The sequence below is a fragment of the Ceratotherium simum genome, chromosome 33, assembly GCF_057802395.1.
Source record: "Ceratotherium simum simum isolate JZ-2026a chromosome 33, ASM5780239v1, whole genome shotgun sequence".
Lineage (NCBI taxonomy): Eukaryota > Metazoa > Chordata > Mammalia > Perissodactyla > Rhinocerotidae > Ceratotherium > Ceratotherium simum.
The window spans coordinates 26,958,411-27,238,243 of record NC_141932.1 but is presented as its reverse complement, the minus strand read 5'-3'; the positions used below and the strand labels follow the sequence as shown (position 1 = coordinate 27,238,243).

Below are 279,833 nucleotides of genomic sequence, written 5' to 3'. Positions count from 1 at the left end.
GAACTAGTTTCCTTACAAAGAGGGAAGTTTGGAAACACAGACACAGAGGAGACAAGGGGAAGAGGGCCATGTGAAGAGATTACAACTACAAGCCAAGGAATGCCTGGGGCCACAAAAATTGCAAGAGGCAAGGAAGGATTCTTCCCCAGAGCTTTCAGAAGGAGCATGGCCTTGATACCTACGGCTTTTGGACTTCTAGCCTCCAGAACTGTGAGAGAACAGCAAAATACTACAAAGTTGGTGGCTTGTTAAAATACTTGGTGGCTTATTTTAAGTGTTGTGGTATTTTGCTATGGCAGCCCTGGGAAACAAACATTCATTGAAAACTTCAACACCAGTTTTTGAATTTTCCCTCTCTCTAGTTCCTTTATCATTATCTGCATGGAAAACTTACCCGATTGGCTGGTCCTCCTCTTCTCACATATACGTTCACAATGTAGAGAATAGCAATGAATGAGAACATACCACGTGTATTATAAACTTAAGTTAAAAAGGGAAAGTATGTATCAGTTTCATTTCCACAATCAGATTTGAAAGCTTAACCACTACCTAATTTATCCCAGTAGGACCCAAGTTGGCCAAGTAGGAATTCTACAAGGAATGCAACAAATGGACTTTTTTTTTTGCTAAGGAAGATTTGCCCTGAGCTAACTTCTGTGCCAATCTTCCTCTATTTTTTTGTATGTGAGACACCGCCACAGCATAGCCGGTGAGTAGAGTAGGTCCATGCCCAGGATCTGAACCTGTGACCCCAGGCTTCCGAAGCAGAGCACATGGAACTTTAACCACTCAGCCACGGGGCTGGGCCCTGTTGTTCACTTTTATTACATAACACAAGTAAATTTTTAAAAAGATAGAAAAAATAAAGAAATGAAAAAACCAAAATCATCCATAATCCCAGCTATTCAGGATTATCACTCTAACATTTGCTAACCATCCTTCCTGTTTTTTTCTGAATGTGTACAGAAAGGGTATCTTGTATAGAAATGCTGACTTACGCTGCTTCTTGTTTTGTTAGCTTCCCTAACATACTCTAGGAAATTACATATTTTTATTGCACTTTAAAAACAAGTACGGGCAGTGGAAAGTGACCTGAGGGTAATAAGAAGTATGTGCCATGTGGCTTTCCCACCCCACTCTATTTGTACTTCTTGGCACTCCTCAGAGTTAGGGGAGAGAAAGAGAGATTCGATTCCTGCTTGAAGATATTTTTAGGTGAAAGGGTTCTCAAGAAGGGTATGAGTCTTCCAGTTACACAGAGCCCCACGAGAAGGCCAGACCTGAATGTTTATCCATAATTGACGGGTGAGGAAATAGAGCCTTGAGTAGAAAGAGCCAGGTCAAGGCCACGACACAATCTGGGGCCCAGCTCCCATCTCTTCTAAAGAACTCTATCTTCCTTCTTTTTAGGCATTTAAGAATAGGGATTAAAAAATGATAGAAATGATCATGAGTTTATCCTGAATTGGCTTGCTCCAGATAGCTTTAAAATATCTATGAATTTGTCAATTTCTCTCTGTGGTTCTTTTAATTTTTGCTTTATGAATATTCTCAGGCTATATTATTTAGAAACATACAAGATTAGAATCATTCATTCACCCGGTGAATTGAAATTTTTACCATTCTCCAGTGACTTTATCTCTAGCACTCTATTTGCTTTAAAAGGCTATTTTGTCTGGTATTAAATACAACAGCTTTCTCTCGGATATGATTTGCCTGGTATATCTTTTTCTATATTTCTCACCTTTCTGTGTCCTTATCCTTTTAGACATGTCCATTGTAAATAGCCAACAGCTGCTTTAAAAAAAAATCCCATTTCACAATCTTTGATTTTAACTGAAAAGTTGAGCCTATTTACATTTATTGAGATGAGTGATGTACTTAGATCTATTTCTAAAATAAATTCATCATGTGGTTTCTACTTATATCACTTTTTCTGTTTTTTGTTTTCATTTCCTCCTCACTCTCCTGTCCTTCTTTGGGTTGGTTTTCTTCCTCACTCCATTATTTTCTTCTGGCTCGGAAGTTCTCTCTTTTCCTGCCCCCTCCCCCTTCTTAGAGGCTATCCTGGTTATTTTAACACGTACACTTAAGTCAGTATGTCTGCCATCCTCCTGAAGTAAAAGACTTTTAGAATGCTTTAACCCAATAACTTACTCACAAAAGTTTGCTTCTCAAAACTTTAGTTATTGTGTTAACTCCGCAAAGTAGACATTATCATTGTTTTATAGTCACCATTCCTTAACCAAAATATATTAAAAATTCTTTTGCATTAATATTTAACCCTTGGTATACTTTAGTCTGGTCTCCAGTATTTTCTCATTTTACATATCAATCTATGTTCTACCAGATTCCTGATGTAGCATTGCCAGGCATTCCCTGGTTCCATATACTAATTAGTTCTACCCAGCTGGTGCAGACTTGTCCTCAAGTTCACTGCTCCAACCATCTACATTTTATCTTCAGTTCTGTAGGATGATAATCTCATTATATAGAACTTTCACTCAATAACATACTCTCAAAACTCCCTTTTATGTGGCAGGATATCTGAATAAAAAGCTATTAAGTCTCATCTTAGGGTAGAAAATAATTAGCGAAAAGCCAGCATTTGTATGTTCTAGCTCAACTCCACAAAAGCCACAGGGCATGCAGTTCAAATTGGACATATCTTAGGGATGTCTGAAGTAAGGGTTGCCTGATGAGGAAAAAGGAATTTTTACTGGAAAAAAACAAAACTTTTATCACCTCAAATCTTGCACATTCCCTCCTCTACTTTCATTCTAACCAAACTTCATCTGATGTTTTAGTGAGAAAATACAATTAACCAGATAGGAACTTTTATTCCTCTCACCACCAAATTCTAGGATCTGCTTTCATTGATACCTATATTCTCTCTTCCCTCCTGCTCACAGAGGAAGTAACCCAGTTCCTATCAACCACTAACTGGGTCATCTATGCAAACAGCTCATCTTCTCTTGGCCTCTCAAATACTTTTGTCCTGAAGTTATCTTATTGGGTCATTACCATCAGTTTACAAATATACCCTATATATTCCATCTTTAATAATAAACCAAAGAACCAAAAATTCCTTCCTTAATCTCACATCTGCCTCCAGCTGACTCACCTCTGGGCTTCCAGCAAAACATTTCAAGAGTAGTCTACACTTGCTGTCGCCTCTTCCTATCTTTATGTTCACTCTTTAACTCAGTCTAATAATGATAAACATTTGCTGAGCATTCAGTAGGTGCTAAGATTGTTTTAATGTGAATTATCATTTAATTCTCACAACTCTATGAGAAGATGATGCACTGGGTAAGGCAACTAAGGCACAAATGTTACAAAACTTGCGGAAAGCCTCAAAAATAGTGGCAGGACCATATTTAAAAACCAGGCAGGCTGACAGCAGAGACATGCTCTTATCAATTTACCCTATGCTGCTCCAGTCTGGTTTACGACCCCAGCAGAGCACTAAAAAGGCTTTTGAAAAGACCTGCAATGGCATTCATACTGTCAAATTGAAGGGATACTGTACTCATCTTATTCAATTTTGTAGTAGCAATCACCAGAATGACCGTCTCTGTCTTCATCCACTGTGCTCTCTTGGCTTCTAAGACAGCACACTCTAGATATCCTCCTGCCTCATTAGCATAGGAGATTGGCTGCTTTTCCTTCCTCTACGTGACTTCTAAACGTTGGGGACTGCCAAGGCTCAAAGTAAAGCTTTCTTGTTTTCTCTGAATATACTTTCCCTCAGTGATCTCATCCTATCACCCATCTTTAATACTGTCTAAATGCTTATGATTCCAAAGTTACTGAGTTGTCCCCTCTGGTTTCCACTTAGTGTCAAACAAGCTTTTCAAATGTAATGTACGCAAAACCAAGACTTGATTTTATTCCCTCCCAAACTGCTTCTCCACAGCCCCTAACATCTTAATTAGCCAGTTGTAGAAGTTTGAAAAGATGGCATTATACTTGATGTCTTCCTTTCTGTTATCATGCACCTCAGTAAGTCCCATCAGCCCACCTCCAAATAAATCTCGGAACTATCCATTTCCACCCAACCCCAAGGCAACACCTCTGTCCTAACCTCTAACACCTTGCTTCAGTAATTATTCAGCCTCTAAAATGGTCACCCTGCCTCTACTCTTGCTCCCATTTCAATCCACACTTCACAAAGCATGAAACGACCTTGTCAAAATGTCAATCATTTCACCACCATACTCAAGTCTCCTTTGGCAGATTCTCACTGCATGTTAAAAATAAAACCCAAGCCTTGGACCCTTACATCATATGTTCCATGCTGGTAACTTCAACACCACATCCCACAACATTTTTCCTTTTCCTATTATTTTTTTCATCACATTTATCACAAAACGGAAAATTTAACTCTTCCCCCCACCAAACAATAGCAGTAGTAAGATCTCAAGAGGCCAGTAGCATGGTGTTTTGATGTTCATTATATATATAATGCCTGGCATGTAACAGGCAAATGTTGGTCAAAAAAAAGTTTGCAAGAGGCTTCTCTCCCATCTATTACACTAAAATATCGTAAGAAGCCATAACTTGCTTTACAGTCCTAGCTCCACAGCTGAGTAGATATAAACCAGAGCTTGTCGCTTACCTCTCATGTTTTCTAAATGTAAAATGGAGAAATACTATGTATACCGTCTTCTACAAAGAGAGCTGTTCTGAAGATAAAATGGTTTAGATCATCAGTTCTCCAAGTGTGGTCCCTGGCACAGCAGCATAAGCATCAGCATCACCTGGGAACTTGTTAGATATACAATTTCTCAACCCCCACCCCACATTTACTGTATCAGGACCTCTGGAGGTGGGGCTCAGTAACAATCCCTCTAGGTGACTCTACATACACTGAAGTTTAAGAACCAGTGATTTAGACGAAAACACTCTGAAAAATAAAAGAGCTAAATAAATGCTAGGTTATGTTATTGCCTTGTATGACAAAGCCACCTTTGTTATTCATCGGTAAATAGTAAAATTACAAAACCAGGTTTTTCGTAAAATAGATTATGTTGGTTCCTAGTATCTTAAACACAGAACACCTTAAACGTGAAATACATGTGCAAGGAAAGCAAAGATAGTACTGTTTACATATCAAACACAACTAACAAATACCTGAACAGTAGATGCAAAGTTATGACTGAAGATTAGGACATTTTAGAGATTTTCTTAGGGTTGGTATAAGAATAAAGGATGTTTTGTGGTCCCTGACATGGTTTGGGTATTATAGAAGGTAGCAGTTAATATGTACACAGGCAATGTGGGATTAACCAAGATTTATCCTACAAATCTTGACTAATGACAATTCAGGTGTCCAGCAGTCAAGTCACTTATATCTACACTCTATCAATTAGAATGGAGTAAGATAGATGTACTAAGTTCAGATCATCTGCCTCCCGACATGATGAGCAAAACGACTGCATTTCAGATTCAACTTTCTTCTAATGGGCCAACACAACCAGTCTTGCTGGGTAGGGGAGGGCGTCCTAGGCCATGGCCAACAGACACATTAAGGTATTCCCCTGGTTTTGTCTTAGGGACAGCATTGATTTACTCTGTTGACTCCAAAGCTGCACAAACACAGGAGCAGAGTTAGGAGAAGAGCTACATTAAGCATGAGAGATTAAGGAGAAAAAAGTAGTTTAGGAAAACATGTCTTATGACTAAGATCTTTATATAGAATGTTTTTCCTATTATGGGCAACAAATAGAGGCAATTTTAAAATGGTGTACAAAAACCTGGTGCAATTCCTTAGTAGATTTAGTATATAATATCCTTTTAAAAAGAGGGTGGAGACTTCATATTAAAAAGGACTAAGATTCATGTAGATATTTAAGTATATAAGTCATGGTTATTCCTCTAAAAAGGCTAACATAAAGATACACAGTGATGTAGCCTTTAACTAATGAGTTTAAGAGCTTTTTTAAAAGCAGGTTTTGAAATCAATCTCAAATGCTGTACTGCTGAGGTTCACCATTATTCAATATAACCTTTAATAACATTACTTATATCAAGTTAACATTATGATGAGGGATGAAATAAAAAAACATCTTCAGGAAGGACTGGTTTACACAATAGAATTCTGTCCAGGATCTGAACCACTTTTCTCATACCCATCCCCCATCCTTTCCACCTCTACAAGAAACAAAACTGTAACTCGATGAGGACAATCCCTTCACAATGTATACGTACATCAAATCATCACACTGTACACTTTAAATATCATAGAATTTTGTCAATTATATCTCAATAAAGTTGGGGAAGAAGAAACAAACAGGTGTGTTTGTCAAAGCAATGGAAGGCACGAAACAGTCTGCAGGTTAAAAACTAAGATCCAGGTGTTGGCATTTAACTCGAATTGTGGAAGTTCTGGGAAGCTGAACGGTTTTCTTTTTTTAAAAATGAAACAAGCGGGGCTAGCCCGGTGGCACAAGCGGTTAAGTGCCCGTGCTCCGCTGTGGCGGCCTGGGGTTTGCCGGTTCGGATCCCGGGTGCGCAACCACACACTGCTTGGCAAGCCATGCTGTGGCGGTGTCCCATATAAAGTGGAGGAAGACAGGCACAAATGTTAGCCCGGGGCCAGTCTTCCTCAGCAAAAAAAGAGGAGGATTGGCAGATGTTAGCACAGGGCTGATCTCCTCACAAAAAAAAAAAAAATCAAACAAGAGGCCGGCCCAGTGGTGCAGTGGATAAGTTCGCAGGCCCTGCTTCAGCGGCCCAGGGTTCGCGGGTTCAGATCCTGGGCACAGACCTACGCACGGCTATCAAGCCATGCTGTGGCAGGCGTTCCACATATAAAAGAGAGGAAGATGGGCACGGATGTTAGCCCAGAGCCAATCTTCCTCAGCAAAAAGAGTAAGATTGGCAATGGATGTTAGCTCAAGGCTAATCTTCCTCACCGAAAGAAAGAAACAAACAATCAAAAACAATGTTTAATGCATATACTGTTCCCATGGAAATTTACATGACAAGAAAACTGACATTTCAAAATCAGTTTATATTAAGTCTATGCATGTATCCTTATTTAACTAAAAGCTCTTAAAAATTTCTAAGCTCAAAAAATGTTGCAAAATAATGTTAGAAATATGGAGACGGCCGGCCCTGTGGCTTGGTGGTTAAGTGCGCGCGCTGCGATGCTGGTGGCCCGGGTTCGGATCCCGGGTGCGCATCGAGGCACCACTTCTCCGTTCATCCTGAGGCCGAGTCCCACATACAGCAACTGGAAGGACGTGCAGCTACGACAGACAACTATCCACTGGGGCTTTGGGGGGAAAAATAAAATAAATAAAATCTTTAAAAAAAAAAAAAGAAATATGGAGACAGACCAGATAAGTCTACACCATAACATGTAAAAATAAAAGACGTGGATTATGCTGTCATTTTTAATTTTAATAAAATAGATAATTTCATATTACATAGAGAGCAAGTCCATTCACTCATCATTGATAAAATTTTAGAAATATTTTCTATAAAAAGTTTAGTATTTGATTGGGCATGAATCCATTAGAACATGATTTCTACAGGTACAGTGTCCCCATCCTCACCCCCATTCTTATTAATTTTGAGAAAATTTAAAAATACAGAAAAGTACAAAAAATAAGACAAGATATCCATATACTATAATCCAGAATTCTCCAACATTTTGATATATTTACTTGCAGTCTTTTGTTTTTAAGAGAAATGAATGTTTATATATAAAATTGAAGTCCCCTTTAACCAATCCCTACCCCATCCCTCCCACACTCATCCCCTTCCCTTCTCCACTCTTCACAGGCAACCACTATCAAGAGTTGGGTCTGTATCCTTCCAATCCATTTCAAAAACATTTAAAAAACATACATACATATTATGCATCCATTACCAATATATAGTACTGAATTTTGTGAAGAAGTTTTAATTCAAATTTACAAAAATGTCATCGTATTAGGTGTCATTCTGCAACATTTTTCCTCCTGAACTAGATTTTTGAGATCTTTCTCTGCAATACATGTAGATCTCTTGTTACATTTTACAGATATACAGTATTCCATCATAAGTATTTTCCATTTTGTTCCTGATGGGCATTTAAGTTGTTTCCAATTTATGGCTACTACAAATCATGCCACAGTATATACAGCCTGGTACATATTTCCTGAGCATACAAACTCAGAGTAGAACTGCTAGGTATTTTTGAATTTGTTATAAGGAATGTTTCCCTACTCCCAAGGTCATAACAATTTTAGTAAACATAGCTTTTTCACACTCCTGCTTTTAATCCCCTTAGATCTTACCTTTGTGTATAGTTCATGGTCTATTTCTTTTTCCTTGGAGAACAAATTACCTCCAAATCATTTTTTAAATAGTCCCCTTATCTTCTCACCTCCTGATGCCATTTCTATCATATTCTAAATTTTAATAAATGCATAGGTGTTTCCAGAATTTCTTCTATCCTGCTAAATCAATATTATAAAAGTCTCTTCCTTTCTAATACTTACAACTTATTTTTCTTATTACATTGGTGAAGATCTCCAGATCTATGCAGATAGCAACGATAACAAGCATATTTTTCATTCCCAATTTTAGTGGAAATGCGTCTAAAGTTTCAGCATTACCATTGCTATAAGTTTTTTGTTGTTGGGCACAGAATTTTTATCATACAAATGTCCTTCTCTTCAGCATGGTGTCCCGTTAAGTTTTTAGCTTTTTAGCTTTCGTTTCCCTCACTGTGATGTGTTCCTTCACAATGATTATCTCTGATGTGCTATGAGGTGTAAATTCCTGATGAATGCTTTCCAATTTTCAAGGTATTCACAGGGTTTTTAATGAGTATGAATTTTCTGATGTCTAATGTGGTGTGACTTCTGGCTGAAAGCCTTCCCACATTCACTACATTGATAAGGCTTCTTACCTGTGTGTATTCTCAAATGCAGAGCAAGGGTTGAGAACTGAGAGAAAGCTTTCCCACATTCATTACAACCATAGGGCTTCTCCCCTGTATGGCTTCTCACATGCACAGTAAGAGAGGAACTTTGAGAGAAGGCTTTTCCACATACATTGCATTCATAAGGTTTATCACCTGAATGAATTCTCACATGTACAATAAGTGATGTTCGTTGAGAGAAGGCTTTTCCACATTCATTACATTCATAGGGTTTCTCTCCAGTGTGAATGTTTTGATGTTTTATGAGGTACTTCTTCTGGCCAAAAGCTGTTCCACATTCACTACATTTAAATGGTTTCTCTCCAATATGAATTTTCTCATGCTCAGTAAGATTTGATTTGCCACTGAAGGTTTTCCCACACTCCTTACATACAAAGGGCTTCTCTCCTGTGTGGGTTCTCTGGTGTCTGATGAGGTTTGACTTCTGAATGAAAGCTTTCCCACAATCCTTACACTCAAAAGGTTTCTCTCCAGTGTGAATTTTCTGATGGGTGAGGAGGTTTTCCTTCTGGCTGAAGGATTTTCCACATTCATTACATTCAAAGAGCTTCTCTCCAGTATGAGTGTTCTGATGTTTAATGACATACTGCTTTTGGCTGAAGGCTTTTCCACATTCATTACATTCAAATGGTTTCTCTCTATTATGAAAATGCTCATGCTCTGTGAGATTTGATTTGTGGCTGAAGACCTTCCCACATACCTTACAGGCAAAGGGGTTTTCCCCACTGCAAATTCTCTGCTGACTGAGGTGTGACATCTGAATGGAAGCTTTCCCACATTCACAAGGTTTCTCTCCAGTATGAATTTTTTGATGAACGAGGATTTATTTTAGCCTGAAGGTGTTTCCACATTTCTTACATTTGTAGGACTTCTCTGTGTAGGATGTTTTCAAATGTAGAGTAAGAAATAAGGTTTGAGAGAAAACTTTATCATACACAGTACATTCCAAACTTTCTCTCCAAGTATAAATTTTCTAATACTCAATGCAGTTTTGTTACTTTCACTGGTTTCTCTCCCGTATGAATTTTCTTCTGCTCAATGAGATTTGTCATCTAGCTAAAGGCTTTTCAATAGTCCTCAGAAGCACAGGGTTTCTTTCCAGCCAGACTTCCACATTTAATGAAGCATGACATGTGAGTAAAAGTTTTCCCACATTCAGTATATTCATAGGGTTTCTCTCCCGTATGAATGCTCTGGTAGCAGAGAGGGTTCAAATTTTTTTAACTGAAGGCATTTCCACACTGCTTTACACTTAAAGGGGGTTATTACCATAAGGAGTAAGCTGTGGCAGGATTTCCAAACTAATTAAGTTGATGATTCTTTCCTACACAACTTTCCTCGTGATTAAATCTAAATTGTGTTTCAAACTCTTTCTAGGTAAGTTGAAAAAGGTGTTGCCTTAAAAGATATAAGGTCTGAGATCAGAGGAAGTATCTTTCCAATTTCTTATATTCACTGCTTTTTTCCTCAGTCTGTACTTTACTGGAGATGGATTCAACTTGCCTCCCAAGTCTTCTTGCCTCTCTTATCTGCTCATCATCTTCTCAGGCTTCTTCTAAAATGGAGTACAAAGAATCATCATTTAAAGGAGTTAATGTATGAAGTGCTTAGAAGTGTGCTGGCACATGGTAAGCATTCAATAAATGTTAGCTTTATGTTATCACCATTATTTATGAATTTTCCCATTACTAGTAATAAAATTTCAGATTGTGCTTTTAGGGATTAACTCTGGTAGCACATCTCACAGTATGAAAGAATCCTCATGACCAACATCTCCAACTAAATTTTGAGAAGGAAACCCTTGTGGAAGATATCCAGATAGAAAATTAACATTCATGGGTACACAAAGCTTAGATTACTCTCCAAAAATTACCTTTCCCATTTCATAATTCAGCAAATTAAATGTAACAAACAATGAAGAATTAACAAACAGGATAAAAAGATGACTACATAAAATTGAGAAAGTCTATCTGGGATACCTAAGAAAAAGAAAGGAATAACCAACAACTGCTTCCTCCCAAAATCCCATTAAAATGACAAGAAAAGAGAAAATAGGGGATTGGCCCCATGGTGTAGGGGTTAAGTGTGCGCACTCTGCTGCTGGCGGCCCAGGTTTGGATCCCGGGCGCGCACCAACGCACCACTCATCAGGCCATGCTGTGGCAGCGTCCCACAAAAACTGGAGGAAGATCGGCACGAATGTTAGCTCAGGGCCAGTCTTCGTCAGCAAAAAAAAAAAAAAAAAAGAGGATTGGCATGGATGTTAGCTCAGGGCCGATCTTCCTCAAAAAAAAAACAATTAAAATAAATAAATAAATAAAAAGAATAAAAGAGAAAATAGTACAAACACAAGAAAAAAGGATATGATAGGAAACATCAATACACACAAGATGTTAATAAATTTTTTGATAACATAAAGCACATGGAGGATTCTCAACACACAGCAGAGCTGAGGAAGTTCAAATAACATAAAAGTACTGCAGAAGAGGAGGCCAATGCCCAGCAAGCCGATTTACGCCATGAAATATCAGAAAGATTCAGGAAATGGAGGGAATCAAGTACCTCAAAAGAAGGAATAAAGGATGGTGGCTAAAACAAAGATCCTGTAAGGTGCAGTTGGACTTCTACCCTCCCAGTCAGGAGGACAAAAGACTACTCCTTTGTATGAAATAGAAATTATTCTTTGCAGACATTTAATCAGAGATGCTCCAGACTCAAGGACACCCAACATATGAGGTAACAGGGAGAAGTGCTATTCTGAAATGAATGGGATTAAAACTATACATAATATGGTGAGACCTCCAGCACCATTCTGCAGCAGAGGCTAAAAAATGTCAGAAACCAGGTATATACAGCTGTAAGCAGGATATGAAAGGATCCTTCTCTGGAGAAACTGAAAGGCCCATGAAAAATCTTGGCAGGATGCCCCTCCAAGAATGATACTTGTCACTTGTACCCATTTTGTTTTGCCAAAACAAAGGACCTGGCCCCACCTGAGTTTGTGAGAGTAAGGCAGTATAATCCTTCTGTAGGGAGACCTTGGGTCCATGAGGCATTATACTTTTGCTCCATTAAAGCCTACTAGATGACTAGAAGTACCCAGGCACAAAAGAGCTTGCAATCACCCTTTAGTGAATCATTCTTTTTTTTTTTTTTTTTTTTTGCTGGGGAAGCTTCACCCTGAGCTAACGTCTGTGCCCATCTTCCTCTATTTTGGATGTGGGTCACCGCCACAGCATGGCCGCCAATGAGTGGTGTAGGTGTGCACCTGGGAACCAAAACTGGGCCACCAAAGTGGAGTGCGCCAAACTTAACCACTAGGCCACGGGGCCAGCTCCTTGTGAATCATTCTTAAATATGACTGTGCAGCCAATATTCCATACACATTTGAGGAACCCCACTAACATGAAAGACAGAGCAACATCAAGAGAAAAAAGTCTGAGGAAATAAAGGTAAGGCACAGCAAACAACAACAAAACCCTAAAACCAATCATAGGCAGTTATGAGAAGATATTTTATCAGTGAAACAATGACAGGATTTTGTAAGTAAGAAACACAAAGAAAAACCTCCCTTAGAAATGAGAACTGAGGGAGGGAGAGGGAAGGGGAGGTAGACTATATTATCATTCACCAATAAGAGGGTCACCTTACTGCAGAAGGATTATATTACTCAACCCAAGCAAACTCAGGCATGGCCAAATACCTTGTTTGGCCAATGAAATATGAGCACAAGTGGCAAGTATCATTTCCTGATAGAAGCTTTAAGAAGACAAATTTAGAGGATATACAAAGTAATAGTAATAGCTGAGTAAAAGAAGAGAAAAGGAAAGGAGAAAACTGATTAGAGGAAATATTCAAAGAACAACAAAAACAACTTCCTGTCCTCTAAAGTCACAAATCTCTAGACTTAAAGGGCCCACTTAGTGCCCTTCACAATGAATAATACAAGATGCATAACTAGACACATCACTGTGACACTTCAAAAGAAAAAATAAAGAGGCCATAAATGTTTTCAGAAAAAAAAGAACATATACCATTCAAAGGAACAGGAATCAGAATGGAATCAAATTTCTCAACAGAAACATGGGAAGCTAGAAGACAAAATTCTGAGGGAACAATTCTAAGCTTAGCCCATCAATCTAATGGGACAAAGGCATTTTCCAGATACACAAATGCTCAAAAATTTTACCTCAAATGCACCCTTCCTCTCAGGATGCTACCTGCTACTAGAAGATGTGCTCCACCAAAATTAGAAGACAGAAGGCAACAGATACAGGATCAAAAAAAGAGGGATGTGACATAGGGAAAATAAAGAAAATTTCTTTGATAACAGTGATGAAAAACTACAAGATAAGAGATGACTATTAAGTCAGAGTACAGCCAGTAGAGACTGGAGCAGGAGGACAAAAATTCTAGGAGTAATATCCCCATGGAGAAAAACGGGAAGAGATTTCCCAATGCATTTGACCATGTGGAAACTAGTATTGAGGGCTTTTAACTATTCTGAGGGTAGTCCAAGGGAGTCTGTGCTAAATACAGAAAACCAAGCAAACAAACAACAAAAAGTGTGGCAAATATCAACTCCATGAAAAGCAAAAAAAAAAGGAAAAAGAAAAAAAAAATTTATACAAATACACATATACTTCTGTTGTACACCAAAGGATGATAGCTGTCTCAAGGAAAAGCACTTGGGCAAATCATTTAAGTTATGAGCTAAACCAGCTACTTTTTTCATGGAGCACCATTAATTTACTTTAAATAAATTTAATAAATGATTGCCTTACAAACTACGGTTATTTAGACGGGTATTATTTGGCAGATACTGTGACAGAACGAAGTGAGAAAATTATTTTAAGGAAAACAACGGATAGCACGTGTCGCCAATGATAAAATTTGAGTTTTCAAACAAAAATTAGAATTTTGGAAAACCTGTATCCTCCCTCCACCATGAGATTGATAGCTTCACAATACTTAAAAGACTTTTCTAGGGGCCAGCCCGGTGGCACAGTGGTTAAGTTCACGCACTCTGCCTTTGGTGGCGTGGGGTTCACGGGTTCAGATCCCAGCTGCAGACCTACATGCAGCTCATGAAGCCATGCTATGGTGGCACCCCATATACAAAATAGAGGAAGACAGGCACAGATGTTAGCTCAGGGCCAATCTTCCTCACCACAAAACAAAACAAAACAAAGACTTTCTAATGAGATTGGTTAATAAATATGATGTTTTGATATTGTATACTGACATGTGTCAACATTTGAAAGATCTGCATAACTCAATTGACCAATGCATGATGTTACAAAATCAAGCATGGGTAAAGTGATCCATTTAAAGTTTAAGACAGACCACTGGATTTTATGTAAGAGAACCAAAAAATGTATTGATATAGCTTCAAATTCCACATTGCAGCTAATCTTGAAAAATTACCATTTGTCAGGTGGTGGCGTAGCACTAAAGAAGAATATCCACAATTATCTGAAAAGGCTGTTGAAATACTTCTCCCTTTTCTAATGACATCTGCGTGAAGCCATAATTTTTTCATATACTTCAACCAAAACATGTCACAACAGCAGAAATGAGAATCCAGCTGTCTTCTATTAAGCCAGACAGTATTTACAAATATGCAAACAATGTCACTCTTCTTCTCATTAAACTTTTTTATTTTGGAAAACTGTTATTTTTATTAAGAAATGGAATTTAAGTTTACATGTAATGGGACTGTGTTACTTTTAAATAAATAAATGTTTTTAAAAGTTTCTCAATTTTACTTTTAAATAAGATAAATATCACTAAAGTCTCCATAAACCAAAGCTCTTTGGGGGTCCTCAAGTTTTAAGAATGTAAAGGTGACTGCTAATGGGTACCGGGTTTCCTTTTGTGGTGAAGAAGATGTTCAGGAATTAGATAGTGGTGATGGTTGCACAATTTGTGAAAATACTAAAATCCACTGAATTGTACACCCTAAAAGAGTACATTTTATGTTATGTGAATTATATCTCAATAAAGCTGTTACCAAAAAAAAAAAAAAAAAAGAAACAGAAAAGTTCCTGAGACCCAAAAGTTTGAGAACTGCTATTCAAAACAAATCAAAACAAATTCACAGGCCCGGAGGAAAAGCCTGCCAAGCGTGTTCAAATATGCAACCAACTGGTCACAACTATGCACATTATGTTCTTCCTGTCCTTCTCGGGCTGAGCCTGATCCCTCCTGTTTTCAACCTTTTTAGAATCTACAGAACCTCCTAGAAACAGCTCCAGTAACACACTTCTATAAAGACTTCTCCAATCCTGTCTCTTATTTATAAACACCTTTCTCTAGACTTCTAATCATAATCAAATTCACTTTTCCTAAAACAAAAGTGTTTCATATGAAATATTTTGAAACCCAAATTCGTATGTAGCTAAGTCTGAACATCCTAACTATAACCTGACATGCTGGATTTCATCAAATGGCTCCACTCTTTTCTTTGAATGGCTAACAGCAGATATTCTTAAAACACTGGGGGCAATATCAAGGGGGAAAAAATGGAGGGAAGACAGTTTAGATTTTAAAGACTAAGCAGAGAGCAACCAAATCCAAAGTTTAAACCTTGACTGGATTCTCACATTTAAAAAAAGCTATAAAAGGTATTTTCGAGATAACTGGGGAAATCTGAATATGGACTGAATGTTACACAATATTAGGGCATTATGGCTAGTCGTCTAAGGTATGGTAATGGTATTTTGGTTATACAGGGTAATGCCACTATTTTTAGAAAATGCTCACTTAATTTTTCAGGAGAGAAGTCTCATGATGTTTTAGCACACACAATACACATGCACAGGGATATAGACACAGATAAAACAAACGAGGCAAAATATTCATGACGGAATCTACGTGGTGGGTATATAGGAGATCACTGTTCTCTTCTTTCAATGTTTTTTTTTTGTTTGAAATGTTCATAAGATAAAAAATTGAGAAAGAAGAATTGATAAATAACAATCCTTCCACAACAGTAATTCATAGATACTTAACAAGTGTCTCATATATAATCAAAACTGCAGATAGAATAAAACATGAGCCTTCCTTTCAACAAGTTTATAATACAGATTTCAGAAATCAAAATATAAAAACACATAGTATTTACCGAGAACTTCTGAATTTCTGTGGAAAATGTGAAGTATGATGCACAATCAGAAGGAAGATCAATAAAAGAGGAAGTAACAGGTTTAAATGATAAGTAGGACCTGAATACCAAGAGCATTTCATAATCAAAAGCCAAGATTCAAATTCAAAGACTTTTATAGAAAGAAGGAAATATGTTCACATTTATATTCATATGGTTACTATGTCCTCTCTTGATCAGATTGAAGAATATCTTTTTAAATGCTTGCCTGACCATATCACAAGGACCATGAGAAAAGAAATAATCCCGACATAATATGAAACTGGTTTGAAGTGATCTCTGAACCTGAAAATAATGAGCTGAAATCTCTAATTTGGGTAGCATATTAATGATTTCATTGACACAATGAGAATGAAATCAGACAGCTGTTTATTCTGTAAACACATAAAATTACAGCAGGCAAGACAGAAAGGCTGGAGGTGCCAAAATAAAAATTGCTTTTAGGGCCGGCCCCGTGGCTTAGCAGTTCAGTGTGCACACTCCGCTACCGGCGGCCTGGGTTCGGATCCCGGGCGCGCACTGACACACCGCTTGTCCGGCCATGCTGAGGCCGCGTCCCACATACAGCAACTAGAAGGATGTGCAGCTATGACATACAACTATCTACTGGGGCTTTGGGGGAGAAATAAATAAATAAAATTATAAAAAAAAAAAATTGATTTTATAGAAAGAATTACTTCTAACTTCAGAATGGATGAGTCCTTTCCAGGAATTAATTTATAAAGGGAAGGAGGAAAGGCAGAATGCAGTGTTCTAGGAGCCACCTCCATAAGAGGATAGAGAGAAGAGGAAAAAAAAAAAAAAGCAGAAGTTGAGGAAACACTATGAAAGACAAAGCAACATCTCAGGTCATCAAAGTACCAATCAAGCAGGCGTGGGAGAGAATTCCTCAAGGGGTGACTCAAACATAACATACACAGATCCTTTCTTCTAAAATGGTAAAGAAGGGGGCTGGCCCGGTGGCGTAGCGGTTAAGTGCGCACGCTCTGCTGCAGCGGCCCGGGGTTCACAGGTTCAGATCCCGGGCGCGCACCGATGCACCGCCTGTCAGGCCATGCTGTGGCGGCGTCCCATATAAAGTAGAGGAAGATGGGCACAGATGTTAGCCCAGGGCCAGTCTTCCTCAGCAAAAAAGAGGAGGATTGGCATTGGATGTTAGCTCAGGGCTGATTTTCCTCCCCAAAATAAAATATAATAAAATGGTAAAATAAAGACGTCTCTGCCCACTTGTCATGTCTGTGAAGGAGAGAGTTAACAAAAAAAAAGGAAAACTTCACTGTTGATAAGAGGAAGTAGCGATAACTGTAATGTCTTATGAGAAAGCATGTGAGAGGGCAGCTGCCACTGCTCTTTCAGGAAGAGCTCTCACGCACAATGCTCTCCAAAAACATAAGGCACAGCCTCAAGGGTCAAATTACCACCTCTTTGTTTATAACAGAATCCGGTAATGAGGGCTGGAAGTAGGTGACTTGATGGACTCACTGACATCCCTGAATAGCAGGAAAAGTAGGACTGAACAGAGAAATGCAGAGACACCATCACTGAATCAAGCAGCTTGTTAGTACAGCAGAACAGAAGAGGTCATATCTGTCTCCCTAAATTCCTTACTTGTATATCCAACTGCCTACCTGAATATGCACTTAGATGATCAGCAGACATCTCACAGTTAACAAGTTCAAAAGAAAACTCTTGATTTAACTCCCAAAATTCCTGAAGTCTTCCTATCTCAGTAAATGCTAACTCATTCTCTTCTAGTTAAAAGCTTGGAGTCATCAATGACTCCTTTTTTCTCTCATAACCAACACACAATCTATCAGCCAATCCGGTCAGCTATTCAAGTATCTTAAAAATCTGACTTCTTGCCACTAGCTTATCTACTACCCTTTTCTTACCTAGATATTGTAATAGCTTCTGAGTAATCTTTGAGCCTTGGCCCCCTATCCCTTATTTTCTATATATCAGCCAAAATGTAATTCCGATCTCATCACTCCTCGGCTCAAAATCCTTTGATGGTCTCCCAAATCACTCAGAATAAAGACCAAAGTCTGTGATTTGGCCTGTTAGCTAACCAAACCAATTCTTATTCCTTTCCGCTCACTCTCCCCCACCCCACTGCCCTGATCACTATTCCCTGAACAGTAAGTTCCTGCCTCAAGGCTTTTAACACTTTCATTCCTTCTGGCTAAATGCTCTTCCACCAGACACTGCACGCCCCACTCTCAGTCTTTAGATCTTCTTCAAATGTCATCCTCTTGGGGAGACCCCACCCTGACCAACTTATTTAAAATTATAACTCCCAACCGGCCCTCTCTATGCCCGTTTTCTTTATTTTTCTCCATAGCACTCACTATCATCTGAGAGAATATACCTTTTTACTTATTTACCCATAGTCTGTCTTCCCCAATTAGAATATGGGCCCCAGCAGGGGAATTTTTGACTGCTTTAATCACTGACATTTCCCTAGTAACTGAAATGGTGCCTAATACATATCATTCAAGAAATACTGGTTGAATATATGAATATAGCATGTTGGTAGAAATGTAAATTGGTTTACTTCTTTTGAGAACAGTGTGCCTATTTCTACCAAATCTATAAACAAACATAACTTTTACCCAACATTTCCACTTAAATTATTATGTAGTTGCAGCTGCATAGCTCTACAAAGCAATCTAAACAGGTATATGCACCTGCGTCTTTGATAGCATAAGCCTGTAAACAACCTAAATAGCCACTAATAAGAGACAGGTTAAATAAATTACGCGTTTGTAGAGAACCTCCCTGAGAAGAAAAAACTATGTACAAAATAGAATACATACCACCATTAATATGAAAATGAAAACTGAGGGCTTAAATATATTCTTATTTGCAGCACCGATACATAATATATGCTGGTGTATTCATAGAGTACCTCAAGAAGGATACCTGAAACTCTTAAAAGTAACTGGATCTTTGAAAAAGAACTATAGGACTGAGGGTCACAGGTAAGAGGAGACTTTTTCACTGTATAATTTGATGTTCAAAAATTTTTACAAGTCCATGTATTATATTGAAAAACAAATACAGACTCATACATTCACACACACACACACAAACAGCAGAAAGGCAACTGATTTCTAAGGCAACAACTTCTGAAAGAGGTATATGAGGGCAGAAGTGAGGGAGGCAGGAGTCTGTTGATGTATAACGGAGGAGATGGTAAGAAGACAACACATGGAAGGAAATATGATTACAGATTTAAAATATAATTCTGAGGCATTTAACCACTAGAAGAACAAGAGAAACCAGTAAGTAAGAGAAAAGAAGCTAAACGTCAGACAATATGTAAAGACTTAAGACCTATAAAAGACAATGCATGAGGAAAAGAATCTATATACATGGGGGAATATGAGACCAAGGGTACCACCAATGTGAAAAAGAGATCACACACAGGCAGTACAAATGAAGTATGAAGTGTTGACATCCAGCATAGAGATAAGAGGGGCACGTGGCCCTCTGAACAGACTAAAGAAGCAGAGTAATGAAACAGAGAAAGTGATGATTGGAAATCATTCAAGTATCTAAAGAATTCATACCAAGTGATATTCCAAAACTAGGGCCTATAAGAAAACATCCTTAAAAGAATTTCAGAGGTGTCAATGCTGACTAAACAACTGTGACCTGCCTGGCTGTCATTCACTCACCTGGACAAATTTCCTTTCCACTTCTTTCTCCACCATCCAGAGTTCGTCTTCTTGCTCCAAAAGAGGATCACATACAGCTTGTTCAGTTTATAACCTGCTATCGGGGAAATGACACGGCTCTAAAATACTAATGCTGGAGCCAAAGTACCATCCTGGAACTCAGGCTGAGCCCTGGGGCCTTCTGAAGAAGGAGGAAGGTGCAGTTTCCAGAGATGCACAAGGAAGCGGCCCTGTGAAAAGAACAAAGTAATGACCTTCTGCCTTCGACATTAAAGCACACACAATTATATTAGCAAAGCGACTAAGCTTATTTGAGTCCTGAATTTCAAAGCCATACCTACTAAATCATTTAAGTCTCCACACAGGAAATTTACTTTCAGAATTTTACTTACATAAGAAAGTTGTCCATACCATACATGACTGGTTGCTATTGTTCTCTAGCAATAAGTTCCTGCATACTCTCCTGCATAAGTTCCTAAGTAGATTTTAAGTGGATTTTATATATTGTCTGACATTTTATTCCTGGATGAATTCAATACTCATATCTAATACTACAGCAACATATGCCTATCAGAACAAAGCCACAAGGACACAATGTGCAGGAAGCTGTTCTGACAGTATTCAGGAATGAAAACTCAAAAAGTTTTCCTGGAGTCCAAATATTTACTTTGTATTATACTCTGAGTGAAACTATCTATTAGAAATGTCCTGTAAATATATGGTCATCCATTCATTCAAAAACTATTTTTAAGGACATTATTAGGACAACTGACAAAATCTGAATATGGACTTTGGATTACATAATAGTAATGTACTGATGTTAAATTTTCTGATTTTGATTACCGTATTGTGGTAATGTCCTAAGAACAAGAACAATGTCCTTGTTCTCAGAAACTTCATGCTAAACTATTATAGATAAAGGGAGCATGTGTGCAACTTAGTCTCAAATAGGTCAGAAAAAAATTACACACATATTTAGAGAAAGAGAGAAGGAAAGATAAAGCAAAAAAACAAAATGTAAATGGTGAATTTGGATAAGGGTGTGTGAGACCTCTCTGTACTATTCCAACTTTTCTATAAAATTTCAATCATATAAAAAAAAGTAAAATCCAAAAAAACTTAAGTTACTACTTACACACACACACACTACCTGCTACGGGTGTTGAAAAAGGTTGGTCACCAATTTGTACCGGGGTGTGGCAGAGATGGAAGGCTTAGAGCCTGATTTAAACAGTAATGTACACAGAGAGAAACATGAAAGAGTGACTTGGGTAGAGACAATCTGCAGGAAGAAGGAGACCAAGTTTGATATTCTGGACATTCAGAGTGTCAGGTTTCTGAGGAACATGGAGGCAGATACATCCATTAGGCAATTGCACATATAGATAAGGAGCTCCGAATAGGCCTGGAATGGAAATGGGAATTTGTCAGTTGTCAGACTATCACTGCTCCTCAAGACACAGGTGGACTGTTACTGTGACTGCTTACAGAGAATACAGACAGTATGGAAGAAGATGGTCGAGGACAGAAGCCTAGAAACACCAACAGCCAAGGAGGCAAGGAAAGGTTTCACAGGAGCACGATGGCTGCTTAGTTTTGAATCTTTCAAGTACTTCTCCTGAAAACAGTACAAAACATCAAGAACAATGGGGGCAAGGGGAGGGGAGATAAGCAGCCAATTCATTCACTATATTTTTAGTGAAACTAGTAGAGAGAATATATGTTAACTCCAAATTATATGTACGTACAGCCCAAAATAGCAGAAGTGGTATAGAAACCACAATAGTGTGGTAGGTGTAGCAAGAAAGACTAGATAATGGTGAGAAGTACTTGAGGTAACAGATCTCAGAAATAACTAGCAAACATTCATTCTCAGAATGGGGGATTCACCCTGAGTGAAAACTGTTGTAACTGAGTCTAATAATGAACAACAAAACTAGGGACAGAGAAACTCCCAAACTCCTGTACCACAGACCCAAACAGGAGGCCTAAACAGGAAGTTGCAAAGAAGCGTAGGAAGAACTGAGAATGCTCAGGGGGATTCTAAGGACTTACAAGAGTTCAGAAACCTGCAGCTACTATTTCCTTACAGAATGAGTAGGCCTCACCCTAAGAGGGAACTGATGAGAAAGCAAGAACTGGATTAAAGAGAAAAGGACTATAGGGGGAAGCAGAAAGAGTAGACTTAAAAAGTACTCGCGAGCGCGGTGTCCCCAGATTTAGCAACTTCTAAAAGTGAATGCATCATCCTGGAAGGCAAGTACTGTGAAGAATCATGGGAAACAGAAAGACAGAGATAGGGCCGGGCCCGTGGCTTAGCCGTTAAGTGCTCGCGCTCCACTACTGGTGGCCCGGGTTCGGATCCCGGGTGCGCACCGACGCACCACTTCTCTGGCCATGCTGAGGCCATGTCCCACATACAGCAACTAGAAGGACGTGCAACTATGACATACAACTATCCACCGGGGCTTTGGGGGGTGGGGGGAAGGAGGAGGATTGGCAATAGATGTTAGCTCAGAGCCGACCTTCCCCAGCAAAAAAAGAGGAGGATTAGCGTGGATGTTAGCTCAGGGCTGATCTTCCTCACAAAAAAAAAAAAAAAGAAAGAAACAAATGATGCTACTTGACATTAAATAAAAAGGACAATGGATTGGAACTAAAATGCTCTGATTACAAAAAAAAAGAAAGACAGAGATAGAAGTCCACCTCAACCAGGTTCGAGTCATCAAACCAGAAAAGGTGCAGAAGTGCTCTGCTTTAAACACTAGAAAAGGAGGTATGTGAGCTCTGAAGCATAGAATGCTAATATGCCTCCTTTTTCCTGATACTTGTCTAGGAAAATCTCTCTCATACAAACATGAGTAATACAACATCATTTGTCTGTGTCCATACAAGGATGCTATAAGAAAAACAGTGAAAATGAACAGCATAATTTTCCAACAGTTAAACAAACTCATCTGAAAAATACTGCCACATAGCAGATAAAAAATGAAATACAACATAAAACTAATTTTTATAAGATACAAAAACTTTAAGAAGCAAGCAAAGCTATAAAAAGAAAGCACAAGATAAAACAGAGTAAAAAGATAAAACTGACCAAAGAAATGGTCACCCAAAACAAAGGAATGGAAAGAAAACAGAATAAGAATGGACATCTCACTAAGCATCTTATTTTTGTTCTGTGTGATTTTTTTTTTAAGACTGCAGCATCCGAGTTTAGAGGGATTTTTGTTTCCTTGATTAATGTGATCTTTCCTGGCTGTTACATCTGGCCTCAGCCTTAAGAACTTTTTGTTTCTACTCACATCCCCAGAGACCCGGGCAGCATGGATAATCTATATATATAGATGTAATCCTAATCTATATCTGACCACAAAAGCCAGCATCTTATCTAATGCAAAAACAATGGCGGCATTTCTATTAAATTCTAAATAAAGATAAGAATGCCCACTGTCTCAATTACTATTTAATATAATTATAAACAATAATTCAGTAAGTTAAGCAGGGAATAGAAATCAGCAAGCTTCACATATACCGCAACGACTCCGTTCATAAAAGCAATAGAAAAGATAAAGCAACTAGAAATAAACTTAGAAAGAAGTGTCTAAAACCTATATGAAGAAAACTTTAAAACACTCCAGAGGACCCAAAATGAAAACGGAACATATCATGTACATGGATAGGTGTATTTAACATCATAAAAATCTAGTGTGTCTTTCCCCTAAGTTATTTTATAAATTTAATGCAATACCAATAAAAATAAGGTTTTTTTCCTAGACTAGACAAGCTGAGTCTAAAGTTTACACAGAAAAATAAACAAGCAAGAATAGCTAGGAAACTCTGAAAAGGCAAGCAATAAGAGGAGACTAGCTATACGAGATATTAAAACAAAATTACAAGGCCTCAAAATATTGGTAAATGAATACAGACTGGAAGATGGATGAGACTATAAAGTCCAGAAATACACCAATTACATATGAGAATTTAGCATATGATAAAAATGGAATTTTAAAACAGTAAAGCTAAGACCTTTTAATAAATAGTGTCAGAAGAACCGGGCAGCCAACTGGAAAAAGATAAACCTGGATGAAAACCTAATATCATATACGAAGATAAATTCCAAATGCATTAAAAATATAAACAAGAAAATGAAACCCTATAAAAATTATAACCTTGTAAGGATTTGAAAGTATAGGTGAAACTTCAAGTGGGAAAGGCTTTCCGACTACCACCATAAATGAGAAGACTGATAAATCTAACTACACAAAAATAAAAACCTCCTGATGCTGCAGTTTAAAAAAAGAAACGACCACTGTGGACGATGTCAAAACACAAATTTAAAACTCGAAAAAAACCTGCAACTGATTTCACAGAAGGCTAGCCTTTCTAATGTAATATAACACCTCCTAGAAGAAAAAGGCACCCCACAGAAAAATGAGGAAAAGGATATAAACAGACAATTCCCAGATAAATACACGCGGCCCTTACACGAATGGAAGACACTCAACCTCACTCATAATAACGGATGTAAATTAAACCTACATTGAGATGCCAATTTTCACTTATGCCTTTGGCAAAAAATCAAATATTCAACACTATGCTCTAATGGTAAGGTTCTAGCAGTCAAAATAGGATAGGAGTCAGCTTGAAGGAGCATCCACTAGCTAAAACTGTGATAATAAGCGTATCTGAAGAAAACTAGGTGCAGTTATTAGAACACAACTTTAAAATGATGCTTAAAGAAGAAAAAGCCAAGAAAAATTTGACACAATTTGAGGTAGCCATCAAATAAATGTAAAAGGAATGAAAAAACTAGAAAATCATCACTTTGCAACCCCTGAAGAAATTACTGATTCAGCCAAGGATTGGTGTTTAAAACCATCCATTAAATGATTGATGGGGAATGGACATTTGTATGGTACTAAAGTACAACCATTCAGATTACACTTTGGTCATAAAAGGAAAAATACCCTCACTAATGGTGGACCAGTCACATAGTATGTCTCTCCTAATGTTATGCAATTTCAAGATCACCTCTGATGTATTCGCGCCAAGTCACAACGGGGATTTTTTAAAAAACATCATCAGAGATTCTGAATTAGAGCCATGAGAAAGTAACCATACAAACCAAAGAACAAATCTCATGAAGGAGGTGGTGATGATTTCTAAAGATGTAACTTGACACTAAGACATCTAACCTCTTCACCCCAGCTATAAAAAGAAATGTCCAAAAAAAAAAGTTTAAACATGGAAATAAGAAAAGAGCATCTACATATCTGAATCTTTCAGAAATTTCTACCAGAAACAGTATGAATGACTGTATTATTTCCTAGGACGTATTATTCTGCAGATAGTAATAACAGCACTATTTAACATTTACCAGTACTTACTACATACAAGACACTATTTAGAACTTAGAACCCCTTGATCTACACAACCAACCAACCTGTGAATCAGATACTGTTATTTTCTCTGTATTACTAGATGAGAAATGAGGCACAAGCTTTAAGTACCTAAGGTCACCAAGGTACAAATGGCAGAGGAAGGAGTTAACAGAGGCAGTCTGGCTCCATGGCCTATGTTCTCTTTTAAAAAAAGTCACTTTTGGGGCCTGCCCGGTGGTGCAGCGGTTAAGTGTGCGCACTCCGCTTCGGCTGCCCCAGGTTTGCAGGTTCGGATCCCGGCTGCCCACCAATGCACAGTTTGTCAAGCCATGCTGTGGCGGCGTCCCATATGAAGTAGAGGAAGATGGGCACGGATGTTAGCCCACGGCCCATCTTCCTCAGAACAAAAGAGGAGGACGGGCATCGGACGTTAGCTCAGGGCTTATCTTCCTCACACACAAAAAAAATAAAATAAAAAATCACTTTAATTTTTGAATATATACTAAATTCATATAGTTAGAAAACAAACATAAAAATATTTGCCTTTGCCCTATCTATCCCAGTACCACTACACCCAACAGAGACAGCCACTTTTATTAGTTTCTCGTGTATCTTTTGAGTTTTTTTAATGGAAACTGTAAATACAAACATATATTCTTATTTCTCTCCTTTCTTACTCCAAACGAAGCATAACGTACATTTTGCATCTTGCATTTTTCACTTAACAATACATTTTTGGAGTTATTTCAGTGTTAGTACACAGAGAGCTTCCTCTTCATTCTTTTGTACAGCTGCACACTATTCTGTTGTATAAATGGACCATAATTTTATCAAACCAATCTCCTACTGATGGGCATGAATTCTTTCTAATCTTTTTCTATGCCAAACACTGCTGCAATGAACAAGCTCATACCTGTATCATTTCATACGAATGCAGGTACGTTTCTAGGACTAATTTCCAGATGTGAAATAGCTGGGTCAAAAAGAAAGTACATTTGTAGTTATTACAGATATTGCCGAATTTCCCTCCACAGGCCTGCTTCGTGCTAATATCGCTATTGTAATTTCTGAGGATTTACATTTTAAAAAGTAATGTTGGGCTCCCACCTCCCCACATCCCAACTGCTTTTCTTTTCCAGAGTTTTACTGGCTATTCTAGCTTGTCTGTTTCTCCATGTGAAGTGCAGAATCAGCTCATCCAGTTCCAAAAGAAAAAAAACTGTAGATACTTTTACTAGGATCACATTAAATTAATAAATCTACTTAAGTTTGCACACACTTCATGATATCTTCCTATTGTTATGCCCCTTAGCACTTTTTAATGTTCTTTTCTAAGCGTTTTGAATATTTCTTAAGTTCATTCCTCAATATTTTATTTTTTTATTGCTATTGTAGATAGTGGCTGTCTTCTACTATGTCTTCTAACTGGCTGTGTTTGTCTATTTGAAGGCTATTGATTTGTCGATATTAAATTTGGTACCCAATTACTTTAGCTTTCTTATTATTTAAAATTTATGTGAAAGATGACTGTGGGCGGATTCCTGAGTAAAAGCATCTTTGCAGACAGAAGTATTCTCTTCATTACTTCACAAAATCCATACAACGTGGGAACACCCCGATTCATTTACGAGTTAGGACCCCTAGAATCTAGTCCAGACTCACGGATAAACACTGCAACAACTAAGTTTTCTTCAAAGAATGTAGATTAATGTGCTTAACCTCGAACCCAAACCCCAGACTCCCTAATCCTGGGCTTTTCGCGCCATACGACACTGCTTTTCAATGTGTAATGCTGATATTCAGTCTTAACAGCAGCCCTATTAAAGTACCCCAAAGATCAGGGGATTTGAAAAGTTCCTTTGAAATATTCTTGCTTGTTTAAAAAAAAAGAAGAAATCCCGGTGATCTGCATTCACCCCAATTAAAAACAAATGCGTTTTAATATAAAAATCCATTTTTAAATTGTTTACCGCTCAGCTTTACCCCCCCTTCAAATCTTCAAGTAAAACAGACGCTCCAGGAAGATGGCAGCGTTATTATCAGCACTTTCGACAAGAGAAGTGCGGCTCAGATGTTATTACCTCAACGCTGATCTCCTACATCTCCCTCTCAGACTCAGCCACACACGGTCCTGCTCCCAGTTTCTCACTCAATAATCCCGAACATCCGGTCAAACTTGCGGTCACGCACGCTCCAACCCTCCTCAGAGCCCCCCCCCCACATGTAGGCCAGAAGCACTGAAACCCACTCCCCACGCCCGCGCCGCGCCCCAATAGATCCGGAATCCTTCCCTTCAACCTCCCGGACCCCACCGGCCCAAGACGCCCACATCCCACCTCCTACTTTAGCGCCACGTGGACCCAGGGGCCGGACTGACCCGCGGACAAAGACCAAAATGTCCACACGGTGCGCTGCGCTTGCGCACTCCGAGGGCGAGCGAGCACTCCCAGAAGTCTCCGCGACGCGGCCTGCACGGTCACCGTGGCCAGGCCCAGGCTGGTATCTGATTACCGTCTTTTAACAGCAAGGCAGCTTTTCCGGCCTTGGACTACATTTCCCTTAAGGCTTTGCAGGTCGACATTCTATCGCTGTCTGTGTCTCCCACGCGAAGTTGGCTGCCTCTTCCCGTGATTACGAGGCTCTCGAAGTGAGTAGTCTTGCCTTGGAGGAAAATCAGCTCAAGCCTGGTGGGAGGTTTGGAGTGAGGACTCTGTCTTTGAAGCTTCCCAGGCGCAGTGTCAAACGGACCAAACTCAGACTCTGAGGTACGAGGAGGCCATCTTGTCTGTGGCTGGTGTGGCTCTGGACTACGTTTCCCACAGTGCACAGCGGCCCAACGTTACGTCTCTCTTGACGTCGTGGCGAGATTGTTAGCTCCGCAGGGACCCGGACGCGACCAAGGGGAGGCAGAAGGTGAGGGGTCTGGGAGTCCGGGGCGGGGACGGGGCGTGTCCAAAACTTGCCGTTTGTGCGCGCAGGCGGGAGCGGGCTGAGGGTGCCAGATTCTGCATGAGTCTTTGTGGCTGTGTGACCAGGTGTGGGTGCCTGTCTCCAGGATGTATGTCTGGTTGTGTTGTGTAACCATGTGTGATGCTGTGTGTTGGGGTGTGGGGTCCTTGTAATTGTGGAGGTAACTATGTGTGGCTGTATGCCTTGTTCTTGGGGGTGTGAGTGTAGCTGTGACTGTGAGACGGGTGCGGGTGTCTGTGCAGTTACGATTACATGTCTCCAAGGTGAGTGGATGGTTTTGGGTGCATGACATTGTGGCCACGTGTGGTATTGTATGCAGTTGTCGTGTGTCTGTGGCTGTGTGGTGACAGCGTTGTGTCCCTTGGAGTGTGTCTGTGAAACGATGTTGTGTGTGCAAGTGTGAAGTGTCTTTGCCTGTGTGAGTGTGACTGTGTGCGTCTTCAGAGTGAATGTTCGATGATGACTAGTTGATGTTGAGTGGGCCGGGAGTAGAGTGCCAATGATTGTGTGTGTCCCCGAAATGGGTACATGATTGTGACTGTGGGGCCTTTGTGGGTATTGGTGTGGTAAGTGTGACTATATGAGAGTGACTTTGTCACGGTGGAGAGTAGATGGTGTGACTGTGTGTGTTTTCTTAGTGGGTGTGAGATTGTGACTGTGTATTAGGGTGTGGAGGTGTCTGGGTTTGTGTGGTTGTGTGCTTTTGTGTCTCAGGAGTGGATGTGTGGTTGTGTTTGTGTGACGCTGACCATTTGTGCAGCACCAAGTCTGCAGGTGTGTGATGCCTGTGGCTCCAGTGCTCTGACCCCTGCAGAACCCATAAAATTTAGGACAGATTGTGGCCCTGGATGCTGATAACCTCAGCCTTTCCCTGTGACACTGCGATTGGACGTGCTGTCCAGTAGTCTGACCTCCCTCCCTTGTGTGAGAGAGTAGGGAGTTGACCCTTCAAAAATGTCCTGCTCACTCATGATTTCTTTTCCTTAACTCTTCTCTAAGAGAGATGTTGAGAGAAGGAAAGAATTGCCGTTGAACGTCCAAAAGCCAAAGTCAGGGTGCATCAGGTTTTCTTCTTTCCCTGAAACCTTCCTAGTTTTTCGTGATGTGCTTTTCTTTCCTTCTTCTGAAACTTCTTGCCTAGCAGAGACCTACCCCCGCACAAAGTGACCTGGTCGCCAGTATTTGCCATTGGAGTAAGTTACCGGGAGCCCTGGAGGTGAACTCAAAAGCCTGTATCCTCCCTGGTCCCTGCACACCTAATGCTCGTTTAAAGAATTTTTTTTAATTTGTCGTTTTTGAATTAATTTTAGACTTAAAACTGTTGCAAAAATAGAATTCCCAGATACTCTTAACCCAGCCTCTCCATATGTTACTCTTACATAATCATAGTACAATCAAAAGCAGGAGATTAACACCCGATACACTGCTACTAACTCATCTACAAAGCTTATTGAGATTCCATCAGTGTCCCTTAGTGTCCTTTTTCTGGACAAGGATACGTTCCAGGATCATACATTGCAGTTAGTTGGTAAGTCTTAGTCTTCTTTGATCTGGCACAGTTCCTCAATCTTTCTTTGTCTTTCATGACCTTGACACTTTGGAAGAGAACTGGCCATTTATTTTGTAGATTCTGCAATGTAGAATGTTCCTCAATTTGAAGTTGTCTGATACTTACTTACTCATGATTAAATTCAGAGTATGCATTTGAGGCACTGTTAGTGGTGTTAACTTTAATAAGTTGGTTGAAGTGGTGTCTGTCAGATTTCTCTGCTGCCAAGTCACTATTTCTCCCATTATAATTAATATACATCTTGTAGAGAACTACTTGAAGCTGACATAAATATCCTGTTTCTCATCTGACTTCCACCTACTAATCTTAACATCCACTGATAATATTTGCCTGAAAATGTTATTACCAGCTATTTGCCAAATGGTGATTTTTTTGTTTCCATCCTTCCTTCAACATTTATTAATTAGAATCCTACTGTTAGAAAGAGATTTTCCTTCTCCCCTATTTATTTATGTACTAAATTATTTATATAAGTATGGACTGGCTTTTTATTTTTTATTCTATAGGTTATAATCCATTACTAACACTATTTTGTGGGTCAGATTGTCCCAAATTTGGCCATTGGGAGCCCCTTTGTGTTGACTCCTGTGTCCTTTCAATGGGTCCCCTTGATTTTTTTTGGTGCTTCCTTATTTTCTGGCACCACAAGATGTTCCGGGCTGATATTGTACTTTCCCAGCCCCAGTCCTGGAACCAGAAAATTTCCCAGGGAGCACTGACTCCTTTTATTAGAACATGTTATTTAGAAACCAGAATTAGGTATGCTCATTGCTATTGGGATGTCATTGCGTCTAGGTCCTCTCAGCTAGAAATGTATGTATCTATACACACACACAGATAAGCTATGATTTTGTATCATGTCTCCAATTCCAGTTCAGCACCACACTGTTTATTCTAGCCTTCTTCATTTCCTTTTTGTAACTTCTTTCTCTGAAAGTGAAAAACTTGACTCTCATTAACCATAATATATTTATTTATTTAATTTATTTGCTCAGTCCTGAGTAAAAAGTAGTTTAAAAATTGCTAACCCATACCTCCATATCCCACACAGTTCTTTTTGTTTTTGGTCTTACAGTATATAGTGAAAGTACAGTTTTCCCTAACACCCTTCTGTTTGGTAATGTTACTCATTTGTAATATAGGTTCATTTGTTACTGTTTGTATTTTATTTTGGGTTTCCCCCTATATACACATCCTGGTTGATTTTTAATTATTTTTTGAGTATGTGAAACATTACCATGGTTCCAAAAGTCAGAATTAGACAAAAAGATCTACGCGATCACTCCTCCATCATTTCTTCTCTCCCAACCCCATAGCCCCATTCTTTGGACACTGTTTCTGCACACTCATTGTAGGTAACCAATCTCATTGGTTTGCTGGGTTTTTTATGTTTAAATATGCATAGAATTTAAATATACATAAAATTTACCATTTAACTATTTAAGTGTACCATTCAGTGGCATTAAGTACATTTACATTGAAAACTGACACTCTGTACCCGTTGAACAATAACTCCCCATTCCCCCCACCTCCAGCCCCTGGAAACCACCATTCTGCTTTCTGTCTCTATGAATTAGACTATTTTAGGTACCTCGTATAAGTGGAATGGTATAGTATTTGTCCTTTTGTGACTGGCTTATTTCACTTAGCATAATGTCTTCTGATTCATCCATGTTGTAGTGTGTGTCAGAATTTCCTTCCTTTTTAAGGCTGAATAATAATCCATTGTACATGTATATCACATTTTGTTTATCCATTCACCTATCTATGGACACTTGGGTTTCTTCCACCTCTTGGCTATTGTGAAGAATAGTGTTATGAACATGGGTTTACAAATATCTGTTCAAGTCCCTGCTTTTACTTCTTGTGGGTATATACCCAGAAATAGAATTGCTGCATCACATGGTAATTCTATGTTTAATTTTTTTTTTTTTTGTGAGGAAGATCAGCCCTGAGCCAACATCCGTGCTAATCCTCCTCTTTTTGCTGAGGAAGACCGGCTCCGAGCTAACATCTATTGCCAATCCTCCTCCTTTTTTTTTTCCCCCCAAAGCCCCAGTAGATAGTTGTATGTCATAGCTGCGCCTCCTTCTAGTTGCTGTATGTGGGACACGGCCTCAGCATGGCCGGAGAAGCGGTGCTTCGGCGCGCACCCGGGACCGAACCCAGGCCGCCAGCAGCGGAGCGCACGCACTTAACTGCTAAGCCACGGGGCCAGCCCAGGAGTTCTTTATATATTGTGAGTATCAATCCCTTATCAGATATATGATTTGTAAATATTTCTTCCCATTCCAGGGATTGTCTTTTCACTCTGTTGATAGTGTCTTTTGATGCACAAAAGTTTTTAATTTTGATGAAGTCCACCACATATCTATTTTTTCTTTTGTTGCCAGTGCTTTCCTTGTCATATTCAAGAAATCTTATGTTGTGAAGATTTTTCCCTATGTTTTCTTCTTAAGTTTTGATCTTTCATCCATTTTGAGTTAATTTTTGTATATGGTATTAGGTAAGGAATCAACTCCATTCTTTTTTATGTTGATATCCACTTTTCCCAACCCTATTTGTTGAAAAGACTGTCCTTTCCCCCATTGAATGATCTTGGCTCCCATGTTGAAAATCATTTGACCATATATGTGAGGGTTTCCATTCTATTTCATTGGTCTGGATATCTATCTTTATGGCAGTACCACACTGTTTTGATTACTGTAGCTTTGTAGTAAGTTTTGAAATCAGGAAGTGTGAGACCTCCAACTTTGTTCTTTTTCAAGATTGTTTTGGCTCTTTGGGGTCCCTTGAGATTCTCTATAAATTTTAGGATGAATTTTTCTATTTCTGCAGAAAACATTGTTGAGGTTTTGATAAGGATTACATCGAATCTGCATATCACTTTAGGTAATGTTGGCATCTATCTTGTTCAGCTCAGGCTGCCATAACAAAATACCATAGATTGAGTGGCTTAAACAACAGAAATTTATTTTCTCACAGTTATGGAGGCTGGAAGTCTGAGATCAGGGTGCCAGCATAGTTGGATTCTGGTGAGGACTCACTTCCTGGCTTGCAGATGCCCACCTGCCTTCTCACTGTGTCCTAACACGGCAGAGAGAGAGTGTGTGTGTGAGCTCTGTGGTGTCTCTTCCTGGAGGGATACTAATACTACGGCATCAGGACCCCACTCTTATGACCTCATTTAACTTTAATTACTTCCTCAATAGCCCTATCTCCAAATACAGTGATATTAGGGGTTAGAGCTTCAACCTGTGAATTTGGGAGGGACACAGTTCAGTCCATAGCAGCATCTTAACAATGTTGTTTTCCAATCTTTGAACACAGGATATCTTTCCATTTATTTACATCTTCTTTCATTTCTTTCAGTAATAGTTTGTAGTTTTCGACAGGTTAAGTCTTTTGTTTCCTTGGTTAAGTTTACTCCTAAGTATCTTGTTCTTTTTGATACTGTCATAAATGGAATTGTTTTCTTAATTTCCTTTTCAGATTGTTCATTGTTAGTGTATAGAAATGCAACTGATTTTTGTGTGTTGATTTTATATCCTGCAACTTTTCTGAATTTATTAGATCTGCCAGTTTTTTTGTGGAATTTCTAGGGTTTTCTACATATAAGATCATGCCATCTGTGAACAGAGGTAGTTTTACTTCTTCTTTTCCAATTTGGATGCCTTTTGGATGCTTTTATTTCTTTTTCTTGCCTAATTGCTCTGGCTAAAACTTCTAGTACCATGTTGATGAACATCTTTTCATATGCTTAAGGGCCATTTTTACATCTTTTTTGTGAATTTTCTGTTCATATCTTTTTCCTGTTTTTCTTTCAGTGTTTTGGTGGTTTGTCTCAGTATTTAAGAATTCTTTATGTATTGAGAATATTAGTCTTTCACCTGTGATGTATGGTGCAAGTATTTTCTCCCAGTTTGTCTGGGAGAAAAACTTTTTTGACTTTTTCTACAGTTTTTTTTTGCCATGCAGTTTTTTTGTTGTTGGTATGTAGTCAAATTTACCAATGTTGTCTTTTATTGCTTCTGGATTTTGAAAACCTTTCTCAACCCCAGGATTAAAGAGGAATTTACCTGTGTTTTCTTCTAATACCTATATGGTTTCATCTTTTACTTTTAGATCCCTGATCCATTTGGACTTTAATTTTGTGTGTGTTCTGAGGTATGGCTTTAATTTTATGTTTTCCAGATGGCTATGCAGTTTTCCCAGCACTATTTATAAAAAGCTTTGTCTTTGCCCCAGTGATTTGAGATGACATCTCTATCATATACTAAGTTTCCATATATACTTGGTTCTATTTCTAGGCCTTCTGTTTTACTCCACTGGTCTGTCTATTTATGCACTACTGCCACACTGTTTTAATTATAGAAGCTTTATAGTATATTTTAATGTCTGGTACAGCCAGTTCTCTGATACTGATTTTTGATTGTCAAATTGTTCAGTTTCTCCTTTTCACTATTTCTGCACCCAAGAGTTCTGTGGTATAGGTCTACGTCTTTTGGAGAGTTGTGATTTGTTGATTTGTGAGCGATGGCCCCTGTATAATTGTGTACAGATATCCCTGGCTCTGTAGCACTCATTATTGATATTTCTGATTTTCACAGTATAGATTGATGAACAGGGTCTTCTACTTTTAGGTGAATGTGATTGGGGACCAGTCACAAAGTCTGGATTCACAAGTCTGGGATAAAACCTTGTTTCAGTGACCAGATCTAATTTGATTTTGGGCATTTTGGGTTTTGGGTAGTGTTAAATTTGCTTCAGGCCAAATCTCTGTTGTTCTTTTGATAAATTATAAAAAATAAAAGAATATAGCTAGTAGCACTTGATGTTTGTAAGTAGTTGCAGCAGGATTTTAAACTGGTCCCCAAGCTTAGATGTCAGGGCTCTGCAGATTCCATGGAATTTTATGCACAATTTTTGTAGATATTTATTCATTTGATTTTTTTTCTTGGAAGAAGGTGTATGATTTCTTAAGATTTTCAGAGATTTTAGAACCATGGGTCTAAAATCAAAGACAGTAATACCTGGTAAGAGCCTTTGAGATGGCCAAAATTTGCAGCCAACGATAACGAAACAGAAGAGGAGTGTCCCATCATCTATTACATTCATATGATGGAATATTATCCAACAAATAAAAAAATATGCTTATAAAGAGATAACTAGAACAATTAAAAGGCTGTAATGATCAAAATGATGAATAAAAAAGTGCTCAAATTTTGCGAAAATCCTGTCCAAAAATTTTTAATTGGTGAGTAAATGGAGAAGAAACTTGCTATGTATCTGACACCATGCTTTCCGCTTTGCATACACTGTCATTTAAACTAGAAATTACATGTTTTTGAAAGTTGGTCATTCACAGAATGTTTTTGATAATGAAGCTATCTCAGTGTACCAGAGAATATGAGTCAGCATTTAAAGGACTGTTTAGTTATTTGTTTCAATCACACTCATTTCCATTTTTGTCTCCATTCGTGTCATAGACATTGACTCAATTACTCTTAATTTTTCTACCTCCAGAAAAATGAATACCAGCTACAACTCTGGTTATTTATTTTTAAATGGAAACAATATTGTTGTGATTTTTTATTATGAAATATATAAGCTTAATGCAAAAATCTAGAAACTTGCAAAAAAATGTAATTCCACCACCCAGGGATAAATATTCTTAATATTTTGATGGATGTATTTCAGATATTTTTCTGTGGGATTTTATAGAGTTGTGTCATTTTTATATAAATTCTGTAACCTACCTGCCTCATTTAATAATGCATTGACTATAGTACAGTTATATTTTAAAATCACTGTATAGTATTTCATTATCGAGATGCACCTTAATTTATTTGTTTTATTGCCTACTAAAGAGTATTTGTATTTCTATATTTTAGTTGTGAAATTGTCCCCAAAGTATTCTTCTGCATACAACTTTATGTATTTTTATAATGAATTCCTTTGAGACATTAGACATTTATTAAGAATTTGCAAATATGCAAACTCCTAATCTAGAACTCCAGGAGACAAAATACTTTTAAAAAGTTATCGTCTCTATTTTTAAGTTGCAAATAATGTAATAGGGGAGATAAAACTAGTAGACAAATGTCCAAAGTAAAGGGTGATAAAGGGTACTAGTTTACCCTGATAGTGTGCTGTGAGAATTCATAAGAAGGAGATATTTGTGTGAGCAGAGGAGTCACTGGCATGTCATATTGTGTCTAAGTCAAACTGATCCCATAAGAACTCTTTAGCAGTGAATTAGTTTCCTTGAGTTCCCTGTATTCCCTGCAGTTTTCATTCTAATCATCAGAAATCCAAAATATGACCAATGGAGCAAGATGATTCTGTAGCTGTTTGGAGAATGTGAGGGCAGGTGCAGAAATGTAATAAATCATCTGCAAGAAGAGCTAAAGGAAGCGTCACTTATACACAGGACGTGGCCCATGTGACTTCTCGTGCTTTTCCAGGCAGGACTCCAGCATACAGGAATATAGTTACCAAATCAGGAAGTTGCAACTATTGGGAGCTGACAAAGCAAAAACAACAAAAGCTGTTCTGTGAAAATACAACTGTTTTTAGAATATCCTGAGCTATTATTTAATATTCAAAGGATGGTTGTTTAAAAAAAAAAGGGTATTTTCTTTTTCATCTCCTGTTTGTGAGTAGCTTACATTTAACAGAATTTAAAAATATACATTGAAAAATTAATGCATAGTTATTGAAAAAAAATACACTTAAGTAAAACTAAGAAAATTGAAGATCACAACCCAGAGATAACCAAGATAGTCTTTAAGGATGAAACTTCCCAGACATTTTCTGTCCAATTGCCTGTCTATATTGATATATATGTGTATTTTACGAATAGGACCACATGTTGCCTGGGTATTTTGTAACCTGCTTTTTTTCCACTAACCATACATACCTTGAACATTTTCTGTGTTAACTATTGTATTACTACTAAATTTGTGAGTACTCAGAATTACTGTTTTATAGGAACCTTTCATTTACTTAACCTTTTTGCCATTGTCTGACTCAGAATACTGAACATTGCCTGAGAATGTACATATCTCTCAATGTATTGATTTTTGGTTGATGTTTATACTGGAAAATTTTATGTTTACATCCATAAAATTCAATTCAACATTTTAAAATATGACATACAGGGAAAGTTTCAAGTTACATCAAAAATACAATTAGTAGGGGCCGGCCCGGTGGCACAAGCGGTTAAGTGCACGCACTCTGCTGCGGTGGCCCGGGGTTTGCCAGTTCGGATCCCGGGCGCTCACCGATGCACCGCTTGTTAAGCCATGCTGTGGCAGCCTCCCATATAAAGTAGAGGAAGATGGGCATGGATGTTAGCCCAGGGCCAGTCTTCCTCAGCAAAAAAGAGGAGTATTGGCATTGGATGTTAGCTCAGGGCTAGTCCTCCTCACAGAAAAAAAAAAATACAATTAGTAAAACATCAGAGCCATGTAAATATTTTGACAAGTGCATAGATTGGTGTGTTAACAGAAGGGATGTACAGGTATTCATGGCTCTAAGAGAGGCCATGTTATTGCACACAGAGCAACTAGTTGTTAATAACCATAATAATTGTTTGGTGATCAGGAAGTGATGTTTTAAGAAATTTTCATCCTAATACAACAGTTTATTACTTACATGTAGGTGTTTTGTTGTGTTTGATTATATGTTTTAGGAAATTATTTGGAGGCTTTGTGTTAAAATGTGATGCATTATATTTTTCACATTTTAAATATTGAGAAAAAGACTCCTGATTAGAGTTTTTGCTCAGAATGACTGCCTTTTCAGTAATAGATTACTAATGTTCAGGTGGAGATACCTGTATATGTCTAGTTCTCATGACCTATGTGATGTGGGACCCATGGCCTCTAAAGAATAAGAATGTCTGTCAATTTAGAGAGAGGGAAAATCCAGGGATGTAGCTTCAAGCTTTACTAGGTAGTATATGTATGGCTGAACTTTGCTCAGAAGAATTTATACAAAGATCTGATGTTAGAGATCTTGAGGAGCATGGTTTTGCTAGGTCAAGATCAACTTGTCCCATAACTCATAATCTGCCTTTTTAGGGCCTTTTATTTCACATTGTGGGTTTGTGAAAAATCCCTTTGAGCTGTATAGAGTTGCAAATGGACAGCTCTGCTCTGTTATTTCTGAAGCTTCCTTTGACTTTTTTTTTTGATTGTTCTTTCTTGTATTGACCAAGGCCCCGAGTCTCAATTTATATACAGTCAGAGTATAGCTGAATTAGTGTATTAGTTAGGACAGGCTGTTATGCTGTGATAGCAAACAACCCCCAAATCTCAGTGGCTTACAAAATAACTTTTTATTTCTTGCTCATGCTTCACGTCTGGTGTGCGTCAGCATAGGCAGGGCCCCAGACCAAAGGAGACTCCACCATCCTGTAGCTGTACCATCTGAAACACACAGCCTCCTTGGCCACCACATCGGGAATAGAAAGTTTGGAGAGGGCCGGCCCTGTGGCTTGGTGGTTAAGTGCGCGCACTGCGATGCTGGTGGCCCAGGTTCGGATCCCGGGTGCGCATCGAGGCACCGCTTCTCCGTTCATCCTGGGGCCCAGTCCCACATGCAACAGCTAGAAGGATGTGCAGCTATGACACACAACTATCCACTGGGGCTTTGGGGGGAAAAAATAAAATAAACAAAATAAAAAAAAAAAAAGAAAGTTTGGAGAATTGTACACTCTTTTCAGTGCCTCAGACTGAAGTGACACACATCACCTCAGCTCATATTCCATTGGCCAAAACCAGTTTATAGCCCTGCCTAACTGCAAAGGGCTGGAAAATGTTGTCTTCTGTGTGCCCAAAAGGAGAGGAAAACTGGATAGTGATGAAATGTTAGTAATTAAATTAGTACTGTCTACCACACTGGCTAAGACCCTTTCTTTTTCTATGTGTAGGAAGGTGCGTCTGTAAATTAGGTGGGATTTCTTTTTGGAGCAAGGAGGACATCCTGTACTGTGGAGAGAAGGTTGACAAGAGGCCTGTGCACAGGTGAGTGAGGGGACTAAGGAAACAGGAAGGCTTTCATATGAAAGCTCACCTCCTCTGTGGGAGGTCGGGAGCTTTACTTATTGTTCAAGAACACGCCTCTCAAAGGCTCTAGAACTATGGAGAAAATCAAGCTCCTTCAGCATGCAGGTTCCCAGGGGCACCTCATTGTCACTCTTTAGTCACTCCATTCATATTTCCTTTTATAATCCACCCCCCCCATGCAGAGGATGAGATTAATTGTATTATTTATGATTATAAAACATATGCTTGGGGCCAGCCCTATGGCTTAGTGGTTACGTTCGCGCGCTACGCTTCAGTGGCCCAGGGTTCGTGGGTTTGGATCCCAAGCACAGACCTATACACCACTCATCAAACCATGCTGTGGCGGCATCCCATATACAAAGTAGAGGAAGACTGGCACGGATGTTCGCTCAGGGACCATCTTCCTCAAGGAAAAAGAGGAAAATTGGCAACAGATGTTGTTAGCTCAGGGCCAATCTGCCTCACCAAAAAAACCCACAAAAAAACAAATGCTTCAGGGGAAACTTGAAAATACAGAAGAAACAAAAATTCCTGGGTAATTATACACCTAGAGATAAATGTAAAAATTAATTGAACATCCTTTCAGTCCATCTTCTATGCATACACACATGCATATATACACACGTATGTGTATTTTTCCTATAAAAATAGGATTACACTGCACACACTATTTTATTACCTACCTTATTCACCCAACATCTTAACATCAACAAAGATATGTATCTTTCTTTTTATGGCAAGAGTGTTTCCATTGTATGGATACACTATAGTTTATTTAATCAATCCTCTTTTTTTTTTTTTTTGCTGAGAAAGATTCACCTGAGCTGACATCTATTGCCAGTCTTCCTCTTTTTTTTTTTCCTTTTTTTCCTCCCCAAAGCCCCAGTACATAGTTGTATATTCTAGTTGCAGGTCCTTCTAGTTCTTCTGTGTGAGCCACCACCACAGCGTGGTTACTAACAGACGAGTGGTGTGGTTCCGCGTCAGGGAACTGAACCCAAGACGCCAAAGCAGAGCATGCCGAACTTGAACCATTAGGCCATCAGGGCTGGCTCTCAGTCCTCTTTTGTAGGGTATTTAAATTCTCTCCAGTTGTTTCCATTGTCAACATATCTCCATCTATACCCCACACACATCTTTTGGATAGAGTCTCAGGTACGGAATTGCTTCATCAGAGGACGTACATGATTAAATTTCTGCTAACATTGCCTTGTTGGAAGTTTACACCAGCTACAACCTACTGTGTGTGTCCATTTCCTCACATCATGCTGTTGTGCAGTGTCATCAATCTTTTAAATCTTTGCCAATTGATAACTATAAAATGGCATTTCCTTATTGCTTTACCATGCATTCCCTTCATTACTAGCGAAGTTTAAAAACTTCTGATAGGTTGATGAGGCACTTTATTATTTAGTAACTTGCCCATGCATATCCTTTGCTCATTTATGTAACATTATTGCTTTTTTCTGAAAATTTAATTTTAAAAGCACTATTAAGGACTTTTGTTGTTTATCTGTCTTGTGAGTTAAGGTATTTTTTTCCATTTTATCATTTGCCTTTTCATTTTTTTTTAATAGTTTTTCCATTTTTATTTTATTTTATTTTTTATTTTTATTTTTTTCATGAGGAAGATCAGCCCTGAGCTAACATCTACGCCAGTCCTCCTCTTTTTGCTGAGGAAGACTGGCCCTGGGCTAAAATCTGTGCCTATCCTCCTCCACTTTATATGGGACGCCACCACAGCATGGCCTGACAAGCGGTGCGTCATTGCGCGCCCGGGATCCGAACCCAGGCTGCCAGCAGCGGAGCACATGCACTTAACCACTACACCATGGGGCTGGCCCTGGCTTTTCATTTTGATTTTAGTATTTTGGGGTAGAATTTTTTTAATCTTCTCAAATGTATGTTTTTTCTTTGTATTTTTCTGCCATTTATGTCACGTGTCCACAAAATATAAATATATTTGTTTGAAATACTTTTACAGTTATTTTATTTTTTATATTAAATATTTTATCAAATTAGAACTTCTTTTTGGCTTATGATATGACCACTAAAAATAGGCTGAGAAATTTCTACTTTGATAAATTCTTAAGGTTTTCGCTGTGATCTTGTACCTTACTTGCAGTGTTTGAGTGCCTCCCATGCAGTATTTTGTGGCCTGATGAATTAATAATGAACAACATCAACAAGATCCTGCTTTTAAGTTTAATTCAAAGAGTCAAATAATTGACAAGCAAATATGTAATCTAATGTTTAGTAGCACTGAGAGCTGTACACAAAAATAAAGCAGGGAAGGCTCGAGAGAATGGCGTGGGGTAATATTTTAATAGTTTGGTCACAGAGGTGAAGTTTAAGTAGAAACCTGCATGAAGGGAGAAAGCGAGCTCTGTGATTGTCTAGGAGAGGAGCATTCCATAAAGAACATACAAAGCCTGCAAGGGGAATGTGCCTGGTATTACATGGTGAGTTCTAAATAGTCCATAGACATTTGAAAATAATGAATATCCTATTGGTAAGTAAAAATTTTTAAATTGTTACTAGGATGCATCTAGGTGTGGCCCTTTGTGAATTTTTATAAACTCTCAGGGATTCCTTTTAATTTAAAGATTCAAATATTTTATTTCCTCTGGAAAATATTATTTTATTCATTTTTTTCTCCAGCGGTTCTGTTTTATTCTCCATACATATTTTAGGTCTTCTGGAGCTCTCTTCCATATCTCTGACCTTTATTTTCAGAATTCATTTCTTCTGTGTCTTTTCCTCCTGAATTCTGAGATATTCTCTTAGGCTTTTTTCCCCTGATTTCTAACACATCTGGTCCCTTCTTGTCTAATAATTCTTAGAAGAAACTATTCCTTGTCCGAACCATCTCCTGTGACAAAGCACTTACAAAAGGTTCAGTTTCCTTCTCCCATTAACCCCTAACTCTCTCCATTGCCCCCTTTCTACCCTGGGATTTATGGCACCTTCCTCATTAATGGCAGTAACCACAAGGAGGCAGTTTACTCTGATGGAAACTTCCATAGGCAGCAAAATAGAACACCTGCGTTCTTATCCCGTCTCTGATTTTACTAGCGGTGTGGCCTTGGGTGAATCTCATAACTTTTCAGGCATTCTAGTTCCTTTTCTATATAATGTAGGGAATAAAATAAACTTTATTTAGCCCACAGGGTGGTTATAAAAATAAAAATAAATGAAAAGTGTATATGAATGGCACCACATCACCTCACCCTAGAATCCTGGGGATCATTCCTGTACTGTATACTCTGCCTTCCCTAGGGATGAGCTATCTGTGATCTTCTGTAATTCAGCCCCCAACACTTGGGTGCTGGTTCCCATCAAGATCATTGTTCCCGCAGTTGTCTCCTGTGTTCCTACCCTATTAAATTTTCTCTACTGGTTTATTCCCATCACTATAATTTCTCCCACATTCAGAACAACCAACCCACCCTACCTGGACCCCATATCCACCTCTAGCCCCGTTTCTCTGTTCTTTTCAGCAAAACTCCTTGAAAACGATGGCTCTTCTGTCTCCACTTCCTTTCCTTCCATTCTTTCTTGAACCTACTCCAGCCAATGTTTGTGTCCTCCACTCTAGAGAATCAGCTTTTGTCGAGACTTCTAATGATCTCTGTGATGCCAAATCCAATGGACATTTCTCGTTCCTCGTATCATTCAACCTCTTAGTAGCATTTGGCCATTGTTCTCACCTTCCTTCACGGCAGACTTTCTTCACTGGGCTTCCAGTGAAGCCCAATTCTCTTGGTTTTCCTTCTGTTCCACTGGTGTCTCTTTTTCAGACTCCTTTCTTTTTTCCTTTTCATCTCCCTCTTCTCTAACCATTGGAGCTCCCTGGGCTCAGGTCTTGGGCCTTTTCTCTTCCTTACCTTCACTCACTCTGTAGGTGATCTTATCTAGTCTCAGGGCTTTAAATGCCATCTGTACATCAGTAACTTCCAGTTTTATATTTCTACATTTGGACTTTCTCCTGAACTCCAGAACCAAATGTCTAATGGACACTTGACATTCCCACTTGGAGGCGTAATAGTCATCTCAAGTATTAAGGTCTAAAACAGAACTCATAGTTGATCCATTCAAACCTACTTCTTTCACAGTCCTTTGTGTTAAAAAAGAACAACTTTATTTATTTTATTTTTTTTTTTTAAAGATTTTATTTATTTATTTTTCCTCCAAAGCCCCGGTAGATAGTTGTATGTCGTAGTTGCACATCCTTCTAGTTGCTGTATGTGGGACGCGGCCTCAGCATGGCCGGAGAAGCGGTGTGCCGGTGCTCGCCCGGGATCCGAACCCAGGCCGCCAGCAGCGGAGCGCACGCACTTAACTGCTAAGCCACCGGGCCGGCCCAAAAAAGAACAACTTTATACTTGCAGTTGCTCAAGCCAATAACCTTAGTGTCATCGTGGCTTCTTTTTTTTTTTTATATATATCTAAAATCAGCAAATCCTGTCAGCTCTACCTTCAGAGAATATTTAGAATCTGATCAGTTCTCATCACCTCCCCCACCACCACCCTAATGCAAGCCACCGTCACTCCTTGCCTGTTTTACTGCAGTAACCTTCTCGCTGGTCTCCTCTCGCTTACCCCACTTGTCCTCTTAGTCCGTTTTCCACAAGTGATCCTTTCATTTTATTTTTTTAATTTTTTGTGAAGAAGATTGGCCCTGAGCTAACATCTGTGCCGATCTTCCTCTGTACTGTATGTGAGACATTGCCACAGCATGGCTTGATGAGCAGTGTGTAGGTCCGTGCCCGGGATCCCAGCCCGTGAACCCTGAGCCACCGAAGCAGAGTGCGCGACCTTAACCGCCATGCCACCGGGCTGGCCCACGAGGGATCCTTTTAAATGTAAATCAGATTATGCCATTCCTTGGCTGAAAACATTTCAGTGGCTTCCTGTCTTACTCAAGAGTAAAAACCAAATTCTTACAATGGCCCACAAGCCCCATGGGATCCAGCTTCCAGCTACCTCTCTGACCTAGATGGGCCTCTGACCCTCTTTCTCTCGCACACCGCATTCCAGCCACTCTAGTCTCCTTCCTCTTTGATGATCAAAGAAAGCCTGCTCTTGCCTTGAGGCCTTTGCAATTCTGTTCCCTCTGCTAGGAATGTGCTTCCCGTAGATATCCATATTGCTCCCTCACTCCATTCGGTCTGTGCTTACATGTCACCTTCTCAATGCAAAGCCTTCTCAGGCCACCATCCATTCCCCTAAAGCTCCCTATCCCTTTACCCTTCTTTATTTTTCTCCATAAAACTTCGGCCACCTGACCTATAAGCAGGAATATTAATGTCAGTGTATCAATATTTGTTATTGTCTCTGTCCATTAGAGTGTGAGGTCCACTGGACAGGGACTGGATTTATTATCTTCCTCCCACGTAGACCCAGGCCAGCTGAGGTGGGAACTCAGGGAACGTGAAAGAATTCCTGACTTGTCTTCCTCTCTGCCTCCATGTCCAATCAGGTGCCGGCGCCTGTTGATTTTACTTCTCTGCACCTTGAAGTCATCCCCGTCCTCTTCATTTCCACAGTCACTGTCCTGGGTCAGGCCCTTCATTTGCTTGGAAAAGTATAAGCACCTTTCAGTTGATCTCCCTGACTCCAGTTTTACTACTTTCCAATAAAATCATCTGGCCATGGCCCTATCACCTCCTCTTTAAATTCTTCTGTGGCCTTCCATTCGTTAATGGGTGAAAACCCAACTTTTATATATTCAGTCGGTATTCATTGCACCTGTATCCTTCAGACGTTGTGGCAGGTGCCAGTTACAGTGATGATGAGACCTGGCCCTTCCCCTCATAGTTATTTTATTTCATAACCCATTTTCCATTCATTTTCCAACCCCTGATGTCATCTCCAGCATTATCTTCCTCTAGATTCTAGAAGTAATTAAATTTAAACTTAGATTAATTAAAATGAAATGAAATGAAAAATTCAGTTCCTCAGTCATACTAGCCACATTTTAGATGCTTAATAGCCACATGTGGCTAATGCCTACGTTATTGACAGTACGGATGCGAAGATTTCTATTTCCATCATCATAGAAAGTTTTGTAGGACAGCACTGGTCTAGACTTTTCCCAAACTACACAAGTCATTCCGAATTACTCTCTGCTGCCCAAACACACCATATACTTTTTGTCCACTATTTTGCCACTGCCCTTCACTCTGCTCAGAATGCGCTTCTGTCCCTTTTCTGCCTATTAAAATTCTCTGATTTTTAGGTCTCAATGCCTGTTCTACAACTTAGAGGACATTTTCCGTGACGTGACTTTCCATTGATTAAATTGGTCTTCCTTCTGACCGCCTCCCCACCATAGGAGGCTTCTTGTACCTCTAGTTAGAACCAGCCTTACTACCCTCCTTAAAACCCCTGAGTTCTCCTTACTTTGAGGTACAGGCCGTTCTCCACAGAACTCCAGCCTCAGTATCTGCCAGCCAGTGAGGAAGCAGTGGTCTGCAGGAAAGCAGTAGGGAGGGCTTAGATGGAAAATAAGGAGTGCTGGGCCAAGAAGCTTCTAGAAATTGAGTTCCCTTTCAGGTCAATACTCTGAATTTGCAGGTTTGCTTGTAAGATGCCTGCATTTCTGTGGTTTTCTTGCTCCTGTCTGGTGAGTCCAGCTGGGGCTGGAGTCTTTGACGAAGCCCCTGGTATGGGTGGTGTCCTTCTTTGGACTAAGAAGGAGGAAGTAGAGCCAGGGAGGTGCCCAAGAGATTTTGCCTGTTGAGCCCAGAGAAGCTGGAAGACTTTAAGGATGTCTTTTTCTCAGAGTTCGGCCTGCACAAGTACACTGTGCTCCTAGCCTGCAGGTGCTGTTCTCATCCTGAGGGGTAAAATGGATGAGTCTGAGTTGGGATCCTCCTTGCTGCAGCTGCAAAGGAAGATCTGCTTGGAACAGGTGGGAGCCATCTAGGCCCCATCTAGGGTATAGATTAGCATCACCAAGATGGGGGACTGTCCAGGCTGGAATCCCTCCCACTGAGGTGTTTGGATTCTTTGTCAGTGCTGGAGCACATCTTCTTTGAATCCGTTTTTGATTTCCCTAGAGTTTAGGGAGGGGCTGGGTTATGTTAACTCTGTAGTTCATAATATTCGTGTTGTGTGGCTGGACAAGGGGAGGGCCAGGGAAGCAGAGCAGGGACACTGGAGTACAGTTGTTTTAAGCCCGTCTATTTAGGAGTGCTGAGGTGAGCTCGGTCTATGGGAGATTTCCCCTTTCTCCCTCTACTCTGCTTTTTCAGGACTCTGCACTTGTCCAAGAGAAGAATCTAGAGAAATCGGAGCAGCTCAGGGAGTTCTAAAAGCCATGGCACAAGTAAGTTGAAGTTTCCTCTATCCTTGAACTAATCTGTCTTCCCTCAAGATGGTATGAACATTTGTGTTTTTTATCCTGAAACTTCCCTGTCTCACTGAGCCCCTTTCAGTAACCTGCTCCCCGTTCCTCTATCCCAGGGAATAAGTGATGCTGCTACACTTCCCTTAGTGGCTCTCTCTTCTCCAACAGTGTAGACATATGCGCACAGTGCTCTTACTAGAGCACCAGTGAAGCAGAAATATATTCTCTTGAGAGAATATGAGAGCCTCCCTTATCAGAACCAGGGTTGAGTGGGGCCAAAGATGAGATAACTTGATCTTTTCCGTTAGCCTGGGTGGTTTCCTTTCTTCTATTTTTAAATGCCACCCCCTCCTAAAAAATCATAAAACACTTCATACTATCAAAGAATATATACAAAAACATATTTATAACATATATATGGTATAAATAACAATAAAGAATAAATAAGAATAATAAAGTGAGTATTGATGTATTCATCACCCAGGTTAATATACCATCTAAGCATCCCATGTTCCCTTCCCAGATCACATCCTTCTCATATCGCATTACCATTCCAACCAACGGTAATGACTACTGTTAATCTTGTGTTTGTTGGTCCTTGGATTTTTATAAAAGTAATACTGTATACAAATGCATACTAAGCAATATACTGTTGAGTTTTCTGTTTTTAAATTTGATGTAGAGTTGTCATACTCACTCTGTATTCTTGACCAGATTTTTTCACTTAACACAGTATTTCAAATCATTCATGTTAAATTGTGTAGCCCTGGATCAGCGGTCTCAAAGCCTGGTCCAAGAAGACTGAGACCCTTTCAGGAGGCCTGGGGGGTCAAATTATTTTTGTAATAATACTAACATATTTGCCTTTTCACTCACATTCTCTAATAAGTGTACAGTGGAGGTTCCCAGAAGCTATAGGATATGTGTTATCCCAGCAGATTGAGTGCAGAAGCAGATGTGACAATCCAACTGTCTTTTATTCAGCCAGTCATTAAAGAGATTTGCAAAAATGTAAAACAGAGCTATTAAATTTTTTGACAATAGAGTCATTTTTCATAAAATGTATGCTATTTACATTAACATAACATGTTTATTGTTGGTTATTTAAATAAATTAATAGTTTTTAAATTTCTCACTTTTAATTTCTAATGTGGTAAATATTGATAGATATAACCGGCTTTAACAAAAGTTCTTTGAGGTCCTTAATAATTTTCTTAATAGCTTCATTTATTGTATATATAATTCACATACAATAAAATTCACCCATGCAAGTATACAGTTCAGTGGGTTTTAGTATGTTTGCAGAGTTGTACAACCATCAGCACAATCCATTTTAGAACATTTTTATCACCCCAAAAAGAAATCCCATTTGCATTAGCAGTCACTCTAATCGCCCCTCCTCATCCATTGGCAACCAGTAATTTACTTTCTGTCTCTATGGATTTGCCTATTCTGGACGTTTTGTATACATGGAATCATACAATATTTGATCTTTTATGTCTGGCTTTTTTCACTTAACATAATGTTTTCAAGCTTCATCCATGTTGTAGCATGTATCAGTACTTCATTTTTATACCTAATAATATTCCATGGATTTCTCTATACCATATTTTGTTCATCAGTCTTTGAACATTTGGGTTGTTTCTGCTTTTTGGCTATCATGAATAATGCTGCTATGAAAGTTGATGTATGCTGGTATTTTTGGGTGGACATACGTTTTCATCTCTATACCTAGGAGTAGAATTGCTGGGTAACATGATAACTCTATATTTAACATTTTGAGAAACTGTCAAAACTTTTTTCCGAAGTGGCTGCCCCATTTTACATTCTCACCAGCAGTGTAAGAGGGTTCCGATTTCTCCACATCCTCACCAACACTCGTTATTTTGTTTTTTTGATAATAGCCATCCTAAAGGATATGAAGTGGCATCTTATTGTGGTTTTGATTTGCATGTCCCTAATGATTAGGAAATGTTGAGCGTCTTTTCATATGCTTATTGGCCATTTGTTTATCTTCTTTGGAGAAATCTCTATTCAAATTCTTTGCCCAGTTTTGTTTTGTTTTGTTTTTGTGAGGAAGATCAGCCCTGAGCTAACATCCGTTGCCAATCCTCCTCTTTTTGCTAAGGAAGACTGGCCCTGGGCTAACATCCGTGCCCATCTCCCTCTACTTTATATGGGACGCCCCAATAGCATGGCTTGATAAGCGGTACGTTGGTCTGCATCCAGGATCCAAACCTGCAAACCCTGGGCCGCTGAAGCGGAGCCTGCAAACTTAACCTCTATGTCACCGGGCCGGCCCCCTTTGCCTAGTTTTTAATTCTGTTGTCTTTTTATTATTGAATTGTATATTCTGGATACAAGTCCCTTATCAGATATAAGATTTGCAAACATTTTCTCCCAGTTTGGTGGGTTGGATTTTCACTTTCTTTTTGGAATCATTTGTAGTGTAAAAGTTTTTAATTTTGATGAAGTTTATTTTATCTTTTTGTTCTTTTTGTCACTGTGTTTGGTGCCGTATCTAAGAAACCATTGCCTGCCCAAGGTCATGAAGATATACTCCTATGCTTTCTGCTAAGAGTTTTATAGTTTTAGCTTTTACATTGAAGTCCACAATCTATTTTGAGTTAATTTTTATATATGGTGTGAAGTGGGGTCCAGCTTTATTCTTTGCATATAGATATCCACTTGTCCCAGGACTATTTGTTAAAAAGGCTGATCTTTCCCCATTGAATTGACTTGGTTGACTTAATTTAATATGTGATAATCCTTAGGGAACTGGGTAGAGGATGCCTTCCTTCAGAGAGGTTCTGCACCTGGGAATGTTCTCAAACTCAGCACACTTTTAATTTTTCACCTGAGGTTTCCCCTAACTGCATGAATGATGTTACTTTGAATTCTGTACTTACTTGAGGGTAGGCCTTTGGTTATAGATTGGCAAAGGAAATGATTATTAGTAGTATTAGTAGTATCATTAATGATAACCTTTTTTTTTTCTACCTGGCGTGCAGCAGGGTCCTTGTCACCCTTTTCCAGCAAGGTTTTCATTGGAGCCCACCATGTCACAGAGAGTAGCTCTTCTAGGATCCCAGCTTTAAGTGAGGGTCATGTGTTCACACTCCATTTGGTGTGTGTCCTAGGCCCCGTACTAAGGTTAATCCTCAAAGCGTTTGACTTCAGGGTGGCCCCTGCTAACATATTTGCTTACCTCTCTGAGTTCAACTGTGTGTGTGTGTGTGGGTGTGGGTGTGGGTGTGGGTGTGTGGGTGTGGGTGTGTGTTTCGCTTTTTTTGTTAGCTCTGGGATTTAATTGTCCTTACCTTCTTGAGAGCTTAGAGATTTGTTTAAAAGAGTATTTGTTATAATTTATCCCATGCCTAGATGTTTGCAGCAGAAGCCCCCAGTCTGACCTCTTTGATGTAGACATGGTCAAAGCTGGAGTGGTTGGTCTTGGTCTCCGTATGTGGTGACATCTCCTATTTTGTGAAGCCTTTAGGATGGGGGCTGTGATTGGGAACTTCAGTTACAGAAGGTTCTCCAGTCTTGCAAGGGAATTTATGAGAGATGAATAACCATAAAATGGTCCATTTTGAGGTTGAACAATATATATTGGTTGTGGGCCACATTTATGTGACTGAGACACACCCTCCATCAACTTTCTTATTTCAGGAACAAGAAAAAGTGGACGGCGAAGGACGATGGATGTTAACAAGTATATAATAAACATTGAAGATTTTACAGATCGTGTTTAAGCTAAATGCCCCCAAATAATCGAATGATTATATCTTACAGGGCATAAGATGCATTATTATGTAGCAAATAAAAATCCCTGTGTTTAATATAAAATTTGCCATAACAAAAAATATGCTCGTGATATCTAACAAACTGCTTTTCAGTGGGGACACTGTTGTCATTTTCAGCAGTACGGTTCCTTGTTGTATGGGACTGTCTTGGGTACATGGCTCAGATAATTCAGGACACTTAACATTCCTGATACCAGGCACTAAATGCCAGTAGCGCACTGCCCACCCCTGCAGCCCAAGCTCCGCCAACATTGTGACAACTAGACCATCCCCTCTGTGATTCCAAATGCGTCCTAAAGGGGAAGGTGTAACCTGGGTTGAGATCCACAGACTGATTATGACCCTGAGTCTTCAAAACAAAACTTGTGTAAGTCTTATATTTTAAGATAGAGATTTATAAGACATTTTGGATTCTATCTTTTTTATTATCTCAATGGAGAAATGGTAAAAGGGACTCATTTTTAAAGACATTACTTGCAAGACCCATATTTGCTATGTGTTTTATATATGTGTTTCATTTATTTACAAAACTCCACTTAGCTAGATTTTGCTCATTCCCAGACCCTTGTGGAAAATAGAAGAGCCCCGCTGTAGGAAAGAGGCCTTATCTCAAGCCACAGGAATATTCAAAGGCATGTAGGCCTTTAGTCAAATAAATTTGTTTATTATACTTCCTTCATGGCGTAAGCATTTAGCTCTAGCTTGCTTGCTTGCGTTATCATCTCCTTCCTACAACACCCTCCTCCGTCTCCTCTCTTTCCATCTTACAGACATTTTCCTGGATGAGTCAGGTTGTTAACACCTGAACCTATGCATCAGTTTTAACCTCATTAGAAGTGGGACAACCGGTCATTATGTGCCTCGTAATGGGATGCGATAGGAAGTACACAGCACCACCTCTGACTTATTCATACCCCTCCAAAAAATGTGCATCAGGCCTCCAGATCTAACTACTTTTCCACAGAAAATATGGAAGTAAAGCAACATGTTAAAGTATACTATGAAGATGCAATTGGCCAAATCCAGAATGTGGGAAATTCTACTGATTCAAATGTTTCTTTAATAAATAAATAGCAATAAAATTTTTTAAAGTGTTTGTGGGGGCTGTTAGAGATTTCAGAGACTTTAGGAAACCTGTCAACTAAATGCAGTGTGTAGATCTTGTTTGAACCTTGATTTGAACAAACCAACTGTAAAAAATCACTTTTGAGAAAATAGGGGCAATTTGAAACTTGATCTGGTTGTTAGGAAATTATTGTTAATTGTGTTAAGCTTGATTTATGCCTTTTTTTTTTTAAGTCTAATCTGTTAGATAGTAAAGTATTTGTGGGTAAAATACTGTGATGTTTGGTATGTAGGATTTGCCTCAGAATACAGCAGGGGTGAAAAACGGCAGGGAAGAGAGGAAACAAGATTTGCAAAGTCTTGTTAATTGTTGAAGCAGAGTGATGGATTCCTGGGGGTCATTATACTATTCTCTATACTTTTGTGTATTTTGAAATTTTTGGTAATAAATGAAAAAAATGATAGTTCTTTCATTTACTAGTAATGCCTGGGTTTGTTATTTCAGGGACTGGTGACATTCAGGGATGTGGCCATAGAGTTCTCTCAGGAAGAATGGAAGTGCCTGGAACCTGCCCAGAGAGACTTGTACAGGGATGTGACTTTGGAGAACTTCGGTAACTTGGTCTCACTAGGTAAGGCTATTGTATAATACAGGGCTGGACAGGAAACAAGGCTCCCAGGGACTACAATAGTGGGAGACTGTTACCACGGTAGGGGTAAAAGAGGAAACACTGCCACCGGATGATGGTGAGGGCCTGAGTCATGGAGAAGGGCCCGGCTGGCAGCAACTGTAGCCACCTCCAGAACTCCTGGGTCAAAGGAGGGAGGGAGAGGGATAAGAAATACCCTGAACGCTCGCTCTTCCTGCCCACTGACCTCCTGCTGATGCTTTCCATCTGCCAGACCCGTAGACCAGACTAATACAGTCCTTACAGGTAAGCTGTCGGGCACAGAGCAGGGCAAGGAACTGCGAAGAATGAATTGGGGGGAAGGAGAGGGCAAATGGAGAATAACCGCCGTAGTTATCTACTCTAAATAATTCAGGACTAGCCTTCTGGAATTTCTGATATCTTCATGGTGAATATCTAGGGAGACTCACAAGTTTCTGGCTGAATTTCTGCTCTCTGTTCCAAAGAGAATTGTTTATGTTTGTAAAAGTGGAAATAGGTAATTCCATTGGCACCTGCATCTTTGTATCCTTTGGACAACCTTTACACCTTCCCTCATGTAATTGCTTTTCCTCTTTGATGACCGAGGGACTGGGTTTGGAATTTGGAACAGCATAATCATGCCCCATTTCTTTTTCTATAAACAGGACTTTCCATTTCTAAGCCTGATGTCATTTCCTTGTTGGAGCAAGGGAAGGAACCCTGGGTGATTGCAGCTGATATGCCAGGACCGTGGTGCCCAGGTGAGCAAGGGCTGATCCAGTGGGGGAGGTCATTGGGAATAATAGCCCAGCAGGTGATCCAACTGATAGCAGTACTTGGAGTTACTGATGGGATGTTCCCCTCAAAGCCATGCCAAAAACTGCCAGAATAAAGGCCTGAGACAGGCAGACACGCAGAGCAGACCTTGTCAGCATCAGCTCCCAAGGGAACACTGCCCTTGCCCCCATTCATTCCTCTCTGTTCTTATTTTCCTCTCATTTCAAAAAGAGATGTGCTACCTTCTTCCCCAGCGGCCAGCTTTTTACCTGTACTTTGGATCCTTTCTTCTGCAAGTATCTTCATCCCATAAAAAAATACTTATTTTTTTAAAACAGCTTCTCACTTTACCTAATTCAGCAATTCATTTATTCTCTTAACTTTTGAGAGGTAAGGTTGTGTGGTGCTTGAGGGCACAGACTTTGGAATCAGACTACCTGAGTGCAAATTCTGGCTCTGCCACTTACTAGATCTGTGAGTTTAAAATTACTTAAATTCTCTGCAAATGGGATAAAAATAGTGCCTTCCACATGTAGTTATTGTGGCTGTTATATGAGTTAATAATGTGAAAATGCCCAAAACAATGCCAGGAGATAGTGACCACTAAATAAATGATATCGAGTATTATTAGTTGGCGTTGGCTGGACAATATTGAACCTTCAAATACTTCATTATCAGTTACTCTCTCCTGACTTCTCTGCTATTGTTGTCATTATTTATTTTCATCATTTTTTCTCGATCTGAAGAACACCCGTAAAATTTCCTTTTGTGCAGGTCTGCTCTTGACAGACTCTCTGTTGTGGACCACATGAAAATGTCTTTATTCTACCTTCTTTCTTGTAGGATATTTTCACTGAGTATGGAATTCTGTGTTGGCAGGAGTTTCCTCAGCCCAAAGAAGAAATCATTACACTGCGTTTTCTCTTCCAATGTTGTCGTTAAGTAGTTGCAATTTTGGAAAATGTTCCGTGTATATTTAAAACTAGTGTTCTTTGGATGAGACACTTGCCTCTTTGTTTAACTATAACCCTTTTGATTATATGATTTAGAATCTGCATGTCCTTTTAGCTTTCTCTGTCCTGGTGCTATCAAATTCTGAGAGCTGTTTCTTTTTTTGTGTGTGTGAGGAAGATCAGCCCTGTGCTAACATCTGCCAATCCTCCTCTTTTTTTGCTGAGGAAGACTGGCCCTGGGCTAACATCCGTGCCTATCTTCCTCCACTTTATATGGGATGCTGCCACAGCATGGCTTGCCAAGCGGTGCGTCAGTGTGCGCCCAGGATCTGAACTGGCGAACCCCGGGCCGCCGCAGCGGAGCGCGCGCACTTAACCACTTGCGCCACGGGGCCGGCCCCTGAGAGCTGTTTCTTGTATTATGTATTTTGCTACTACATTTTACATTTTGTAAAGATGAAATACAGCTCCTTGTTGCAAATTGTATTTTTTTTTGAAGAAGAAGATTAGTCCTGAACTAACATCTGTTGCCAATCCTCCTCTTTTTCGCTGAGGAAGATTGGCCCTGAGCTAACATCCATGCCCATCTTCCTCTGCTTTATATGGGATGCCACTGCTTGACAAGCAGTGCATGTGTCCGCACCCGGGATCCAAACCTGCGAACCCTGGGCCGCCGAAGCAGAGTGTGTGAACTTAACTGCTACACCACTGGGCTGGCCCCTGCAAATTGTATTTTTATCAGTACAGTCCTCCTTTATTTTCCCATTTAGTGCTTTTAACCTTGAATTCTATTTTTTCTAAAATTAATATCAAATGCCCTCTTTTTGTTGGCTTGAAAAATTGGCATATCTTTGCTTATCCTTTTTTTAAAAATTATTGCCACTTTATTTTAAGTGTGTCCATTGTAATCAGGATTCTGTTAGAATTTCCTTTTTTAATCAGTCTGAGATTCCTTGCCTTTAATAAGGGAATTCAGTCTGTTCTCATTTATTGTGATGATTAATATGTCTTTTCTTATTCCTGCCATTTTATTTTATATTTTCTGTTCCTTGTTCTTCCTAGTTCCAGCTATTCCTGTTTTGCTCATATTTTATCACTCTTTCTGCCCTCAAATGATTTTAAAGTTGTACTTCCTCTTGCTTTTTACTAGAATAATCTTTAATTTGACTTTTAAAAATTTGCTTAAACTCCTATTAAAAAATAGAATTTTTTTTCTTTGTAGTAAAGTTATTTTTTTAACTGTTTTATTTTGAAATAATTTTAGGCTTATAGAAAACATACGAGATTATTAGAGAGAATTCCCGTACGCCCTTCACTCAGCTTCCACTAGCGTCAGCATTTCCCTTAACCATAGTACAATTCTCAAAACCAGGAGATTGACACTGACATAATACTGTTAACTAATCCACAGATCTCATTAGAATTTTATCAGTTTTCTCCTAATGTCGTTCTTCTGTCCCAGGATCAGATTCTTCTGTCCAGTCCTGGATCCCACATTGTATTTAGTTACTGTCTCTCCTTAGCATCCTCCAATCTGAGACAGTTCCCCAGTCTTTCATGGCCTTTTGATGAATGCTATTTTGAAGAATATCTCTCACTTTGTGTGTGTCTGATATTTTCTCATGATTATATTGAGATTATGCATCTTTGGCAGGAATACCACAGAAGTGATGTTGTGTCCTCTGTGCATCATATCAGGTTACTTGATGTTAATGTAATGGCTTACTACTTGTTAACCTTGATCTCTTGGTTAAGGTAGTGTTTCTCATGTTTTTCCCCCATAAAGTTATTATTTTTCCATCTATAATTGGTAATTATCTTGGGAGGAGATACTTTGAGACTGTACGTGTTGCCTACTGATTTTAGCATCCATTGGTGGATCTTGTCTGTAACAGTTATTACAACAGTGTTGCCTAGTGTTGATTTTCAATGTACCTTATTCTTTCTGTGTTTATTAATTGGCATTCTTCTGTCAGGAAGAGCTTTTCCTACCCCCTCTCCTATTCATTTATGTATTCAACGATTTGTTTCTATCAGTATGGGCTCATGGGTACTTGTTGTATTCTATGGGTTGTAGCCCAATCCTACCATTGTTTATTTCATTGCTCAGATTGTTCAAGCTTTGGCCATTGGGAACTTCTTCAGGTTGGCTCCGGGGTTCTCTCAGCATGCCCTCATTCTTTTTTGAGTACTTCCTTGTTTTCTGATACCACAACATGTTCCAGGCTTATCTTGTAGTTTTCCTACCCAAGCCCTGAAATCAGCCGTTCGTCGAAGGAGCCCTGGTTTCTTTTATTGGAGAATGGTATGAAATAGTATCTTTGAGCTTCTTTTTCTGAGCAAAGTAAGACCTTTACCATCTTTCACTTCCCTGTGCCCTAGACCAGGGGTCGGCAAACTATAATCTGTAGGTAAATCCAGCTCATGCCAGTTTTTTTGTACCACCCACAAGCTAAGAATGGTTTTTACATTTTGAAAGGGTTTAAAAATATCTATATATATGACAGAGACTTTCTGTGGCCCACAAAGCCTAAAACATTTACTATCTGGTCTTTTACAGAAAAAGTTTGTTGACCCCTCCCTAGATTCACCCCCAACCTTACCCTACTCTGATTTTGTTTAAATAATCTGGAGTTTTAGTTTCATACTTTCATTGTTCTTATAATATTTCATAAATTTATAGTATGCATTATTGTTCACTAACAGTAAGGATATAAATCAGTCATCTGTAACTACAGCCTGTGGGCCAAATCCTGTGTGCCACCTGTTTTTATATGGCCTATGAGCCTAGTGAATTCTGTAAATGCTTTGTTATAAGGGATGCATATACACAATTAAAATCACATGCTCGTGGATTGATATCAGTATTTGGCAGCACCATCTATATGAAACATTTTCAAAGATAAAATACATAAAATCTCATTACAGATCAGCACTAACAGATGAACATTTGCCATCAATTCTGGTGCTGGAGAACACTACCCTTGAACTCAAGTTAAGTGAAATGTTATCTCCCCCAGAAAAGAATTCTATTCCTCTCATTCATAGATGTGTATTACCAAAAAAAAAAGAAAAAAATTATTTGAGTATGATACTAATTATTATTATACTTTGAATTTCATCAATAAAAACTTTGTGATAATTTGTTTTCTTTCTTGTTATATAAGAACCTGTATAATATCCTCATTTTTGCCTCTTGGACCACAAAGCCTAAAATATTTACTCTCTGGCCCTTTAAAGAAAAGAAAGTTTGCCAACCTCTGATTTAGAGATACAGCTGAAAGTCCATGTTAGAGGAGCAAGGATATATAATCAAAATTATACTTGCTGTGCACCTAAAACAGCCTTAAATCACCAAGACCTCTGCTCTTCAAAGCTCAAGAACCAAGAACCAACTTTCTGGCTTCTCTTTGTACTTTGGCTCTAACCTACGTTTCCTTGGGAGAGTGGGCTCCAAGGATAAGATTGAACAGGTGTGATACATTGATGAATTACTCAGATTTTTCTTTCTGTCTGTTAGTTTCCTGTTGCTTGTGTAACAAATTACCACCAACTTGGTGGCTTTAAGCAACACAAATTTATTATCCTATAGTTCTGGAGATCAGAAGTCCAAAAAGCATCTCACTAGGCTAAAATCAAGGTGTCTGCAGGGCTGCATTCCTTTCTGGAGGCTGCAGGGGAGAATCAATTTTCTTGCCTTTTCCAGCTTCTAGAGGCCACCCACATTCCATGGACTGCAGCCCCCTTCCATCTTCAAAGCCGGCAGGGTAGCATCTTCAAATCTCTTTCTGACTCTGACTTTCCTGCTTCCCTCTTGTACTCATAAGAGCCCTTTTGATTGCATTGGGCCCACCCACATAATCCAAGATTATCTCCTCTTCTTATGGTCAGCTCAATAGCAACGTTAATTCCATCTCCAACCTCAATTCCCCCTTGCTGTGTAACATAACATGTTCACAGGTTCCAGGGATTAGGACATGGACATCTTTGGCGGTCATTATTCTGCATACCACTCTGTCTATGTTTTTTGAACACAAATCATTGAATATGCATAAAATAAAAATATATATAGTATGACTCCCCTGAAATTCTATATTTTATTGCTAGTAAGTCCATTGCTGTTTATTCTATAACAAGTATTATCTTTCACAGAATATTTGGTTGGTGCGTATTCTAAGTCTTTGTAGTTCTAGGAGTAGGGAGGAACCTTTTTTAATTAGATTTTTTTAATTGTGGTAAACATTACATAAAATTTACTAGTTTGACCATTTTTAAGTATACAATTCAGTAGCATTAATTACATTCACAAAGTTGTGTAACCATCATCACTATCCGTTTCCAGAACTTATTCCTCATCATCCCAAACAGGAACTCTGTACCCGGTGAACAATAAGTCTCCATTTTCCCCTCCTCCCAGCCCCTGGTTACCTCTATTCTACTTTCTGTCTCTATGAATTTGACTATTCTAGTTACCTAATGTAAGTGGAGTCATACAATGTGTAGCCTTTTGTATCTGTCTTATTTCACTTAGCATAATGTTTTCAAGGTTCATCTATGTTGTAGCAGATATCAGAATTTCCTTCCTTTTTAAGGCTGAATAATACGTAAATCCATTGTATGTATATACTACATTTTGTTTATCTGTTCATCTGTCGATGGACACTTGAGTTCTTTCCACCTTTTGGCTATTGTGAACAATGCTGCTGTGAACATTGGTGTGCAAGTAGCTGAGTCCCTGTTTTCACTTCTTTGAGTATACCTAGGAATGGAATTGCTGGATCAGATGATAATTGTATGTTTAACTTTTTGAGGATATTTCTCAATTTTTAAGAGCTTTTTATAAATCAGGAAGATCATCCCATTATCTGTGATGTAAGTTTCAAATATTTTCTCTGTCATTTGTCTTTTGACTTTGCTTTTGGTGTTGTTTGTTCATATGCAAGTGGTTTGTTTTATTTTGTTTTTCACCTTTACATAGTGGAATTTATCAGTCTTTTATTTTGTTGCTTTTGGATTTTGAGTCATTGTTTCGTTGTTAGGTTTCCCATACCTAGGTTATAAAGTAAGCCACTGTGTTTCCTTCTAGTATTTGTGTGGTTTCTATTTTCTTGTAACATTAAAATCCTATTTGGAGTTTTTTCTGGTATATAGTGGCAATGTGTGGATCAGCTTTTGTCTTTTTCCAAATGACTATCCAGTTGCTCCAGTTACTTATTACAAAAACTATCCTTTTCCCCTGTGAGATGCCACCTTTATAGTAAATTCAATTTCCATATAAACTTTAGTCTATCTCTGGCCTTTCTATTGTCTTCCGTTGGTCTGTCTCTAGAATCTGATGTTTATTCATTAAACAATCCATTATTAAAAGCCTACTATATGTGCTAGGGTTTGGTTACAATGGCTAGTGAGAAAAACATTATTTCTGCCTTTGGGGAGGTTTAGATGCAAGAAAACAAACAGATCAACAGATAGTAAGTAAATGAAAATCTAAGTACAACTTATAAAAGTGTTATGAAGACAAGGCACAAAATGTGGGAGAGAGAATCAAGGTATATGCTTAGGGTTATCAGGCTGAGAGCTTTTTTGAAAGTGTGAGTTTTAATCTGACACCTGAAGGATGAGAAAAGCAGCCATACAAAGAACCCAGGACAGGATTCCTGATAAATAGAGGAACTCGATGAGAGATCTAAGATGAGAAAGACCTAGATTTGTTCTAGATGCTCAAAAGAGGCCTGTGGTTGGTTCACAGAGGGGAAAGGGGAGAGTGCTCAGTATGAAGATGCATCGTTCTCGGTTGAGACAGAGACAACAAAGATAATCAGGGACCTGCTTTGCCAAGAGCCTGTGAACCATGGCAGTGAGTTTGGAATTCATTCTAAGTGCAGTGGAAAGGCTGTGAGAAAGTTTAACCGCAGATTTTCATTTTGATTGTCATCAGCATTATGTGATGGAAAGTGTTAAAAATATAGATGCCTTATTTATATGAAATATGCGGGGTAGGCAAATTCATAAAGACAGAATTAGGGCTTCTCTGCCATTAGTGATGGCCAGGGGCTGGAGGGAATGAGAAATGGGAAGTGACTGCTTGGGGAGCACAAGGTTTCTATTTGGGGTGATGAGAATGTTCTGGAACTAGATAGTAGGAATGGTTGCATGACATTGGAAATGTACTGCAGACCACTGAATTGTATACTTTAAAATGGGTAAATGGAGACTTTTACATTATGTGAATCTTACTTCAGTTAAAACACATACATATTACTTTTAAAATAGATAGATAGATAGATAAGTATATACTGACAGGTACATGCACATACATGCCTTGGCCCTACTCCTGTAGATTTTAATTCAGTCGGGTAGTTCTTGACATTTGTATTGCTAACAGGCTTCCTGGATGATGCTGATCCCTAGCAAAATTGAGACCCCCTGGCTTAATTTGTTTTCTTACTCCCTTCTGGCACCATATAAGCTCTCATATTTGTGCTTTCATGTGCTTTTTAGAAATTGCACAGCAATATCTGAGACTTATATAAGCCGTTCATCTTTTATGGTTATTATTTTCCTTTTGTCTCTCTAGTCTACTATAGAATTTTTTATTTCTCTTGGAAGAGGAAAACAGCTTGTATTTACTTTTTTTTTTAATTTTTCAGACTTGGAGTCCAGGTGTGAGAAATTTCCACAAAAAGATATTTTTGAAGTAGAGTCATTCAGTTGGGAGCTAATGGAAAGCCTTAAGTGCTGTGGTTTTGAGGGCTCCGGTTTTAGAGATGACTGGGAATACAGTGGCCAGTTTGAAAGACAACAAGTAAACCTGGAGTGCTGTTTCAAGCAAGTGGAAATCACGTATGAAAACGTGCCCACTTTTGAGCATTATACGTCCCTCACTCTGCATCAGAACAATGAGACTGGTGAGAAACTGATTGAATGTAATGAATGTGGGAAAGCGTTTAGCCGTGGCTCACACCTTATTCAACATCAGAAAACTCATACTGGTGAAAAACCCTTTGAATGTAAGGAATGTGGAAGGGCCTTTAGTCGTGCCTCACACCTTGTTCAACATGAGAGAATTCATACAGGTGAGAAACCTTATGACTGTAAGGAATGTGGGAAGGCCTTTGGTCGTACTTCAGAACTTATTCTACATCAGAGACTTCATACTGGTGTCAAACCCTATGAATGTAAAGAATGTGGAAAGACCTTTAGACAGCATTCACAACTTATTCTGCATCAAAGAACTCATACAGGTGAGAAACCCTATGTATGTAAAGATTGTGGGAAAGCTTTTATTCGTGGCTCACAACTTACCGTTCATCGGAGAATTCATACAGGTGCTAGACCCTATCAGTGTAAGGAATGTGGGAAGGCCTTTCGACAGCATTCACAACTTACTGTACATCAGAGAATTCATACTGGTGAGAAGCCCTATGAATGTAAGGAATGTGGAAAGGGCTTTATTCATAGTTCAGAAGTTACTCGACATCAAAGAATTCATTCTGGGGAGAAGCCCTATGAATGTAAGGAATGTGGGAAAGCCTTTAGACAGCATGCACAGCTTACTCGACATCAGAGAGTCCATACTGGTGACAGACCCTATGAATGTAAGGACTGTGGGAAGGCCTTTAGTCGTAGTTCATACCTTATTCAACATCAAAGAATTCATACAGGTGACAAGCCCTACGAATGTAAGGAATGTGGGAAAGCCTTTATTCGTGTTTCACAGTTGACTCATCACCAGCGAGTTCATACTTGTGAGAAACCCTATCAATGTAGGGAGTGTGGAATGGCCTTTATTCGTAGTTCACAACTTACTGAACATCAGAGAATTCATCCCGGTATCAAACCTTATGAATGTCGAGAATGTGGGCAGGCCTTTATTCTTGGCTCCCAGCTCATTGAACACTACAGAATCCATACTGGTTAGAAAGCCTGGCACATTAGGGATGTAGGAAAGCCTTTATGTGAAGTTCACACCTGACTCAATATTAGATAATGCATAATGTAATTAATGTCAGAAAACCTTCATTTGTCACTTCCATTATGAAACATCAGATAACTCATACCAGAAGAAAATTCAATAAATGTGGAATTCTTTTTGCTTCACACTTAATGTTTACTAAGCATCAGAGAACTTATGCTGAAAACAAATTAATATGAATGTAAAAAGTCTTTTATTACCACTCAAAATGTGCTCAACTTCTGAGAATTCCTAATAGAAAATGACTATTAAAATATTTTGTGAATGTGCCTTTTGCCATGGCGTATAACTTGCTTAACATTAACTCGGTTCCACCCATTACTGACTGTATAGCATTGGGCAAGTTATGCAATCTCTCTGTTCCTCAGTTTACTTATTTTTAAGCAGTGATAATTATACCTACCTAATAGAGTTTTCGTGAGGACTCTCAGATATTTTATACAAAGGCTATGCTCAATAAATGTTAGTTATTGTCATTAATTAATAACAGTATTACTGTTAAGGAGTTCATATGAGAGGAGGGCCTTATGAATATATCAAATATCAAAAAGCCTTCATAACCACCTGTTATGGTAATTCATTCTGAAAAACAGTAGTAAAGTATAATTATCGGGCCGGCCCCGTGGCTTAGTGGTTAAGTGAGCGCGCTCCACTGCTGGCGACCCGGGTTCGGATCCCGGGCTCGCACCGACGCGCTGCTTCTCTGGCCATGCTGAGGCCGCGTCCCACGTACAGAAACTAGAAGGATGTGCAGCTATGACACACAACTATCTACTGGGGCTTTGGGGGGAAAAAATAAATTAAAAAAAAAAAAAAAAAAGTATAATTATCATGAGAAGGCCTTCATTCAAAAGGATAGAAATTCAAAAGATTAGTCCTAGGGCCCGTAGCCACCTGTTCATAGGTGCCAAGTCAATAAAACATTGTCCCCTCCCCCCATCTTTTAACTGAAAAAAAAAATTCAGAAGATTAGAAATTGACAGAAGAGAGGCCAGAAGAAATCTGCCATTTAGAAATCTAAAACCACCTCCAGGTGTACCTTCATTTCAAGAGAAATCAAAGCTAAAATAACAAACTAGAAATGAATGACAGTGAATTCGATGTATCAAAACCAGTTCAGTGCAGGGCCGGCCCCGTGGCTTGGCGGTTAAGTGCGCACGCTCCGCTGCTGGCGGCCCGGGTTCGGATCTTGGGTGCGCACTGACGCACCGCTTCTCCGGCCATGCTGGGGCCGCGTGCCACTTGCAGCAACTAGAAGGATGTGCAACTGTGACATGCAACTATCTACTGGAGCTTTGGGGAAAAAAATAAATAAAATTATTTAAAAAAAAAAAAAAAAGCCAGTTTAGTGCAGCCGAAGCCGTGCTCCTGTCAGAAGCCGAGGATTGCAGGTAGGGCCTTGTTCTCCAAATGCAGAGCCCCAGCACTTGTCATTGCCAGTTATATACCAAGCATGTTGAAGGAATGGATGGTCAACTCTGAAAGGAAAAAATTACCCAAGTCAACAGTAAGAATGATTACTAAAAATAAAAGAAAAAAGAAAGTAGAAAACAACAGTAGACATACTCTGAAGGTTATTTATTTAACAATATAGTAAGATACACAGTTTACAAGTCTGATACAGAAAAAACACATTTAGCAATATGAGTGAGGAAGGGGTGGATTTTTTTTTAAGTGGCTACTATGCATGACTTCAATATATTTGAAAATCTGGAGAATGAATTTTTACCAAAATATTAAAATTTGTTCAAGAAGATGTGGAATAACTGAATAAATCAATAATTGTAAAAGGTCATAAGAAGTCATTGCAAAGGGTTCCTGGACCCAATTCCAACGTGTGTGGAGGCTTCTCCATACCAACAAGCAGTTCTCGGATGCCAGCAGAGTGTCTGAGAATTCAACTCAATTCTGACATTATCTACCTGGAGATAGAATCAGATTCCACAGGTAAAGGGCTCGGTCCCACAAGACTGCCCTCCACTTCAGACGCCAGTTGCAAGCCCAGGTTGTTACCTGTGCTTCTGACCTATTGGATGGTTACAAACTGGAAATTCTAATGACTCCTCCAACTCAAGATGCCAGTCACAAGTCCAGGTTGTTACCTGTGCTTCTGACTGGCTGTAAAGCAGAGGTTCCCATGACCCCCCTGCTCGGGTTTGATTAATTTGCTAGAATGGCTCCAGAACTCAAGAAAATTCAGTTATTCACTAGATTGCCAATTTATTGCAAATGATATTAAAGGATATAGAGTAAGGTCCCGAACAAAGGAACTTCTGTCCTGGTGGCGCTTGGGGCCCAGCAAGGTGACTTGTGGAAGCGTTCTGGTTCCCCAATATGGAAGGTCTCCAAAAAAGGCCAATGAGTGGTCTGTTAGGGTTTTTGTGAAAGCTTCGTTAGGTAGTCATGATTGACTAAGTCATTGGCCATTGGCAATTGATTCAATCTCAAGCCCCCCCCCTGGAAATCAGGGGGTGTGACTGAAAGTTTCAATACTCTGATCACGTGGCTGATTCTCCTGGCAACCAGCCCCCACCCATGGGTGGGGTCCAAAAATCACCTTCATTAACATAAACTAGACACCCATTTCACCTTTATGACCCTGAAGGGTTTTCAGGAACTGAGGACAAGAGACCAAATATAACAAAAGATGCTGCCATTGCTCTTATCACGCAGGAAATTCCAAGGGTTTTGCGAGTTGTGAGGCAGAAACTGTGGATGAAGACCAAATATATCTGAGAAATGTATTTGTTATAAATCACAATATTGCAGTCATCCTTTAAAGACAGTTTAACCTAAAAAACTTCAAGGAACAGATAATCCCTAAGAGAAAGCTGCCAGTTCATTTTCAAGGCTAAATAAAATTACAATAAACTCAACAAGGATATCTCCCAAAAAGCAAATTGTAGATGATTATCATTTGTGAAGATAAGTAAAATTCCTGCTAATTTAATTGTCTATTAAAGTTAAGAAGCTAATTTTAGAAGGAATGTCTGGAATTTCACCTGTTCTGGGTTAATTATGTTTTCAGAATTTTGATTGTAAGTACAGGAGATGACAATGATGGGAGAAAGAGCCTTAATTCAACCCCAGTGACATCTGGATCAGGGCTTGTGAATGAACCTGAGAAATCTCAAGAAATGGGTCCTCTCAGCCTTTGGGGTAGCCAGGCAGTGTCTGGGGCAGAGGGCCCGTTGCACCCCAATGCCGTCCATCTTCTCAGACATGCTGAGTGTTCTGTGAAAACATCTGCGTTTTCTACACATGCCACTGCCTACAAAGAATGAGAAAGCAGTGATCTGTATGTCATTTTTCTTTAAGTAGTTTAATGATTAGGATGTACAATTGGAGGGGCTCAAAGCTATAACATTAAAAATTGTCACTTTGAATAGTTAAAACACATGCACGGGATAAAAATTTTAAAGTTACAATTAGATATACAGACATAAATCTCCACATTATCTCTGCCCACTGCCCACTGCTATCAAGTTTTTGTATAAATTGCCTCATTTTTATGTTTGCATAAGCGTAGATATACACATAACATACTCTTTATGAAAGTTTTTTACACAAATGGTAGCAAATTTCTATACATTGCTATTTTTGGTTATCCATACACCTTGAAGATTGGACCATATCAATACATATATAGCTGCCCTATCTTTTTCAACAGCTGTATACTATTCCATTGTGTGTTTCATAGTTTATTCAATCTTATCAATTTAGTTTTTTTATTATTTTTTGCTCTTCCAATCCTATAATAAATATTCTTGCATATAAATTATTTTGTATATGTGTGACACATCTTTAAGATAAATCTCTAGAAGTGGAAATGCTAGATTAAAATGTATATATATATGTTTTTAATTTCTGTTATGAAAAATTTGAACATATACAAAAATACACAGAATATTATAATGTATCCCAATGCCCCCATCACCAGCTTCAAGAATTATCAGCTCATGGCCAGTCTTGTTTTATCTGTATTCCCACCTACTCCCCCCACTCCATGTTGTTATTATTTTTGTGTGTGTGAGGAAGACTAGCCCTGAGCTAACATCCGTTGCCGATCCTCCTCTTTTTGCTGAGGAAGATTGGCCCTGGGCTAACATCTGTGCCCATCTTCCTATATTTTACATGGGACACCACCACAGCATGGGTGGACAAGCGGTGCATCAGTCTGCACCCAGGATCTGAACCTGTGAACACCAGGCCACCAAAGCAGAGCGTGTGAACTTAACTGCTACGCCACTGGGCTGGCCCCCTATATTATTTTTTAAGTAAATCCTAGATATATTATTTTATCCATAAATATTTCAGTATGTATTTCTAAAATATATCCCAACTTTAGAAAAAATTTTCACTCCTTAAAAAAATAAAAATACTGCCTTAATGCCATTACATTTCTGATAGTGTTCCAATTTCTAATTGTTTCATAAATGTCAATTTTTTTTAAAGTTACCAGGATCTAAATAATGTACACAAATTGCAGTGGATTGTTATGTCTCTTAAGTCTCAATCTATGCATTCTCCCTCATCCTTTTTTTGTTGCATTTTATTTTTTGAAGAGACTAGGATGTTTGCCTGGTAGAGTTTCTCAGAGCCTGGTTTTGTTGGCTGCATCCACATGGTGTAGTTAAAATGCTCCTCTGTCCTTGATATTTCCCGTAAATTAGTAGTTGGTATCTAAAGGGGTTGATCAGATTGAGGTTCAGTTTTTTTGTTAAGACTACTTATAGTACTTAATATTAGGAAACATAATATTTAGGTGTCTTTTTTATGATTTAGCAGCTATTAATGTTCAATACGTAAATCTGTTAATTCGTTAGGGATTGCAAAATGATGATATCCGATTGTTTCTTCTTATTTTATTAGTTAGAATATTTTTATGAAGAAAAGCTTCCCTTCACCTACTGTTTGGTCATCCCTGTTACGGGGAGGAAAGACAGGATAAGTGCTGCTTTCTTGCCTTCTCTGTTGGTTCTCAAAATAATGAGTTGGTTCCCCAGCATTCTGCCATAGTAACCAAGGAGATTAGGGGTGTGTGAGTGTGAAGTACATGTAATATGTTTAAATCCATGTAAGTTGTACCCTCATTGATGCTCAAATCGTTCCACGTTGGGTGTGCGGGAGCCTCTTTCAGTTGGCTCCTGCGTCCTTTTGATATGACCCCAGAGTCTTCGATCGTTTGCTTGCTGTCTGCCACAAGATGTTCCAGGCTCATCTTGTTCATTTCCTACCTCCCACCTTGAAGTAGCCTTTTTCCAAGGAGTCCTCCTTCCTTTTGGTACTTGGAAACCACAGTTGGGTTGCTAGGAGTGCTTCATTCTCCTGGTTGGGTGTTTTTTTAGATATATCTACATTCTGTTTTATACACGTTGCTCAAGTGCCTTCAGGAAGATTCTGCATCTGTGCATCTACCCACAGCAGAAGGGATCCCAAAGCACCACGTTCATCTAATCCTGGGGAAAACATTTATTTTGAACATCGACCATTTGCCGAGTGAAAAATGGAAAAGTCACTTTTGTTTTCACCTGCATTCCTTTGGTTATGATTAATGTAGATAACCATTTGTTCACATAATTGTTGACCATTGGTATTGCTTTTAGCATGGTGCCTAAAACATAGTCGGTGCTCAATAAATATTTGTCAATTGAATAAATTAATTGTATGTTCATAGCCTTTGTTCGTTTAATACTAGGGTAGTCATCTTTTTCTTACTTAAAAGAGCTATTTTTGAGAGGAATAAATAATGTGTAAAGTTCGTAGCACAATGCCTGAAGCTCACCAAGTGTTAGATCCCTGCCTTGTTATTTGATATGTTGTCATTTATGTCTCTTTTTTTCCTACTTTGAGATAAATTGAGAGTCAAAGAGATGAAGTAGCTTGTCCAAGGGCTCGTAAGTGGAGAATCCTAATTTCAAGGACAAGGGCAAGATAGGGTAGAGTTTCACATGTGCAGCTTTCGAAATGTGTGACTGTGAAAAGGAAAAATCAGTGTTTTTTCAGATAGTCTATAAAATGCAGTCAGTTCGTGGTCCTAACACAGAAAGTGGCAATGCTAGGAACAAAGATATCAAAGAACTTGAGTCTTTTTTAAAATATTTTTTTGTTTTGTCCTCATAAAAAGTAAAAATGCTCAAATAAAAGAATACAGAGAATATAGAAATATGTAAGAGAAAAACATTTTTAGTACCTTCACTCAAACATAAATGTTTTTGGTTTTGCATATTTCCTTCTAGCTTCTAAGTTTTTAAAAATTCATACTTTATTAAGGAAAACTTCAAACATACACAAAAGTAGAAAGTACAGTACCGTAAACCCTCGTATTGTCATCCTGCTGTAAAAACCGTCAACCCACAGCCCGTCTGGTTTTGTCTATACTCACACCCACTTCCTCTTTCGCTGGATTCCTTTGAAAGCAGAACTCAGATGTCATATAATGACATCTGTAAATATTTCAGTAATTAGCTCTAAAAGATAAGAGACTTTTTTAAAAACTCAGTAAGAATCTATAATCCTGAGCCGTTAGTAATAAAATTTTCTACTGAAATCTGGTTTAAGCTGATATTATGATTCTCACTGTGATTGCAGAGAAAGTTGTTTCGTATGTGTTAGGAGAATTCAGAATTTAGGAAAAGGTTTTCCTAAGAACATTCTTTCCCAAAGTTCTCTCTTTTCAAAAGAGAAAAATTTCCAGTTGGAATTGTGAAATGTGAAGTTTTTTGTTGTTTGTATTAAACAAAATTGACTGAATTGGTACAACTTTTAACCATAATTCTAAATCCTTGATGTGTTCAGAATTGTATCTGCTGCTTTGCTCCTAGGAGGCAGTCAGCTGTTTGTTTCAATGACTGAGTTAATAAATTAGGCAAATGATAGAATATTTTTATGGGGAGAAGATGTAGGTGGGGAACCTTCCCTTTAAAAAAAAGAAAAATTAGATATAAGTTCCACACTTGGAAGTCACCATACCTTAAACTCTGGCTGAAGAAGAATTTTACAAGTCATGCCGAAGAATTCACATATTTTAATTTTGGAAATCAAGTTTGCTCTTCCATTTTTATTAGATTCATAAGCAGTGTTGATGATGCAGCAGCTTTGCTGTACAACCCCACCTAGAAATCCCTCAGGCATCTCGAGTGTAATCTATAAAACCAGATTTTAAGTTCCTCTCCCCCTGCCTTATAACTCCAAAATCCTCCTTTCCTTCCATATTTCTAATATATCTTGTTTAATGATGTCACACACTCCCTGGTCTCCCAAGCCAGAAACAGGCTGTCAGCTAAGACTTCTGGTACCTTATCACCCACATTTTAAAATATTAGCTTTAGAATCAGGTCTGGACTCTATCACCAACCAGACAATGATAACTTAGCCTCCCTAAGCTTCAGTTTGGGGCTCATAATAGCACCTCATGGAGGTATCATGAAAACTTAAACGTGAAGCACCTAGCAGAGTAGTTTCCAGCACATCGTAAACCTAAACTCAGGAAAGTTTGCTATTATATAACAGTTCAAAGTTACTTTAATAATTACAGCCATTCCTAGTCCCATTAATAAATTCCCCTAACTCTGTCCTCTCTCAACCAAATGGCCCCATTGCCCACCCAGTTCCCCAAGACAAACAGCCAGGGACCATCTTTGGCCTTCCTATCCCTGATAATTTTGAAGTCTAATTTGTTTCTACCACTAGGACATTTCTGGAACACACACACCGCTTTCCTGAGTACCATGAGAGAGGTACTTTAGAGTAATAGGCCCTGAAGCCAGAATTCCTGAGGTCAAGTCCAAGCGCTGCCACTTGGCTTGCTGCGTGACCTTGAACTAGTTTCATAATCTGTTTCTAGGCAGTCACTTTGTTGTGAGGATATAAATAATACATGCTTACAACATGCCTGGAATGTAGTAAGAGTTGAGTGCATTTACTTTCATTTCAACTCAGGTCAACACTATTTATTGAGCACCTACTGTGTGCCAGGCACTCTTCTAGGCCCTGGGGATGCAGCAGTGAACAAAACAGACCAAAAGCCCTACCCTCGTGGAGGCTATGTTCCAATGGGGGAAGAGAGACCAACAGAGTGAGTAAGTGTGGTGTGTTAGAAGGTGCCATCCACTAAGGGGAAAAGGGGGCAAGGGAAAGGAGACGGGGGAGGGGAGGGGAGGGTGCAGTTGCAGTTATCACTGTTTATTATCATGACTGAAGTATTTAATAATTATTTATAGTGATTAATAATTTATAAATGTCTCATTATTGTTACTATTTGTAATTACTAAAGTGCTAATTATTATGCAGTATAATCAGTAATTATTTTTGATCATTGTTAGAATTTTTAATATTGCCTTAATTCAGCCCTCATCATCTCCTATTTGCCACCAGAGAGCTGCATCCAAAACCAAATGTAAGTATGTCCTATCGATAGTCTTCTGTCGCTCAAGAAATAGAGGCCAAGCTCCCTCACCCAGCACTGACCTCCCTTCCCCCTCAACCCGGGGTCCACACGCACCCTGCTGAGGTCACTGGCTGCGTCTCTTGGCCCTCCCTCGGGAAGCACCTAAGCCACTCGCGTCCTCACGGCACATTGTTTCCTGTGATGGGATGAAATGAGAGAGGGACAAGGTCACTGTGATGGCATCTGAAATGAAAGAGAAGCGGGCCAGCCCCGTGGCTCAGTGGTTAAGTGCGCGAGATGCGCTACTGGCGGCCCGGATTCGGATCCCGGGCACGCACCGACGCACCGCTTCTCCGGCCATGCTGAGGCCGCATCCCACATACAGCAACTAGAAGGATGTGCAGCTATGACATACAACTATCTACTGGGGCTTTGGGGAGAAAAAGGGGAAAAAAAAGGAGGAGGATTGGCAATAGATGTTAGCTCAGAGCTGGTCTTCCTCAGCAAAAAGAGGAGGATTGGCGTGGATGTTAGCTCAGGGCTGATCTTCCTCACCGAAAAAAAAAAAAAAATACTCATAGCCCCAGAGAAGGACACAGAATGCCATGCAGGGCCCAATGGGTGTTGCACTCAGAAATAGAGTGAACAAGCAGTAGCTATGGGAAGCAGGTTTTTTAGTAACCAGAGGGTGGGGTAACCCCTGGTTCCCATGGGAGCATGTCATTGGCTTGTTTAAATAATTTCACAGAATGGCAAAGAGGTAAAAACCATTAAGTTGAGGACTGGGTGGTGCAGCTGGTCTGGCTGATAGGGGAACTAACTAGGTGGGGAGCCTTTCCGCTGGGTAGGGAGGCATATCTGGCAAAAGGAGGGAGCTCACAGTTAGGCCTTTCGGCCCAATGAGGCCCAAGGATGTCAAGGCAACAGCACATGAAATTTTAGGCCTTACAATACATGATCCAAACTTTCATTCCCAAAAGGTCTGAGTCTCAATCATGCTGCCTTTTTTGGCTGTGGTTTTCCATTAACCATTACTATTGGGCATGGAAGTACTAAGGAATGGCCCCAGAGAATCGCCGGGGATCCACACATAGTCTTCTTGCCTCCGTTGGATAGAAGCAACCAAATTTGATTTTGGCAATTGGGATTCATGACTCTAGCAGTAGATTATTCCCTTCCCTTTTATTTTTTGCCTGTTGGTTCAGTGGTATAAGGGGCCTAAAATGTTCAGGTGATAATCTTATCTTCCAATTCAGTGGCTCCATTGTTGTGTCCCCAGTGGATACATTCTCCTTGGGGACAAAGACCTTCAAATCAGCAGAGCTCAAAATTTCCAGGACAGTAAGAAAAAGTTCTGCAGGTGAGTTCTTAGGTGTGAGAGTGAGAGGAACCACTCCCATGTCCACTCCTTGATCCCCAGACCCATGTATTCTGGGAGAGACAGCACTGTATGATGGTCTCTGAGTCAAAGCATATATTGAATCCTGTAAAAACAGAACTCCATCTTTTCAGGTCGTTGACTCCCAACTAGCACCATAACTGAGTCTTCAGTAAGCCGTTCTACCTTTCAGTTGAGCTAGCTGCTACTGGATGATAGGGTATCTGGTTAGACCAGCTAATTCCATGGGCCTGAGCCCATAACTGCACTTCCATTGCTGTGAAATGGCTTCCTTGACCAGACGCAATGCTGTAAAGAATGCCATGATGGTGAATAAGGCATTCTGTGAGTCCATACCTAACTGATATGGTGCTGGTGCAAGCATTGTGGGCGGGAAAGGCAAGTCCTTTTCCAGAATATGCGTCTATTCCCATGAGAATGAATCCCTGGCCCTCCAAGATGGACGAGGTCTAACATAATCAATCTGCCATTAAGTGGTTGGTGGTTCCCCACAGGGAAAGTTCCCCATCAGAGACACTATTTTTGCCTCTACTATTGGCCTATTAGGCACTTGGCAGTAATGTTAACCAGGTCAGCCTTAGTAAGAAGAAATCCACATTGTTGAGCCCATGCATAACCTCCATTCATGTCACCATGACCACTTTGTTCATAGGCCCATTAACAAATGGATGGCTGAGGAAAGAGGCTGAATAACTCACAGGGTCACCTGTGAGTAAAGTTATAATGTTGTAGCTATCAACTTTTAGGTGGTACAGCATATCATGCAGACCCTTCTGTGAACCAGGCTCAAGTTTTTCCTTCCTCAGTCAACTGGTTCTAAGGAACACTCCAGATGACCATAGGCATGGATTGAGGGAGAGGAGTCAATTCCATAGGAGTTGGTGTCACATGAGTCTGAGCCACCTGTTTGTGCAACTTACTTGTACATTTTGGACCTGCCCAAGCTCCGTCCCTTACGTACTATTTTTATTTGATGGTAGATTGCTGCTGCTTTTACCCAAACTTATGACTAGATGGGTCAGACAACACACAGCTTATGATGGGAAGCTCAAGATGAATGGTCACCTAATGTCCCATAGTTAGAGTTTCCATCTCTACCAAGGCCCAGTGGCAAGACAAAAGCAGTTCCTCAAAAGGAGAATGATTATCTGCAGAAGAGGGCATACATTTGCTCCAAGATTCTAGAAGTCTGCTTTGTGATTCTCCTCTTGGTGCTTACCAGAGCCTCCATACAGCATCACTATTTGCTACACACACTTCAAGTACTTTTGGATCTGCTGGATCGTAAGGCCCAAGTGGTAGAATGACTTCTACTGCAGCCTGATCTTACAGAGCCTTCTCTGTTTCTGATCCCCACTCGAAACTTGCAGCCTTAAGTGTGACTCTGTAGATGGGCTGAAGTAGCACACTCAGCTGTAATCTATGTTGCCTCCAAAATCCAAGGAGGCCCGCCAAGCTTTGTGCCTCTTTGTTCACAGTAAGTGACGCACTTTAGAGGAGGTATGTTGCCATCCTCCAGACCACTGAACCCAAGAACTTTCACTGCAGTGATGACCCCTGAATTTTGTGGGGTTTATCTTTCCCCTCTCATTTGCTTATGTTTTACTAAGGTATGTAAAGCCTTTCCGACTTCTCAGATCTGGTCAATAGAATGTCAGCAGTGCAATGCACCAGTGTGATATTTTGTGGAGTGTCAAGATGATCCAAATCTCTGCAGACGATTGTATGTCAAAGAACAGCAGAGTTAACACAGCCCGGAGGCAACACTGTGAGGGTACACAGGTAAAAGATAATTGCTTCTGGTGGTTCCTCCAAATTGTGTAGAGAAAAAGTCGTTAGCCAGCTCAATAGCCGCATCCCAAGTGCAGGGGAGAATGTTGACTTTTTTCTAGTAAAACTACTACGTGAGGGACAGTAGCTGCAGTTGGAGCCCCCGTCTGCTTAAGTTTGCAATAGTCCAGCTGAACTGGTGAACTAAAGGAAGATGCTCCTTTCAGGTCTGTTTTTGTAGCGTTACTTTCTGCCGTTCCTGCAAGGATGCAGTATCGCCTGTGATTCACAGTCATGCGCCGCATAACGATGCTTCAGTCAACGACGGACCGCATATACGACGGTGGTCCCGTAAGATTAGTACCACGTAGCCTAGGTGTGTGGTAGGCTATATCATCTAGATTTGTGTAAATACACTCTATGATTTTCGCACAATGACAAAATCGCCTAACGATGCATTTCTCAGAACGTATCCCCGTCCTAAAGTCACGCATGACAGTACTGTCTTTGAAGAGAATGGAAGTTCCAGGGACTTCCATTTAGCCCTTCCTACAGTAATGGCGCTCGTCCCATGAGTGGGGATATAAAGGCTCGGCCCTATTGTACAAATTGCGCAGCTCCGTAGGGCCATCCCATCCCAGTTCCACAGCTCCCCGTGGGGTGACCAAGGCCTTGTGGCTGCGTTGCAGCCCAACTTCTGCCCCCAACCAGTCCTGCTGCCTTCACTCCCCAGCAGATGTTGCTCGCATAGGACTGCCGGATAGACTTCCTGCATGCAGGTCTCCCAGAGCCTGCTTCCGGTGGACGTTCAGCTGTGATGAGTCCTTCTGATATCTTCAGAGAAAGAGAAAAGTCAAAGTGCTCAGCTCAATATTTTAATTGTGCTATGGCTATTAGTGATAAGGTCTTACTTTTACTGTATTTATTTGGATTTGGAGTGGCGAGATAGCAGTCAAAATTTTTGTTCTATTTTGGTATATTGATATGGTGTGTATAATTTTTCAAGGATAAATCAGCTAATAAAGTAGAAACTCTAACTCTCAGTGATTAGACTATCTCATCAAATCTACACTGCTGTAGAGTATCAAGAAGCAACTCTTTTTAGGCTATTAAGTCTAGCGTAGATTTGATGTCTATTTCCTTAGAGCACTAATACTTTAAACTGCACAATACTTTTCATTTGTGTTACATATCAAGCAAGATAATTTTACGGAGGTTTAGCTGTATTTAACTTTATATTTACAAGATTGAATATACTAACAGGATTAGAAAAAGGCATCGTTAATCAGTATACATTAAAGTGGAAATGTTGTAAACGAATTACAAGTGAAGGAGCTACAAGTATGCCCAGAAAACATAGTGGCACTATTAAATTATTGGAAGAATTGTACAAACAATTCTTTATATAATTCTCTATATAACAAAGCTTTGGCACCCAAAAAGATTCTTCTACTTGAAAAAGTAGAAAAGATTTTTCTACTTGAAAAGTAATTTCATTTGGCAAATATTTTCAAAGCTGCTATTTGACAAACAAAATTGGCATGCTTAACTGTTATTCTTGGCATTCTTAATGGATTGCATTGAAAGCACAGGGAAAATTATATGTTTCAACGTGTGGAACACATTCAGGGACTCCAAAGGAAATTGTTATGACAAGCAAAACTTAAAAGCGATCCACCAACGTTATTGCAATATATTGAAAAGAATAATGTTAAGGTGGTTTGAATGAAATAAAAGAGCAAATATTGTTTAAAATCGTGTTTGTTACACCTTATTTCTGTGTTTCAAATTTTGATCATTACTTTCCAGAAGAGAATTTTAAACATTAAAGAAAAACGTTTAGATAGAAGATTCTTTTGCTTTTCAAAGCTCTTACTCAATAATTGTGTTAAACTTGCTGCCAAAAGAAGAGAATGAATGTTATAGCTAGTTTAGTTTGTATTGAAGAATGATTCATTTGTATTGAAGAATGATTGAAAGGTGTAAAGTGTGTCATCATTTAATAATATCCACAGTACATGAAAAATGTGTTGCTATTATTACATTTATGTCTACTTATTTGTGTGAACCAAGATTTTCATCTTTGCACAAACTAAAAATAAAGGACCCATTGATGGATGGATAGTGTTAAAAAACAGAATGCAACCGAGTAAAGTTGAAAATCTGATTGGCTTTACTAAGCAATTCATGAATCAGGCAGCATCTCTTCTGCCAAGCAGAGAGGTACTCCAAGGGGTGACACAATATGGGGGGCTTTAATAGTATGGAGGGCGGAACAAGGAAAAGAAGTCATCAGTAAGGGAAAAAGGAAAGTTCCTTGGAGGACCGTAAAAGTTCAGGTGACCGCTGCTTCTCATCGGCTGAGCTGCAGCATATTGCATTGGCTGGACTTGCTGGACAAGCAGGCAGTCTTCCTTCCTCCTGCTACAGTAGTAGAGTAGTTGCACTTCCTGTGCGGGAGTGCAAGGGACTCTCTTCCTGTTGGGATCAGTAACTGACATCTTCCTGTTTGGGGTAATTGATGACTAGTGGTAGGGCATGAGAGCTCCCTCTACAGGCCTTCTCAATTTTACTTGAGGTTTCCTTTATTAATTTTCACAATAGATAAACATAAAATGGAATATTATTCAGCCTTAAAGAGGAAAGAAATTCTGACATGTACTTTAGCATGGATGAACTTATAAGACATTAAGTGAAATAAGTCAAATATGAAATGATAAATGTTGTATCATTCCACTTTAAATAAGGGATCTAGAGGGGCCGGCCCCATGGCTTAGCGGTTAAGTGCACGCACTCTGCTACTGGTGGCCCAGGTTCGGATCCTGGGTGCACACCAACGCACTGCTTGTCCAGCCATGCTGAGGCCGCGTCCCACGTACAGCAACTAGAAGGATGTGCAACTATGACATACAACTATCTACTGGGGCTTTGGGGAGAAAAAAGGAGGAGGATTGGCAATAGATGTTAGCTAAGAGCTGGTCTTCCTCAGCAAAAAGAGGAGGATTAGCATGGATGTTAGCTCAGGGCTGATCTTCCTCACAAAAAAATAAAATAAAATAAATAAGGTATCTAGAGTAGTCAAATTCATAGAGACAGAAAGTAGAATGGTTACGTGATGTGAGGGAAGATGGTAGAGTCATAAGTGCCAGGAATCCATCTCTCCACATAGACAACAGTTATGTTGGCAGAATCTTTCTGATGTAACTATTCTGGAACCCTCGTCTATTTGGAGGCTCATAGCTTCCAGAGGAAGGCTTGACTGGCAAATTGTGGTGAATTTTGGTCAATTTCAGGTGTTAGTGTGGTAGCAGCTACTCATCCCCACCTTCCCAGCCCTATGGCAAGCAGCCATACCAGCGTCCCTAGAGCAGCTTGAGGGAGCCAGGGTGGGCAATAAGGACCTTGTCCACCAAATGTCAGAGATCTGTGTTCTCACTGCAGTGTACTGTTTCAGAACATGGAAGTGCAGACACAAAAGAGGCCATCATTTTCGCAACCCCAACAGCTTAAGTGGTTTCCCAAAGACTTAAAGAGACAGTCCTATTCTGTTTTGTTTTACTCATTCATTTTTTTCCCTTTTTCCCCTTTTGGGAGCCAGACATTTAAGGAGTACAACATTCAAAGTCAAACTAATATATGAGTTTAGAGAGTCATTGCACATGCCCAGGGGAAAACATAAGCTCAGAGAAGACCTGAGAAAACCTTAAGTTTACACCTCAGGCTGATCCCTGGCACAGAGACAGCCTACAACAATCAAAAGAACAAACCCTGAGGAAGAGGGAGAATCTGGTTTCCAGAGTTACCACGTAATAAAATTCAAATGTCCAGTTTTCAACAAAAAAATCACAAGACATACATAGAAACAGGAAAGTATGGTCTATTCAAAGGAGAAAAATAGAAACCACCCCTGAGGAAGACCAGATGGCAAACTTACTAGACAAAGACTTTAAACAACTGTCTTAATGATGCTCAAACAGCTAAAGCAAGATGTGGACAAAGTCAGGAAAATTATGTATGAGCAAAATAAAAATATCAATAAAGAGATATAAATAGTAACCAAAAATAAATACTTGGGTAAAATGTATAGAGCTGAAATGAAAAATTCACTAGAGGGATTCAAAAACAGATTTGAGCAGGCAGAAGAAAGAATCAGTGAACTTAAAGACAGGACAATGTATCAAGTCTGAGGAACAGAAAGAAAGGAGATTGAAGAAAAGTAAACAGAGACTAAGAGACCTGTGGGGCACCATCAAGCAGACCAACATATGCATTGTGAGAGTCCAAGGAGGAGGAGAGAGAAAGGAACAGAGGGATTATTTTGAGAAATAATTCCCCAAAACTTCCCAAATTCAATGAAAGATTTGAATATAGGGGCTGGCCCCATGGCTTAGTGGTTAAGTGCCCACGCTCCACTACTGGCAGCCAGCATTTGGATCCTGGGCGTGCACCAACGCACCGCTTGTCCGGCCATGCTGAGGCAGAGTCCCACATACAGCAACTAGAAGGATGTGCAACTATGACATACAACTATCTACTGGGGCTTTGGGGAGAAAAAGGGGAAAAAAGGAGGAGGATTGGCAATAGATGTTAGCTCAGGGCTGGTCCTCCTCAGCAAAAAGAGGAGGATTGGCATGGATGTTAGCTCAGGGCTGATCCTCCTCACAAAAAAAATAAGTAAATAAATAAAATGAAAAAAATAAAAAAAAATTTTGAATATAAACATCCAAGAAACTCAAGGAACTTCAAATAGAATGAACTCAAAGAGACCCACATCAAGACACATTATAATCTGTCAAAAGACAAAGAGAGAATCTTGACAATAGCAAGAGAGAATTACCTGTCACATACAATGGATCCTCAATAAGATTACTAGCAGATTTCTCATCAGACACCTTGGAGGCCAGAAGGCAGTGGGTTGATATATTCAAAGTACTGAAGAAAAAACCCTGTCAAACAAGAATTCTATATCTGGCAAAACTGTCCTTCAAAAATGAAGGAGAAATTAAGATATTCCCAGATAAACAAAATCTGAGGGAGTTCATTACCAGTAGACTTGCCCTGCAAGAAATGCTAAAGGAAATTCTTCAAGTTTAAAGGAAAGGACTCAAATTCATATGAAGAAATAAAGATCTCCAGTAAAGGTAAATATGTGGGCAATCATAAAAGCTAGTCGTATTGTAACTTTGGTTTGTAACTCCATTTTTTTGTATTATACATGATTTAACAGACTAACGCATTAAAAAATACCTACTAGTCTGTGTTTTTTTGTGTGTGTGTGAGGAAGATCAGCCCTGAGCTAACATCCATGCTAATCCTCCTCTTTTTTTTTTTTTTATAAGTTTATTTATTTATATTTTTATCCCCAAAGCCCCAGTAGATAGTTGTAGGTCATAGCTGCACATCCTTCTAGTTGCTGTATGTGGGACGCAGCCTCAGCATGGCCGGAGAAGCGGTGCGTCGGTGCGCGCCCAGGATCCGAACCCAGGCCGCCAGCAGCGGAGTGCACGCACTTAACCGCTAAGCCATGAGGCCGGCCCATAATCCTCCTCTTTATGGTGAGGAAGACTGGCTCTGAGCCAACATCTGTTGCCAATCCTCCTCCTTTTTTTTTTTCCCCCAGAGCCCCAGTAGATAGTTGTGTGTCATAGTTGCACATCCTTCCAGTTGCTGTATGTGGGACGCGGCCTCAGCATGGCTGGAGAAGTGGTGCGTTGGTGTGCGCTCAGGATCCGAACTGGGCCACCAGTAGCAGAGTGTGTGCACTTAACTGCTAAGCCATGGGGCCAGCCCAAGTCTGTGTTTTTGGACACGCAATAAAGATATAACTTTGTGACATCATTAACTGAAAAGGAGTGGGGACAGAGCTGTATAAAAGCAGAATTTTTGTATACTATTGAAATTAAGCTAGTGTAAATTCAAATTAGTGTTAAAACTTTAGGATATTAAATGTAATCCCCACAGTAAACACATTAGTCTGCTCAGGCTGCCATAATAAAATACCACAGACTGGGTGGCTTACACAACAGAAGTCCAAGATCAAGGTGCCATCAGGGTTGGTTTCTGGTGAGACCTTTCTTCCTGGCTTGTAGATTGCCTTCTCGCTGTGTGCTCACACGGCCTTTCCTCTGTGTGCGCAAGGAGAGAGGGACATCTCTATTGTCTCTTCCTCTTCTTGTTAGGACACCAGTCCTATTAGATTAGGGCCCCACCCTTATGACCTCATTTAACCTTAATTACCTCCCTAAAAGCCCTATCTCCTAATACAGTCACACTGGATGGTAGGGCTTCAACACATGAATTTGAGGGGGACACAGTCCAGTCCATAATGTTCTGCTCTCTAGCCCCCCAAAACTCATGTCCTTCTCACACACAAAATATGTTCACCCCATCCCATCAGCTCCAAGACTCTTAATCCATTCCAGCATCAACTCTATAGCCTAAAATCTAAAGTCTCATCTAAATATCATCTAAATCAGATATGAGTGAGACTTGAGGTACTATTTATCCTGAGGCAAAATTCATCTCCAGCTGAGAACCGGTGAAACCAGCCAAGTTCTCTGGTTCCAAAATACAGCGGTGGCGCAGGCATAGAATAGACATTCCCATTCCAAAAGGGAGAAATCAGAAGGAAGAGAAGAGGGATGGGTCCCAAGCAAGTCCAAACCCTAGCAAGGCAAGTTTCATTAGATCTTAAGGCTAAAGAATAATCCTCTTTGGCTAGATGCTCTGCCTTCCAGGCCCAGCAGTTTAGCCCCACAACCTCAGGCTGCAGCCGCACCCCTGAGGCACTAGGCAGGGACATCCTGACCTACTGAACCCGAAAACGTGGCCCCGCCCTCTGAAACCAAAGAGGAAACAGCCTTGCTCCCTGGGCTGTGTTAGAAGTGGCATCAGATGGGTGGGCCTGCTGATCTCTGAATCACCTTCAGGGTCATTATTCCCTTTTCTTGAAGGATAAAGCATATTTGCAACTGAATTGCTCTATTGTCCTCTCTTGTAGAATCCCAGAAGTCTGAAAGCCTTCTTTTATTTCATCCCTTCTGTTCCCTTTGGTCCAAACTGGCGTTGTCTCTGCTGGTATAATCCCATCTAATAGAGATGGCTTCTGCTGAGATGGCTGATTAATTCAATGGATAATTTCCTCATGGAGTAATTGTCCAGCCACACCCTTGGTGTCCTCTCCAGAACACTCTCCCTCATTTTTTGCAACATGTATAGGCTGAGAACTTTCCAAATCCTCAAGTTCTGAATACTTTTTGCTTAAAAATTCCTTCAATTTATCTCTCACCTCTCAAATTTTACTATCAGTAGTAAGGAGAATCTGTACCACATCTTCAACACTTCACTTAGAAATCTCCTCTGCTAAGTGTTGTTACCGCACCAGGTCCATTCTTGCACGCCACCCAGAAAGCCAAACACAGACGACGAGATTGCAGCAGAGAGAGAGGGTTTATTAATCACATGGTGGCCAAGTGAGAAAATGGGAGAATGAATCTCAAATCCACTTCCCTGAAAATAGGGACTCAGGGATATTTATGGGGTAGGGGGCAAGGTGGTCTGAAATGATTGGAGGTGAGGAGAGATGAGGTAATTGATGATCTGCACATGCATAGTCAGGCTCCATGCCTCTTCTTAGGATGCGTGTTCACAGAATGGCAGTGTTGGCATGCCCTGAAGATGGAGTTTTAACCTCTTGATGTCAAAAGGTCACTTATCAGACATATGTCTGCACAGGCCCAGTTGATGAGTTGGTGGTCTCAACTGGCCTGAAGTGGACAACATGTTCCAATTCCTGAAAAAACAGCTCAAACACCAATTACCATGGTGACCCAGGCTCCAGGGAGATGTTCTCTGTAGGAACCTAGTGGGAGTCAGATAGCATATTTCCCAACAGCACAGTTAACAATGGGTAAGTTTATCATGCAGATTTAAGTCCTTGCCTTCTGTTCTGATAAGTTTCTAGGTAAGGCCATCTCCCCCTTCTTCCTGGTACAGGGAAGAAGATACCTTTACAAATGGAGATTTCCCTTACAAATGTAAATGTCTCTTACAAAGGATAACTTCTACTTTTACTTGGAATGGGCTTAGCAAGGACCCTACCAGTCTACCTCTACCCAGAGTTAAATTCTTTTAGGCAGTTAGTGGGTGGGGGGGGGTCAAAGATTCTGTCAGAGAAAATAATCAAGGTAAAGAGACATATTTTGAGTTGGCCAATTCTGATCTCCCACAGTGGCAACAGATGTTAGGTCAGGGCCAGTCTTCCTCACCAAAAAAAAAAAAAAAAAATTAAAGGATGAATCATATGATCTCTAGGGAAATCTTTAAAAAGAGAAAAATAATGTATAAATAGCTAAGAGCAGGAAATGGAATAATAAATACTGTTTGCAAATATAAAATAAGGGGCCGGCCCCATGGCTTAGCGGTTAAGTGCGCGCACTCCGCTGCTGGCGGCCCGGGTTCGGATCCCGGGCGCGCACCAATGCACTGCTCCTCCGGCCATGCTGAGGCCGCGTCCCACATACAGCAACTAGAAGGATGTGCAGCTATGACATACAACTATCTACTGGGGCTTTGGGGGAAAAAAATAAATAAATAAAATCTTTTAAAAAAACTGCATTAAAAAATATATAAAATAAGACAAGAAAGGGGAGTAAAAGGCAAAGAGGATAGGTGAAAAATAAAAAATAAACTGTAATGTGATAAATTTAAACAGCTATATAATAACTGCATTAAATGTAAATGGCCAAATTAAAAGAAAAAAATTAGGCAGATGAGATTTAAAAAGCAAAATTTATAAATACTGCTTAAACAAAAACTACTTAAATGGTCTATTTAACCTAATGGACTGATTGGTTAAATGAATTCTGGAAAATCCATACACTGGAATACTATGCACCTCAAAAAGAAATATAGAGTTCGGAAGCTATTTATGTACCAATATAAAAATCTCCAGAAGTTTACAGTAGCACCTAGCATTTGGAAAGCCCTCAATCAATGTTAGCTCTTATTATCCCACCAGATTGTAAGCCACATGAATGTATGGAGTTTTTTTCTGTTTTGTTCACTGCCGATCCCATGTCTAGAATAGTGCCTGGCAGAGAGTAGGTACTCAGGAAATATATTTCAATTTTTAATCATGGAAAATTTCAAACATGCACAAAAGTAGAGCAAATAGAATAATGAACTGCCACCCCATTCCTATCACTCAGCCTCAACAAACTTGCTTCATCTACACTCTCACTCACTTATTTCCCCTCATGGATGTTTTTAAGATAAAATTGGTTTTATAAGTTTCAAGTATACAACATTATAATTTTATATTTATAAACACTGTGAAGTGATCACCACTGTAAGTCTAGTTACCATTCATTACCATACAACTGACTCCCTTCACCCATTTTGCCCTCTCCCCACCCCCTTTCTCCTCTGGTAACCACCAATCTGTTCTCTGTATCAATGAGTTTGTTTTTGTTTGGTTTTTTTTGTTTGGTTTTGTTTTGCTTTTTTTGGGTGGGGAATATTAGCTCTGAGCTAACATCCAATGCCAATCCTCCTCTTTTTGCTGAGGAAGATTGGCCGTGGGCTAAGATCTGTGCCCATCTTCCTCTATTTTATATGGGACACCACCACAGCATGGCTTGACAAGCTGTGTGTCGGTGTGCACCCGGGATCCAAACCTGTGAACCCCAGGCCACCATAGCAGAGCATGTACACTTAACTGCTATGCCAGTGGGCCGGCCCCTGTTTTGTTTTTTTAGATTCCACATATAAGTGAAATCACATGGTATTTGTCTTTCTCTGTGTGACTTATTTCATTTAGCATAATATCCTCAAGGTCCATCCATGTTGTCACAAATGGCAAGATTTCCCTCTTTTTTATGGCTGCATAGTATTCCATTGTAGATATATACCACATCATCTTTACCCATTCATCAATTGATGGACAGCTAGGTTGTTTCCATATTTTGGCTATTGTCAATAATGCTGCAATGAACATAGGGGTGTACATATCTTTTCAAATTAGTGTTTTCATATTCTTTGGATAAATACCCAGAGGTATAATAGCTGAGTCATATGGTAGTTCTATTTTTAATTTCTTTTCTTTTCTTTCTTTTTTTTTTTTTTTGCTTAGGAAGATTGGCCCTGAGCTAACATCTGTGCCAATCTTCCTCCATTTTTTACATGTGAGTCCCTGCCACAGCATGGCTTGATGAGTGGTGTAGGTCTGTGCCTGGGATCTGAACCCACGAACTCAGGCCACCAAAGCAGAATGTGGCAAACTTAACCACTATGCCACTGGGCCAGCCCCTATTTTTAATTTCTTGAGGAACCTCCATATTGTTTTCCATAGAGGCTGCACCAATTTACATTCCCACCAGCAGTGTATGAGGGTTCCCTTTTCTCTACATCCTCTCCAACACTTGTTATTTCTTTCTTTCTTTTTTTGTTTTTTTGATAATAGCCATTCTAATGGGTGTGTGGTGATATCTTATTGTGGTTTTGATTTGCATTTCCCTGATAATTAATGATGTTGAGCATTTTTTCATGTGCCTGTGGCCATCTGTATGTCTTCTTTGGAGAAGTGTCTGTTCAGATCCTCTGCCCATTTTTTAATCAGGTTGTTCGTTCAGTGGATTTCAAATCAAACCAAGACATCACATCATTTCATCCATAAATACTTCAAATTGTGTTTTAAGAGATAACAACTCCACATCACACCTAAACAATTAAGATTAATGCCTTAATATAATAAACTATCCGGGGCCGGCTCCGTGGCTTGGCGGTTAAGTGCGCGCGCTCTGATGCTGGCGGCCCGGGTTCGGATCCCGGGAGCGCCCCGAGGCACCACTTCTCCGTCCAACTTGAGGCCGAGTCCCACGTACAGCAACTAGAAGAATGTGAACCTATGACATACAACTATCTACTGGGGCTTTGGGGGGAAAAAACTGAATAAATAAAATCTTTAAAAAAAAAAAAAATAAATAAATAAATAAAAAGTTTCTTAAAAAAATAAAAAAAAAATAAACTATCCAGTCAGTGTTCACATTTCCCCAGTGGGTCACAGATATTTTTGTATTTTTTTGTTTATCCAAAACATATACATATTGTTTCTTCAAATCAAGATTAATAAATATTTTTGGGGCTGGCGCCATGGCTTAGCGGTTAAGTGAGTGCGCTCCGCTGCTGGCGGCCCGGGTTTGGATCCCGGGCGCGCACCGACATGCTGCTTCTCCGGCCATGCTGAGGCCACGTCCCACATACAGCAACTGAAAGGATGTGCAGCTATGACATACAACTATCTACTGGGGCTTTGGGGGAAAAATAAATAAAAAATAAAAATAAATATAAATAAAATAAATAAATAAATATTTTTGAATGAATTTGCTGATTTCAGGAACAAATTATTCTTTTATGACTGAGGAAGGCCAAGCATATTTTGGGGTCTTGTTGTTGTTGTGTTATGGGGTCTTGTTGTGTTTGGGGGTCTTGTTGTTGTTGTGTTTGGGGGTCTTGTTGCTATTGTGTTTGGGGGTCTTGTTGTTGTTGTGTTTGGGGGTCTTGTTGTGTTTGGGGGTCTTGTTGTTGTTGTTGTGTTTGGGGGGCGGGGTCTTGTTGTTGTTATATAAGCACAAAATTTCCCTGGAAGGACACACACAAAACAGATAACACAGACTGGTTTCCCTGGAGAGGCACTCAGAAGGACAAGGGAGAAGACTTTTCTCCCTGTTCACCCTTATGAATTTTAAACCGTGTGAATTTATGATCTATTCAGCAACTGGGTGAATAAAAGTTAAAAGTTTTAAAAAGCAAGTCCTAAAACATCATCAAACAGGACTGGAGTGTGGGAAGGTCCAAGTGGGAGGGGCCCTTGTTCTGAGCCTGCCACAAGATGGCAGCAGAGTGACACCAAGGCTTGGTTCTGGACCCTGGAAGGCCGCCTGGGCTCAGTCTCCCTCCCCACCTACAACAGGAACATCCTGTTGGGTTCCTGCCCATCTCTCCCTGAGCTGTGTGATTGTGGATACATATTATATACGTGGACTCAGCTAAACCATCGCCACATTCCTGACCTACAGACTCTGTGTCAGATAATGTTTATTGTTCTTTTAAGCTGCTATGTTTTGGGGTAATTTGTTACTTGGCAGTAGATAACTAATACACCAGACATCATACCATTCCACCTAAAAATATATGAATATGTATTTCTAAAATCTTTTTTTAAACACAACCGCCATAACATATCACATATAAAAATTTCAAAATTATTTAATATAATCAAATATCCAAGCATTCTAGTTAATAACACATGCTGAACTATTTGGGGAAGAATACTGATATCTGCAATTTACTTTGAAATGAATCAAAAAATGATATGGATTGATGGCTTAACAGAGGCATGGATGGCTAGTTACGTGATAAAGCAAATGCAGCCAAATGTTTAGTACAGAATCTAGGTAGTGGGCATATGAGTGTTCATCACAGATTCCTTCACTGTTTCTGTATCCTTGAAACTTTTCAAGTCACTCGTTCAAATTTCCAATTGTCTCAAAAATGTCATCATTTATTTTTTACTGTTTTTTCATATCAAGATTCAGATAAGGTCCACATATTGAGATTGGTTGCTGTATAAGTTCCGTGTTCTTTAAAGCACAGTATTTTGGTGGCTTTTTGTTATAGCGATGAGTCTTCATGCAGCTAATACACAGCAGCATAGCTCACATCCCCGAGCTGGCTCGTTATCCTGAGTTTGAGCCCTTTGGTCCTGCAAGTTAACAAAAACATTCCTAAACAAGACCTGAGTGATGGCAGCAGTAGCTTCTTGACTGGGGCTTCCGGACACTAGGTCAGCGCTACAGGAGGGTGTTCTCAACTTCATCCCTGCAGGAGCACCTTCAGAGCAACAGCTTTCCTAGTTTTCAGATGTTCTGAGAGTCATTCCTGGAGGACTAGGCTAGAAACAAGACGTGTGTCCAGTGCACTCACACAGGACCCCACACTCAGAAGGGCTGCGTGCTTGGGATTTAACGCTCTGCAGTTGCCTTCTTGACGTTCTTAACACTGTTGTCTTTGAACTTGTGTTTTGTAAGTGACGCTTGATGGGACAATGGAGCATGGACAGAGACTTGGAGCCTGACTCATGTGCATTCTCTCCTCCCACCACTCTCCGCCACCCTGAGACAGGTTCTTGGCTTCCTGTTCTTCTGCCTCCTGGCAGCCAAGGCATGGGTGTAAGGAAAGTCAAGTCCAACACACACACCCCCATGGCCTCTGAGGGCAGGGCAGGGTGGCAGCTACCCCATCTGCAGTTGGCACGCCATGGCACATTCAGCAGGTGACCCGGCAGGGGTGAGGGTCTCGCCCACCTTTGGTCCAGGTCCCTAACTCTTCTTGGCAGGAAAGTCACAATACCCTGTGGGAAGCAAGCCTGTGGGAAGGAGAGATGCCTAGTTCAACTTCACCACTGGCCGGGGCACAACAAGTTGGTCCAGTGGCTGGTGGAGAGGGATGGGGAACCCGGTAGCCAATAGGCTGCGTGTGTAGGCCCCAGGTGACTGTGTTTGTACTCACCCCAGGAGTATCCCTTGCCCTAGGGAGCACAGCACTGAATAACAAATTAAAAACACTGTCAGGTTGAGAGTGATCATGGAAGAAAGAAAAAACACTTCATATTTTAGTATCTTTAATGGCACTTTTCCCTGCTCTTTAAACAAGGGGTCCCACATTTTCTTTTTGCACAGGGCCCCATAAATAAGGTGGCAGTCCTGCTTAGAAGGCGCTCTTCAGCCTTTCCAACCTTTCTGGTATCCAATCCCTCGATTGATTTCCATTTTCTTCCCTGAACACTGATGCTACAGCTGCAGAAAACAGGGAACAGCTGGGTGAGCAGGCACATGTGCAGCCCCTCCCTGGGGATGCCCAGAAATGTCCAGAGATGGATAGAAGCTGGAAGAAGCACTTTATTAAGTGGGTGGGAGTGACCAAGTTAGAGAACATTTGGATTATATTATATTTCATTCAACAAATATTTATCAAGTCCACCCATGTGCTAGGTTCTGGGGATGCAATGGAGTCTAAAGTCTATCTGTCTGTTGATAGATAAACAGAGCAGCTACACCGTTTTCCAGGGTGAAGAACTGAGCGCAGAGGTGGGGGTGAGATACGAAGAAGCAAGGACAGTTGCTGTGCAGCAGAGTCATTTGTACACAGGTTTAGCTGACGCAGAGTCAACTGTATGGATTCATAATAAACCAAAAGAGATCATGAAAAACATTTAAACAAGGAATATTGTCTTGCCCTCCAATCCACTCAACAAGTAAGCAGCATATGCCCCCAAGTGAGTATGAGATATGGGGCGAAATCTGATACCAAACCTCTTAATCTCAGCTCCATGTGCCCAATACAAAGTAGAAGCCCATCACTGAGACACCAGTGCTTGGAGTTAGAGAAAGGTTTATTCAAATTAGCCAAAATGAGAGGTGGGAGAATAGGTTCTCTCAGATTTGCCTTCACAGAAGAAGAAGGCAGGGGGTCTTTATAGGGCTAAGGGGCTTGGGAGATGGAGTTTTGGGGAAACAAAGGGGAAATCCATGTTTCTTTCACTTTATACAAGACCTTGAGAAACTAGATTTCTTGGCACCAGTGGCAGCTGGGGTCAGGTCATCTAGTGGTCATAACTTCTTCAAAGGCATTCTTTTTCTTCTGCAAAAAAAGCTCATAAATCCTTGTGACCACTGAGTCACCCCTCTGGTTAAACAAGAAAACAGCAAATTAGCAAGCTATAATTATGTGTGGTCTGCAAAGCATGCATTTGGGCTCAACAAATACATCTAACGGGGATTGAGGTTATTTATCTAGGATTTACATAGGTACTAACTTCTTTTCATCTGTGGCTGTGTTGGTAACAAGGTCAAAGGGTAACCACGTTCTTATGGAATATTTACAGTAACCCTCAGGTACCCAGCTTCAAGTCCACTACTCCCCTGGTTCCTATCTCTCACCTAGATAAGTGTGAGTTGAGGGTATTTTCATACAACTTGGTCCCTAAACCCAAACCTAACATTGATGTTTAGCCGAAGCCTCTGCAATCTGTTTCAACATGGGAGGAAAAAGGACTGTACTTGACATAATGAAAGACGGCATCTTACTTTCCAATATGGTGTCATTTAAAGGTGTTTTTGAGAAAATTTTTAACTATACACTGTTGTGGGGGATCAGAATTGGCCACCCCAAAATGTGTCTCTTTGGCATGAGGATTATTTTGGGCTCATGAGGATTATTACTCATGAGGATAACACTCATTTCCGTACCTTCAAATATCCAGACAGTCAAGTTAATGATGTAGTCTAGCTAATAAAGTATTTAGGGGAAGCATAACAAGATCTGCAATTTACTTTAAAACATATGGAAAATAACATCTTGGAGAATGACTGTGAGCTATCATAAACTTAGCCAGGTGGTTACTCCAATTGAAGCTGCTGTCCCAGTCGTCATATCTTTGATGGAACAAATCAACAGATGCTTGGCACGTGGGATGCAGCTATTGACCTGTCTAGTGCCTTTTACTCCACACCAGTTTTCAAGGACTATGATAAGAAGGTTCCTTTTAACTGGCAGGCCCAGCAGTACACCTTCACAGTGGTGCCTTGAGGCCACATGAATTCTCCTGCTCTTTGCCATAATATTGTCCACCAAGCTCTTGATCATCGTGACATTCCACCAATCATCAGACTAGTCCACTGTAAGAACGACATTATGCTGATTGCTCCTGATGAACAGAAAGTAGCAAGTACTTTAAATGCTTTAGTAAGGCATGTATGAATGAGAGGATGGGGGAAAACATCACTGGAATTCAAGGACCTCCCTACCTCAGTGAAGTCTTGGGGGTTCAGTGGTTTAGAGCATATAAAGATATCCTTTCTAAGGTGAAAGACAAGTTGCTGCAACTCACACTACCCACCATAAAAAAAAGAAGCACAACAGTGTCTTGACATGAGTACAGCCATGTTTGGCTGCTCCATTGACCTATAGCCACCAGCACACAAAGAAATACAAAGCTGCTTTCTGTGTGGTGGGAACTGGCCTTTTCCCGGGAACTGGCCTTTCTCCCACGGAGAGAGTTGCAAGTTGTAACATTTCAAGGCTCTTGGAGCGTCATAGCGAGGGATGGACTGGCCATCTGTGCCGGGCTAAGCTGATAACCAAAGAGAACAATGCACGTACACAATTACTGGGCTGGGACGTTAGCCGGGGGCTCAGTGCACGTACGCCACTGATAACCATTTTGTGCATGGGAACACTAGATGCTTGCTCTGTAAACTCTGTAACTGCTTATAAAAACTGCTGGAAACTGAGACCTGGTGAGAGTTCCACCTGTGGAAGGGACACCTTGCCCAGGACGTGTGATCCTTGCCCAGCCGCGTCGATTGACAGGGCTCTCCCGGCAGTGGGGCGTGGATGTTGTGAGTAATTGATTTGATGTGAAGTAATTGATTTGATATGAAGTAATTGATTTGATGTGTTCTCTTTTCGGTCAACCTGGTGTTTCTGTTTCCGGTTGATTTGTGTCATTTCTCTTCAGCGGATGTGGATGTTTTCCCTTTCCAGTCGGGCTGATGTTTTTTCCCTCTTAATATTTGACCTCTTCGGATCTGTTTGCAGACTCTCGCCTTTACTATCCTCTATATAATAAAATATACCTTCAGTCCATTTGTTTGGAGTGGAAAGTGTCTTTTACATCTCCGATCGAATCCCCGAACCTCTCATAACATAATTGGCGCTGTGAGCAGGATTCGATTAAGGAGATGCCTTTCCTATTCAAACGAAAGGTAACTGAAGCCAAGGTGGAAGAAATTCCAGGATGGGAGGACCCTCCCTTTTGCACTCTGGCTGGGGAGTGTGCTCGTAGGTCAGGGTTATGTGAAGCTTGGGATGCTCGTCTGCGACGATTTGAACCGTTGGATGTGACCAAAGCTTTGCAGACGGTGGAAAGGAAAAAGAAAGATGATGTTTCTTTTTTGGCACGGCGAGGTTGGTGTTTGTTGACTGCTTATCGTAGGGCTATAGAAGATAGGGATAAGATACAGAAAGAGAAGGCACTCTTGGAAAAAGAAAATTCAGATTTGCAGTTTCGCTTGGCTATGATTCAATGTCAATATCATACACTGGGAGATCAGGCTCGTAACTACCAAGCTATAGCAGAAAAAGCTGCTGTAAGAGTTGCCAAATATAAATATAGAAAGAGGAGAGGAAAGGTAAATAAACGAAAAGTTCATATGGCCATAGCATCGGCCGGTCCTAAGTGGGACCCGGACACATGGGATGGTGATATCTGGGATGATGATTCTGAAACTGATTATGAGGAAGAAGAAAAACCGCCCAAACGCACAGGGGCACGTCCTCTTCGCCGTCGGCGGATGGAAATGGATGGTAATCATTCTGTAAGGAAAGATGTGATTGAGGATTTTAACCAACAAGAAATTTCTGATATTTTAGCCCGAGCTACACAAAAGCCTGGAGAAGCCATTATAACCTGGCTTGTTCGCCTATATGATATGGGCGCTACAGGAATTAATCTGGATGCAGGAGATGCTTTTAAATTTGTAATTTTGTCCAATGATCCAGCAATACGGGGAGCTTTCAGAGATTGGAGCATGAAGGCTCACCCCCCAAATGATCATGGACAAGACACTGATGGTACAACTTTATTGGCTCTTGCAGTAAAAGGAGCTCAAGATAAATACCCCACAGAGGATATGTGGCCGGACACTAATAGACCGTGGTATACTTTAAAAGATTGTGTCCAAAAGATGAGAGAAGAAACCATGAAACGGGCTGTGTTTCTGGAGTGTGGTGAAGCTTTAAATGAAATGACTTTAAGTGTCCAGGTGCGAAACAAGTTGATAAAAACTGCACCTCCGGCATACAAACAAATAATTACAACCCTTCTCATGAATGAAACCGAAAACCCTATAGCAACACTTGCAGATAAGATTATGCAGCTAGCAGACTTGGGAGACTGGCAGACAACTGAAAACTCTCCAGGAAGGGAAAAAAGAGAAAGATTCTTTAAAAAGGATAAAATGACTCGAGGTGATATGTTTTTGGCTCTACTCCGGGCAGGAGTACCCAAAGACCAGATTGATGGAGTTGACACTAAAGAATTATGGAAACTATATAAAGAAAAAGGGCTGAATGTAAAACAAGTAAACAGAAGGGACAGTATAGAGAATGCTTCCAACCCAGTGCCTACTACACCTAGTGCACCGCCTCCTCCCTCGGATCCTCTTTTTGCTGACTTACGTGATTGAGGGAAGGCCAAACCTCTGTATCGATTAGTGCCACTATAAGAAAAGATATTAGACCACATGTACCAATTAAAATATTTTGGAAGAATGGATCTACAACTAGTGTGCAGGCACTTGTAGATACAGGGGCAGAGGCCACCTTTATCTATGGGAATCCAACTAAGTTTCAAGGTACATCAATTCTGATAACTGGATTGGGAGGAAAAGAAATCCAGGCAGTTACCACTAATCTTTCTATGCAAATTGGGCAACTACCCCGGCGCACATATCTAGTTATGATTGTGCCAATACCAGAATATATAATTGGGATTGATATTCTAAAAGGATTGACATTAAATTTGGCTGATGGGCAATACCAATTTGCTATTAGAGCTTTGTCTTTTCATATTAATGCTGTAATTGTGGGATGTTTGCATCATGAAGTAGAAATTCCACCTGCCACGCAAGTGGTCAATCAAAGACAATATCGCATCCCTGGAGGACAACAAGAAATATCTGAGACCATAGAAGATTATTTGGCTGTAAAAGTCCTTCGCAGAGTAACTACAGCCTGGAATAATCCTATCTGGCCTGTTAAAAAAGTAATGGGACATGGAGAATGACTATAGATTACAGAGAGCTAAACAAAGTGACTCCGGCTATTCAAGCGGCCGTCCCTGATTTGATTACTCTTATAGAAAAAGTGCAATGTTACCCAGGCACTTGGTATGCAGTCATAGACTTGGCTAATGCCTTTTTCACCATACCTATACCTAAAAGTGTCCAAGAACAGTTTGCTTTCACGTGGCTGGGACAACAATATACCTTTACTAGACTTCCTCAGGGATATGTGCATAGTCCCACTATCTGCCATCGACAAGTTGCTGAAAACTTGGCAAAGGTACCTGCTTCTGATGATGTCCAAATAGTACATTATATAGATGATATTATAATCCAAGGAAATAAAGAAAAAAGAATACAACAACAGTTAGAAAAAGTAATGGACACACTTGAGGAGGATGGATGGAAAACTAATCCAGCTAAAATTCAGGGCCCGACTTCAAGTGTTAAATTTTTGGGAATACTTTGGAATAATGGAAAACAAGAAATTTTACCTAAAACTAGACAAAAGATATTAGATTTTGCAGCACCTCGTAACAAAAAGGAAGCACAAAAATTTATTGGATTATTTGGATTTTGGAGGGCACATATTCCACATTTAAGTCGGCTCCTTGCACTTTTATATAAAGTTACCAGGAAAAAATATGAATTTGAATGGGGAATGGAACAAAAAGAAGCTTTTGAAGCAGCCAAGCATGCTATTCAGACTGCTTTAGATCTATGGCCAATTAAACCGGGACCCATTGAGTTACAGGTAGATGTCATTGATCAATATGCCAGCTGGAGTTTATGGCAAAAACAAGGTGCCCGACGTTATCCTCTGGGATTTTGGAGTCGCAAGCTTCCCTGTTCCAGTGAAAGATATGGTCCTTTTGAAAAACAGTTGTTAGCCTGCTATTGGGCTCTAATAGACTCAGAAAGCCTTACCCTGGGACATGAGGTAATTATGCGACCCCAAATACCCATCATGCAATGGATTCATAGCACGCCTGTTACTCATAAAATTGGACATGCACAAGAATTTAATATCATCAAATGGAAATGGTATATTCAAGACCGGGCCAAACCTGGCCAAAAGGGGTTGTCTCTATTGCATGAACAAGTGTCTCAATATAGCAGTGAGCCAACTGTGTCACCTAAGACTGATATAACAGAATCTCCTGTTAAATGGGGTGTCTCATATGATCAATTGACTGAAGAACAACAAAACCATACATGGTTTACAGATGGTTCTGCCAAAATGATATCGGGCTCACGGAAATGGAAAGCAGTTGCCTATAACCCATCCACCCAACAAACAATTGTCACCACCAGAGATAATATGAGTAGCCAATATGCTGAACTCTATGCGGTGTATCAGGCACTTCAACAAGAACAGGGGCAACAATGTCATATATATACTGATTCATGGGCAGTGGCACAAGGTTTGGCAACGTGGATGCCACAATAAAAAAAACATGATTGGAAAATTAAAATATGGGAAAAAAAATTATGGGAAGACATATGGTTATGGTGTCAAAACACGATTGTTACTGTATTTCATGTTGATGCTCACAGTTCTTTAATTTCTGCAAAACAAAAGCATAATTCTCATGCTAATCAGCTGGTGCAGATTCGTGTAACGCACAACCCAGGCTTAGCACAAGGGGCCCACGAAAAGAGTGGACACTTGGGAGAACAAGCTTCATACAGGTGGGCACAACAAAGGGGAATCCTTGTCACCCATGATGATATTGCCACTGCAGTACAACAATGTCAGTTATGCCAACAGTTAAATAAACGGGGAGTTCCACACCCCTACCAAGGTCATATCCAAAAGGGATTATTTCCCGCCCATACCTGGCAAATAGATTTTATTGGACCATTGCCAAATTCTTGTGGATATACTTATGCCTGCACTGCTGTTGATACATATTCTGGTTATTTATTGGCTATACCAGCTAAAGTGGCCACCCAACAGAGTGCCATAAAATTATTAGATACAATTAAGTTATATTATGGAACACCAAGGCAAATTCAGAGTGACAACGGTTCCCACTTTACAGGTAAGTTGATTCAAACCTTATACCAAGGAAAATTATATAAAATGGATTTATCATATACCTTATTACCCCCAAGCTGCAGGCCTCATAAAACGAATAAATGGATTGCTTAAACAACAGTTGAGGAAACTTGGTCATGGCTCATTAAAGGGGTGGCACAACCATCTAAGTACTGCTCTAAATATGTTAAATAACAGGCCACTAGGCCCTAATGAGACTCCTCTGTCAAGGTTGTTACCAGCAAAGATTACAGAAGTGGCAGCCGCCACCCATAAGTTTATGACCTTAACCTATTGGCCCCTGACTCAGTCTGCTAAACCACCTTTTCATGCCACGGCCGAAGCGGCTGGATTGGATTTATCTACTGTTCATTCTATTCAGTTGCCCCCTAAGAAGCAGTCTATAGTCCCTACTGGGATAGGGGTACAATTTCCCAAAAATACCTTTGGTTTGTTAAAAGGACGCTCTGGACTGTCAGCAAAAGGTATTGATGTACTGGGAGGAGTCATTGATCCAGATTACCAAGGAGAAACAAAATTTATATTATATAAAGGTAGTGACACAGTACTAACTGTAGAGTCTGGGGAACGAGTGGGACAATTATTGGTGCTTCCCCTCTCGACTCCAAATGTGTCACAAGGACAACCTCCAAGTGAATTAACTAAAAGAGGAATGCAAGGATTTGGGTCTACAGATGGATGGAAACCTGGAGCAAAGGTGTGGGCGACACATCCACCCAATGCGGCTCCCCGTGCCGCAGAAGTAGTGGCCCAAGGGCCCACTGCAACACTCATAGTTATGTATCCAGGAAATAAACACTTATATCATGTTCCTAAAAATTCTGTTTCTTTGCGTGAATAGATATTCCTGCTGTGTTCGCTATGCTGTGCTGCACCTCCATGTCTGCTGCAGACCTCCACACCAACTAATGCCTCTGTAGGACAACCTTTGACCCTGCACTGCTAGACCAACTGCTCTACACCAGTGGGACCTATAACCTGGACTATGAATGGCCGAGAAATTTGGTCTCAAAAACATCAAGCAACTTCTCAATATAAGATAATTTCTCTATTACCCTGCCTTCTGTTACCCTCCGTGATGGGGGCTGGTCTGGACTTCTGCAAGCTAATTTGTTAGGCCTAAGTGTTACCTTATCTAATGTTATCTTTGATGCTGTACATGATTTGCAAGATCAAGTTAATAACATTTCATATTCTAAGGGGTTATTTGATTGGTTACCTTAGGGTTTGGGTCCTTTATTGTGAGATAGTTTTATAATTATTGTAGTCATTGAATTTTGGATTCTTGGATGTGCCTTATGTACTTTTGTACAAAGTTCATTGTCTGTGCATATGGTGTCTTATGGTTAATGGAGACGGCCATGGCCGAATATGTCTTGACATGAGTACAGCCATGTTTGGCTGCTCCATTGACCTACAGCCACCAGCACAAAAAGAAATACAAAGCTGCTTTCTGTGTGGTGGGAACTGGCCTTTTCCCGGGAACTGGCCTTTCTCCCACGGAGAGAGTTGCAAGTTGTAACATTTCAAGGCTCTTGGAGCATCATAGCGAGGGATGGACTGGCCATCTGTGCCGGGCTAAGACGATAACCAAAGAGAACAATGCACGTACACAGCTACTGGGCTGGCACGTTAGCCAAGGGGCTCAGTGCACGTACGCCACTGATAACCATATTGTGCATGGGAACACTAGATGAGTGCTCTGTAAACTCTGTAACTGCTTATAAAAACTGCTGGAAATTGAGACCTGGTGAGAGTTCCACCTGTGGAAGGGACACCTTGCCCAGGACGTGTGATCCTTGCCCAGCCGCATCGATTGACAGGGCTTTCCCGGCAGTGAGGTGTGGATGTTGTGAGTAATTGATTTGATGTGAAGTCATTGATTTGATATGAAGTAATTGATCTGATGTGTTCTCTTTTCGGTCAACCTGGTGTTTCTCTTTCCGGTTGATTTGTGTCATTTCTCTTCAGCCGATGTGGATGTTTTCCCTTTCCAGTCGGGCTGATGTTTTTTCCCTCTTAATATTTGACCTCTTCGGATCTGTTTGCAGACTCTCGCCTTTACTATCCTCTATATAATAAAATATACCTTCAGTCCATTTGTTTGGAGTGGAAAGTGTCTTTTACATCTCCGATCGAATCCCCAAACCTCTCATAACAAACAGTTGGTGGGGTTTTTTGGATTTAGGAGGCAGCATATTCGTTATTTGAGTATGCTACTTTGACTCATCTTCAGAGTCACCCATAAGGCGGCCTGCTTTGAGTGAGGACCAGAACAAGAAGAGGCTATGCATACGTTCAGGCTGTAGTACAAGCTGTTCTACCACTAGGTCAGACTCCTTCAACACTCACTCCTGCTGCACTGCCTCCTCTCCCTGAATCCAAGCCTATTGTCCTCTGGTGTGTTCCTTATGACCAACTAATTGAGGAAGAACAAATTTGAGCCTGGTTTACAGACTCTTTGCACAATATGCTGGTACCACCCAAAGTGGACAGCTACAGCATTACAGCCTCACTCAGGGATGAACCTGAAGGACAGTGGTCAAAACTTCAAGCAGTACATTTGGTTTTCCACTATTGTCTGGAGGGAGAGGTGGCCAGGAGTATGGATCTGTATGAATTTTCAGGCAGTTACTAATGGTTTGGGTGGATGGTCAAGGAGTTGGAAGGAACAAGATTGAAAGATCAGTGACAAGGAAGTTTGGGGAAGAAGTATGTGGATGGACTTCTCAGAATATGTACAGACTGTGAAGATATCTGTGTCCCATGTGAATGCCCCCCAAAGGACATCCACTGCAGAGGAGATTCTTAATAATCAAGTAGACAAAAGACACCTCATGGATGTCAGTCAGCCTCTTTCCCCAGCTACCCCAATACTTGCTCAATGGGTCCACAAACAAAGTGACCATGGTGGCAGGGATGGGGGCTATGCATCGGCTCAACAGCATGGACACCCCCCTTACCAAGGCTGACCTGGCTACTGTTAGAGAAAAAATTATTCTGACACTTGTTAAAATGGTAAGGCTGACTTTATTCAGGACAATTGCAATTGATATAGGGACTACTGCACTGGGGTTTTTTGTAGTAGGGGAGAGAGACTGGGGTCAACTCTGAATACAACAAGGAAAAGTGGGATACAGAGCCAAGGAGCAGGGGGGTGATCGGTGGATGGAAAATTACTAAGAGGGTAGGGTAATTCTTTGCTAAACTGACCTAAAAGGGTTCTTCCTGAAGGCAGGGTGATCTCAGATATTACCTGGAGGATTGTGCAGGGATGAGGAATTTGGTCAGATGTTGAGGATGATCAGATATCGAGGATGGGGGATTCTGGCTAAACTGACTTAGCAGGATTCTCACTAAAACTAGACTCTATAAGGACATAGAAGTCCAAGTTCAGGTCTAGTCAGGCAGAGGGCTCAGAGGAGCCTGACTAAAGTTTGGTCAAGAAGAGAACCTTAGGGCCTAGTGGCCTAGTGGTTGAGTTCAGCATGCTCTGCTTCAGCGGCCCGGGTTCACTTCCCAGGCACAGACCTACACCACTCGTCAGCCATCATGCCGTGGCGGCGACCCACATACAAAATAAAGGAAAACTGGCACAGATTTGTGCCCTGGCACAAATTAGCTCAGGGCAAACCTTCCTCAGGAAAAAAAAAAAAGAGAATCTTTGTCACTACCACTGTCAAGTGCCTAATCTGCCAAGAGCAGAGACCAACATTGAGTCCCAAATGGCACCACTCCCTGGAGAATTAGCCTGCTACCTGGTGGAAAGTTGATCACATTGCATCCTTCCCTCATGAAGGGGACAAAGATTTGTCCTCACTGAATAGACAGATATTCTGGATATGGACTTGCTTCCCTGCCTATGATGCTTTTGCTGTCATCACCATCTGTGGACTCAAAGAATGCAGATCCATGATTAAGGTATTCCACACAGCATTGTGTCAGATCAAGAAACTGATTTCAGGGGACCGGCGCCGTGGCTTAGCGGTTAAGTGTGCGTGCTCCGCTGCTGGCGGCCCGGGGTTCGGATCCCGGGCACGCACTGACGCATTGCTTGTCCTGCCATGCTGAGACGGCATCCCACATACAGCAGCTGGAAGGATGTGCGACAATGACATAAAACTATCTACTGGGGCGTTGGGGAGAAAAAGGGAAAAAAAAATGGAGGAGGATTGGCAATGGATGTTGGCTCAGGGCCGGTTTTCCTCAGCAAGAAGAGGAGGATTGGCATGGATGCTAGCTCAGGGCTGATCTTCCTCACAAAAAAAAAAAAAAGAAGAAAGAAAGAAACTCATTTCAGGGGCTGGCCCAGTGGCATAGCAGTTAAGTTCTCGTGCTCTGCTTCAGCGGCCCAGGGTTTGCTGGTTTGGATCCTGGGCGCGGATCTAAGTACCGCTCATCAAGCCATGCTGGGGTGGTGTCCCACATAGAGCGACTAGAAGGATGTACAACTATGACATACAACTAGCTACTGGGGCTTTGGGGAGAAAAAAGGAAAAAAAGAGGAAGATTGGCAACAGATGTTAGCTCAGAGCCAATCTTCCTCAAAAAAAAAAAAGAAATTCATTTCAAAGTGAAGGAAGCATAGCAATAGGCTCATGCACATGGAATAAACTGGTCTTACCATTTACCCCTTCGCCCAGAAGCAACTGGCCTAACTGAAAGGTAGAATGACTTGCTAATCACTCAGTCACAGAGCCAACTGGAAAACAACCCCTGAAAGGATGGGATTCTGTCTTGCAGGATGCACTGTACACTTTGAATCAGAGAACACTGTACAGTGCGGTTTCCCCCATAGCCAGAATACATGGGTCTGGGGAAAAAGGAGGAAGGGAGTGGGAACGGCTCCTCGCACTATTATACCCAATGACTTGTTGGAAGAATTTTTGCTTCTCGACAACCTCCAGCTGTGCTGGTTTGGAGATCTTAGTTCCCATGGGGAGGAAGGCTTCCACTGGGGGCACAACAATGGATCCACTGAGTTGAAAGATAAGACTCCCACCTGCACATTTTGAGGCCCTGTGCCACTGAATCAACAAGCAAAACAGGGGGGCTGGCTAATCTATTGGCTGGAGTGATGGATCCCAATTACCCAGGTGAAATTGGGTCACTGCTACGTGATGGAGGCAAGGAAAACTTTGTCTGGAATGCAGAGGATTCTCTGGGGTCTCTTGGTACTTCCGTGCCCAATAATGAAGGTTAGCTCAAAACTACAACAACTGAAAAAAAGCAGGATGTTTGAGGACTCGAACTCTTTGGGAATGAAGGTTTGGGTCAACTCCACCAGGTCCAGAACCTAGAGCAGACGAGGTTGTGGCTGAGGGCCCGGGAACGTAGGAAGGGGTAATTAAAGAAGGAAGCCATGGACATGACCTATGACCTCCTGACCAATCACAGAAAGGGAGACTTTGTGTATTTTGTCTACTTATTACATGCAGGTGTTTATATGCATATATGAACCAGTCTCTTCTTTCTCTTTCCCATTTTTTTTTTTTTTTACTTTCATACATGAGTTATTATCAGAGGTTAACTTTACAATGTAGTCTTTAGGTAACAGAATATTCAGTGAGACTGTGACTGAATCTGGGGAGTAATTAATATCGCCTGTGATGGATACCATGACGGTTGAGACTGCGGGTCTTCTCTGTGGAAAAGTAAAACTTCTTCACCTGTAAAAAGGATAGGTAAAAATGTAGAGTTGTTTTGTTACTGTAAGGGAGTTCAAACGTGTGTAGACAGGTGCATACAGAAGCTGAGCAGACAGAGGCAGACTGCGTCAGTTATCTGTTGTCTTTTAGCTCCAAATGCACCCTTCAACATACGCTCTGTGATAAACCACAGAATTCCTAAGCATTTCTCCTTTAAAGACAGCACATTGTTAAGCTTTCTCAGTAGAGGGCACTGGAGAGACATTGCAGGAGGCAGAGGCTTCCCACAATTTCCACTGCACGCAGGGGTGCCCAGTCAGTGGTGTGGGTGTGAGGACTTCCCACAGAACCTGCCTCGACCTCAGCCTGGCCATGATCTTTTCGTAGCTGCCTACCCAGACTCCTTCAACACCTCTCTGCCTGTCATTTTGGCTCTTTATTTTTAGGTTAACAGATTCATAAAACTTATGTTAAGTATTGAGGAAAGATTTATCTGTTAACTTAGCCTATGGGGTTCTTAAATGGAAAAATCTAACGTATTAAATTTACAAGCACAGTTTGAAAGTGTTAAGGGAATTTAATTGTTACAAAAGCCCTTTCTAAAAGAGATCATTAGGGCCAGCCCTGGTGGCCTAGTGGTTAAGTTCAGCACACTCCTCTTCAGCGGCCCGGGTTTGGTTCCCTGGTATGGACCTACACCAGTTGTCTGTCTGTGGCCATGCTGTGGCGGCAACTCACACACAAAATAGAGGAAGACTGGCAACAGACGTTAGCTCAGGGTGAATCTTCCTCAGCAAAAAAGGAAAAAAAAAGAGATGGTTAAAACCTTTTAGACCAGGCCAGGATCATCGCCGGTGACTAAAACCATTAGGACAACTCTGCTCAGCCCCGGCTGCACATTAGAATCAGATAGAATTACATAGGTAAAAATACACATATGTAATTTGTATCTTGCCTGTCTTAGGGTGAGTTACAGATATGATATCCTTTTTCTCCCAAATACTTCAGCATGTATTTCCTAAAAACAAGGACATTCTGTTACATAACCAGTGTACAATCATCGAAATCAGGAAATTAACACTGAGACAATGTTATTGTCTAATCCACAGACCTTATTTAAAATTCACCTCTTGTCCCAGTAATCAAAAGAAACAAATCTTAAATGATTTTTTTCTAGGGCCGGTCCGTGGCTTAGCGGTTAGGTGCGTGCGCTCCGCTACTGGCGGCCCGGGTTCGGATCCCGGGCGCGCACCGACACACCGCTTCTCCGGCCATGCTGAGGCCACGTCCCACATACAGCAACTAGAAGGATGTGCAGCTATGACATACAACTGTCTGCTGGGGCTTTCGGGGGACAAAAAAGGAGGAGGATTGGCAATAGATGTTAGCTCAGAGCCGGTCTTCCTCAGCAAAAAGAGGAGGATTAGCACGGATGTTAGCTCAGGGCTGATCTTCCTCACAAAAAAAAAAAAAACGATTTTTTTCTAATCCAAGATTCAATCCATAAATTGTGGGTCGTTGGATTTTTTCTTTTTAGGTCTTTCTCTGTTAAAGATACATATGTAAATGTAGAATATGATGTTGAGATTTGCTTTAAAATACAGCAATTAAGAAAAAAAGATGGGGGCCCGGCCTGGTGGCATAGTGGTTAAGTTGGCGCACTCCATGGGCCGGCCCTGTGGCTTGGTGGTTAAGTGCGCGCACTGCGATGCTGGTGGCCCGGGTTCGGATCCCGGGTGCGCATCGAGGCACCACTTCTCCGTTCATCCTGAGGCCGAGTCCCACGTGCAGCAACTAGAAGGATGTGCAGCTACGACACACAACTATCCACTGGGGCTTTGGGGGGAAAAAATAAAATAAATAAAATCTTTAAAAAAAAAAAAAAAAGTTGGCGCACTCCACTCCGGCAGCCCAGGGTTCGAGTGTTGGCATCATCGCAGCGGTGGGCACAGACCAATGCACTACTCATCAAGCCATGCTGTGGAGGTGTCCGATTTACAAAATAGAGGAAGATGGGCACAGATGTTAGCTCAGGGCTAACCATCCTCAGCAAAAAAAAAAAAAAAAGAGGAAGATTGGCAGCAGATGTTAGCCCAGGGCTGATCTTCTTCACCAAAAAAAAAAGAAAGAAAGAAAGAAAGAAAGGAAAAAAGTTGCAGCCAGCCTGGTGGTGTAGTGGTCAAGTTTGCGCCTCTGCTTTGGTGGTTCAGGGTCACGGGCTCTGACATATACATGGCTTATCAAGCCACGCTGTGGTGGCTCCCATATAAAGTAGAGAAAGATGGGCTCAGATGTTAGCCGAGGGCCAGTCTTCCTCTGCAAAAAGAAGAGGATTGGCAACAGATGTTAGCTCAGGGCTAATTTTCCTCACAAAAAGAAAAAGAGTTGAGTGGTGGAGATACAAGAAAAACACTATAATGGTGATAATTGTTGAAGTAGGTGGGGTCCAAGACGGAGGTTCATTACACCTTTCTCTCTGCTTTTCTCTATGTTTGAAATTTTCCACGATAAAATGAAAATTAACTAAATATAAAAATATTTGATATATCAACCGTACTGCCAGAAAATAGTAAAAATAACAGCTGTTGTTTCTGTGCAATAGTTACCAGCTGGGTTATGCAATAACTGTACAATTGTTATTGTATGCAATAACTGTGCAATAGTTATGATAGGCAATAATTGTGCAAAGGTTATTAGCTCTGTTACATTCTCACATGAGCTCATTTAATGCTCTCAACAGACCTGACTTACCACCCAGGTTACAGACACAGGAACTAGGGCTCAGAGGCATGATGACCCAGTCTACGTAGAGAACAAGGAGTTGGAACCCCAGTTTACCTGAGCTCTCACTTGTTCTCCAATCCGAGTGACCCGGGGGGAGGAACTGCACTTGCCCCAGGCGGATATCTCCGCTGAAACAAACCAAAAATGTATTCCCTGGTACCGCTGTCCTCTCCACTTGGACCAATAGAAATTCCGAGAAGTAACAGATGGGTGCTCCAACCATTTGGCGCGGGGGAGGGGTTGGAGCATCTTCTCCCCGAGCCTATTGGACGAATCCGAATCTGGTCGCCGAATTTGCCCGGCTTCCCACCCCCAGCCGGGGACAGGACTGTCGCGCTGCGCGCCTGGGGCGTGGCCTGGGATTCCCCGGGAGGGGAGGGCACTATATGTCCTTGGGCGGAGAGGGGAGGTGACTCCGGGCGAAGAGGAGGACGCAGAATGAGGGCCCTGCGGGTGAGGGTCCCCACAGGTCGGGCCGGGGTCCCCAACCTGGAAGCCCTCGCCCCAATACGAGACTCCCTAAACATCTCGGAATCTGGGGCCTTGGAACGTGAGCCCCCTGCAGGATTCAGGACTCCCTCCTAAACAGCCTGGGACCCCCACTCCTCACCTGCCAATCCAAGAACTTCTGAGACAGCCGGGGACCCCTAACATGGCCCAAAGCCCCGGGTTTGACCTTCTTCCCTTCATCCAGGGTTCCCTTAACACCTCGGGACCTAGGTACTGGGAACTTCACCCCCCTTTCCCTCCCCCGGCCGTAAACCCCGTTAGGTACCCCAGATCCAGTCCCGACATTCCCGGGACCTGGGCTTCTCCCATTAATCCAGGAAACCCACCCCCCAAACATCTCGGGACTTGGACCCGAAGATCGTGAGTCTCCCTTCGGAGTCCGCTCCTCTTCCAGGACCCCCTAGAGAGCCTGTAACCTCTCAGCTAGACCCTCTAGGCGCGAGTCCCCTTCTGGGCCTTTCTGGACAGGATTCCCTCCCCGACTCGTGCTGGCAGTTCCGATCTTGCCTTTGAGACACTGCCCGGGGATGGGACCGTCCCCACGTCCTGGCCCCAGAGAGCCCGCCCCCGCCCCCAGCCGGACCCACTTCGGGACGCCTCTCCAGGTGCCTCCCATACCCCCCGACCCGCTCCCTCCAGGTCTCCCAGGCACTGGTCCGCTCCTTCAGCTCAACCGCCCGGAACCGCTTCGAGAACCGAGTGGCTGAGAAACAGAAACTCTTCCAGGTGGGCGGGGCGGGGGCGGGGCGAGGGGAGGACCCGGGGCCGCAGGCTCCGCCCGCAGCCGGGTCGGGGAGGCAGGGGACACCGTCTACGGAGCAGCCAGCACCCCTTCCTCATCGGACGCTCCCCACATCCAGGCGGACAATGACCTCCCGGTGCACTTGAAGGGCGGGGTAGCCGACAACATCCTGTACCGAGTGACCATGGGGCTGTGTCTGGGCGGTGAGTGCAGGGCCGGCTCGGCCTGAGCTGCGCGGGGAGGCGGGGCTCGAGCCGGAGTGAGGAAGGCGCAGGTTCCGGGCTGGGGTCTGCGGAGAGGCCTGACTAGCATCTGGGCTGGGGTTTCGGGAGGGGACTAGGTTCTGGGCTGGCCAGGTTTGGGGTCGGTACGGGAGTCCGGGCAGGCATATAGGGAGGGAGCACCCTAGGGCTTAGGCTCCTGTCCCAGGATGGGATCCGGCGCCCAGGCAGGAGTTGGGGAGAAAGCTCCAGCCTGAGCTGGATCAAGGCCCGGTGATGCCCCACCTGAAGTGCGGTGTGGGGAGGGAGCTGGAACCTGAACTGGGGCTGGGATCCGGGCTGAGGACTGCGGAGTCTGCAGAGGGGCTTAAAAACCTGAGATGGGGCTCAGGGAGGCTCTTAGGGTCTCATTCTGTATCCTCCACTCTCCCTCCCTAGGCACCGCCTACAGCCTGTACTGCCTTGGCTGGGCCTCCTTCCCCCACAAGAAGTGAGACCAAGAAGCCTGCAGGACCTGAGAGACCTGAATGAGCATCAATAAATGTGCTGGCTTCTTGGGGAACCCAGCCCAGCTCTGTCCTCCGTGTGGGTGTGCGCGCAGGTGGGCCTGTCCATGCCCCTCAGCCTGTCCTCCCATTAGCAAGGGATCTCTGCCCCATGAACAGCCCATTGCCCCAGCCCTGAGTCCCTCATGCTAGACCAGGGCTACTCCTAGGATGTCGCTCCTTCTCAAACCTCCCAGAGGCACCCCCAGATGGCACCCCGGGGCTGCCCCTCAGGGCTTGGGACCTGGGGTGGTATCCTCGAATGCGAAAGGGGCTCTGTATCCTGGGATGGCAGCCCCTCTCCTCGCAGAGGCCCGAGAGTGGGAAGGAAGATGCTGAGCCTGGACCACAGCACAACAGAGGCAGAGGCACAGGCATGTGAGGACAGACTCACTGGAGCCTAGAAGCTGAGAGAGGGGCAAACACGGCCTTGGAACAGAGCCAGGGTGGCACTGAGACCTCCCGCCAGCCTTGCTCCTGCAGAAGCAGAGATGGCCTGGGCTTCTGGGTCCCAGTCTCAGCCTCCACAGGATCTGTGAGGGATCTCAGTGAGAAGGAGGCTACAGCCCAACTGGGATCCAGTATGAGAAAAAAGACAAGAAAAGAACTAGGAGACACACAGATCCAGCCCTGGGGATAGACGTGGAGACATAAATCACCACCACCCCCCGCCCAGGACCCTGACTCCCTCTGCCCCAGACAGAGCCTGAGCCACCCCTCAACTCTCGAACAGGAGGCGATCTGAGAGCAGCAACTGGGGTGCATTTATTTCCTCCTGGGCCTGGCAGGCTGGCGCAGAATACAAAGGCCCTGGGACGTGGGCCTGTTACGGCCTGGAGTTCGGCTGCCTGGGTGGTAACTGTGAATGGGTGTGCCAGGGCGTGTAGAGACTGGAGTGATGTTCTCAGGACTGAGAGAAGGGCCCTTGGGGCATGGAAGCGACACAAGCGTTGGGCTTGGCACAGGTGCACGAGATGGGTTATGGAGTGGATGTGAGATGAGTGTGCTGGGGGTCGGGTGACCCTTGGGGCAGGGCATGTTAGAGTGTCTTAGAGCCAGGGATAACTTGGGGCAGGGCAGGCTGGGGCAGGTTGGACCCTGGCCCTTGACTGAGAAGCCGGGTGCCGAGGGCTGGGAGAACAGAAACGCCTGTGGATGAGCAGGACCCATGAGGACATGACTACAGACAGGATCAGTTCTGGGAGAGACCGCAGAGTCCAGGTGACTCCTATAGCGAGGCGATGAGGGGCAGGTCCGGGCTCCCATTCAGGAATACATAGTCAGCTGCAGCCACTGGGGACAGGGAGGCACGGAGAGTGAGGAGCAGGGAGCTGAGGAAGAGCAGGTGCCCTTCTCTGCCCCGACCCCGGCGGTTGTTGGGAAGATGGGGGAGGGAGCCCGAGCTCAGAGCAGGTACACAGGGCTGAGGGGACGGGTCCCCTACTGGGCACCCACATCCCAGGATGGGGTTCTTACCTCTTGGATGTTCACCTGGATTTGTCCACTGCCATCTTTGTCAAGAGATTTGAAGGCACCTAGAGGAAAAGGGAAGGGTTGGGGGGATTTGGCTTTGAGGATAAAAATATTATACCAATATATGGGATGAGAATAATAACGGCTAGTACTTTAATGAGTACTTGCTCTGTGCCAAGCACTGTATAAAGTGCTTTCTGCATATTAATTCATTTAATCCAGTTCTGGATTAAGTGTCCAGTTCTGGGAGATAAGTGTCATTTTAAAACAAGGAACAGAGAAGTGAAGTGATGTGCTCCAGGTCACACAGCGAGAAAGTGAGGAGACTGGGCTTGGAAGCCAGGCTGTTACCCACCTCAGTAATGGCCTCTGTGTACCGACCTGCGCTCCCATCACCCTCTGCCCAAGCCCCAGGCTCCTGCTCACCTCTAAGCCCTCCAGTTCCAGCCTACCCAGGCTACTGCAAGGAGGCTCTGTGGGCTCCCCTTCCTGCCTGGTCCCCCACCTGCCCTGAAACCCGACCCCATGTTCCCCACCTATACCCAAACCTTGGCAAACAGGTGCCCACAGCCTTTGCTTCCTCTCTCAGCCCTCAGTTCCCACCCGCGGGGGTCCACACACGTGGTGTCCCGGAACCTGCACGTGCTGAAGTTGCTACTGGCCCTCTTGCTGCTAAATCCAATGGCCATTTCTTGGGCTTCTCTTCTTGGCATCATCTGCCCTATTGTCTACTCTCACCTTCCCCTCCCATCCCTGACATACCCGCCCCTTTTCCTCTACCCAAGCTCTTAATGCGTTGTCCTCCCTGGGCTCTCAGGAGGCGAGGAATCTTCCTCAAGCCAAACCTGACCCTGTCCCTCCCCTGCCTAGAACCTGCTGTGGCTCTCCATTGCCTCCAATAGTGTCTGAGCACCCTGAACTTGGCATTCACAGTCCTGCCTGGCCTGACCATGCCCATTGCTCCTGCCTCTTTTCACTCAACTTGCTCAGACAGATCCGAGTCCAGATTCTGGCTTTGCAAGACTTCCTAGCTTCTAACTTCCTAGCTGAGTGGCTGTGAGCAAGCCATTTTGCCTCCTTGAGCCCTAGGTTTCTCCTCCGTAAAATCGGGACAAAGTTCCCACTTCTCAGGGCAGTCTTAGGATTCAGTGCATTAGTGTTCCTAAGAGCCCTCATATCCAGCCCCTACTGACCCCTCAGAGCCTTGTCTCCCCATCCCAACCCCTCTTCAGCACTCTGAACTGAGTCCAACAAAAAACACCCAAAGCACCATCTTCTTTTCCCTTTCTAGGCCTTCGCACAGGCTGTTCCCACTGCAACACTCGCCCCCACCCTCTCACTGGGCTCACTCTTCATCTCTCAGGTCTCAGCTCACATGTGGCCTCCTCCAGGAAGCCCTTAGGCTGCATCAGGTGCCTCGTAAGGAGCTTCCCCAATCACAAGTCTAGGCCCACTGTGCCCTGAGCTTCCCCTCACAGCCTCATCGCTCTGCCCAGGCGGCCCCTATCCCAGCAGTAACCATTCGGAGCTGTCACCATCTGGTGAGTTGCTTCTCCTCCAGTGGACTATGAGTGACGTGAGGGCAGGAGCTGGGGCTATTCCCGTCACTGCTGTGCCCCTAGCATGGCCCACCTCAGGGACCTTGGCCAATGGAGGCTGAACCAATCCCGACCGGGAAGAGAGCCAGGGTGTCACTCACGGAACATGGCGTCCATCCTGACCAGGCAGCTGATGAAGTTGTCAAAATCCATGTTCCCTCCCTCATCTGAGTAGCGTCGGATGATCATGTTGTAGAGATGCTCGTTCAGGTGGAACCCTGAGAATGGTTTCGTCTCTCAGGTGTGGGAGCCACGTAGCCCAACCCTCTCAGCCCCCCTGCCAGGATTCAGGCTCAGACCAGCTCAGTGGGGGCTGCCTCGCCACTCCCACCCGCAGCCCCACCAAGTCCCTCCCAGCCACACCTGCTGCCTGAAAGGCGCCTGGGAGTTCACTGCTGCCGATGGTCCCCGAACGGTCAACGTCAAACTGTTTGTATATGGTCTGTGGGGAAACGGAGGTCAGGGTTCAACTGAGCATCATGGGGCATGGCATCTCCACGGCTTGGGGGTCTTTGTGCTAGGAGTCTGAGGTCGCCACGCACCTGCCACTTTTTGATGTTGTTCCACAAGTACTTGAACTCCTCGAAGCCCAGCTTGCCTGTCGTGTCGCTCTGGTGGGAGGGTGTTAAGACGAGTGTAATGATGGTGCCCGGATGCATGCACTATACACACTGTGTACATGACTAGGGTAACGGCCAAGCAGGGGAACCTGAGCTACCCTCAGCTCCCCACCCTGCTCATGTCACCCGGCCTGTGCCTTTATTTTTGTTTTTAGCCATACATAGTTTAGTTTATATTCCTAAAAAAGGACTGTCTCTAAACATAACCATGGGGAATTATATTAAACTTCTCCAAACTACAAATTCCTCACCTGAAAATAGTTGCTAATTCCTCAATTTCATAAATGTGAGGACATGGACAAAACGAGGGTATCTTAGAACTCTACCCGCTGGGTTTGTGGTAGGAACTGAATGAGATATTAACATAAAGCCCTTAGCTCGGGGGGGACGTCTGATAAATTCTCAATAAACAGCAACAATAAAGGTATCAAGTCACCTAGGACACGCCAGACAGTGCTAAGCGTCTCAGGAACACTTCTCCCTAAATGCTCAAGACACCAGCCCCACCACTATTATTCCTCAGTGACAGAGAAAGAAACAGATTCGGAGCTGAAAACTCTACCTGAGTAAGATCATAGTAACAGCTAATGCATACAGACCACTTACTATGTGCTCCTAGGCACTATGCTAAAACTTTTGCATGTAGCTCCAATTCAGTATCACCATCATCATTCACCCCATTTTACAGATAGGCAAACTGAGGGACAGAGAGGCTCAGCAACCTTGTTAAGGGGCAGAGCCAGAACTGTTTAACCCTATGCAACACACGCGTGTGATCACATGACATGTGCATACGCATGTGTCTGCACTGCCCTGTGGGCTGAGTGTGTGAGTACCCAAGATCAGCTACTGACTGGTCCCTGTGCACATGGCTTCATGTCTTTTATGTATGTGGGTGTGCCCTTGGATACATGTGTATGTGTGCACGTGGGCATACCTGTGGCAGTTATAAGCCTGGGTTCTCAAGACTTGTGTCCAAATTCCTATCCTGCCACTATTCTTTATTTATAACTTCAGACAGATGTTAGCCTCTCTCTGAGTCGTTTCTTCACCTTTAAGGGAGTGTAATAATTGTGCCATCTAACAGGGTGACTGTGAATTACAGTAAGTGAGGTGCCAGCTATGACAGCTGATGTTACTATTCACGGCCACATGTCCATGGGTGGGCGTGTGTTCTGATGTATGCATGTCCACCTCTGCAAGTATGAAAGCTACACCCTGGCTGCCCCAATCATGCTCTCAGAAAATTCCCTCTTCACCCAGGCCCCCCCCCACCGACTGCCCCCAAGGATACATCCATTACAGCCACCATGCTGCGACATGTGTCAATGCCAAAACCATCAGTCTTCAGATCAGGGTCTGTGAGGGACAGGTTGAAGGTCAGAGGCAAGAGATCATGGCTACCCCAGCCACCATGCCTCTAAACCTTCTCTTGACCCCAGTCACTCACGTCGGGTCACGACCTTGTTGAGAATGTTCATGAGTTCTGTGGGGCTGACCTCCATGTCCTGTGGGGAGAAGTTAGGGGTGGGTCTGAGCATGTCAGGAAGGAGGATGGGAACTTTGGGACTGCCACGATGGAGTGTGTGTGTCCAAGGGCGGCCCAAGGGAAAGCACGGAAGGGTTAGGACAGGTCTGGGGGCCCCGGGGTTACTTACATCTCCAGCCAGCTGGGCAAAGAGCCTCCGGAACTGCCGGACCTCCTCGCTCTCATTGGCCTCGATGTTGGAGAAATGGGTGCGTGGGGGCTGCAGACAGAGGGAGGAGATCTCATAGCAGGGAGGGGGAGGGGGCCCTGGCCAGGACAGCCCTAGGTGTGGCAAAGTCAGAGTGGGGGGGGGGGGCTGAGTGATCAAAGGAAGGAGAGGTGGTCAGTGACAGGGAGTGGGTCTAGCTAAGTTGAAGACATGAGAAGGGAGAGACTTAATGGGAGGAAAAGAGGGAGAGGAGGTGGGGTTTGTCCAAAGGGACAAGGATGGTGCTGGAAAAGGTCTCAGAGTGAGAAGAGGGGTCTCCCGTTGCGAGGGGTGGCTTACCGGGGGCTCTGGGTTGTACTGCGCAGCCGCCTCGCTGAAGGGAAACCAGGGAGTTAGCGCCAGGGGGCGGGGCCTCCAGCGGGCAGTGACAGCCCCCACGCCCAACCCCCAATCCCCAGCCCGCCACCCTGCCTACCTGCTCCCTCCGCCTGCCTCATCTGTCCTTGCCCTCACCTGTCCCTATCCTTGCTGCCCTGGTTGCGCAGCGAGGAAACCCACAGGCCCGCCCCCATGCTGGCTGCTCTCCTCCCAGGGCACACCTACCCAACGGCAGACTCCTCAACAGACCCAGCCCTTGAAGGCCCCAGCTCCCCGGGTCCCACCTGTCTAGGAACCTGCTCCATCGCCATGGCTTCCTGAACGGAAAGCCTGTGTCTTCCAACATCCCACCCCAGCTCCACGGGTTCTCGCCCCTTGAGGGATCACTGCTCAGTGGCCAAGGCTAACGAGGCCCCTATCGACAACGTCTCCTCCCTCCACCAGGGCATCTTTCTATCCAGCCAGTGCCCGGCCAGGCCCAGGCCAAGGCCACTTCCCCTATCCCATTAGGCTTCGGCCTCTTCTGGGTCCACCTCCTCATTGATCCACCTAGTGCGGCCAGGCCGAGCCCACAAAACAAGCCTCGCCCCCGGGAAGCAATACCCAGTCTCGTTGGCTCCGCCCCCTTAATGTTCGTCTCCAAGTAACTGAAAGCAGGCGGCGCCCAGCCCATGAAGCCCCACCTCCCGGGTCCCATCTGATGGCGTCCCCTCAACGGTCAGACAGCGCCCAGGTCAAGCCCCGCCCCCTGAACCGCCATCGGCCTCATTACGGTCTGCCCCTCAAGGCCAGTCTCCCAGCCCAGCCCCGGCCCAGCCTAATGAAGGTTCCAGGTCAGTCGCCAGGTTACCCCACTCTATTCGTGCTGGACATGCCTCCTCCGCCAGGCCCCGCCCCTCCCCAGGCCCCGCCTTACCTGATGGCGCTAATGACCCCGCCCAGGATGCGCATGGCAGTTCCGCCACCGCCGCCGCCGCCGCCGCCGCCGCCGCCGCCGCCGCTGATCAGGCCTCCGAGCACATTCCCCAGGCCCCCGCCCAGGCCCCCGCCTCCCCCGCCGCCGCCGCCGCCGCCGCCGCCCTTCAGGAACGAGTTAACCAGGAACATGGCTGCGACTCAGGATCCCTGAGGGGGAAAAAGGGGTCAGGTGGCCGCCTCGCCCCTGAGCCCGCCCCCTCCCCACAAAAATACCCATTTCTGGCAGCTGGACGTGGGGGAATAATATGAGGCCTCCGGGTGGGGACCTATCCTCGGGCCGGGGCTTGAGGGTCCATTCGGGGTGGGGTCTGGGCTTCAGCGGGAGGGCAGTTGTCGGGTGGTAGGAGACGGACGGAGGATCAGATTTGAAACCCACTCCGGTCCAAAGGGTCCCCGTCTGGTTTGGGGGGCCCTGGACTGAGTTTACGCATAGGCATCATTAAGCACCCGAACCCGTCCAAGTCTGGGGGTGTTCTCAAGATGGGGGCCCCAGGTTGGTGTAAGGCATCCTTGACTTGTTTGGGCGCTCGAATCTGAAATCCAGAGCCCCAGAACTGGACTTTAGGGGTCTTGGGCGGATCAGGGGCGCGGATCAGAGACTCTCCACCTAGAGGCCCCCGGGGCAGGGTTTAGGAAATCCAGAATGTGGCTTGGGGGCTTAGGTTCTCCCAGCAGCAGGATTACAGTGTCACCGCCGGGTCCGTGGGGTGATGTCTAAGATTGTGGGTGTGAGCCCCGGGGCCCGGGATAACGGAGTCACCATTACAATCGGGAGCACGGATCTCGGACCGTGGTTCTGGAGGCCCACCCAGGGCAGATTTTACGAGCAGATTTACCTCTCAAATCCATGGCTCGTATTTTAGATCCGGAGATGGAAAGTGGAGGAATCCCTGGGGCGGGATAACTGGGGCCGGACAGGTCTGGGGGTTCGCATCTGAGATCATGGGTCTGGGGGACCCCTGAGACCGGGACTTTAGGATCTCCTCGCGGCTGGGGGCCGCCAGGGCTGGGATTACGGAGTACAGAGGGATTCCGCACCGGGCGCTCACCGCCTCGCTCACAGGTCCGCCGGTCCGCTCGCCTGTGCTGCTCCCGGGCCTCCGGCTGCGCCCGACTCGGTAGGGCGGGACCCGTGACTCAGGCCGCGGGCACCGGATCCGGCACTGCTGGGGGCCCAGCGGGTATCCGCGCGGTCCTAGAGCCGGCGCTGGAACTGCGCCTGCGCGCGGCGGCCCCGCCTTCGTAACGGGATGCGGCCGCCGCGGCTCCGCCCTACACGTTTCCACCGCCCCGCGTTCCAACCCCGCCTTGACTTAATAGGTCTGAGGTGCCTACGACTCTCCCGGCCAGGTGAGGGCGCCCGGGGACGAGAGAGCCGAGGTGACTCCCTGGGGTTGTAGTGTGATTTTTCGCCCCGAAGCCAGCCTCCACCCGGCCACCGATGCGGTTTTCAGTCGGCTTGAAAAGGGACTGAGGACTCTTGGCACTCAGGCCCTATCCTAGCCTTGTGGCGACAAACAGCGTCTGGAGGCCCGGGGATCAGCGCCCGCGTCTGTGGTAGGGAGTCAGGCTAGACTAGGTTCCCCGGTCCCTGCGGCAGCCTGGGTGGCGGTCCAGCCGAGGGCGGGACTTCGCCGCCCACCAAACCACCTGTGCCTCCTCCACCCGCACTCGCCTGGACCCCGAGTCAGGGTCACCAGGATCGTTTTTCCCGGACCGGCCCAAGTGTCGCCTCAGTCTTCCAGTCTCTAAAGAGGGGCCCGGACACAGGAAGAGTCCGCTGGCCACGGCCTGATTTCTGAGGCTGGATGTCCCTGAGGTCAGGTTGGGGGGGCGGGGAGGAGGGCGACTGAAGTAGCCTTTGGAGGCCTTTCGCTTGCTCTCGGGTTCCAGCCTCCAACCCGTGCGCACCCGCTACTTTTTCAGGGCTCCTCAGAGGGAACTAAGTCTGGCTCCCAGGCTCTTGCCTCGAGGCTGGCTGAACTTGAGTTTGATCCTGGCTCTGCCCCTTAATAACTGTGGGATCCCAAACAGTGACTCGAGCAATGATTTTCTAATCTGTAAAATGGGAACAAGGGTCCCATGCCCCCCACCCCGCCGGCCCTACCATATTTAAGTCATAAACGCTTAGTAAATAATAGCTATTATCCTCTGTGTCTGTACTCATGCTGTTCCCTCCTCCTGGAGCCCACCTGGATTCCTCAGGGGGTTGACTCTTTCTCATCCTTAGATAATACTGATAAAAATAACTGCCAAGCGTGCTCCTAAGACTTTACACATATCAGCCCATATGTCCTCATAACAGTCCTATGGGATGGATGCTATATATTATCTCCATTCTACAAATAAATAAACTGACTCGGAGGTTAAATTCCCTAGCCTGTACCCTTACCCACTACCCTAATGCATTGACTCCTCAATAATAGAAATATTTTAATATGATAATAGCTCAAACAAGAAGATCACAACAGACAAAATCGCAGCTGTGCTTCTTGAGGGCTTGGGGCCAGGCCATGGAACTGCTACACAAACCTTGTCTATGAGGCAGGAACTAACCAGAGAAAATGGAGGCTCTGAAGGCAGGGTAACTTGCCTGAGGTCACAGAGGGTGGCAGGACCAGGTATGAAACTGGGCTTGGCTGATGCCAATACTTGTGGTGATGACTAATCCGGATTCCCTTCTCCCCACACCCCTCCCTGCCAGACTGAGCAGCCTCTGTTCTCTGCCCTCTCTGGGGCTCACTGCCTGCCAGGCCTTTGCATGGGCTGTGCCCTCTACCTGGAACATTCCTTCTGCCTTTTTCACCTGGTTTTGTAGCTACTAAGGCTTTGGGTGTCAGCTCAGGAGTCACCTCCTTAGGAAGCCCTCCCTGTCGCCTCCTGAGACTAGAAGAGGCTTGCGGGTACCTGTTTGTGACCTGTATTTTCTCAGAGCACTCATTGCCAGTTAAATCATATTGTCATCTAGGTCTGTCTCCCTGACTCTTAATCCCGGCCAGCTCCAAGTTGTAGGCCTTGGTCCTTCTCTCTGTCCCACTCATGCCACAGGGATCTCCCCCACATGCATGGCTTAAATTCCATCTCTAGGCTATCAACACCCAAATTTCTGTCTTCAGCCCAGAAATTTCCATCTCTAGGCTCCTACATTCTGCATCTTACTCTCCATCTCCATAGGGGGCTTAGCGGTGTCTCAGGCTTCACACATCCTAAACTGAGCTCCTGACCTTCCTCCCAAACTTGCTCCCTCTCCACCTTCCCAGTCTAGGTTAATGGCACCTTGGTCCTTCCAGTGACTGAGACCAAACACCCCAGAGTCGTCCTTGACTTCTCTGTCACACCCACTCCAACCTGTCAGCACACCTTGTTGACTCTACCCACAAAAACTAAGCTCTTCTCCCCAGCCACTGCCCCCAACCTGGCCCTGCCTCCGTCCTCTCTGGCCTGGACCATTATCGCAGCTCCCGTACCTGCCCTCACCGTCCTTTCCCCAAATGCAGCCAGAGGGAGCCTGTGAACACCTGAGTCAGGTCCGGACCCTCCTGGTTGAGCCCTCCCCTGGCTGCACCTCACCACTATAAGACTCGAAGTCTCACCACGGCCACCAAGTCCCTAGTGACCTGTCCTGGCACCTCTCTGCCCTCATCTCCTCCCTCGTAAGAAAGGAGAAGAAGCTGTACTGGCAGCTTGACCTGGATATTCCAGCTGAACACAGACCAGACGCAGACGAGGAGGCTCTGCCAGCACAGCCATATCCAACAGCCCTCTCCTGCGGCACACGGGAGGCCGCCACTCCAGCCCCAAGGCCCTTCTGAGCCCCGCCTTTGTGCCTCAAGTCTCCACATCTCGTCATCTCAGGAAGGTCCTCTCAGATCTCCGTCCCACCCCACACTCCCTGTCCCACCCCCACGCTGCTCTTACTGTCACCCACTAGTTGTCCCAAGGAACTCAAGGGAGGTTTCAGAAGCATTTAACTGTTTCTCCAAATTGTTTTTTCTCTTTTGTTATGTTAAGACAATCACCAACCGCCCTGAACCAGTCCAAACCCCACCACAAGAGACACCTACACAGATGGGCGAGAAGTGCCCAAGAGATGACCTTTGCCTCATTTTAATGCTAAGATCTCCACCCCAGGAGGAGCTAAGGCCTTACTACCATAACATGTGATGTACGTGGAAGCGTGTTTTCCAACTGAGACTTCGCAAGCGAATGCCGACCTCTCCCTTTTGAGTATTCATTCCGCATCCGAAATAAAAGGCTCCTGCTTCCCTGTGCTCAGGGAGCCACGGCTTTGGAAACGATTCCCTGTGGTCTCTATTTGCGGCAAACAAATTTTACTTTGTGTGACAACTACTTCTGGTGAAGGCTCTGATTTCAACTCACCGAGAAGCAGACCCACTTTGGTGTGGTAACGTTACCATTATCACCTGCTGACATACTGCAGAGTTTGCTTATTTCTTCAGTTTCTTGTCTGTCCCCCCACTAGAATGTGAGCTCCTTGATGGCAAGGATTTCCGTCTCTCTTTTTCACTGCTACGTACCCAGTTCCTAAGCCAGTGCCTGTCACATCTGAGGTACTCAATATTTGTTGAATGAAATGTTTTGTGTGAATTTTCCCATTGAATTTTCAGCACCATCAATAAGATAGTACAGCAAACCTTACTAAAGTCTTCCACCATCTTCCAGGCTCCTTGAACTCAGGCATGCTTATGTGACTTGCTTTGGCCAATAAAATGTGAATGGAAGTGTTGGGTGTGTCACTTCCCAGTAGTAGCATTTAAAAGCCAGTGCAGGATGCTCCATGCTTTCATCCGCTGCCCAGGCAGCCTTGGGTGCTATGCGAGCACAGAGGTGCCACACAAAGGAAGCTGGCTGGATTGCTGAGCCATGGCGTGGAGGACATCTGCCTATTTCTATGAGCAAGAAATGTTTTGAGATGTTCGTCCACTAAGGTCTAGGGCTCATTTGTTACCACAGCATAACCTAACATATTCTGACTGATGCAGGTAGAAGTTGTTATCAGGCCCTTGAGGTAACCAGAGAGATGGGATTACTTATCTAAGATTGCATAGCTTGTAAGTGAAGGGGAGGAAGACTATCCTCTACCCACTCTGGATCCTTTCTGGCTGGGCTATGAATTAAATTTACATGAGACAGATTAACAGGAGAAAATTAAACAAAGCCTTATAACATGTATACATGGGAGAGACCCAGGAATAACTGGGTAACTCGACAAAATGGCAGAGGTTCTCATCTTAAACACCATCTTCAGCTAGAGACTAAGGAGGATGTTGGGGGTGGGGGAGTCAGCTATGGGAGATTACCAGAAAAGCACAGTAAACAAGAGTAAGGTTAATATGCAGATTTAAGTCCTTGCCTTCCTCACTGATGAGTTTCTAGAGATAAGGTCATCCCCCCTTCTTCCCCGTACAGAGAGAAAGACACATTTACAAATGGAGATTTCCCTTATAAATGTAAATGTCTCTTACAAAGGGTCACTTCTACTTTTACTTGGTTTTCAGAGCTTTGATAAGAATGGGCTTAGCAAGGACCCTCCCAGTCTATCCATACCCAGAGTTATCTATGGTGATGGCATGTCCTGGGAACAGGCCTTCTATCTTAAATTCTTTTAGGCAGTTAGTTGCTGGTGGAGGTCAAAGTTTCTTTCTGAGTCTTCTGAGCCTTTATTGTCTTCAGCTCGAAATAATCCACATCCAGAGTAGCACATCTTGGGGCGGCCTGCCCTGAACCCCATCATAAGTGTCAGAGTCAAGATTCAAACCAGGAAGGCTAGCTTTGTAGCTCACGCTTTTAATCCTCACAATTTGTTGCTTCAATGATGTTAATTTCACAATGCCACCAATTAATAAACTTGCAATAGTCATAACTACCCTAGCTAATGCCGCCCCAGGGCTTGATGGGACCAGGCTGGGGTGACTGCATTACAGGCATGTCCTGCAAGGCCTCTCACAACCCTCTGGAAAGGAACTAACGTGAGAGGAAGTGGAGATTCACTTCCCGTGAGAGAGCGGGAGTCATTTGCCTGAGGGGATGGCAGAGCCAGGTGTAAACCCAAGTAGTTACATGATGACTAATTCGGATTACTGTCCCTCCACTGCCCTGCCTTCAACAGTGTATTAGTCAGGGTTCTCCAGAGAAGCAGAGTCAATAGAAAGAAAGAAGGAGAGAGAAAGAGATTTATTATAAGGAATTGGCTCACACCATTATGGAGGCAGAGAAGTCACACGACCTGCTGGCTGCAAGCTGGAGGGCCGGGAAAGCCAATGGTTTAAGTTCTGGTCCAAGTCTGAAGGCCCGAGAACCAGGGGAGCCAATGGTCTAAGTCCCAGTCTGTGTGCAGGAGAAGCCTGATGTTCCAGCTCAGCGGTCAGGCAGGGTGTGAATTATTCCTTCCCCTGTCTTTTCGCTCTATTCAGGCCCTCAAAGGATTGGATGATTCTCCCACGTTGGGGAGGGCAACCTGCTTTACTCAGTCTACCGATTCAAATGCTAATCCCATCCGGGAACACCCTCACAGACACACCCAGAAAGAATGTTTAGCCAAACAAGCGTCTGGGCACCTTGTATCTCAGTCAAATTGACACGTGAAGTTAACCATCACTCTTCCTGGTCCTCTCCCAGGGCTCCCTGGCTGCCAGGCTCATGCACAGGCTGTGCCTCTGCAGTACCACCCCTCCTACCCTTCTTCCTTTGTAGTCACCTCACCAAAGAAACCTTTCTTGACCTCCCCCATCAAAGACTAGAGCAGGTTGCCCTGTTATATGCTCCCAGGACTCCCAGAACTTCTTCCCCAAGACACTCACAACAAATAACGATCTGTAGCGTTGGATAACGTCTGTCTCCTGGACTGCATTGGGGGCCCTATGATAGGGGGCACTGTGTCCTCCGCATCACCCAGCCCAGGGCTAGGCCTGGAACACATGGTCAATAACTCTTAGCTATCATCATCATCATCATCATCATCTTCATCATGTCATCATCCTTTGGGGAATTATTTATAAAATTCAGACTTCCTCATCCAAATGAAAACTCTCTGAATCCATAGAGTGTGTGCTTTTATGGTTGCACAGCAAACCTTCCTCATCCTTCCAGACCATGGTTCAGATGGCTCGCCTCCGTAAGGCTCTTCTTGATAATTCCCTCCCTGCCTCTGTGAACCCCAGCTAAATCAGGTACCTTCTCTGGCAACTCACAGCCTTCTGGGCTCCCCCATCCCAGCCTGATCACTCTGGCATCTGAGTGCTCACTTTATAATGATTCAGTGTACTGTGCATTCATATTTTTTCTCTTTCTGTAGGTATTCTATATTTCACAACTAAAGGTGAATACTTGCTCATTGTAGAAAATGTATAAAATAGAGCAAAATATATTTTAAAAGGAAAAATTGACCTACTTTTCAGAGACAACCTCTATTTAGTTATATTTCCTTTCTGACTTTTTCCTGGGAATATTTTTATAATTTCTGACCATATCATATATGCAAATTTGCATCCCGTCTATTTTTGCAAACAACTTGTATTAACGAGAATGAGCAGCTATATTCCCTTCGACTGCTCACCCATGACCTGACCTCACTGTTATACCTCCACTCTTTGCCCTGAAAAGTAACCAAAGAGATGACCTTCACACTCCACAGGGCAGAACAAATTAGACACTAAAGCTAAGATTTTATTTCTCGATTCACTGTGCTCTGAAGGAGCAGCTGAGGGAGTCTCCATTTCCTCTTTCTCTTTCTCACTGCCTGGAACATGGATGTGGTGGGAGCCATTTTGGACCACACAGGCCAGGGCACTCCCCTACAGATGTCAGGGCCATAGGAAGAAGCAGTCTGGGTACTTGATACTAAGAAGCCTCGTTACCAGCCCTGGACAGCTTACACTCAGGCTTCTATGGGAGAAAGAAAGAAAGTTCTATTTTATTGAAGCCACTGCCATATTGAGTTCTGTTATGGGATTTATATTAAATCCTATCTAACCCACTGTGCACATTATACACACCCTGAGAAATTTTCCATGTCCCTAAAAATATCACTTTTAGTGTGTTCATAATATTCCACCATCTGAAAGTTAATAGAATTTGTTTCATTCATTCATTCAACACATATTTATTGAATGTTTATATATCCAGGCCCCTGGATGGGTGATGGGGTTGTAGTGGTGAACAAAACTCGTGGAGGTTATGTCCTAGCAGAGGGAGACAGGCAACAGACAGGAAACAAACACAACCCTCCTCTATTTTCAGATACAGCGTATCCCAAAATGTGTGGCAGAGATTGCCTAATTGCTCACCAAAACTGCTTCCCTTTCTTCTTCCACACACAGCTGAACTACATTTCCCATTGTTCCTTGCAATTTTGTATGGACATGTAACTGACTTGTAGCCAATGGCATCTGAGCAGGTGCGTTGTGTCCAATCTCCAGGCCTGACCTTAAAAACCCCCTACACTGGTCTTTACTTTTTTTCAACACCCACTGGCTCAACAGAGGGATTCTGCAGAGTAGAGGGGGGCAAAGCCACAAGATGGAAGGGGCCTGGGTCTCTGTAGGACTGTGGAGCAGAGTGACCCCACTGACTTGCATTGGACTATGGTGTGAATCAAAAAATTAGATTTATTAAGCCACTGAGTTTTGAAGTTCTTCAGTTAACAGCAGCTAGCAGGGGCCGGCCCAGTGGCATAGCAGTTGTTTGCGTGCTCCTCTTTGGTATCCCAGGGTTGGCAGGTTCAGATCCTGGGAACAGACCTACATACCACTTATCAAGCCATGCTGTGGCAGCGTCCCATATAAAGTGGAGGAAGATGGGCACGGATGTTGGTCCAGGGCCAATCTTCCTCAGCAAAAAAAGAGGAGGATTGGCACCAGATGTTAGCTCAGGGCTAATCTTCTTCACACACAAAAAAAAATAATTAAAAATAAATAAATAAGAAAAAAAAACAGCAGCTAGCCTTATTTACTTTATTTTTTATTTTTATTTTTTGCGAGGAAGATCAGCCCTGAGCTAACATCCATGCCGATCCTCCTCTTTTTGCTGAGGAACACTGGCCCTGGACTAACATCTGTGCCCATCTTCCTCCACTTTATGTGGGACGCCCCCACAGCATGGCCTGACAAGCAGTGTGTCGGTGCACACCCAGGATCCGAACCCGGGCCGCCAGCAGCAGAGTGCGCGTACTTAACCGCTTCGCCACAGGGCCGCCCGTAGCATTATTTACTTTAACACACTCCATGAAGAAAAGGCTCTGCGGTAGAACTGATTGTAAAAGTAGCCCTATTTTCCACTCTTCCTTGCATCCTTGCCCTGTACAATCTGACTTTGCAGCTTCTCATATCAAGGAGTGGAGTCCATATCCTAATCCCTTGAAGCTAGACTGGCCTTGTCATTACCAATAGAATGAGGTGCAAGGACAGTGTATTACTTCCCAGGTTAGGCCTCAAGAGACCTGCCTTATATTCTTCTCTCTCTTTCTCTGGATCCTAGCTCCTCCATGAAAACAAGTCCAGGCTGACCTGCCAGACGATGAACCCCGTGACCTCAGCCAAGGCCATCATAACCGTCCAGCACTCAGTTGACCCTCCAGTGGATTGCAGATGCAAAAGCAGGTCAAGCCAAGATCAGCCAAGCCTGGCCCATATCAGTAGAACCATCCAGCTAATCCACAGATTTGTGAGGATAATAAATGGTTATTGTTTGAGTCACTAAGTTTTGCTGTGGTTTGTTACATAGCAGTAGCTAACTGATACAAGCTCCATGACCAAATAAATTCAGGAAATAATGCCAAGGAGATTCCCTCTTGTATAGTTATCCTGGACTGTAGCATGTTAATGAAAATTCCTGCAACAGAACAGCTCGTCTAACTTTGTTAAAGCCAGCAAAGCCTGCATTTCTCTTATCAGTGAACTCTTTATCTCTGAGTATTCATTAACACCTCCTGAAACTGTCAAGTGCTGGTTGGATGTTTGATTATTTGGTTGTTGTTGTTGTTGTTGTTATAATCAAAAAGTGGTGCCATGAAAATCCTTTCAGTAAAATCTTTACTCACTTCCCTGATTATTTCCAGGGGCTAAATTCCTAGAAATGTCAATGATCAATCAACAGGTGTGCACATTTTCAAGCTTTGGACTCAGGCCACACAGTCATTCTCCAGAGAGGCTGTTGCCATTCATATCCCAACTGTGGTGGTTGGGGTCTCTCGTTGCCCTGACCTGTCCTCAGCTTTGGGGAACCATAATTTAAACCTCTTTGCTGATTTGACAGACAAAAGGAAGTGTCTCAGTATTTTAAGGAACATTTTTCAAATACTAGTGGGGGCGAACTTGGCTTTCATGTTTTTTTGGCCATGGCTATTTCTTCTATGAATTGTCTTTTCATATTCTATGCTCATTTTTTGGTTTTTCATGTTAATTTCACATTACTTTATTAATATCTTCATTCATTAAGGGTGTTACCCAATTTTCTATCATTTTTGACCCAATTTTCTATCATTTTTGTTGCAAACATACTTCTCTAGTGCATATTTACTTGAATTTCAGACATGCCCTTTTGGGACATATAAAATATTCAGCTTTTTGTACAGCCAAATTCATCAACCTTTTCCTTGGTGGTTTGTGCCCCCACTGCGCTGAAGCTCAGAAAGTCTTTCCCCATACGGAAGTCATTCAATATTTGCTGGTGAAAACCTTTAGCTTTTCGTGGTGTAATTTCCCCCCTACATATCAGTCTGATCCAATTGGAATTTATTTTGGTACATCATGTAAGTTGAGGTTCCAAATTGATATTTTTCCAAAAATAAGTGAGAGATCAATCCAAATGGTGTGACAAAATGCTTCTATCCTATTATAAGTTCTTACATTCTCTAGTCTGGCCAACTATTCTGTTCCATTCTCCAGTAGGTTATTCTTACACTAAAACCACACTTGAAATTATGTAGCCTCCATGAAGACAGATTGTGTCTGTGTTCACTGCTGTAGCCACAGTACGCAGAAAGGTACCTGGCCCATGGCAGGATCTCAACAAATACCTGGAGAATGAATGAATGAATGAGTGGATGGATGCGTGAATGAATACAATATGCCAGGCCCTGTGCTGACATTGTGATTGTTTATATTGTGAAAAACATGTAACCCCTTCTTCTGCAAAGCTCATAGGTAGCCAGAAAACATTTCCGTAATCCTGTGTCAGTTAGCTTTTGCTGCATAACAAACCATACCAAAATTAGTAGCTTAAAGCAACAATAATTTTTATTATTTGTCATCATTGTGTGGCTCAGGAATTTAAACAGGCACAGCCTGGTCTCTGAGGTATCTAAGCAACGTCTAAGACAGAAGCAGGGAGCTGTGCAGTTGGCAGCCAATGAGTACATCAGCAAAGAGGCTGGGCTGGAGACAGAGCCGTGAATCACATGCAGATGGTGATTAAAGTCTCAAGAATTGATCAGAGGAGAATGTGTAGAGTGAGGAGAGCAAAGTTAGTGCCTTACAGAATGTTCTTTATAGCAAAGTGGGACTGTTTGAAAAACTTGACCACCAAGGCTTTGACATTCCTTGCATGAAGAATTGGGATCTATGTGGCCCCTTCTTGAATCTGGGTGAGTCTGTGATCACTTTGATCAATAGCAGCAGAAATGATCCTATGTGACTCCCGAGGCTGGATCAGAAAAGGCCCTGCAGCTTTTGCCTGGATCTCCTAGAACACTCTGTTTGGAGAAAGTCAGCACTCAGTAAAAAGTCCGACTACCCTGAGACAGCCATGCTGGGAAGGCCAGGGAGGTCCTCTAGTTCCAGTCCCCGCCAAGCTCCCAGCCAACGGCCAGAGTCACGGCCAGCCAAGCTGCTGAGTCACTTTGGACATCCAGCCTAGTCAAGCCTTGAGATGCCTCCAGCCCCAGCCAACTTCTGACTCAAATACACAAGACACACCAAGCCACGCCCTTCTCAAATTCCCTTCTACAGAAATGCAGGACAAATAAAATGGCTGTTTTAACTTGGTGAGGTTTAGATAATATTTAATGCAGCAATCGGTAATTGGAACACAAGTGCATTAGGTACCTATGACTGCTAACAAATTAAAACCAAAATTTAACAGCTTAAAAGAATATTCATGATCTCACATTTTCTATGGGGCAGGAGTCCGGGAGTGGTGTAACTGGGTGGTTCCGGCTCAGGCTCTCTCATGAGGATGCGGTCAGGCTGTTGCCAGGCCTGCAGCCATCTCATGGCTTCACGGGGTTGAAGGATCAGGGCTGCTTCTAAGCTGGCCCACTACAGGGCTGTCGGCCTCAGCTGCTCGTCGACTCTTGGCAGGCCTCAGTTTCTCACCACACGGACCTCTCTATAGGGCTGCTGGAGTGTCCTCACAATACGGGCAGCTGGCTTCTCTCAGAGCAAGTGACCCGAGAGAGTAAGGACGAAGACACAATGTCTTTTATGACGTGGTCTTAGAGGTCACACACCATTACTTCTGCCATGTTCTATTCCTTAAAAGCAAGGCACTAAGTCCAGCCCACACCCAAGGGGAGGGCTCTTAAACAGAAAAGTGTCAAGGAATTTGTGGACATATTTTAAACCCACCACAACAGGGTTTCCAACCCAACTCCTAACTCTAATCCTCCAGCAGCCAGACAGGTAATACGAATCAGCGAGCAGAGCCTGGTGTAGAACAACAGGGCACGGTGGGAACCCCGGGGCACCGGGGAACCCCGGCTGTGCTGCTCTGGGCTGTATTTGTCCCCCAGACCTGTTCTGCGCCCTCCTCTTGCTGCCTGCACCCGAGGCCACAGTTCCTAGTCTCCCCCTTCATCTGGATTCACCGGGGTTCAGCCAATGGGAAGTGAGCAGGAGCCTGGAGAGCGGGAGGAAGAGGCCAGGGAAATTCTCCCCTCTCTCGCTGTGGCTGAGGCTCCTCCACAGCTCCAACCAGCCAGACATTCCTACTGGGTTTCCAGCTTCTGCTAGGTGACCTCATCTCTGGGCTCTGGTGACACCACCTCCTCCCTTGTTCCTTCAGCCTAGAGCGGCAGCAGTTCCCACTGCTGCTAATTTCAGATTGCTTCACTGGCTCCTGTTTGGCCCCTCAGCTCCCTCATCTGCTGCATAACTACCTCAGCGTGTTGATGCCCCACTGTTCTAATATGGGAGTGGTTTCTAGAACCCAGTTAGGCCCTGACAGGTACAGCGGATCCAGCCCACTGGGCCCAAGTAGAGAAGTGGGCTCCGTGTTGTCAGATATCCCCATATGGCAGAAGCCAGAAATGAGGATTTTGTAGGGAACGTTTGGATATTTCAAATACCGGAGACACCTAGAGTCCTTGAGATCTTTTCAGGAGGTCTTTGAAGTTAAAACTATTTTCATAATAATACTAAGACTTTTTTTTTCCTTTTCCACTCTCATTTTTTCACAAGTATACAGAGGAGTTTTTCAAGAGGCTGCGTAATAATATTCAATAGTTTCCATGCAGAAGCAGATATGAGAATCCAGCTATCTTCTCTTAAACCAGACACTAAAAAGATTCTCAAAATGTAAAACAATGCCACTCTTCTCACTAATTTTTTCAAGTTATTCTTTTTTTTTAACTGAGCTAACATTGATTTATAACATTACATAAGTTTCATGTGTACAACATTATCACTTCACTTCTGTATACACTACAGTGTGCTCACAAAAGAGTTATTCTTGGGCCGGCCCCGTGGCTTAGCGGTTAAGTGCGCACGCTCCGCTACTGGCGGCCCGGGTTCAGATCCCGGGCGCACACCGACGCGCCACTTCTCCGGCCATGCTGAGGCCGTGTCCCACACACAGCAACTAGAAGGATGTGCAACTATGACATACAACTATCTACTGGGGCTTTGGGGGAAAAAAAAAGGAGGAGGATTGGCAATAGATGTTAGCGCAGAGCGGGTCTTCCTCAGCAAAAAATAGAGGAGGATTAGCATGGATGTTAGCTCAGGGCTGATCTTCCTCACAAAAAATAAAAATAATAATAAAAAAAGTTATTCTTTATAAAAAAGTTAATAATGTTAATATGTAATTGTTTATTATTTTTTTTAGTAAATGTTTAAAATTTTTAATTTCTAATGTGGTAAATATCTACAGATATAACCCCCATAAACAAAAGCTCTTTGAGGTCCTCAATAATTTTTAAGAGTGTAAAAAGGTCCTGAGACACAGAAGTTTGAGAACCACTGGTCTAAAGGGATCAGTAAGTTGAGGTGAAGAATTAACTCTTGAATGTAGCAACAGGGAAGGGCTTTTGCAATAAAAAGACAGTTCAGGGGCTGGCCTGGTGACATAGTGGTTAAGTTCTCACGCTCTGCTTTGGCAGCCTGGGGTTTGTGGGTTCGGATCCCGGGTGCAGACCTACGTGCCACTCATCAAGCCATGCTGTGGCAGGCGTCCCACGTACAAAATAGAGGAACGTGGGCACAGATGTTAGCTCAGGGCAAATCTTCCTCAAGCAAAAAAAGGAAGATTGGCAACAGATGTTAGTTCAGGGCCAATCTCCCTCACAAAAAAAAAAATCAGTTTTTGTGGAGCAGAGGCAGAGGGATGAAGGCAGGACCTTACAGACGTCTCTTTCCTGAAGTTTGGCTGTGGTTTCTTTTTTTTTTTTTTTTTTTATAATTTTATTTATTTATTTTTTCCCCCCAAAGCCCCAGTAGATAGTTGTATGTCATAGTTGCACGTCCTTCTAGTTGCTGTACGTGGGACGCGGCCTCAGCATGGCCAGAGAAGCAGTGTGTCGGTGCGCGCCCGGGATCCGAACCCGGGTCGCCAGCAGCGGAGCTCGCTCACTTAACCGCTAAGCCATGGGGCCGGCCCTGGCTGTGGTTTCTTAATGGATGGATCAGGCTGACAACACAAGAATCCAAGATGGGATCTTAACATTACAAAATGAGACAACAGGATGGTACGTGTGTCCCGATCAATGAACTCAACACCACCCATAAAGTATATTTACCCTAATGTTGAACCTGAACCTGACCCAGCTTTTGGATCTACCAGTTTGTAAAACATATAGGGATAGAAGAACATATTAAGGACACCAAGAGGCCAACCAGCCAAATCAGACTGTGGGAAACCCCACACGAAGATGGAAAGGGAAGGGAACCATTGTAAAACAAAAGACTTAGATATCAACCGAATGCAGTGTGGGAACCCTGTTTAGATTCTGATCTGAACATGCCAACAGTAAAAAGACATTTATGGGGGCTGGCCCAGTGGGGTAGTGGTTAAGTTCACTTGCTCCACTTCGGTGGCCCAGGGTTGTCGGGTTTGGATCCTGGGTGCAGACCTACGCACTGCTTGTCAAGCCATGCTGTGGCAGCATCCCATACAAAGTAGAGGAAGACGGGCATGGATGTTAGCCCAGGGCCAATCTTCCTCAGCAAAAAGAGGAGGATTGGCAACAGATGTTAGCTCAGAGCTAATCTTCCTCACCAAAAAAAAAAAAAAAGACATTTATGAAACAATTGGGGGCTTCTGAATACTGACCTTATGTTAGATAATATCAAAAAATTATTGCAGTTTTTGTTAGATGTGATGGCGACCCCTTATCTCTCTTAGAGATACATATAGAAACATCTCTGGATGAGATGATACAGTTGCTTGAGATTTACTTTAAAATAATGGAGAGGAAAGGCCGGAAAAATTGTACACGATCGGCCTCATGTTGACAATTAGTGAAGCTGAATGATGGGTACTTGGGCGATCCTCATACTAGTCTAATTTTAAACTTCCCCAATAAGTTAAAACAAAAAAGTTTGTGAAGGAGAAGAGAGAAAAAAGAGGAGAAAAGGAATATTTTTTCCTTTAAAATGGGAGCGCCTTCACCAAGCTTGAGCGCTGACCAGGAGTGACCGGTTTAGATGCAGGAAAGCAGGAGGGAGGGAAGCGGACCAGCTGGCTCCAGGCTACAAACAGTTGTCATCTCGGTTCTTCTACCACGGCCAGAAAGTCAGCTTTGGCGCCCCAGCCAGAATTCCGGTTCTCACTCTCGGATTAAACTCGGGGCGGTCTGCAAGCAGCCCGCGCCTGCGTACCACCGCCCTCCGCGGAGGAGCAACATCCCGTCACCCTACAATTCCCGCGCCGCAGGGAGGGAGCAGAGCTCCGCTTCCAGACGAGAGCAAGGGAAGGCTCAGGGTGACGCACGGGTTTCTGGGAAATGCAGTTCCCGTGCCAGGCTGGAGACACCGCCCAACGCCAGCGAGACTACGCGCCCCACAATGCGCCGCGCGCGGTGCGCTGAGCAGTGCGCTGCTGCCCCCGCGTGACGGCTGTGCGGTTATTACTCGCGTCTGGGACAGTGCTTAGGCAGGGCCGCTGAGGTTGCAGGGACTTGGGAGGCTGGTACCCTCTGGGGGAACCTCTGGGACTCCCCTTCGGAGACGGTGACCCCGGACTTTCCCAGGGTCAGGAAAGGTGGGATGGGGAGGAGAAACGGTGAAGAAATTGGGGGCAGGGGCCGCTGTGAGGATCAAATGAAGCCCGCATAGCAACTGTTGACTATATAGCCGTTTTTAGACCTACAGCTGATACTGAGTAAGCACTTACCTGTGTGCCTGGCTCTGAATTTAAGCACTTTACAGGTATTAGCTCATTTAATGCTCACAACAGTTGTTTGGGGTAGGTACTCTTATCAGCCCCAATTTATAGGAATGAAGCTGACACTCAGAAGGAATACTTTGTTTGGTCCCCCAGCTGGCAAGTGCCAGAGCTGGGGTTTGAACCTAGGCTGTCTTGGCTTCAGAGTCTGTCCTCTTCCTCACTAAGGTTACCTCACCTCTTAGCCTAGTGAATGATCCCAAGTCTGTAATTGGTACATGAATCAGCTCAAGTGGGCCATTAGCATGTCAAGTTAGTGATTTAGCCCAGCTCCGGACACAGGCTGCCTTCAGCCTAAGTGTGTGTTTAGCACAGGATCAAGTTTCTGATCTGCATGAACCACCACAGGGATTACTTCAGGCTTACAAAGCCCTGTCCCCTTTTGTTCCCGTGACTCCTAATGTCTCCCACCCCCATCCCTTCCCTCACCCCTGGCCAATTTCCTGATTTTGTACTCCCTCTGCACTGCCAGCAACCTTATTCATAATGAAATATCAGTCCAAAAAAAGGGGCAATGTTTGGTAATTATCTGTTTGTCTGCCTTCAACTCCCAAGCAAGGACTGTGTCCAATTTATGAGTGTGTTCCCAGCATCAGGCCTGACATACAACGCTTGGGGGGGGGTCACAAAACATGAGGAAAGAGTGTTGGACGCTCACTGTTTTCCACCTGCACTGACTTGAGGATCAAGGGAGGGTGATGGATGGTGCAGGGCAGGCGTGGGCCCTTGTTGGGGGGCAGGAGGATTTAATACGTTTGCTGGAAGGAGATCCCATAGCCCCTTCCTGCTGCTTCCCCTGAGGTTGTGGATCTGATGACTGGTAGAGGGTGGTCAGTGCTGGGGCCACCAAAACCCGTGGTCTTTTTTCATGTTGGTGGCTGGGAGGGAGCTGCTGAGCCCACAAGTATGTTCCAAAGCCCACTGTGCCTCCAGGGTGGCTGCATGACCGATGAGTTCTCACCAAGACAACATGAGCAGGAGTGACATGAATACCACAGGATACTAAAGAATATGGTGAAACGTCCCCACACGGTTTCCTATTTGCCAGCTGGAAGCAGATAATTCCAAGCACATGGAAATGATGGAGCTACGAGATGGAATCTGAGTGTGTGAGTCACCACACTGAGGTTGCTGCCAATCAGCCAGAAGCCCTGCAGGGGGACTGTGCGTGGGGTGTACTTGTTACAGCAGCTGCTATTACCTTAACACACTGACCACCGTCGTCTTCCTCTCTGGGCCCCCTGGTATCATTCAAGTTTTAAGCACCAGGTCATCCTGTAAAGTGTCTCTAATCCCCCATTGTGGTCGACTTTCACATAGCAGGTGTAGGGTTCCCATTTAGAAATTGCCAGCATGATCCCTTCCATTGTCATTAAAAGTTTAAGTGTTTCCCCATGTTCTTATGAGGGCAGCTTCTTCCACGTTGGCAGGTGGAAGGCATTAAAGCACCTCCTGGAAGTTGGCCTTTAGATCTTCCACTGCAGTTTGGCAGATCCTCAAGCACAGTGACTCTGGGACCCCTGCTTGGAGCTCAAAGGTATGATTTGGGGTGATCATCTTCCTGCCCTGTCCTTTCGCCTCATCACAGGGAGGTGCACTCTGAGGCAACATCTTACAGTGAGTCTCGGGTTCTCAGTGCTGATCCATTCGCTGAGCTGATTCTGCTGGCCTCTGGCTGGACTCAGGTTGGTAGGTGCTGGTTGGGAAGCTGGGGACACCTCTGCTAATGCTCCTCACCCTGACAACTCCTGACACGGAAGGGGCCTAAGCCTGGGGGTCCTTTTCTAAAATAATCTAGGTGTTTTTGTGGGGTTTTTTGTAGATTGACAACTTCATTGATTTGCATGTTAAGTGTAGGTGTTTATCTATCCCTGGTGGGTGTTTGTGTGAATCTCTGAGTGTATCCTGTGTGTATGTGTGGCTCCCCCGTGTGTCTGTGAAAATCTGTGAACACTAACCAATTCTGCACGCAACCTGTTGTGTCTGTGTTTTGGGTGTGTCTCCAGTGTCTGAGCGTGAGTCCAGGTAAGTGAGTGTTCTGTGTGTCTGAGTATGTCCGCGTACATTACGGTGGGCATCAGAGTACGTATCCATCAGGCTGGCTGTGGATGTGAGCAGCTTCTCGAGGATCCCTTCAGCTCTCAGGCAGCTGGACCTCACTCTGCTTACTGTGGTTGCTCCCCACTGCCAGCTTCTTCTCCAGAAGTTATAAGTAAGTGATTGCAACAATTAAGTAGAATCCCCCAAATAGTTATCCCATCAGGAATCCCTTCGAGGAGCTAATGAGGGGTTATCACACGCAGACATATGCCTGGTGTGCTCCAGGCTCCCGAGAATACATGCACGAGCTGCGTGTGCACGTCACGAACCTGAGGGCACGGTGTTCTCTGCCCAGCTCTACAACGCCATGAGGGGCTTCATGCTACTTCTAAAGACTTTAGATTTCTTTCTTCTTTCAAATATTATTAAGTGAACAAGTAAGGTGCCCCATCCACAGGCACTGTGGTAAAACTACTTGTTGTCCCCCAATATCCCTTCTCCCCAGCTGCTGTAATATAGGAACCTCTGATATTTGGCTAGGAACATGGCTGCCCAGAATAAAAACTACATTTCCCAGCCTCCTTTGCAATGACAAGCGGCCATGAAACAAAATTCTGGCCAGTGATATAGGCATAAGTTTTGAGTTGTCCCTATTCCTTAAAAACACGGGGTATCCCCTCCTGCTCCCTTCTTCCTGGTGCCTGGAGCAGAGGAGGTGGGAATCACGAGGAGAAGATGGGAGAGCAACAGGATATATGGAGATGGAGACATGGAGGGGTCACCATGTTAGCTCTTGGTGATTGCGTGAGACTTTACATGAGAGAAACAAACTTCCTCCTTGTGAAAGCCACTATGATTTTGGGACTCTCTGTTGTAGCAGCAGAACATTACATTTACTACTAAAGTACAAAGAACAGTCTCACGGGCCTCCAGCTCCCAGCTAAGGGATAAAGCCTCACCCTGCCCAACCTGCTTTGCCCAGCCCCCCATTTCACCTTCACCTACCCAGCTGCCACCAGCCCCTTCTATAATCATCGAGTCCTCCAAACACTTCCCAGGTTTCCGGCAAATTTAATACACGAAGCTCAACAGTCAATGGCAAGGGCAAAGTGAATAAAATAAAAACGGGGTCAGGGGGAGAGGGCCATGGACACACAGGGAGGGGCAATAAGTAGGCGAGTTAGCTGGAGCAGGCGGATGCCCCTCCTTGGGCATCACATCTCATCCAACCCGTAGTCTTCCTCAGGGAAGTCCCCCACCGTCACAACTGACGGCTTGACAAAGGCGCCGTACTTGGCCTGGCATTCAAAGTAGCGTTTCCCGTTCACACTGCAGGGCATGATGGGGAGGCAGTGGTCAGAGGGACCCCAACATGGCTCCCACCCCAGATGCTAGGATGGGCAGGCTGAGCCAGTAGTACATGCATGCACTTACACATATATGCACGCACAGACACGGGCACAGACACAGACAGCAGCCTGAGTGGGGACACTTATTACCTGCCATCGTTTTTCCCTAGTGGCTCGTCATAGCGGACACCGATCCAGTAGCCAGGCTTGAAATCTGTGAGTCCTGCCCAGGGGAGAAATCCCAATGAAACCTCCGGACGCAGCTCCCCCTAGAATCGTGCTTGCCCACTGAGTATAAAGACTGTCCTGGTGAAAACCACTCCTTGCTACCACCCAGGACCACCGGTATCTCCTGCCCAGACTAATATGGTAGCCCCCTTCCTGGTCTCCCTGCGGACGCCCTATTCCCTCAACACTCCCGGCCAAAGGGGTCTTTGTAAAAACTGAAAGGAGATAGTACCGCTGCCTTGCCCCAAATTCCTCACAGGCTTCCCAGCCCACTCAGCATAAAATCCACACTGCTTATGGTCAAATGACCTTTGACAAGAGTGCCAAGACAACTCAATGAGGAAAGAATAGTCTTTTCAACAAATAGTGCTGGGACAACAAGATATCCACATGCAAGAGAATGAAGCTGGACTCCTGCCTCACACCACACACAGAAATTAACTCAAAATGGGTCCAAGTCTTAAATGTAAGATGGAACGCTGTAAAACTCTAGAAGAAAATACAGGTGTAAATCTTTGGGACTTTGTATTAGACGCTGGTTTCTTACATATAATAGCAAAAGTATTGCTTGTGCAACAGAAGAGAAAATAGATTAATTGGACTTCATAAAAATTAAAAACTTTTGTGCTTCAAAGGACACTATCAAGAAAGTAAAAAGAGGGCCAGCCCCGGTGGCCTAGTGGTTCAGCATGCTCTGCTTTGGCGGCCCAGGCTCGGTTCCCGGGCACGGACCTACACTGCTCAGTTAGCAGCCATGCTCTGCTGGTGGCCCACATACTAAAAATAGAGGAAGATAGAGGCCGGCCCCATGGCTTAGTGGTTAAGTGCACTCGCTTCGCTACTGGCGGCCTGGGTTCAGATCCTGGGCGCGGACTGACGCACCACTTCTCCGGCCATGCTGAGGTGGTGTCCCACATACAGCAACTAGAAGGATGTGCAACTATGACCTACAACTATCTACTGGGGCTTTGGGGAGAAAATGGGAAAAAATAAATAAATAAAAATAGAGGAAGATTGGCATGGATGTCAGCTCAGGGTGAATCTTCCTCAGCAAAAAAAAAAAAAGAAGAAGAAAGTAAAAAGACAACCAACCTACGGAATGGGAGAAAATATTTGCAAATCATATATTTGATAAGGGAATTGTATCTAGAATATACAAAGAACTCTTACAACTTGTTCTGGGGTGAATTGTGTTGTCCAAAATTCACAGGTTGACGCCCAGTAACTCAGAACGTGGCTGTATTTGGAGACAGGACCTTTAAAGAGGTAGTTAAGTTAAAATGAGACTCTTAGGGTGGGGTCTAATCCAAGCTGACTGGCGTCCCAATAAGAGGAAACGTGGACAGAGACACACCAAGGATGTGCTTGCACACGGCAGAATGACCACGTGAGGACACAGAGAGGAGAGGGCCACCTGCAAGCCAAGGAGACAGGCTTCAGAAGAAACCAAACTGGCCAAGGCCTTGGTCTGGGACTTGCAGCTTCCAGAACTGTGAGAAATCAATTTCTGTTGTTTAAGCCACCCGGTGTGTAGTACTTTGTTATGGCAGCCCAAGCAGACTAATACACAACTCAACAACAAAATGACAAACCACCCAATTAAAAAATGGGCAAAACATCTGAATAGACATTTCTCCAAAGATGATATACAAATGGCCACGAAGCACATGAAAAGATGCTCAACATCTTTAGCCATCAAAGAAATGCAAATCAAAACCTTAATGCTTCGCTCCCATTAGAATGGCTCTCATCAGAAAGACAATAATAAGTGTTGGTGAGGATGCGGAGGAATTGGAACCCTCATACATGACTGGCGGGAATGTAAAATGGTGCAGCCTCTGAGGAAAACAGAGTTCCTCAGAAGGTTCCTCAAAAGGTTAAACACAGAGTTACCATGTGACCCAGCAATTCCACTTCTAGGTAGAGAGAAATGAAAATACATGTCCACACAATAACTTACACAAGAATGTTCACGGCAGCATTATTCGTGACAGCCAAAAAGTGGAAAGGACTCAAATGTCCATTGACTGATGAATGAATAAATAAAATGTGGTATATCCATACAATGCAATATTATTAGGTAATAAAAAGCACTGAAATACTGTTACATGCTACAACATGGATGAACCTTGAAAATGTTATGCTAAGTGAAAGAAGCCAGTCACAGAAGACCACATACTATATAATTTCATTTACGTGAACCATCCAGAACAAACAAATCTATAGAGATGGAACGTAGATTAGTGGCCACTTATGTGGACTCAGGGAGTTGGGGTTTCAGAATTAGACAGTGGCTGCTAATGGTTATGGGTTTCTTTTTGGCGTGATGAAAATGTTCTAAAATTGATTGTGGTGATGGTTCCACAATTCTGTGAACATACTAAAAACCAATGAATTGTACACTTTAAATGGGTGAGTTTTATGCTTTATAAATTATATTTCAATAAAGCTGTTATTAAAAAAAAGACTCACACTGCTCTCCACTGTCTCCAAGGCCCTGCACGGTCCAGCCCTGCCCTCAGGTCTTACCTCTCCCCTCACTCACTCCCACTAACCATGCTGACTTCCCTTCTCTGCCTCAAACAGGCCACACTTGCTCCTGCTCACAGCCTTCGCACTCACTACTCCCTCTGGCTAGAACACTCTTCCCTGCTTTTCATGTGGCTCACTTCTCCCTTTCCTTCCAATAGTCCTTCCCCCAAGGAAGCCCTCCTGGATTACTCTCAAGGGCAGGTCTGATATTTCCTCTCAGCTCACCCCCTAAGCTTCCCTCATCCTTGCCCGGATGGCTTCGGCCTGTGCTTCCCCCATCACAGCCCTAAAAATTCGGCCTGTGTGGGCCCTGGTCTTTTATCTCAGAACTGATACCTCTGGCCTCTGCTTCCTCCATCACAAGCCAGGTCATCCTGCCTCTGCTTGCCACTTCCCTGCCTGGACACTCGGGGCTGTCACTGTCAGTGCACGGTCTGTCTCCCCTACTGGACGGAGACCTCCTTGAGCGCTGGCTCCCCAGCACTGCCCACCTCAGGGCCGGGCATAAGGCCTCAGTGAGCCACGTACCTACATACATGACGGTGCCCCGGCGAGGGGACTGCCCCGGCGCCCGCACCTCACAGCGGCTGCCCACGGGGATGGCATCGGCCTGGGCCTTCTCCTCGGTGAGGCGCTGGGTGGTCTCGGCCTTTCGCTGTGCCTGCTCCTCTTCATTGAATCGGCCTAGCTTGCTGCGCTTCAGAAAGGAGCGGACTGAGTCTGTGGGGGGGTGGGGGACACGGGGTCAGACACGGTCTCGTGGGCCGGCCTCCAGCCTGAGGAGATAACCTTCCACCCAGGCAGGGCCAACATTCACGGAGAAACGCCTCTATTCTGGGTGTTGAAGCACTGTTACCCAGGTCCCCCAAGTCTCCCACCACAGCCCTGGCCTCTCCCCGAACCCCTGGGGCCTCCCCACAATCCGGAAATACAGGGAGGAAGGCCGCCTCCAGTCTTGCACATCACCCCATCTTCCCACATCCCCTTAGGATCCCAGCAGCCGCCACCCAGCCCCTGAAGCCTCCTCGTCTTCCCCACCTCACACTCGGATCTGTCCCCACGTGCCCGCACTGACCACCACACTGCCCTGTCTGCTCTGTGTATTTTACCATGCTCTGTCCCCCATGCCCCATCTGCCCCACCATGCCCTGACGTGACCCTGACCACTCCCCCCATAGCTGACCCCCCACCTCCCTTTCACGCCCCCGTTTCCTGTGTCCCTGTCTGCCTGTCCACACCTCCTCACACCTTCCAGCTCCCCTTCACACCCCACACCGTCTACCCCCAACTGCTCTCCCATGTCCTATCTGTCCCCACACCAATCTCAACCCACCCCCTCACTCCTCCTCTGCCTGTCTGCCCCCAGCACCCACACTACAGACCTCCCCTCCATGGCCCTGTCTATCTGTCTGCCCCCTACCTCCGCCCACCTGCACACACCCCCTCTGGCCCCCACACGCCCCATCCATCCCTCTGCACCCCGTACCTTGCCTCTGGTCATAGGCTTCTTGTGAGATGGTGTATTTCTTCACCTGGGATACGTCCTCAAACTCTCCAAGGCGGGCACCACTGTGGTCAATGACCTGTAGCGAGGGGAGGGAGGTCGGTGGCGATCAGGGTCCAGCCAGGGAGCCCTGGGATGAGGGCCCTGGGGGTCTGGCTGCACATTGGAGCCATAGACTTAAGTCTTTCCTGTCTAGGAAAAACCACATTCCTCTACCCTCACCCTTCCCCAGCCTTCACTCCTCTCCTGAGCCCAGCAGGTGTCTACACTGCCCATCTCCCCTTCTTCACCCCATCCAAGCCCCCAGACAATCCCTACATGCTGGCATCCACATCACCGATGGCTCCCAAGTCATTGGAACTGAAGGGGAGAGCTTGGGGCTGGCTCACGAGCCCTTTAGACAGCGTGTCTATCCTCTCTGGCCTCTGGGACCCTCCTAAGCTGGCCCCAACCTTCAGACCCTGGAGCATCCCTTCCTGTACCACCTCCAATATTCATCCACTCAGTGCCTGCTAAGCTTCTCCAAGGCACCCAGTGGGCCCTTTGCTGGGTACTAGGGATGCCGTGCAAAAACAGATACATCCTTGCTCTCAAGGAGGGCTCATTCTGCTGGAGACCAACCACAAACATGTGCACAGGTACGTGTGTTACACACCATGTCATGACAAGGGTCTATGTAGAAACATACCACAGGCGGGCTACGGGGGCACGGGACGGTGGTTAGGGAGGGCCTGTGAGAGGAGGGCGTGTCTGAGACAAAGCCTGAGAGATGAGAGGAACACCAGGCACAAAGTCCCGGATGTAGAAATGTCCTTAGCCCTTCTGAGGAACAGCGGGGAGGCCAGTGTGGTGGGAGTGGAGCGAGCCCAGGGAGAGCGGGAGACGCCACAGAACACCGTTGACTCTGGCTTTTACTCAGACTGAGGCGCAGCCAGGGAAGAACTCAGCCAGGAGGGCCCTGACCTGACTCAGGGGTTCACAGGCTCCCTCAGCTGAGCGTGGGAAGCAGACCAAGGGGTGCGGGATGGGAGTTGGGAGACGAGCAGGAGGCTGCTGAGATGGTCCAGGAGGCGGAGGATGGAGGCTGGACCAGGTGGGGCAGTGGGGGAGAAGAGTTTAGATTCTGGACAGATGTTGTAGGTGGAGCCCACAGGGTTTGCTGAGACGGGATGTGGGTGTGAGGGAAAGACAGGGGTCAGGAACACCTGAGGTGTTCGGCCTGAGCCACTGGGCCAACGTGGCAGAACAGAAACAGCCCTTATCTCTGGTCAAGGATCACTAAGAATTTCTACTTTCTATATCAGGGATTTCTGTAAGTTTGAGGTTACTGCTAATTTAAACAACGAACATGGGTGATATCTATAAACAGAAAAAGAACTTTACAAAAATTACAAATTCCCCAGAGAATTTGGGACATCTTCCTTGAATGGCCTGTCTAGACCTGAATCCACGTGTGACACCGTCCTGACTGAGAATGCCACTGCCCCAACCTGACCCACCAGCATCCCCAGGCTGATACTGCCCAGGTCAGCCCCAAGTCCCTGTCCTAGGGGCTCGGCACAGTCCAAGCCCACTGCCACTACGGTCCAGGCCCCATCACCTCATCCAGACTATGCAAGCAGCCTCCTCCCTGGTCTCCTTACTCCTCCTGTCCTCCACTGTCTGTTCCCCACACGCAGTCAGAGGAAGCCTGTGAACCTGAGTCAGACCAGGGCTCCTGGCTCGGAGTTTTGCCCTGGCTCCCCGTTCCCTCCACCGTAGGAGAGACCACTCTTCGGTCTCTGTACCCTCCACGCTCCCTCCCACCTCAAAGTGTTCGCACATGCTGTGCCCTCCCCTTGGAGTACTCTTTTCCCTTCTCCAGTTAACTCTCCCTATTCTTCAGATCTCTGCTCTGGCAACACCTCCTCCAGGAAGTCCTCTCAGACCTCACCGATGGGTCAAGTCTCCCAGTACACGATCTCCCAGCTCCATGATCTCCTCCTGCACGGCCCACATCTCACCAACCCTTCACATTTGTTCCTGTGAATATCTGGCTAACCCCTACCTCACACACTGGACAGAGCTACAACAGAGACCTTTTCAGACTTAGCTCACAGCTGGACCCCTGGCATAACACAGATGCTCAATGAACAGTTACCGAATAAATGAAAGATAAAAAAGAACCAGTTTCCTGGGCACACTGATTTCTGGGATCATGCAAACTGAGATACAAATTCTGGCTATAGTTCATCCTCAGGAAAGCAAACCACATCCTGAAGCTAAACCTTCTCTTCTGCAAAACAGGGTTAACTGTGCCATCTTCCAAGTCTTATTTTACAGATTCAACTCATCTTTCAACAATGATTCGCTGAGCATCCTCTCTATGCCAGGCATTTCCAGGTGCTGGTGGAAAATGCACTGTATGTCACAGGCTGATAAGAGCTAACCACAAAAATCAAATACAGCAGAAAAAGGAGGAGGGTTAAGTTTTACAGTGAGGCCAACGAAGGCCTCACACTTGGAAGGTGACATTTAAGTAAAGACAGGAATGAAGCAGTGAGCCTTCAGGCACAGGGTACAGCACATGCAAAGGCCCTGAGGTGGAGCTCACCCAGGACGCTGAAATGTCTGAGGAATAGGGGCGGGGTGGGGGGGTAAGGACAGAGAGGACAACAGGAGCTGATGCATGCAGACATCCTGTGTGTTCTGGCTTCTCCCAAGCGTCCAGCCTCATCACTCACTCTGACCCACCCACACTCTAGGCCTCTATACACTTTGTTCCCTCCACCTGGCATGCCCCTCCCACCTCCTCTCCTAGGTCCCCCTTTCCTCATCCCCATGTCTCAGCTCCGGCATCCCTTTCTTCAGGAAGCCCCTTCTCATCCTCCCAGGTGGACTCAGGCACCTCTCGGGGCGCCCCCAGTCCAGGCCAGACCACTCTGGCTGTCACTGTCTGGTGATGGGTCTGTCTCTCCAGGCTAGACCAGGGGCAGGGCCCGTCTTGGTCATCACACAGGGCAAAGTACAGCAAGCACTGGTCGAATAAATAAACGAATGGAGGGGAGGGATCCCAGATGGGCAGGCCTCACGTGGATGCGGCAGCCGTCGTCTACGGGGTACGAGCCCAGCAGCGCGTCCTCCTGATCCAGCTTGCCGTAGAACTTGTCGTCAGCTCCATACAGCTCCAGTTCCATGCAGGAAGCAGGGCTGCCCACCACCAGCTCCAGTTTGCACTGCGGGGGAGAGGAGGCGGAGGGGGCGGGAGAGGTGGGAGGCTGTCAGCGCCCCACCCTCTACACTGAGGCTCCGCCCCTTGTAGCAATAACCATCACTCATCCTTACTCCTCCGAGACCCACCATTTAGGACCCACCTGGTTATCCCTGGACCCCCAACTCGGCTCTTGCCCCGCCCTCTGGAAGCTCTGATTCTCTCTTGCCTCGCCCCCAATCTCTGCGGCCTCAGCTTATCTCGGGCCCTTCCCTGCGTTCGGGAAGCCCCTCCATTTCTTCTTTGCCCCGCCCCCTCACGCCCTGCGACCCGCCCTCCGGGCCCCGCCCCCACGGCCACACCTTGAACTCAGCTATGGTGAGGCTGCGACTGTACCGCTTCTGGGAGCGGAAGCTGTTGAGAGAGCTGCTGATGAAGACGGTCACGCTGGGCGCCGACAGCCCCGACACCTCCATATCGCCGCGCCCTCCGGGGCCCACAGCCCGGTCCGCCGCCTCACACCGGCTCCGCAGCCGCCGCCGCCGCCTCTGGGATACCAGCTCCACCCCCTGCTCGCGACCCGGCCAATCCGCGCTCTCCCGCCAGGAGGGCCGGCCAATGGCCGCCGTCTCTCCCCACCGCCGGGGGGGAAGAGGGCTCCCCGCAGTCTTGGGTCGGCCCAGCCAATCCCGAGAGCTGTTCCATGGAGCCCAGTTCTTCCAATAGCGGCACGGGAAACGGCCAGGGCGGGCGAAGGCCGAAGCCGACAGGGAGGTTGGCAAAAGTTACCCCGGCCGCGAGGGTAAACTCGCGCATGTGCGCTGGCGCTCAGCCAACGAAGAGCAATGGCGTCTTCATTTATAACCAGCGCTTGGCGGGTTACGTGACGCATCGTATTCCCGGCTCTCGTACCCCGCTTCTGTAAACTGGCGAACGGGGCCCAGAAATTGGAAGCAATTATTCTACGATATCAAAAGATCGAAGCAAGAAATTAAGCAAACAGCGCAGAGAGCCAGGCACAAAGCCACTGGGAGCCGCTGCGTGCGCGCAGCTCCGCCCCTCTTTTGCGAAGCAGCGGGGCCTGACCCTTCCCGCGACCTGTCGCGCGGCAGAGCAGGCGCGGAAGGCTCGGCGGGCCGTGCGTCGTTATGGAGCCGGACGGGACCTACGAGCCCGGCTTCGTGGGGATTCGATTCTGCCAGGAATGGTGAGGCCGGGGCAGCAAGTGTGGAAGGGGAGCAAGTCACGGCCCCAGGACTGACCTCTGACCTCCCCCTCCCCACAGTAACAACATGCTTTACCCCAAGGAGGACAAAGAGAACCGCATCCTGCTCTACGCGGTGAGCGCAAGCCCGTGGGATGCCCGGGTCCTCCCCGACTGGTCCACCCCATCCCAACTGGCCCCGCCCTGCTCCACGTGAGCCCTACTCCCTGTGCCGCCCCCAAAGCCTCCTGACCACCCCCGGAGTGGACTCGACTCTCCTGTCTTGCCCATCCCCGAGGTGATTGTCGATACACCCCGTTATCCCAAGCTCGAGACTCCATCCTCTAGTCATCCCCTCTGGGGAAGGCCCTGCCCTCCCTTCTAGTCCCGTCGGGGATCGCTCTGTGACCTCCTTCCCGCCACGCTTGCCCTCTCGCAGTGCCGGAACTGTGATTACCAGCAGGAGGCCGACAACAGCTGCATCTACGTCAACAAAATCACGCACGAAGTGGAGTGAGTGGGAGGACCGGAGCTCGGGGACAGGGTTGTTGGTCTGGGAGGCCGGGTCTGAGCATAATTATTCACCCTCTATTCCCTCAGCGAACTGACCCAGATCATCGCTGACGTGTCCCAGGACCCCACGTTGCCGCGGACCGAGGACCACCCGTGCCAGAAGTGAGCGCGCAGCTGGGATTGGGGAGGGAGAGTGGCTCGTCCTCACCGGGCAGAGAAGGGAGGAGGGAAAGGTATGGCCGACTGAGTGGCTGACTGTACCCTCAGGTGCGGCCACAAGGAGGCAGTGTTCTTCCAGTCACACAGTGCCCGTGCCGAGGTGAGGGGCCCGAGTAAGGCTTTCTGGGTATCCCGGGTTTGGTCTTTCCCAGGGGCGGGGATACCGGTATTGGGGGGACTCGGCCCGTCCTGGCGTCCTGAGCTGGACTCTTAGCAATGGGGAAAACCCCATGTCTGTTGTTTTGGAGTGAGGCTCTGCAGGATGAAAGTTCTATGTTGTATCCTCCCGTGGGTCCAGCCCTTCCTAACCGTGCATCCTTTCTGCCAGGACGCCATGCGCTTGTACTACGTGTGCACGGCGCCACACTGCGGCCACCGCTGGACCGAGTGAGCCACCCCGCCGTGTGTGTGTGTGTGTAATAAATGCTGTGTTGTGTGTGCGTTTCCTGTGTTTATTTGCCTCTCGCGGGCGCGGGCGCACAGGCTCAGGCGCGGTGCAGGGCGCGGTGCTGCGCGTAGGCGTCGGGCCGAGCGCTGGTGAAGCCGCAGTCCTCGCACACGTGCAGCTTCTCGCGGCGCTCGCGGTACGCGTAGCTGGCCGGCTGCCCGTGCACCTTGGCGAGATGCGCTTCAAGCGAGCAGCGCTGCGTAAATGCTTTCCCGCAAGCTCCGCAGCGGAATGGCCGGATCCCTGCGCAGGCGGGCCAGAGGGGGAGAGGACAAACGGGGCAATGGCCTCCAGACTAAAGCCGCCCCACCTTGCCCCCCGTGAGCATGCCGTCATTGCGACTCCACGTTCGCCCTACTCCTCCGCCAGGTCCCACAATCTGCCACCTCCGCCCAGCACAAACGTGGGCCAGAAACCTGTGTCCCCACCCTCCTCACCACGATGTTCCTTCCTCTGGGGGAGAGGGAGGGAGCCTTTTCCCTTCCATCTGGGACCTGAATCCCTTCACCAGTACCTGTCTTCAGTCTACATCCCTCGTCAGGCCCCCACCCTGGCGCCACCTTACACCCACCGCTGAGATCTGACGTACGTGGTGTTCCAAGCCTCCAGAAGGCGGAGTCCCGGCCCCACCAACACTGGAAACGCCACATCCCGGGCATCTCCCTCCATTTCGTTCCATCCCCGCCCAGAGCCCAGCAGCCCTTCCCTGTCCCTGCCGCTGCTCACCGGTGTGAGTCCTCATGTGGCGCTTGAGGTCGAAGGCGTCGTGAAAGCCCTTGCCACAACAGCGGCACACGTGGCGGCGCGCGGGGCTGTGGCACTTGAGGTGCCGCGTCAGCATGCGTCGCAATGGGAAGGCCTTGGGGCAGAGCGGGCAGCAAAGCGTCCCAGGGGTCCTGGGAGTGGAGGCCAGAGTGCCTTGCGTGGGCTGTGGGAGGGACATGGGAGTTAGACCCCGGCCGGAGCAAATGGAGTGCTAGAACCGGGAACCAAGGAGGTGTGGGAAGGCCTGAGACTGCTGTTGGTGCTAATTTTTGTCTTACTCCTTGGAAACACCCATTGCCTAGAACAGTTCCTGGCTCTCAAATTCTGAATTAATCTCCCACACATTTACATTCCGCCTAGTGCTTTCCCTCTTTGATGCAGGCAAAGCTGAATAGCTGGAGAGGCCTCAGTCTCCCCCCCATCCCACTCCTTTCACCTTGTCTGATCCATCCTCTGACACGAAGCAAACCACCATCCACTTGGCTTACATCTCCGTCAGCCCACTGGACAGAGATCCCTTTGGGCAGGGACTGTGGCTGCCCACCCTGGGGAGATGGAGCTTGGGATGAGGAGGCCTAACACTACTAAGAAAGGCAGGCATTCCCAGCAGTCAGACCCGCGGGTGGAAAGGTCCTGAGGCTGGAGGGGCCTGTGCAATGGGCCTGGGGGTAAGGGGCAGTCAGGTTCCGTTGAGGCTGAGAGCGGGCGGGGATGAAACTAAGCAGGGTCTCGTGGGCCAGCTGCAGACTCACCCTCACCACCGCCCAAGAGTCCCCACGGCTGGAAGGCTGGTGTGCCGGTGGTCCCCCCAGGCTGCTGCAGTCTGAGGAGGAAAGCCAGACGGTGAGGTTTGTGTCTCCCCCGCCCCTCACCTCCAGGCCTGGGGAGGGGCCCACCTGGGACATAGGTGTCTCCCCGGAGCTGGTCAGGCAGGTGGCCCCAGTTGGGTGGCTGTGGACGCCGACTCCTGACCAGGAAGGCACGAGGCATCGCCTCCGGGAGTGGGGAGATGGCTCCACACACACAGGCTGCTCCTCCGCCTGCTGTCGGACCTCAGCCCCGGGTCTGACTGGCCCAGGTGGGAGGGAGGGGAAGCCATGCAGGAGCCTCATTCTCTCCATGCAAATTTCGTGACAGGCCAGCAGCAGACGTAGCTGGCTCGTTACTTCTGCCCTGGGGTCCCCTGTTCCTCCCCCTTCTCCTATGCCGTTTCTAAGGGCACTGTCCAGCCTCCAGGGGCACATAAGGGCTAGGACTCCCAGGAGGTCAAGCAAGGGTTAGACAGGAGACTAGGGAGCTCTTGGAGGTGGGGACAGGAAACAAAGACCCCAGGGGGACTGAGAGTCTTCCCAGGGTACCAGCAGGGCAAGGGCCTGAGCGTCTGTTTGCCAGGCAAATCAGTCACCACCGGATGTCCAACAGCCTGCTTAGTTATTCAAATCACAGCAGCTGTCCGAGGAAGCAGGGGAGGGAGCAGCTGTGATTGTCTTGCTCCAGAGGAGAGAAGGAGAGCCGAGTCTGATAGGTAAGGGCAAAGTGAGGATCCAGGCTGTGCATCTTCAGTAGGAGGCTCCACCTCTCTGATCTGCAGATGCCCAGAGCTGACTTCAGCCAGAAGCACTGTTCAGGTGTAGTGGGCACTAAAATACTGGTTAGTAGTTCAGCTTCTAGTGACTGCTTGGGACACTATTCCCCTACTCTCCCACAGTCCAGGAACTAAAAGGGGTCATCTGACCCAGCCAAGGGCTCCTAGGACCCTACCCTGGCACTCTGGCCAGCCTGTGTTCTTGATTGGTCATTGTCTGGCCTCTTAACCAGGGGTTAAGGATTTTGAGCATTCCTCATGCAATTAACTTTCATTTATTCACGCAGCAATTTTCTGAGCTCCATCTACAGGGCAGGCCCAGCTCAGCACTGAACATGAACACATATCTTAGTCCACGGGGAACTCACCACTGATAGCCCTGAATGACCAAGGCTGTGATGGGGGAGCACAGGCAGAGAGAGCCAGGCTGCGATGGGGAAACCAGGGGGCTCAGGGGGCCCAGAAGAGGCTCCAGATCCAGCCAAAGGACTCAGGGACGACTTCTGGGGTGTGAGCCCTGAACGAAGAAGAGGTTTCAGGTGGAAGGAGAGGGTGTTCCCGGCAGAGGAAACAGTCTATATGAAGGCTTGGTGGTGAGAGAAGCAGTATTTCTTCATTTCTTCACATTCCCTGAGAGTCAGTCCTGCTGACTCACTTGAGGAAGCCAGGAAGGCAGTGCCAAGAGTCTGCCAGCCCAGGGCTTTGCCACTTCATCTCTGCAGGACCTGGGCAAGTCACTTCTTGCTGAGCCTCAGTTTCTTCATCTAGACAATTGGACTAATGAGTCTCCCTGTCACTGGTTCGTGTCGAAGATCCATGGAGATCATGTGGGGAGAATGCTTAGCATGGGGTCTGGCATGCAGCAGGGGGTGTGGTAGGAAGTCTTGAGAGGTCGCATGGCTAGTCATCTGTAAAATGGGGTTTTAAGCATCTCCATCTCACGATTGCTGGATTTCGTGCAGCCGTGACTGGAGTGCCCGGCACAGGTCTGGCAGCCCGGTATCCAGGAGCTGTCCCACGTGGAGTGCAGGGGCCTCCTGCAGTTGCACAGAAGGAGCTGGCCAATGGGTTAGGGGGAGCCATATTCTGTTTCTTCTCAGGTGCCCAGTTCTGCATGTCCCCAACACCATGTCTCTTGAGCAACTGGTTCCTGTCTTGTTGCAGAAAACACATTAGGGGGGCTGGCCCGGTGGCTTAGCGGTTAAGTGAGCGCGCTCCACTGCTGGCGGCCCGGGATCGGATCCCGGGATCCCGGGCGCGCACCGACGTACCGCTTCTCCCGCCCATGCTGAGGCCGCATCCCACATACAGCAACTAGAAGGATGTGCAACTATGACATGCAACTATCTGCTGGGGCTTTGGGGGGAAAAAATAAATAAATAAAATAAAATAGGGGCCAGCCCCATGGCTTAGCGGTTGGGTGAGCGCGCTCCGCTGCTGGCGGCCCGGGTTCGGATCCCGGGCGTGCACCGACGCACCGCTTCTCCGGCCATGCTGAGGCCACGTCCCACATACAGCAACTAGAAGGCTGTGCAACTATGACATACAACTATCTACTGGGGCTTTGGGGGAAAAAAATAAATAAATAAAAAAAATTTTTAAATAAAATAAAAATTAAAAAAAAAAAAAACACATCAGGGAAAAAATCTAGGGCTACGTATCTTCATTTGCCCCCAGGCCCCCTTTCCGTCCTGTTCCACCCTGCTCCGTGTCCTGGGAGGCTGACCTGGATGGGCAGCAGCAGCTGGGCTTCCCGTGCCCTCTGGCTTCCAGCAGGGTTTGGTCAATGGGGAGCGCCGCAGACGATGGAGAAGAGGATTCCCCCAACTCCCTCCTGGTGGGGTTGCCAGCATCACAGCTCCCCTCAGGGCAGCCCTCTCTGCAGGATGTGCTCCTCTGGATTCCACTACGCTCGCTCCCTCGTGCCTCGAGTCCTGGGGGTAAGTTCCCTATGCCCTATCTACTCCTTTGCAAATGCTCCCTTCACTAAACTCTCTCTGAACTATCCCAGGTGAGCATTCTGTCTACTTCCTGCTGGGACCCTGCCAGTGGACCCTCCCGCACACACGTTCATCAGCAGTTTTTTAACCAGCCGGAGAGAAGGAGAGAAGTTCAAGGAGAGAAGTCTGGTCCTTCCATGGCTGAAGAGCTCGGCATTAGGAAGTGGCGAGTGGCAGACATGCCGGGTCCTCTCTACCAGCCACCTTTTGTGCTGAGAGAACCCAATTTTGTTTGAGCAGCAACATGCCCAGGACAAGCGAGATGGTTGGTTCAAGCAAATCAAAGCAAGTTCCATTCCTGTTCCCTGCCACTGCTCGGAAAGGGGGAGTGTTTGGGAAGACTTTGCACCTTTTTCCCACTATCCTGACGGCTGTCCTGTTTCGTGCCTTTGCTCCTGGTTGGGTGAGGATGTGTTGCTGGGTGCTGTAGCAGCCATGTTGCAACTGTGAGGGCCTAAGCTAGACGGCGAAATTCAGACTCACAGAGGGTGACAGAGCAGGAACATAATCAAGAGTAACAAACGTCCCTACAGCTTGAGCCCCGGTAAGCCAGGTGTTTGCTACTTGGAGTCGAGGGCTTAGCTGTGATACAAGGTGGGAGGAGGCGTTAATTCCATGAAGGACAGAGGTCCAAGGTGGTCCCTGGGTGTCCAGGGGCCTGGACAATGAACCTTGCCTCAGGGATCTTAGGTGACTGTGGCCAAGCTAGGCAGGGGCAGGGAGAGTGCGGCTCCAGTGTTGCGGGGGTGACCTGTGTGCCTGGGCAGGGAGCCTCCTGACAGAGGTGCAGCCACCTAGGAGTCCTGGACCATCTGGGCTCCCCAAGGCAGGGAGAGGGAGTCTTGAGAAACAAACACCACTGGGCATCTCCCCAAACACCAAGATCAGGGATTTTATTTAGGAAAAAAAATTGTGTTGTGAATATTTCTTGGATTAAATGTCATGAAGCAACAAGGCCCTGTCGGGGGGGACCCCTTACTCCCCCCTCCCCCGCTCTCCTCCCTCTTCCCCTAGCTCACTCCATTCCAGCCATCCTGGCTCTGTTGCTATTCCTTACCTGTACCTGTGACCCCCCATGAGGCCTCTGTGCTGGCTGTTGTCTGCCTGGATGCGTCCCCGAGATGTCCATGTGGCCTGTGCCCTCTATCAAGCCTCAGCTCAAATGTCACCTCAGAAAGGCCTTCTCTGACCCTTCGACCACACACTGCATTCCCCAGTTTCCCTACAGTTGTTAGACAGTTACCGTTTCCAGTCCTGTGTTTTGCTCTCTACAAGGTGAATGCCACAGGGGCAGACGCCTTGCCTGTCCTGTTCCTCACCCCACCTCTAACGTGGGACGGCACCTGGGGAACGGCAGGAGTGTTTAACAACTGCATGATTGGTTCTGTTGTGTCAGTGTTTCCAGAGGCAGCAGAGGGCCATGTCCTCATGTTGAAGGGCCTGGCTCTGCCAGCAGGCCAGCCTAGGTTTGAGTGTCAGTTCTAGGGGACTCTGGGCAAGACACTGGATCTCTCTGAGCCTGTTTCTGGTGGGCCATGACCAACACACAGAGCAGAGGAACGCACAGGCGAGTGGGGGTCAGGCCACAGCAGGCTGCGTGGTGGGACTGTGCTTTAGGAGGGGGCCCTGCCCCTGCTGGCTTCCATTTTATAGAGACTTGGGACAGTGGGGGCTTTTGTGGTCACAAGAGTAGCCTTCTTAGCAGACATGCCACATGGCTAGATGCCTGCTGCCCGGGGAAGCTGGTACCAGTGCTGGGAGCTCATAGGATGCTGAAGCTGAACACAATCCTCCTGCTGGGAAAGGAATTACTGGTCCCAGCTGTTGGTGGCCTGGGCAGGCTGCCTGGATTGTCCAGTGGCTGACCTGTTTGTCTCTCCTCAGTTTGCCCTGCTGCAGATGGAGACAAAACCCTGGACCTCACAGGATCCAGTATGGGCCCACTGGTCAAGGACCACTCATGACCCCACAGCAGCTCAGGGGGGTGGGGACAGGCGACGTGGGAGCCAGGCGGTGGGGTCATCATTACTGCAGTTCCCAAACTTCTTGGGAACATTGGTCCTGTTGACCGAGTCCTGGAACAGGGCCTGGCATCAGGCATATGTGAGTGCCCTGGGCTGGTCCACCAGAGCACTGCTCTCCACCCTCCCTCTGTGTCCACTGAAGGGGGCTTTGTGGATGCGCCAGGACAGGTACCAGGAACCATTCCTTCAAGCTGTCCGTTTATTTGCTTAAAATACCGATTTCTTCAGAAGTAGCAGGGCTGTGGTGGAAGGGCTGCTGGCACTCAGTCCCCCCGTGCCTTCCTCCGCACGGCCTGCACCAGCAGCTCCGAGTAGTGTTCCAGCAGGGCACGCAAGTCTGGGCCGGCCAGGGGGCACAGTGTCGGTGGCGAGGGGGTACCTGGGCTGGGCAGGGCCTGGTCTGGGGCCACATCGCTCCCAACCAGCCAGTCGTTGGCCTCTAACTGGCTGTGGATCCAGTGGAAGGTAGAGGCCAGCTCGGTCCGTGCCTGCTGCTGCTCGGGGCTCACCTGGTCACTGGAGACCATCTGCAAGAGGTGCCGACCTTGTTGGGGCCACCCAGGCCAGGCAGTCCCAGGGAGCCCCTCATCCCTTTCCCAGACCCTGGGGCTTGGCTCACCAGGTGGTAAAGGTCCAGGGCTTCTTGGAAGGTAGTCTGCAGTCTGTGCACAATGGTCCCCACACTGCTCAGCTCAAGGGGAGCTGGCACCCCGGGCTCCCCCCAGTGTCCAGCGCTGCCCTGAAGTAGACCGAGCGCATCTGGGGGCAGAGGGGAGGGAATGAGAAAGACACCTTGACTTCCCCGCTGGTCTGAGCAGCCAGGCTGCCTGGGCTGATCCCAAATGTTGTCCCTCTGCCTGAAACACTTGCCTCAGTCCCCAAGACTCCCTTCCCGCCCTCCTGCAGGTCTCTGTGCAGATGCCACCTTCTCCCTGAAGCCTTTGCTCACCATTCTGTCTAATCGGCAGCCACGGCCCCCACTCCTCATGCCCTGAATCCTCTCTCATGCCTCTCCCGAGCACCTGTCACTGGGGGACATACTGAGCACTTTCCTCATAGATTTAGCCCAGGCATCTCCCCCAGTTAAGGTATCAATTCTCTGTAGTCTTGTTTACCACCACGTCCCATGCCCCCAGGGCCTAGAACAAAGCCCAACACATGCAAAGTGCTCACTGAATATTTAAGTCAATGAATGAATGGACAGCGTAGACCCTGTGGCCAGGTCAAGTGCCCACCTTTCGAGCTGAGCCAGCTGTTACAGGGGGTGAGCTTAGGGGACAATCCCTTGTCCCAAGGGTGGTACTCACCAGGGGTGGGCTCCACGAGGGAGGTGATGCTGCCAGAGGCCTCAGGCCTGGCCTCTGGAAGTGGGGGACTGTTGGGGAGGGCAGGGGTGTTGATGGGCTCAGGGGCCAGAAGCCTTGGGAGAAAGGTAGAGTTGTGGAGCCTCAGGGCGCTCCCATCCCTGGGGCTGGGGGCCAGGAAGCTGGCTGTCGTGACAGTGACATCGGGCTGGGTGGCCACAGGCTCCTGGGACCAGACACACGTGGTGGGCGGCTCCAGCAGGGGTGGAGGCAGCAAGAGCCTGTCACAGACGCTCGACAAGGTCAGTTTCAGGCTGGCCCGGGCCTCGTGGTTGCCCCAGGAGGGCAGGGCAGGCGCTTGGCCCTCACTGTCAGAACTGGGTGCGGCCGTGGTGATGGCCTGGAGCTCCTGGCCCAGGGAGACCAGCTCCCCCATGGACGAGGGCCTGTGGAGGGGCCTGGCCAGCTCAGCCAGGACAGGGCTCTCACTGTCCTCGAGGGAGACGCTACGTGACATCTTGGCACGGGCGCTGGCAGTGGCCTGCATATAGGAGTGGGTGGGGGGGATGTCGAGAGCCTGAGCCAGGCCTGGAGTGGGTAGGGCTGTGGGTGTCGGAGGCTTCCTGTCTGTGGGCAGCACTGAGGAGGAGGGGACACAAGGCGGCAGGCCCGTGAGGCAGGGGGCTGTAAAGGAAGCAGCTGGCTCACTCTCAACCCAGTCACAGAGCCGATGGACAGGGCCTCACCCCAGGGCGGCTGTGGGGTCTGAGTGGACCCTGCCCATCCCCACCCATGGTTCAGCTGGGCACCAGGGCTGTTTGCTGACAAGCCCAGGGCTGTTCATCAGGGGATGGGGACACTCACTCAGTGGGCACCAGGCCTCCAGGGTCTCGAGGGGCTCCTCAGCCTTCCCCCCAGAAAGGACCTGCAAGGACAGCCCTGCGGTGAGGACCAGGCCTCCTGGCTCCCAGCCCTGTGCCCCGAGGGAGGCAGCCCCAGTACTCACGCTGGTCCTGCCTGGTGAGGCGTAACCAGAACCCACTCTCAGGGGCTCTGCTCTGGGCTGGCTCCCCCTGAGGTCTGTGGGTTTGACCTCCGGGGACTTCCCGAGGTGCAGGGGCAGCTGGGGACGGCAGGGGTGGGTGAACCTGTGGGAGGAAACCAGTGGTTATGGCTGCCCTGAGGGTGCCTGAGGGGACCCGGCCCTGCCCAGGGGGGACAGAGAGTGCTGCAAGCTGGGGTGGGGCTCACAAATTCACTGGCTCCTACCTGGATGTGTTCTGGAGGCGGGAGAGGAACTGGGCCGAGATGCTCAGGCGGGGATTAAAGAAGTCCTCGGCCTCAGAGGCCTTCACGTCCTTCAGGGATCCATGGAAGAGCTCTAGGGGGGGAATGCCAAGGGAGCCCTCAGAAGCCCTCCAGCCAACCAGCCCTGGGCCCAGGCAGGTAGCTCCTCAGAAAGCCCCACACACGCCCGGGAGCAAGTGGAGCAGGGAGAGGAAACTGCAGCTCAGTCCTTAAGAGAAAGCGTATCCCCTCCCACCAGGCTCACCAGCCTGGCCAGGAGAAGCCCTGCCCAGAGACGCCCACACCGTGCCCAGCACTGATGGCCCGCCCAGGCAGGGCTCAGAGAGGGGCAGGGCCCTACCCTCAGGGGGGGCGTCAGTAAGCGTCTCGAAGTGGTGGCGGAGGAATTTCTCCTGCTCAGGGGTCTGGGGCAGGGAGCCGTTGGAAATGCTTGGCACTTCGGGCTGGGACAACTCTTCTGCAGTCCCTGGGCATCCTGGGGAGAGGCGAGGGGGGCAGGGGCAGGGCGGGCAGGAGAGAACCTTCAACACCATGAGTCATGGCAGACGCCCTGACAAAGACGCCAGACACTTAACACTGCAGAGGGCTGCACTTGCCCAGCACACACGCTGCTGCCACCAGGCCATGAGAGAAAAACTAATGGCTCTGTCTTCTAGGCCCCCTGAGGCTCAGGGGGCACCAAGTGCAGGGCCAACATGGGCCCTGCAGTTCTGTATGATGCCCATCCCTTAGCCAGGCGCATGCACTGCCCTTCCCTGAGCCTGGCCCCTGCTCACCTGGTGTGGGGGGCACGGTCACGTCAAATCGAGGGTCGGGGTCTGGCCGTGGAGGGGAGGAGTGGATGGCAGCAAAGGTGCACTCCAAGTCGGCCTCTGACTCCCCCGAGTCTGGAGGAGCAGAGCAGGGCGGGTCAGGAGCCCAGGGCCGGGCCCTTGCTGAGCGAGTCAGGTTAAGTGACTCAGGCTCTCTGGGCTTCAGTCCCCCATCTGAAGAATGTGGATGATCATACCCGCCTTCCCATTTTTACAGACCAGCAAGGTTACACTTGGAGGAAGTGGCCAAGCTGGGCTCCCGCAGGTGGGCAGCTGGGCTCCAGAATCATCAGGTAACAGCAGGGACCATGTCCACCTCTGTGACAGACTGAGCTTCAGGAAGCTCACCATCAGTGCCCAAGGGGCCTGGTCAGACGAACAGACAACCGCAGGGTCCCTGCTGCCCCTCACTCACCCTCAGGTGGGCTCTGATCCTTTGAGAAGATGGAGGGGACCTGGAGGTAGGATTCGCCTTGCTGGTCTCCAGGCTCCCCCAACCGCTCCTTCGCGCAGTCCTCACTGCAGAGCCGATGGGGGTGGGTGAGGGGATGAGAACACACCAGTCAGGAAACAACCAGCCCCACCCAGGACCCCTCAGCACCTGCACCCTGCTCTGATTGGGAGTACTGCATCGCCTCTCCTGCCCCCCCAAAGGCTCCTGCACCTCTCCCGGGACCCAGGGAACGGGAGGCTGAGTTGAGGCTGCAGGGCTGGGCTCCTGGGCCATCCAGGCCTCACCCCCTCTGCCCCAACTCCCACAGGCCCCCTGGGAGAGCAGAGAGCAGCTCTTTCAGGGCATGCCTATCAGCAGAGGCTTCCTCTTTCCACCTAAGTCTCCCCTTAGTGCAAAGGACACCCACCTGTCCATCCCCGTGACCGTCACCTCCGCCTCCAGGGAGCAGACGATGAGCTCACTAGCCTCCGAGGACTCCCTCTGTAGGGGCAGGAAGGAAGGATGCCCGCAGCCATCCTCCCGGGGACTCTCTGACTGCGGGGGGAGGAGAGCAGGGCCTTCTGAGGCAGCTGCGGCAGCCAGGGCCCTCACAAACCGCCAGGTGTTCTGGAGACACCGACGGTGGCGGTGAGGATATCAGTGGTGACAGCGGCCCCCCTGTGGACGCTCACTGTGAGCTGGGGCCAGGGCCGAGGGCTTTGCTCATCATGAGCGCATTCTGTGCTCCCCCCGCGTCGTCATCGGCCCCTTCACAGACAAGGAAGAGGGCCAGCTCCTACCCTCTAAGAGTCATTCATACGAAGTTCAAGACCAGGCCGTCCAACCCACGGGGAGAGAGGTCAGAACGCTGGTCACCTTGGTGGGGGTGCTGATGGGGAGGGGCACACGGGGGTCTTCCAGGAGATAGAAAATGTCTACATCTAGACCTGGCTGGTGGCTACACAGGCTATACATCAGTAACAACTCATCAAGCTGTGTACCTAAGACGTGTGCACATAACTGTATGTACATTATGCCACAACAGAAAGAAGGCTTACACAACAGAACAAAAAAAGAATTTTGTTTGGAAAATAAGAGAATAAGTGCTAACGTTGTTTCAGCACCTCTAAGTGCCCAGGCCCTGTCTTGGCACTGGATTCCTGTAAAAGCCTTCTTAGCGCTTTCCTTTTATGACCAATTTTTAGAAATCTTTTCTTCTTGGTTATCTTTCTTTAATGACCATTTTTTGGAAAGCTGAAGCCCAGAGAGGCACGCCTTGCTGCAAGTCACAGTCGGGAAGGGATAGGGCCAGGGCTCCACCTGCTCAATGCCCCGCACTCAGGCCCAGGCTCACTCTCAGGTCCAAGCTCTTAACCCCCAGGTGACCCCCCCAGACTCTGGGTCTGCACGAGGCCCTGGGTGTGCCCTCCTGCCCCCCACCATCTCACGTAATCCTCCTGCACCCTGGAGTAGGATAATCAGCCTTATCTTCAAAACGAGATGCTGAGGCCCCAAGTCCTGGGCAGGCAGTGGTGGTGCAGAGGGTGCAGGCCGGGCTGGGCGGGCAGTCCGTACCTCACTCAGCAGGCCCGCCGGGCTCTGCAGCTCCACTGTATCCAGAAGGGAGTCCTCCAGGCTCTCCGGCTTCATGGGTGTAAAGTAGCAACCCAGGTCCCGGGCGTCCAGGATGGTCTTGAGGGGCTCCTGGTCAGCCCGCTCCGCCCAGCGGCCATGCGGCTGGTAGCTGCGTCTGGCGTGGAAGGCCGAGCCATCCACCACATCATCGTCATCTCCTAGCTGAGGGTGACAAGGGACGGTCAGGCTGCCAGCAAAGTGTTCACCACCTCCAATGGGGGCCAAGGACACTGCACGGACCTCATCTAGTCTCCTGGCCTTAACCACCACGCAGAAACAACTTCCAGCTAGAGATCTCCAGCCTGACCCTTGCCCTTCAACTTCAGAAGTGCATGTGCAACTGCTCCACCTCTCCACATGGATGTTCGGTGACACTTCAAAGTGGACGTGTTGACAACAACTCCTCATTGTCCCCCAAACCCACTCGTCTGAAAGCCTTCCCTGTCTCAGTTATTCTCTCCAGGTGCTTAGGCCCCGAACCTTGAACTCCCCTCCCTTCTTCTCTTACTGTCCCTCATACTCCACATTGGATTTCTTCAGCCAACCCTGTCAGTTCTACCATCCAAACACATCCAAGATATGGCCCCTCTCCTCCCACCCCAGTCCTGCCCACCCTACCTCCTACCAAGACTGCTGCTTGACAGACAGTGGAGGGTGGGTGTTTGAGAACTCAGGCTCTGGAGCCAGCCTGCCTAGGGTCGCTCCCACGGCCTCTAATTCCTAGCTGTGTGACCCTGGACAAGTTACTTAACTTCCTTGGGCCTCAGTTTCCCTATCTGTGAAATGGAGATATGAAAAGCCCCTACCTCAGTGAAGATTAAATGAGATGATAATACATATAAGAGACTCAGAACAGAGCCCGCACAGAGTGACTGTGCTGTGGCTATCTGCTGAAGGTAACTCCAACTGTAATACGCACTGAAGGGGAAGCATGGGGGCCGGAGAGAGCAGACCCAGATGCCCTCACCTGGTCTGCAGGGAAGGTGATGGCAGGGAGGATTTCCCTGAGTTGTTGACATTTAGGCTCTGATCTGAGGTCTGACATTGTTCTAGAAATAAACACTCCAACCTAGGGTTTAGGATTCCGGAGCCAGCTTCGAACCCGCCAGCTCCTACCCCGCCCCTCCGCCAAGTTAATAATCATTCAATCTTAACTTCATCTTGGTCCCTCTCTCCCTCACATCCAATTGTTTGGCTCTATCTTCAAAATCCACCCAGAATCCAACCATTTCTTCCCCCTGGTCCAGCCTCCAAGCTCTCCTGCCTGGATCACACAGCAGCCTCCTCCCTGGTCCCCTGCTTGCCCCTAGGAGTTGGTTTCCCACAGGCAGCCACAGGGTTAACACCTGAGTCAGATCACAGCCTTGCTGGGCTCAGAGCGCTCTGTCGTCTCCCTCTCACTTGGTGCACGGAGAAAAGCTAGGCTGGGGAGGACACCAAGGAGCGTCAAGGGGCACAGCACGGCCCACACCATCTGGCCTTTCCTGTCGTATCTGAGCCCCTTCCTCCCACTCTGCCCCTTACTCACCCTCAACCCAGGCACCTGGGCCTCCCTGCCCTTCCTTGAGCATGCTCAGCACAGTCCTGCCTCATGGCCTTTGCCCTCGCGGACGGTTCTCTCTGCCTGGAAAGTTCTTTCCCAGAATCTGCATTTCTCAGTTGGTTCCACTCTGCTCAGACATCGTCTTCTCAGTGAGGCCTTTCTATTTACCCAAAAATTGTCATCCCTCCCCCAACGCTCCTGGTTTTCCTTCTCAACTTTTTTTCCTCCAGAGCCCTTATCAGCTCCCCAAATACTGTACAATTTACCCATTTAATGTGGATAGTGTCCATCTCCCACACTAGGAGACTTTGTCTGCCCTGCTCATTGCTGTGTCTAACGGCCAGAACAAGGCCTGGCATGGGAGAGGGGCTCAGTGAATACGTGTGGCATGAAGGAAAGGCTGTCTAAGCCGAGATTGGAAGGGCGATGAAGAAAGGAGGAAAGGGAAAGGAGAAAGGAGGGAAAGGAGAGACGAGGAGATGGAAAAGAACTTCCGGAAGAGAGAAGAGCACGGAGGAGGGCCCCCTGCTTTGCCAGCCCCAGGAGTCCCGCTCTCTGGGCAGACTCACCAGCCGCTTTGCCCAGAGTGGCAGCTTGCCGTTGGTCAGCAGGCACTGAGGATCTGGAGACACACATGAATTCAGGAAAAGAGAATAAACAACCCAACAGACCAATGGGCAACACACACACACAGGCAGTTCTCCAAAGAGGCGCTTCAGGAACCACTGGGCATACCCAAAGATGCTCGACCTCGCTAACTGTCAGGGAAATACAAATCCACACAATGGGACATAATGTTTTACCCCTAAGATTGACCCAAATTAAAACTTCATATGATCAAATGCTGGCAACAATGTGGGGGAGCGGAGGGCTTAACGCACCCCGCTGCGGGGTGGACAGTAACTGGATTTGGAGGGCCCTTGGGGTTCTCTTTTAAATTAACAAGTGTACTAAACCCGGGACCCAGCAGGGCTGCTCCTCAGCCTCCGTCCTGGAGGAACACTCTCCTATGTGCCCGACGAGGAGGGTCAGCACAGCCTCGTTCCCAGCGGTGTAAAGTTAGAAAACACCTAAGCGTCATCCAGAAGGGACTAACATAAAGGACCCTCCTATGCTGCTGGTTAAAAGAGGCAGACCTCGGCTTTGTACCCACCAATGTACAGGGCGATAAGATACTCATGAGAGGAGAGACACAAAACAGTATCCACAGGATAATACACTTTATGGATATAAATATGACGTTTCCTGTGGATATGTACATATGCACATGAATGTTCAGGAAAAGGCCTGTAAGGATTCATAGTGAACTGCCACCCTGGAGAGGACACTGGGTCAGGTGTGAGGGTGGTGACAAAGAAAATTAGCTTACTCTCTGAGTTTTTTCCAAGGCTGAATTCTCATATTGCTGTTACCTCCTAATCAGCCATCCACTCGGTCCCTGCTGTTGCCCCTTGTCGGCAGAGACCACCATTCCCACTAAAAGCACCCATGCTGGTCACTGTTTCCAGCTTCTCTCACGGCTGGAGCAATCATGGCCTGTGGACCTGAGAGAAGCCTGCCAGGGGCTTCTGGGAAAGAGCTTCCTCTCTAAAGGAGAGTCCAGGAGGGACTGTCCTCTTCAACCACGTCCCCGATGCCTGGAACTTCAGCAGCCATCTTGTAACCATGAGGGCCTAAGCCAAGGCGATACGCAGAGGGGTGGAAATGTATAGAGAGCCTGGCCTATTATAGTCACTGAGCCACTACTCTCCCTTTTGCCTGAACAACAGAATCTGTTGTGTCTTCTGGTTAACTGGACCCTGCTTTTCCCAGGTGGAGGGCAGGTGGTTTGAGTGGAGCTGACCATAGCCTCTGCCCACAGGGACGACCACATGACTCAGGCCTGGCCAATCACAGCAACTGGCTCAGGAATGGGCACATGACTCACACCGGGAACACAAATCACGACCCCAGGACTTTGCTTGAGCTATTGGGAAAGAGGTGCCCTCTTCTCTACAGAGTCTTTTAACCTAGAGCTGCTGGGGGAATCTTTGCCCCCAGTAAAGGGAGAAACAGCCTGAGAGCAAAGCCAAAATGGAGAAAAGGAGAGCCAAGAGATGGAGAAAAATCTATTTCTTTAACATCACCTGGCTATCTAGATCCGGCTATGCCTGAAGCCAGTACTCTCAAATTTTCAGTTACAGGAACCAATAAATTCTCTTTCCAGCTTAAGCCAATGAGAGTCTGGCTACTACTACACTGAGAGAGTCCTGACTGATACGACTATTGAGCTTCAATATGTGCAAGGCCCTGAAAACAAAGTAGTGGGCAAACCCCAGCAATGATGCCTACAGTGACAGAGCTCAAAACAGGGTCCCTTCCCCACCTGAATCCAAGCTCTCTTTGGATGGTGTCTTCAGCAACTCTTCAGGTTCACACTCATCTTCCAGCTCATCCTCCATCTGCTCTCCAGGGATCAGGGAGCAAGGCTCGCTGGGCATGGACGCATAGGTCTCCTGCCTGAAACCAGAAATGAGGATGGCAAGGAGAGAAATAGGCAAATGGGGTGGGGTGGGGGTGACCTGCCTGGAGCCAGGCCCTGGGTTAGGATCCGTATGAACATATTCTGGCTTCTGGTCAAGATGATCCTGGGAGGTCTCACCTGCCCTACCCACTCTACTAGAAACATCACCACAATAAATGAGATATAACAAAGGCTGGACTCAAAAAATAAGGCATACTCTCCAAGGGCCACAACAATGGGACAGGAAGCAAAGCAGATGGTGGGGCTTCAGTCCTGAGCTGCTGGGGTCTGTTCTGGAAGTGGGGGGTAGCAATGAGACTTTAGCTCCTTTGGAGTACAGGAGACTAAAACAAGCTCGACACAAGGTGAGCACTTGGGCCAGGACCCCACTGCAGCCCCCGGGTGGGATGTGACCTCAAAACCAGGTGGCCCGAGTCAAGGTCTGGTCCCTGCGGGGAGGCAACAGCAATGCCTCAAGACAGACAGGCAGGGACAGCTCCATGGGCAGGAGAAAGGAAAAACCCAGAACCTCCCTCTCAAACTGAGACCTCCAAATCAAAAACTAGAACATGAATTCACTCCAAATAAAACTGGTCTTGCAGCATAAAGACTTTAAAGAAATATGTTCAGAAGACTCAAAGCAATAGGTAAAGCAGTAACTTTCACTTAGACATCTCAGCTCCCCTGGACCCCTCCCCGACCTCCTCCGGCCCTATCGTGGGCTGGGTCGGGGCTCCTCTGGTCCCCACAGGGGACGGGCTTCCCCATCACAGTGCTCACAGGCTCTTGGAGCGTTTCCACTTCAAAACCCTTCTTGTAAGTATTCTCCTAACTTTGTACTCAAAGTCCGTCTCCCCGACTAGCACACAAAGGACAGGGCCAGGGCTGTCTTGGCCATGGCTACGTCCCTAGCATCACTCCTCAGTGGGCCCCTCAGAGGGGCCCAGGGCAGGAAGACCTTCCTCTGGGGGACGGACAGGTGGCTTTCAGGACCTGGGGTGGCTGCTCCACGTCCCATCCTTCATGTTCTGCTGCTGTTGCTCCCGGCGGTCAATCTCCAGCAAGTGCTGCTTCATGCAGTTGGTGAGCTCCGGGCCCAGGTGCCAGATGAACACGCAGCTGCAGAGGCCAAGGAAAGGTCCGGAAGGGGAGGAACAGTGAATGTGGGAGCCATCCAACCCTGGAGCCACCAGGTCACCACGGCCCAGACCCCCATTCCTTGGCCCCTCCCGGAAAATGCACCCCATCAGCTTAGTGCAGGGTCCCCGGACCATGTCAGATCTACACCCTGGGTGGGCCCAGGGCATCCCAGCAAACCTGGGCCTGCTCTGAAGGCCTCATGACCCGAGGAAGGGGGCTGTGAGGAAGGACTGTAGTAAATCGAAGGGAGCGACAAAGGGACTCCCTCAGGCACCAACCACATTCTAAGGACTTTATGCACGTCATCTCATTTGATTCTCACCATACATTTTTCCAAGGTAGATGATGCTGTATCTCTTTTACAGAGGAGCAAACTGAGGCTCAGAGAGAGGAAATGACCTGCTCAGGGTCACAAGTAAATACCTGGCAGATCTGGGATTTGAACTCAGGGCTGGGACACTAAGGTGCACGCTGTCCAAGGAGAGAGTAAGCCAAATGCTCGGAGGAGCTCTCTGCACAGGCAGGGTGTCAGAGCACCAGCCCTCCCCATAAGATAGGTCCCCCCGCTCCCAGAGGGAGGCCCAGCCTGGGCAGCCTCCAGGCTCTCCCACCTGTCTCCGGACACTGTGATCAAGTGACGACAGTCGTAGGTGAACTTCATGCCAGTGACGATTTCTGCAAGCAGGGCAGAGAAGCTGTGTTGGCCTTCTGAGTCAGAGGCTGGGAGGGGCGGGTGGGTGGCGAGGTGTCCTGAGTGGGGAGGCACACCCACCTGAATGGCCAAACATCTTGGCAACACACTCGCCCGAGTAAAAGTCAATCACAGAGATGCTTTTGTCAGAGCAGCTTGTGGCCAGGAAGGTGCCCGAGGGGTCCACGTGGACCTGCAGAGAAGAGGACCCACATGACACTTGGGCTGCCTGCTTCTTCCCCATCAGGCAGCCTGGGTCAAACCTCACAGCCCCCACTGACTGAGGGCCTGCCTCATGCTGGACCCTTGACACGTGGACTCATCCCAGGTAGCCCTCCCGACACACGCCCTGGTAGGGTAGGAACGCCTGCTTCCACTTAGCAGGTGAAGAAACTAACAAACACAACACTGGTACTGACGGCAGCTAGGCCCCGGGCTAAGCACTGTGTCTGTGTGAACTTACGGCCTCCGCAGAACAATCCTATGATAGAGGCTCTTTTTATTTGCATTTTACAGATGATGAAACAGGCTTCAGAGTACATGATGCTCCCCCAACGTCACAGTCAGCCTGAGGCAGAGCTGTGAGGGGGTCTGACCGTGGAGCCTGAACTCCCAACAGCTCCCCTAGTCCAGTGGCTCTGAGAAGGTCCCCACCTGTCCTGGGTAACACAGGCAGGGGGCAAACCTGGTGAGGGAGCCCAGGCCTCTCTGATTCTTCCCACCACACTCCGTTGTCACTCAAAATGGAAACCACTTAACTGTCCCCACTTGGGGAAGGGCTCAGTAAATGAAGGTAGAGCAGTCGGGGCTGCCCCCAGCTCCCAAGCACCCTTCGTCAGCCAGGTCTGAGTGGGTACTGGCAGCATGGGATCCTTGGTGGAGCGCCAAGGAGGCCACAGGGCTCAGGTGGCCCATCAGGGCAGCAGACAGACAGGGCGGGTGTGTGTGGTTTTCACCCTGGGGCCCCAGTTCCTCACCTTCAGCAGGGACCCTTCGTCACCCTGGGAGCCCTTATAGCACTTCTTCTGCTTCCCGTTCACAGTGTTGTAGACCCTGGGGAGGTGGGAACATATTGTGGCCAACACTGCCCTGCCGCCCACCCCTCCAACCTCTGATTCCAGCCTTACCTGCCACCCTCCTCTCCCCTGGAAGCCCTCTGCTACCTCTTGTCCCCCATCCAATGCCTGGACTGAAATGCTGTACTAGGGAATGAGATCCCATGGCCTCTAATTCCTAGCTGTGTCCATCCCAGACAGGTGCTCACGGAATGCTGGTGAATAATGGGTTTATGAGCCACATCAACATCTCTCAGGTGCCCCACACAGGCTCCCAGAGGGGCCAAGAGGAACCCTCTGCTGACCTGGTGGCTAGGCCTGGGTAAGCACAGCTCCTAAGAAACACCAGCTGGGTCCCTCTTCTGAGGACCTCATCTGAGGACCAGATGAGTAGGGGGAAGAAAGCAGACAGCTCAGGAGCAGACAGACCCAACTAGGTCCCATCCAGGCCTCACTCAGAAACCAGCCCAGGCCAGCTCCTCACCTCACATTGCGGTCCTGGCAGGCCACAGCCACGTACTTCTGGGTGATGTCGATGTCCATGTCATACAAGGTGGTCTTCTCTGCCACATGGTGGGTACGGACAAAGTGTAGTCCATCTGAGGTCTGGCAGGGCAGGCAGGGCCTTCAGAGGACACCCCTGACAAGCCCCCTACCCACCCCTCCAAGAGGCCCCCCCACTCTACCTGCTGGGCACTGCGAAAGTAGATGCTCTTGTCTGCCCCACAGCTGATCATCTGGATGTCTCTGTTGCCTGGCGGAGGAGGAAGCAGCACAGGGGTGGGCTACCGCTGGGCCTGACTAGGGTCAGGGATCCTAGCTAGGGAACTCCACTGCAAGGGAAATCTGCTGGGGCTCAGGGAGGTGGGTGCTGGGTGCAGACAGGACTCTGTGGGATGTGAGCTGTGTGTGTGAAGGGGCGCAGATGGAGCAGCGGGCAAGGCAGGCCTCTGCAGAGCAAGGGCAGAAAGGGAAACAAAAGCCAGGGACAAAGAAGGGGCACCACACGTAATCTGGGATTTGGAAATGTGACTCGCGCAGCAGAGTGAAGGTGGGACTGAGGCAGGGAGCAGGTGGAGACAGGCAGACCACTGGGAGACTCATGCCATCGAGAACAATCACAGCATCCCCACAGACCTCAGGCCAGGCCCCGTGCCACATGTGCCTCCCTTCCTGACTGCTCACTAGCCACTCCATCCTACAAATGTGAACCCAGGGGCTCAGAGCCACAGAGTCCTTGTCCCGGGGAGGAGAGAGTCAGGACAGGGCCAGGACTGACCCCGGACATTCTCTGGTTAAACACCGTGCTCTGAGCCCCTGCTTCCTCTCCCTGCCTCAGCTCCCTGTCTGTACAATGGGCCTACAACAGCCCCCGCCCGTGAAGTTGCGTGAAGGCCTTGGAACATCGGCTGCCACCTGGTAAACATTATCAGTGTTCTTGCTTTTCTTCTTCTTCTTTCTTTATAGAAGACGACTAATAACAGCACGAATCCCTCCGAGTTGTGTTGAGGATGAGGAGACAGAACAGACAGAAAACATTGAGAGCCTTAGTACCAAAGATGCTGCTCCTTCACGACAGGACATGTGAGAGGGCCCGGGCCTGACATACAGGTTAAGATGTTACTCAAGCAGGAGTCACCAGCTCCCGGAGGGAGTGAGCCCTGTGTGGGGTGAGTGTGACCTGGGAGGGACTGAGAGGGCCTGAAGCTACTGGTAATGTTACGCTTCTTAACCTTGGTGGTGAGCCCAAGTATTGAGCAATGTTAGGACCACGAGCAATCAAAACAGTCACTGGCCACAAACAACGGGCGTCCTAGTTCATCCCTGCCGACTTGAGGTGGATGTTCACTGTGTCGTTCTGTAAACTACACAGATACTGTAGTCACTTGTTTGGATACATGTTTCAGAGAAAACTGTGAAAAGACTGAATCCTTCTTTAGCAGGGTAGCTTCAGTCAGGTTCCGACTGGCTGGGGCCCAGTTTGTACCATCAATGTTTTGAGCATAACTCCCAGATGAGCCAGCCCGGCTGGAGCAGGGCACACAGGAACTGCATCCTTTCAGACCGGCTGGGGCTCTATGAAGGCCCACACCCTTCCGAAGGTGGCCTTAAAGATCCACCCCCTTGGCCAGCCATTACCTCTCCTGGATCGAGACCTTTCAGCAAAGGTGAGGTCACTGCTAGATCCACTGACTTACTCTAATGACCTCTGTCCCATGGAGGGCGATGGTCTGAACAGTTTTTTAAGGACGACTGAGAAGTCTGAGCTGATCAGCTTTTGTTAGGTTTTCATCAAGACATATCAAACACAGTGAACCTGTTTTTGCCCAGCTCCCTCTCACCTTAGCTGGAGAGAGGCAGGGCAGAAAGTGGGGAAGACCAAGGAAGAACAATACACTCTCATTCTTCATAGTCAAGAACTTACATAGAGTACATGGTACACAGATGCATTCTCTCCAAGAGCAGATTCTTCTTGAACATAGTTTTGAACATGTTCTTGGGTTCTGATCAGTTAAACCCCACAGGGCCTGCCTTCCCTTCCCCTGGAATCCCTGAGGGCCAGGGATCTCCATACTGAATCTTTCCAGAATTGGAAGAATCCCTTCGCTTTCCTGGTTGAGCATGGAGAAGGACAGGCTTAGGAAGGATCCGAGGCCTGTACCCATTGGCTGAGTGAGTCTGGGTGTTAAATGGGGCAGGGAAGGGGGTAACTCCCAGGACGGAGCAAGGACCATTGTCCAGCACAGAATTAGCCTCCAGCAATTGTCGCTGTCACCTATCTTTCTGCCCAAGTCACCAGCGCCCATCACGCCTTCTCACAGGATTGGCAGCCTGATTTCCTTTCGGGGATCAGCACTCGCCTAATGCCAGTCCCCCTGGATCAGGGTGGAGGTAGGTGGGGGCTGGGGGCACGTGAGTCAGATCTGGCCCAAGAGAACACCCCAGCCCTGGAAACAACAACTGTTCTGGAAAGAGCAGGTGCCTCAAGCCAGCACAAGGAAAGTCAGCTCCCAATTTCTGCCAAAACTGATAGAAAGAGGGGGACTCTCTTTCCAGTGGCAGAGAGACAACCAAGGTCGTGCCCACCAGAGAAAGGCACAGCTGACAGAGGGAGAGGGTCCTGGCAATTTTTAAAAAATCACCCTTTGGATCCAGCTGTGCCTGAATCCAGAGCTCGCTTCTCCCCTTTTTGTTTACGCGAGTTTTTGCTGTTACTTGCAGCCGAAGGGGCCCGTCTACCAAGGCGCAGGCAGCAGAAGGCAGGCTCACCGGCGAACTTGATGGCTGTGATGGAGGAGGAGTGGTCATCCAGGGTCTGCTCCAGGTTGTAGTTCTTCTCCACGTTCAGCACGTGGATCAGTCGGTCCCGACTGGCTGAGGCCAGCAGGGTCAGCCCTGTGAGTGGAGAGGGTGGGCCTGGGGTCCCAGGAGGCCACTTGATGCCCGGGCCTCCCGAGAGCAGCATGACCGAGCTTCCCAGACCTTGAAGGGGTCTTTGGTTCCATAACTGCAGCCAACTTGCCCCAACCCAGAAAGGGGCCACTCCCCCGCTCTGTGTAGTCTTTCCCCAGAGCCCCCAAACCCTGGCGTTTCACGTCCCACGTCACCAGTTCAGGGAGAATGAACCTCGAGGGACACAGGGCGCTCCTCCACTCGCCCCCACAGCAGACATTCTAGCCGAGCCCAGCACTCCTTCCCATCCAGTCCGACTCCCTGGCCTGTCACGTGAGGCCCTGCCCACTCTCAGCCTCCCGAATAGTGGCCCTCATTCTGAGCTCTGGCTCCGTGGGCCTCGTCCAGGCCCCATTCACGACCTGCTGCCAGGCTTCCTTCTGCCACTGGACCTCCTTGCTGGCCCCTGCGACAGGGCCTACCCTGGTCACCTGGCGTGTCTGAGGCCTGACACATGACCTGAGATGAAGGGGAGCTCAGGAAGGGTGTCCTGAATGAAGAGAGGTTTAAAGAAAATCTGGTGGGGCAGAGGGTGCAGGGGGAGGAAGAAAGAAAGGAGCATGAGAAGATCGTTAACATATAGGGCACAACTCCACCTATAGTCCAGTCCTGCCAAAAATGTATCGTCGGAATCAAACTGTGAGGAAAACAGACAAACCCAATTGAAGGAAATTCTGTAAAATGACTGGTCTATACTCTGCAGAACACCAAAGTCATAAAGACAACTTAAGGCTGTGGAAATGTTCCAGAATAAAGGTGACAAAAAAGCCACGACAATTAAAGTGTGAACCTGGACTGGAAAGACAAATGTGCTATCAAGGACGAAGCAGGACCACTGGCAAAACCGGAATAAGGACCACGAGACAACGACAGTATTTGGTAGGTGCACCGCGGTCATGTAAACGATGTCCTCGCCCCTAGGAAATGCTCACACAGGCACTAAGGGGAAAGGGCATCACGCCTGCAACTCGCTCTCAAAGAGTTCAGCAAAAGAAAAAAATACTGTCTGCACTACTATTTTATTATACGGGTGTGTGTGCAAACACAGAGAGAGATGGAGGGGGGAAGCAGATAAAGTCAGACATACCGTCCAGGGTCAGACAGGAGTGAAAAGAAAAAACTCGGGGAATCTGGGTGAAGGGGATGCAGGTATTCATTACAAAACTCTTGCAATTTTTCTGTAGGCATCAAACTTTTTCAAAATAATTACGTTTAACTATCTATCGTCTCCAGTAGAGGACGAGCTCATTCACACTCTCTCAGTCAACATGCACCTCTTTAGCCGGAGCGCTGTTGGGGTGCTGGGGACCAGGGAAAGCAAGTCAAGCTGGGTCCTGCCTGCATGTCTTGCTTTCTGCAGCCCCAGCCACCCTGGTCCCAGGGTCCAGCGACAGGGGCGCTTATTAAACACAGGACTCCCAGCTGTCATTCACAGCCTCACCAGACACCAACTACCCCTCTCTGCGGCCCTGCTGGGCAGGCCGCTGCCCTGCCACCACCCTGCGTGGGCTCACCCGTCTCAGGCTTGGAGTACTCCAGGCACAGCACCTCAGCATCGTGGGCCTCCACCTTGACCAGCTCATCCATGAAGTGCAGCTCGTGGATCCTGGGAGACACACACCGCCTGCTGTACCCTGCCCGGAGCCCCACCCCCGAACTCCAGGCCTCTGCCACTGCTAGAAAAGCCCAGAGCAGCCAGAGAGGTGGCACAGAGAACCCCCTACCCTGGCCAACTAGTCTAGAGATGCCCCACCGCTCTTCTCATCTAGAAACCTGCCATCTTGAAGGAAGCAGTGCCAAGGATGGGAGCACCTCAGTGGGCACCCAGTCCCTGTGGTTCCATGGGCCAGATCTATGACAGTCCTCTGGGGAAACAGGGGTTAGCGGCTGGGCTGTATCAGGGGTGGTCCCTGGAGGCGGGGCAGGATCAGGGGTCAGAGGTCATCCTCAAGGATAGGACCTACGAGTGGGAACATTTGATTCGAATCTCTCTCTTAAAGAGTCTCTAATCTAGACTTTCTTCACATTCTCTCCAAATGAAATCAAGGAGTCAACAGGTCAGCCAGGACCGAAATAAGAAACAGTCATCCCAGCTCCTCTACTCTCTTCCTGTGTGATCTTAGCCTAGCCCCTTGGCCTCTCTTGCCTCAGTCACCCCCTCTCCCTTTTTTTTTTCTTTTTTCTTTTTGAGGAGATCAGCCCTGCGCTAACACCTGCCAATCCTCCTCTTTTTGCTGAGAAAGACCGGCCCCGGGCCAACATCCATGCCCATCTTCCTCCACTTTATATGGGACGCCGCCACAGCATGGCCTGCCAAGCGGTGTGTCGGTGCGCCTCCGGGATCCGAACTGGCGAACCCCGGGCCGCCAGAGCGGAGCGCGCGCACCCAACCGCTTGCACCACCGGGGCGGTTCAGTCATCCCCCTGAAAGGAGCTAGTAACAGCGCTGACATCCGAGGGTCGGGGAGAGGACTGAGTCGGTCGACACAGCACCCAGGCCAGTGGCCGGCAGGGGGAGAGTGCTACCCCATGTGAGCTCCTGTCACTGCCTCTGCACTCAGGGCAGAGCGCCATCAGTGTGCGCCGCCCACCGACACCTTCATTTGCCTCATGCAGCGACTGATATCAAAACAGCTGTTGGCAACTAGAAAGATGTGCAGCTATGACACACAACTACCTACTGGGGCTTTGGGGGGAAAAAATAAATAAATAAAATCTTAAAAAAAGAAAAAAAAAAAAAAATACCTGCCTCATAAGGTTATTGTGAGGATTAAACAAGATAATGTGTGTCAGTTGTTTAAAAAAAAAAAAAAAAAAAAAACAGCTGTCGGCATTTAAAAACCAGAGTTTCACAGAAAAAACAATCTGCACTTGCTGTTCTTCTTGGACAATGGGAAGATACAGCAACTTGGAGCCTGCACTGCTGGTGCTGCGTGGCGGCTGCCCCTTTATGGGGCATGTGCTCTCCAGTTCCCCCCAGTCCCTTCCAGTCCCCAGCAGCCCCCGCACCCAGGTCACAGCTGTCCTTCATCATCTTAAACTTGTCCTTGTGACAGGGTTCATATTCTGTCACCACCTGCTGGGCTGTTAACATCTTGACAAACCTCTGCAGTGTGGGTAAGCAGCCTGAGTGCTCAAGTGTCCCATCCTCCTGGCTCCTCTCCCCGGGCCACCAGGAACCCCAAGCTGGCATCCTCTCTGACGGTTCAGCCGTGGTACCACGTGGCTGGTGAAAGTGTCACCCTTCCCCAGGGTCATACAAGATTGCCTGTCCACTCTGTAGGCAAAGTTCGCATGTCCCAGCTGCTGAGGCCCTGGTAGCTATGCTGACCTCAGCCCTTCCAGAAGCCCTTTCTCGGCTTAAGCTCCCAGGGCTGTCTGGTTACCAGATTGCTACTCACAGTGCCTCACTTCCAATGGTCACGGGAGGTGTCAAGGCTGGGCTCCCCCCAGCGCCCCGAGTACCCGAGCCCGAGTGGCGAGTGTGCACCAGACCCCAGCCAGGGCTCACTTGCCTCAGATTTCCGCTTCGGTCGCCTGAAGCCAAGTGCTGGCCGTCAGGACTGACCTGCATGACCCGCACGCCGGCTTTCACGTCCAGAGGTGCCCCGCTCTCGCTCCCCCGGTCTGGGAAGTGTGCCGTGTCCTGCAGGTGCTGGATGTCATTCTCCACATATATTACCTTCAGCAGGGTCTGCAGGAGGGGAGGGCAGAGGCCAGCTCTGTGAGAAGCTCAGACGCACCTCTGTAATTCTGTCTCCTGACAGCCAGTCTCCCATTCATTAGTAATGGAACTCCTGGAATTTTGACCTGGGAGCTTCACCACTCAGAATAACAACTATTTCCCAACCTCCCTTGCAGCTAGATGAGGCTGTGTGAATAAATTCTGGTCAATGAGATGTAAAGCAAGTGGAAACTCTTCTGCTTCCTATCTTCTCTCCTGCTGCCTGGAACTTGGATGTGATGACTACAGCTCTGGCAGCCATATGGGATCATGAGGACAAGGGTCACTCCTTCAAAATGGCAGAGTGGAAAGCTGGAAGGCTCTTGGGTCGCTAAGGGCTTCCTGCAGCTGCCAAAACAGCCCAGAGTGGTTACCTCCAGACTATTTATGAATCAGAAAACCAAACTTTTACCTTTTGTTTGGATTTTTCTATTGTGTGGAGCCAAATATAAAACTTACATCACAGGTGCAGAAGAGAAGATGGTAGTTTTGGGAGAGGAGTAGTAAAGAAACATCTGCTATACATACCCTGCATTATGGGCCTTTTCTGTTCCAGCCACACTTTCAGGTTTTCCAACTCACAAAGCTCTCTCTCACCTCAGGGCTTTTGCACAGGCTATTCCCTTGGCATAGGACACACTCCTCTCCCCTCTTTACTCCTCCCAATCCTCCATTATCTCAGTGCAGGCGTCTCTTCCTCTAGAAAGCTGCCCCTGATGCCACACAGAAGATCAGACGACTGCTTTTTTTTTTTTGTGAGGAAGATCAGCCCTGAGCTAACGTCCATGCCAATCCTCCTCTTTTTGCTGAGGAAGATTGTCCCTGGGCTAACAACCATGCCTACCTTCATCCACTTTATGTGGGAGCCCGCCACAGCATGGCCTGACAAGTGCCACGTCGGTGTGCGCCCGGGATCAGAACCCGGGCCGCCAGCAGTGGAGCGCGCACTTAACCGCTACACCTCAGGGCCAGCCCCCAGATGACTGTTTTATATCCTACTAGCACCCTGAAATTTTCTTTCGTGGTGCTTATCCCATTTGTGATTATGTCAGAATCTGTGCAGGTCCTGGCTCACTGTCTGCCCTCCCCACTAGATTGTGGTGCCAGGAGGGCAGGAGAAGGGTCTGTCTTAGACACTGACGTGTCCCCAGCGTGCAGCACTGGCCTTCCTAAGTGTCTGCAGCATAAATGAATGCACGATTCAGGGCTCAGCTCCTCAGAGAGGCTCCCTCACTGAGCTGGCAATACCAATCATTTCTTCAGTAAAGTGTTTTCTCCCCAGCCTCTCATCCTGGCTCTTTGTGGGGTCCTGCCAGCACCCCCACCTGAGGCCCCACTGCGTGGCAGCTAGTTGGACAGGGGAGGCCCCTGCCTGGTTTGGCCCATCAGGTGCTTTGCCAGGGAGTTCCGACTCAAGACTTGGGGAGCAATTTCATTTCTACTGAGTGTGTCAGGTTGTCTAGAGCGGCTGTGTCCACACACACCTGGAGAGCAGGAGCTGACTGGCAGACAGGAGTGGAGAGGACAGGCTCTTCTATCGCAGACAGAAAGAGAGGGAGAGAGAGAAACAGGAGAGGGGAGACAGAGAGGGACCTGCCTTGGTTCCCGCCCCTGGTGAAGCCTAACGCTAAGCTTCCGTAAGACTCCGTCCCGCCCCAATATCCTAGCTTAACGCAGGTCTCTGTTCTTCCAAAAGACAGGTCACAAGGAAGCCTCTCACATTACTGAAGATGTTTTTCTGATAGTGAGAGTCAGGGCCGCTATCCATGTTCCAGAAGCGGATGGTGTTGTCTGAGGAACAAGTCAGAAAAGACCCTGACGGCAGACAAGCTCTTTGATCTTCAAACTCAGGATACACCTGCGGATCCCAGAGAACAAGGCAAAGGAGATTCATTACAACCACTCCAATGGCAGCGCTATGATACACTGCGGCATTTTGGTAAAAAAAAGTAAGTTGCTGATAAACAGGTATAGCACAACGCCTTCTATGTTAAAAATAAACAAGAAAAAAGGACACAAAATGCTACCATATCCCGTACACGCCCCACCTTCAGCCCACGCTGTAAACATCCCCACAGATAAATTTCCAAGGAAAATGGGCAACTCAGCCAAAAATCACTAAGCACAAAAGGAAATAAGAAGCACCAAAAACAAGAGTCTAGCTTCAAATATTGCAATTATCAGAGAGAATATAAAATAACCATATTTAATATGTTCAAAGAAATAAGATACCTTTGACAAGATTAAAAGTATGAGGAGCCAACCAGAAACTACAAAGAATAACCAAGCAGGGCTGAAAAAGAACAAAACAGAAATGAAAACATATTAAAAACCATAGAATAGACACAATTGAAAAGAAAATTAAGTGAACTGAAAGACAGAATTAACCACATTATTCAGAGCGCAGTTCAGAGAGACAAAGAGACAACATATAGAGATTTGAAAATACGGAAGACTGGGTTCTGTGAAGATGATGATAGCAGCAGCATAGGTTTTTTAATCCAAACCAAAACCCATGGACAACATTTACAGCAAAACTAGGTGACAAGACAGTCCCATAACTCCCAAATACAAGCAGGTAGGGACAGAGTACCACCAGTCCTAAGAGCTACACATTATGAACACATACATGGGGGAAAGCGGAGAGAAGCAATGGGGCCTCTGACAGACCCAAGAACAGGATACCCCAAAGTGGCCAGCAGGCACTCACTGGAAAGCACGATGTGTCTAAGGGAACAGCAGCTGAAAGTGGGAGGGTTTCCTCCACTCCAACAGCGGCTGAGTGCAAGGGCCCGGCGGCAAGGTCTGAAGGGGCTGGAGCAGCCAAGGTCCTGTGCACTCTCTACACTGACCTGCCAGGGCTCCCTTCCAGGACAAAGGCCCATCCTGAGGGGAAACTGCTGGGAGTGGAGACAAAAGTGATCAGGACAGAGACAAGAGAGACAAAGGAAAGAGGAGGTTCAGATAAAAGTAGAAACCTAACACATAAATAGGAACATAACATGGAAATATCAGAAAGCAAGCTGCCATATTTTTGAATGGTATAAAATAATAGTAAGATGGAGGTCTTTCTTGCGAAGTTAGAAAACCTGACCTGAAACATACCATCTTCTAAAAATTCAGAAAAACTAGTATCACATAAAAATTAACAACAAAAAAGGACCAAGGTCAAGTCCCGAACCAACTTCCCCTTTAAAACTAAAGGAAAAGAAAGCAAGCACATCAGAAACACATTTCCATAAAACAGATCAAAACTATAACTTACTATTTCAGACAGAGCTAAAAGACATTAAGAAAATGATCTCAGATATGAAAAGCAACCTAAGTCATAATTGGAAAAACTCAGAGACAAAGTGACAGAATTCAAAGAGTTAGAAATAAACGCAAGGCTGGCCCTGTGGCTTAGAGGTTAAGTGCGCGTGCTCCACCACTGGTGGCCCGGGTTCGGATCCCGGGCGCACACCAACGCACCACTTCTCCAGCCATGCTGAGGCCGCGTCCCACATACAGCAACTAGACGGATGTGCAGCTATGACATACAACCATCTACTGGGGCTTTGGGGAGAAAATAAATAAATAAAAATTAAAAAAAAAAAATTCTTTGGGCTTCTAGGCAAAAAACAGCAAATGACTTAAAAGGGAAAGACAGACATGAGACATTTCAATAACCATAAGAAAATGGAGTAATATATTTAAGATAGACAAGGAAAGAAAATGTGAGCCAAGCATTTTTTTATCCAGCAAAAGTGACTTTCAAGTATAAAGGGCACAGAAAAAATGTTATCAACATGCAAAAACTCAGGAAATACTGTCCTTATAAACTGTTCCTGACAAATCTACTAAGAATGAGCTTCCGACAACAAAAATGACTAGAGATACATGGACATAAGGAGATGATTAAATTTATAGTTTCTTGTAGAATTAAGAATAAATGAGGATCAAGTGACATCACTGAAAATGGCAGAGTAGGGAATTCCAAAAACCTGTCCCTCCACCAAAGCAACCTTAAGTTGGCAAAAACTGTCAGAATCAACTTTTTCAGAAATCTGGAATCTAATTTACAATAACCAGGAGAGTGCTTACCGAGGAAAGAAGCTGCGGAATTTTGGCATTTAAGGAAATCACTGTCAAATCACTAGCTGACCACTAAGATGATGGAATAGAGACTTCAGTGACCACACACGACATATGACGAAGAATATAATCTTTACAAAAACAGTTCAGAAAAGTCACTAAACAAACAATTATAACCCATAACAACAAACTCTGAGGAGGGGGAGAATTCGATTTCCAGAGCTACTACACTATAATATTAAAAACACCCAGTTTTAAACAAAAAATTATGAGACAGGCACGCAAAAAAGGAATAGTCCATTCACAGAAAAAAAAGAAATCAACAGAAATTGTTAATTAACAGAAACAGAGGAAGCCCAGATTGGACTTATTAGACAAAGACTTTAAATCAACTGTCTTAAATATACTGAAAGGGATCAAGGAAATTGTGCCCAAGAAATAAAGGAAACCAGGAGAATAATGTCTCATCAAGTAGAGAATATCAATAAAGAGATAGAAATTACAAAAGGGAATCAAATAGAAACCTGAAGCTGAAAAGTGTAATAACTAAAATAAAAAATTCACTAGGGTTCAACAGCAGATTTGGATTTGACAGGCAGAAGAAAGAATCAATGAACCTGAAGATCAACTGAACCTGAACAGATCAATAGATCAACAGAACCTAGTCTAAGGATCGGAAAGAAAAATGTATCAAAAAATGAATAGAGTCCAGGTTATCTGTGGAACACCATGGAGTATACGAACATACACATTATAGGAGTCTCAGAAGGAAAGGAGAGAGGGAAAGGGACAGAAAAAATATTTGAAGAAATAATGGCTGGGCCGGCTCCGTGGCTTAGCGGTTAGGTGCGTGCGCTCTGATGCTGGCGACCCGGGTTCGGATCCCGGGCGCGCCCCGAGGCACCGCTTCTCCGTCCAGCGCGAGGCCGAGTCCCACGTACAGCAACTAGAAGGATGTGAACCTATGGCATACGGCTATCTACTGCGGCTTTGGGGGGAAAAAAAATGAATAAATAAAATCTTTAAAAAAAAAAAAAAAAAAAAAGAAATAATGGCTGAAACTTCTCGAATTTGATAAAAGGCATGAAGCAACACATTTCAAGAAGCTCAAAAAACTCCAAGTAAGATAAACAAACTCAAAGAAATTCACATCAAGACCCACCACAAATTATTGAAAGCCAAAGCCAAACAAAAAATCTTGAAAGCAACAAGAGACAAATGACTTGTCCTGTACAAAAGAGCCTCAATGAAGTTAACAGTTGATTTCTCATCAGAAATCATGGAAACCAGAAGACAGTGGGACAACATATTTGAAGTACTAAAAGAAAAAACTGTTAACCAGGAATTCTCTATCTGGCAAAACTATCCTTCAAAAATGAAGGAGAAACTAAGACTTCACAGATAACAAAAGTTGTGGGAATTTGTCACTAGCAGACTCCCCCTACAAGAAATGCTAAAGGGAGTCAGTCCTCCAGGGTTAAGTGAAAGGACACGAAACAGTAACTTGAAGCCATATGAAGAAATAATGAACACTGGTAAGGGTAACTACATAGGTAAATATAAAGGCCAGTATTAGTGCCTTTTTGGTTTGTAACTCCTCTTTTCCTATATGATTTAAGAGACAAAGGCATAAGACAATAATTATAAATCAATGTTAATGGGTATACAATGTATAAAGATACAATTTGTGACAATAACAACACAAAAGGGAGGGAGAGAGCCCTTTATGGATAAGAGCAGAATGTGTGTAAACTATTGAAGGTAGGTTGGTATTAAACTAATTTGTTAAAAATTTAAGATGTCAATTATAATCCTCCAGTAAAAAAATAACTAAAATATACAAAAGAGGAAATGAGAAGAAAATCAAAATGCAACATTACAAAAAATCAAACACAAAAGAAGATAGTGATAGAAGAATTAAGGAACATAAAAGATACAAGATAGAAAGCAAATAGCAAAATGGCAAGAGTAAGTCCTACTTTATGAATAATTACTTTAAATGTAAATAGATTAAACTCCACAATCAAAAGGAAATAATTGGCAGAATGCATTAAAAAAAAGATCTAATTACATATTGTTCATAAGAGACTCACTTTGTATCCAAAGACACACACAGGTTGAAAGTGAAGGTATGGAAAAAGATAATTCATACAAATAGTAACTAAAAGGGAGCTCTGGGTATCTATAGTACATCAAACAAAACAGACGAAGTCAAAAATTGTTACAAGTGACAAAGAAGAGCATTATATATTGATTACATCATCAAGAAGATATAACAAGTATAAATATATACACACCTAACAACAAAGACCCAAAATACATGAAGCAAAAATTGACAGAACTAGGGCCGGCCCCGAGGTTTAGTGGCTAAGTGCGCACGCTCTGCTGCTGGTGGCCCGGGTTCGGATCCCGGGCTCGAACCGACACGCCGCTTCTCCGGCCATGCTGAGGCTGCGTCCCACATGCAGCAACTGGAAGGATGTGCAGCTATGGCATACAGCTATCTGCTGGGGGCTTTGGGGGGAAAAATAAATAAATAAAATTATTAAAAAAAAAATTTGACAGAACTGAAGGGGGAAATACACAGTTCTGTAATAATAGTTGGAGACTTCGATATTCCACTTTCAATAAAGACAGATCTAGAGAGAATATCAATAAGGAAATAGAGGACTTGAAAAACACTATAAACCAACTAGATCTAACAGACATATAAAGAATATTCCACCTAATAACCGCAAAATACACATTCTTCTTAAGTGAACATGCAACATTCTCCAGAATAGATCACATATTAGGTCACAAAATAAGTCTCAATAAATTTTAAGACTAATCATACAATCTTCTCTGACCACAACGGAATGAAACTACAAATGAATAACAGAAGGAAATTTGAAGAATTAACAAATAGAGTCATGCAGTGCAAAACGACGTTTTGGTCAATGACGGACCATATATATGATGGTGATCCTATAAGATTAGCCTAGGTGTGTAGTAGGCTATACCACCTAGGTTTGTGTAAGTACACTCCATGATGTTCACACAATGACAAAATTGCATAACAATGCATTTCTCAGAACGTATCCCCATCATTAAGTATGCATGACTCTGTGGATATTAAACAATATACTCTTACACAACCAATGGGTCAAAGCAAAAATCAAAAGAGAAATTAGAAAATACTTTGAGAAAAATGAAAATGAATACAGAATATACCAAACTTTATGGGCTGCAGCAAAAGGAATGTTCAGAGGGAAATCTATAGCTGTTAACGCCTACACCAAAAAAAAAAAAGATCTCAGGTAAATAACTTCACATCTTAAGGAGCAAGGAAAACAAGAGCAAACTAAACTGAAAGCTAGCAGAAGGATGGAAATAATAAAGATTACAATGAAGATAAACAGCCTTTTTTTGTAGAAATGGAAAAGCTGATCCTAAAATTCATATGGAATTGCAAGGGACCCCAAACAGCCAAACCATAGAGAAGAAAAAGTTGTAGGACATACACTTCCCAATTTCAAAACTTACTACAAAGCTACATAATCAAAACAACGTGGTACTGGCATAAAGACAGACATACATTAATGGAATATAATTGAGAGTCCAAAATTAAACTCATACAACTATGGTCAATTGATTTTCAACAAGTGTGCCAAGATCATCCAAGGGAGAAAGATTTGTCTGTTCAACAAATGGTGCTGGGACTAAATATCCACATGCAAAATAATAAAGTTGGACCCTTACTTCACACCATATACAAAAATTAACTCAAAAAAGATCAAAGACCTAAATGGAACAGTTAAAACAATAAAACTCTTAGAAGAAAACATAGGTAGAAACCTTCATGATTGTGGACTTGGCAATGGTTTTTTAGATGTGACACTAAAGGCACAAGCAACAAAAGAAAAAACAGATAAACTGGACTTCATCAAAATTAAAAACATCTGTGCATCAAAAGACACCATCAAAAAAGTGAAAACATAACAAAGAATGGCAGAAAATATCTGCAAATCATATATCCAATAAGGGTCTAGTATCCAGAATATATAAAGAACTCTTACAACTCAACAGCACAAAGACAAACAATCCAAGTAAAAAATGGGCAAAAGGCTTGAATAGATATTTCTCCCAAGATATACAAATGACCAACAAGCACATGAAAAAATACTCAACATCGTTAATCACTAGGGAAATGCAAGTCAAAACCACAATACGGTACCACTTCACAAACACTAAGATGGCTATAATTAAAAAAAAAAACAGAAAAATAACCAGGATTGGCAAAGATGTGGAGAAACTGGAAGCCTCATACACTGCTGGTGAGAATGTAAAACGGTGCAGCTGTTGTGGAAAAGTTTGGCGGTTCCCCAAAAACTTAAACATAGAATTTCCATATAACCCAGCAATTCCACTCCTGGGTATACAGCCAAAAGAACTGAAAACAGATGTTCAGACAAAGCTTGTACATGAATGTTCACGGTAGCACTATTCACAACAGCCAAAAGGTGGAAACAACTCAAATGTCCATCAGCTGATAAATGGATAACAAAATGTGGTATCATCCATACAACGCAATCTTATTCAACCTTAGAAAGGAATGAAGTACTGACACATGCTACAACACGGATGAACCTTGAAAACATTACGCTAAGAGAAAGAAGTCAGACACAAAGTCCACACACTTTATGATTCCATTTATATGAAATATTCAGAACAGGAGAATCCATAGCCACAGAAAGCAAATTAGTTCTTGCTAAGGGCTGGGGGAGTGGGAATGGGAGTGACCGCTTAATGGGTACAGAGTTTCCTTTTGGGGTAATGAAAATGTTCCAGAACTAGACAGTAGTGATGGTTGCACAACATTGTGAATGTACTAAATGCCACTGAATTGTACATTTTAAAATGATTTAAATGGTAAGTTTTACACTATGTGTATTTTGCCACTATATATATGTAGACTTATACCACCCCAAAATAAATGGAGTTAAAAGGGAGAGAATATTGTATATATAATTACTATATAATCAGATCACATACAGTATAATTATTTTTTAAACTGGGGGAGAATGGAGAGAACATATGCAAAAAATGTTGTTTTATCTGTTTTCAAAATTGAATACTTGTCATTCTTAGACTGTTGTATACATAACGTGGGAACAAGTAAATGACTAACTGGGGATATTCTAATTCCACCATCCCCTGTGTCTTTGAGAACTAGGATTCTGGAAGGATCAGTCCAATAGCTATGAGCATCCCCAGCACTCAGACTGTGATTTTGAAATACCAATGCAAACTGAAAAAAAAAAACTAGGACGTCTTCAAAAAATGGCTGATTCCAGGTCTGGGACAGGAGATGTACAAGATGAGGCTGGAACATCTTGTCATCTCAGGTAGCAAAGTAGTTATCAAAGACTACAAGGGTCATGCCCAAAGGACTTGGGAGCCAACTTGAAGAGGCTTCCTCTGGCCAAAGATGGGACAATTTGAGCTCCAATACTGTTAATAATTGCAATGGATTAAAATATATCCAATATATTTAAATACATAAGTTTATAATGATATTAAATAAAAACAACTAGTTACCTTTAGAGGACAGGGAAGCAATTCATTATCTTGAAAACTGGTAAATAAAGGGAAAGAATCAAGCATTTATCCTGCCTTTCCTATATGAAGTGTACCACTGGGTGACCAAATGGTAGATGAGGGGAAGTGTCTCTTCATATTAGTAGTCCAACTAATAAAAAGAAATGATAGAATTAGAATAGCACCATATTGCAACCCCCAATGAATAAATGGATCTAGGCATTAAGCATCAACAGTTGCTAACAATAATTGATAAACTACATTTCTTTTGTGTGGTTTTCTAGGCCTGTTTTATTTTAAAAAATATGAAGGAGAGAGACAGATAGGACATCAAAGTTACAAAAGAAGAGAGAGAAGGGGGTAGAGGCAATTCTTAAATCCATACTGGCTGAGAATTTTCCAGAACTGATAAAAAGATCCATCCACAGATATTTTTGATGAGGATATATACGTAACAGGCAGATGCAAAGGAAATGAACTGAAAGAACACACAATAAACTGAAAACAATAGTGACAGCGAGAGAGAGCAGGATTAGGGGTGGGGAGCTAATCAAAATGGACTTGAGCTTTATCTGTAATATCTCAGCTTTTTTTAAGGAGAATACATTTATATATAAATTTTATTTTATTTTATTTTATTTTATTTTTTTTTTTTAAGATTTTTTATTTATTTTATTTTTTCCCCCCAAAGCCCCAGTGGATAGTTGTGTGTCGTAGCTGCACATCCTTCCAGTTGCTGTATGCGGGACTCGGCCTCAGGATGAACGGAGAAGTGGTGCCTCGATGCGCACCCGGGATCCGAACCCGGGCCGCCAGCATCGCAGCGCGCGCACTTAACCACCAAGCCACAGGGCCGGCCCTATATATAAATTTTAAATTTTATTTATTTATTTTTTCCCCCAAAGCCCCAGTAGATAGTTGTATGTCATAGATGCACATCCTTCTAGCCGCTGTACGTGGGACGTGGCCTCAGCATGGCCGGAGAAGCGGTGCGTCTGTGTGCGCCCAGGGTTCCGAACTCGGGCCGCCAGCATTGGAGCGCGCGCACTTAACCACTAAGCCATGGGGCCGGCCCATATATATAAATTTTAAAAACATCCTTGTTGAGTGAGAAAAGTGCTATCAACAGAAATGTCAGATCCACGAAGGCAGATGGATTCAAGTAGTCAAAGGGCTGAATAAGCTTATTCAACAGGAGAAGTTATTTCTCACAACCCTGAATTGGGCAACCGACAAACATTCCTAGTACTAAGAAATTTCCAGCAAAAAAAAAAAAAAAAATAGATACAATTCTTTCTCTACCAGTTATCTTATCTTCAAGGAGTACTTAGAACAGCTTCAGAGAATAAAAAATCCCCAGAGTCATTCTCAGAAAATAAAAACTTCAATACTTAAAAAAAAAACAAAAGCAGGGCCAGCCATGTGGCGTAGTGGTTAAGTCTGCGCGCTCTGCTTCAATGGCCCATGGTTCGCAGGTTTGAATCCTGGGCATGGACCTATGCACCGCTCATCAAGCCATGCTGTGGCAGGCATCCCACATATAAATATTTTTTTTCCCCCCAAAGCCCCAGTAGATAGTTGTACGTCATAGCTGCACATCCTTCTAGTTGCTGTATGTGGGACGCGGCCTCAGCATGGCCAGAGAAGCGGTGCGTCGGTGCGCGCCCGGGATCCGAATCCGGGCCACCAGTAGCGGAGCGCGCGCACTTAACCGCTAAGCCACGGGGCTGGCCCAGACAGCCCACATATAAAGTAGAGGAAGATGGGCACAGATGTTAGCTCAGGGCTAATCTTCCTCAGCAAAGAGAGGCGGATTGGCAACAGATGCTAGCTCAGGGCTAATCTTCCTCACACACATGAAAAAAAGTAAAAAAACAAAAACAAAAAAAACACTACACTACCCAAATGGCCCCCACCAGAGCTCTCTGAGGTACGCATGCTCCTGCAGCAGGACCTCTGCTCTTGCTGTTCTCCCCAGTGATCTCGAGCCTTAGCCCTTCACTTCCTGCAGGTCTCAGCTCAAACGTCACATCCTCAGGGAGGCCTTCCCAGACCACGCTTTCCTCTCTAGACTAGCATTCTCCATCCTCCTTTCCCCTATGCTGCTTTAGTTTTCTTCAGAGAGGTATGGCTACTTGGCATGTTATATATCGATGATGTTTACAGGTTTACTCTCCCACCCAAATGTGAGCTCCATGCTCCATGACTTTAGTCAGTTTCTTTCCCAGTTGTGTCCCCAGCACCTAGAACAGCACCTGGCACATAGTAGAGGTCCACGAGTATCTTTTGAAGGAATGGCTGAATGGGTTCCCCAAATCCCGCAGAAGCCCCAGACGGGGCTGAGCAAGGGCGGGGGAGGAAGAGCGGGGCTCACCTCCACGTTCCAGACGTAGGAGCTGTGGAAGAGCTCCGACCACATCTTGCCTACTTTGTTGATGTCCTTGACATCCCAGATGTAGATGCTGTGGTCCTTATACACACAGGACAGCCGCTGGTGGATGGGGTCGAAGGTCAGTGCCACCGTATCTGGGTAGACTGCTTCTGCCTTCCTGCGGAAGAGGAAGCTAACAAAGCCACACGGGTCATCAATCACCATCAATGTCACTGTGAGTAGTAACAGCCACCTCTGGTGACACTCGAGCTGTCTTATGCCTGGCAAGGCCATGGTGGTCCACCTCTCTCACTCCAACTCCACTTACCCCTCTTTCCTCTCCCTCTGCTGTGCTTCCAATAGGGGTTGTAAACTGGAAGCTTCTGCTTGGCCCCTGAGACCATTTGAATTTTCGACTCCAGTTAACATTTCTCTCCCCTCATTTCACTCAATCCAAGCTCACATACCTTAGGCCTTCTTTCTCATCAGCCCTACCAACACATGATCAAAAATCCCCGTGCAAGGCAGCTGGGGAGCCGCCCCTCACCTGAGGCCTCCCTACAAAGGCTACGGTTTACTGAGCACTTACTGCATGCGGAGCAAGAGCTTTAGCTGCACTGAATTCCCATGACCTCCATGATAGGGAGTATATTTTACAGATGAGGAAACGGAGGCACAGGTTGATACAGTGACCTGTCTGAGGCCACATGGCACACAGCAGAAGGCGGCAGACTGGGCAGCCCGGCTACCCCAACACACCACCATCTGTGGGTGCTCAGCCTCTCTTTCCTTTGAGTAAGCCAGTCACCCCTTCCAGGCTCTCTCTTAGAAAAGGTACCCAGGAGCTAATGTTCAGCAATCTACAAAGAGGCAGCCCCAGGCACCCAGCACCCCCTGGTTAGGTAGCCCTTACCCCCACAAAACAGACTTACGACAAAGAGGAAGACAGGCTACAGCTCAGCGCTTCCACCCGCTCTCGGCATGGCAGCCAGAGGATCTAACGCTCAAGGTGTGACCACATAACACCAACGCCTGAAACCCCCCTGGCTGCCCATGACCTCAGAACAGACTATATGCTCCTCCCGGTGGCCTCCATCCGTGCTCACCCGTCTCCTACCACCTCCCCTGGCACACTGGGCCCATAGCTGTTCCTGCGACACACCAAGCCCAGCGTGCTATCCCCTTAAGCTGTTAACGCTTGCTGTCAGGACTCAGCTCTCCACACAGCTGGCTCCTTCTCCCAGAGAGGCCTCTCCTGGCTACCCAATCAACACAGCCCCACCCCCAGGCACTCTCCTCCCTGAGCCTGCTTTATTTCACCAAAGCCTTCATGACTTTCTGAAATGATCTTGCGTACTCGTTTATCATCGAGCTCCCTCACTAGACTGCAGACTTCAAGGCGGCAGAGATTTTGCTGCCTTGGTACAGCTGTATCCTGCTTCCAGCCCAGGCTGGCCAGATATGTAGATGGATCTGGAAGCATGGATGGACACCAGCAGAAAGACTCTGGGTGGGCCCCTCCCCCGCCCCTTCCCCTCCCCCCTCCCCTCCCCCCCTCCCCCTTCCCCTCCCCCTGCTCGGTAGTACCTGGGCTCCAGGCCCTGGGCCACGTCCACCCCGAGGTAGTGCGGCTTGGGCAGGTTGGCGAGGTAGTGCAGGTTGTGGGCCTGGAAGATGCGGACTATCCCATCTGTGCAGCCACAGAAGATGAGCTCCTGGCTGACACAGAGGCAGGAAGACAGGGATACCTGTGGGGGTAGAGGGGCTCCAAGTGGTCTTGGTGCTTTGTGTGGCCTGGTTCAGGGACACGGCGACTGGGAGAACAGCCTTGGGCCTCCAGAGAAGCCTTACAGTTTCTTGGGTCTAAGAAGCTCATTTTGGCAAATTTTAAGATGTTTGCAATCAGAATATAGCATACAGACACTACTGAAGGAAATGTGCCAGCAGGCAAACAGAGGCACGGCCTGGGAGGGCGCTCTCGCTGCTGTCTACAGAGGAAGTCAGCTGCGTGGTAAACATCTGTGTGGCAGTCTATGACTTCAGATCGGTCACCTGCAGTCACAGGGCTGAATCCGAGGCCTAAATTTTATTCCCTATGGCTTAAAAACAACTTCATAGAGATTACACTTCACAGCAGCATAGAAAAAAGTTTCTGCATACAGGAAGTACTGTCCATCCTGGCAGGACATACAGGAAGGGGCAGGAAGTGCCAGACCTCCTGACACAGATTGGAAGAGTTTTTCCAAAGCCAGAGGGACTTAATTTATGAGTCGTTTAGGACAACTGCTCAGGGGCTAAACGTCTATCTGTCAAAAGCTTCTGACTTGCTAAAAAGTTGCATAAGTTCCAGCAAGAGGATTCAAACAGGAAAAAAAATGATGTTTAACCAACTAGGAAAGACGGATAAAACTCAGAATTCTTCCACATGCCCGACACCACGAGGTAACCCTAAAGGTGAGCTCTGGAAAGGGGTCACAAGAGCAGGAATAGAACAAGGAGCAAACCACCATGCTCCTGCCGACAGCCAGGTGGGCATCCAATCTCAGAATGGGAAGACAGCTTCAACCCAAACCCTCAGATCCTGAAGAAAAGTGGTTCCGCAATTTATTGATAGATCATCCTTCAGTTTAAAATGTTATGTATTTTGTATAGTCGTTTTTGACTGAAAAATTAAATCAATGATACCTTAGATTAAAAAAAAAAAATGTAGCCCTCCCATGCCAAAAGTGCTCAATGAAGAGAAATGTGAACTGGATCAAACAGTGATGAGAAAGCAACAGTAACCTTGACCCCCGTTACAGGGTCCCAGGCACTGTGCTAAGTCCCTTACACACATTATCTCATGTGACTCCCTTACCAACTGGCAGACAGGTAGCAGTACTGCCATTTTACAGATGAGGAAACAGGCTCAGAGAGGGAAAGTCACTCACCGGAGATGCACAAGCAGAACTTGAAGTCAAACCCAGAGCAGGTGCGCTCAACTAGCAGGCAGGGACACTGCTGAATGTCCCTGGAGAGACATGTCATGGGAAGAGTGTTTCTCCCCCGGATGGCAGAGAGGGAGGGTGGGTACCTTTAGGTTGATCCACTTCTCCAGCACCCTCTTCTCGTTGAACTGGCAGAGGAGGCCCGAGGAGGACACACAGAAGGTACTGCCTGCCATCTGGCCCTGGCCACAAGCCACACCACAGAAGACGTTGTTGTGCAGCTCACCCAGGATGCCTGAGCGCCCCACGAGGGGCACGGTGCCTGTCACCTGGAGGCACAGCAGAGCACAGTGAGACACTGTCCACACGGCCCAGCCCCCAGCAAGGTCACGATGGGCCTCTCATGACTGGAGAATACAACATAGCCAAACAGGAGGACTCGAAGAAACTTCTCCAAGTGGAGAAGGGAAGAAAAAACAGAACACACTTCCAGGCAGAGTGGCTGGAAAGCGGTATCCAGGAATTATGTCTGGCCCCAGGGTCGTGAGGGAGGCTGTGGGGGGAGGTTTCCCAGCAGGGCTGCCAGTCAGAACCCGGAGAGCAGGCCCAGAGGCAGAAGCTAGACCCCTGAGAGGCCGGACAGCCTCTGAGACCACTGCCCCCAAATCTCAGGTAGAAACAGGAGTCCGTACTGTCCGTGATGGCTACTCCCCGGGCCAGCTGAGGCGTCAGGGACAGAAACTCACCTTTGCCTCAGTGGCGACTTCCAAGAACCAAAACCTCACGTGCCGGTTCCCAACAGTGACAAAATAACTGCTGTCCTCTGAGAAAGAGAGGGCGATGACTCTGCATGATACCTTGTTGGAAGCCACCAAAATGTCTTTCTGGAAGAATCAGTACAGAGAAGTTCACGCCAGCACCTACCCAGCTGGACTATTCATGGCTTTGCCCTCAGCCCTGCATCTCCCCACTCTCCCCTGCTCCATGTCTGCTTCTTGGGCCCTCCTGTGAGCTGTTTTATGGGGAACCCATGCGTGGCACTCTTATCATCCCAACACAGAGGAGACTGAGCCTGGAAAGGCTCCCACGTGAGCGTAAGCTACGGAGCTCTCCCCAAGACTTCAAGCTGTGCAGCCCACACACGGTGTTGAGGACAGCCACAGCTGGGAGAGAAGGACAACACAACCCATGCCTGCCACAGACAGGGCTCTCACTCTGGGCCCCACTGAGCCCTTCACAGGATAACTCATGGAATCCCCTCAACAGCTCTCTAAGGGAGGTGCTTCTCCCCCCACTCTGCTAGGCTCAGAGGGGGATGTCATGTGCTCGAGGTCACACAGCAGATTATGAGCAGAGCAAGAACTTGGTAGCCACTTCGGCCAACTTTAAGTCTTCCCAGAACTGTTCCAAAGTCCAGCCTTCCACATCCACTCACTGAATTCTCACAACTCAACAAGGTAGATACTATTATACCCGTTGTACAGATGACGAAACAGACTCAGAGCGGTTGGGTCACTTGCTCAAGGTCACAGCTGGTCAACATAAAAATAATTACAGAATCCCACTAGTTGAGAGCTTGTCATGTGCCCTACATAAGTGCCTAGAACAAGGATCGGCATGTGGTAGGTGCTCCATAAACGTTTGCTGGATAAACGAGCACCTTACCAAGTGATCTCATTTAGTTGTCCAATGGCCCAGACTCAGGCTGGTGCTCCCATGCCCACCAGTTGGCTCTCACCTTCCAGTCCCAGACGTTGAGCACCATGTCGTGCTGGTAGCCCATGGACACGATGTGCTTCATATTGGGGGAGAAGGCCACACAGGCCACGCCGTACTTGTGGCCTAGCATCTCTGCCACCTGACTCTTCTCATCCACGTCCCAGATGCGCACGGCAGGCCTGTGCCCGTTCTGGGGAAGGTGAGGCCATGACTGCTGCTGGCTGTGCCCCAGGCAGGTCAAGAGGGGCTGTCAGGGCTGACAGTGGCACTGCCCCGGGTGTGCCCGAAAGCCCCCTCCCGCCTGCCACGGGGCTCTTGTGGCCCAGGAAGGAGCTATTCCAGGGACTCCCCAGGCCTGCTGGGCACGGAACGAATGGCCCCAAGACCACCCCACCCACTCAATCAGGATCACGACTCACCTCCCCTGTCACTATGTACTTCCCATCAGGGGAGAAGGCCAGAGCACTCAGAGACTTCCTGGGGACAACGAAAGGGGTTGATCACTCGTCCCACTCAGGGGGGCAGCCAGCCCCCAGCCTGGCTGTGCTCACAGCACTCTGTCCACTCTTGCTCCCGACTGAGGAAAGGCCCGAGAGGTGAGCACCAGCAGCTCCCACAGAGCCCGTGCTGCCTACGGGCCCCACCCAGACAGAGTGCCTTCCCTACTGCCAGGAGAAGGTGGCGCGGCACAGGGAACTGGGGTTTTGTAAAAGCAAAGGCCCCTTCCTCCCTAAAGCCCCAAACCCAGATGGGATGGACACTCTACAGGGACCCTCCTTCCTCTCCCTGGGCAGGGGTGGCCTCCCTGAGAAATTCGCCTTCTAACCCGGAGAAATTCAGATGTAGGAATATACGGATCTGGCCTAACTATTGGGTGGTGCTGAAGGGAGGACCCTGGCAGACAGCACGCTGAGACAGCTGTAGCGCGTGCTCCACTGCCAAACGCTCAAGGTATTCTGGAAAATCCGTGAGCAACCAGCACGTCTCTGATACTCCCAGCGAGCCTGCTCAAGGCCTCAATGACTGGACTAGTTTGCTCACTTTTTGGGCAGCAAGTTCCACCGTTCCCAGACTGTTGTTTCTTTCTCTCCCTTCTCTCTTTTAATCTTGTTTTTACCGCTGCTCCTTAACAGTCTAGTAATTGTCTCTCTCACATGAGTAGATCGGTGTACAGAAAACTCAGTGAATGCCTCTGAGTGAGTCTTTCACAACCTCACAGAACATTTATCATCATCCACTCAAGCCTCCAGTGGCTTCCTATGGCTCCTGACTGCAGCAGACAAGGGGGCCACCTAGCCAACAGCCACTCGCCCCCTGTTCCTCACTCACAGAATCCCAGTTGTCATTGGGATAGCAGTGTCCCCAGCTAGACTACATTCCTGACCTCTCTCGTAGCTACACAAGCACAGCTACGTGACTTAGTCTGGCTAACGAGAGGTAAGCTGAAGTGCTCTGTGAGACTTCCAGAAAAGTTTCTCAGAGGGCACTCTCTGCCTTGCTCCCCACTTGTTCCCCTTCTGAAACAAAGACATGACAGCCAGACTCCATCTTGGACCACGAAGCCACCTCAAGAAGAGAAGCCTCACAGTAAGCATGGTGCCACAGAAGGACAGGGAGAGGGGTCCCTGATGCTTGCATAGACACCAGCCCCCTGGGGGTCTACCTCCAGACTTACGTGCAGGAAGAGCATGCCCTCGTGTTTCAAGCCACGCTTGTTGTGGGGTTTCTGTTGTCTGCAGCCACTGCTAACCCAACTGTCGCATGCCCTGACACTGTGCCCGGCCCTCTGCCAAATGCCGTATGGGCATCACTGCACTGACTCCCCACACACGCTCTGTGAGGTCAGGACTCTCGTTAGCCAGTTCTGAGATGAGGAGACCTCAACATAGGGAGGTCCCCTGCCCAAGCTTACCTCACCAGACAGGGTAGAGCCCTGGCTTCTAGGCCAGCGGTTCTCAGCCCTGGCTGCACATCAATTCCCTGGGGAGCTATTGAAAGATGTCAAAGCCGTGCTAAGACGAGTGAGTGAAAGTTTGGTGAGCAACAGGGTAATATGTGCAGTTTCAGAGAAGCTTCCCCCAAGATACTCACTGATCACAAAGGGGAAAAGAGAGGCTTCGTGGTGGAGAAGCCTGGCAGACACCACCTTAACCAAGGGCTCAAAGGGAACACCACCAGTCAGTGGAGAGAGAAATGTCATGCACCTCCTGAGAGAATGCCCCAGAAGAACACAGCATTCCTTCTGAAGTGTTCCTGAGAACCTGAATCTATCAATGAGGAAACGTCAGACAAACCCAAGGTGGGGACGTTCTACAAGATACCTGGCTTGTAACCCTCAAAAGTGTCAAGGTCATGAAAGTCAAGAAAAGAAGGAGGAACCTTCAGACAGAAGGAGACTGAAGAGACAACTAAATGCAATGCGGGATCCTGGACGGAATCCTTTTGCTATAGAGGACATTCTTGGGACAAAAGGGGAAACCTGAATGAGGAGTAGATGGTAGAGATGTACCAATTTTAACTTCCTGATTTTGCTGAATGTACTGTGGTTTTGAAGGATCATGTTTGGTTTTTTTTTGTTGTTGTTGCAGGAAATACACACTGAAGTATTTAGAGGTAGGGGGACATCATGTCTGCAACTTCCTCTCAAATGGTTCAGAAAAAAATGTATATGTATACAGACAGAGAACGATAAAGCAAATGTGGTAAAATGGTCACATTTGGGAAATATGGATGAAAGGTGTACAAGTGCTCTTTGTACTATTCTTTTAAGTCTGAAATTAAATATAAAAAGCTTAGAAACTGTCAATGCTCCGGCCTCGCTCCAGACCAACTGATTCCGCCTTCTCTGGGGTTTAGGCCCAGGGACCAGGGGACTCTGAAATGCAGCTAGGATGACAACCTCCTCACTGGCCACACAACCTCCTAAGACAGAGAGTGGACACCCCCATGCCACCTGCTTGAGATCAAGGTTACCTACTCCACTGCTTACAGGAATCAGGGAGGCAACAGGGAGGATGAGAGGAATGGCCCGGAGGGGGCGGGGGGGGGCTGACAAATGCCACCAAGCTCCAGCCCATCGCTGCCAGAGGGGAATGTGGGCCCCAGGGGCCAGAATCTCTTGCTTTTCCAAAATGAGCGGGCATCTGGATTTCTGTGTAAATCACTTTAAATGTTGTCAACTGAGTCCATTCTTTCAAACATCCTGTGTCAGACAAGTCCATGGGCCTCTCGTTTGCAACCGCTGCCAAGAAGCGTCTCACTTGAGATCACATAGTGAATAAATACTTGAGCCAGGGCTGGAATCCACCGCTGCCTTCACCACCAGTGACAGAACCCAGAGCCAGGAGCCAAGGGTCCAAGAAGCCCCTTCCAAGAGGGAATTTGTATCTGCCATACTACAGGGACCTGCCACTTCTTTTTTTTTTTTTTTTTAAGAGCAATTTTTTTTTTTTTTTTTTTTTTAAAGATTTTATTTATTCAGTTTTTCCCCCCAAAGCCCCAGTAGATAGTTGTACGTCATAGGTTCACATCTTTCTAGTTGCTGTACGTGGGACTCGGCCTCGCGTTGGACGGAGAAGTGGTGCCTCGGGGCGCTCCCGGGATCCGAACCCGGGCCGCCAGCATCAGAGCGCGCGCACTTAACCGCTAAGCCACGGGGCCGGCCCACCTGCCACTTCTTAAGGATCCTATCATAGGGACCATAAGGGAAGAAGAAAACCCACATCTTATCTGTCCACCTGGAGAACCAGGCCAAAGGAGCTCAGCTTGAGCTACGCCATGGAGTGACACTTCTGCACTATTTATGAAATAAATAATGGCAGTGGGGTGCCTCCCAAAGGTCATAACCCAATTGAGACCAAAGCCCCAGGATGACACAGTCATCAATTAGACTGAAGGCAGACCCCCTGGGCACCTACTTGAGCCTGCTCAGGAACAAGGGCCTTCCCCAGTAAACTGGCAGCCGGAGGGATCTTTCTACAACCCAAATCACACGCATTTGTTCAGGAAACAATAAATGCTACCAATGTGCTAGACACTGCTCTAAGTGAGAGGGACACAGGTTTAACGAAGAGAAAGTCCCCGCCCTCAGAGAGCTCACACTGTGGAAGAGAGACTATCAAGATCACCAGAGAGGAAATTAGATAGCACAGCAAAAAGCAGTACATTTTGTGGAGAAAAGTAAAACAGAAGGGAGACAGAGCGTGCTGGAGGGCTGGGTGTGGAAAGCAACAGCCCCAGCCTGTGAACGCCCTCCAGTGGCTTCTCTTTGCAACAGTATCCAACCTCCTTCCCAAGGCAGGAGTGAGGAGGCTTCTGCCTGTTCCAAGCTCATCTCCCCCTCACCCACGCCTCCATTCCAGGCACATGGGCCCTCCGCTGCTCCTCAAACAGCCCGAGACTCTTAACCACTGCAGGGCCTTTGCTCTTGCTGTTCCCTCTGCCTGGAATGTTATCCCCTCACCTTCACAGCTCACCTCACTTCCTGCAGGTCTCAGCCCCAGGGAGGCCTTCCCTGAGCCCTCTGATACGGCTTCCCGCACCACTCTCCGCCCGCAAACCTGCCCTAACACATCTCCACCATTTCCTCCACAGCAATAGTCATAGTCGGCTAGTAATTTGCTGCCTGGTTTAGTCTGTCTCCTCCACTGAGCCATGAGCTCTATGAGAACAGAGATTCTCCTCTCTCTGTTCACTGCCGTGTCCCCAGCACCTGGAACGGCACCAAGCACAGAGCAGACTGACAGGTGAGTGAATGAGGAGTCACCCATCCATGAGCACTTCCAGGTAATGGGAGGAGGGGGATGTGCCAGGACCCGGGGCCCACCCCTACCTCATGCCCAGGCCCCGGCCTACCTGGCAGTATTAAAGATGTGCTGCTGCTTGTTCTCCTTGGGGTTCAAAATCACCACCACACAGCTGGGGAGAAAGAGGAACATGTGCCCAAAATGAGGGGAATACTGGGGCCCAGGGACAATTCTATTCTCAACACAAGTGCCCACATATAAATAAGGCACCCTCTGAACAGAAGATTCTCTGGTCTTCTCTTCCTCCAGGTGTCTATGCTGAGAATTCTAGGGCCTTTCACATTATTATTATATTCTTAAATAGAAACCAACACTTCCCCTGTGGTAACGACTCTGTCAGGCCCTGGGTGAATACAGACCTTACATGCACAATCTCTTCAAATCCTCACAACTGCCAAGTGAGGTCGGAAATCTTAGTCCCATTTTATAGATGAGGAAACTGAAGCCCAGAGAGGAGAAGTCCTTCGCCCAGGGCCACCTAGTAGGTCAGGGACAGAGTGGGGATGCTCGGAAAGGGGCATATATGGTGGAGATGAGACACAAATCTAGGTTGCCCGCTACCACAGCTTGGGTCTTACCCACCTGTCTTTCCCAGACTCGCTGCCACCTCCCACCTGCAGTCACGATTAAGCCTTCGTGGCGCCCACTACATGCCAGGCACTGATCTAGACACAGGTGGGCCCGTGCAATCCTCCCCACAGCCCTCAGAGGTCGGCAGCATTATCTGCACTCTACAGGTGGAGAAGCCGGGGCCCACCCATGCACTCACCCTGCCAGGTAGGCCACGTGGCCTGTGCTGGGGTCACAGGCTAGGCCATTGCTGTTCTGGGCTGTGATGCCAAGCACCTTCTCCAGTGACACCTGCAGGGAAAAGTCCCAGTCAGAAGTACCTGTCCCAGCAGGCGCCACGTGGCACAGCTGCCTCAGCCACCCATTCAGTTCCTGTTACAGCCAACACGCTCACTGAGCTTCTCCAGTCATGCACCAGCAGCTCACACTCATTCTCCTCAACGTTCCTTTGACAAATACACAGTGCTCAGTGAAGGGCACAGAAGGGTGAGGAAGACAGACAAAGACCCCCGCCCTCCTAGAGCTCACATTCTGGGCGTGACGGATGGAGGACAGAGCAAATGGACAGAACGAATACATAAAATAGATGCCAGGTGATGCCAGAAGCGACAGAGGAAAACAGCAGGGAAGGAAGCTGGGAGCACAGGGCAAGGGAGAAGGCCTCCCTGAGAAGGTGACCTGCAAGTAAATTTCTATACAGATGGAAGACCTGGAACCCCATGACAACCCAAGGAAGAAGGCACCATTATCAGCCCTATTTACAGAGGAGGACACTGAGGCCCAAGGTCCCACACCTGCGGAGTGGCAAGGTTGGGCTGGCTCCGAAGCCAGCACCTTGGGCCTGCAGGGGAGACACAGCAGCGAGTAAAAGTGGATACTGTCCATTCCCTCACCAAATTCACAGTCTAGAGGTTCAATAAGTAAAGAAACAAGTGAACGCTCACGTTTAAAACGAGAAAACTCTCTAAGCAAAGTAAGTTAAATGGGCCAGTCCCCACCGTGGCTGATTAAACAATTCAGAGTACGGACTCATAGAATTGTGGTATTTTCATATTTTGAATAGATGAGTTTCTAATTATCATAAAGTAAAACATCCTCAAGCAAGTCTTTGGCCTCAGAAATGAAAGGCAGGGGCTGGCCCTGTGGCATAGCGGTTAAGTGTGCGCGCTCTGCTGCTGGCGGCCGGCCCGGGTTCGGATCTCGGGCGCGCACCAATGCACTGCTTCTCAGGCCATGCTGTGGTGGCGTCCTACATAAAGTAGAGGAAGAGGGGCACGGATGTTAGCCCAGGGCCAGTCTTCCTCAGCAAAAAGAGGAGGACTGGCAGATGTAAGCACAGGGCTAATCTTCCTCACAAAAAAAAATAGAGAAATGAAAGGCAAACAGGATACTAATAGCTAATGTTCACTGAGCATTTACCAGGAGCCAGGCCCTGTTCCAATACCTATAACTGTGTTAACTTATTAATGCTCACACTAACCCTGTGATGTCACTACTGTCATCATCATCTCCATCTTACAGACGAGGAAACAGAGGCCCAGAGGGGTGACCCATCCAGGAAGGAGCAGCAGCAGGACTCTAACCAGGCACCCAAGCAATGGCACTTATGTGGGTCTTATCTGTCAATCAGTATTACTGAGGATTAGTATAACTGGTCATTTTTAGACTAGGTCTTTTGCAAGCCAGATGGACTCTGTCCAGCCAAGCAAGAAAAATAAAAAATGATATCAATTATCCAAAATACATAGTCATAGCTGTATTTTAATAATAACAGTCACAGCTGGCACTAACAGAGTACTTGCAATGTGCCAGGTATTGTTCTAAGTGCTTAAGGCAGGTGAGCTCACTTAATCCTCAAAAATACCCTATAAGGGAATATTTATACTACTATCCTCATTTTACAGATGAGGAAATGGAGGCACAGAAAAGTTCCTAACAGAAAGAACAGAATTAAGGCTTAAGCCCTGGTGGGCTGGGTCCAGAGGCAGTGCTGTTAGCCACCTTGCTGTACTGCCTCTCTGAAACTGCTGTGGTTATTCCTCTCTTTTGTACATTGTTTAGAGCTCACAAGGCACTTTCAGGAACATACAAGATGAGGGCTATGAAGTTCAGGGCGCTGGGTGAGAGATTAAGGTGGGTGTCTGCTTTAGGCTGGGGTTCAAGAAAGCCTCTCAGGGTAGGGATAGTCACGCTGAGACGTGAGTGATGAAAAGCCTGCCAGGTAGATTGCCGCAAAAAGCCCAGAGAACTCACCAAACACAAAGGTTAGGAGGCTGGAAAGAGCTTGGAGCCTCCGGAAAACAGAAAGCAGGCCAGTGTGACTGAATCTTCGTGAGAGAGAGGACAAGGCAGGTACAGCCAGAGAGGTGGGCAGGGGCCACTTGCCCAGGGCCTTGCAAGGAGTGGGTGATATAATCAGAGTGCAGCAGGAAATCAAGGAGCAGGAACAAGATCCACCAGCAGCTACCTTTCATCTGGACTCTGTGCCAAGCAGGTCATATTCACAACTTCATTTCGCCTCTCTACAACTCCACGGTATGGTTATTGTTATCTCCATTTTACACAAACAGACTTTGTGGCTCAAGGAGTTGGAGAACACTTTTTTAAAAATTGCGCTGTGCTAATCGAATTCCTTCTACCTACTCTAAAATCTCCTTTGTTTGTGTCTCAGGACTTAGGAAACTGTTCTGTATGCCCTCCCCCCAGGCAGCGATGCTGAGATTTTACTCATGGTATTCACATCCTCTCCATAACTTAGGGTGGCAATATGGAATAAGAATCCCACCGTGGTAAGGAAGAAGGAAACAGAAGGCAGGGGTGAGCGAAGGAGGAGTAGAGCTGAGGGAGAGTTGAAGCAGGTAGGACTTGGGACTGAACCTCAGTAGGGACCCTAAAGACCCGGCGAGGGGCGAGGTCAACCACAGTGGAAGGGTCCAGAGACACGTCTAAAGGCGACTAAAGTGATATGCAGAAAGGCGGGACTAGGAGGTGATCAGACCTAAAAAGCACTCCGAGGGATGGGACCAGGGAGGAACCCAGCAACGTGCCAAGGGTGCCGTGGGGCCAGGGGTTTAGAAGTGGGCTAGGAACGATAGGCAGTACCCGAGAGAGGGCACGGGACGGTGGGAGGAGCCCTGGCTAAAGGGGCGGGACCTAGGAGACGGGGCGGGGCCAGAGAGCAGCCAAGGGCACTAGCCGAGGCTGATAGACGGGGCCAAAGACCTGAGGGCGGGACCAGGGAGGCCCAGGTAGCCACGAAATGGGTGGGCAGGGCAAACAGCACCTCACCCGGTTCTGCACCGTGTCCTCGGGCGCCGCCAAAGGTCGCGTCCGCCGCCGGAGGCAGAGCGGTGGAGCGGGGGGCGGGGAGGACTGGCCCCTCCGCGCCGAAACTCCCGCCATGACGGATGGCAGCTTCTCGACTGCATCGTTCCGCGCGTAGCCTCCGGGTCCCAAGGCTGCCATCGTCGCGCCGGAGCCGGGCGACCGTTTCACTCCTCAACCGCCGCCGCCGCCGCCTCCACAACCCACTTGAATAGCGAACAGCCGCGGGAAAGCCGGCGCCGCCGCCCATTGGACGCGGCAGGCCGCCGGTCTGGCCAATCGCAGGGCCGCCGAGCGCCGCTTTTGACCAATGAGGGCTAAGAGGCGCGGCGGAGAGTCTGATCGGGTGGAGCCACAGCTAGTCTGCCTGATGCTCGATCAAAAGTCGTGGCTTTTTTATCCAGTCTGTGTTTTCACCATTCACTGAAACATACAGGTTTTAACTATCACGAGGCGAAGGCCAAAGCCTCCGCACCTCGCTTTTTGCTGCTGCACGACCCCCACCCACCAAGACGACTATCCGCCCAACAGCAGTCGCCCGGATGTAAGCGTGGGGTGGAGCCGAAAAAGACTGAGGAGTTGGCGCAGACTCAGAAACGCCGTGACTCCTCCTCTCCCCCAACGAGTGATCAAGTCAGGGTGGCTGAGATGGGGCTTTGCTCAGACGCACTCGCTCTTCCCCATTCGCCACGTGACGAGAGCGTAGCTGTGGTAACGCGGAAGGGCGCGTAGTACGCAGGCGCTCTCGTCCCTCCCCAGCACGTGACCAAGCACCAAGGGACGTCACGTGGGGTAGGCGAGAGCGCGGGCGGGGCGGGGCGGGGTTCGGCGGCGTCCGGCGAGGACCAAAGTGCGCTGCAGATCGGGCCAAACTCAGCGGGGCCGGACAGCCATGCCCAAGTACTGCCGGGCTCCGAACTGTTCCAACACTGCGGGCCGACTGGGCGCGGACAACCGCCCCGTGAGCTTCTACAAGTGAGCGCAAGCGCGGGGCGGGGCTTACAGGGGGCGGGGCCCTGTGGGGGCGGGGCCCGAGGATGAGTGCAGCTGTGTTGTTCAGCCGGTCCAGCTCGCGAGTGTGAGTTAGCAAGGTGAAGAGACAGTATTCCCAGCATTTCACCAGCACACACCTGACGTACGAAGGTGCAGATGTGTGACAGCAGGGGTAGACGATTAACTACAGATAGTGAACGGGGCGAACGGAATGAGAGGAGGGCTGCGTAGGGAGAAGTGAGGTTAGTCCGGGCTCTATAAGAGCCTGCAGCCGCCCACTCGCCATGTCCACGAATTTGAGGCATCTCAAACTCAAAACATCTGAAACTGACCTCCTGCTCTTGTCTCCCCCACAGCCTTTCCTATCTTAGTTAATAGCTTTCAATCCTTCCTGTTATTCAGGCTTGAGACCCTTAGCGTCATCCTTACCTCTCCTCTTTCCTTACACTTGAGAAACTAAAAATCTTAGCTTGAACAGTAAAAAAAAAAAAATCTTCCTTCTCATTTATTTGGCTGGTATAGCAGACACAGAGAAAGCCAGCTGAAGAGTTAATAGGAAAAAGTATTTCTATATTTTGCTCAAGGACATGCTGCAGATGTAAAGTGACACAACTCTTCTTTGAGTGACTGCTGCTTTCTTACTCACTAGGAAACTTTGTTCTCTGAAATCATAGATGATCACAAACTTTGCTGTTTGAAATTATATCAGTAACCATAAAACATCTCACTTAACGCCTGGAGGAGTTAAGTCACTTTGACACAAAGAAGCGGCCTCGATTTATAATCCAGGTGCAGAGCTTCCAGTAAGGGGTTTCAGGACAGAGTAGTCCACATGTGTCTAAACTTTATTGCTTCCAAGGAGACAGGACCCTGGGCCCGCTTCACAATCCAGACCTGGTATGGATCCATTTACCCACAGTTCTGCTTTGCTTTGAGCCTATCCCAACACTGTTTCATTTGCATTTCACCTAAACTTCAGCCTTCCCCCAAACCCAGATAATAACTCTTATCTGTTCCTTTGATGAGACTCCCCACAGTACCTCTGGTGTGCAGTCTCCCTCCTTGCCATGGTAAAGAAACCTTTGTTGGACTACAGGTTTGTTAGTCTAACTGGAGCAGGACACATTCCTCAACCAGTCCATCAGCAAATCCTGTTGGCTCTCCCTTTAAAATCTATCCAGAATTGACCACTTCTGACCCCATTCTCTGCCCCTACCCTGGTCCTGGCCATTATCACCCCTCCCCTCCACTGCACTATTTTAATAGCCTCTACATTGGTCAACCTGCTCCCACAGTCTGTTCTCAACACGCAGTTACAGGGAACCTGTGAACCCCTGAGTCAGATCAGGGCCCTCCTCTGCTCAGATCCCTCCCCTGGCTCCCACCTCACTCTGTAAAAGACAAGAAGGTGAAGCTTGAGCAGGCAGAAAGCAGGCCTACAGAGCCCTACGGGAGCTGGCTGCCCAATATCTGTATGACGTCATCTCCTCCCTCCTGCCCCTTACTCTGCTCCAGTGACACTGGCTTACTCCATGTTCCTCTACCATGCCAGGCACACTGTGGCCCAGGGCCTTTGCCTGTGCTGTTCCCTCTGCCTGGAAAGTTCTTCCTTTTATGACCACCACTCTGTGTAAAATGATCACCCTCTCCCAGATAGATACATAGTCTCCCTATTTGCTTCCTGCTTTATTACTCCCTCTAACACTCATCACTCTCTGGCATACCACGTATTTGATGTATTCCTTTATTGTCTCCCCGACTAGAATGTCAGCTCCAGGAAGGCAGGGATTTTTATCTGTCTTGTTCTGTGTTGTGTCCCCAGCACCTGGAACAGTGTCTGGCACATAGTGGGCACTCAGTAAATATTTGTTGGACGAATTCAGTGAATGGATTTCAGATGGGCTCCTCAGGAAACCAGCCGTCCATGTTCCAGCCATCCCAAGGGACCCTGGTGTGGGTAGGAGGAGAGCAGAGGAGTCTTTAAGCTGAAATCAGTGTGTCCAGACTTGCTTTTTAAAATATATCCCTCTGGCACCATTTATTAATTCAGCAACTCTGAGTGTCTCCTGGAGTAAGCAAGCCCCTGCTGGACACAGAGGACCCTGACAGCTCTTGTTCTGGCCCTGACAGAGCTCATGGATAGGTGAGGGGTCAGACATCGAGGGACTGAATACACAACCTGGGAGTCACCCCTGGTCCTTCCTCTTCTTCAGCACCACTGCCCCCAAACTGGCCCATTAACCCGTCCTTTGACTCTACCTTCCAAACACATGCCCATCCTGGGACAATCACAACAAAACCCCTAATAGCTTGGTACTACAATTATAAATGCAAATGGGAAAAATCCTAACTAAACTATTAGGAAATAAGAAAAAGAAAAAAATTCAGTCTGACCACTTCTCATCACCTTTGTTGTCACAGTGTAGTCCAAGCTGCTGTCATCTCTTTTTTTGTGTGTGTGAGGAAGATCAGCCCTGAGCTAACATCCATGCTAATCCTCCTCTTTTTTTTTGCTGAGGAAGACCAGCCCTGAGCTAACATCTATTGCCAATCCTCCTACTTTTTTTTCCCCAAAGCCCCAGTAGATAGTTGTATGTCATAGCTGCACATCCTTCTAGTTGCTGTATGTGGGACGCGGCCTCAGCATGGCCGGAGAAGCAGTGCATTGGTGCGCGCCTGGGATCCGAACCCGGGCCGCCAGCAGCGGAGCGCGAGCACTTAACCGCTAAGCCAGAGGGCCGGCCCTGCTGTCATCTCTTAATGAGACACTGATAGCTGCTTGCTGGTCTCCCTGCCTCCACCCTTGCCTCTCTTACAACAACAGTAATAATAATAACTTAGAGAGCACTTACTGTATGGCAGGCACTGTTCTAAGTGCTTCACACATAATAATGAGGAGAACAGTGACAACTGTGCGTAGCGGCCAGATGACTTGATAAAAATCAGTTCATGTCTGTGTTGTTGAAATCCCACCAGTGGCTGCCAGGCTGTTCCTCACACAGGCTAGTCCATTCTCCCCTCAAGGCCCGCCCCTGAGTCAGTCTCCTAGAAGCCACTGAGCTAAGAATTGGGTGAGGAGCACTTTCCAAAGGAGATTGAGGGGAGGGCATGGATACTAGGTAGGAACAAGGTGAAACATATCGAGGGAACTAGCTGCCGGGAAATACCTTGAAAGCCTTCCCCGGCAGCCAGAGGAAACATTCATTCGTTCTGTTTCAGGCCCTTTCAGGGACAAATGACAGTCATCTCTAATGGAGGGCGTGTCAGTTACGAATTGCACCTGGCTGGCAGTAACAAAATCCCTAAATAACAGTGGCTTAAACAAACTGTGGGGTCTGTAGGAATCAGCATGGTTAAGTTATGTGCAGTAACAAACACAAAATCTCAGTGGCTTATTACAACAAAGGGTTATTTCTTGCTCACACTGTGTCCTTTGCAGGCCATTTGTGGCCCTACTCTACAGTATCTTAACTGGGGACTCAGGCCAAAGGAGCCGCCACTATGTGCAATATTGCTGGTCTTGTGAGAGGAGGGGAAAGGGAAAGTGGGGAGAATCACCCAGTGGCTCCTGGTAAATTTTATACTTAGAAGTGGGGCATGTCACTGTCACTCCTTTGCCCAAAGCGAGTCTGTGGCAAGCCACAGGCCAGTGGAGTGGAGATGTGTAACCTTCATGTGAAGAAGGGCCACAAATGTTTTGAACCATAATACAATCTACCACAGGGTTTATTTTTCTCTCAGATGTAACAAGTACAGAGGTTGGCAGACCCCCACTGGTGTGGCGGCTCCACAGTCGTCACGGATGAGGATCCTATCTTTCTGCTCTGTCATCCTGAGCGTGTAGCATCCATCCAAGATGGCTGCCAGCGCTCCAGCCATCATGCCCTACCATTCCTGTTAGGAAGAAAGGGGACGAGAGGAAGAACAAGAGGGACTCAACTCTAACCTGAGTCAGACCCCTTTAAAAAGCCTTCCCATAAACCCCATCTAATGGTGGGTTCTTCATCAGTGGTCTCCCCCAACTGCAAAGGAGGCTGGGAAATGTAGTCTTTTAGCTAGGCATTTAACTGCCCTGAAGATGGTTTGAGTTATGTTAGTAAGGAAGAAAAGAAGAACTTCCAGCAGTGTATGCCATTCCATGCTCTGGATAAGATGACCAGCAAGGCTAAAATATTCTATGAAAAAGGAGAGTACTGGGGACCAGCCCCATGGCGTAGTGTGCTCCACTTTGGCGGCCTGGGTTCACAGGTTCAGATCAGGGGCATGGACCTACACCATCATCAGCCATGCTGTGGCAGCGACCTACATATAAAGTAGAGGAATACTGGCACAGATGTTAGCCCAGGGCCAATCTTCCTCAGCAAAAAAAAAAAAAAAACCCCCACTGGCTGCCCACTCAAGGTAAATTTTTAGAGAGGCATATTGCCCGTTATAAATGTCGCCATCCAGAGGAACAAAAGGAAGGAAGAACAAGACCAAATGAGGAAGGGGTTGTTTATGATACTCCCTTTCCTCCTTTTCCCCTTGAGCTGCCCTGATTCCATTTGAGAACTCCTTTGCCTTTAAGGTGCCATCCCAGATGTCTCACCCCGTGGAAGTATTCATTGGTCAGAACTTAGGTACACAGCCCCACCTACTGCAGAGGAGCTTGGGAAACAGTCTTTTAACGCAGCAGGTTACGGCCTCAAAGTTGGAGTTTCGTTAGGAAGAAGAGAGTGGATATGGAGTAGGCAGCGGGCAGTCTCTGCTGGGGAGGGGGTGGGGAGTGCTGCTGCCAGGGATTCCCTGCGTGTCCAGGCAGAATGGGGCTGCGAGAGCACTTGGATGCCAGGCAGAGGCTGAAGGCACTGTGCCAGGCAGAGTTCCTGGCTGTGAGCCCTGGGGTCTGCTCTGAGGGGGCCACAGCTCTTCCCTGAGTCAGCCCTTCTGTGCTCTTTCACCGGCTGCTCCCCGCCCTCTGCCTGTTGCCTGAGAAGTCTTGCTCCCTGCCTTCTCTGTCCCTCCCATCCATCTCCTCCCCACTGGTGGCCTCTTTAGTTTGTTACCTGTCCTTCCCAGTGTTTCTTTATGCACGTATAAGCAAATCTGAATATATGTTCTTATTTCCCCCTTTATTACTGTATTAGTTTCCTGTGGCTGCTGTAACAAACTTGGTGGTGGAAAACAACAGGGATTATTCTCTCACAGTCCAGATCGCTTTTCCTGGCCAAAATCAAGGTCTTGGCAGGGCTGCGTTCCCAGGGAGGCTCTAGGGGAGAATATGTTCCTTGCTTTTTCCAGTTTCTGGTGGCCGCAGGCATTCCTTGGCTTGCGGCCACATCATTCCAGTCTCTGCCTCCATGATCACATTGCTTTCTCCTCTTCTGTCTGTGGTAGTATCTTTCTCTGCCTCCCTTTTATAAGGATGCTTTTGATTGCATTTAGGAGCCACCTGGATGATCTAGGATAATTTCCCCATCTCAAGATCTTCAACTTAATCACATCTTTTGTCAAGAAGCAAAATATTCACAGGTTCCAGGGATTAAGACATAGATATATTTGGGAGGCCGCTATTCACAATAGCTAAAAGCTGATATACTCTATTTGGAACCTTGCTCGTTTCACATAATACATGCCTGACAATAGCATGTCAGTTTATCGAGTGCCTCCACTGTCTGTTTTAGAGCTGGGTAGTATTCTTCTGTGTGCGTGAGCCTGAGTTGATTACCCTGTCCCCTGCAGGTGGGATTGTCCCCCACTCTCTAACACTGCTTCTTTTTTTTTTTTTTTTTCCCTCTCTCTAACCCTCCTTACTCTTCTTTTTTAACTGAGAGAGAGCAGGCCTCATAACCCTCAGCGGGTAAAAGAATCCAGTGTTTTCATGGTTAACTCCTATTGATGGAATTGATACTGGTTTTCCATTTTCAGTTGTGATGTAAAGTTTCTCTTTTAGGTATCTTTGGTTAATACTTCAAGTTGCTCAATTTTAAGAAAAGTATTAAGTAAATAATGTCACAGATATGGAAGACATTGTGAAGGTGGGATGGGGATGACTGACTGGATTAGTTTTCTAATGCTACGGAACAAACCATCCCAAAATTTAGCAGCTTAAAATAAACGTTTAATGTCTCACAGTTTCTGGCAGCTTCCACGGGACAAACTGGCCAGAACTTAATCACGTGGCCACCTTGGCTGCCAATGAAGTTGGGAAATGAGGTCTTTACTGTGGACAGTCTTGAGCCCAGGTCTAAACAGAGAGTGTGTTGCTGTATAAGAGGGTAGAAACGAGGTTGAGGACAAGTGGCACGAGCACGCAGGAGTAGTGGGGCGCCTTTAGAGGGTGCCTGATCAGATAATGCCCCCCACTCCCACTGGGAAAGCTAATAATTCATTTTCTACAACTTCTTTTTATTTTTAATTGTGGTAAAATACACAGAACATAAAATCTACCATCTTAACCATTTTTAAGTGTACAGTTCAGTATTAAGTATATTCACACTGTTGTGCACCCAATCTCCAGAACTTTTTCATCTTGAAAAACTGAAACTCTATACCCATTGAACAACTCCCAATTTCCCCCTCCCTCCAGTCCCTGGCAACCACCATTTCTACTTTCTTTTTTTTTTTTTTTTTTTAAGATTTTATTTATTTATTTTTCCCCCAAAGCCCCGGTAGATAGTTGTATGTCATAGCTGCACATCCATTCTAGTTTCTGTATGTGGGACGCGGCCTCAGCATGGCCGGAGAAGCGGTGTGTCGGTGCTCGCCCGGGATCCGAACCCGGGCCGCCAGCAGCGGAGCGCGCGCACTTAACCGCTAAGCCACGGGGCCGGCCCATCTACTTTCTATCTCTATGAATTTGACTCCTCTAGACACCTCATGTAAGTGGAATCACACAGTATTTGTTTTTGTTGTGACTGGCTTATTTCACTTAGCATAATGTCCTCAAGGTTCATCCATATTATAGCATGTGTCAGAATTTCCTTCCTTTTTAAGGCTGAATAACACTTCCGAAAAAATTGGCCATGAACACCCTGTGAATAGCAGCAGAGCATTGTCTGATACAGCACCGGAAGGTGAGAGGATGGCGCAAAATACCAGGCAGGTTCCACTCTGCTTTACACAGGGTCACTAGGAGTTGGAATCGACTTGACAGCAGGCACTAACAACACAAACTCTTCCATTGTATGTATATACACATTTTGCTTATCCATTCCTCTGTTGATGGACACTTGGGTTGCTTCCACCTTTTGGCTACTGTAAATAATGCTGCTGTGAACAGGAGTGTGCAGCTATCTCTGAGACCCTGCTTTCAATTCTTTTGGGTCTATATCCAGAAGTGGAATTGATGGATCACATGGTAATTCTATTTTTAATTCTAATTTTTTGAGGAACTGCTGTACTGTTTTTCATAGAGGCTGCTCCATTTTACATTCCCATCAACAATGCACAGGGTTCCAATTTCTGCACATCTTCCCCAACACTTATTTTCTTTTTTTTTTTTTATAGTAGCCATTCTAATGGTTATGAGGTGCTTTGTGGTTATGATTGGCATTTTCCTAATGATTAGTGATGTTGAGCATCTTTTCATATGCTGGTTGGCCACTTGTATATCTTCTTTGGAGAAATGTGTATTCAAGTCCTTTGCCCATTTTTTAATCGGGTTATTTGTTTTTTTGTTGCTGTTGAGTTGTTAAAAAACTTTTTAACAGATATTTTCAAGCATACACAAAAAATAGAGTTGTATAAATGAATCGTCATGTATCCATCACTCAGTTTCACCAGTTGTCGACATTTTGCCAACCTTTCTCATTCACCTTCCTCCCACATACACCTTTAATGCAGTATTTTAAAGTAAATTCCAGACATTAGGTCTTTTATCCATAAATATTTCAGAATGTTTTTCCAATAGATGACTATTTTAGAAGCATAAACCAATACAGTTATCACAGGTAGCAAAATGAATTTCTTACAATTATCTAATACCCAATTCATGTTCAATTTTCCCCAACTGTGTTAAAATGTCTTTTTACAGAATAGTTTGTTGCAGACGAGGTCCACATTTGCATTTGGGTTGATGTTTCTTAAATCTCTTTTAATCTCTAGCCCCACCCCCCCCATCCCCAATAATGTGGAATCTCCCAAATTCTAGGTTTGTCCAACTTTGTAAACTACTCCCTCAGGTTCATGTGGAGGAACAGATTGGGGGGAAGGGGAGAGTGGCCGGGGCCGAGAGACCAGGAAGGAGGCTGCTGCAAAAACCCAGCCAGGAGAGGATGGAGGATGGAGGGATGAGGCGGTGGAGGTGGGAGAGGTGGGCTGATGCTGGGTGTTTAAAAGGTGGAGCTGAAGAATGGGCTGTGGGTGGGAGGTACAGAGAGAGCCTGGGTGGGAGGCAGGGCCAGTTTCTGGCCTAGGGGAGGCAGAAGTTTGGAGCCCCGGGACCTCCAGGTGTGAGCATTCTCAGGGAGAGGTGGGTTTTACCTGATGTGGCTGACCCCACCGCCCCGCAGGTTCCCACTGAAGGATGGTCCCCGGCTGCAGGCCTGGCTGCGGCACATGGGCCGGGAGCACTGGGTGCCCAGCTGCCACCAGCACTTGTGCAGCGAGCACTTCACACCCTCCTGCTTCCAGTGGCGCTGGGGCGTGCGCTACCTGCGGCCTGATGCCGTGCCCTCCATCTTCTCTCGGGCGCCGCCCTCCAAGGTGAGTGCAGGGAAGGCCCACTGCTGGAGCCTGACCCCCGGCCTGCCCCACCTGGGAAATGACCCGTGGAGTCTGATCCCCAGCCCTCCTCTCCTAGGGAAGTCCCTCCTGGAGTCTGACTCTCAGCCCTACCCTCCTGAGGAAACCCCCTTCCGCGTCCTGGACATCAGTCCAGCCCTGATGTCCCCCACCCCATGCCTTGTTTTCCAGAAGCAGCGGAGTTCCCGAAGCACCGAGAAGCAGGTCGTGCCTCCGCCTCTGCAGGAGACCACGCCCCTGTCCCCGGGCCCAGCCGTCCCGGCCCCCAGCCCTGTACACCTTGTGCTGCTGGGACCGGCATCGGGAGGCCCCGAGGCAGCGCCCACCGTGTTCTTGACCCCCATGCCCCTTCCGCCGGCCCCCGCGGCGCCGCGCCCCGGAGTGGCCGCCCAGCAGCCCCGGGCCGAGCTGGGCGCGGCGCTGGGGGCGCTGCAGCGGCGGGTGCGGAGGCTCCAGCGGCGGCACGCGCGGCACCAGGCGCAGCTGCGGGCCCTGGAACAGCTGGCGCAGCAGCTGCGCGGGGAGAGCCTGCTGGCGCGGGCGCGCCGGGGCCTGCTGCGCGGGGTGAGTGCGGAGGCTGGCGCACAGCGCGTGTTTCCCTTTAAACTAGAGGCCGGTGTTTAAAAATCAGAACGTTTCCCCCATGTTTCCAAATTTCTGGGAAAAAATCAATCTGGCAGTGCCAAGCAGCTGTTGGTTGCAGCTGATTAGTGACTGCTCCATTTACTAAAAATAATATTTAAGGAGCCCTTAGTTTCTGCTAGACACAGTTAATAACTATTGAAAACTCACTATGACCTTGATACTGTGTTGTCCCCATTTTCCAGATAAAAAAACGGAGGCACAGAATAGTCGAGTAACTTGCCCACAGTCAGGCAGCCAGTAAATTGCAGAGCCAGGGTTCAGACCCAGGCGGCTGGCTCCAGAGCAGGCCTGTGCTCGCCTCTGGAGAGCTCCCTGCCTGGCCCCTAGGGAGCTTGAGTTTGCACCTCCTGTGCTAAGGTCTCCTGGGCCTTTCTAAGGCCCTACTGGCCCCCCATATTTTACTGCTGAGTCTTTTCTTGGGTAGACAAGGGTATCCTGTCTTGAAAAATCAAAGTTTGACAAGGCCTTTTCCCTGCTTAAAACCCCAGGGCCAAGCTAGAGGTCCCCAGGCTCTCAGCCCAGGGATGAGACTAGAGGTGGGAGGGGTTTTCAGAAAGGATCCCCCACCAATCCCTCTGTAGCTGAAGTGTCTCAGTCTGACAGCCAGTGGGTTGGACATGGCCCACGGATAAGATGTTTTTGGCCTCAACAACATCTTAAAATAATTTCTGGTCTTTCCTGAAGGCAGATCAGCAGATCCAGCAGCACTGGGTTCATATTCCCAGACAGTAGCAGTCAGCTGGGGCTGCAGTGTGGCTGGCCCTGGAGGCTTTATGTTTGAGACCATGGCCTGAACCACGCTGGGGCACCAGAGGGACATACTGTGGGGCATGACAGAGCTCAGACTCAGGCCTGGGGCTCTTACGGAGTCTTCCAGGGCCCCTTGGCTGATGGTGTCTCTCTCTCTGCCTCCCCTGCCCCCATTCGATCTCTGTCGCTCCATCTCTTCCTCTCCCCACATTCATCTTTCTGCCCCCCATCTCTCTGTCTTCCCCTCTGTCTCCCCATTTCCTCATGTCTCTCTTTATCTGCATCTTTCTGTGTCCCCCCATCTGTGGCCCTGTCTCTCTGCCTCTGCATTTCTCCTGTCCCCCTTATCTGTCTCTCCATGTCTCTGTCCCCCCACGTCTCTCTCCCTCTCTCCCCATACCTCTTTATTCCCCTGTGAATGTCTCTCTGGTTCCCACATCTGCTCCCCTGTCTCCCCATATCTCTCTCTGCCCACATCTCTTTCTGTTTCCTGATACCCCATCCCACCTCGGCCTCCTATTACTCCCCATTTCTCCCTCCTCCCCTTTTCCTTCCCTCTCCTCACTCCCCTTTTCCTTCCCTCTCCTCACTCCCCTGTGTCCTCCGTCTCTACCATGTCTTTGCCTGGGACGGCCCAGCTCCCTGGACCTGAGGAATCCCAAGCCTTCACCATCATCTGTGGAGGGCCTGACATAGCGGTGGTCCTTGCCCAAGGCCCTGCAACTCCCACACTGGACGCCAAGCCTGAGCTCCTGGACACTCAGACCCCCAGCGCATAAGGACCAAGACAGATGATGTCACGGGACAGATGAGAGAAGACAGAGGAAGAGAGACTCATCACACGTGGGCTGGGCCCACCCCAACCCCCACCACCCATGCCTGTGGCACAGCAGCGCCTCCCTCAGGGCCTGGCTCCCACCACTCCCTCCTGGGGACCCCTTGAACCTTAGGGCCAATCTGGGCCTAAGACCCCCGTCAGCCCCGAGTCCCTTGAGTACCAGGTCCCTGCCACCCCCAGCTTGGATCTTTGCAGTCAGTAAAACAGCCTCAGAGCAGGACAGGCGTTGGTTGTTTGGGGAGAGTTGTACGTGCTTCTGAAGAGCCCCTCATACCCCTTGCCAAGCCTGGTGCCGAGCTGGGGTACTGCAGTGAACCCAGCTGACCAGATCCTGCCCTCGTGGTGCTCACATTCTGCTTGAGTGGAAGATGAACTAGTAAACTAATAAATAGGATAATCTGAGATGGTGATAAGTGCTCTGAAGACTGAATGAAGATGTAATGGGGTGGGAGCGGGGGGGTGGGGGTGGGGAGAGGAGGATTCCCTAAGGAGACAGTGTTGGAGCAGAGACCTGGATGAAAAGGAGCTGGCCTGGAAGGCATGTGGGCTGGATGTTCCAGAGAGAAAAACAGCCCCTGCAAATGCCCAATATCTAGGTGTCAGCTGGAGGAGGGCAGCGTTGCTATGGAGAAAACTAAAGCAGGGAAGGAGTGAGTGTGTGTGTATCGGGGGCGGGGGGTATATGCAATTTTAGATAAAGAGAGCAGAGAAGGTCTCATTGAAAAGGCATCAATAAGTAAAAGCCCACAAGAGGGGAGAGAGGGAACCAGGTATCTGGGGGAGGAGCATTCCAGGCAGAAGGAAGAGCCAGTGCAAAGGTCCTGGGGTGAGGAGGAGCAGGGAGGCCAGTATGATGGGGGGAGAGTGAGAGGAGGTGAGATTGGAGAGATGATGGGCAAGTTCACATAGGGTCTTGTAGGCTGTAGTTGAGATCGTTGGCTTTTACCTGGAGTGAGGTGCAGCAAGCAGATACCTCTGAGTTGAGGAGGGTCCTGGTGTGATAGGTATTAATAGGTCCCTGTGGCTGCATATGGGGAGCAGACTGGGGGAGAGGGGAAGGAGCAGCAGGAAGAAGAGGAAGGAGGCTGCTGCCATAATCCAGGTGGGAGAGGATGAAGGAAGGACCAGGATAAGGGCCTGGGGTGGGGGGTGAGGGATGAAATTCTGGAAATAATTTAGAGATGGAGCTACTGGGTCTGCCCATTAAAAGGATGAGGGGTGGAAGGCAAGGTCACCCAGCCCTGTTCAGGCCACAGCCAGCCAGGTGTGATAGCCAAGCCAGGATGATGGAGCCAGGAAGGCCTGGGCCCTGGGCTGGCTCCAGGAGGCGATTCTGGGGGAGATACAGGTTCCCAGAGGGGTGGGGGGGGGTGTCCATTGGCAGATCTAACCCCTAGACACTACTACAGCCACATAGCATGGTGATTAAAAGCCCAGACTTTACAGCCAGGCCGCTTGGATCCAAGTCTTTGCACCATCACCTACTTGTTGTGTGCCCTTGGGCAAGTAGCCTAACCTCTCTGGCCTGGTAAGCGCTGTGTGATGATAATAACGATGACAACATGATTATAAGTCTCTAGGAAATTCTCCGTCTGAGACATCCCTTACATAGGGCGAGCATGGAGAAGGGGTCAGGTCTGAGATCTCAGTGAGAGAAAACACCCCTGACCACCACACACGGAGACCCGTGCCCTAACTGGCCTGGTTTGCAGGCCTGCCGGAAGGCTCTATCACAGGGGGGTGGACGAAGAGAACCGCACCCGCTTTCTCATCCCTCTCTTTTTGCCATTGTCCCTGTTTCATCTCTCTCCTTCTGTCTCCATGTTTCACATCCTCCGTGGCCATCTCTTCTTCCTCTCCCCATGCTCCGTGTCTATCCCCTTTCCCGTGGTTGCCTCCAGCCTTTTCATCAATGCGAGCCTCCCGGTATCTCCGCCCCCGCGCCTGGTTGGGGTAAGAAGGCGCATGCGCTGTCAGCGCCCCTCCCTCTCCACCCCCATCCACCGTCGGCGTCTGGGCCTCGTCCCCATCTCTCTGTCTCCCTCTCTTTCCCCGTCACTTCCCCCGATACTGACACCCATTACTCCGGTCTCCTCCGTCTCAGCTTTGGTCTCCAGCCTTCTTTGGCCCGAGGTAAGATGGGTAGAGGGGAGGCACGGAAAAGGGGAGGGGCGAAGCATCCTGCATCCCGAGATAAACAAACCCGGGGAGGGGGCGTCCTAGACTGAGGGGCCTGACGCGGGAAGAGAAGAATGGGGGGCTGGGCCTGGGGGCAGTGGTAGGCACTGCGCCCACATACCGGGGTCCTCTGATGGGTAACGGGCGTCCCTATGATTGCCCAAAATCCAGAGCTGAGGGCGTGGGGCCCTGGGAGCTTCTAGGGGTTCAGATCCTGGAGCCTGTGGGGCGCACTCTCTAGCTGACCTCTGCCTCCAGGATTTGCCTGAAGGCCGCCCCCAACTCTGCATCCGCCCCCCGAGGGCCACCGAGGACCATGACTAAGACAGATCCCGCTCCGATGGCCCCGCCACCCAGGGGGGAGGAGGAAGAAGAGGAGGAAGAGGATGAGCCCGTCCCCGAGGCCCCCAGCCCCACCCAGGAGCGCCGGCAGAAGCCTGTTGTGCACCCCTCGGCACCTGCCCCCCTCCCCAAGGACTACGGTAACCACCCTCCCCACCCTGGAATCTGGCCTGGAGCCTTGGATGGCCAGGGAGGTTGGGCTGAGCTCTGCTGGTGGTGATGGTGGGATGGTCGGGGTATCTGAAGGTGGTCCCTAGGAGTCTTGGCTGCTGATCCCTTGGATTCCGCACCCCCCTTCTTTAATTCATTCATTCAGTCATTGGAGAATGGAATTGGAATAATCCTAATCTTTGATTTATGATGCATCATTCAATCATTTAGTCATTCAGCAAACATTTGTTGAAAGCCCCTATGGACCTGGCTCTGTGCTAGGAGCTGGGGGAAGAGCACAGAGCAGACCCAGTCTTTGCCGTGAGGAAACTCACAGACCTCAATAAGGACCACACACATAAGTATAAAAATATAGTATAAGTATATAATTACAAGACCTGATGAGAATTGTGCTTGTCAAGAGCAGGATGCTCAAGAGCTCTTTAAGACATGGTTTCTCTGAGGAGGTTACATTTGAGGGAGACCTAAGGAGGAGTTGGTTAACCAGGGAAGGGTTGGGGGAAAGGGGTCCCAGGAGGGGTAACCACAGAAATAAAGGCTCTGAGGTAGGAGGCTGTGGGGCTGAGAGGGTGGCCTCTTGGAAAAACAGAAAGTGTCTAATCATTCACCAAGCAGTATTTATCCATTACTACTACTCTGGGACAAGCTTTATGCTGGGTGATAGAGATTTAACGGTGAGCAGTCCAGGATGATCCCTACTGTCAGAAGAGAAAGAGAGACTCAGTAAGTGAACAGATAAATAAATCCACTCAGTTCAGATTGGAGTGAGTGCTATGAAAGAAATAGGAGATGGAGATATAATAGAAAATGGCTAGAGGGCAGCAACTTGAGACAGAGTGGTCAGGGTGGCATTTCCGGTGGGGTGGCATTTAGGCTGAGACCCAGAGCATGAGGAGGAATCAGCCATAGGAGAGCTGGAGAAAGAGAGTTCCAGGCAGAGAGCAGCAAGTGCAAAGGCCCTGAGGCAGGACTGAGCTTGGCAGAGAAAGAAGCTCATGCAGCTGCAGTTAGGCAGTGACTGGAATTGAGGTGAGGGGTTGCCAATGGCTAGATCTGGAAGGGCCTTAAAGGCCACAGTGAGGACTTTGGATATACTCTAAGTGTGGTGGGGGAGAGCAGTTAAGGGGGGCGTTTAAAAGCAGAGGAGTGGTGGTCTGATTTATATTTTTAGAAGCTCCCTCTGGCTACTGGGTAGAGAGGGTGGGGCTGAGCTGGAGTTGGATATAGGAGGGGCTTTTAGAAGACATTGGCTGGGAATCCCCAGCAGCTGTGAGGTTCAGAAACTAGGTGCCAGGTTGAGAGAGTAGGTATTGCCAGGATAGGGCAGGAGGGATGGCATCTGGGGATGTCACCCACTAGAGGTGGGTCAGAGGCTGCAAGCTGAGCTCAGTCTGATAGAAAAATAAGAAAGCTATCTGGGTGTCTGGGGCAGGGGGTCCCCCCCAGGGAACTGGAAAATCTCCTTGGGAAATGCGGCTGGAGCCTGTGGCCAGGTGGGCAGTCAGAGGGTCTGCCCCGGCCCGGAACAAGCAGGATTGGTCACAGAAAGTGAAGGAATCTGGAAATGTGGTCGAGGACAGAGAGTGGGCTAAGGCAGATTCCAAGAGGAAGTCACGTATTTGCTTATTGAATTTGTACATGAATTCAGCCGAGCTGGACTGAGCACCTGCTGCAGGCCTGGCCCTGGGCCGGGCCCTGGGGATAAGGGAGAGAACAAGACAGCATGCGAACAGGGCCTGCAGCCTAGTGAGGGAGACAGGTGAGGAAGGGAGCGAGAGGGAAAAGCGGGAGGGAGGAAGGAGTAAACACATTAAGAAGTGCTGTGCGCTGTGATTAAAGAAATAGCAAGGGCAGGAGATGAGCAGCACGGAGGTGGTGATGTAGACAGGGCAATCTGGGGAGGCCTCTCTGAAGAGGTGACGTTCGAGCAGATACCTGCGAAGGCTTGAGAAGATCAGAGGGAAGCCTGTCGCAGGCAAGAACAGCAAGTGCAAAGTCCTGAGACAGGAATTTGCCTGGTGCGTTGGAAGGACAGAAGGAGGCCACTGTGGCTAGAGGGGAATGAGGGGGGAGGGCAGACAACAGACGAGGCCAGTTTGTGCAGGGCCTGTGGGCTGTGGGGCGGACTGTGGTCTGTGCTCTGAGTGTGACGGGAGCCAGGGCAGGGTTCTGAGCCAGGGAGGGCAGTGATGTGACTGGGCTTTTAAAAGGCGCACCCAGGCTGATTCCTGGAGACACCTCCTGTGTGCTCTTCCCAGGGCTCTGGATCATCCGCTCATTCATTTACTCATTCATTCACCACGCACTGAGCTCCTGCCACGTGCCAGGCCCTGTGTGGCTGCTGACGTCACTACAGCACGGGTCTAATGGGGGCAGAGGGAAGTTCGTCTGGGCACCTCCCCGGCTGGCCACAGGGTAGATCTGCCTGTGGATTTTATGTGGATTGCACAATCTTTGAAAAATTTTGGAGATTTTTCTTAAAAACTAGGATTTCTGGCTTTTTAATTTTTTTACTCTAGATTTGGCCAAAGCGTGCCCATACTCTGCCAGGGCAACAGTGGCTAGTGCAGGAGCACCCCCTTGGACATGCAGACTTGGGGGTGCCGCACTCCCTACCACACTCCTGTTTCAAAGGGTGGGGTTTGCTGCTCTATGGGAATTGCCTGATCTTCCAATTTTTCATGACACGCTGGACATCCAGATTTTTACGTGAAAACTCCTGATTTTGAAACCTCATGTAGAGCACACAGAAAATCCTGTGGCCCATGCGCCCCCAGTTTGAGACCCTGCATTAGAGGGTCTTAAAGGCAAGACCTGGAGCCTGCCTCGGCATGGAAGGAGGGGTCCAGCTTGCCTGGGCTGACCTGGACCTCTCGCCACCCCAGCCTTCACCTTCTTCGACCCCAATGACCCGGCGTGCCAGGAGATTCTGTTTGACCCGCAGACCACCATCCCTGAGCTGTTCGCCATTGTGCGCCAGTGGGTGCCCCAGGTCCAGCACAAGATCGACGTCATCGGCAATGAGGTGAGAACGGGGAGCCAGGCGGGAGGGGGTGGGGCTCTCCGGGGCCCTCCCACGTCGCGTGACCTGCCCTGCACTCCTGGTACTCCCAGATTCTGCGGCGAGGCTGCCATGTGAATGATCGGGATGGGCTGACTGACATGACTCTGCTCCATTATGCGTGCAAGGCTGGGGCCCACGGAGTCGGTGAGGGCCCGAACCCCCAAACCATGAGCCCCCAAACCTAGGCCCCCAGACCCGACATCCTCAAAACCACTCGGAACCCTGGCCTTCAGACCCCCATCCCGAACCCTCAGCCTAAGAGCCCCAAGTACAGTCCCTAAGGCCCAGGGCCTTCCCCATGCCCTGGGCCCATGCCCTGGAGGAGGGGACACAAGCTGACCTGGGCTGTCACACAGGGGACCCCGCGGCGGCCGTGCGCCTCTCGCAGCAGCTGCTGGCGCTGGGCGCCGACGTGACCCTGCGCAGCCGCTGGACCAACATGAACGCGCTTCACTACGCCGCCTATTTCGACGTGCCCGACCTGGTGCGCGTGCTGCTGAAGGGTGCGCGGCCCCGAGGTGAGGGGGCAGGTCAGGGCGGGGCTGGGCGGGGGCGGGACCAAGGCTGGGGAGGAGGGCTGGAAGCAGGTGGGTGCCCAGGGTGTGGGGGGGCAGGAGACGTGGAAGGAAGAAGGCAGGGAGGCCGAGTGATGGGGCCGAACTGAGGCCTGGCTGGGAGGGGAGAGAGGACCGGGATCCGAGGAGACAATGGGAGGCTGGAGGCAGGAGGTGCGGGAGATGGGACTCCGTGGTCCACAAGCCCAGGGCAGGGCAGGACCTGCCCGGGAGGGGCGTGGCCGAGACGGAGGGGTGGGGCTGCGCTCTGCATCCGAGGCTGCTGTGGTTAAGAGGTGGACTTCCGGCCTTGGGGAGACGGGAAGGTAGAGGAGGGCGGGTGCCGAGGGCGCTCACCTGGAACCCTCCTCTCGCCCACTCCCTAGTGGTGAACTCCACGTGCAGTGACTTCAACCACGGCTCAGCCCTGCACATCGCTGCCTCCAACCTGTGCCTGGGAGCCGCCAAATGTTTGCTGGAGCACGGCGCCAACCCGGCGCTGCGGGTACTGTCACCCTGGCTCCGCCCCCATCATCTTCCTTCTCCCTCCTTCCCCTCCCCCCTTCCCTGGCCTCTGCAGGGGATGAGGGGGGCCAGGACCATTCGCGCTTCTGAAAGCTCTCAAAATATTACAAAAATCATCTATGCATTCAGCAAACGAAGTAACAGCTGACATTTACGTAGTATTCATGATATGTCAGGTGACTATTATAAGCTCTATTTTACAGTGGGGAAACTGAGGTAAAGAGAGTAAGTGATTTGTCCAGGGTCACCCAACAAGGAATATCTTCTTTCAATCCTGGCTGACCCTGTAGCTGTGTGTAGACAGCATTTCAAGATCGTGAAGAAAGTCAGGTTGAGACCCTGGGCAAATGAGAGGGTTGGGCAACCCCATAAGCCCTCACTGTGATCTTTGACCCCCATCCCATCCATTTCCAGGTCCCATCTCCAATACCAATTACTCTGTAGCTTCCCAGGCACAGATATCCTGGGGGGACATGGCCTGTGGCCCTCAGGCCCTGCCTTTCCTCATTCCCCACTGGCCCAGTTGGACCCCTGACCCAGTACCCCAGGAGCCCATTTTCAATGTTCATCCCTCACATGGTCCTGTTCCGGCCTTGGGGTCTCTGGGGGCATGGCCTTCCAGAGGGCAGGGTCTACAGCACTGACGTGTGACCTTCATTCCCTATTGGCTCCACCACTAGTCCCACGCCAGCCTGAGGTCTCAGGAGTGGACTTCCCTGGGGACGAGGTCTGTACCTTAAGGCCCCACCCCTTCTTATTCCCATGTTGGCCCACGGTATGACCTACTCCCACCTCTGCTTCACGTAGATCTGGGGTCTCTGGGGACATGGGCTCCATGGGGGCATAGCCTGTGCCACTGAGTCCTCACCCTCTCTCTTCCCATTGGCTCCCAGAACCGAAAGGGACAGGTGCCGGCGGAGGTGGTCCCAGATCCCATGGACATGTCTCTAGACAAAGCAGAGGCAGCGCTGGTGGCCAAGGAGCTGCGAACGCTACTGGAGGAGGCTGTGCCACTCTCCTGCGCCCTCCCCAAGGTCACCCTGCCCAACTACGACAACGTCCCAGGCAATCTCATGCTTAGCGCTCTGGGCCTGCGCCTGGGAGACCGCGTGCTGCTGGATGGCCAGAAGGTTAGGGACTGGGGGGAAGGGCAGGGGAGGACTCAGCCCTCAGCCCTCAGATCTGGTCCTTGAGCAGAGTGCAGACTCTCCCCTTGTCTGCCCTCCAATCATTCACATGGTATTTATCTCATCTAACAGTTGTTCTGTGAGTGCCTCCTTTGTGCCCCAGCCCCGGCTGAGCTCTCGGTCCAGGTGGGGAGACAGATCCATCACCTGACAGTGACAGCGCAGAGCAGTCCTGGCTGCCATGGGGAAGCAGAGCGATCAGGGCAGCTCTGGGTCCCCAGTCAGGGCTTGCCTCTGCTCCCAGAGTGGTTAGTACTTTGGGAAAAAAGTATAGGTCAGAGCGAGCGGGGCTGTGATGGGGTATGCCCCCACTTGAAGATGAGGAGGAGCCAGGGGAAGAAAGGGAGAAGGGGGTTCAGGTAAGGGGCGCAGGTCAAAAGCCCAGAGGGCAGAGAGAATCCTCATTCATCCAGGTGTTCCAACTCTGACCCACTTACCTGGTGTCTCAGGCTCCATACTGGACCCAGCCCATCCTTGGGGATAAAGGGCTGTGTCAGCCCCAGCCCTGCTCTCATGGAGCTTCGTTTCTAATGAAGGAGAGACAATCAATAAAGCAAACCCATAGTTAAGATAATTTCTGGTAGCAAGAAGGGCTTTGAAAACCATTAAATGCTTGGATTTAGTAAATTGTCTCTGGCTGAGGGCAGAGATAGTTTTAGCTGGGGTGTTTCAAGAAGGCTTCTCTGAGGAGGTGATGTCTGAGCTGAGATGGGAGGGAGCTCACCCTGCAAAGATATGGAGAGGAAAACAGCAGGGACAGAGACCCAAAGGAGGGAAGAGTTGTGTGACTGGAGGGTGAGGTGGAGAGGTCAGCAGGGGCTGGATCACACCAGATCTGCAGGCCACTGGAAAGCATTTGGATTTTGTTTTTTGTACAGTGAGAAGCCATAAAAGTCACATTTTGTTTCCTAATCAAGAGTTTTGCATGCATCAGCCCCATCCGGAAAGCTTGCTGTACCTGATCTAATCACATCCATGTGACAATTCTGAAAGCAGGATGGATCGACCCTCCCCATTTTACAACCCAGAAGACTGTAAGAGGCTCAGAGAGGTGAAACCCTTTGTCTGAAGACATGTAATCACAATCTCTGCCCCTCAGAGAAGCAGCTCAGCACGGTGGTTATGAGCTCAGGCTCAGGGAGTCGCTCAGGCAAATCTCAGCATTGCTACTCACCAGCTGTGGGGCCTGTGGCCAGTGATCCCGCCTCTCTGGGCATCAGTTTCTTCATCTGTAAGATGGAGCTAATTACAGTACCGACTTCAGGGGGTCGTATGAGGTTTAAATTAGTTAAAATGTGTAAAGCGCTTAGAACAGGGCCTGGTTCTCCTAAGTGCTCTTTGTGGGCCAGGGTGAGGTCGACACCTACCCTCTGAAGTGGCACTATTAGCCCATTTGACAGACAAGGAACTGAGGCTCTGAGAGGTGAAGGAGCCTCACACAGTGATGATAACCACACCCACTACAGCTCAGCCACTTTACATATGTTAAAAATGTTTCAACCAGACAACCAGCATATGAGGTGGATTGTTACCCCATTTTCCAGAGGAAACTGAGGCCCAGGAGGTCCCTTGACCAAAGTTACAGGATAATAATGGGTAACACTTACTGATCCCTCACTCAGCACCAGGTCCGGTTCTGAGGGCTTCCATTCCTTTCTGACAGCCCGTCCAGTAGACTTTTCTGAGATGATGGAAATGTTCCGTGCCTGCGCTGTCCAGTGAAGCAGCCACAAGCCACATGTGGCTATTAAGCACTTGAAATGTGGCTGGTGCAACTGAGGAAATGAAATTTTAATGTAATTTTAGTTAATTTAAATTTAAATTGTCACATGTGGCTAGTGGCTGTTTACTGCATTGGACAGGGCAGCTCTGTAACAGTCCTATAAGGTGGGCGTGATTTCTGTTCCCATTTCACAGATGAGGCCATTGAGGCACAGTGAGGTTAAGTCATACAGCCACTAAATGGAGATGTCTGAGCTGAGATTTGAGCCTGGGGCTCCCTTGTCCACACCCCCATGCTCCTGTGTGCCAGTGATCTGTCATGGCCTCCCAAGGCCCCCCAAGCCATGTCCTCACTTGTTTCCTCAGACGGGCACGCTGCGGTTCTGCGGGACCACGGAGTTCGCCAGCGGCCAGTGGGTGGGCGTGGAGCTGGACGAGCCTGAGGGCAAGAATGATGGCAGTGTTGGGGGTGTCCGGTACTTCATCTGCCCCCCCAAGCAGGGTCAGTCCCCACCTGGGGCCTGAAAGGGGGGTGGGGGAGTCCCAGTCGTTCTGATGCTGCCGACTGGGTATTTGGGGCTGGGGGATGATGGTGGGGCAGAGAGCAGAGGCTTGGGTGACTCCAGCCCAGGCTCTGTCCCCCAGGTCTCTTTGCCTCTGTGTCCAAGATCTCCAAGGCAGTGGACGCGCCCCCGTCGTCTGTCACCTCCACACCTCGGACTCCCCGGATGGACTTCTCCCGTGTCACCGGCAAAGGCCGCAGGGAACACAAAGGTCAGGGGGGAGGCCTAGGGGTGAGGAGAGCCAGTGTCAAGGGTATTCTGTGGGGAGCCCAGCTTCTGTGACTCGGTTTCTCCTCAGGCCCAAACTCCTGTTTTAGAGGACCATCTCTGAGTTCCTCATTTCTGTGACTCAGTTTTTCCTTTGGCCCAAATATCTTCAACTTAGAGAAAGGATTTTAGGGTTCTCCAGGTTCTTGACTAAGTTTCCCCTCAGGCCCAAAGAGCCTCCCCCCCCCCCCAGCTCTCTGGCACCTAGGATGTTTCCTTTCAACCCCCCACCCCCCACCCCCCCAGTTCTGGGGAAGGCTCTGGAATTCCTCTGATTGGAGCCAGGATATGGTTTCTACCTTGGAGCTTTCTAGGTGGCATGGGGACCCCAGCCCCATCCCCTGTACCCTCCACACCCAGGCAAGAAGAAGCCCTCGTCATCCCCATCCCTGGGCAGCCTGCAGCAGCGTGAGGGAGCCAAGGCTGAGGTCGGAGACCAAGTCCTTGTTGCGGGCCAGAAGCAAGGGATTGTGCGCTTCTACGGGAAGACAGACTTTGCCCCAGGTGAGGACGGGGATCGGGGCAGGGGCGGGGCAGGCAGAGCCCCAAGGTGTCCTGACACCCTCCTGCCGCAGGTTATTGGTATGGCATCGAGCTAGACCAGCCCACGGGCAAGCATGACGGCTCTGTCTTCGGCGTCCGGTACTTCACCTGCCCCCCGAGACATGGAGTCTTTGCGCCAGCATCCCGGATTCAGAAGTGAGCCCAAACTCCGACCCCAGCCCAGGGCACCACCCAGAAGCCTGGTTCCCCCTCAGATGCCTCCTCCTCCTGGACCAGCAGGACAGTGGATACCCACCCCACACCCTAGCTCTTTCTGCCTAGGCTCCCTGGGGCTCAGCCCTGTCAGACCCTGGCCTCTTGTGGCTTTGACTCCTCCCACTCCTCGTGTCTCCCCAGGATTGGTGGATCTACTGACCCCCCTGGGGACAACAGCGGAGCCAAAAAAGTGCATCAAGTAACAAGTGAGTTGGGGACTGGAGCGTGGGTCTGGGTCATGGATTCTCTGGTATATGCTGGTGACAGAATCCCAGTATTTAACTGGGGACACAGAGTCCAGGAAAGTGATGAGACAAGATCCCAAAGAGGACAGGTGCTATGGGGTATAGAGATCTTAACAACAAGGCTCTGGGCAGGCACTGGGGACATGGGTAGGTATTGGGGGACACAGGGAATATTATTGACAAGAAGTTCAGGTGAGTATTGGGAATGTGGAGTCCAGATGGGTACTGGGAATGTGGATACGTATTAATGACAAGGAGTCTGGGTGGGTCTTGGGGGCACAGGTGGGTCTGTCATCCCCTCACCTGAGACCTTGCCCTCCCCTTCAGTGACGCAGCCCAAACGCACCTTTACGACAGTCCGGACCCCAAAGGACATCGCATCAGAGAACTCCATCTCCAGGTGTGTAGCCAGCCTTTGGCCCGCTCTCCTGTGGGATGTTCAGGGAGAGCATCCACAAGGCCGTTGGACACAGGGGTCTGGAGCTCTGGGAAACAGAAGTTAGGAAAGTTTGTGACTCGTCAGCTTACCCAGAAACATTGTCTTTAGGGAGTGAGGCCCCACACTGAATTCTGGTGACTTCAACTTTTAAGGGGCAGGTAGAGGAGGCAGAACACCCTCCACAGGAACCTGAGAAGGCACAGCCAGAGAGGTAGAGGCAGAATCCAGAAAGGCCAGATTCCAGCCACTCGGGGAAGAGCTGGGGGTGATGGGTCCAGATGTGCCCTCCCCCTGCATCGTGGTGTGACGTGGTTCTCCTTTCCAGGCTGCTCTTCTGCTGCTGGTTTCCCTGGATGCTGAGGGCGGAGATGCAGTCTTAGAGGCCGTGGACACCCAACAAAGAGACACAGAGCCCCCTCTAGCATCTCCTGACACGAGGAGCCCCCCAAGCACCCTGAGATAGAGATTCCCAGTAACATGTCCAGAATAGAGACCCCCATTAGCCAGCCCTCAATCACTGAGGCCCCATTATTAACAGATTCCCCCATAACCCCCCGAATACAGACCCCATGTTACCCAGAAAGAGATTCCCTGCGTGTAGCACCTTCAGGCTAGTCCCTCTCCCCAACCCCTCAGAGCAGACCCCCCAGTGAACAGATTTCCACCTCACCCCAAATGACTGTGACCTACTCCTTATAATGCTCCACAACAGAACATTCCTGAGTCACTCATCACTGGATCAGAGCCCTCCTCCATTAACAAAGACCCCCCCATCAAGTCCCCTTGAAATAAACACAGGTCACACCTCCAGAGTAAGAGTAACAGACCTTCATGTCACTATCCTCCATTTAACATCAGTCCCCTCAAGATGTGACCCCCGTGGTGACCCCAAAACCCTTACACTGCAATCAGAGACTCCCTCCATTAACAAAGACCCCTGCTCTTACCCCTCAAGAAGAGACCCACATAAACCAGCCCACTGTCACCCCCAATTTACAGACACCAAAACAGTCCTGGAAGTGCTAATTACAGGACCCCTAAGTCTTCCTACCCTCTGCACCCTCAAGAAACCCCCAGTGCCTTGTATGAAGCCCACCCCACATGGCCCACAGCCCCTGTGCTGGCCAGGTTCCCAGAAAATTCTCTATTTTTTAATGACTTCCCCCTTTGGGGGACCCCAAAATTTGGAGGCCCCATTCTAAGACTCTGGGGATCCCAAACCCCAGAGTATATGTCCCAAACTCCCCTGTGTCCCCAAGTCCTGTAGCCCCTAGAAGACCCCAAGGCCCTAACTCCCAGGACCCCCAAATCATGGAATTCCCAAATCCCCAGGGAATCCCAAATTTAAAAATCCAATCCCAAGCCCCCCGGAAACCTCAGTCACGGAGGTCCTTGTGCCTGGGATGGAGGAGACTGCAGTCAGGATATGCATCCTGGGCTCCCAGGGCACCTCCAGCCCTATTCATAGGCACCAGGAGACCCCACAGGAATTCTCATCCCTGGAAACTGGAGGACTTCAATGCTCCCAGTCCATGGATCTCAAGACACCCAAATTCCAAGAGCCCCTGCCCCAAGGGAACCCCAAATCCTAAAGCCTCCATATATAATACATGAAGGGCCCCAAGGCCTTGAGGGGATCCCAAATCCAGGAGCCCCCATTTCAATCTACCTTCTGGTCATAGGTCCAAAACACTAAATCTGAGTCACTGGCCCCAAAGGACCTCAGCACCGGGCCAGACCAACAGCCTGAGGGAGACCCTGAAGGCCCAGGGAGTCCAGGGCGGACCTGGGGCCCTGACCACCAAGGACAGCTCACGACTGCCCCTTCACTGCATGTCCCCGAACTCAGCATGACCCCTGCCCCCTTCAATAAAGACGTTTCTATGGCTTCTCTGTGTCGGGTCAGTGTTTGGGGAGTTACGGCCCTGCCTCTGTACCCTGGCTGGGGGAGGATGGGAGAGGAAGTCCTTCCTTCAATCTCGCCTCCCTGCGGCTTGGGCATAGGACGGTCTAGCCTGCAAGAAGTCCTTCTAACAGTCCTGTCTCCTTCCCGCGGCGGCCACGGCTGCCCCTCTCATCTGGGCCCGCTTCGCAGGGTGGAGAGGTTCGGTCCTGGAGCTCTGATTGGTCGGCGCCAGACGAAGACCCGTCTCCGAAAGGTTCCCAAGTGGCTCAGAGGACAGGAGGCGCAGCCTATCACTGAACGAGGGTGAAGGGGCGGGGCAGTACTGGGTAAGAGCGCCGATTGGGTGGAAGGCGGATCCTTAAGGCCTTTGAGAGTTCCCATTCGTCTGAGGACGCCTGCGTCAGGCACGTGGGGCGGAAGTGGCTGAGAAGGGAATGGGGGTGTTGAATTTGGATGTTGGAGGGGATACTGGTGGACGGTCAGTTTTGGGGGTGGCGGAGGGTGGAGATAGATGTCCGAGAGGGCTGAGAGGGGGATCCGGGGCAGCTCAGATGGGAGCCTGAGGAAGCTCAGAGTCGGGGATTCTAGAAGACTCAAAGTGGAGGGTTTAAGGGGTTCAGGGAGGGAAGAAGGTTTGCAAGGAGGCAGGCTCGGGGCTAAAGGTCCACGAGTGCTGCAGTGAAGGGGCGCTCGGGAAGGGAAGTCTGAGGGGGCCAGAGCAGGGGGATCCGAGGAGACTGAGAGTGGACGCGTCTGGGGAGACGCAGATTGGTAGCACAAGGGTGCGCAGAATTGGGTCTGAAGGCTTGAGGCTGGTCCATGGGGACCCTGAGTGTTGTTCGAGGGCCCGTCTCATAGTTGCAGGTCTGAAGTTGTCAGGATGGGGTCTCAAATTAAGGTGTTTAAAGGGGCTCTGGGGTGCAGCCCTGGAGGCTGTGTGGAGCTCTTGAGAAACGCTCCCAGTGAGCTCAGAGGGTGTCCTCTGTGAGAGGCTTGAGAGGGCAAATATGTGTGGTTTGATGGGCCCTTGGTGGGTGGGGTTTGGGGGAGTGTTCTGGGTGCTCACTGTCCAGGTAGGAGCCTGGGGCTCACTGGGTGGCTTTGAGATGCTGAGGACTCAGGTTTTAGAAACCAAGTTTCACTAGAGGGCTGAGGTGAGGCCCTGGCCCATGATAGAACAGAAAGTGGGATCATAGCCTGAGGGTGGGAGGCTTGGTGACTTCAGCATGTCCTCCCCCCTCCCCCCACAGGACTGGGTACATGGAGTTGGTGTCGATGGAGGATCAGGACGCCAGGGTCCCAGCCCTGGAGCCATTCAGGGTGGAGCAGGTTGTCAGGACTGGGGGTGCAGAGGGTGAAGGTGGGGACTAGAGGCCGGGAGGTAGAGTTGGAGTAGGCAGGCTGACTCCTGGGTTTGTGGACTGGGACTGCTCCCTCCTTCCAAATTCATTCTTACCCTCAGGGTCCAACCCCACCCTCACTTGGGCACTTCCCACCCCCAAAATGGGCATTGGTCTGTTGACTTCAGGCCCTGGCCTGTCTGGGGACATCCTGAGCCTCGCTTCAGAGGGAGGGGCCATGCTAAGGCCCCTGTGTAGGTCAAAGGGCCATACCTTCAGGGGGATCTCTTTATCCTAGGCACCACCTGTTATCTACTATGTCCCTGACTTCATCTCCAAGGAAGAGGAGGAGTATTTGCTTCGACAGGTGACCCCAGTGGCCTTCTGCTCTGTTTTTCCCCTCCTCCCGGATCCCTCCCCAGCCCCAGGTCCTATGTGAGAGCCCCTAAGGCTACAGTGAAGATCCTGGCAGAAAGGAGAGTGCCCCACAGCACCCCTCCCTCACCTTCCCTATTCCTCTCTCAGGACCTGCTGGGGCCTGTCAGAAAGAACTTTTCCCAGGGGGCTTAGGGGAAACCAAACTGATTCTTAGAAAGAAGGTGGTTATTATGGATCTCATCCTCTCTGTGCTGAGATAGCCCAATCCTGCTATCTTAGAGAAAAGGAAGTTATAAACATAGGCTGAGCTAGCCCAGTTCAGGGCCCTGAGATTTGGGGAATGAAGAATTTGCAGGGTTCAGATTTCTGTGCTGAGATAGCCCAGGCGTCAGAATACTACAGAGGAAGCTCTTCCCTCTGATGAGATAGCTCAGCATAGACCCAGGGTCTTGAGAACAAGGAACCAAGCATAGACCACCTGTGCTGAGATAGCCCAGTCTGTACTCTATTCTTAAGGTTTGGGGAAGGAGGAATTTACAAAGCTCAGAGTCCTTGCACTGGGATGGTCCTTTGTGGCCCCAGAGCCTTAGTTATAGAGCACAGATCTTCCTTGTGCTATCCCAACTAGTCCTGTCTAGTTTGAGTCCCAGGACTAAGTTAGCTACAGAACACAGACCCTTGTGCTGAGATAGCCCATTCCAGCCCCATAACCATGAAGGGAATGAGGAGATTATTAAGTGTAGACTTCTTAGACTTCTTGGAGATTGCCCATTCTAGACACTTGGGATCTTGGCAGTGGGGAATTTTCAAAATACTCTTTGCTGTGCTGAGATAGCCCAGCTTAGCACATTCCCTCCTCCAGGTGATAGGAACAAGCAGGTTCCAGCAGCCAGACTGTGCTGAGATAGCCCAGAAATCAGGGAATTGTAGGGTCCAGACTGTTTGCTGGACTGAAAGAGCCCAGTCCAGCCCAGAGCTGTGAGTAGATTCAGAGCACAGTTGTGTAGCCCTGGTTCCTTTCCTCGACCCCGGTAGACACAGGTGGGCTTTGGGGCCAGAGGCCTCCATGGAGGAGAGGGCAAACAACAAAATCCTGGGAACTCTGTATCCCGAGAACAATCCCGGACAGAGATGAGCCATTTCCACCCCAGGTCAAGACCCGTGTGTTGGCCTGGGTGGGAGAATCAGGGTGGTCCTGAAAAAGGAGTGACCCCCCTCCCTCCCTCCCAGGTCTTCAATGCCCCAAAGCCCAAGTGGACCCAGCTCTCCGGGAGGAAGTTACAGAACTGGGGTAAGTGTCCCTGCCTGGGGACGTGGGTGATTTGGGGATGTGGGCTAGGGCCAGCAGCTCAGGTTGGACAGGCACAAGACATTGGGGGGTCCTTGAGGGTTCAAGAGGTCCCAAGGGCCAGGAAGATTCTGAGGGTCCAGAGAGATTAGGGATTTCCTGATGAGTTGGGGGTGTATCTCAAAGGGTCCAGAGGTATGGAGAAGTCAGGAAACCTGTGAAGGGTCGGGTGGTGGTCTCCAAAGAGTTGGGGGTCCCTGAGGGGGTCAGAGTGCTACCAACCACTGGGATATCCTAATGGGGGCTCCAGGTGCCAGGGCTCCTTGGTTGGGTGCCCTCAGGACCTCATTGCCCCCTCCAGGTGGGCTCCCCCATCCCCGGGGGATGGTTCCTGAGCGGCTGCCCCTGTGGCTCCAGCGCTACGTGGACAAAGTGTCTGATCTCAGCCTTTTTGGGGGTCTCCCAGCCAACCATGTCCTTGTGAACCAGTATCTGCCTGGGGAGGGCATCATGGTAACCACACACCCTCACCCCGACCCCCAGACCCCTGATCCACCATGGGGCAGGGCGTCATGTTGACCCACCTCCACTCTCATTAAGCAGCCATGTACCCCAACCAGGCATTCACCTCCCTGTCCCCAGCTGGGGACTCCTCCTTGAACTCCAGAGGGTGGGGGGTGTGGACTCCTGCCCTGTCCAGCCCTGGTGCCCACTCCCCAGCCCCACGAGGACGGGCCACTGTACTACCCGACCGTCAGCACCATCAGCCTGGGCTCCCACACCATGCTGGATCTCTACGAGCCGCGGCAGCCAAAGGATGATGACCCTGCAGAGCAGGTGGGCCCCGAGACACTGCCCAGCCACTCGTGGGCGTGCTGACATCCCACATCCTCCAAGAGGCCCCATCCCACTGGCCTGATACTCTCCCAAACACCTTCCCCTGTCCCCTCATGGAGCGCACCCACATCCTCCCAGACACCTGACCCATCTGCTTGCAGGGTGCCCTAGAAACATCCACAGACACCCCAATACCCCCACCTGCTGAGTGGATGCCCCGACACCTTACAGATCCCGTGGCCCTACACGTTCAGAGTGCTCCAATAGCCCAAGTCCCCATGCAGGGCTCCCCAGTACACCAGCAGACACTGATATCCTCAGATACCCAACACCATTCACTTGTGGGTGTCCCCGCCATCCTCCCAGACATCCTGACTCTGCCCACTGCACGGGGCACCCCAACACTGACCTCCCTGCCACTGCAATAATGTGATCTGCCATGCAGGACACCCTCAGATTCTCCTTGGCACCTCAACCCATGACTTGCTGCTCAAGGACCCCCCCCCCCAGATACCCTGACTCCCCTGTCTGAGGGTTGCTCTTCACAGCAGCTTCCCTGACCTCTCTCTGAGTGATGCGTTCTGACACCCCAGCGTTCACAGAAACTGCCCTGGATGCCCTGACCCACCTGCTCCTTAGGGCTTCCCTTTTTAGGAAGCACCCTGCCTCCTCCTGGATACTCTGACACCCCTCCTGCTGTGCCCGTGCCCTCAGACATACTGATGTCCCCAGATACGCCCAGATCGCACCCCCCTTCTCTCCTCCCTCTGTCCCTGCACCACCATCACTGACTTCAGCCAAGCCCTCAGCCCAGTTCCACCTAGTTTCCGGGGACCATTGATCCACACGCCTGGACCCCCACCCCCCACCCCGCTTCAGCTCCCTCTCTCAAACCCTGGCCCTGGGACCCCGGGGATTTTTCACTCCAAAGCCTGATCCCCGCAAGCACGCCTGCCCCTCAGCCTTTGCCCCTGGGAACTCGACCCTCGTCCCCTGACCCCCAACGTCTGCTGACCTCTTGCCTACCCCCCGATTTCTGGGGACCCGCTAACTATCGACCTGCCCCGCAGCCCCGGCCCCCGCCCCGGCCGGCCACCTCGCTGCTGCTGGAACCGCGCAGCCTGCTGGTGCTCCGGGGCCCCGCCTACACGCGCCTCCTCCACGGCATCGCAGCCTCCCGCGTAGACGCGCTCGACGCCGCCTCCCTGCCGCCCAACGCGGCCGCCTGCCCGTCGGCGCGGCCCGGAGCCCGCCTGGTGCGCGGCACCCGCGTTTCGCTGACCGTCCGCCGCGTGCCCCGCGTGCTGCGCGCCTGCCTTCTGCTCAGCAAGTGACGCCAGGCCCCGGGACCGGCCGGGATTCCCGGGCTCTCGCCTCCAGACGGCTGCGTCCCTGTGACCTTGGAACCCTGGGGCAGAGGCAGTTCCCCCGGGTTTTATTTTCCCGGTAGTTGTGGGAACCACAGGAAAAGGCCCCATTACAAATAAAACAAAACAAAATCTTTCTTTGGGTTTAGATTTTTCAGGGGTGGGCGGCTAGATGCCTGGGTTTCTGAGGGGGGCAGCATCTGGGACCTTAGATGGATGGTGGGGCCCTGGGGGTCAAATATATGGGTCATTGGGTGGAGCAGAATCCAGGGCTCTTGAGGGTTATGTCCGGACCCCCTTGGGTGGGGTAGGGTGAGCTTGGGAGGTTCAGCTACTGGTCTGCTGGGGAGGAAGGAGTTAAGTGGTGCCGCTGTCACCTGAGCTGGGCCTCAGATCACCTGGCTCCAGGTTCCCCTTGGAAGGAGGTGGAGCTGAGCTGCCCCTGGGCCCCTGGCTGCCTCAGGCCTGGGTGAGTCCTGCTGAGGAGGTCTAGGGGGATACCCCTGGCTAGGAAAAGGGTTTTTACTGGGGATTCTCACTGAGTCTCTGTCCCCAGGCCCCAGCTATGGCCCTGCCCCCACCTCTGGGCCCTAGACCCCCCTCAGAGCCCCTCAGCCACCCCCCTGGAGCCCCTCGGGAACTGAGTATGGTTGGGTGCGCCATCTGCCTGGCATCTGGAGAGGAGAGAATCAGGTAGGGGCTGGGGCTTTTGAAACTTAGGTCCCAAAAGGTTGGGGGCAGTAGCAGGGCCCTCTGAGGGTAGGAGGCACAGTGGCTATGATCACTGGGGGCATGGGGGAGGGAGCCGGGGACAGGGGTTGGGTAGGGTGGATAATGGGTACTGGGCTCACCCAGGGGTCTGTCAATGCCCCCTACCTGCTAGGCCAGAACAGGCCCAGAAACCAGGGCAGGACTCCTTGGACCCTCCTGAGCATTTCCAGTGTGGGCTGAGGGGCACTGAGCCTGCCGCTGGCCCTCCCAGACCGCCAGCACCCTCTTCGCATGAGGAGCCAGCTGGGGGCAAACACTGTGAGGTGAGCTGAAGTGACCCAGGCCCCTGTGGCAGCCCCCACTTCCTCTCTGTCCCCCAGAATCTGGCCTCCACACTCGGGTTGTGGTGATGATTCTGGAAAAGTATTGGGCATCTTTAGGGGGAGGGCCGCTGTAGGAAATGATTCTTGACTAATCACTATAGAAGTATTTCATTATTTTACCAACTGAGAGAGAATTATTTCATCATTGGTTGTGGTGCAGCCCGGTTCCTTGTGGGGGTATCCAACTCCATCACCCTCTCCCTGTCCAGACCCCCAAGCCCCACATGTCAAATTTCCAGGAGCCTTGAAAACCTGGAGCCTTGAAAACCCTGGCTCCACCGGGAAGGCCTCCAGGTGGGAGCAGCCCTGGTGCAGACCCAGAGATGGACTCTGCTGCAGAGAAACATCCAGAAGACTGGAGCCTACAGAAGAGGGGTGGCAATGGGAGTGGGGGCAAGGTCTTAGTTGGCCCACTGGCCCTGACGCAGCCCCCTGTGTTCCTCAGTGCCCCATCTCTGGCCGGGAGGTGTTGGAGGCTGAACAGGAGAGGCTGCACCTTTGCCTGTTGGGGCTGGGCCTCCAGCTTCAGGACCTGGAGCGAGGCCTGGGGTCCTGGGCATCGGCCCAGAGCAGGATGGTCCAGCTGCAGGTGGGTGGTGGGAGGCCAAGATGTGGGAGGGTGGGCAGGGCCTTGGGAGTGCCAGCTTCCTGGCGTAGGAAATGGGTTTATTCTGTGTTCCGGGTGTCTGGATAGGAAAGGGGGGTGTGTGACTCTAGGTCCCAGTTCTCTGGTGCCCCTGGTGTGTGTGTGTGGGCAGTGATGTCCCACCCTGTGTACCCAGGCCCTACAGGCAGACCTGCGTGGGGCAGCTGAGCGTGTGGATGCATTGCTGGTGTTCAGTGAAGGGCTGGCGCAGCAGAGTGAGCCCCAGGCCCGGGCATACCTGGAGCAGGTCCTGAGGGCCCTCGGAGCCCACCGAGACAGCATCTTCCGGCGGCTGTGGCGGCTGCAGGCCCAGCTGGTCAGCTACAGCCTGGTAGGGCCCACCCTGGCAGTCCCCAGCTCAGGTGCCAGTCCCACAACCGCCATGACCTCTGTCCTCTGACCAGGTGTTCGAGGAGGCCAACATACTGGACCAGGACTTGGAGGTCGAGGGGGAATCGGACGGGCCAGGACCTGGTGGGGTCTGGGGGCCCCGGGCACCCAGTAGCCTCCCCACTCCTGCAGAGTTGGAGTGGGACCCAGCAGGGGACATTGGGGGCCTCGGGCCCTGGGGACGAAAGACAGTCTGGACAGCAGGGGCTCCCTGTGAGCTGTGTGGTCACAAGCGCTCCCAGGGCAGGGGACAAGGCCTTGAGGTGAGAGCAGGTGGGGGACACCTCTGTGCGCCTCCTAGCAGGGTCCTTCCCTTTCAAGGAGGTCTTGGTGGCTCTGTCTCTCCCTCTGTCTCTCTCGGGGTCTCTGTCTCTCTTGGTGTCTCAATGTTTTCCTCTCTCTCTCTCTCTCTCTCTCTGTTTTCCTCTGTCTCACTCTTTGTTTTTTTCTCTTCCGCCTGTGTCTACATTTCCTCATTTTCTTACTCTTCCCCCTCACTCACCCCGCTACAGCCGCACTAGCCTCCTGGCTTCTTGAACATTCCAAATTCACTCCCATCTCAAAGCCCCCAGATTCATGCCCAGCTCACCTCTCAAATGTCACCTCTTCAGAGAGGCCTGCTCTGTCCTCCAAACAACATCACCCCTTATCCTCTTGCTTTATTTCCTAACAGCACTTACCACATTTTGACATTATCCATTTATTTATTAATGCATGGTGTCTCTCTTTCCTGCTAGAATAAAGCTCCATGGATGCCAGGACTGTGCCTGTTCCCATGCCCACTGTGTCCCCAGCTCCCAGAACAGTGCCTGGCATGTAATAGACACTCATTAAATATTTGTTGAATGAATAAATAATGTCTCTCCTCTCTTGGTTTCTTTGGCTCTGCCCTCTCTTCCTTTCTGCTCAAGATCTCTCTCTTCCCCTGGAATCTCATCTCTATGACACCCCCCATCCTGGCCCGTCCTCAACCTTGTGTCTCTTTGTCATTGGTTCTCCAAGGACCCCACACTGCTCTGTCCCCACAGGACATGCTCCTGTCAGACCTTAGCCACCGGAAACACTTAGCAGGTCACCGAAGACGCTCGCTGCTCCGGAAGTCTCAGGTGAGCTGGTCTTCGGCTAGGTGTATTGCTCAGGAATCTGGATGGCAAGTGACAGAAAGCCAACCCAGATTGGACTGCACAAAAAAGGGGATGCTATTTTTTCATGTATCTGAAAAGTCCAAGTGCTGCTGAATTCAGGCCCTCAAATGCTGTTGGGGCTTAGTCCCTCCCTCCCTACCTCGGGCTCTACTTCCCCAAGGTGGCTTCTTTCTCAACAAAGTGGCTGTCCCAGCAGCTACACATTCACTTCCCACTGGTTCACTCACCCCAGGGGAAGGAGAGTGCCACAGACCTTCAGGCAGCAAGGTCCCAGGGCTGACTCGCACTTGCCCAGCTTGGGTCACGGCCTATGCTCTGAACCAATCACAGTGGCCAAGCTGTTGGAGGGCTTTGATTGGCCAGATCTGGGTCACATGCCCCATCATGGAAGTGGAGGTGTGGGGTCAGGAGAGTGGGGAGATGTGACACCTGCCCCCCAGCCACCTCCCTCAAATTGAGTCACTGTTACCAGGAAAAGGGGATTGGTTGGAGGGCAGATACAACAGACATCCACTACACTTGGAGGCATTCCAAGTCCATGTGGGGTCCTGGGGATGGAGGGGGTGCTAGGAAAGGAGAAAGAAAGCCCTGTAGGTCTGTAGTGGTAAGGGCAAGTCCACACTGAGTGTCACTTCCATCCATTCTGCTGCTGGCTGCTGTCCACCCTTAGAACAAGAAGAGGCAAGCTTCTCCCCATCTCCAGGATGTGATGCTGGAGGTGGACGCTGGGTGAGATGCCTGGGAGACGGGTCTGGGGGTGTGGGGGACAGGGCTCGTGGTGGCGGCCCACCCATTTGTGTAACACTGCATTGCCCTTCACAGAGCCCCTGCTCCTGCATCCAGGTGGCCCCTGACCTCCCTCCTTCTCCTTCTCCTCTTCCTTCTCCTGGTGGGTGCCACATTGCTCCTGCCCCTGTCAGGGGGGCCCTGCTGGTCTCCCTCCCGACTGGCCAGGACACCTTACGTGGTGCTCAGCTATGTCAATGGTCCCCCCCCAGTCTGAGGATGCAGCCCAGGCATGTGTAATAAATGGTCACTGTCAAAGGATGTGTCTTAGTCCATTCAGGCTGCTAACAAAATACCATAGACTGGGTTGCTTATCAATGATAGAAATTTATGTCTCACAGTTCTGGGGGCTGAGAAGTCCAAGGTCAAGGAGCCGGCAGATTTGGTGTCTGAGGAGGGTCCACTTCCTGGTTCATAGATGGCCGTCTTCTCGCTGTGTCCTCACATGGCAGAAGGGGCAGGGAGCTCTCTGGGGTCTCTTTATAAGGGCACTAACCCCATTTCCACCTCATGACCTAATCACTCCCAAGGCCCCACCTCCTAATCCCATCATACTGGGGGTTAGGATTTCAACATAGGAATTTCAAGCAGACACAGACATCCAGTTTGTAGCAGATGTGTGAGGATACTGGGTGCCCAGGTATCCGGAAACTAGGATACGGTCCTGATACGTCTGGACAGCCACCTCCACAGATCCCTTTGCCTTGAGCACAGGACACAGAACCGAATCAGACCATCTTGGGTTGGGGTCCCTCAGACCCTGAAACAGAGATTCAAGCACAAGTGGTTCATTAGGGAGGCGATCCCAGCTGACTGACGGGGGAACGGGGGAGTGAGCCAGGGAAGGGAGTTATTGAGTTGGTCGCTGCTCTGGGCACCTGGGGTGCCATCCCAATGGGACCTCTGGGAGACTGTGTGGGACACACTCAAAGTTGGTCCACCCAAGGGGTGAGGAAATTGTGGCCTTTCTGTACCAGCTCCCATTTCTCACTGGTTACAGATTGTTCCTGGAGGGGTTGACTCCCCGGCACTTCCGGCCTCTCCTGCTGTAAAGGCCCCGCAGGCAGAGGCACAGGTGCTTGCCACAGGAAGCTGGAGGCGTGTAGGGAAGGATGCAGGTGATGTGGGCCAGCTGCCCCTGACCCGCATCCATACAGGTGCTCTGCTCAAGCATTCTACACGGTGGACTCCCAGGCTGGGCCATCATGGGTGCGGGACTGTGAAAACCACCTTCCCCGAGTCTGACAACACCAAGCTGAATGGCCGGCGCACAGTCCTGGAGTCCAGTCCCCAGCCCCAGGTGTTTAAGCTCATCCTCTCCCCAGAGCTTCAAGTGTCAGGACAAGAGGTGGAGCAGAATCAGACTCATGAGCAGAGGCAGGAGCCCTGTGCTAGGCTCCTGGAAATGCACATAAGACAGATCCCCTCTCCTTAATTCTCACAACCGCCAAATGATGTGTCCCCACTTAACAGAATGGGAAACTGAGGCTCTAGAGGGAAAGTCACTGGCCTGAGGCCACACAGGGAGCTAGTGACTGAAGCCCAATCAAAGCTGATTTAAATAGAAATGGGAATTTATTTTCATTGGTAACTGAAAAGTTTAGGACTTCAGGCACAGGTCGATCCAGGGTCTTAAATGATATCTCCAGTTCTTTCCTCTGGTTTGGCTTCATTCTTATCCTGGTAGTGGCCAGAGTGCCCTCAAAACCTCCAAGCATACATCTCACCAATTTAGCAGCCAACAGGAGAGTCCCTCTTCTTTTAGAGTTCCAACCACAGCCCCACAGCTGGCTCCCCTGGCCAGTGTCACATGCTTCACTGGGGGCTGCAGTCAGCCCTGCCTGAACCACATGTACTAAAAACGGGGGAGGGGTGGGTCGCCAAAGAATATCAGAGAGCTGTTACCAGACAGGGGAATGGACACTCAGCAAGGGGGATTCTGGGAGAGACTCCAGGTTCAGGGAGAAGTCAGGATGCCAGCCTGGGTCTGTCCTGTATCAAATGCCAGGCCAAGGCTCTGTCCCCAACCAAGGAGGCATGGTCTCCCTGGGATCACTGCAAATAGGGCAGGCAGGGTCTTCGCAATATTGACCCAAATGACCAGGAAATGGAACAAGTCTCATTCGTTCGTTCATTCAACACTGACTGTCTGCTATGAGCCAGGTCTGGGACAAAGAGCAGGGCTGTGACAGTGAGCAAGACAGGCTAAAATCCTTGTCCCTGTGGAGCTGACATTCTAGTGGGGGAGACCAACAGCAAATAAAAGACACAGGTAAATATGTAATCGGTCAGATGGTGCTAAGTGCTAAGGAGCAAAAGTGGGCAAAGGGAAGGGGGTATGATTTAATTAGGGTGGTTGTGGAAGGCATCAGGGAGGCGATTACATCATCATGTTGTAATTATGTCATTATAGCAAATTGTAGTGAGGAAAGCAGCCATGGGGACTCCAAGAGTAGTGAAATATAACGTGAATGAAAATATAATTTTAAATTTCCTAGTAGTTCTAGTAAAACAATAGAAACAGGTGAAATTAATTTTAATACTTTAATTTATATGCTCTTTAACTTGATATATCCAACACATTATCACTTCAATATGTAATCAATATAAAAATAATGAGGTATTTTACAATCCTTTTTTCTTACGAAGTCTTTGAAATCTGGTATTTTATACTTTATAGCACATCTCAGTTCAGATGCTTAATTTTCAACAGATAAAATGAAATGTAGTCCTACCAAAACAATAAAGTTGTGTTTAATGGAAAAAATATTTTACACTGCTTCAGTTTTAACATTTAAATTACTTAAAAATTTATAAAATTAAAAAACATCCCTCATTTCAAATGCTCAAGTCACAGATAACTCCCAGGTACCATACCAGACAGTGCAGACCTGGAGGAAGAGCATTCCAGGTTGAGGGAACAGCAAGTGCAAAGGCCCTGAGGTAGGAGTGTGCCTGGCATGTGGGAAGGCCAGTGTGGCTGGAGCGTGAGTGGTGGAGGGGGAGAGTGGGAGGTGAGGTGAGAGAGGCGATGGGGCCAGATCAGGTGAGACCTTGTGGACCACAGTGAGGACTTCTAGTCTGAGTGAGATGGGCATCATTGGAGTTTGTTTTGGTTTTTCAACTTTCATTCTGTACTTTTTGAACTTGTATAAAAGGAGAAGGAACAGCATTACCAGTCCTCGTGGACTCATCCCAGCTCCAATCATTATCAACTCGGACCAATCCCATTTAATCCTCCCAGGCGGGCGCCTGGCTCCCCGAGGAGCGCGAGAGATGAAAACTGAGGCTGAGAGAGATGAACAAGGTGCGGAGGCCCCAAGGTGGGTACTAACTGGGGTCAAAGCTGAAGTAGAAGCCACAAGCACAAACCATACAGCCTGTGCTCTGGGGCACTCCAGGCCCCAGTGGGGCCCCTGCATGTCTCCCCTTGTTCCCCTCCAGGTCTCTGCCCACACTGGTCCTCCTGCTTAGAAGCCTATCCCTACCTTCTGGCAAATGATATTTCTTCAAATGTCACCCCCACTTTATAACTACTTGGGTACCTGCCTCCAGCTCTGGGTTTAGGGCAGAGTCATGCTCCTCTTCTGTCCATCCTCCCTTTGGTCTGAGGGCTGGACTCCTTTCCTAAGGACCTCCTTCTCCTCCTCCCAAACTGCATCTGCTAAGAATTCATCTGCTTTCCACTGGTTTAACTGACACGGGTGCAAACACAAGTCAGGGTTGCGAAATGTAATATCCCAGAGAATGTCTAGGGCAGACCCACACGGGGACATGGGACGGGGTATGCCTGTAGCCTGCGGGTCCACCGCTCCTCCCCCACCCCTGCGCCTTGCTGGCAAAAATCCCAGCTTGTAGCTGAGGCCAGACTCCTCAACGAGGCTTGAGGTCCCCACTACTGCCTCAAGGGTTACCAGCCAGGCCTCCTCATTTCCTATCCTGCCTCACTACTCTCCATTAAGGAGTCAATGGGGGTTTCTTTGGGATCAAACCAGGGTGGGTGCCATGGATTTGCGCAGGAGAGAGAACTATGCTGCTTCAACCAGTCCGCCAGTCTAGACAGCTACCTACACCTATCCCTCCCAGAGGGTCACTTCTTGGTTTGTGGGGCCTCTTCAAAAATCCCCAAACACATAAAATCTTTAAGACTACCAACAGGGAAGTCAGCACATCCCAAATTTTATTCCCTTTGTTCAACAGTCCTGAGGTTGCGGGGGCACAGGCGTCAGAGTTCCCCCTCAGAACCATCAAGTAGAGGTCTTGAGGGGTCTTGAGTTGATCAGCTAGGGCCAGAGACTCCCTAGCCCCTTCCTCATCGGTCCTAGTTTGTCACAATTAATGGGGGAAAAGTTTTCCAAAAGGGGATTCGGGGCTTCTCACCGTCCATCAGGGCATCTTCCCAAATTCCTCAGCAAAAAGTCTGCTTTTCTTAGAGTTAAATACAGGAGAGGGGAGTTGAGGAGCCAGGGGTCCAGAGAAGGGTGTCTCAGTCTTTGTCCAACGGGGGGCGTCCCGGCTCCCCATGCCTTCGAGTCAGCAGCTCTCAGCTTGACACAGTCCAGCAGGCTGGCGACCCAGGCCGCCCCAAGCCCTCATGGGAGAGTCCGACATGTTACCATGGGTTGGGCAAGGTAGGGCGTCTCTCACCATCCATCATGGAGGTCTGTAGGACTCACATTGCCGGGAGGGCTCTCCGATTCCCTCAATCCATCGAGCTAGTCTCTCAAGACCTCTCGCCTTTCATCAGGCGGGCTCCCTGGTCCCCCCACGCAGTTAGGCTGGCCCCCCGTCTTCCCTGCACCATCGAGTGAGCTCTTCTGCCTGTCACCGTCCATCGCGCGAGGTCTCTGGTGACCCCATGCCGTCGGGCGGGCTTCTCGGGCCGTCACCATCTTCAGGCGGGGTCCCCGGGGCCCCCGCGCCGCGGGGCTCCTCGGTCGGGCCCCGCGGGCGCACGAAGGCACCCAGGGCCGTGGCGTGGCCGGAGCGCAGCAGCTGGAGCTGGCGCCGCCCGCGGCGGTACAGGTACTCGATGCGCAGGACGTCGGAGCGCGGCAGGCAGGCGTGCTGCCGGAACTCGGCCCGCACCCGCGCCTCGGCGCCCGGCTTCCCGCGCCCGGCGCGCAGCAGCTCGCGGTACAGGCTCAGGACCTGCCTCTGCAGCCGGCTGGGCCGGCTCATGGTGCCGGCGGGGCCGCGGTCGCACGCAGCGCAGGCCCCACCAACCGCGGCGCGGCCGCCCGGCGCCAGACGCCAGCAGCCAGGCAGCAGGCACTTCCGCCCCGCGCGCCCCCGCCTCCGCCTCCCGCCTCCCGCCTCCCGCCTCCGGCTATCCGGCGCCCTCGCGTCCCATTGGCTGTCGCTGCAGTTACGTCACAGTCAGGGCGGAGCTGTCGGTGGCCTGGCCCGCTCGCAGGGAACCGGCGTCCTTGAGGGGACAGCAGTTCTGGGAACCCGGAGGAGGATGAGGCTAGGCTCTTGGACTCTTAGGTTTTGGGTCGGAAGCCCCGACCTAACTCCTGGGTCCTGGGAGAGCGGGAGCTAGAGGTTGGGATCCTTGTGTCCCCCACGGCGCGGCGGCACTGGGAGAGAGAAGACAGGCACAAGCATGACTGTGTCATCGGTTATTTATGACAACAATCGGGGGAAGCTCCGTGCCTTCCCACCTCCAGAGCAGGCGTGTGTCGGGGGTCCCAGCCCTGGGGACGCGCAGAGGGACGGGGTCACGCGGGGAAGTGTTGGTCCCGGCCGGCAGGACCAGCTTCTGCGGCTGCGGGAAGACAAGCAGCGAGAGGGTGTGGGCTCCAAGCCCCCAAAAGGCAGCCTGTTGGGAGGCAGTTGGGCTGGTCGCTCCCTCTGCCGATGTGAGTTGGGTCTTGGGGCAGGAGAGGGAGGGTCCTCACCAGCTGTGGAAGCCCCGAGTCCGGCACGCCTGGAACACGTCCACTAGGCTGGCACCCCGGAGTCCTCCTGGGAGGAGGTCGTCGACCGCAGTTCCGTTGTAGTCCCCGCAGGCTGCCCGGAGGCGTTCTCTTAGCGTAGAGAAGGCCCGCAAGGACATGGCCCCCTGGGGCCCTCCCAGCGCCCGGGGAGTGGGAGATCGCTCGACGATAACCTGAGAGCCCTCCGCCCAGGTGTGCGACCACGCCCCCGCACACCTGGGACCGGAGCCGCGCTGGGCGTCCATTCACCTGCAGAGAGGGGAGGCGGGTCAGGGGCGGGGATTAGGGCCGGAGACCCGGAGTCAAGGGGGCTTCGGGAAGCACTGAATCCTTCGGGTGTCTATCAGAAATACATATCTAGGTCTTTGCTAGAGGAATAAGGTCTGCAATTTGCTTTAAAATCCTCCAGCACCAACAAAACAAAAAGAGTGGGAGGAAAAGATGAAAGCAAGAATAGCAAAACATTTGTAACTGTAATGGGGTTTCATAACACTATTCTCTGTTCTTTTGTGATGCTTGAAAATCTCCATAATAAACACTTTCCTAAAAGGGAGCTTTAGAGAAGAAAAGGCCTTTGCAATGTGTCTCATCTCTCACCTGTGTCTTCATAACCTAATAACTGTTCACTGTGCGTGTCCTCTGTGCCAGGCGCTATTCCAACTGCTTGAATATTTTACTATTTATTTCATAAGATGATGTGTGACAGAGTATATTAATAAAATATGCAAAATAATATGATGCAATTGCTATTTTAATATATTGTCACCTAATTTATATTTTATGTAATACATTTATTTTAAAATAGTGAATATTTCAAATAGCTTATTAAATATTTATTTTAATATTTTCAATGATATTAAATCCCACCAACACTCTGACCGGTAGACCTGCAGTCCTATAAGCCTCTTGCCTCTTACTGATTAGGAAACGAGCCCCGGAGAAGTAACAGAGCTTGCCCAGGTTCACGGAGCCGGTGAGTGGCAGAGCCAGGTTTTGATTCCCCATAGGGGGCTGGTTTCGTGACCTGTGTTCTTAACCACTCTGCTCTATACACTGCCTCTCCAGTAAGAATATAAAAGCGGCTGCTAGAGCAATCACAGCTCATATTTACCGAGCACTTAGTGTACACCAGCACTTTACATGTACGCTCACAGCTGCCCTAGAAGGTGGGTACAATTCTTATCACCACTTTTTGTGGATGGGCAAACTGAGGCTGAGTCATGTGCCCAAAGTTACACTAGAAGTTTAAGAGACACAGTCCGGGTCTCCTGACCCCTTGACCAAAGGCTCTGGCTCAGCTTCCCTGCCAGGTTATGGCAGATGCCCCAGCTGTTCTCTTGCGGGCCCATCTTCCCGCTCCTACAACTAGCCTCCCCCTCACAGCTGTATTCTATGTCTCAGCATGGGACTTCAGGCTTGTTTTCCCCTTACTGAGAAACACTATCCATTTTGCCCACCCAGATTCCAGTTCTCCTGCTCCTCTCCTGCTTCCAGCCTCCTTGTGGAGCCAGGTGCCCCCCGCCCTGACCTTTCTCTCTGCTGGATTTTCAACCTCTCCTTGTCTGTTTTCTTCCCATCAGCACTTAAACATCCCTGAGTTTCTCCCATCTCAAAATCATCATCATAATAAATCAGTCTAAGATAGCCTGGCCCTCTGCCTCTTCCTGGCTCATCTCTATTCTCCTCTTGCATGGACAGCTTGTCAAGAGAGGTGTCTCTGTCTGCTGTCTCCACTTAAGCCTCATTCCTCAACCCTGCAGTCCAGGAGCTGCCCTCCTGCTGTGATTTCGTAAGTCACCAATACCCTCCTTGGCCCTAAGTCCACCACATTTAGTGAGCTATTTTATACTCATTAGTTGATTTTCACCACAGTCTGCAAATGTAGTCCCTCCCTTTTCCTGGCCTTATTCTGCAACACTCCTCCCTGCTCTCTTCCCCAGCCTAACTTCAGGTCTCAGCTCATTTGTCACCTCCTTCAGAAAGCCTTCCCCGACCCCCTAAACTGGGCGCACCTCCTCTGGGCTCCCACAGCCTACCTGTGCCTCCCCACCCCAGCCCTGATCACTCTGGCCTGTGCTTCCCCTATTACAGCTCTGATCACTCAGTCAGCAGTTCCCAGGAGTCCAGTAGGTCTTGGGTCAAGCTGGAGTCAGTGGATCCTGAGAAGTCCAGGGTGAAGTTTATGTAGGGTCTAGAGGGTCATGGGAGATCAGGGCAAGGGCAGTTAGCCAATGGAGGTCACTGTGAAATCAGAGGGCAATGGGGAAACAGTTCTATGTTAAAAGGCTACTGAAGGCCAGTGAGGGGTCCGTAGGTCCCAGGGATCAGGCCAGGTTATACATGGGTCTTGGCTGGAATTGAGGAAGTCCTTTACCCATATTTCTCGCTTGGATCCCACAGGCGCACAGCCATCCCTGAAGCTGACGATCACCTGTGGTTGGGGGGCGTGCAGCCAGGACAGGGTGGGAACTCAGCAATGACATGGAACCAGTCAGGATCTTGGGGCCTGGAACCCACCAATGTGGCTAGCTCATAGGCACAGGGCTTAACAGGCCTGGATGCAAGCCCACTGAAGCCATCAAAGGTGGTGAAAAGACCCCTGAGCACTAGGCGACATGTGGCACTCTCCCCAGCCTCACAACATTGCACACTCCCATCCAGGATGCAGCCTGTGTCCTGTGGGTCGGAAAAAGGCTGGCACTGGAGGCAGAGGCCACGCAAGCACATACAGCGTTCCTGGCAGCCAGGCAGGACCAGCACCTCCCCAACCTGCAGAGACAGACAGATAGACTCAAAATCGGATCCAAAAGGCCATTACGAACATCAACAAACAAGGAAGCATATGTGTAACACATATCACAAAGGACTAATTTCCCTAATATATAAAGAGTTCCTAGAAATAAAAAAGACCAACAGCCCAATATAAAAAAATGGGCAGGGGCCAGCCCGATGGCATAGGGTTAAGTTCATGTGCATCGCTTCGGTGGCCCAGAGTTCACGGGTTTGGATCCTGGGCACAGACCTACACACTGTTCATCAAGCCATGCTGTGGTGGTGTCCCACATATAAAATAGAGGAGGATAGGCTCAGATGTTAGCTCAGGGACAATCTTCCTCAAGCAAAAAGAGGAAGATTGGCAATAGATGTTAGCTCAGGACCAATCTTCCTCACCAAAAAAAATAAAAAAGGCAAAGTCTATTCAGAAAGTTAATAAAAAAGGAAATACAAATGTTTCTTAGGCATTTGAAAAGATGCTCAACTTCCTAATAAGACAAATACAAATTAAAAATCCATTGAGATATTTTTTCCCTATGAGATGGGCAAAAATTTAAAAATTTGATACGTTTCTCCAGTTGTCCCCTGAATATCTTCTATAACTGTTCTTTTCAAACCAGGACGCAATCAAGCTTTGTGCACTGCATTTGACTGTTGTGTTTCTTAGCCTCTTTTCATCTAGGACAATCCCTCTGCTTTTCAGAATTCCTTTTTTTTTTTTTTTGTGAGGAAGATCAGCCCTGAGCTAACATCTGTGCTAATCCTCCTCTTTTTGCTGAGGAAGACCGGCTCTGAGCTAACATCTATTGCCAATCCTCTTTTTTTTTTCCCCCAAAGCCCTGGTAGATAGTTGTATGTCATTGTTGGACATCCTTCTAGCTGCTGTATGTGGGATGTGGCCTCAGCATGGCCAGAGAAGTGGTGCGTTGGTGCGCGCCCGGGATCTGAACCCAGGCCGCCAGTAGCGATGCACGTGCACTTAACCGCTAAGCCACGGGGCTGGCCCTCTGCTTTTCATTGGTGTGTGAAAAGCCCTAAAAGCTCTCTGAAGATTCTGATGTGTGGCTAGCATTGTCAACACTGGCATGGAGTGGACATGCAGTGACAGATGTATCTGCTCTTCTGCCTTGTTCCCCACATTGTGGGCATCTCTTCATTCCCAGGGTCACTCTGGGGTTTATTTACTATTTATTTGCTGAAGAAGATTCGCCCTGAGCTAACATCTGTGCCAATCTTCCTCTATTTTGTATGTGGGTCGCCACCTCAGCATGGCTGTCGAGTGGTGTAGATGCGTGCCCAAGAACCAAACCTGCGAACCTGGGCCGCCAAAGCGGAGTGAGCCAAACTTAACCACTAGGCCACAGGGCCCGCCCTTCTGGGGTTTAAACATCCATGTTTTTTCCTATCCAGTGGCCCCTAATCTCCAACTATGTCAACCATCCTGGGGGGTCTCTCTTTACCTCCTAATGGACTCAAGGAGCTGCAAAACCTTGAAGGGAACACTGCCTGCCCAGGGTCCATCCTGGGTAACAGCCTCCCAGGTTCTTTGGGGAACTAGCCCCACTTTCAGTCTACCAGTGATTTATCTACCCTCTGGCTCCAGCTCTGGGCACATGCCCCAGGCCTGGCCAAGCAGAGACAAATCAGAGAGTACCCCATTCCTTGGCCTCTGTGATCAGTTTAGGGATGGACAAATGACCTACACTGGACAATAAGAGATGCCCTGGGACTTCTGCTGGAACTGTTGAGAGAGAAGTGCCGTCTCCCCATGGAGGTTGCTAAACCGTGCCTCATAAACCTGGAGCAGTATGAGACCACCGCTGCCCTGCAAAGAGAGAAGTGGTTTGAGAATGAGGCTATGGTTGTCTTCAAATATCCATTCTCCATTTCTTCCCTAGAATTACAATTTTTAGCTGCACACATGGCCACCCAGCTAAAGATACATCTTCCAGCCTCCTTTGCAGCCAGATGGGGTCCTTCCATGAAGTTCTGGCCAATAAGAAGTGAACAGAAGCGATATGTGCCACTTCTGGGTTGTGCCCTTGAAGGGAGGAAGGCTGACCTCCTTGTCCCCTCTTTTTTCCCTTCCAACCTGCTTGAATGTAGATGTGGTGGGGAACAGATGAGGGCAATACCACAGGGGAGGCAGAGCCACATGATAGAAGGAGCCCATATCCCTGACTTGGAGGAACCAGACTGGTTACACTTGGACTGTTCATGAGAGAGAAGCAAGCTTCTATCAAGTTGTCAGGTTTAAGCCACTATAATTTTAAGCCTCTGTTATAACATGTGGACCTACAGCCTACTTAATATAGAAGCTAACACAGAAAAAGGAAAAGGCAGGGAGGAAAGATCGAAACTTGAGTCCTAATGACATCATTTGAGTCCCTGAATCCAGCCATGCCTGAAGGCCTCAACTTTACACCAATAAAATTAGATGTATTTCCCATTGTATTTAAGATAGTTGGCATCATTTTCTGTCAGTTACAACTGAAAAAGCTGACCGATATGATGTGGTTCAGCAAACATCTTATGACAGGTATGGGAGACTCTGCATCTACCCGCCCAGGCCTGGGGACCTCTCTTACAGGGTGTAGCGTCCATTGTGGAAGCAGCCACAGTGGTCCTGGGACACACACTCTGTGCCATCAAAGATGAGGCCAGGGTCACACTCACAGCCCTCATTGGGTGGAACAGCGAGCAGGGCTGGTAGGCAGGACACAGCCCCCCACAGGTCGGTGTACAGATGCTGTAGTGGCTTCGGGGCGGACAAGTCAGGGCTGCAGGCGGATGGCAAAGGCGAATGCTTGTGATTCAAGTTTCCCTTTCCGATCCTTTTACCCCCTTCCCCAGTCAGGCTAGCTTCCCACTGATAATTTCTAACCTCTCCACCTTTGGAATTACAGTTCCCCTTCCTTTGGATGCCCTTCCCACACACTCTCTTCAGCCAGTTCCATCCATGTCAGGACTTCTCTGATCCCAATCAGGAGAGGGGGTGCTTGCTGCCAGCCCACAACCTGCCCCAGATGCATTCCAGACCCAGCCAGAGCTCTCCTGGCAAAGCCGGGGGCCCCTCCAGGGCATCCCAGGGATCCCAGCCTCCCGACAGGCTGCAGTATAAGCTGTGAGGGCATCACGGAGGCCAAGGTGTTGGCCATGGGTGCGACATACTTCCTGCAGGCATATCTGAGGAAAGGCTTGGGGCTGATATGGCCCAGGCAGCGGCCAAAGGGACCATCTGGCGCCTGTAGGACTCCACACAGTTGGGAGCCTTGAAGATCTGGGCAAGTTGCATGGGGCAGCTGACGGTAAAGCCAAGGTTGCGGTGAGGCAGTGGACAGGGGGTAGCGATCAGGCCCGTGGGCCAGGATCTGGTGTCCAGGGGCAGGTAGAGGGGCCAACGTTGCCACCAAAGGCCCCACAGAGCCCCGCTAGCTGGCCGTGGCAGCTGGAAGGTACAATGAGGCACCCCTGGCTGCCCTAGTCACACACGAGACGCAGCCCACAGGCCGTGTGCACATGGCTGCCCTCTGGTGTGGCCCAGGCCCTGCCCCCAGTGGTGCCCAGGGGACCATCCACATGTGAGTAGGAAAGGGGTCAGGACTGGGGCTGAAAGGCTGAGCCTGTTCCCACGCCTCCTAGCAGCCTGGACATCCCTCCCAGTAGTGCCACACGGGAGCTGCGAGACTTGGGTGAGGGACAGCCTCTCTGAACTTCAGTTTCTCCATTTGTAAAATGGCAGGATAAGAGTACCTGCTTCATAGGGTTGTTGGGAGAATTAAATGAATTAACAAAAAGTGCTTAGAACAATGCTGGGCATATGGTGAATGCTTTATGACCCAAGCCAAGATCAGCCAAATACCAGTCAACTCACAGACGTGTGAATGAGAAAACTGGTTGGGTAAGTCACTGAGATTTTTGAGGTTGTTATGCAGCATTAGCTGACTGATACAGTTGCTGGAAGGATTAAATGAGTTGATACATGTATGCTCAGAATAGTGCCTAGCACATAGTAAGCACTAAATAAATCCCCGGGCCTTTTCTCTGGCCTTATCTTCCTCAGGAGCGCTGATCACACCCTTTTTTGAAGTTCTCTCTACTCCTGGCTGCTGAGTCTCACCACACTCCTGCTTCTCCTGCTCCTGCTCTGCGGACGTCTTCATCACGCTGCCCTATAAGGCCCTGGCCTTTGCACTTGCTGTTCCCTCTGCCTGGTTTGCTCCTTCCCAGATGTCCACATGGGTCCCTCCCTGCCCTCCTTCAGATCTTGACTCAAATGTTACTTTCTAGGTGGGGTCTTCCTCATCATCTTATTTAAAATTCTAACCCTTCTCTCCGTATTCTGTCTCTCCTCATTTTATTTTTCTTTGTAGTTCTTATACCCATCATCTGATGTACCACCTGTTTTACTTATTTATTTGTTATTTGCTTCCCCGGAGGAATGTGTGCTCATGCAGGACTTGCTCACCATCGAATCCTCCAGGGTTTCTCCCGCTGCTGACAACAGAGACTCTCCATAGTTATTTACTGAAGGAATCCTGAATGACTGACTTTATCCAATTCTGGGTAGCAGGTGATAATACCAATACTAACAGCTACCGTTGAGGGAGCTATTACTGTGTTCCAGGCAACGCTTCCACCTTGTCACATACTTGCACCATCTTTTAAATCTTGAGGGCAGACAAGCCTATTTTACTTCTGGGGGAAACTGAGGCTTCCAGGAGGAGGAGGGCGGGGCCTGGGCGCAGTCCAGCGGGAGGTACGGTGATGACGCCGACATCGGTGCGGTCCAGCTGCAGTGGCACCAGGACAGGCTGAGGCACAGACAGAGCGGCCCGGCCCCACCGCGGGCCACGTCTAGGCTGGAAGGCCAGGCACCCGGGCGTGCGGGGCGGGCCAGCACGTCGACGCGGCGCAAGGGCTCAAAGGCCCGGGCGCGAGCAGGGGCAGCGTGAGCGCGCGGCCGTCGACGGCGAATACGTGCGCGGGCCCGGCGAGTGAGCAGCCGCGCGCGGCCGTCGGGCAGGCAGCGGGGCGCGCCCCCGTGGAGGCCGCACACGTGCCCGCGCCCGCACGGCCGCGGCGCGCACGTCACCGCGCCTCCCGAGCCGCAGCGGCAGCGGCAGCGGCGCGCGCAGCCGGTCGAGGGTGCCGGACGGCGGCCAGAGTGCGGTAGCGGCGGCGCGGGAACGGTCGCTCTTAGCCGCCCGAACGTAGGCGGCGCCGCGCAGCACGAAGCCGGCGTCGCACACGCAGCCCTCACGGCAGCCGCTGCTGCGGTCAGAGCAGCTCTCGCGGCCTTCGCACGTGGCCGGGCAGCACGGGCCGCACAGCTCGGAGTATGAGGCGCGGGGGTGGGGGGGTCAGAGACGAGAGGACGGAGATGGAGACGCGGGGGAGAGACAGCGAGGGAGAGGTAGGCCGGGGAGAGAGACCGAGGAACAGACGGGGTGAGGGGCACAGACGGGGAGGCAGAGACGGAGGATGGGGGGTGGGGGGAGAATAACGCGGGGGTACCAGGGAAGACAGAATGGGGAACGGAGAGAATGGGAACGCGAGGTGGGACACAGTGAGGCGCAGAGAGGGAGACACGGAGAGAGACCGAGAGGCACGGGGGAGACAAAGAAAAAGGGACAGGAACAACAGACAGAAAGACCTTGTTAATGACACTGCTGCGGCTGACCGCTTTTTCAAACCTCATCCTCTCTCTTCTGCAAGTCCCACCCTTCTCGGCCGGGCCCCGCCACCCAGGCCCGAACTTCTCCGTCCGTCCTCCCGCGTCGGTCCCCTGGGGGCCCACATCCGAGCTTCACTGTCCGTCTCTGCCAAGCCCCGCACGCTCACGACAGAAGTCAGGGGTCCTCCAGGGCCGCAGGCGCACGCCGAGAGCCTGACAGGCGACAGTGGGCCGCCAGGGCTCGGCACACGGCGTCCAGGCAGCCGTCGAGGAGCGGGAGCGGGTCCAGCAGTGCGTAGCATGGCCGCAGGGGGCCCTCGGTACGCCTTCACGGCAAATCGAGTGCGCGTGGCCACGGGCCTCGGGCCCAGGCAGAGGGGTCCGCAGGCCGGGCCACGGCCCGGCACCTCTGCCACCTTCCAGGTGTCAGGGAAGGGCGCGGGCGGGCCACCTGGGCGGCAGACTCCGCACAGGTAGGGTCCCTAGGGCCTCGGCAGCGTCACACGTGCCGGGCTGTCCCAATCGTGTCATCGAGAGGTCGAAGGCCGTATCTACGCAGAGCTAGTGGCCCCGGCGATAGGCGCGGAGGCGGCGGCCATGAACGAACGGCGGTGATTCTAGAATTCCGTCCACCTACAGAGAGAGCATGTGGGTGGGGACAGCAGCAGGGAAGTGGGTCATGGCAGTCAGCAGAAATTCTTGGAAATGTCAGTGAAGGATCAGAGAGAACATTAGTGGTTGGTTAACATGGTAGTCGTTAGCGATCATAAGAGGATTCAATGGGAGGTCAGTTGGAGGCTAAATGGAGGGTCAATAAAGTGTTCAATAGAGGGATCGATAGTAGAGTGATGGGACAGTCAGAGTTAATGAGGGATCAATGGGAGATCAATGAGGGGTAAAAAGAATAATTAGGGAGTCAGAGGGGAGAGATCAGTGAGGGATCAATGGGAGGATGAAGAATAGGGCTAATGGAGGAAGTGGGTGGACAAATCCATGGGTCACTGAGGATCAAGAGAAGGCTTAGTAGGTGGCTTTGGGCATCAATCGGGAGGCTCAGCTGGAGGGTAGATGGGGCTGGAGTCAGGAGGTGAGTCAGTGAGTTAATGGGACACTCTATGGAAGGCTCAATGGGTGAGAAGATGAGGCAAAGAGGGGCTCAATTGGGATAATAGAAAGTCCTGAGAATTCAAAGGAGGCGTCAGTATCAATAGAAAGCTCAATGGGAAGATCCACAGGGGTGTGAATGGGGTGATAATGGGCCAGTCAGTAGATAGCTCAGTACAGATCAGTGGGGTAAGGCTGTTGGGGGCGGGCAGCCAACAGGACAGTAAATGGGGTTAATGGGCAAGTCAACATAACAGTAGGAGGATCAGTTGGGGAGGGACAGTGGGTTAATGGGATGTTCAGTGGGGGGTGAAAGGAAGGGTCAGTGGGGAGGTCAGGGCTGAGCTTGTGGGTTAAAGGGGAGTCAGTGAGGGGATCAGTTGAGGACTCAGTGGAGAGTTAAGGGGAGGGTTATGGGAGTCTCAAGAGAGGTAAATAAAGACAAGTGGCTAGTCAGTGGGAAGGGGTCAACAAGCAAGTCAGTGAGGAGGGGGTCAGTACCAATGGTATGGGATGAATAGGGCCACCAGGACACTGGAGTGGACATCTTTGAGGGCCAGTGGGAGAGTTAATAAAGGGGGCATCACCAGGAAAAGAGGAGTCACTACAGGTTACCTGATGGTAGTGGGGACAGTGAGGGATGGTGGGTCAGTGTGGGGCTTTAGGAGCCTCACCCGGATGCGGTTGAGATCTTTCAGACTCATGTCTGGCCTCAGGCTACAGGCTAAGAGGGTCAGGGCCTTGGTGCAGCCAGGTGGCTGCAGAAGTGGGGCCAAACCCAGACTGAAGGGCTCAAGGTGGGCATAGGCTGTGCCACAGAGACCCACCAGGCGGTAGACGCAGGAGCCAGGGAAGTCACAGTGGGCTGCTCCAGATGTGTGGAAGCGGAAGTCTCCAGTGGCAGTGCAGACCAGTGGCTCCGCCAGGACAGTGGGGCTGGGTGGGGACTGGGCTAACCGTGGTGCCAGCCACCTGTGGAGGACTTGCTGCGACCATGGCACTTGTCAGGCCCACACTGGGGCACCTTGCTCCCCAGGACCCCAAGGGCTGGGCAGCAGCAGTGCCGAGTACAGTTGTTTGTACAGAAAGTGTGGCCTTGGCACAGGAAGCAGGGTCAGTGGGCGCGGGGCACACATCTACCCTCCAGCAGCCCGTGGCCAGGCAGGCACTGGTAGGTTGGGTCACAGGGGTGGCTATAGTGCTCTGGGGCTGAGGGGTTGGCACATGTGGCTGAGCATGCAGAGCCATGTGGGACAAAGTGGGAATTTGCTAGGCACTGGGGACTGGGGCCAGAGAGCCATGGTAGAGAAACCAGTGGGGGGCCACAGAGCTCAGGGCAGGGGCCAAGGTGGCTGTAGGAGAGAGAGGGTCAGGGACCCATGCATCCCAGGAGTCTGGGTCACCAGTCCCCTCCTTCCCAGGACCCAGGAGTCATACCCCAATATCTGACCCATCAGACCACAGCCCTGGTCACCTTGCAATCGACAGCCTAGAACTCCATCTGTGATGTCACAGACCTCCTCTGTAGGGTAGCTGAAGGGGACATGGGTCACACCCTCCCCCAGCTCGCAGGTACAGGAGGAGGAGTAATTCTTGATGAGGATAATCTGGCTGGGCTGTGGAGGAAGGGAGGGAGGGTGAAAGGTGATGGGTGCTGAAGGGACGTGCACCTAGAGGCTGTGAGATGACACCCAGACAAGGAAGCACGTGGGGATGAGAAGCAAAGCGGAAGGATCCAAGTGAACCTAACAAGCACCCACGAGGATGCTCACAGGGAAGTACTGGCCGTTAGGGAAGGGAGAACAGTGGTCCATAGGGATGCAGTTACCCCCAGCCAGGAAGAATCCATCATCACACTCGCAGCCCTCAGCATAGGGAGGGGGCCGTTCCACCTCTTAAGCACCTGGTCAGGCTGCAGGGCAGGGGTTCACACCCAGGCTGTAGTGGCCATGTGGGTGCACTGCATGGCTGTGGAGAGGTGGCTTGTCGGGTTCAGGCAAGCCAGGGCCTTCCCTCTGTCCAACTGGCACCCCAGATTGCATCCTTCCCAAGGAACCCCCACCTTGGATTAATCATAACAGCAATAATAACAGCCAGCAATGACTGAGCAGTGTCTGCATGCCATGCAGTGTTCTAGCTACTTTAATGGGCCCTAGATATGACTAACATGGCTTCCCTGCACTTTGTCTTTTTTGGGGGTCTTGCCCCCCCACCCATCCCCAGCCCCTGCTGAAGGGGTTGGCCATCCGTGGAACCACTAAGTGACCCCACCTCCTATCATGCCTGTTTGGGCCTGTGGGGAACCTGTTAGTGGAGTCTAGTGGTGGACATCTTTTTTGCCCTCTGTACCCTTCTAATAATCATACTTCCACCTCCTTTTGGGAAACCACCCATCCTTATTTTCAATATGTGAGGTGATTCCACATCCAGGCTCCAGGGTGTGTACAGAACCTAGGGCTGGCTAATCAGATTATTCCTCCCTCCTCTGGGTTGCAATAATTAGACAGGCAAAGCCTATGGGAGGTGACCCTGGGACTTTTGCTGGGGCCAATGGGAGAAGAGTGTTGCATTTTTGCAAGCTTGGAAGCTGGTAGAATTGTCAGCCTCAAGTTGGCAAAGCCTTGCTGCTACCACAGGGGAAGAATCTGCTTGAGAATAAAGCTAACAGAGAGAGAGGAAGGAAGGGAAGACCAGGGCAGAGGAGGAACGAAACAGATTTCTTCTAATTGCAATTGAAAATCCTTAATCTAGCTGAGCCTGAAGACTACCCTCGGTCTTTGCAGTTATGTGTGCTCCAAATGCTTTTCTCTTTCTCTTCCCAGTTTGAGTTGGAATTCTGACATTGCCATTAAGAGTCCTGCCTGATATAGAGGCCACATTGTGTCCCCATGACCGGCTTGTTGGGCCAGGGCTGGACAAATGACCATGGCACACAGAGGTGGGGGTGGTCATCAGTCTGTAAGTAAAGAGCAAGCCAAACAGATTCCCACCAGGAGCATTTGAACCAAGGCGCAGAACGGGGTCAGAAAAGAGATGGAGGTTGACACAGAAATGATAAGTCAAGGTGGGGCCAAGAATCCATGAGGAGCAAGGAGGAGACACATGGACATAGAGACTCGAAGTTGATGAGAATTTGTTAAATAAATGAACAAATGCTCAGATGCCAGCAAAGTCACTTTCTAGGCGTGTGACATTGGGGAAATTCCTTAACCATCGATGCCTTGGTTTCCCTGATCCGGAAAATGTACCTGCCGCATGAGGCCATTGGGAGAATTAATTGAGGAAATACAGGGCTTAGCACGGGGCACGTGCTCGGGAAAGCTCAGCTGCTCCTCTCATGTCATCACTGGAACTATCTTCACATTATTGCTGCAGAGACACTGTGGCATAGAGGGTGAGAGCGAGGGTTTTGGAGCCAGTGGAGGGCCAGTTCTGCCACTTACTGGCCGTGAGATCTGGGAATTCCTTAGGTTCCCTGTGCCTCAGTTTCCTCAACTCTGGAAGGCAATTGTCCCTATCTCCTAGAGAAGTTGGAAGATGGAGTGAGCTGACTTACAGCAGGTAAGACAGGTTCTCAGCCCCAGCCTTGCAGCCCAGTCTCCTGGAGGGCTTGTTAAAACACAGGTGGCTGGGTCCCACTCCAGAGTTTCTCAGGCAGCAAGTCTGGGGTGGGCAAGAGTTTGCATTGAAACAAGCCCTGGCTGTTGCCGATGCTGCTGGTCCAGGGACAACAATTTGAGAACTACTGTCTTAACACAGCACCCGACAGAGAATGGGCGCTCTGTAAATGTTAGCTGAGAGAGAAAAATCAAATCTGTTTTCCAGATGAGAATGTGTGCAGGACTCTGTCCTGTTTGGTGCCGTATCTCCAGCATGGGCCTGGCACATAGTAGGTCCTCAATTAACACCCGTGGGATGACTGAAGACCAGACCCAGGTCTCCCTCCCCTGACCCCACCCTGCGCCGGCCCTGGACACCCTAAGGCTGGGGACTTACCACAAAAGCTGGGCGTCCTCCAGCCGGCACATTGTCGCCAGCCGTTGGGCAGGCTGCCACGTAGGCTTGCAGGCAGGTGCAGAGCACTTTGTGGTTCCCTTGGGCGCAGCCCATGTCCGCCACGCAGGCCTGGAAGAAGGGCTCTGGTGGTGGGCATGAGTGGCAGGGTGCCAGCTGGCCACTGGGCTCACATGGGAGGCCGCAGGCGCTGTGCCATGCTGTGTCTTCACCCGTGTCCTCGGTGGCCGCTGGACAGCCGGAACCCGGGCAGGAACGCAGCGCCGCGCAGGGCCTGGGCCTCAGCAGCTGCAGAGCATCCGCTGGTTGCCGTTGAAGTTGCCGCTGAAGTTGCCGCAGAGGCTGCACGTGACTGGCCACTGGCAGCGCCACGCTCAGGTGGCAGCGGCGACTGAAAAGCAGCCGCCGGCCTCCAGGCACCCCAAGCACCACAGACGCGCCGCGCGCCTGGTCAACACAAAGGGCAGGCAGCGCAGCACACCACGCAGTCCACCTGCGGGCAGGGGTCGGGGGAGCCTAGGGTGAGGGTGGATGTCCGGGTCTGGGGAGAATCTGGGAAAAGACTAGGGAGGAGGGGTGGTTCCGAGAGTGTCTGCAAAGAGTAAGAGAGGTGGTGTGTCAGAACCGGGGGAGAGTGGCGAGGGATTGGAGGCGTGAGAGGAGGGCATGGGGACGAAGTGTGGGGGAGAGAGAGGCCTTCAAGGAAGCCCTGGGGAGTGGGTATGGTGGGGCGGTGTGTGGAGACCAGGAGAGGGGAAGGAGAGTGAGGGGAAGGGAGAGTGGTGAGGTGGGCATGGGGTGTAGGGAGAGAGGGGACAGGGGAGAGACCTAGAGGGCATCCATGGGCTTGGGGGTTGGGGAGGCTGTGGAGGGCTATATATAGATGCAGGAAAGAGGAGGGAGGGGATATTGGGGACAAGAGGAAGAGAGAGGGGGAGGGGCCACCGTGAGGAGAAAGAGACAGGGAGACCCCGAGAGGAAGGGCAGTGGTGAGGGAGAGGCTCGCAGGGACGGGGGGTCAGGGAGGCTGGCGGCAGGGTTGTGGAAGAGGTAATGGTAGTTGTGGAGTGTGGGAGGGCGCAGTGAGACTGGGTGGAGAAGAAAAAGACCCGGAGATGAAGATTGGTGGGTGGGAGAGACAGGTGGGATGGGCATGCGGGGGTGGTGAAGAGAGAGAGACAGGTGGGATGGGCATGCGGGGGTGGTGAAGAGAGAGAGACAGAGCCTGGGAAGTCTGGAGCAGGGACATGCAGACCCGGCTATTGGGAAAGGGATTGAAAGGTGCAGGGGAAGAAGGAGAGAGGGGAGGAGGTGGAGAGGAGAGAAGGGAGGAGGAAGACAAGAGTGGAAATGAGGGTGCTGGAGGGAGGAGAGCATGGGAGGGCGATGCACAGAGATCCCGCCCGCCAGAACAGAGACAGGAAGGCAGCTGAAAGGAGGTGGGTGACAGGGCGGGCTCACCTTGACGTGTCCCCAGCCCTCACGGTCCAGGCCAAAGTGGTGGAAACACATGTTGAGCGGCATGGGCATCCCTGGGCCTTTTTTCCAGCACCACCTCGAAGGGCCACACACCCCGCAGGTGGCCTGTGCCTGTGCCCAGCAATGAATAGGTGCAGGCATCTGGCAGGTGGGAGGTGGTGCTGTCGAAGGTGCGGTAATGGAGCCCACCTGAGGCGATGCAGAGGCCTGGGCCGCCCCGGGCTGCATGGCAGGGTTTGCAGGCCTCCCAGCCACCACAGTGGCAGTGGCAGCAACAGCCAGTCGCAGGGTGAAGGGGTGGCAGCAGCGCACTGGATTCAAGGCAGCGGCTGGCGCTTGGGCAGCCGGTCTGAGCCATGGGCATGCAGGTGGCGCCTCTCAGCACAAAGCCCGCGTCACACACGCAGCCCTTGAGGCAGCACCCACTGCCCTTGCAGCCCAGCGTTGACTTTAGCCCCGCACAAGTGGCTGGGCAGCCCAGAGCGCACAGCTTGTAGTGCGAGTGTGCGGGGCACAGTGGGCCTGCAGGAAGGAGTAGGCACGGAGGGTTACTGGTGCCAAGTGGCTACTGGAGTCTCACCTCCCACCTCTGGGGCTAGGATGAGGCATCTGGGGCCCTTCAGGGGTAAGGATTTGAAAGGTCTACTTGGCAGAGCTAAAGCTGGAACCTTCAGATGGGTAAAGACCAGGTGACTAACCATGAATCAGAGGCACAGCTGATCCGTAAGGGATGGGGATGGGTAAGAGCTTGGGGGCTGGAACATAAACAGATCTGAGTCTGAAGAGGTAAGTGGGGAAGGGCCGGACCATAATCAGAGCTGAGAAGTGGGAAAGATAAGAGCTGGGGGCTGGAGTTTAGTCAGAGTAGGGCTGACACTTCAGGATGGGCAAAAGTTGAGGGTCTGTACCGTGATGGGGAGTGGAGGGTGGTGGTTGGAGGCTGGTGGGAAGTACAAGGTCTCAGGGACTAAATTATGCGGGGCGTGGGGGCTGGCACCCTGTGATAGGCAACAGCCAAGGAGCTGAACCATGGTTAGGACTGGAGCCAGGTTCCCCAGATGAGCAACGATGGCTGGACTGAAGCCCTGGGCACTTACTGCATGGGCTCGACTTGTGCTAGGGGAAGACTTGGCCACCCAGCAGCTGGCAGGTTTCACAGTAGAGGCTGAGCATGGGGCAGTGTCTGGTGCCCAGGCATACGTCCACCATGCAATCTTGGAAATAGGGGCTTGGTGCCAGCAGCTCATGGCACAACTAGAAGGGCCCCAGAGCGTCCAAGAGGATGTCACAGATGTGGGCAAAGTAGGCTGTGGTGCTGGTGGTTGGCAGGGTGACACAGGATGGGGGCAGTGGCAGCATCTTTCCAGCAGCATCCAGGCATCCAGCTGGGGAACCCAGCAAGTAGCCACGGCCAAAGGCCCAGGCCAGTATATCCTCAGGCAGCTTGGTGCTTGCCACAACTCTGGACACCCGGAGGTCATCCATGGGATCCCCATTGTAGTCAGCATACAGCCCCATCACATGGCCCCTGTATGCTGCTGGAAGAGCCAGTGCCATGTGAATCCCAGGGGCATAGGTCACATGCAGGCAGCTGACCACAGTGTCCCAGCCACAGTGAAAGACAAGTGTACTGCTGCCCAGAGCCTGGAATGGTAGATACTGCCGGTCACCATTCACCTGTGCAAAGAAGGTATGTCAGGCCGGGGTTCTGGGAGCCAGAGTCAGTACCAAGGATGCTCGAATCCCTAGGTAAGAACAGGAGTTCCAGGGGTTCCTGTTGAGGCGCTAGGGGACTGTTCACATCAGCCTATAAATGCTTGGGATGCTGTCCACGGTTCTGATACTTTTTCCAACAAGTATTTGGAAGGTGAGAATTGTGGATTCCAGGGGTTGGAGATGTAGTATTCCTGGATCAGATCTGGGGAGTTGAAAGCCACTCTGGAAGTGACATATGTACAAAACATTTACAACAGTGCCTGGCACACAGTCTGTGCTCAATAAATACTTGTTGAACTAATGAATGAATGAATGAATGAAGTTCCTAGGTCAAGTCAGGCTGTAGAGTCCCAGGGATGCTAGAATTTCTAGGTAATGTCAGGGGCTTCAGGCTGCTGTGTAAGTAAGTGGCATAGGGCAGGAAGGTCTGTCCACAGCATCTACACAAGCTGAAGCTGCTATCCATGGTTCTGAGCATATTTGCCCACAGCAGTTGGGGCTGTGGGTCTAGGAATTGGGGGTGAAGATTTGTAAGCCTTGGGAATAGGGGGTTTGAAATTCCTGGATCAGGTCTGGGAGTCCCAGGACTTGGACTGAGAGTGGGGTCTTAAATTCAGTTAACACATGTGAAAAGCACATAGAATAGTGCCTGGAACACAGTAGGTACCCAATAAATGATTGTTGAATGAATAAATGGGATTCTCGGATCAGGACTCAGGTTCCGGGATCCCAGATTCAGCGCTGAAAGCTCTGGTGTTCTGGGGCTCACAATGAAGGTTCTAGGATTCTTGCGGCAAGACTAGGAGTTTTTATCCCAGGATGTAAACACTTAGATTAAACTATGAAATTGTCACATCGTAGGACAAAAACATCACATTCTGGCAACTTCACATGGCCTGACTTTAATACCTACATGTGCCAGCACAGGGAAGCACGGTGGTTATGTGCCCTTCGATTTTGGAACCAAGTTGTCTGGATTCACATCTTGGCTCCTATTTTTTTTTTTTAGTTGTTTCATTTTGGCAACTTGTTTAACTTCTCTTTAAATTAGGGAAATAACAGTACCCAACTTGAAAGAATTGTTGTGAGGATTAAGTGAGGATTTACAACTGTGCCTGACACATCTTGGGGCAGGAGACGGATCTTAGGTCCTGGGATTAGGGCCCAGGAGGATCCAGGGCCCCCTGTAAAGCTGAAGTGAGGGCTAGACCCCTGGTATCAGGAAAAGAATAAAACCCGGTCCTAACTCACGTGCCTCCAGAGGCCAGGTGAGTAACTAAATGAGTGAAGCAGAAGGGTGTAATACAGCAGGACATGATGGGGACTGTGACAAACTGGAGAGAAAGTATGTGCCCTTGGCTAGAGGGGGAAGCCCCACCCACCAGTGGCCATGAGAATAGGGGACCAGTCGCTAGAGCTTCTGGTTTCTCGAGAGATGCCATAAGTCCAGACCTCCTCATTTTAAAACGCTAACTAATTCTGTAATACATTTAAAATATTGCCAAAGCACATTGCTGACATAAACTACCTGACCCTGTTTGGGTGCTGTCCTCTGTGGTCAGTGGGCTCACTTATCCTCACCGTCCCAGAGGCCACTCTCCCAGTGCTCCTGTCTTTTCTACCTTAGCGGGAGAACTTGACATGTCGAAGTGATGTCCGAGTCATTGGGACTCTAAATTATGTTTCCCAAATGAGGTAGCTGAAATCATGTATTTTTTGACTATTTGCAGAGACAGCATAACAGACCCTGAAGCCAAATTGCCAAGGTTTAAATCCCAGCTCTGCTCTTTATCAGCTGTGTGATGCTGGGCAAGTGGCCTCACCTCTCTAGGCCAGAGTTTCCTCCTCTGGAAAATGGTAATGCTAACTGTACCTTAAAAGGACTCATGCTTGTGTTATTACATTCGCACCTAGTGAGTGCCTTACATGTGGCCTTTCCAACAGCCTCCCAACTCCTCTTCCGTCTCCCCAAGAAGTTGTAGGGGACCTGGGTAGGGGATTCTGGACTTAGAGTTTGGTCCTAAAGGGTTAAGGCTTGAGTTATAATTTTGGGGTTAGCTTTGGGGGAGTCTTGGAAGTTAGGCTGCTGGGTCAGAGATCGGGGGTCAAGAGGAAGGAGGTGGGAGTCCTGGATTGAGGGTCCAGTTCTATAGGACGAAAACTCAAGATCTGAGCCTAGGGTGAGATTAGAGGGATCTTGAGATCAGGATTGGGAGTCTTGAGGTGAGGATTCTGGGTCAGAGGGCATAGGTGGGATCCCTGGGTATATGTGTGGGCAAGACTGGGGTTTTCTCACCAGGACCCCACCGGGTTCCTTGGGATCCAGCCTCAGGTGGCATCCAGGCAATGCACTTGGAGGCTGCTCGGGTTGCTGTCAGGACCGGTGCCCAGGAGCATGCAGAAGTCAGCGAGCTCACATGGTTCTGGAGAACTAAGGCCGCTCAGCAGGTACCCACAAGAGCTGGGGAAGCGGTGCCCATTGAAGGTGACATAGTGGCCTCCACCGGCTGCCACGCATGAGGCCATGCTGGCAGGCACACAAGTGCGCATGCAGGCCACGTGACAGGGTGCAGCACTCGCCTGGCCTGCAACCAGCCTCAGAGCAGATCATGCTTCCTCATGAGGCTGGCCAGAGGCAGCTGCCCACAGCCCGTGCCCTCCCGCAAAGCCTCAGCAGGTGCCAGCAGATGTCCCCAGTGTGTGCAGCCACATCCGCCGGGCTGCTGTGTAACTAGGCAGTGTCGCAGGCGCCTGTCTCCCCGCAGGGCACCGGGCACGATGCTCCTGACAGGCCCACACATGTCTCTGGGCAGGCCGAGCCTCATGGCTCATAGTGGCTATTTTGGGGGCACCCGATGGCTGTGGGGAAGCGGGTGGAGGAAGTGGAGGGGAGAGAGTGTTCACATCACGACCTCCGAGTCTGGTTCCAGAAGCCTAAGCGTTCAGCGACCCCTAGAGTGGAGACAGCCCCATCCTCAGCTTCCAAGAGTCTCGCCCAGGATCCTGAGGGTCCTGACCCCCTAGAATGGAGGCTTTCTAGCCCCCAGACCCAGCAATCTCCATCTCACAGAATAGAGAAGTTTCTGTCCTGAGAAACCAGAAGTCCCCTTTCCAGAACATAAAAGTCTGGCCCTGGGACACAGAGCTCTCACCCCAGATCCTGGAGTCCTCACCGCCTAGAGGATATTCCATCCACCAAATCCAGGAATCCTGCCTTTTAGAATTGAGTAGTTCTGGGCCCCAGGGCCTAGAAGTCTTCACTTCCAGGACTCAAAGATTCCGACCCCAAGACCTAGGTGTTCTAGTCCCCAGAACCCAGAAGTGCTCCCCTAGGGTGGAGGAATCTGCATCCTCAGACCCAAGGAGCCCTGCCTCGGGGGCCTCAGCAGTCCCACTCCAGGGACCCTGGAGCCTTGACCCAGGAATGGACTCCAGTATCAAAGAATGTCGCCTCTAAGTTCTAGAATCCCCTTCCCCAGCAGCCCATAGCCCTTTCCTTCTAAGGCTCACTCAGGGCAGCCAGACCAGAATCCCCAGGGGTTGACACTGACCCCCCAGGTGCTGACAGACGTGCACGTAGACCTGGACTGTAGTTGGGGAAGGGACAGATCCAAGCACTGCAGCTGGTCTCGAAAGGCGTAGGCAGCAGCACGTCGTGGCAGTGGCTAAAGGGCCCCTTCAGAGCTACCAGGACGGCGCAGGGCCCCTGGGTGTCCAGTGGGGACGGGGCTTGGTGCAGGGAGCAGCACAGGGGGCGTGGCATGGGGCATCAGGCGGCTGCTGGGCCCAAGGGCGCAAGAAGGCGCGCGGATCTGGACAGCCCAGGTCGTCGGTCTGGATCCCATTGCAGTTGCTGCGCAGGCCCGCCACATGCACACGGTAGCCATGGGTCACTTGCAGAGACAGCGCGTGCTGCCAGTCGCAGACTAGGCGCGGAGCGGGCGGCTCTTGCTCCAGACCGGCCTCCGCGCATAGTTCCGAGCTGCGGAAGTACAACTGCACCCGCCCGTTGCTCAGGGTCGTCGGCAGCCAAAGCCGCTGCTGGTTCACCTGCGGGGACGATCCGAGAGCCGGGATCCCAAAAAGGCTGCATTCCTGAGCATCTGAGGAGGTGGGAGGGATGTAAGCTGAGGGGGTTGGATGGTTGATACTGAGAGAGTGGGGGCTGTGGGGATCTAGGAGGTTTCACCCTCACCCACTATCCAGGAGTCTGGTTTCCAATACCCAGGTACATCCTCATGCCAAACTCAGAAGTCCTCGTCTCAGGAATCCAGATAAGGAATTCCACTAAAGGGCTAGGAGTGCCCACCTCCTTCAGTTAATAGGAGAACCTTCAGCCAGGACCCAGTCTTTCCTCCAATTACCAAGAGCCTCCACCAAGAACTTCCGGGTCAGGGAGTATCTTCCTTCTCCCAATCCATGATTTCCTCTTTTTGTCCCTGCCCACCTAGAAGGTTCCCAACCCACCTCTTACTCTCCTTCACTGCCTCCCCCCTGGTCCAGCCCCCAGCATCTCCTGCCTGGACTATTGCAGCAGCCTCATCTCTGGCCTCCCAGTGCTTTCTTCTCAAGCCCCATCGTCTGTTCCCCACATGGCAGCCACAGGGATCTTGTTAACACCCGGGTGATGTCTCATCCCTCCTCTGCACAAAATCTTTCCTTGGCTCCCACCTCACGCAGAATAAAAGCCAAAGTTGTGGCAAGAGCCCACGTGGCCATACACCATCTGACCCCCATTGTCTCTCCCTCTACTCTGCACCGCAGTCCCTCCACTTCAGCCTGGGCTTCTTGCTGTCCCTCCAATGTGCCTGGCAGATTCCCACTTTAGGCACTTGCTGTTCCCTCTGCCTGGAATGCACTTTTCTCAGATATCCGTGTGGCTCTCTCCCACACCTCCTTTAAGACTTGGCTGAAGTTTCATCTTCTGAGCGAGGCCCTCCTATTTAAAACTGCTCTCTCAGAAATCCTGATCCCACTTTCCCTTCTCTATTTTTTCTCTTTAGCATGTAGCATCTTCTAACACACTATATAATTAACTTGTATTTATTGCTTATCTCTCTGCACTAGAATAGAAGCACTGTGAGAACAAGGATTTTGCCTGTCTTCATCACTGATGTGTCCTGAATGCCTTGAACAAGGCCCAGTACATAATAATAAAACATTCCTTAATCGATGAAGGAACTCAGGAGTGTCAGGGTGTCAGGTCCCTGGGAGATGGGGGCCCATGTCGGTGAGAGTGAAAATCTGGAGCCTGAGAATTTTCGGGAGCTGGATACCTGGAGTGGAGGCTACTGGATGCTGGGTTGCCATAACAGTTCTTGGGGAACTCCTGACTCCCAAGCTGCAGGGGAGCTCACAGGAAGTGTGGAGGGGAGAATGGAGCATCACGGGCTCAGGCATCAGCTCCTCCTGTCAGATGCATTCTGAGCTTTCCATTAGCAGCTCATTTAGTCCTCACTACAGCCCTATGTGTTAGGTCTTTTCATCATCCGGATTTTGCAGATGAAGAAACTGAGGCCAGAGAGGTTAAATAATTTGCCCAACATCATAACAGATAATAAGTAGTCAGGCTGGGATTGGAACCCAGGCCATCTGGCTCACAAGTCCATTGTCTTTCTATAGCGGTGCTGAGAGGTGGCTTAGTACATCCATAACCTCTGTCGGTTTGCCCCCTCTACCAACCCTGGATTAAATATAGTCTAGCCCCCCACAACCTTCAAACCAGAGCAAAGCCCCTAAGCCTTCCCTGAGGAGAAATCTGGGACATGCCGGTGGCTGCGTGTGGTCCTAGGATACATCCAAAGCTCAGAGAATTTGGAGGTTCCAAATGCCAGTGTTAGGGGACCATAAACATAGCAAACACTCATATGACACTGACCATGGCCTGGACTCTGTTGCAAGTGCTTTTCATATGTCAGCTCATTCCCACCTCACGGAAACCTGATGAGGTAGGGGCTAGAGAGCCACAGTCCCTCAGCTACAATCCCTAAATGCAAAAGCGATCTGAAGACTGAAAGATGTTTTGTGTGTTTGATGTTAAAACTTAATTGGCAGCAAAAGCTGACCGGAACTCGTGTGGCTGCGTAGAGTCTTAATTTATCCCACTTACTGTGAATATTCAGACATGTCACTGCAGAGATATTAATGTTTGTGATTATGTAACACCCACTGGGAGTGTTATATAATACATGGCATTTGTGTGATATGACCATTTGAAATACCAAAACCTGAAATGCACCTGGCCCCAGTCATTTTAGGTAAGGGACTGTGGACCTGTATTTTAGAGATGCCTCTATTTTAGAGATGCCAAAAGATGAGGAACAGAGAAGGAAGGGGTTACCCAGGATTCCATACAGTATGATTCTTACCTGGACAAAGCTGAACTCATGCTTGATGGCAGTGATGGTGATGCCAAAGATGTGCATCGTGAGAAAGTGCATGGGCTGTCTCCCTCCAGAGCAGCCATCCCACAGTCCGAAGGCAAGGGGCCGCTGGGCAGGGCCTGAGGGCATTGGCTCAGCACGTAGGTGCATCCCCCAGGCACAGGGAAAGAGTAGCCATGGAAAGTGTAGATGTCTGGTAGCCCAGAGGCCCAGCACGTACCCCTATAATGGCCCACTGCTCCTTACTAGGGAGAGCACTGTCTCTGATTTGGCCACAGACACCATTTTGGATTCAGACACAGTTTCAAGTTCTGGTTTCACCACAGCCATATCCTGTAAGCCTGGTTCAGTCACTGCCACCACCTTGAGCCCTGGCTTGGCCACTGAGACAGTTTCTCACCCAGACTCAGACACAGTCTTGGATTTGGACTCTGGTTCAGCTATGGGCATGGGCAGAGGGACAGGGGCAAGTGCTGGTTTAACCACAGCTACAGATTCAGACTGGGGTTCATTCACAGCCCCTTGTGCAAGACCCAGATCAGTCATGAGCACAAGTGTGAGCTCTGGTTCAGCTTCAGGTGAGTTCTCTGGTCCTGGTTTGGCCATTGCCATGGTTTTAGAGCTGGAGATGGACGCTGTTTGGAGTTCTTCAGAAATACCATCTTGGAACTGGACATGGTCTTGGACCCAGATGTGGCCTGGGTGCTGGGCACATGCTTAGGCTTGTGCTTCACAAGGTGACATGTGGTCCCATTGGAGCATGCATGATCTTTACAGGAGACTGGGAACTGGAGTGGTATCATCAGAGAAGACTCTAGGAGTGGACGGGATTCCCAGGGAGGGTTTGGATCCTCCTCAGTCAGAATATCTGGAGATGAGATGAGGAAAGGATGCAACAGAACTGGATCCTGGCATTTAGTCTCATCCCTGACCTGTCTCCAAACCCTAGACGTCCAGAGACCCTGGCATTGGAGACTCAACATTCAGAAGCTGGCAGGGTTCCCAATCTAAAATGAAGTGGGCCCATAGCAGCAGAAAGAGAAGGGTGGGGCTGAGGAACAATACAGAAACGATCAGCACAGCCTGGTTGTAGAACAGGACACTGATGAGCTGGAAGCACAGCCTCCGTCTAAAGACAGCCATATCAATTATTTAAAAATCTCTGTGCCAGTAAGTCCAAACACATCTGTGGGTTTATTTTGGCCAGCGAGGACTTCCAGCTTGCCACGTTAAGCAGTCTTAAGAGTAATATGTGTCTGTGCGTGTGCGTGCATGCACACTCTGTGGGGGAATTGGAGACATATATTCCCCCCTAATTCCCAGGAAGGGGAGTTATTTTTTCATGTCTGTTGGTGCATGAAGCTAGCCATCTACAAAGTGAACTTTAAAGAAATAATGTTGTTTGTTCTGTAGGGCTTTGCATATTTTTCATCAAGGTGGAATACAGAGTTTTGGTGTGGATTAGGATGTGAGCTAAAGTGTCAGCTCCTCAGGGTAGGGATGGTGTCTATGTTGTTCATTGTTGCATCTCCAGTACCTGGAACAGGCCTCCCTGAGGTAAATATAAAAAAAGATTATTAAAAAAAATAGCGAATATTTACTGCATGCCAGGCACTGTTCTATTAACTCATTTTTTAAAATGCCACAACAACCTTATGATGTTGTTGGTATTATTATCCACACTTCGAAGAGGAGAAAATAGAGTCCGAGAGGTGAAGTGACTTGGCCAAGATCACACAACTTGTAGTAGGATTTTAATCCAGATCTCTTGGCTCCAGAGTCCAGCTCTGAGCCACTATGAATAAATGAATTGAAGCCCATGTCTTCGTTTCTAAGAAACCATAGCCTCCGTCTGAGTGTCCTCTCACTTTTCTCTCATTCTCTGGTCTCCTACTGTTTTTCAGGACTGGAAAAGATTGATTGGGAGCCCCTAATACCAGGGTTACGGGAAAATCTCGAGTCCCATAGCATAGTCGTGAATTCAGAACCACGGTCAGCGTCCAGCTACACTGAGTCTGCGCAAAGCGCAGCGCTCTCGGCGGCGACACGCCTCTTTCCCAGCAGCCTGAGCGAGTCTTGGGTTGACAGCTGCCACCTGCTCCGTGTGTAGCTTCGGGCGGTGATTTCTCAACTTCAACCTTCATCTGCTTCCTCTATAAAATGGGGATAATAAAAAGACCTGCCTCCAGGGTGGCTATGAGGAATACATTATATAATGTACATACATTATATATGAAAGCACTTACCATTTAGCTCGTAAATCTTGGTATTTATAAGTCCTTGCGAGGCAGTACGAGAAACAAAACAAAACAAAACGGTGGTTAAAAACTTGTGCTCTAGAAGCAAGTGGACCTGGGTTCAAATCCTGGCTCTGCCACTTTCTAACTGTACAAACTTGGCAAAAGATTTGAGCTCAGGCCCTTCCCCCTCCCCTCTCCAGGAAAAAGGAATTATAACAGTGTTATTGTAGAGTCTACCTCAGAGACTGGCGGGAAGGTTAAGCACTCAATATTAGCTATTATTATTTTATCCCTTCCCCCGACCCCATTGTTCACATTTGACACTGTGATAAAGAAAATGAGCCGAGTTATTGCACCAAGAGGAGCGATAACAACCTCTCTGAAACCAGCGCCTGGCATATGATGTAGTGCTCATTTAAAAAATTATAACCATTATTATTATTATTATTCATTCCACAAATATTTACTGAGTGCTGGGCACTGTCGTAGGCGCTGGCAATTCAACAGTGAATGAAACATTTTTGTAAAAATCTGACCTTATGGAACTATTTGGGGTGATGGAAATGTTTTATAGCTTTATCTAGGTGATGGTTACATGCGTGTGTGTATATATATATATATGCGAAAATCCATCAGGCTGGGTACTTAAAAACTGTGCAATTAACTGTGTATCTTAAAACTTACTTAAAAATTAAAACAAACAAACAAACATTGCCCTCAAGGAACTAATGTGTAGCAGAGAAAGAGAATAAGTGAGTATGTAGAAAGTGATATGTGATGTGAAAAAAAGCGGGGAAAGGCTGGAGATTGTAGGAGTTGGGGGATTGCGATTTTAAATTGGGTGGTCAGGTTGGCCTCAATAAGAAGATGACATTTGAGCAAAGACTTGCAGGAGGCGAGGGAGTGATCCATAAGGATATCATGGGGACAGCCAGTGCAAAGGCCCTGGAGCAGAGAGGAGAAAGTAAGGTGGCCAGCGTGGCTGGAATAGAGTGAGGGAAGAACAAGCGGAGTGAGAGGAGATGAGATCAGAGAGGCAATGGGCGCAGATCGCACGGGGCCTCATAAAGCACCGTAAGGACTTTGCTTTTGCTGAGAGTGAGGCGGAAAGATTGCAGGGGGGCATTCTGAGTGGAGGAGCGACGTGACTTGCATTTAAAAGCCGTCTCTCTGGCTGCTATGTGAGCAATCGAATGTAGTGTTATGATTTCCCCCCACCCTGATCCCATCACCTGCCCAATTCCCGACTCTCTTGGGCCCCAGGGCTGCTCACCCGCCTTCAGCTGCCCCTCGGCCTGGGTCCCACAGCCGGCGCCGTGGGCTGTGCCGAAGCTCAGCACGTCCATGGCCGCCCCGCGCGTCTCCACGCGGTGCGCGGCGCCGCGCCCGCACCCCGGCCCATAGGCCACTTTCGTCCGGGCGAAGCCCTGAGCTTGGTCTTGGCTTTGGCCAGAATGCTGCCCATGCTGCTGAGGTCCGGCGGGGATGAGGCGCCAACGCAGGTCGGGCAGCGGCCGCCGGTCCAGGAGCACCGGGGTGGGCTCGTGCGCCGCCAGCACCGCCCCATTAGAAAAGCCCGGCGGCGCTACGAGCGCGAAGCTACGGCTGAACGCGCCCACCGCGGGCATGAGCCCGAAGAAGAGCTCGGAGGCGACGGCCCCGCGGGCCGCGGTAGCAGCCAGGAAAAGCACCTGCGGGCTGGCGGAGGAGCGCAGCACCAGCGGGCACACTGGGTCCACGGCGAAGCGCAGCACGGCGCCAGGGCGCAGAGCCCGCGCCTCTTCGGCGCCGCCCCCCAAGAAACACAGGCTGCCCGGGCCGCCAGCCGCCACGTACACGCGGTCTCGGGGCCCAGGACCCATTGGGCGCGAACGGCGGCACTGCGTAGACCCGGCCCCAGCGACCCTGGGGCAGCAGTTGTTCGGACACGTGGCCACAGGTCTTGTCTCTCGCTTGCAAGCAACTGGACCAGCCAGCAGCGCGACAGGATGAGTGGTCACGACGCGGATGCTGGACAGGTCGCCTTCGCCGTGTGCCTGCAGCGCCTGGAAGGGCTCCAGGTGCAGAGGGGCCGGCGGGCAGCGTGCTCGACGCGGTCCAGCTGCACCAGCACGCGAGGCGTGGGGCGCAGGCGCATGGGACGAGCGCCGGCTACCACTGCAACTTCCTTGTGTAGGTTGTGGGGCTGCAGCGACGGCCTCACCACCACGTAGAGAGTGCCCAGCAGGCGGCGCGGAAGCACTGGCGCCATGTCTAGGGAGGCGCGTCCACGCGCGTTCACCACGATCACTCCCACCCGCCGCGCCGCCTCTAGGCGCACCGGTGTCACCGTCTGCCGCCGGCCGTGAGCCCGGTAGCTCCACCGCGCTGGGCAGGCGCACCAACGCAGTGGCGCCTGGCTGCGGGCTCAGCGCGAGCGCGGGAAGGGCGGCGCCCCCATCGCGTGCGCCCTCACTAGCAACGCCGTCGGGGGCCCCTTGGGAGGTAGCGACACGTACAGCCGGAAGCTGGGCTTCTCAGCGCCCCCCGTTCTCCAAGAAAGTCGTGATGAAGTGACGGCCCTGGAAACCCACAAACTCAGCGTGGGGCCCAGAACCGAGAGGGGAGAGGCGGGAGTCAGCATAATCCAGTGGATTTGGGGGGCAAATACGTCAGGTTCTAATCCTGACTCTGCCACTTTCTAGCCGTGTGAACGTGGGCAAGGTACCTAACTTCTTTGGGCCTCAGTTTGCTCATCTGTAAAAGGGGGCATTAGCACACACTTCACAGAGCTATAAGAAGATCAGATGAGATAATATATGTAAAGGCCCTGGAACAATGTCTGGTATATAAATATTAACTTAAAGTTGCTTCCTTTGGACCATCTGTCCCAGAAAGGCCTGCTCAGCCACTTTCACACAACTAGTTTGACCAATTTCCTGCCACAGAATCTGCCCAAATAGTCCCTTGTCCCAGCTGGCCAGGGCCCTGTCCCAAGAAGCTCCACCGTGGCTCATCCCCCGTCACAGAACCATGCCAGGCAGCCCCCAACGGCAGCCAGCACAACCAGTCCCCTGCTGCAGCTCCAGACTAGCTCACCAGCCTTCTGCATCCCCCACGGGAAACCCAGGGCACCGAGGCACAGCAAGGCAGGTGTGAGGACAGCCATGGCTAGGAGGGGTGCACAGATCCAGGCTAGTCAGTGCAGGCTCTCCTGCCGGTCTGCCCTCCAGCCCTCCCACTGCAGGAGCACAAGGGGGCACAAGGGCAATCCCAGAGAAGGGCTCTGCCCTCAGAGCCCATGAAAAAAGGCAAGGCTGGGCTCTCACGTCCCGGGAGCTAGGCTGAGGCCAGGCACATTGTGGGGACATTTATAGTCCCAGATGCCTGGGCCTGGCCCTCAGCACCCTCCCTAGGTCAGCACACGGATGTCCCCATTAGCACTGGCTCCTGCCTGACCGGGTGCCATTGATCACAATGAGGCCTAATTATGTGGGCAGCGGTGGGAAAAAGAGAGCTGCTGGAGAGACAGAGAGGGGAGGGGGAGGGACAGAGAGACAAGAGGGGAGAGACAGAGATGAGTAGAGACAGTAAAAGAGGGAGAGGAAAAAATACAAGAAAATTAGAAAAAGATGGAGAGATGGGTGTGGGGAGGGGGTTAGACAGGGTAAGGAATGGAGAGAAAGAGATGAGAGTGAGGAAGAGACATAAAGACCAAAAGAGAGACAAGGAAGATATTTCATCAGAGGAGGGCCTTTGAGTGTGGTAGAAGCCACTGTGTTTGGAGAGGTGAGGGGTCCAGGGTCCTGAGATAGGGGATCAGAGGGGGAAGGAATACCATGTTCCTAAGACAACAGGGGAGGGACGTCTGAGCCTGCTGAGCAGGGAGAGGCTTCCGACTTGGACATTTGGGGCCCTGGGAAGGAGGGGACCAGGAGCCTGGACGCCTGGATTCTGTGGAAGGAGAGGAATGGAGACTGGACTTCTGTGTCTGAGGGAGGGGTGACTGGGGAAGGAGGGGACCGAGTCTGGACTCCTAGGTCATGGCAGTGACTGGAGACAGAGGCAGGAGAGGAGAGGACACCGTGTGCTGGGCGTGGAGGTCTGGAGGATTTGGCGGCAGAGCTCCCCAAGTGAAGACAATGGCTTCCAGTCACTCCCTTCCTCCCAGAACGTCCAGAGCTGGAGACAATGGAGCCGTACCCTCCATGGAGGATCCAGGAGGAAGGGCAAGGCTGGGGCTCCACACAGGGAGAGGCAAGGACCTTGGATACAGTTTCCAGTCCCTTCTGCCCCAGGTCCCAGGATCCTGCACCCTGGGCCCCCTTCTCCCCCAGAACCCTTGCCTTTGGTAGGGGGAGTTGGGGGAGAATTCAAGAAGAAACCAACTTTCTTTCAATAGATTCATTTCTCACCTGCTTAAGATCCTTCCGGGGCTCTTCGTCACAAGCAGAGGAGGCGAGGGAGGGCTCCACCGACGGCACACGGAACAACGTGAGAGAAGGCGTGGGAGTACAAAATGGGGGCCCTTCAGGGAGTGGTTATTTCCTTCCAGCCCGAGGTGGGGAACACATGTGCTGGAGATGGAGGGGTGGGTGGGTATGGCACAAGGCCTCAACGCCAGGCTGAGGAGCTGGGACTCTGTCCCAGGAACCCTGGAGAGCCATGGAGGGTTGTCTGCAGAGGAGGGTCAGGTTTGGCTTTAGGAAGATTCCCTGGACCAGAGGAGGAGACTGAGTCTAGGAGCCCCGGGGGAGGGGATGTAGGGACCCAGGTGGGTGAGGCCTGAGCTAGAACAGGATGGGGCCAGAGAAGGGAGGAAGGGTAGGTGGGAGGGCTGCTCAGGAGGCTGAGTGGGGGCTGCCCTGAGACAGGACCTGGAAAGAGGGGCAGGCTTGGGAAGAAGCTAAGGCCAGTGTGGGACCCAGTGGGTGCGAGGGGCCTGGGGGAAGTCCAGGAAGCTGAGGTAAGCCAGGCGTGGGGTTTAGGACAGGGGCCAGGGCTGGGGACAGAGATGTGGAGGTCATCAGCAGGGTGTGTGTGGATGCCCCAGAAGGAGGTGAGTGGAGAAGCAGGAAGGGGCACAGTCCTCAGGTCTGGGGCCACAGCATTTAGGGCTGTGGATGAAGAGGACATTCCCAAACAACTGAGGTTCTATCCAGAGGCCTGGGGCGAGTGAAGTGCGTCCCAGGGGTTCCACAGAGTTGAAGCCACAATATACCCAGAATAAAGTCCTTTGAAGTCTCACATTTTATACTCTAAATTCTTGCTAATTTTGCATTCACCTCCATCAGTCTATCCATGTGAGTTCTCATATAAAAAGAAGATTTTCAAGTACTTACCAGTGACACTGTTTAACCTACCCTGTGCACGCCCCCTCTCACCCTCAACAGGAAAATCTTCAAGTGGAAATGAAGCTCTGGGGGCCGGCCTGGTGGCATAGTAGTTAAGTTCACGTGCTCTGCCTCAGCAGCCCGGGGTTCGTGGGTTTGGATCCCAGGCGCAGACCTACACACTGCTCATCAAGCCATGCTGTGACAGCGTCCCACATACAAAATAGAGGAAGACTGCCACAGATGTTAGCTCAGCAACAATCTTCCTCAAGCAAAAAGAGGGAGATTGGCAACAGATGTTAGCCCAGGGCCAGTCTTCCTCACCACCACCACCACGAACAGCAGCAACAAAGAAAATGAAGCTCTGGGTTCAACCTGCGGCTTTGGGGTCTCCCCGGCCAGTCTTCTGGTGCACTGGGGGGGTCTGTCAATCAAGCATTCAAGCTCTTCATAAGCCTGCTCACAGTGGCCAGACACTCCCAACCCCTTCCACAAGCAACCGAGGCCCCCATCCCTGACCTTGTTCTTTGCCATGGGCCCCTAGCCACCCTCTCCACCATAGCCAGATGGATCTTTCTCAAGTCCAAACCTGACCTTGTCTCTGCCCCATGGCTCCATATTGCCCCTGGCATGGAGTCACAGCTCCTCAGCCTGGCAGCTGGCCTCTGCCCACTTCTTGGGCTCACCCATCACCATCCCCTTCTCCCACTCTGTGCTCCAGCTACATGGGACTTCCGCCAGCTCTTCAAGTGCACAGTCCTCTCTCTTCCTTTCTTGTCTTTTGTACTCGATTTTCTCTCTCCTTGGAAGACTCTCTTTGTATATCCTTCAAGTGTTCTCTCCACGGCCAGGCCTGGCTACATAATTTGCAGGGCCCAGTGCAAAACAAGAATGTGGAGCCCCTTGTTCGAAAATCATTAAGAATTTCAAGATGGCGACAGCAGGGCATTCAGCCAAGCACGGGGTCCTTTTAAACGTGGGGCGCTGTGCGATTGCACAGGTCACGCTGCCACGAAGCCGGCCTGCCTTCAGGACATCCTGGACTCTCTCCACTCCCATCCCAGGCTCAGTTAGGAGCCCCTGCTGGGCTCCCAAAGCCCCCTGGGCTTAAAGAGGCCTTAATCATTCTTGCCTGTGCTTCCCCCAGCCCAGTCCTGCCTACAGGATGCCATTGTTTGGCGAGTATCTTTTCCTCCACTAGACTGGAACTCTGAGGGCCGGGTTGGATCCCAGCATCGCTCTACACAGGTCAGGGCAACACTGAGCGTTGATGCCTGTCCTTGCTTCCGTGGGGCATGGAAGGGCACCAGGTAGGAACCAAGGGCAGGAGCCAGGCCCAGGTTCAACCCAGAAGAGAAACCTCCCCTTTGAGAGGACCCCTTTATCCGATTCTCCCACATATGTGCCCACGTGAGGAGCAGCAAGGGCATGGTAGGAGCTGAGGCCTTGTAAGGGGTCACAGGTATGTCCACTCAGGGTCTGCGTCCGATTCAGCCACACCCAGACACGTGGTTTGATCTGGCAGCATGCAGACAGGGGCAGTCCAGGTATCGGGACCGCAGTCACTTCAGGAAAATGCTCCAGGAGCCTGCAGCTTTGGCCCCAGGAAAGCTGGTCTCAAACCTGTGCAGGGCACTCGCAAAGCCCGACGGAAGGTTGACAGTGGAGGAGTAGCACTCCCTGGGCTCAGGAAATTAGTGGACTCGGCTGGGCAGTGTTGGACAAGCTACATTTTAACTTTAAATTCTAAATACATGTGATCACTTGTCCACAGTCGTATTGTTTCTGCGTGGGGATGGGGCAGGCAGGCGGGGGCCACGCCCGAGGCACCAGCCTGCCCCCATGTACCTCCTCCCACCTCCCTGCTTCTGAATGTGTAATAACTACCACTGCGTGTGTGTCCCCTTCTGGGCCTGCATTTCCTGTGTCCACATTCCCCCTGATCACCCACAGCCTCTGCCTTGGACAGCCTCGGTTCACTGTCTGCCTGGTACTTGAACCTGGAAGAGGTCCTTAATTCCTATGCCACAGAGAGGTCAGCTTCCCCATCTAAGGGATGGATCCTTGCATATCAGAGACCAGAGCCCCACGACTCTTCTTCCCCAGTCTCTCTGCAAGCTTGCCTGAGAGCCGGGTAGCTGGACAGTGGTCCACACTCTCCTCTTCTGCACAGGGGATGGAGGCCTCTCGTGAGGCAGTCGCAAATCTCTCTCCAGTCCATCCACTTCAGGCCCTGATCTGGGCCAGGTCACCCTTCTGCCTGGACCTCTGCAGTAGCCTCCTCCCTGGTCTCCCCGCCCACGTGCAAAAGCCCGCCACTGGAGCTTCCTGGAGATCAGGGAGCACCCCTCTCCTCACTGCTCAAAACCCTTCAGCGGCTTCTCGTACCACTTCAAACAAAACCCAGACTCCTCCCAGCGGCCTGCAGGGTCCCACGTCCTCTGCCCTCTGTCCACCCTCCAGCCTCAACACGGCCTCACTCCCCTTCCCTCACCCCACTTCAGCCCCCTGGCCTCCTGCAGTCCCTGTTACTCACCCCACATCCCTCAGCCCCTGGATTTCTGCACATGCTGTTCCATTTGCACAGAATACCCTTCCCACCCTCTGCACAGTTAAGTCCAACCTGAGCATCCTCAGGTCTCAGTGAAGGTGTCACTTACTCCAGGAAGGCTCCCTCAACCGCTCTTCCTGGGTCAGGTCCCCTGGGTACAGGGCCTCACAGTGCCCCTTCTTTCTCCTGCACTGTCCCCCTTGTCACCACAGATGCCTTACACTTGCTTGTGTGATTAACATTTGTTTCCCCACCAAATGGTGAGATACGTGAGGGCAGGATGGGCCTGTACGTGTTCATTATTGAATCCCCAGCACGTTGTACAAGTAGGCACCCCATAAATTGCTCAGATTTCAAAAGGTTGAGGAACAGTGCACTCTGGCGCCCCCTCACGGCAGCGACTGGTGTTTCGTAGCTGGCACTAGGTACCCAATCCCCCCACTCCTGAGGCCCCTTTGCCAAGACACTGCACTCTCCCCGCGGCTTCACTGACCACAGGCACCCGAGGGTAACAAGAGGAAGGACCTCATGATGCTGCTGGAGGACTTGGAGTCACACTAGGTCCCTGGGACTCAGGTGGTTCCCATGGCGGATGGAGGGTCATTTCCAAGGCCTGCAGCTGCCAAGAAAGGTGTGGCAGAATCTGGGATGTCATCCCATGAGGACGAGGCACGCACTCCAGGTCATGAGAAGGGCCAGTCCAGTCCTGAGCCCTCTTTGCCGTGCTCCTCACACAGCATCACTCCAGAGATGACTGACGGGATGCAAGTTCCCTCCACATCTCTGCCTCTGGACCCCCTGCCAGCAGTGGCCTGAGGGCAGGGAGCGCTATTCCTCTTACTGCCCATCCCATCCCTGGATCTCCAAAGAGGCCCGACCTTTCCAAGGCCCAGGGTTTGGTCCTCCACACCTCCAGGCCTGATGTCTGACGGGGCCCTGGGGCAGCTCAAGACAGAGTGACGACCAGCCCTGGAGAGATGCGGGCCAGAAAGGTCCAGAGCAACCTGAACCAGGCTCTGGGCCCCAGAATCCCAGGGTCTCCACTCCCTGTCTACACTTCTTGCCTCCTGCTCCCAAGTCAGCTGAATCTGGCACCTGCCGGGCAGGTCCCCTCACCCTGCTCTCACTGGGGGCCCTGCAGCCTGATGCCATCAAACACAACAGTCACTTGGCCTCACCTGCCTGGTGTGCTTCGCTCTGTCCCTCCACCAGCTGCTCCTGTTTAGTCTTTGTTTTTCAGCCTAGGTTTGCCTGTCCCTTCAATATGGAAAGTCCTGGAGGCCACCTCACATCCTGGCGGCCTCAGTTCCCCATCACTGCTCAACCGAGCCCTCATTTCTGACCCCAGCTCCAGCCTCAAACCAGGGATCCTGAGGTCTCCTGGCTGCCACCCCCTGGATGTCCCACATCTACCAGGCCCCACACTGGCCTCAGCATCTTCCCCAACCCTGCCCCTCCTCCCTGGTTCTGTATCGGGGCAGCTCCACTGTCTCCTCCCCTGGCTGGAGCCCTATGTACTTCCCTCCCCCATGGCCCTTCAGCTCCATAACCCACCCACTCAGCTTCCTGCATGTCTCCCCCCGTCCCCCCACCCCTCACTGCGTTCCCCAGCCCTCCCTTGGTCCAGCCGTGTCCTCACCCACCCAGGTGCCTGCGCTGGCTTCCCCCGGGCTCCCAGCTTCAGTCTTCCCCTCTGGCCCACCCTGCTCATGACGGCTAGAAGGATCTCCCTAAAGCCCAAACCTGATCCTGTCCCTCCCCTGCATAGAATCCTCCATGGCTCCCCAGTAGTATGAGGCCTGAGTCTGCACTCCTCAGCCTGGGGGTCCTGGCCCAGCTCACCCTTCCTGCCTCACCTCTACCACTAGACCCCCAGTGCCTGGCACTTACTAAGTCCTTGCTTGTGCTGTGCCCTCTGCCTGGAACATCTTTCCCTCTGCTTTTTGCCCAATTATCTCCTTCAGATGTCATTCTCAGGTCACATGTCTCCTCCAGGAAGCCCTCCCTGACCACACCCTAGGCTGAGTCAGGCACCTTTCCTGGGATCCCACAATCTCCTCGGCTTCCCTCATCTCCACTTCTCTGATCCCTCCGAGCTGTCACTGTCTGCAGGCAGGGCTTGGGGCTGTCTGGGTCGTGGCAGCGCCACCCAGCAGGGCACGCCCAGGGAGGATGCTCAGGGAATGTCTGTTGACTGAATGGATGGCCATCCTCAGCCTCATCCAGACCCCTCAGACAGAACTGGGTGGGGGGGTCTCTCCCCAGACGTGGCACCCCCAACCCCCAGAGACACAGACAAGGGCAAGAACCCAGGCCCAAGCTTAGAAAAATAGGACTTTCTTGTTGTGCCCCGGTGTCCCGACACCCTCCCCATCAGAGTTTTAAAAACCGTGAGCAGTTTGGTGAGTCTGAGGCCAGGTCCCACCAGGTGCCTGGGTCCTGCCACCCCTAGGGCCTGAGGGCCATAGAGGTGGCGCGAGGCTAGGGTCCCGTGGGTTCGTGGCTGGGCCCCCAGGGCTCACAGTCCAGCTGGACCACGGTGTGGGCCCTGGGCGCGGCGGGCTCAGGGGCCGGGGGGGCTGGCGTGGGGCCCAGGGCGCCGTTGGTCTGCGAGCAGACGCTGCTGACGGGGGCGGCCGCCTTGGCCTTGCCCGGGGGCTGGCCGCCGTGCACCTTGTAGCGCATAAGCAGCACGAAGATGAAGACCAGTACTGAGGCCACGATGACACCACCCAGTGCGATGATCATGGTGCCGCCCAGGAAGGGTGCGTGCGGGGCCCCGCACGGCCGCAGCGCGGGCTCGGTGGAGAAGCGCGCGCAGCCCACGGGCCGCGTGGCCGTCAGCCCGGTGGCGCCGTCCTCGGACACCGCGAGCACGCACAGGTCGTAGGTGCGGCCCGAGGCCAGGTCCGTCAGCAGGAAGGAGTGGCTGTCGGCCGGGATCATCCTGGAGGGACAGGCCGGAGGGGTCAGGTCTCTGGATGCCCAGCACCCACCCCGCGCTCCGCCCCAACCCTGAAATCGAGAGGATTTCCCCCCAGTCCACTGCCTCATTTCTCTCTAGCGGCAATCCCTCTAACTGCGATCGGAATTCCCTGTGCTCTGATACCTAGGCAGCCGCCGACTGATGGCCCTCCAGTGTGTTGGCCAATTTCACCCGGCCCACTGTCTCTCTTTCCTGTCACTGCCGCTCAGATCCCCCAGTTTGACCCCCTCGAGCCCCAAGACCCACATGCCCTCTATTGCCGCTGCCCACCTCCCCTCTGCTCTGCTGCGGGGCTTCACTCTAGCCCCTCTGCCCAATTTCTCTGTAGCTCACCCCTGGAGTTCTCCCAGGTCTGTTTTACTTTGTCCCCAGCTCCTGATCCCTGTCCTGCACTGCCTTCCAATCTCCCGCCGGCCTGCAGCTCTAATTCCCTCGAACTTTGCTGCTCAACTTTGCTCCACTCGCCTGATTTCACTCTCGTCCCCCCTTTCCCCCAGCTCACTGCCTGAGTTCCCTAGTCTATCACCTCGCCTCCCACCAGCCTGCCCCCCGGAGGGCCCTGTGGCCCCGCTGTCAGACATCTCTCCCACTCGCCGCCCAGTTGTGTTCTAACCCTGTGACCTCCCTCTACCCCAATGCCCACTTCCTTCCAGCCCCCATCAATTTCCCTCTAATCCCACCTCCTGGTCTCCCTCTAGACCCTCACCCGACTTCCCTCTGCTCCCCATCTGACTTCCCTCCAGCTGTGCCCGATTTCCCTCTTCCAGCTGCTTGATCTTCCTCCGGTGTACAGCGAGAATTCTCTCTAATCCAACCGCTGACGCCTGGCTTCCTTCGAACCTGCCAATGAATGTCCCCCTAGCCCCATTGCCTTATTATTATTATTGTTTCAACAGCCCGTTTTCCAGTGCTCCTGCCGTCTGAGTCCGTTTTCATTAAGCTGCTATGCCTCAGCCATCACTGATTTCTTTTTTTCCCTGTTGCTTCTTTCTTTCCAGCTTTGTCTCCTGATTCCCCTTTATCTCTGTTGCCTGGTTTCTATACATCCTCATCTTTCTCATTTTGTCCTGTCCTTAGCGCCCAATCCCACTCTATCTCCTTTTGCAGCAGAGCACCCTGTTGGAGATTTAACTGGTTTTATAATCTGTTTTACTCCTCAACTGCTTTAATGAGGGAGGTACAGGGAACTCCGTGGTTGACTCTGGGAGGGTGACTATCTAGGATGGCATTCGCCCCCTCCCCTGCCAGGCAGGGTGGGCAGGATGCATGTGATTTTCAGGTGTGGGCCCTCCGCGGAATGAGTGCTGCTGTTTGAGAAAGGGAGGGAAAAAGCTTGCTGGAAAGGAAATAAAGTGACAATCTCTTGGAGTGTGGGCCCCTGGGGAGGGAAAGGGGACCCAAGTACTGGCTTTACGAGGTGCAGACTCCGGGCCCTGGGAGGCCCGTGGCCCAGCCTGGCAGTGAGAACAGGGAGCCATCTGGCCACCACTACTGACCACATGTGGCCACAGCAGATGTTCCAGTGCTCCCCGGCTCAGGGGCAGAAGTTGTACTGACTCCCCTCCTGGAGTGTGTGAGCCCCAGGTTTTGTGTTTGCAACAACAGAAGGGAGGAGGGAATCCCCAACAGGGGCAAACTCAACACTCCTGTTCACCTAGCAGGTGGAGACTGAACGAGGCTTAATTTGATTTAGAAAATCAAAAATTGAGAAGTGACCAGAATAGAACTCCACACGTGTAGCAGTTTACACTCACAAACCTAGAGGCCAATCCCTCTTTAACCTCCTCCCCACTCTGGCCTGAGTTCCTTTGCAACAGGGCTGCCTCATTTCACTTTGCCTGTGACCCTGCACCCTCCTGCTTGATCTTCTTTTCCTCCCACAGCCTGGCTCGTGTCTGGCCCTGTCATCTGGAAACACCTGGTTCCTCTTTACCTTGACTTCTTAAATTGCACCCCTCCAATTAACTTTTACACGGTCTGTAGGGGGCCCAGCATCAGCTGCCTTGGCAGAGGCAGAGGCAAAGGCAGATTGCCTTTTTACGTTTAACATTTACTTTTGCTGCCTTACTTCTTTTTGCCCATGCAGCCTGATTTCTTTTATCATCATTGCTTGATAAGTTTTAGCCCTGGAGCCTGATTTATTTTACATTTGCTACCTAACTTATTTTCTCTCTACCGTCTGACTTCTTTTTACCACTGCTGCTGGATTTCTTTTACTCTCTTGGCCTGATTTCTTTTACCTTTGCTGTCTAATTTCCTTTGTAGCCTTGCAGCTCATTTCTCGGCTGTGCTGCAGCTTGGGGTATCAGGAGGTGGACTTGCAACCCTCCCTCCACCTCACCACCCCCACCCGAGCTGCCCGCAGCCTAAACCCTGCACCTGTAGACGAGGATGTCGTCGGCTGAGCTGTTGTACTGGATCTGGTACATGCGGATGCCTGGGATGGGCCGCTGATCTGGCCACTGGATGAGAGCAGCTGTGGCCCCATGCTCAGTCACCTGGACGCCACGGTCCGTAGGGGGCCCAGCATCAGCTGCCTTGGCGGAGGCAGAGGCAGAGGCAGCAGAGGGCGGGGTGAGGGCGTCAGGATCCCCGTCCCGCGGGGGGTCACAACTGGTGCTGTTGGCTAGCTGGGGGGGTGGCGGGGGACCCACGGTCAGCTCAACAGCAGCCGTGGCCTCGCCAGCTGCATTGGCCGCAATGCAGGTAAAGATGCCACCATCGCCCGGCTCGGTGACCAGCAGCTCCAGCGTCCCATTAGGGAAGGCGCGAGCGCGGCTGGAGTTGCCCAGCAGCCGGCCCTGGGGTGACACCCAGCGCACGCGGGGTTCGGGGTCCCCCACTGCCCGGCAGCGCAGGGCGGCGGGCCGACCCGCAGGCACCGCCAGGGGCGGCGAGCGGTGAGTCACCACTGGGGGCTCGCACACAAACTCCTCCTCCCCCACGGCCCAGAAGTAGCGGCCGCCCAGAGCAGGGGGCGAGGCGCAGGCCTCGAGGTCGTCCTCCCGCGCCAGCCGCCGCAGCCACACCAGCTCGCAGTTGCAGTGCAGCGGGTTCCCGCCGAAGGCCAGCACCAGGGCGGAGGCGGGCGAGCCACGGGGCCTGGCCAGCAGCGGCAGGCGGGAGAAGAGGGGGTCGGGCGGGATGGTGGTCAGGCGGTTGGAGGTCATGTCCAGCCGTGCCAACTTGTGCAGGCGGGAAAAGGCGCCGGCAGGCACGGAAGCCAGCAGGTTGTGGTCGAGGCCCAGGGTATTGACGTTGCCCAGGCGGCCCAGAGCCTCCCAGGGCAGCTGCTCCAGGTTGTTATAGGACAGGTCGAGGTCCTCGAGGGTCTCGGCGCAGTCGTCCAGGGCACCGGCCGCCAGGGCTGCCAGCTGGTTGTTGCTCAGGATGAGGTGGCGCAAGTTGACCAGGCCGCGCAGCTGACCCTCACCCAGCGAGGTCAGCCGGTTGCCATCCAGGTGCAGGGCGCGCAGGGCGCGCAGGTCGGCGAAGGCGCCGGCAGCCACATGGCGGATGGTGTTCCGCGACAAGCTCAGATGCAGCAGGCCCGTCATGTTGGCCAGGTCGCGGCGGCGCACAGCCGCGATGAAGTTGTCTGCCAGGCGCAGCTCAGCTGCCCGGCGGTCCAGCGAGGGTGGCACGAATAGAAGGCCTGCCCCCGGGCACAGCACGCTCAGGGGCAGGGACTGCGTCTGGCAGCGGCAGCGGCGGGGACACGGGCTGGATGTGGCTGGCTGGGGTGGAGATGAAGCGGGGGCCAGCGGCAGCAGGCAGAGGAGCAGCGGGAGGACGGCCATCGCGGGCAGGGGTGGCCTGCAGGAAAGAAGAGAGGTGTTAGGGCAGGCTGAGGCCAGCAGAAGGGTGCCAGAGGTGGCTGGGGTAGTCTGAGACCAGGAGAGGAGGTCACAGTGGGCTGAGGGCAGAAGACTTGGTCAAAGATGGTCAGACACAGGAGCAGTCAGACAGATCAGAAGCCAGAGGAGATGGTCAAAGACTCTGGGAGAGAGATGTGTCTTGTGGGGACAGAGGGAGCACAAATGAACAAAGGGTCAGAGGACAGGGAGGTGGTTAGAAATACCCTGGGATGGTCGGAGGATGGGGGTTGGTCATGGAGCGTAGAAGGCAAGCCAGAGGACTTTAGATGAGGTCAAAGAGAGATGCTCAAAGGTGGCCAAGGAGAAAAGAGGTGGTCAGGGTGGCGGAAATGACTAGAAGTCATCAGACACGACCAGAGAAGAGACAGGTAGAGATGGTCAAGAAGACGAGAGGTGGACAAAGAGAGGAGAAGGGGTCAGGGTTGGTCAGATCCAGGAGAGATGGTCAAAGGTGGTTAGAAATGGTCAAAAGCCAGAGAGGCGGTCAGAGAGAGGAGGAGAGGACACGTCCGGGATAGTTGGAGACAAGGACTGCTGGTTAGGATGACGGATGTGGAGGAAGGTCATCAGAGAGAGGAAAGGCAGCCAGAGATCTTAGAAATGATCAGAGAGCACCAATGATCGAGAGACAGAGAGAAGAAAGGTGGTCAGTAAAGGCCACAGATGGTCGGGTGGCCGTAGACTGGCAGTTAGGGTCAGGGGCGGGAGGAGGGCAAGAGAGATGGTGAAGGATAGTCAGAGAGGAGAGATGGACAGGAGTGGCTGGAGAGAAGAGTGGTAGGCAGAGATGTCAAAGATGGTCAGAGACAGTCACAGGTCCAGGCTTAGAGTCAGGGATGGACAAGGGCAAGAGAGCCAGTGAAAGATGATCAGAGAGAGGTACGGCGAACAGAGATGTCAAAGGTGGTCACTGAGTGAAGCAGGAGACAGAGGTGGCCGGAGACAGGAGCTGTGGACAGGGGTGTTAAAGATGATCAAAGGCAAAAGAGGCGCACAGAGATGGTCATTGAGAGGAGTGATGGCCAGAGAGAAGAGCCGTGGACAGAAGTGTCCAAGATGATCAGACAGAGAAGAGGTGAATAGAGATGGTCAATGAGAGGAGAGGCGGACAGGAGAGGCGGCTGGAGACGGTGAGATGAGAGATGTGGGAAGAAGTTGGAGAACGGGGCGGGGGGCAGAGACCTGGACACGCCATCAACTGGGGAAGAAGAGGTCAGAGAGGGGCAGGGCTGGCCAAATGGCCAGAGAATGTTTGAGGCAGAGCAGGAGCGGGAGGCAGACCCTTGGAGGGGGGAATGTCTGTTTCCTGGGGAAACCCCAAGGGTGCCCAGAGGGACTGGTCCTCACTTACCTCCTCCCGCAGCCACAAAGTTCCTCCCAAGTCCCTCCACACCATGGGGGTCTCCCAATAGCCTTACCTGAGCTGGAAGCCGCCCCAGGGAGCAGTGTCTTCAGGCTCCAGGGGGACAGGGGGCAGGGCTCTGGAGGGGGCACCTGGTCATGCCTTCCCTGTCCCCAAGACCTCTGTAGAGGGACAGTCTGTTGCGTCCCAGCTCAGATCTGTGGCCACGGAGTCTCTAGACCTTGATGCTCCAGGTCCTAGCTCTCCAAATATTGGGCTTCTAGGGTCCAATTTTAGAGACCCAGACCCCGTCTGGGTTGCTCAGGGTCAGGCTCTCCCAGCTCCAGCCTTGGGATGCTAAATAGCCAAATGGAGAGTTTAGGGTCTGAGCCCCAAGCCCAGTCCTAGGATCAGATACTGAGGTGCTGGGTTCAGATACTGGGGTGCTTAGTCAAGATTTGGAGGTCTCTAGCCCCAAATTTCAGCATTCAGATTTGCAGCAAGGACTTCAGGCCCAAACTCAGGTTTAGGCGCCTTGGAATGCCAGGGTTCAGATTTTGGAATTTGAGGCCTAAATCTTAGGGTTCAGGTCCCAAATAGTGGGTTCCAGGGTATAGATATGGGAATCCGGTCCCAGATTTCAAGGTCCCAGGCGCAGAATTCAGAGTTCAGCTCCAGATTCGGGGTTTCAGATGCCAAATCTTGAGGTTCAGGCTCCAAATCTTGGGGTCCCAGGGACTGATGCTGAGATCCCAGCCCCAGATATGGGTGTTCAGGCTCCAGGTCTTGGGGTCCCAGCCCCAGATCACAGTCCCAGGCTCGGGTTTCCAGATCTCCGGATCCAATCTCGGGGTGCAGGCTCCCGATGTTGGGGTGCTGGCCCTGGGTCTAGGGCGGCGGCGTGCCGGCTGGCTTCCCGGGCGGCGGCGGGGGCTGGCCCGGAGGGAGGGGGGAGGCTGGGGTGGGTGGGGGGGCGGCCAGGCAGCCCCGGGGGCCGGGGTGGGGCGAGGCCTGGGCGCGGACAGACGGACACACAGGGACACGCGGGGTGGCGACACCGCCGCGCAGGCAGGGGTGCAGGGGGGAGGGGCCGCGCTCAGAGACCCCTCCCCCGCCGGGGCCGGGGCGGGGGCCGGGCAGGCGGGCCGGGTCCGGGCGCTCCCGCGGCCTCCTCGCCGGGAACCCAGGGCCGCGCGCGCGCCCGCGCTTAAAGGCGCAGGCCCCGCGCGCGCCCGCGCTTAAAGGTGTAAGCAGTCCCCCTCTCTAAGGCGCGTTCCCAGCCCCACCTCCCAAGGAGTCGCCCTGGCGTTGCTTGGGAGCGAGAATCCTTGGATACAGAAAGAGACAGAGAGAGACACAGAGACTGAGACAGAGAGACACACAGAGATAGAGACAGAGACAAAAAGATGAGCAGACAGATTGAGGGACAGAGAGGAGTTGAATGAGAGAAGCAGAGAAACAGAGAGAGAGATAGAAAGACACACACATATTCAAGGAGAGAGACAGTGAAAGACCCAGAAAGAAATAGAGAGGCAAGAGACAAGGACATGTCAGAGATAGACAAACACAGAGACATAGAGAAAGTCAAAGAGAGAGACAGACAGACAGACTGAGCTGAGGCAACTCCGCTGTGAGGATGGGTATGTGTATATGTGTCCAGTTCTCATTCACAGCCTTGGATGTGGCCCTTTATCCCAGAGCCACCGCCCCCCCAACCTGTCTCCTTCTGCCACTCTGTCTCAGCACCACCTCCCTGGGACGTCCTTTCCACAGCTGGAGTCTCCTTACCTGGACCCTGCCCAGCAACAGGCCTGATCTTTCAGGCCAGAGGGGAGATGGCTCCTTCCCCAGGCTCCTTGTCCTGGGTGCAAGGGGAACACTTGGCTCCAAGACGCTGTGCCCTCTGGAATTAGAGCTAGACCTCAAGACACACTGGCCAGATATACCATGGAGGAAGGAGAAGATAGGAAATGGGACAGAGGCAGGGGGCTGACCAGGTTGACCCAGAAAAGTGTGTTCACTGCCTTCCCCTCTCCCTGACTCAGGTCTGCTGCCCCACAGAGGACTCGACTAGAATTGTACTAACACATGACTCACCAGGAGTGGTGTCTTCCCGTCCTGATGCTGTGGGAGGATAAGGGAGGGGAGGGTGGGGGTCCCACATATCTCCTGGCAGATGGTGTTGCAGGAAGAGGGATGCGGGCCTGGGAACTTGGTTACAGCAACATGGGGGACCTGATCTTTTGGGAGCCCTGGTCTGAAGGGGACACAGCCTTGGCCTGTGGTTATGGCCCTACCCTGGGGGAACCTGAATGGTCATGAACCGCCCCCGGGAGCCCCCATCTGAGTGGAGGAGTCAAGCGACCTCGTTGGGGGCGGGGGTGTGGTTGCTCATCCACCCTGGCATCCCTGGCTCTGCTGAAGGTTTCTGAACAGACTTTTGGCTCCTTCCACTTATGTGTATTGAAAAATTGCAGCTAAAATTAACTCTGCTCTGGGGCCCGCCTTTCCAGATAATTACCAAAGTTCATCAGTGCTCCCGGCCCAGCACAGCGGATGCTGGTTACTCAGACACTCAGAAAAACCATGCACAGTTTCCGAGATGCTGCAGAAGTGGTGGAGCTGGGGAGACAGAGGGAAATGCTCCCTTGGGAAGACACTCCCAAGAGCAGACTGGGATGAGAATTCAGTGGAACTGGCTGATTTAGGGAGGTGACCCCAGGAAACAGGCAAGGGAGGGGGAACAGTGAGGCGGAGGAGAAAAGTTGATAGAAGGTGCAGATGAGGAGCAGGGTACCTCTCTGGGCAATGGGACCGAGGAACATTAAGGAACCTAGTAGAACACATCAGAATTGTCGTTCCTCCCCTTCCTTCCCCTCTGCAAAGTTCAGAGAGGCTGAGGGGCATTTATCCACCAATTCTTACGCCCTTCGGTGCTTTGGTGATGTTTGTCCCTTTGGTGGGAGGGCGTGGCACCGAGAGCCAACTGAGCTCTGAGGCAGAAAAGCAGACAGGGAGGCCTTGCCCGAGCCAGACCAGCGGTCCTCACACTTCAGCCACCTTGGGGTCACCTGGAGAACTCGTCAACCATAGAGCTCCAGGCCCAAGTCCTCGAGTTTCTGATACAGTACGCCTGAGGGGGGCCCAAATATTTGCATTTCTACAAGTTCCCAAGTGACGCTAATGCTGCTGCTCCAGAGACCACACTTTGAGAACCACTGGGCTACACCGGGGACCTCTACAATGTGGTGGAAGTGTCCACCACAGCCATGCCCAAACCTGGTGGACCGAGGGGATATAGCACCCCAAGTGTGTGCCAAAGAAACCAACATAGTTAGAGACATACAGAGGGAGTGGGAACCAGAGAGATGCAGAGGCGACGATGCTAGTTCAACACGTACTGTAGATTTCCGGGCACGATTGTGTGCTGCATGACGCCACCGCAGAAGTGTGGCCAAGGCAGCGTCAGGTCCGGCCTTCTCTGAGCTCACATTCCAAAAGGGAGAAAGACATGTCTCCAGACAGCCCAGAGTGGTCAGGGCTGGGCTGGGAGAAGCTTGGACTGGAGAGACTCAGACTGCCCTGACAGAAGCCCAGGCCAGAGTGGTCGGGGTGTGATGAGGCAGCACAGGGCAAAATAAAAGGGCTTTGATGACGAAGCCCAGGCCAGAGTGGTCAGGGCTCTGACGGGGGAAGCAGAGGGGTATGGGGCCCCGGAGGTAGAGTCTACTCCTTCTGCCCCCCACCCCGGGGAGTTGGGGAGATTTCCCAGAGGAGGAGACCTTTATGCTGAGACCTGGAGGATAAGTATGGACGAAGCAGGCAGGCACAGGGTCCCCCATGCTGTCTGTGTGCCCTCACGCCATAGCGCGTGCAGTCTGGGCATCCCTGCCGTGTCTGAAGAGTACCGTGCGTGTGTCTGCACATGCTGTAACCCCTCATTAGCTCCTGGAAGGGGGCCCTGGTGGGATGCTCTTTTGGGGGGGCTCCGCTTAATTGCTGCATTTACTTAATTGCAACATCTGGAGAAGGGGACAGAAGCAGCGGAAACAGCCACAGCAGGAAGAGTGAGGTTAAACTGCCTGAGAGCTGAGGGGGCCCTGAAGGGAAGGGGACTGCTCATATCCACACACAGAATCTGCCAGAATATATACAGATATACAGAGGGGACACACCCACCCGCACACAGGCACATCACGTCCTTGGAGGCTCACTAGCACATGGACACAGCAGGCACTTGGAACACACATACACCTGGCCTTACGTTCAAATACGGGGGACATACACAGGCGCACACTTAGACACACACCTCCAAAACCCACACACACGGACTCACACTCAGACATGTGAGAGGTCACAGGAGCAGACACATACTCTGCACACAGATTCTCTCTTGCACACATGTGTGAGCCACACTCCCACTCATGTACACAAGAAATAGTCACACCCAACACCTACAAGAGATGGGGACACACACACACACACACACATGCACACGCACACATACATGCATGTACGCTCAAATCAATGAAGTCAGTCTGTCTGCCAAAAAAGGGTCAGTTTATAAATAAACTTGGGCCCCTTCCAAGTCAGGGGGTTGTTAGAGCAAGGATGAATGGAGGTGAGGTGGTGTCCCCTTGTCCTCAACTAGTACCCACCAATCCAAGTGCAGCCAGAGGGGTTCACTGGACTCAGCTCGGCTCTGTAATTAGCACATGAATTGGTACCCAGGACCAGGGACTCACTGTAAAGAAGAGTCTGAAGGTGCACCCCCTATGGAGGGGTCAAAAGAGAGGGGCAGGAAGATGAGAATGTCCTCCCCCCATGCACACACACTAACCACCCCACATCAGACTGAGGGGTCCCAGGCAAGCACCAACTTCTCCAGGGCAACCACAAGACCCTGTGCATGAGGTTCTGCTTAACGATGGTGGAAGACCTAATAGAACTTCAGGGTCTGCTTTAATGGCTTCCAGCTATCAACAGGGAAGAAGACTTCCATAAGAACGTGGGGGAAAGTTG

The 279,833-nt window shown here is 48.8% G+C and overlaps 14 protein-coding genes and 1 long non-coding RNA gene across 33 annotated transcripts; 7 read left to right on the top strand and 8 right to left on the bottom strand.

Annotated features, from left to right (window-relative positions):
- Positions 1-7,389: 7,389 nt before the first annotated feature.
- On the bottom strand, positions 7,390-27,651 carry ZNF146 (zinc finger protein 146). Of its 5 annotated transcripts, none has more exons than XM_004439768.3 (3): positions 27,507-27,648; positions 19,787-20,016; positions 7,390-10,496 (listed from the first exon to the last, which is right to left on the bottom strand). In XM_004439768.3, the coding sequence occupies exon 3, from the start codon at positions 9,696-9,698 to the stop codon at positions 8,820-8,822; it is 879 nt and encodes a 292-aa protein (XP_004439825.1). In that variant the 5' UTR covers positions 9,699-10,496; positions 19,787-20,016; positions 27,507-27,648; the 3' UTR covers positions 7,390-8,819. The 5 variants fall into 5 exon arrangements, with proteins under 5 accessions (XP_004439825.1, XP_087278352.1, XP_087278353.1 ...); XM_087422226.1 differs by having other exon boundaries at positions 27,514-27,575; XM_087422227.1 differs by lacking the exon at positions 27,507-27,648 and adding an exon at positions 27,252-27,308.
- A 291-nt stretch (positions 27,652-27,942) lies between these two features.
- ZNF565 (zinc finger protein 565) lies at positions 27,943-61,966 on the top strand. The gene is made up of 6 exons (XM_087422208.1): positions 27,943-28,083; positions 38,649-38,742; positions 46,044-46,117; positions 51,512-51,638; positions 52,322-52,417; positions 60,037-61,966. The coding sequence occupies exons 3-6, from the start codon at positions 46,109-46,111 to the stop codon at positions 61,305-61,307; spliced, it is 1,503 nt and encodes a 500-aa protein (XP_087278334.1). The 5' UTR covers positions 27,943-28,083; positions 38,649-38,742; positions 46,044-46,108; the 3' UTR covers positions 61,308-61,966.
- A 40,496-nt stretch (positions 61,967-102,462) lies between these two features.
- On the top strand, positions 102,463-104,357 carry COX7A1 (cytochrome c oxidase subunit 7A1). Its single transcript, XM_004439766.3, has 4 exons — positions 102,463-102,771; positions 103,468-103,554; positions 103,689-103,773; positions 104,230-104,357. The coding sequence occupies exons 1-4, from the start codon at positions 102,463-102,465 to the stop codon at positions 104,283-104,285; spliced, it is 537 nt and encodes a 178-aa protein (XP_004439823.2). The 3' UTR covers positions 104,286-104,357.
- A 721-nt stretch (positions 104,358-105,078) lies between these two features.
- Positions 105,079-112,275, bottom strand: CAPNS1 (calpain small subunit 1). 3 transcript variants are annotated; one of them, XM_014794840.2, is made up of 11 exons: positions 112,130-112,275; positions 111,019-111,227; positions 110,064-110,097; positions 109,686-109,775; positions 109,478-109,535; positions 109,322-109,386; positions 107,950-108,018; positions 107,771-107,849; positions 107,509-107,625; positions 105,813-105,871; positions 105,079-105,629 (listed from the first exon to the last, which is right to left on the bottom strand). In XM_014794840.2, exons 2-11 carry the CDS (start codon positions 111,207-111,209, stop codon positions 105,603-105,605), a joined length of 789 nt encoding a protein of 262 aa, XP_014650326.1. In that variant the 5' UTR covers positions 111,210-111,227; positions 112,130-112,275; the 3' UTR covers positions 105,079-105,602. The 3 variants fall into 3 exon arrangements, with proteins under 3 accessions (XP_014650326.1, XP_087278358.1, XP_087278359.1); XM_087422232.1 differs by having other exon boundaries at positions 112,119-112,266; XM_087422233.1 differs by lacking the exon at positions 112,130-112,275 and adding an exon at positions 111,917-112,085.
- An 18,517-nt stretch (positions 112,276-130,792) lies between these two features.
- TBCB (tubulin folding cofactor B) lies at positions 130,793-139,091 on the bottom strand. 2 transcript variants are annotated; one of them, XM_087422236.1, is made up of 7 exons: positions 138,903-139,086; positions 138,422-138,565; positions 135,333-135,429; positions 134,375-134,566; positions 132,485-132,570; positions 131,237-131,309; positions 130,793-131,066 (listed from the first exon to the last, which is right to left on the bottom strand). In XM_087422236.1, exons 1-6 carry the CDS (start codon positions 139,014-139,016, stop codon positions 131,253-131,255), a joined length of 690 nt encoding a protein of 229 aa, XP_087278362.1. In that variant the 5' UTR covers positions 139,017-139,086; the 3' UTR covers positions 130,793-131,066; positions 131,237-131,252. The 2 variants fall into 2 exon arrangements, with proteins under 2 accessions (XP_087278362.1, XP_004439784.1); XM_004439727.3 differs by lacking the exon at positions 132,485-132,570 and having other exon boundaries at positions 138,903-139,091.
- Positions 139,092-139,597: 506 nt separating this feature from the next.
- POLR2I (RNA polymerase II subunit I) lies at positions 139,598-140,916 on the top strand. The gene is made up of 6 exons (XM_004439736.3): positions 139,598-139,747; positions 139,826-139,880; positions 140,184-140,257; positions 140,345-140,419; positions 140,525-140,576; positions 140,805-140,916. Exons 1-6 carry the CDS (start codon positions 139,689-139,691, stop codon positions 140,865-140,867), a joined length of 378 nt encoding a protein of 125 aa, XP_004439793.1. The 5' UTR covers positions 139,598-139,688; the 3' UTR covers positions 140,868-140,916.
- OVOL3 (ovo like zinc finger 3) lies at positions 140,416-143,450 on the bottom strand. Its single transcript, XM_014794847.2, has 4 exons — positions 142,586-143,450; positions 142,448-142,512; positions 141,651-141,852; positions 140,416-141,167 (listed from the first exon to the last, which is right to left on the bottom strand). Exons 1-4 carry the CDS (start codon positions 142,677-142,679, stop codon positions 140,962-140,964), a joined length of 567 nt encoding a protein of 188 aa, XP_014650333.1. The 5' UTR covers positions 142,680-143,450; the 3' UTR covers positions 140,416-140,961.
- Positions 143,451-147,479: 4,029 nt separating this feature from the next.
- WDR62 (WD repeat domain 62) lies at positions 147,480-192,956 on the bottom strand. Of its 3 annotated transcripts, XM_014794795.2 has the most exons (32): positions 192,234-192,955; positions 189,145-189,236; positions 188,425-188,487; positions 183,990-184,047; positions 183,590-183,760; positions 182,598-182,735; positions 181,998-182,180; positions 180,512-180,672; positions 178,928-179,117; positions 168,620-168,757; positions 166,691-166,869; positions 164,690-164,781; positions 162,993-163,118; positions 160,409-160,476; positions 160,207-160,328; positions 159,645-159,720; positions 158,749-158,860; positions 158,588-158,651; positions 157,830-157,955; positions 156,699-156,832; positions 154,903-154,955; positions 152,731-152,952; positions 151,583-151,710; positions 151,138-151,241; positions 150,687-150,797; positions 150,251-150,385; positions 149,872-149,983; positions 149,609-149,750; positions 149,467-149,527; positions 148,606-149,286; positions 147,918-148,057; positions 147,480-147,825 (listed from the first exon to the last, which is right to left on the bottom strand). In XM_014794795.2, the coding sequence occupies exons 1-32, from the start codon at positions 192,408-192,410 to the stop codon at positions 147,562-147,564; spliced, it is 4,623 nt and encodes a 1,540-aa protein (XP_014650281.1). In that variant the 5' UTR covers positions 192,411-192,955; the 3' UTR covers positions 147,480-147,561. The 3 variants fall into 3 exon arrangements, with proteins under 3 accessions (XP_014650281.1, XP_087278269.1, XP_087278268.1); XM_087422143.1 differs by lacking the exon at positions 168,620-168,757 and having other exon boundaries at positions 192,234-192,956; XM_087422142.1 differs by lacking the exon at positions 150,251-150,385.
- A 139-nt stretch (positions 192,957-193,095) lies between these two features.
- On the top strand, positions 193,096-204,632 carry THAP8 (THAP domain containing 8). 2 transcript variants are annotated; one of them, XM_087422230.1, is made up of 4 exons: positions 193,096-193,244; positions 201,755-201,947; positions 202,158-202,550; positions 204,020-204,632. In XM_087422230.1, the coding sequence occupies exons 1-4, from the start codon at positions 193,162-193,164 to the stop codon at positions 204,158-204,160; spliced, it is 810 nt and encodes a 269-aa protein (XP_087278356.1). In that variant the 5' UTR covers positions 193,096-193,161; the 3' UTR covers positions 204,161-204,632. The 2 variants fall into 2 exon arrangements, with proteins under 2 accessions (XP_087278356.1, XP_087278357.1); XM_087422231.1 differs by lacking the exon at positions 193,096-193,244 and adding an exon at positions 200,247-200,317.
- A 1,414-nt stretch (positions 204,633-206,046) lies between these two features.
- On the top strand, positions 206,047-218,124 carry CLIP3 (CAP-Gly domain containing linker protein 3). Of its 2 annotated transcripts, XM_004439718.3 has the most exons (14): positions 206,047-206,352; positions 206,656-206,879; positions 209,796-209,935; positions 210,025-210,118; positions 210,331-210,492; positions 210,915-211,033; positions 211,947-212,183; positions 214,329-214,464; positions 214,608-214,736; positions 215,153-215,296; positions 215,368-215,491; positions 215,693-215,757; positions 216,124-216,196; positions 216,561-218,124. In XM_004439718.3, the coding sequence occupies exons 2-14, from the start codon at positions 206,714-206,716 to the stop codon at positions 216,613-216,615; spliced, it is 1,644 nt and encodes a 547-aa protein (XP_004439775.1). In that variant the 5' UTR covers positions 206,047-206,352; positions 206,656-206,713; the 3' UTR covers positions 216,616-218,124. The 2 variants fall into 2 exon arrangements, with proteins under 2 accessions (XP_004439775.1, XP_087278322.1); XM_087422196.1 differs by lacking the exon at positions 206,047-206,352 and having other exon boundaries at positions 206,638-206,879.
- On the bottom strand, positions 210,602-214,074 carry LOC147912913 (uncharacterized). Of its 2 annotated transcripts, none has more exons than XR_015549610.1 (3): positions 213,415-214,074; positions 212,678-212,767; positions 210,602-210,982 (listed from the first exon to the last, which is right to left on the bottom strand). It is a non-coding gene; the product is annotated as an uncharacterized LOC147912913 (long non-coding RNA). The 2 variants fall into 2 exon arrangements; XR_015549611.1 differs by having other exon boundaries at positions 213,848-214,074.
- Positions 218,125-218,541: 417 nt separating the features above from the next.
- On the top strand, positions 218,542-223,488 carry ALKBH6 (alkB homolog 6, nucleotide demethylase). Of its 3 annotated transcripts, XM_004439760.3 has the most exons (7): positions 218,542-218,619; positions 219,392-219,470; positions 219,780-219,848; positions 221,090-221,150; positions 221,509-221,660; positions 221,868-221,984; positions 223,055-223,488. In XM_004439760.3, the coding sequence occupies exons 1-7, from the start codon at positions 218,576-218,578 to the stop codon at positions 223,316-223,318; spliced, it is 786 nt and encodes a 261-aa protein (XP_004439817.1). In that variant the 5' UTR covers positions 218,542-218,575; the 3' UTR covers positions 223,319-223,488. The 3 variants fall into 3 exon arrangements, with proteins under 3 accessions (XP_004439817.1, XP_014650327.1, XP_087278360.1); XM_014794841.2 differs by lacking the exon at positions 221,868-221,984; XM_087422234.1 differs by lacking the exons at positions 221,509-221,660; positions 221,868-221,984.
- A 76-nt stretch (positions 223,489-223,564) lies between these two features.
- SYNE4 (spectrin repeat containing nuclear envelope family member 4) lies at positions 223,565-227,673 on the top strand. 5 transcript variants are annotated; one of them, XM_014794835.2, is made up of 8 exons: positions 223,565-224,044; positions 224,235-224,385; positions 224,891-225,034; positions 225,228-225,407; positions 225,496-225,744; positions 226,510-226,587; positions 227,297-227,355; positions 227,449-227,673. In XM_014794835.2, exons 1-8 carry the CDS (start codon positions 223,917-223,919, stop codon positions 227,627-227,629), a joined length of 1,170 nt encoding a protein of 389 aa, XP_014650321.1. In that variant the 5' UTR covers positions 223,565-223,916; the 3' UTR covers positions 227,630-227,673. The 5 variants fall into 5 exon arrangements, with proteins under 5 accessions (XP_014650321.1, XP_087278344.1, XP_087278342.1 ...); XM_087422218.1 differs by having other exon boundaries at positions 225,228-225,422; positions 227,297-227,344; XM_087422216.1 differs by having other exon boundaries at positions 225,228-225,422.
- A 2,269-nt stretch (positions 227,674-229,942) lies between these two features.
- SDHAF1 (succinate dehydrogenase complex assembly factor 1) lies at positions 229,943-232,644 on the bottom strand. Its single transcript, XM_087422249.1, has one exon. It carries the CDS (start codon positions 232,591-232,593, stop codon positions 232,237-232,239), a length of 357 nt encoding a protein of 118 aa, XP_087278375.1. The 5' UTR covers positions 232,594-232,644; the 3' UTR covers positions 229,943-232,236.
- Positions 232,645-268,926: 36,282 nt separating this feature from the next.
- Positions 268,927-275,884, bottom strand: LRFN3 (leucine rich repeat and fibronectin type III domain containing 3). Its single transcript, XM_004439752.3, has 3 exons — positions 274,888-275,884; positions 271,971-273,407; positions 268,927-269,552 (listed from the first exon to the last, which is right to left on the bottom strand). The coding sequence occupies exons 2-3, from the start codon at positions 273,389-273,391 to the stop codon at positions 269,087-269,089; spliced, it is 1,887 nt and encodes a 628-aa protein (XP_004439809.1). The 5' UTR covers positions 273,392-273,407; positions 274,888-275,884; the 3' UTR covers positions 268,927-269,086.
- Positions 275,885-279,833: the final 3,949 nt, after the last annotated feature.

Bases quoted from the DNA above. Each gene is read 5' to 3' on its own strand.
- CAPNS1 (XM_014794840.2), bottom strand. From the start codon at position 111,209: ATGTTCCTGGTTAACTCGTTCCTGAAGGGCGGCGGCGGCGGCGGCGGC. The intron at 105,872-107,508 runs GTGAGTGACACC...CTTTTCCTCTAG, and splicing joins CAGGATGGACGCCATGTTCC to GTGCCTTCAAATCTCTTGAC. The intron at 105,630-105,812 runs GTAAGAACCCCA...CCCTGTCCCCAG, and splicing joins TCCAGGTGAACATCCAAGAG to TGGCTGCAGCTGACTATGTA.
- WDR62 (XM_014794795.2), bottom strand. From the start codon at position 192,410: ATGGCAGCCTTGGGACCCGGAGGCTACGCGCGGAACGATGCAGTCGAG. The intron at 184,048-188,424 runs GTAGGCCGGGGC...CGTTGTCCCCAG, and splicing joins CACATCTTTAATACTGCCAG to GAAGTCTCTGAGTGCTCTGG. The intron at 149,528-149,608 runs GTGAGTACTGGG...CTGTCCTTGCAG, and splicing joins CCTCACCAGGCAGGACCAGC to GTCCTTTCTGGGGGGAAGGC.
- ZNF565 (XM_087422208.1), top strand. The intron at 51,639-52,321 runs GTAAGGCTATTG...TTCTATAAACAG, and splicing joins CGGTAACTTGGTCTCACTAG to GACTTTCCATTTCTAAGCCT. The intron at 52,418-60,036 runs GTGAGCAAGGGC...TTAATTTTTCAG, and splicing joins GCCAGGACCGTGGTGCCCAG to ACTTGGAGTCCAGGTGTGAG.
- COX7A1 (XM_004439766.3), top strand. From the start codon at position 102,463: ATGTATTCCCTGGTACCGCTGTCCTCTCCACTTGGACCAATAGAAATT. The intron at 103,555-103,688 runs GTGGGCGGGGCG...CCCCACATCCAG, and splicing joins AGAAACAGAAACTCTTCCAG to GCGGACAATGACCTCCCGGT. The intron at 103,774-104,229 runs GTGAGTGCAGGG...CTCCCTCCCTAG, and splicing joins CATGGGGCTGTGTCTGGGCG to GCACCGCCTACAGCCTGTAC.
- ALKBH6 (XM_004439760.3), top strand. From the start codon at position 218,576: ATGGGGGTGTTGAATTTGGATGTTGGAGGGGATACTGGTGGACG. The intron at 219,471-219,779 runs GTTGTCAGGACT...TCTTTATCCTAG, and splicing joins AGCCATTCAGGGTGGAGCAG to GCACCACCTGTTATCTACTA. The intron at 221,985-223,054 runs GTGGGCCCCGAG...CCTGCCCCGCAG, and splicing joins ATGATGACCCTGCAGAGCAG to CCCCGGCCCCCGCCCCGGCC.
- SYNE4 (XM_004439734.3), top strand. From the start codon at position 223,917: ATGGCCCTGCCCCCACCTCTGGGCCCTAGACCCCCCTCAGAGCCCCTC. The intron at 224,386-224,890 runs GTGAGCTGAAGT...TGTGTTCCTCAG, and splicing joins CTGGGGGCAAACACTGTGAG to TGCCCCATCTCTGGCCGGGA. The intron at 225,035-225,227 runs GTGGGTGGTGGG...CTGTGTACCCAG, and splicing joins GCAGGATGGTCCAGCTGCAG to GCCCTACAGGCAGACCTGCG.
- TBCB (XM_004439727.3), bottom strand. From the start codon at position 139,016: ATGGAGGTGTCGGGGCTGTCGGCGCCCAGCGTGACCGTCTTCATCAGC. The intron at 134,567-135,332 runs GTACGGGGTGCA...ACCCCCCCACAG, and splicing joins AGCCTATGACCAGAGGCAAG to ACTCAGTCCGCTCCTTTCTG. The intron at 131,067-131,236 runs GTAATAAGTGTC...CATGCCCTGCAG, and splicing joins CTAGGGAAAAACGATGGCAG to TGTGAACGGGAAACGCTACT.
- SDHAF1 (XM_087422249.1), bottom strand. From the start codon at position 232,593: ATGAGCCGGCCCAGCCGGCTGCAGAGGCAGGTCCTGAGCCTGTACCGC.
- POLR2I (XM_004439736.3), top strand. From the start codon at position 139,689: ATGGAGCCGGACGGGACCTACGAGCCCGGCTTCGTGGGGATTCGATTC. The intron at 139,881-140,183 runs GTGAGCGCAAGC...GCCCTCTCGCAG, and splicing joins ACCGCATCCTGCTCTACGCG to TGCCGGAACTGTGATTACCA. The intron at 140,577-140,804 runs GTGAGGGGCCCG...CCTTTCTGCCAG, and splicing joins CACACAGTGCCCGTGCCGAG to GACGCCATGCGCTTGTACTA.
- ZNF146 (XM_087422228.1), bottom strand. From the start codon at position 9,698: ATGTCACACCTCAGTCAGCAGAGAATTTGCAGTGGGGAAAACCCCTTT.
- THAP8 (XM_087422230.1), top strand. From the start codon at position 193,162: ATGCCCAAGTACTGCCGGGCTCCGAACTGTTCCAACACTGCGGGCCGA. The intron at 193,245-201,754 runs GTGAGCGCAAGC...ACCGCCCCGCAG, and splicing joins CGCCCCGTGAGCTTCTACAA to GTTCCCACTGAAGGATGGTC. The intron at 201,948-202,157 runs GTGAGTGCAGGG...CTTGTTTTCCAG, and splicing joins CTCGGGCGCCGCCCTCCAAG to AAGCAGCGGAGTTCCCGAAG.
- OVOL3 (XM_014794847.2), bottom strand. From the start codon at position 142,679: ATGCCTCGTGCCTTCCTGGTCAGGAGTCGGCGTCCACAGCCACCCAAC. The intron at 142,513-142,585 runs GTGGGCCCCTCC...TTTCCTCCTCAG, and splicing joins GGGAGACACCTATGTCCCAG to ACTGCAGCAGCCTGGGGGGA. The intron at 141,853-142,447 runs GTGAGGGTGAGT...TCCCTCCCACAG, and splicing joins GTGGGGACTCTTGGGCGGTG to CCCACGCAAGGCACTCTGGC.
- CLIP3 (XM_004439718.3), top strand. From the start codon at position 206,714: ATGACTAAGACAGATCCCGCTCCGATGGCCCCGCCACCCAGGGGGGAG. The intron at 210,119-210,330 runs GTGAGGGCCCGA...GCTGTCACACAG, and splicing joins GGCTGGGGCCCACGGAGTCG to GGGACCCCGCGGCGGCCGTG. The intron at 210,493-210,914 runs GTGAGGGGGCAG...CCCACTCCCTAG, and splicing joins GAAGGGTGCGCGGCCCCGAG to TGGTGAACTCCACGTGCAGT.
- LRFN3 (XM_004439752.3), bottom strand. From the start codon at position 273,391: ATGGCCGTCCTCCCGCTGCTCCTCTGCCTGCTGCCGCTGGCCCCCGCT. The intron at 269,553-271,970 runs GTGCAGGGTTTA...CTGTCCCTCCAG, and splicing joins GACGACATCCTCGTCTACAG to GATGATCCCGGCCGACAGCC.